General features: G+C 41.9%; 1 protein-coding gene and 1 long non-coding RNA gene across 2 annotated transcripts; one reads left to right on the top strand and one right to left on the bottom strand.

Annotated features, from left to right (window-relative positions):
- Window positions 1-83,763: 83,763 nt before the first annotated feature.
- On the bottom strand, window positions 83,764-197,033 carry CPPED1 (calcineurin like phosphoesterase domain containing 1). Its single transcript, XM_075830135.1, has 4 exons — window positions 196,895-197,033; window positions 190,778-190,996; window positions 143,505-143,927; window positions 83,764-87,979 (listed from the first exon to the last, which is right to left on the bottom strand). Exons 1-4 carry the CDS (start codon window positions 196,956-196,958, stop codon window positions 87,753-87,755), a joined length of 933 nt encoding a protein of 310 aa, XP_075686250.1. The 5' UTR covers window positions 196,959-197,033; the 3' UTR covers window positions 83,764-87,752.
- Window positions 165,957-246,604, top strand: LOC142655674 (uncharacterized). Its single transcript, XR_012849530.1, has 3 exons — window positions 165,957-166,083; window positions 232,461-232,613; window positions 246,384-246,604. It is a non-coding gene; the product is annotated as an uncharacterized LOC142655674 (long non-coding RNA).
- The last annotated feature ends 41,754 nt before the right edge of the window (window positions 246,605-288,358 follow it).

Genomic DNA, 288,358 nt, shown 5'->3' with positions numbered 1-288,358 from the left:
GGCTCCACCTACTTGATCCTTGCCTGAGCGTTGTTCGTTACCCTAGTTTGTCTTGTTAAAGGTCTCCTAGTGTTTCCAGTTTCCTAGTGTTCCCTATTCCTGTTTCCCGTGCTATCTATATCAAGTACCGTGCCAAAGCTGTCATCATATTGTGCTGCATTCCACACCGATTCTGCTACACCACGCCTGTTGTTTGCCTGTGGTCCCTGCCGAGCTTGCCTTGCTGCTGTCCTAGTTGCCACAGGTACCCTCTCTGACAATAGACTTTGTATTACACCTGTTGGTCAGCTGCCGTCCCCCTACGCGGTAGGGTCCAGTGGGTCCACACCCGCATCGTGACAGTACGCTCAGGCCATGGACCCCGCTGGCCAATTCAAGGGCATGTCACCCTCCCAAGCCATGCAGGCGGACCTGCAGGATCTCCGAGCAAGGCAGGACCAACTTCTTGTGGCAGTGGACTTGATGGCACAGCAGCTAGGGGCGCTTGCTGCTTCCCTTCCAGCTTCTATACAAGCTCCTCATATCGACCCTCCTGCAACACCTCCTGGCAATTTTGGTTCGGATCCTCGATTCTCGCTGCCATTACCTACTCGATTCTATGGAGCAAGTACGCGCCGGGCGTTTCTATATCAATGCTTTATCCACTTTACCCTGCACGCCCGAGCATTTCTGTCGGACGGAACCAAGGTCACCTTCATCGTGTCTCTACTTACCCGATCTGGGGATGTCAGGGACCCGAGACCCAAGACTTCCAGGGGTTCGTGCAGTTATTGCGGACTGTTTCCGAGGAGCTAGGACGCGTTTCATCGGCAGCCACTGCTATCTTTAACCTTCGCCAGGAGGACAACTCCGTGGGCGAATACACAATCCAGTTCCGGACCCTGGCAGGAGAACTGTCCTGGAACAATGAGGCCTTGGTGGCATCCTTTTGGCATGATCTGTCGCCCGAGATCAAGTACGAACTGGAGGCTCGAGATCTGCCACCTGCTTTGGACGACCTGATTCTGCTTGCCACTCGGGTGGACATAAGGCGGAGGGAGAGATCTCAAGAGGTTCGTCAGGCTTCCTAGACTGGCACCCAACTTCCAGCAACCCCTCTTGCCTTCTTCTACTGCTTTGCCCGAAGTCCCAATGCAAGTGGATCGGCAAAAATTGTCCGTCCAGGAGAAACAGCGCAGGAGCACCTCTGGCATCTGTTTATATTGCGGCCTCGCTGGCCATGTCGTGTGTCTATGTCCTCAGATGCCAAAAAACCCCAAAGCCTAGGTTTGATTGGAGAGACGACCCTGGGCGCTACTGCATGTAATCAAGAACTCTCCTCCAAACTGTTCATTCCCGTGACCATCATGGCTGATGAGAGGCCCCACCAGGTCTCTGCCTACCTGGACTCTGGCTCTGCAGCCAATTTTATCTGCCAAGATCTTGTGGATCTCCTTCAGTTGCCCATTGTCCTGCTGGAAAGGCCATTGATAGTTGCCTCGGTAGATGGACTGCCTTTGCCTGACCAAGTTTTGTCTGTGACCAAGACGTTGAGACTTCAAGTGGGAGCCCTTCACTCCGAGTTCATCTCCCTGTTTGTTCTGCCCAAGGCCGTCAACCCCATGCTGCTGGGTTTGCCTTGGCTCCGTTTGCGCGTCCCAGTCCTGGTTTGGAACTCTGGAGAGGTTCTCCAGTGCGGTCCCAAGTGTCTCGACCGCTGTCTGGGTCATATCCATCCACCGCAACCTCCCTCACTTCAGTCATTGGCAGGGTTGCCTTCTTGTTACGCCATGTTCTCTGATGTCTTCAATAAGAAGGAGGCTGAGACCTTGCCGCCACATCGAGCATATGATTGTCCGATCGACTTGGTGCCTGAGTCGTCCCCTCCTCGCGGTAGAGTGTACCCTCTCTCCTTGCCAGAGACCCAGTCTTTGTCTGCTTACATTAAAGATAATCTGGAGAGGAGCTCCATCCGTAAATCCTCATCCCCGGCCGGAGCTGGGTTCTTTTTTGTCAAGAAGAAAGATGGATCCCTCTGACCCTGCATTGACTTCCGAGGTCTCAACCAGATCACGGTGAAGAAAAGGTATCCTTTGCCTTTGATCTGGGAACTGTTTGATCGTATACGGGGGGCAATTTTTTTTTCTAAATTGGACCTGCGGTGGGCCTACAATTTGATCCAGATTCGTCAAGGTGACGAGTGGAAGACTGCCTTTAATACTCGTGATGGGCACTATGAATACCTAGTTATGCCCTTTGGCCTGTGTAATGCCCCTGCGGTGTTTCAAGAATTTGACAATGACATTTTTCGTGATCTCCTTTATGTTTGTGTTGTGGTTTATCTAGATAACATTTAGATTTTTTCCCCAGATCCAGTAACTCATCAGAGTCATGTCTACCAGGTGTTGCTTCTTTTAAGAGAGAATCATCTTTATGCCAAGCTGGAGAAGTGCGTATTTTGAAAAGAAGTATCTTCCCTTCCTGGGCTATATCATCTCTGATCAGGGTCTCAAGATGGACCCAGAGAAGGTAAAGGCTGTCCTGGTGTTTCCACGCCCGCAAGGCTTAAGGGCCATACAGCGCTTCCTGGGATTCGCCAACTTCTACAGACTGTTAATTCCCAACTTCTCTTCTTTGACAGCTCCCATCTCTACCTTCGCTAAAAAGGGTATGAATGCGAAGGTATGGACTCTAGAGGCAGAAGTTGCATTTAAAACCTTAAAAAAGGCCTTCATGTCAGCCTCTATTCTTCACCATCCTGATGTGTCCCTACAGTTTTTGTTAGAGGTGGACGCCTCCCCTGTTGGTGCTGGTGCACTTTAGTTCCAGAGAGGTTCGAAAGGCAAGACGGTGGTATGTGGTTACTACTCCAAGCTGTTTTCTCCCGCAGGGCACAACTACTCGATTGGCCTTGCAGGAGTCGAGACACATACTGGAAGGCGCAGCTCATCCTATACTGGATTTCACGGACCACAAGAACATGACCTACCTACAGACGGCCCAGCGGTTGAATCCTCGTCAAGCTAGGTGGTCATTGTTCTTTGCTCGGTTCCGGTTCGAACTCCACTACCGACGTGCCGACAAGAATGTGAGGGCCGATGCCTTGTCTAGGTCATTTGAAACAGAGGACACTCTGGAGTCCACACAGAATATTATCGATCCTTGCTGCATCTATTCGGTTAACCCACTGCAAGTTAGAGACATTCCTCCGGAAAGGACTTTTGTACGCCTGGCAGACAGAGGAAGAATCCTTTGCTGGGGTCACAGTTCCAAGCTGGCAGGTCACGCGGGTGCCCGTAAGACCCGAGACGTAATCGCTCGTCAGTTCTGGTGGCCCACACTGCCCAAAGACGTCATGGACTTTGTCTCCTCCTGTACGGTGTGCGCAGCAAACAAAGTTGCCCACTCCAGACCAGACGGTCTGCTCCAACTACTGCCTGTGCCCGATGCCCCCTGGCGGCATGTTGCTATGGACTTTGTCACAGATCTGCCTCTCCCTGCGGGATGCAGTGGGATCTGGGTGGTGGTGGATAGTTTTTCTAAAATGGCTCATTTTGTTCCCCTGATTGGCCTGCCTTCTGCTGCTCGACTGGCCTGACTTCATCCAACACATCTTCCGTCTGCACGGCTTGCCTCTGAATATTGTCTCGGATCTAGGGGTCCAGTTTACCTCTAAGTTCTGGAGAGCACTCTGCGGCCTCCTCGGTGTAAAGTTGGACATCTCCTCGGCTTATCATCTACAATCCAATGGACAAGTCGAAAGGGTTAACCAAATTATGGAGAACTATCTGCGGCACTTTGTCTCCAGGCGGCATGATGACTGGGTGCAGCTGCTCCCGTGGGCTGAGTTCTCTAATAATAACCATACCAGTGAGTCCACAACCTCCAGTCCATTCTTCATAATCTACGGCCAACATCCTCAAATACCTCTGCCTGTCTCTACTATGCCCCAGGTGCCTGCAGCTGACTCTACCTTCAGGGACTTTCTGCAGATATGGCAGTGGATCGCATGAAGAGAAATACAGACACCTGAAGACGAGAACCTCCCCAGTTTCTTCCCGGTACAAAGGTCTGGCTGTCTTCCAGGAATATCCGGCTGAGGGTGCCGTCTTGCAAGTTTGCTCCCAGGTTCCTCTGACCCTTTGAGATTCTGCTACAGATCAATCCTGTGTCGTACAAGCTTCGACTGCCTCCTACCCTCAAGATCCCTAACTTCTTCTATGTCTCCTTGCTGAAGCCCTTGATACTGAACCGCTACTCCAAGACTCCTAGTTCCGCAGTGGCTCCTGGCGGTTCGTCTGGAACTTTCGAAGTAAGGGAGATCCTGCCCACCAAGAAAGTAAGAGGAAGGACGTTTTATTTGGTGGATTGGGGGGGGGATTTGGTCCAGAAGAGAGGTCTTGGGAGCCAGAGGAGAACATTGATGCCCCTGTCCTCGTGAAGAGATTTCTCTCCCGCTCGGGTCCCAAGAAGAGGGGGGATACTGTAACGTCTATGGCCGAGGGCCATTGTTCAGACTTACCCCCTGACGGACCTGGCCATCTTCCCGGCGTTATCTCCCTTCAGGGAGATGCCGGCACTCACTTACGGGTCCTCGGACTGGTTTCCGCAGGGCGCGCGCACGGCCTTAAAGGGCCAGTGCGCATCCAGCTGTCATCATTCAATATTAGCCCAAATGGCTGCTGGACTATAAGAAGGGATCCACCCACTTGATCCTTGCCTAAGCATTGTTTGTTAGCCTAGTTTGTTTTGCTAAAGGTCTCCTAGTGTTCCCTGTTCCTGTATCCTATATCCTGTTTCCCATGCTATCTGGATCAAGTACCGTGCCAAAGCTGTCGTCATATTGTACTACATTCCACGCTGGTTCTGCTACGCCACCTCAGGGTTGCCTAATAGGCTTGCTGTCAGTGAATAGCTGACAGCTCTTATACACTGCACGATGTAGGTAGTGCAGTGTATTAGAATAGTGATCAGGGTTTCATGCCTTCAAGTCCCCTAGTGGGACAAAAAAAAGTTAAAAGAAAGTTAATAAAAAACAAAACCCGCCTTTTTTCCCATAATAAGTCTTTTATTATAGGAAAAAAATTGAAAACATTTTTAAAAAAAGTATACATATTTGGTATCACCGCGTCCAAAAACGACCCAAACTATAAAGATATCACGTTATTTTCCCTGCATGGTAAACACCATAAAAAAATAAAATCAAAAACTATTTCAAAATCTCTGTTCTTTGTTTACCACCCCAGCCAAAACAGAATAAAAAGTAATCAAAATGTTGCATGTACCCCAAAATTGTATCAATAAAAATCTGTGATTTTGACACAGTAAAATATAAAAAAAAAAAACTATATACATACGGTATCGCCGTAATCGTATTGACCAGCAGAATAAAGTATAATGTCATTTATAGCGCACGGTGCGCGCTGTAAAAAAAAAAAAAAAAGAATAAAAACAATGTCAGAATTGCTATTTTTTGGTCACCTTGCTCTTTCCAAAAAATTGAATAAAAAGTGATGATAAAAAAAAAAAAAAAATCGCTTGTACCCCAAAATGGTGTCATTGAAAGCTAAACATTGTCCCGCAACCAATAAGCCCTCACATTTCTCCAGTGGAGAAAAAATCAAAGAGTTCTGGCTCTCCAAATATGGCGACACAAAATGTGCAGTGTGTTTCAAAAGCGCATAATATTGGGCACCATTTATCAGTGCGACACTGGCCATATATCAGTGAATTATTTATTTACCGCATTACTTTACCCTCTTATTATGCCCTGATGTACTCCGCACAGATCACATATGCCCCCACATTATAAACTGAAATACCAGCAATAACCCAAACAGAACTACCACCAAGCAAAATCTGCACTCCAAAAGCCAAATGGCGCTCCCTCCGTTCTGAACCCTACATCGTGCCAAAACTGAAGTTTACGTCCACATATATGGCATCGCCATACCCGTGAGAACCAGCTTAACAGTTTAAGGGATATTTATCTGCGATGGCACAAACTGGGCACCACACATTGGGCACTAAACTGGCATATGTAAAGGATCTGCCAGACACAGCTTCTGTGTCGACGCCCGTGGGTAATCAGTCTGCACCTGCTCCTAAGTCTGAGAGAGTGACACGATCTTCTACCAGTCAGGCTGGGAGGCTGAGGAGTGGGAGAGCCTATCACTGCCTGGCCAGACGGAGCTAGCTCCCGCCCTCTGTCTATTTATACCTGCATTTCCTGCTCCTCCTTTGCCTGTGATTCTTTTCTGTTTCCTGGCTCTGCTGCTCCTGCTATGATTATTGACCTTGCTTCATTTTTGACCCTGGCTTTACTGACTACGCTCCTGCTCTGCGATTTGTACCTCGTGCACTCCTGGTTTGACTCGGCTCGTTCACTACTCTTGTTGCTCACTGTGTTGCCGTGGGCAACTGCCCCATTTCCCTTAGCTTCTGTGTACCCTTGTCTGTTTGTCTGTCGTGCACTTATTGAGCGTAGGGTCCGTCGCCCAGTTGGACGCCGTCACCTAGGACGGGCCGTTGCAAGTAGGCAGGGACTGAGTGGCGGGTAGATTAGGGCTCACCTGTCTGTCTCCCTACCCCATCATTACAGCATATCAGTGGAAAATTGCAATTTTCACTTTGCACCATCCGCTGAGCGTTCATTTCTAATAAATAAAAAAACAAAACTGTGTGGTCAAAATGCTTACTACACCCCTTAAAAAATGCATTGAGGGGTGCAATTTGCAAAATAGAGGTCACTACTAGGGGATGTTTTACTATTTGACCTCCGTGCCCTGAAATTGTGGGCCGAAATGCTGGAAAAAAATCACCAAAATAGACCTGAAATGCGCATGGTGCTCTTTTACTCCTAAGCCCTGTCATATGTCCATGCAAATTATAAAATGCCTTGAGGAGTGTAGTTTACAAAATGGGGTCACTTTTCAGGGTTTTCCACTCTACTCTGGTACATCGGGGGCTCTGCAAACGCAACATGACGCCCATACACCAATCCAGCAAAATCTGCGCTCTAAAAGCCAAATGGCACTCTTTCTATTTAGCTCCGCCATGTGCCCAAACAGCAGTTTAGGGCCACACTTGGGATACTGCCATACTCGGGAGAAATTGAGTAACAAATTGCGTGGTATTTTTTCTTTTATTAACCCTCGTGAAAATAAAAAATTGGGATCTAAAACTACATATTTTTGGGGAAAATTAAATTTTTTCATTTTCACTGCCTATTCTAATAAAATCTATGAAACACCTGTGGGGTCAAAATGCCTACTATACCCCTAGATGAATGCCCTGAGATGTGTCGTTTCAAAAATGGAGTCACTTCCCAGGGGTTTCTACTGTACTGGTACCTCCGTGGTTCTGCAAATGCGACATGGCACCTAAAAACCAATCAAGCAAAGTCTGCATGCCAAGTAGCGCTCCTGGCTTTCTAAGCCCTGCCGTGTGTTTAGACAGAAGTTTATGACCACATATGGTGTATTACCATACTCGGTAAAAATGCTAGGTTGCTTTTTCTCCATTATTCCTTGTAAAAATTCGAAAATTCTATGTTTTTTCAGAAAAAAAAGTAGATTTTCATCTTCATAGACTAATTCCAATAAATTCAGCAAAAAATCTGTGGGGTCAAAATGCTAACTATACCCCACTGGTTGAAGTCTAGTCTTTACTCCCCATGTGCATCAATGAGCCTTGGGAAGCCATGGCCCAGTCATCGATCCACTGGCTGTCCTTCCTTGGACCACTGCATACCTGGAACACCCCACAAGACCTGCCGTTTTTAACATGCTCTGACCCAGTTGTCTGGTCATCAAACTTTGGCCCTTGTAAAAGTCCCTCAGAACCTTACACTTGCCCATTTTTTTCTGCTTCCAACACATCAACTTTAACAACAGACTGTTCACTTGCTGCCTAATACCCCCCCCCCCCCTTTACAGGTGCCATAGCGAAAAGATAATCAATGTTATTCATGTCACCTGCCAGTAGTTCTCATGTTATGGCTGAATGGTGCATATATTTACACACATATACAATAGTAGCACACAAGCGATATCACTCCACAATTATTTTAAGAGAATTGCGCCATACTACTTCACAATGCGATGCAAAGCTCTGGTTATGACGGCATACACATCCTAAAATGTCTGAGAACGTCAAGTAATAGTTTTACTCAGGACTCTTTATAGAAGTATCTATTATTAGTATAAACACATCATCACATATTTATGTACATGCATTCGGTATAGATGGTTCTGTAAGGCAATGAAGGATTTATTTTGAACTGATGGATGAATATTAACAATAGCCATAAAAATCATCTTTATTATAGTTCAGCAATGGCTTTGTGAGCTACTGTCTAGAGCAAGTACCTTCAATAAAGTAATTAGACCATAAAAATAACACTGTACCAGTTAATGTATCTCTAGGAATATGTTTCCCTCCAGCAAACTTGCAATTTTTAGCTTTGAGTGTTACAGGTCCTGACATTCAGTTTTAACACCTTCAGGACTGTCATGAAATGATGTGCACACACTGACATTACCCTGGCATTTAGAGCACACACATGAAATAACATTTTATATACTAGTATTCAGCTAGAAATTTTGCATCTCTACTATGAGTTTTAAATCAGATTGAAATACAAAGTTCTAAATATGGCTTTGTTCACACCTGCGTCATAGTTTCTATTTATCACGGAGCTAGAGCCCAGACCTGAATACCATTGAAAATCTGTGTCGTGACCTGAAGATGGCTGTACACAGGAGATGCCCTCACAATCTGACAGATTTGGAGTGCTTTTGCAAGGAAGAGTGGGCAACAAAAGTCAAGATGTGCCATGCTGATAGACATCTACCCAAAAATACTAAATGCTGTCATAAAGACAAAGGGTAATTCAACAAAGTATTAGTTTAAGGGTGTGCATATTTATGCAACCACATTTTTGTTCCTTATTTTTATTTTTCCCTTCTAAATGATTTCAGTTTGTTTTTCAATACAATTGTGCAGATTATAGGTGACATTAAAGGTGGAAAAAGTTCTGAAATTATTAATCTTGTACTGATTTTGTAACATGACAAAAACCTGGCATTTTAACAGGGGTGTGTAGACTTTTTATATCCACTGTATGTGTATATGGGAGCTTATAATGAGTAAAATGGACAACCTATAAATTGTAAGAAGCAGGGGTTGCAAGCTAACTGAATATTAGAAGCCACAATAGTAGTTAGCTGTCCTTCAGGAAGATTACGAATATAAGCAGGTACCACTGCAAATATTTCAGAATGACAGCCTCACCCTGTATTATCCTGGCCAAACTCCAAAACACCAAATTCCAGAAATAGTGATGCAAATTACAACTTTATATATAAAAACAGTGCCTGCAGAGGACTTTACCCACTTTCATACTAGGGCCACATAGTAAGCACACATTGGTGCCACCCTGTAGTAATTTCCTATCATTGTGCCAATTAAATAATGTATGCCAAATAAAAGTGCCTTCAAGACCAAAATCTACCAATACTATTGTGCACACCATATAGAATTACCCATAATAACGTGCAGGACACAGTAAAAAAAATTGTTCTAATTACTGCTACAACTGTCCACATACAAACAGGCCAGACAGACTGCTTTAATAATGCAGAACACTTATCTCATCCATGCTCCTGCACTGCTGTCTACTCCTCTAAAATACAAGTAGCCAATCAGCAGCCACCTAAATCTAGCTATTTGTTTTGACCAGAGTTCAGTATGGAGAAGACAGGCTGAAAAGAAAGGGTCATGTGTGTCGTGTTCTGTTCAATTTCCAGGAACCAAGAGTATTCAACTGAATCCTGGCCTGGGTTGGGTAGCCAGAAGTCACATGAAACAGGTCCATGAATCGTATGAGGCTCCCGATCCATATTATTTTTCACCCTCATTATAGAGTTTACAAGAGTGTAAAGCTAGCCCACAGGCTTATTTTGCCTATTTTATCTGCAATTTAGAAAAAAAACCTCCTTATTGTACCTGGAAACTGTCAGTAAGCTGCTGCTGATGGATTATATTTATAATGCTTCGTATAAGTGAATTGAGTGCATAATTAACAGTAGTAGATTTTCATATGCAAATCAGCCTGCATAACGATCAGCAAGGATAGATGTGTTGATGAGACGTAAGATCTGTCAACAGTAACTTATTGGCTGATTTCCAAGTAATGAAAGTTAAAAACAAACTGAAAAAGAAGTGACTACAGTAAAAGAGCGGATATGATACACTACAAAGATGCTGGATTTTAAATTAGCTGACTACTGAGGCAACATTAGTGGAGCTTTGTTTTCAATGTACTGCTTTGTAATCAATTCTGCAGTCAGAGCAATAAATAGTTAATATTATATTAGGGCAATATAGTTTACGTAATTCCCTAGTTATTTTATCTGAAGTACCTGCAAACTGGAGGTACTCAAACTGTAAAATGATGTTCTAAAGCCGTTCTCTGCTTCTAATTAGTGGACGGCTTTGCTGTTATTACTTTACGATATATGAATTGAAACTGAGATTAGTTCCAGTTGTTCCGGGAAAATATATCGTAATTACATCTCAATTTCATAAATTATCTTCTGCTGAAATGTCCTGGAGACACAGGAGAAAAAGTTCATCTGTTTGTATGTTCGCAAGGGTTTAACATGAGCTCACTTGGCTCTTACGTTAACATCATACAGCATATTATGGAAATTCTGTAGCTGAAAATATTGTTCTAACACACAATAATTGCTTAATATGTTGCACATAGCTTGTAAATACTTAAAGTGGATGCCCAGTTAAAATGATATACGAGTCACCACCTACAGCTGGCGCTTACCTGCTCTAATACAGAAAGTAACCCCTTATGTACAGAGGCAAATAAGCCTACAGAATGTATGTTATAAAGAAGAAGGGGACAAATGGAAGGGAGTATGGCTGCAGGATCAGACTACACAAGGTTTGTTTGTAGTCTGTTACCATGGAAACATATAGCTCTCTATAGGAGTTGTAAACGTAAAACTGTAGGATATTATTAAACAAGATTATTTGCAAAGTTGTGGTTTTATTTTAGGCGCATTGAAGCAATAAAAAAACTATTACAAAAGTGTAAATACCCCTTTAAAGGAGTTTTTTTTTGGTTAAAATTATTTATCCCCTATCCACAGCCACAGGATAGGTGATAAATGTTAGATAGCAGGAGGTCCCAACACTGGAATCACTATCAATTCAATCACTAGTATGAGGGACACCTAGTCGTTCATTCCTCCTCCGCATGCTAGAGCACCACTCCATAAAATTCCTCCTCACCACGAATGTGCTGGAGAGCAGGAATAGAGGACTAGGGTCCTCAGTGCTAGTAATTGGTGGGGACCCAGTGATTTAACATTCATCACCAATGATGTGTATATGTTATAAATGTTGTTAGTGAGAATATCCCTTTTAAGATGAACATTCTTGTTGTTTGGCACCTTTGTTCATGAAACAACACACATCATTGGTTGCCATTGGTTCCAGTACTTTGGTAACCTGCATTATATTTATAAATAGTTTTCCATTTTTGAGTAAGGTAAGGAATAACACCCTTTATATTTCTGATCCTCATACTAGAAAACGTATGCTTACATTAATACAATTACAGTCACTTCTGATGGCGATGTTCAGCCTATATGAATGAGAACACACAATTTCAAAGGCCTTTTTGTGCTTATTCCATTTTGAAGGTTAAACCTTCAGCAATTTTACTGTAGGTTGTAATTGTCCTAGATTCAAAGAGTTGCAGATATGAACAGGCTGCAGGGTAAATGACTAGAACATTATTAGGACACATGCTGATTTAGGAAGAAAATGCATAAGACCCCTGCTCCCCAGTCCCAATGAGAAAATATGAGAGATCTGCACCCTTTCATTAGTTCAACCAATACAAAGACAAGGGTCACCTTTATTCTTCTTTAGCCAGCAACAGAAATGCAGAGAAAATGAAGAAAGGGATAAGTAGAATCTTCTAGAAGTCAGGTCTCGGGTTTATGCACTTACAATAATGGAAAATATCAGAATAGGAAATATAAAACATTCATAACTAGACATAATTCGTATGGCTAATAATAAATTTCAAGTTACAGCATGCCTTAAAGTGTCTACCCCACTTTTTTTGTTTCGTTTTAGTCTATATAAGTCTAAGATTCAGTACCCATTAATTTATTACAGAATATAATCGATACAAAAAGTATTTTTTTTCTTATCTAGAGCTCCAAATCTTCTGCATAAATGATAAAATTCAGACTGCCTGCAGCCTCCACTAGGGGGTGCCTGAGAGCTTACTTCATACTGTTTTATTATTGTAGAAACAGTATGCAGTAAGCTCCTAAACTCCCCCTAGTGGTGGCTTCAGGAACCATTTGTGGAGTACAGCTATATATTGCAATAAAAACACAGGGTGATGTCAGCACAACAGTTGCAACTGAAAAATAGAGGCTGCAATAAATGGTTTCCTATATTCTGCTGAGAAATTTTGTAGGGAACTGGACCTTAGGATTATTATCAGAATTCTCCTACTTTTAAACTGAGCAGTTACTATCTTAGTATTATATTGGACTCTATGGCGACAAAGTGGAATACTGCAACCTCAATATTTCGCTATAAAGGAAAACATTTGTTGGAGTAATTAGTCATGGACACAAAGTCGCTCGCCACTTTTTTCCCTATAGTGAAACATTGAGGTTGCACCATGATCTTGATAATACCACAATTTCAGAGTAAATACCAGGTGACACAGTGGAGCCCTAGCCTTAGGGAATTGCTGATGATGCATCCCCTACATATCGTCTTTACTGTGACTAAGGCCTCATTTACACGAGCGTGTGCATTTAGCGCGCGGAAAAAACGCAGCGTTTTGCGTGCGCAAAAGGCACTTGACAGCTCTGTGTGTCATCCGTGTATGATGCGCAGCTGCGTGATTTTCGCGCAGCCGCCATCATAGAGATGAGGCTAGTCGACGTCAGTCACTGTCCATGGTGCTGAAAGAGTTAACTGATCGGCAGTAATTCTTTCAGCACCCTCGACAGTGAATTCCGATCACCATATGGAGTAACCTGTTTAAAAAAAAGAGGTTCGTACTTACCAAGAACTTCCCGGCCGTTGCCTTGGTGACGCGTCCTTGGTGACGCGCCTCTCTTGACATCTGGCCCCACCTCCCTGGATGACGTGGCAGTCCATGTGACCACTGCAGCCTGTGCTTGGCTTGTGATTGGCTGCAGCTGTCACATGGACTGAATTGTCATCCCGGGAGGAAGAAGCCGGGAGTTTTATCGGTAAGTCAGAACTTTTTTTTTTTTTACACGTTCACGTATATTGGGATCGGAAGTCACTGTGCAGGGTGCTGAACCAGTTTAACTATTTCAGCACCCTGGACAGTGACTGTCTCCTGACGTCGCGTACCGCAACATTTTTTGCCGGGTTCGGTCAAAACGAGTTCGGCCGATCCCGGTGAAGTTCGGTTCGCTCATCTCTAAGACACTCATTTTGGATGTTTGTAAACAGAAAAGCTCGTGGTGCTTTTCTGTTTACATTCAGAGTTTGACAGCTCTTGCGCGAATCACGCAGTTCGCACGGAAGTGCTTCCGTGCGACCTTCGTGGTTTTCACGCTCCCATTGACTTCAATGGGTGCGTGATGCGCGAAAAACGCACGATTATAGAACATGTCGTGAGTTTTACGCAACACACTCGCGCTGTGCAAAATTCACGCATCGTCTGCACTGCCCCATAGAGTAATATAGGTGCGTACGACACGCGTGAAAAGCACGCGCGTCGCACGCGCGTATATTACGCTCGTGTAAATGAGGCCTAACAGTTGTTTTTTATATCACTATATTACCAATATATATATATATATATATATATATATATATACACACACACACACACACACACACACACACACACACACACACACACACACACACACACACACGGAGAGCAGCTAAACCGGTTCTACAATGAAATATTTTATTGTTGCTGCACCAGTCTCATAGAGAAGTGGATGACAGCGCTTTACTGCTTCATAGTCCTGCCCCATTACAAATTTTTAATGGAATTATATTTATATGAAGTCGCCTGCAGTGAAGATCCAGCTCCATTACATTATTTTTGTCTATTTGTTGAAACAGATTTGATTGGAATCTTTATTTGATGGATTAAATTTAGCGTGAAGAAAACACAGAAAGTTTTGAATAATTGAATAGACTGCTCTTACAATGTACAAGTAGCTAGCAATGCAGCTGGCCTGACACCAGTAAGTATGGCTACATATGTCAGAACATTGTGTACCTTCATTGTGTTGTCATTCCCTGCTTACAAGTTACTACAACGGCAAATAACTGGATTCATCAATTACACATAGGAAAAAGACATTAAAAAAATCGCACATTTTAAAAAGGTATTCGACGTAATATTTACAAAATAATAACCGCACAGATCACTCATGAAATCTTGGTCAAATCGCAGCAGGAGACGGTCCTGTTAAACATTTACATGCCAGTAACAAACTATATGTTGCCCAGGGTTAAACTGGCCCCTCAGGGAACTATTCGGTGGGCCTAGGTTCTAACGTGATAACCGACCTAAGCCACAATTGTACCCATGTGGTCCAGCAGAAGACAACACCATCTGAAGGGGACAGTTGGGGATATCAGTCCCTATGTTTCCCTAAAAGTGCATCTTATTTGTAGGAGAAAATATATAGGAGAAGATTAACGAATAATGACTTTAATTTAGATAGTTTAGAATTAGACTGGATTCACCAAATTTATCACAGTGTATAATGAAACGGAGATTAAAATGTTGGACTTTCTTCGGTGCTGCATCTCAAGGACAATCTGAGATTGAAGTATTTATTTACAACGATAGGCAGTGTACAAGATTGTATACTGCTTATCGTTAGGAATAAATTCTTTATGCAAAACAAGATTGTCCTTGAGAAGCAACGCCGAAGAAAGTCCAAAATTATAATCTCCATTTCATAATACACACTCGAAACCTACTGCCGATAGGAATACCGAGAAGGACAAATGGACAGTAGACAGACAGCAGCTTCATTGATAGGATAAATCATCACGCATCTATGAATAGTTTTGCCTTCCTGCACAACTCTAAAAGCGGAGCATAACTTAAATAAGTTACTACCTGAATCTCCCACCTGTGCAAAAAGATCCTAGACATAAAACTCTTCATTCTTGGTTTTTCCCTGTAATAACTTTTTACATTTATCATAGTGGCTCATGCTGGTTGATAAAGTTGGTGCATTTTTCGACAGTACTGTCTAGCTTTATACCACCTATTGCTTAACTTACTTTACACCATCTTTATTTGCGCTAAAGTTTGGCACATCTTAAACCAGGCCCCTTTTCCGCTGAGACAGAATTGTGCCACATTTTGATTAGTAATTTTTGTCCATAGTCTTTCATGAATTACTAATTATTTAATGCAGCATATTATCAGTACTCAGCATATAACTGTGAACCCTTCCAAACATATAGCAGTTTTACGAAGATACGCTAGTTATGGCACATCGAAAGCTAGTATAATCACTTCTCATATGCTAATTTTACAATCAAAGCAGCAACCTGAAGTGGCAAAGCCCGTGATTGCAGTGTCAAGATCCGTATGATTCTTCAGAGAGCAAGATGTTAGTCTGTGAGAAGGGGAGAGACACATAATAAAGTTCAAGAACCTGAATCAGTAGGATGTTATTGTCAAATGCTATATACAGTAGAGGCGCTTCAAGTAAGCAAAGAAGGTGCAAATGAGATTTGGGCCTCTATAGGTTGTATTACGGAGTTAAATGTCACCGACTTCACACTGTGGTACCATTTGTGCCTTGGTGGGGGGGAGTGGAAAGATTCCCTCTGACTCGGCTTTGATCATAAGCTAATTACTTTAATGTTCTCAATGAACTATCACTTTGCCGCTCTCCTACTGAAGAAATGAAAATCCTTCTTCCAACAGAGATTGCACATCTGAAAACCGAAGCTCAAAATGTTAAGAGGTTGCAAAGGGAGACAGACGCAGTAAGCTGAGCAGATGTTTTATAGAGCCATATTTTAACAATTGGCTATTGAAGAGGGTTTTTTTGTTTCAGATCTTCCCCATTGACTTGAGGAGAATAATGTTTTCTGCGGTATGTTTTCTATAAAGTATGCATCACCCTATTAAGGTCAATCGTATTAACCCAAATGCCAATTCCTGCACATTTCTTACCTGGTAGTAAAGTTTTCAGGTACAGATAATGTTAGTCATAGATAATACTGTCGGTCTTATTTAGAGGGATGTTACACTTTCAATATATAGGCTAAGCTGACAAAGCCCTTGATATTTTCACACTTTTAAATATAAAGTGTGCTACCATAGGAGTCTAAAATTAGAGATATATCTAATACCTTTGCTCTGCCACTCCTCAAACCCTACTAATTTATCAAATTCTTTATAAAGAGTATTTCCCCAAATAGGGGAATAAGGAGTGTACCCCACTATCCCCACCAGAGCCTTCACTCTATCCCAGACCTTATAGATCATAGCTAATGTAGGAAAAGCCGTCCTCCTTTCTCCCAGTTGCCCAGATTCTAGAACCAATAATAACTGTTTCTCACCAGTCACCACACTAATTATCTTCCCCACTGTAGTACATGGTATTTCAGCTCCCCACCCTCTGATATGTTGCAACTGAGCAGCAATATAGTACAGCCACGGGTTTGGTACTGCTAGCCTCCCATCCTCCTTTGGCCTTTGCAGGGTCTCCATACGAATCCTTGGAACGCCTTTTTTCCATATCAGATCCCGAAATATACCAATAATTTTATGAAAAATCCTTTGAGAAAGCCATACCGGGGCGTTATGCAATAAGTAGATCTGAGGCATAAATATCATTTTGGAAAGGTTGGCTCTACCCACCACACTAAGCGGAAGTTTGCACCATGCGGTCGTCTTACTCTGGAGCTTACTTAACAACGGATCAATATTGAGAGACTCAAAATCCAAAATTCTGTCACTAACATGTATTCCGAGATATTTAAATTTGGATACCCTTTGCAATTGCCCTGTGGCGTCCTCCACCACATGGGATTGGGGTCCCACCAATAAAAGAGAGGATTTCGTCCAATTGATAGTTAAGCCTGATAAAGAACCAAACCTATCAATTATGAGCATAACATGCCATAAAGCAGGGGTCTCAAACTCGGCCGGGTGAGTGGGCCGCATATAGAAAAAATAGGAAGTTGGCGAGCCGCATTACTTTCAAATTTGATACAATACAAAATTATTGTTAATCAATTAGTTATTTGAACTACTATAATAACACTACATTCCTATAATACTATATTACTATAATAATACCGCTAGGTTTAAAATTTTAGATATTTCTCCACGTGCTTATTTCAACAATCCAGCTTTCCAAGTGTTGCTAAATGCAGTTCGGCGCCTCAGTTGGCAGCGTTTGGCAGACACACATCAAGATTGGGCAGCCCCTTTTTAGATAGTGCCGCAGTGCCCTCTGTGGATGCTGCCGCAGTGCCCTCGGTGGATGCTGCCGCAGTGCCCTCGGTGGATGCTGCCGCAGTGCACTCGGTGGATGCTGCCGCAGTGCCCTCGGTGGATGCTGCCGCTGTGCCCTCGGTGGATGCTGCCGCTGTGCCCTCGGTGGATGCTGCCGCTGTGCCCTCCGTGGATGCGGCCACAGTGCCCTCCGTGGATGCGGCCACAGTGCCCTCCGTTGATGCGGCCACAGTGCCCTCCGTTGATGCGGCCACAGTGCCCTCCGTTGATGCGGCCACAGTGCCCTCCATTGATGCGGTTAGGGGCAACCCCAGAGCTGGAGTCCCGGGCAGAGCGCTAGTAGGCTCTTCCTGGGACCCCAGCTGTGCTGCTGACATCACTGGGACTCCCGCTCTGGGGAAGACCTGACACACTGTCCATATATGGGCAGCGATGTCAGGGAATTCCACAGAGTCTCGGAGCAGAGCCTGTACTAGCGCTCTGCCCGGGACTCCGGCTCTGGGGAAGCCCCAGACATCGCTGTTCATATGTGGGCAGCGATGTCAGGGAATTCCACAGAGTCCCGGAGCAGAGCCTGTACTAGCGCTCTGCCCGGGACTCCGCTCTGGGGAAGACCCTGACACACTGTCCATATATGGGCAGCGATGTCAGGGAATTCCACAGAGTCTCGGAGCAGAGCCTGTACTAGCGCTCTGCCCGGGACTCTGGCTCTGGGGAAGCCCCAGACTTCGCTGTTCATATGTGGGCAGCGATGTCAAGGAATTCCACAGAGTACCGGAGCAGAGCCGATACTAGCGCTCTGCCCAGAACTCCGCTCTGGGGAAGACCCTGACACACTGTCCATAGCGATGTCAGGGAATTCCACAGAGTCCCGGAGCAGAGCCTGTACTAGCGCTCTGCCCGGGACTCCGGCTCTGGGGAAGCCCCAGACATCGCTGTTCATATGTGGGCAGCGATGTCAGGGAATTCCACAGAGTCCCGGAGCAGAGCCTGTACTAGCGCTCTGCCCCGGACTCCGGCTTTGGGGAAGCCCCAGACATCGCTGTTCATATGGGGACAGCGATGTCAGGGAATTCCAGAATCTCGGAGCAGAGCCGATACTAGCGGCTCTGTGTCCCGTGGGCCGCAGAAAACAGCCCCGTGGGCCGCGTGCTTGAGACCCCTGCCGTAAGGACAATGGCCAATTACTCAAGAGCATGTCATCCACATAAAGAGAACTTTTTCATGTATTCCTTCATAACAAAATTCCCAAACCTCATCAGCTCTATGAATGGCAGCCGCCAATGGCTCAATGGCCAACACAAATAAAAGGGGAGATAGGGGACACCCAAGCTATAAACCCCCCCAAAACTAAAACACTTCAAAGTATACCATAAGTACTGCCATTCCATGCTATGAAAGGCTTTGGCTGCGTCCAAAGAAGCCACTGCCATGGCCTCCCCTGCCAGCCGAGGCATCTGAAGATTCACATATAATCTATAAATTGACAGCCGTTGACCAATTGAGCATAAACCCTGCCTGATCGTGATGTACCAGCTGTGTGACCACCTTAGAGAGTCTATTAGCCAAAATCTTAGCTAGAATTTTCATATCAACTGTCAAGAGCTAAATAGGCCTGTAGGACTCAGGCATTCTAACAGCTTTATCAGGTTTGGGTATTACAATGATAACGGCATTGTTCATGGAGTCCGGCAACTGACCCCTATCTAGAGCCGATTGATACACCTTAAGCAATTGTGCCATCAGAGGTTGAGTATACAATTCAAACACCTCGGCCGGCAGGCCATCCGTACCAGGGGACTTCGCATTAGCCATTGTGGCCAGTGCCTCCTCGAGAGTCAATGGAGAATCTAGTTGCACCGCAGCCTCAGGAGACAAGGAAGGGAGAGAGAGACCCTCAAAGAACGCCTCTAGCTCCCCTCGAGAGAGATCATTCCTAGACTTCCATAAAGATTAATAAAAATCTTTTAACACTTCCAGAATCTGCTCGGGGTCATCTACTAAATTTCCTGCCCCGAGTAGAGTTCCCTAATATACGCATTATTCTGTTGAGCCCTAGAGATCACTGCCAATAAATGACCCGCTTTTTCCCCCTGCTCAAAATATTTCTGTTTCTGAAAAAAACGTTTATGTCCTGCCTTGGTGAGTAGATATTGATTAAGAAGATAATGTGCCTTACAAAGCCTCTCTTCTCGCTAGCCCCCCATCATCAGCAACCAGATCGTCCTCCGCCTCCATAGGCCTAGAAATAGCCTTTACTTTGTTAACTTCCCTAATGAGAGCCACTCTCAGAAATGCTTTCATGGCATCCCATACTACTAAAGGCGAGGCCGATCCATCATTTGAGTTGAAAAATTCATGGAGCTGATCCGATATCTATATTCTAGGTGATATTAGCTGGAGCCAGTACGGGTTAAAGCGCCATAATCCCAGGGACCTACATGATGCTGGAGCACACTTCAAAGAGACTCTAAGCGGGGAATCAATATCTGAAGCAAAACACTCAAAGGGGATACTTCTATGAAAAATAACACTCACTCCTCTGGAATACGCAGTATATGTCGCATGGAATTTCTGTCCCATCCAAGGTCTATCCAGGAGTGAAAGTCTATCAGGGGTCATATGCGTTTCCTGCAAGCAAAGAACCATTGGATGCTCATCCTTCAGAAAATCATTTATAGTTCTTCGCTTGTTAGCATCTGCTAATCCCCTCACATTTCAGGAAATTACCTTTATCGTATCAGCCATGACCCATATAGAAAATCACCAGGGACTCAAGCTCACTTCTACACACAGAAGAGTAGGCCCAAACTTTAAGTAACTCCACCCTCCCAATGTCTAGCATTTGAGCATCCCAACAAAAAACCCCACCCCATCCCCCCACATCCCTCCCAAACCCTCCAACAGCCCCCAGAACAAGTAGAACAAGCCCCATTACAGATTCCCCATGAACTCAGAATCAGGGAACAGGGCTACAATGCATTTGTCCTGTATATCACAGGGCAGGCTATTCTCCCTCTGAGGGTCCAGCCAGAATATCGAACAGTATAGAATATTGACAGGCAAACTATAAACCCACAGTAAAATCCTTCTCCCAGTGGTATAACAGTACCACCATTTAAGTGCCAGAAGGATAGTGATTCAAATACATTCGGGCATATATTGAAAAGAAACTTAATTACACGTATAGCCATGAAAAAGGTAAAGAATTACAACAGTTTAACCATTAGACCAATATGTCCTCAATTATGTTCTTATCCTTCTAATTGTCACTTTAGTGCACCTTCAAGTTTCCACATTTGGTAAGTCCTGACATCATCTCTAAATTGTCCCTCCACTTTTCTAGTTATGACCTTGGTTACACTTCTTGACTGCAGCTCTGTTACCTGCATCAGTTTTGGTCAGACAACTATTTTGCCTTGTCCTGGGTGCTTCTTGCAAGTATATCCTGTACTAAAGTCCACACCTCCCTGCAGGAGTTCGGACTCTGCACCCAAGTTTAGCTTGCCCTTGTTTGATGAAAGCACATAAAAGTCACTGTCAGGTCATGCAGTTCCTTAAAGAGATATTCCTATCTCAGACATTTATGGCATATCCTGTGGACAAAATGTCTGATAGATGTGGGTCCCAAATCTGGGAGCCACATCTATCTTGAGAACAGGGATCATCCAACCCCATTCCTGCTTAATGTGGTAGCCGATGGCCACCCCATCTAGGCAGAGACTCAACGTGGCTGTGATTATGGAAACAGCTGAGCTCTCTGAGCTATGCTGTTTTCGTAACTCTTATAGAAGTGAAAGAGAGTTACCAAAACTGCGTAGCTCAGTGAGCTCAGCTGCTTCGATAATACCCGCCCCCTTCCCACTAAATCTTCACCTGGATGCAGCGGCCACCTCAACAGGCAGGGACAGGGTTAGAGGACACCTGTTCTCAAGATTGATGCGGTTCCCATATATTATTGAAAATAGTTGAAAACCCGTAAATTCTGACCCAAATGTCACATTTTAGAACAAAACACAAAATAAAGAAGCATTTACAAACATTTCCTCTCTCCTTATACTATAATGTTTTGGAAAAATATTTCAAAAATAGAGAACATTCACTCACATGAAAACTCCTTCAATAAGCCTATGTAAAGAAATAATCCTCAAAAACCTAGGGAGGTGAGATTTTGTAAAATAAATATTTGTTCTTTTTATCCAAGCGTAACAGAATACTTACTTTACAAAGACAAATGTCGAATTCTGAGATACAATGGAAGGAATGCTAGAAGAAATATATCAAGATTGTGTTTTAAAAGGTGCAAATATAAAAGAAAACGATGATAGAAACATTGAAGATGGCAAAATGAATATTACTTATGAAATGGAGAGGAGAATGTCACAACGCAAATAAATATGATCAGGCCATTGGCAACAAGGATAACGCAATAAAAAATGTAATGGGGCTGAACGCTAGCGGTTCATTGTGTAATTAATGTTTGCATATTTTTATAAAGGTTAATAACTGATGCCTGTGTAAGTGTTAAAAACAGCTCCAGGTATAATTTATATGAGCAGAGCTTTATGGGAATCCTCCAGGCATGATTGCATGTTGTTAAAGTGGAAGCTGTAATTTAAATGTTATTAGCCCGAACACATATTAAATGCTTTTACATCCGATTTCTAACGCATAAGTTGCCAATATGGATAAATGTTAAATGCAGGGAGTGGCAAAACTGAAGAGCACTCAAAGATATAAGGTGTGATTGACCTTTTTAAAGAGGTTCACATGATTGTATTTTTTATAAGATCTGCAATTGAAAACTGAATATCATCATTGTCATTTTTTTGGGTGTAACACCAATAATTTTCTAGTGGGTAAATTATACTGTATAGATTTTGTAATATATGCAGACATTATAAAGCTTGCAAAGAACAGAATGTTTGTATGAGCTCTCGACTGAGTCCTGTCCTTTGATTATACGTGAAGTAGCAAAAATAAATTTTTCATACATTATATTTGAAAGATGGCAATATGAATATAACATACAGTTATATTAGTAAACCAAGTCCAAGTTAATATCAAAGATGACACACACAACCACGCGCAATGCAAAGTGCAGGTTCAAAGTTGTTTCGGACTTTATTCTTCACCCCTCAATCCCTCCATAAATATGGGATCAGCTTGCACACAAAAGTAAGTGTAGATGCCGGACAGCACAGGAGTTGCTGATCTCAGAAGAAGAAGTGGAAAGGGAAGCAATAGGATCAACCATGCAAATCAACATGGTTGATATAAATATCCTAAGAATGGATGCCCGAGATGCAGGGCCAGCGTCAGCTCCCGGCGAACGCAGGCAAGTGCCGGGTGCTGATGCTGCCGTCATGGTTCCTCCAGAAGTGGAATATCTGACCAGAGTGTTGACGACGCTCTTGCCGTGTATTCTGCTTCTAGAGGGAGCCCCTGTCTATGGGGCGGCATAGCTACCGCTGTAGCAGCCATAGCGGCTGCTACAGGGCCTGCGGCACGAGCGGGATAGTAGCACTCTGCCTGGTACTTTGGCTCTTGGGTTGCCCCTAACATCACTGTCCATATAATGATGCCAGGAGGAGAGGAGTCCCAGGCTGGGGGCCTAATTACATAGAAGCGGCTCTGCTCCGGGACTCCGGCTCTGGGGAAGCGCTCACATCACTGTCCATATTTGACAGCCATGTTAGAGGCTTTCACAGAGCCGGAGTACCAGAGCAGAGCCTTTACTAACGCTCTGCCTGGGACTTCAGCTCTGCTCCGGAGATCACTATCAATATATAGACCGTGATGACAGGAGCAGTGTGGGAGTCCCAGTCAGAGTGCTAGTAGCGCTCTGCCCGGGACTATGGCTCTGGGGTTGCCCCTGACATCACTGTCCATATATGGAGAGTGACGTCAGGGGCTCCTCCTGAAGCGGAATCCCCGGCCAGAGCGTCGGCAATGCTCTGGCTGGGGATTCCCCTCCTACAGGGAGCCCCAAAGGCGTTATCTATAGGAAGGGGGCAGTGTGGCACTACAAGGAAGAATGGCTGAGAGGCATTACCTGGGAGGGGGGCTGTGTGGCACTACCAGGGAGAGTGGGCTGTGTGGCACAACCTGGGAGGTGGGCTGTGTCGCACTACCTGGGAAGGGGGCTGTGTGCCACTATCTATGTGCCCTCTGCATTAAATTTATGGGGGTACAAAGTGGGGGCCCAACTTTTTTATGGGGGCATAAACAGGGCCTAACTTCTATATGGGAGCACAAAGTAACTATTCTGCCATTTTACTGTCGTGAGTTCCCCCGTAAAGGGGCCCACTAAGTCTGTGTCACCTAAGGGCCCACATAAACCTGGAGCCGGCCCTGCCAAGATGTTTTGTAAATCTCAGTACGCATGTGATTTTTGGAGGTTCCCATCAACACTTTGATGTGCATAAGCAGTTTAACAAGTTGCCCTAATATGATATGTCAGTCAGAATGGTAGGGGCTAGCTGCTGGACCCCAACCAATCTCCATTGCTGACCATTAATGAGGAAATAGCCATGCATCTTAGGCCACTCTTCACTGAAGGCACTGGTACCAGACTGATCTTGATATATTGAGGGTCCCGGTGGCCAGACCCACACAGATCGGACCCATATAAAATAGTTTTATAAGCACATTCTAAAAATATTTTTGGTAAACTTCTACAGGTCTCTAATAATATATAGTATGCAGATTTAATACAAAATGTTACAGCTCCATAAATAAAATACCATTAAGAAAGACAGAAAAACAAAATAAGAAGATGTTTTGTATAGTTTTAAGCCTCTTGCCCATAGGTTGTCCATATTCAGCAGTGTTGTAGAAAGGATTATACTAGGATACGTTAGTTAGCACACTTCATGGTGGTTAATGGGACTGTTTATCTGGGCCCTTGAAGCACAGAAAATACTACAAGTACAGCACATATGCTAAGGACATTGTTTTACAATCCAGTAAAGTCAGCAGGAGGTTTTAATAACATAGATCATGTGAATTAACTTAGTGAAAAGTAGCGTTTAATGCATTTCTTAACAATACTGTGCGGAAAAGTCTGCTTGGGATTATATTATATTGCTTCTAAATCCCATTGCTGCTCATTTATTTCTGCAGGGTAGAAAAATATTTTATTCTGAGCTAAACATTGTTTGTTTTGTCCTTTTCTAATTTGGAAGTAAAAACCCATGTTACATAAAAGGTGCAGCTACACAGAGAAAATACTGCTGCGTCTCTATAGTTATATCACGTGTGCCCCATGTCCGACGAATACGATTTGAAAAACGAAAACCTATACTGCAAAAAGTAATGCAACTGTATACTTGTAATGCAACTACATACTTGTTTTTTTTTTTTTTTTTAAAAAGGATCCTTAAATTAAAAAAAAAAAAAAAAGGAAAAAAGTTATATGGTAGGTATACAGATGCATACAGCCGGTTGATCGATGTTTTATTTTTTGGAGAGAAAGTTGTTTTTTTCTTCAGACAGATCCAAGCATATACCAATGTGTTTAGATTCAAATGCCATTAATCTACTTTACAAAAAAAAAAATGGAGAAAAAAGGCTGGCACTCCCTAGGGTGATGTCATAAAACAAAGGGCCGGATTCCCCAGGTTTACCTGGTCTTCAATAGGTATAGGGTCACCTGGATAAGCTGTGCCTATCCAACTCTAAACCGTAACATAGATAAATCAATCCTGTTCCTCCGCTTCAACCCTCCTTAACCGACATGATCTACGAACGTGTGTTAAAAGGTCTAAGAACACGTCTTAAAGAAACTAGTAGGGTAAGAAAAAAGACGGCTCTGCAAACAGACAATATTATGAGTGATTGTGATTGAAGGCAGCCAAACTTTTTTTTTTTCAGATGGATCCAAGCGTATACATTTACTTCCATATAACTTACATTATAAAAAATGTGAACTTCAAGGTACATGTTTTTTGGTGGTCTAAAAAGTAGAACAGCCTACAGTTATCAATTTGTAGTGGTGCACTCGGTAAGGTGGGTGCACAAGTAGGGGGCCCAATTCAGCAGTAAAGCAAAAAGAAGATTACTCGGCTCACCAGTGTGCAGTGAAATATGTTTTTTCTATTTTATTATGCCAATGGCTGTGTGCGACGTTTCGTCTGGAACACAACTTCATCAGGCGCCTTAGTCGTACTGGGATGTGGTTATGATGGCACTTTAGCAAGAGCGGCTCCTATGCGGCCAGCCGCTCCTGCTTAAGTGCGATCATAACAGCATCCCAGTACGACTAAGGCTACATTCACATGAGCATATCATATTCACGCGTGTGAAAAACGCACGTGAATATGGTCCATGTTTGTTGCGTATGCATCAGTATGCTTTGCAAGTGGCACACCTTATTCACGCACTTGCAAAGCACATCTTTTTAAAAATATATATATTTTTCAATTGAATTGATGTGCAAATCGCACATCGCACACGGATATGCATACGTGTGTGATGCGTGGTTTTCACGCACCCATTGAATTCAAATGGGCATGTAGGTGCGTGAAAACGCACCAATATAGGACATGCAGTGAGTTTCACGCAGCGGACTCTCGCTGCGTGAAAACTCACGCATGTGTGAACAGCCCCATTGAATCAATAGGTCCGTGTGCTGCACGTGATTTCCATGTGCAGCACACGGACGGACGTTATTCACGTTCGTGTGAATGGGCCCTAAGTCGCACACAGCCAGTGGCATAATAAAATAGAAAAATAATATTTCACTGCAGACTGGTGTCCCGAGTAATCTTCTTTTGCTAGCCTACAATTATCAGTACTGTGAAAAGAAAAAATTTATCTAGATGTACACTTTCCAAATGTATACTAAAGCAACAAACTTGTCATAAGTCTTCACAATAGAAGACGTATATGTCTGATGTAGGGGACAAACGTGATATGAATAGAGCCTAAAAAGGTCTTTTTTATACCATGTCGCACATGCTGCATGTTTTTATGTATTTTAATAAATAGATTTATAAATAGATGTATTAAAACTATTGCAAAGAAAAAAGTGGACTAGTTTCCTATAGCAACCAATCAGATTCTATTTAGTATTTTTCAGAGACACAGACACTGATTGGTCATCATAAGCAACTTCTCAATTTTTCCTTTGCAATAGTATTGATACAGTACATCTATCCCATAGTGTGGCAAAATACAATAAAGGATTGTCAGAAATGTGTCCTAAAACAGTGACTACAGTTGACACAAAGGGGTTTAGCCATCTCTGAAAGTGAGGGCACATGGTTAGGATATGTTATTTTCTGATCGAAGGGGGTTCAAAGGCTGGGAGAATAAGAGCTCTGTTGAAAATGGAGCTGTGTTGCAGTTCCCTGCACAGCAGTTGGCCAAGAGCGCCGCTGTGCAGGAAAAAACTGTAAAGGGCCAATCGGTGGGGGTTCCGGCAGTCAGACCCCACCAATGGCTTATTCTAACAATATGGCATTACTTTCTGAATTGGGAAAACCCCTTTAAGAACCTTCAATAATTATTTACAAAATGTTCACATCTGTTTGAAATGGATACAATTTATGCAAATTTATATAAAAAATAAGTAGGTGAATGTGTACTAAAGTGTGGCATACAGTCGCATGAGTCAACCCATTGACTCCCATTTGGACTCTTTTTGGAGCACACAGTGGCAAAGAAAAAACCCTGCACCATTGTGGTATCCCTAACGTATTGCACAAAAACATATGGCAAAATTACCCTGTACGTGATACGTAAGGGTTATCTGCCTACACAGTATGTTTTTGTGGTTTTTTTAAATGTTTTATGCTGTATGGGAATAAAATGTGATATGTAATAGACATATGATTCAAAGGCTATGTAAACCTTTAAAAGTGATTGATTGACCTTTTTATTAAAAAAAACCAATGTGTTTGGTGTAACTTTGTATCCTGTATACAGAGCAGTTGTATCTTTTGCCAAGACCTGAATCAGTCAGTCCCACGGACTTGCCGGGTTCAGTGTTAGCGGATCCTGTGTGTCTCCGACACTCAGGATCCACCAGTAATCTATCAGATCTAAGTTATGGACAGTTATGTCAGAGACACACAGGATCCGCTGACACTGAACCCATCAGTCCCGTGGACCTGACGGGTACAGAATTCAGCGAACAATACAGCTGCTCTTTATACAGGATACAGAGCAGCTGTATCCCAAAGAGTAAAAATAATTTTTAATAAAAACTAATTTGAAAGTTAAACCAAACACACTGATTGGCTTATTAAAAATCAATTTCAAAGCTTTATATAGCCTTTAAGTAAAGACAAACATAGTAAAAGCAAAATGACAACATTTGTTGATCATTTGTGAAATCATAAATTTTTATTAAAAAAAAGTAAATAGTCACAGACCTCCCCTTTTTTTTTTTTAGATACTTAAACCCAATTGAGATTCTATCAGGGCACATTGTTTTTACCATCCAATCCAATTGTTACAATGTTAAAAAAATACAAAATATTTTCAATTAAAACACAAACTAAATTGATGATATTAGTCCCATAGACTAACTTTACTTTCGCTCAGATATGATATTATCTTGCATCCAGCCCTAGTCTCTGGGATAGATCTAATTAATTTATGTTTGTGCTTTCATTATATGAATTAATAAATCCAGTTCAGGTCATGGCATTCAGAATTCAGTGAGAGGTTCAGGAGTGAAACGGGTCAGGCTGACATGTCTGATGTAATATTTGTTGATGTAAGCTTTATGGTAACATTGATGTGACATCTGTGTGCCAGGTCAAAAGGTTGGCAGGGCCTAAATGTATTTACACCACCATGACTACAAAAAAAATAAAAAAACAATTATAGTAACAAAAAACTGATGGGCACTTTAACCCCTTAAGGACACGGCCAATTTTAGCCTTGAGGACAGAGCAATTTTTTTTACATTTCCCTCTTTGCATCCCGACGCTCATAACGCTTTTATTTTTTGTACGACGTAGTTGTATGAGACTTTGTTTTTTGCGGGACGAGTTGTACTTTATGTACGTACCATTTTTTGGTACAAATGCATTATCGTTTAATTTCTATAAATTTTTAATTAGATTAAAATGCAGAACAAAAGCAGTTGTGCAGCAGTTTTAATATTATTTTTTTACACCATACACCGATCATAATAAATAATGTTATACATTTGTTGTACAGGTTGTTACGGTCGTGGCGATACCAAATATGTCTATATTATTTCATGTTTTGGGACTTATATTTTAAAAAGTTGATTTATTATAAAAAATGTGTATTTCTGTGTATTTTATTTACTTTTTATTTACCATAATTTTTTTTTTACATTCATTTAACTTTTTTTTTTATCCCATAAAGGGATTTATCATTTTTATTTTGATTTTGTAACTGCAATGTACTGGCATAGATCTATATACCAGTACATTAGCCTGTTACTGATCGTACACAGGCAGTTGTTAGGGCATACCTCAGTATGCCCTAACAACAGGAAATATGTTCAGACAGCCCTGGGGTCCTTCACTGGACCCTGGGCTGTCTGGCCATACGAGTTGTTGGCTTTGATCGCGTCACAGTTATTTTCTGTGACGCGATCAATGTGCAGTCCCCTCTCCTTGAACGCCGCGATCAGCTGTCATCGCGGCGTTCAAAGGGTTAACAGCGGAGAGAAGATGTTTCTCTCCTCTCCGCTGTCAGAGCGGGGCCGTGGCGGTGTATTACAGCCGTTGCCCCGCTCTCGATCGCGCGCACAGACGCGCGCAGGGGCGGCTGTCACACAGGACGAGTATGCTCGTCCTAATGCGCGAAGTGCTCGCCGCTCAGGACGAGCATACTCGTCCTGTGTCGGCAACCAGTTAATGCAATTTTGCATCAAAGTGAAGTGTATTGTAAAAAGTGCATAAAAATGTTTTAGCAAAGAGTCTGTCCCAAGCAGAGTCTTAGACGATGTTCACATGTAGCGTAATTGCTGCAGACTTTCCGTCCAGGTTTGCAGGCAGTAAATCCGCAGCATATTGCATTAGCAGCAAAGTGGATGAGATATAACAAATATCATCCACGTGCTGCAAACAATTTACGTTCAGAAATTGGCCTGCGGTGTGGATTTTTTTTATCTGAAGCATGTCAATTAATGCTGTGAGATGGTTGCGCATTTATTGCAGGTTTTAACCATTTTACGTTTCAGTTTAATGCGGAAGGGAAAATTCGCAACAAATGTCAAATGTTGGATTTTTTGCTGAGGCATGGCTGCATTTCCACAGTAAGGGTATGTGCACACGATAACGACAATTACGGCTGAAATTACGGAGCTGTTTTCAGGAGAAAACAGCTTCTGCATTTCAGACGTAATTGCTCGTACTCGCGTTTTGCGAGGCGTCAATTACGCCCGTAATTTGGAGCTGTTCTTCATTGAAGTCAATGAAAAACGGCTCAAATTACATCCCAAGAAGTGTCCTGCACTTCTTTGATGACGCTGTTATTTTACGCGCCGTCTTTTGACAGCGACGCGTAAAATTACAGGTCGTCGGCACAGTACGTCGGCAAACCCATTGAAATGAATGGGCAGATGTTTGCCGACGTATTTGAGCCGTGTTTTCAGGCGTAATTCGAGGCGTGAAAAGCCTCGTTTACGCCTGAAAATAGGTTGTGTGAACCCAGCCTAAAAATCACAACCAACAGAGAAAAAAACATTTTTTAACTTTAAAATTAAAATATTATACTTATCTCCCTGGCGCTTTTGAAGTGTCACCTCCCCGCTCCCCGGGCTGATCTATGTTTATCCAGCTTTGCGGGGCGACGTTTTGTCCAATACTTGACCTGACGGATACAGGTTTTAGTGCTAGACACAGCTGCTCTGTATACAGGATACAAAGCAGCTGTATCTCAAAAAGTACAAATATTTTTATAACAAAAAGTAATAATGAAGTAGCACCAATCATACTGATAGGCATTTTTAGTAAAAAAAAAACACAAAACTTTTTCAAAAGGTATACATAGCGATTTTTTTTTTTATACATTATTGGGTGTGAACAGTTACATTTATGTGTCATCTTTCCTTTGTGTCATGATGATATAATATTGACACATATGTAGCACCCCGACTTTTATTAGAGGTGCCCACTATTCTTATAATAGACAAAACATCGGCTGCTCACATCAGACAAATAAGCTACTGCTGCATCTAATAGGAATCTCATAGGGAGGCGTGGGGAAGACAGAAAAAAATGTTAAGAAATATATTATAGCTTATTAGGTACCAGCAGTTGCTCCACTCCAAGCCTTCTCCATAGACACTGAACCTCTAGTGCCTACTGTTAAATATGGACCCGAATCTTTCCATAAAACATCCTCCAAGTGATCTGTGGGCCTTGCGTTCTCACATAATATTAGTTAATTCGATAGACCAAGACACAGCAGCAGACCATGACTAAGTTCAATCTTTGGTAGCGCCTCAAAAACGTAGCTTCCTCCCACTCCACCATATTCAGCAGACTTGTCAGACTTACAGAGCCTTTAGAGACTTTGAGAAACTATACCTCTATCATACAGTGACAAAACAAACACTACCCAAAATGTACTCCAAATTACATATATATATATATATATATATATATATTTAGAGTCCCTAACACACATAACACACATAAAACACACATAAAACACACATAAAACAGTGATGAGGAGTATATACCTACCTATTGTTAAAGAGAACCTTTCACCTGCCCATACATGTGAAGCTGAGTGCACCATGTAATTGGCAGGGCTGCACAAACCCTGGGGCACTTTAAAGTTTTTTCCTATCCTCCTCCGTTATTTAGATATCGGTGCCGTTATATTTAGCACCCGATATTTAAATAACCCCCTGAATTGTCACTGGATCGTGTAATTGGCAAGGGGGCATGTTACTATCGCTGTGACACTGTCCAATCAGCTACGGACATTGTCACAGCAAGAGCTGGAGAGAGGAGAGCATGTGCGTGCACGCGCAGCTCCGCCGCCGCCACTGAACAGAAGAGGAGAAAAGGGCCTTGGTAAGAGAGAACCCAATGGTCACTCTGCCTGAGCTCTAAAGATTCTGTGTGCAGATGGGTGAAACTTCCAGAAGGTCAACCATCTCTGCAGCATGGCTTTATGGCAGAGTGGCCAGAAAGAAGCCTCTCCTACCACCTAAAGGACTATCAGACTGTGAGAAACGAGATTCTGTGGTCTGATGAAACCAAGAATGAACCTTTTTGGCCTCAATTCTAAGAGTCATGTTTGGAGGAAACCAGGCACTGCTCATCACCTGCCAAAAACCATCCCTACAGTGAAGCATGATGGTGGCAGCATCATGCTCTAGGGGTGTTTTTCAGCAGCAAGGACAGGAAGACTGGTCAGGGTTGAGGGAAAGATGAATGGAGCAAAGTACAGAGATATCCTTAATGAAAACCTGATCCAGAGTGCTCTGGACCTCAGACTTGGCCGAAGGTTCACCCTCTAACAAGACAATGACCCTAAGCACACAGCCAAGACAAAACAGCAGTGGTTTAGAGAAAACTCTGTGAATATCTTTAAGTGGCCCAGCCAGAGCCCTGACTTGAACTCAATCGAACATCTCTGGAGAGACCTGAAAATGGCTGTCCACCAGCGGTCCCCATTCAACCTGACAGAGCTTGAGAGGATCTGCAGAGAAGAATGGCAGAAAATCCCCAAATCCAGGTGTGCAAAACTTGTGGCATCATACCCAAGGAGACTGGAGGCTGTTATCACTGCCAAACGTGCTTCAACTAAGTGCAGAGTATAGGGTCTGAATACTTATGTCTATGCAATATTTTAGTTTTTCCTTTTCAATAAATTAGCAAAGATTACGAACATTCTGTTTTCACTTTGTCATTATGGGGTATTGAGTGCAGAATGATGGGGAAAAACTGGAATTTTTTTTTACTTTTAGTACAAGGCCACAACATAACAAAATGTGAAAAAATGTAACGGTTCTGAAGACTTTCTGAATGCATTGTATAACTAACCTATCAAATGGTGCGGGCATATAGTTCCCATTGTTTCATCTTCTCAATGTTTTTCCTTCCCTCATGTGTCAAAATCTCCACTTTCTTTTGTTAATGCTGGAATTACATTTATCTCACAATTTTTACTCCTACGATGGCTTGTTTTTCTCAGCGGAATGTAATGTCATTGTCCTAACACCAGATCAGGGCCCTGCACTCAGTGGCCTGATCAATACCTTCACCATTCCCTACATGCAGCGGTGGGTTTTAGTGGAGTCTAGACATTACATTTTGTCTTCTAGATCCCTTTGTGGTCAATAGTCAGGAGACACTGGTCTATTTTTGCCCTATGGATCAAGGCACATGGGAATATCACGGCACAGCAGGTATATAACAGAGAACACAGAACTTATGTTGAACAGTCAAGGAGCCCAGGTGAGGACAGCAGCAAGGAGACCATCTTTCCAATGATTCTGGCAATCTGCCTGTAAAAGAAGCTCCCATTAAAAGATGAAATTTTCCTGCCTTTCTATATACGCAGAACTGCTGTCCTCCCGCCAGGAAGGTCTCCCTACCTGTGATCATTAAAGGTCTATTCCCATCTTAAACATTTATGGCATATCCACGGAGTATGTCGCGAATGCCTTACAAGTGCAGGTACCACCTCTAGAAAACTCACCTATTGGGAGAACAAGAGTCCAGTGACCCCGGTCTGCTGATTCATGGACGCTGCAAACTACTATTAGATAGGATTCAATATAGAGGAGCTATACAGTGAAGTCTATTGGAGTTATGAAAACAACTGCATACTTCTGCCTTTCTGGATAGGAGAGGTTCCCAGGGGTGGGATCCACACCTATCAGGCATTTATGTTACACACTGTGGATATGACATATGGGAATATCCATTTAAGTGATGTTATCATTTCCACTTTTTGATGATAAATTGGACAGAGTGCAGTGGCAGCGTGATTGCTTAATTTGTTTTCTCATAGGAAACTATTGAACCTGTAGGGAGAGGAATCCTATACAGATGGTAGTATGGATGATCTGTATAAAATATATAAGACCTAGATGTGTAGTTGTAGTGGCCAGGGCCGCGATTACATCTTTCTGGGCCCCATACAGTGAAATGATTATTACCCCTCTTACCCCGATACTACACATATGTCTAGTAGAGCATATTTGGTTCACATTATAATTATCGGTGCTTGAGGGGCAAGAATGCCCCTTTAAACAGTGCCAAAGTGCCCCTATAAACAGTGAAAACTAGATATTGCCTCCATTAGGGGTGTAGAAGTTTAGTTCTGTTAGTAGAGGGATGAGCGATGTCTATGTAGCGAATCTTATCTCAGTATAAACGGTGCATTCCAATATCTACATATAGATCGATTTACAGAAGTAGTAAGTAGTAAAAACCAATGAACATGTATTATACAAATATTATTTACAGTTTCTGCTGAACTTTGGGCACCACGGTCAGCCCTGAAATACCAGACTCTTCTCCTGCCCCATCCCTATCTACTAATAATACAGTACTGGAAGAACCCGCCATGAAATTCTCATTCCTCTGGACAATAGATTGTCACTCATGATGTCCACATCAGATATGGCAGAGCAGCATCATCATCATTGGTGCCAACTGATGATTTTATGACCTCTCACATCATGTGACCTGCACATGACCAACTGCCATTTACTTTCAACTGTCGACGGCAGCGATTGGACGCAGGTCTACAGTTTGGAAGAAATTAGCGAAAATGGCATCCACTGGACACAGCGTGAAGTAAAAGGAGAAGAGGAAGAGGGAAGAGGAGGGCGTCACAAGATTTAAGATGAAGAGGAAGAAGAGGAGAGGAGACAAGAACAGAATTGGAGGATGAGGAGACAAGTTCTGGGAGCAGCCAAGACTCTGGAACATTCAGCCCCTATGCCAGACTTACCATCAGCTGCTTCACCTTCCACCGGGTCCTGGGTAGGGGCAGCTTTGGCAAAGTAAGTATTACAACTTCTTATTTAATTTTAAAGGGACAGTAAACCTATTTTTTGTTAATTGATTTTATCTACATCTATTGTTCTCTGTTATCAGCTATTTAATGCTGGGTAGATGTTGATTGTAGTGTTCTTCTATGGGATGACTGATAGGACATACAGAAAATTTCCTGCCAATATGACCACAACCTTATGTCATATATGTCATCTGTTCCTCTTATCACATTTAGGTCTAGGGCTGCTATAAAGGGGTATTCCGATTCATTGCTGATTTTAAGGATCACAGCTGTGTGTGTTTGGGGCATTATTTATTTCCATGTCCTGGTCCATTTAAGTTGCTGTAGGGAAACTACATACATTGACCTCTGTCTTGATTACACCTTACAATACCCTGTATGGACCTGGATATGTGAACAACACTGATCCCAACATAACAAAGTCAAAGACCTATCTAGTTCTTGTTCTTAAGACGTCTCCATAGAGAATCCAACAACAGACACTGCATTACGCTGAGAGCTCAGTTATATTCAGCTGTAGTGTCCAGGGTATTACCCGACTGACCGACCACTCAGTTCACCCCAGTTCTATCTTCTCATGTGGATTCTCCATTTGTTTTCCCCAGGTGGTTCGGGCATCAGTCCCCAGCCGAAACACCTACATGGCCAACAAGATAATCACCAAACAGGACAATGCAGAAGAAATAATGAGAGGGCGGCGTATACTCCTGGTGGCCTGAGACTGTCAGTTCCTATGCCACGACTATGCCGCACGTCAGTCTCGGGAGAGCGCATATTTTATCACAGAGTATCTGTCCTAGAGTCCTGAATGGCTTTTCTGCCTAGTCTTGCAGTGCCCCATCAGCCATCTCCTGTATCACTGAGCAGATTTGTCATTCTCTTGTCTTATTTCTTTGCTGAGATCTAAAGCCGGAGAACATCATGTTGGATGCAGATGGCCACATCCATATCATTGACCTGGGGCTGGCCCAAGATGGCGTCACCGCCTCCAATAAGATCCGTGGAGTGACGGGAACATTTTATTACATGGCCCCTGAGGTGCTTCTTAGGAAGAGATATGGCACAGCAGTTGACTGGTGAAGCCTGTGAATTGTTTCGTCCAGGATGTTAGCAGGACGCTCCCCATTTTACAACAGCCCAGTCAAGCAAATGGCTTACAAAGCCATCACCACCAAGAAGCCCAAATTTCCAACTTGGCTTAATACTGACGTGAAACATTTAGTCAAGAAACTGCTGAAAAAGAATCCTAAGTAGCGCCTGGGTGTGTGCGGGAACATCAGAGAGCATCCATTCTTTTCCACCATCGGCTGGGATGAACTGGAAGAGAGGAGAGTACGGCCGCCATTCACACCATTTGAGCCAGTTCTGGAGAACCCCCATCCGCAGTGGCCAGGGAATAAAAAGGACCTTCACCGGATTCAGCTATATGTAACCAAGCTGAACCCGGTAAGATCCTCTTCCTCTGGGGAAACCATTCATCAGATGTTCTTTTTACTTTGTGTTCCTCATCATTGTCCTTGTCTCCTCCTTCTGTCTCTTCCAATGACTTTGTCTGTGCTTCATCTTAGGTTAATGAGAAGATCTGGACTGTAAAGGAATCCACGACCATCTGGTGAGTGGCCACTATACATACAGGACACCTATCATTATATTTCTACATTGTATCTAAATGTTACATAGCTGAACGGTTTATTATACAGATCATTCTTCTAAGATATTAACAGTTTCAGCAGATATGTTTTTGAGACGTCCTCCTCTTATGTCTTGCAGGATGAGTCCGTGCCTACTGCCCAGAACTTCATGCCTACTGACCCGCACCTCAAATCTCTGCTGCTGTATGTCACCTCGGCTGCCCTAGAACATCATCTCTCTCCATACCATCTTCATGCTGCACCTTTGCCATCTTGCTGCTGCCCCACTTGCTTGACTTGGCATTCTCCAATCCCAGATCCTCTACACCCACAGGAGCGGCCTGTGGTAAGTTTCCATCTGTAGAGTTCAGGAACAATAGCCGCATAGTCCTGAGGATCCTGAGCAGCAGGAAATGTAGCAGAGCGGCTATTATCCCTGAACTCACCCCAGCACAGGCCAGGTAAGTAATACACACATCACACTAGCCTTTTAAGCCCAAAGAAAGGATTGTCCTTTCTCTGGGCTTCTAAACTCTAATAGAAATTTGTATTAAAAAAACAAAAAAAAAACATTTATTGCACGGTGTAAGTTTTTTGAATAATTGTACACAATGGACAATGTATACAAATACAGTAGCATATGTCGTACCCTTCCTCTGGAAGTACACCTTTTAATAGTGCCATTGGTTATAAAAGTGTTATTCCTATGTAATAAAGGGATGGCATATCACTATGATCAATGGGGGTCTAACCTCAGGGACACGCACCAATTGTGAGAATGAAGGTCCACAGCACTGTTTTCTCGGGCCTCCCTCTGTGCATGTAATTACAGCATAGCCACATTTAAGTAAACGCCGCTGGCTGAAGCTCCCTGTTTTGCCAAGTGCCCAGGAGCAACGCTGTGAAGGGCAAACTTAGAAGGGGATGCAGCACTCAATCAGTGCTGCGGCTCCTTAATTCTTAGGATCGTTCGAGGTCCCAGAGGTCAGACTCTCACAATTATAAAGTGATGTTCTATCACTTTATAAGTTGGGGAAAAACCCTTTAATAGGATTGTTCACTCATTTATTGGAAAACTACAACTCCCAGCATACCTTGAGGGCTGCAGACATTTAGGCCATGCTGGGACTTGTGGTTTTTCTAAAAACGTGTGTTACAGGGGTCTGTTTAGACTAAAACATATTTTTTTTCTTCTGTAGAGGTGAACATAGTTTCTGGATAAAAAATCTTGATATCAGTCCGAATGTTAAATATCTGTGTCAGAATTGAAACCCAAAAACTCCTGTGTCCCAGACAGTGGCTCTTCTCATTGAGTTACTGGACAGCTCCAATGATGAATCTATGGTCTAGGATCTCTTGATTCTTGAGCTTCTTTGATTACCTGATTAGTCCAACTCTTTTGGCTTCCTATATAAAAGTCTGGCCCTTGCACTTTTTCCATTCCAGACTATTGAGTTTCCAGAATCTAGTCTAGTTTATTGCTTCCTTACTCTACAAATTATTTCTGCTTATCGGTGTACCGAACTTGGATCATTTACGGACCATGGCCTGGCCTTATGCTACAAACCGATGCTGCTTATCTGTGTACTGAACTTGAATTGTTTCCTGACCATCTCTCTGCCTTACTCTACAAACTATTACCGCTTATCTGTATTGACCTTGCATTGTTTCTTAACCATGTTTCTGCCATACACTACAAACTGTTGCCGCTTATCTGTGTACCGAACTTGGATTGTTTCCTGACTACGTCTCTGTCTTACTCCACAAACTTTTGTTGCTTATGTCTGTACTTAACCTGCACTGTTACTTTACTACTTTTGCTATTATCACCCACTTTCCACAATGACCGATTGGCTGATTGACTTGAAATTCAGCCTAGTGGTCTCGCTCGGAACTACAATATCTAACACAGCATAACAGTGCTTTATTTCTTTTTGGGGGACCTAGGACCACGACAAACATGGGTCCTGGACCTGGAGCTCCTATAGCTCCAATGTTAGTTCAACTCTGCACTCCGGACAAACTGATATACTGTATTATACCTAGTGCAGACCAGAGGGGGCGCAATATGACACAGAGTTTCCATTTCTATCACTTGAATCCCTTCATCATCCATTTTTGTATATCTATAACAGAAATTTCTGATTACTGCAAAATTCCTCACATCAGTCATAACACACCGGCTGCTCACCTCAAACAAGTAACTCTCCCCCTGTGAAGATGATGGATCTAACGAGAAGTCAGAAAAGACAGAACAAAATGTTAATAAATATAGTTTGTACTTTTCTGTAGTACTGTCAGTCAACCAGTACTCTGTTTTTTCCCAATGCATTGCATAAAGACATATACAGTATATTGGTTCATGGTCACTTTGGACTTTAGGTTTTTTTATGCTTCGGATGCCATATTATTTATCTAATGTGCTGTGCACTTTATTCTCTTCTTTAGGGGTCATATCAGGTGTTATTTGGCCGCTATTTGCCAGTCATGAATTTTGGACATGGGACGAAACGTCATTCCATGAGGCTGACTTAGCACAAACTAACAGGGTAGCGGGGACCATTTGCTATGGCAGCACCAGGGGAGGAGAGTATGGTGTATTATATATTTTTTTAATCTGTTCTTCTCTTCTCTCCTCTTCTTCACCACATCAAACCTGGCCAAAAAGCTGAATCAAATGAAACACAATTTTCCGCAGCAAATCCAACCCATTAGATGGACAACAGCTCATAAAACTAAACTAAATGCCCGGAATGATTGGTGATTAGCAGAATTTTTTTTTTTTTTTCCGATATGTTACAGAGAGCGGGTGATAACATAAAGAAAGGTTCATATATTACTCCCTCAGTGTCTGGAAGACTGTACAGAAAGTGTGTGTATGTGTGTGGGGAGGGGAGGGGGTCGGAGGTCCTGCGCTCAGCTCTCCCTCCCCTTAACAGACAATAAAACTTTTCATCCTGCTCTCTGACTTCTAATGTGGACTGCTCCTCGAATATTACCATTATTGCCCCATTTCCCACTCTGCTTCTACTGTAGTAAAAAATAAAACAACTTCATAAGAATCCAGGATAGACCTTGAAATAATGCTGAGGTATTAAAGGGGGTCACCAGGATTAGAAAATCATGGCTGCTTTCTTTTAGAAATAGCACCACACCTATCCATAGGTTGTATGTGGCATTACAGCCCAATTCACCTCAATCAAGCCGAGCTGCATTACCAGATACAACCTATGGACAGGTGTGGTGCGGTTTCTTTATTAAGAAAGTATCCATGTGTTTCTAATCCTGAGTAACTCTTTGTCCATAGCTATCAATTCAAGTCACTTGTCATTGTGGTGCGGTAAAAGCAACCGGTAGACTGTCACTTTCTTGTGCCTTCTTAGGATTCTTGGCATACTGTACAGCCCCTTCAGAATAAGCGCTTATCACTGTGGAAAACTCTTCAGTTGAAACCGCCACTTAGGTCTTTATGAATAAAACAACAGTACCTGCGTCAAACTTAGGTAAACAGCACTGGGTTACTCACAATTTTTTTTAATTTCTAACACATTTTTACTCTAAGAACAAAGGCAAGCATACTTTTTTCCATTTCTTTTATGTACACATTGAGAGGGAAGAAACCAGCGCCGAGTGACATTGAGGATGTGCACACATTCTCATCTCTGTGGGATAGATCAGATACATTGTCATCACATCAAAGGCAAATTTTCCTAAGTAATGATTGAATTTCACCTAGGGGTGCATTATTTAATAATCTGACCCAGTATGATCTTTCTTGTTTGACACATATAAGCAACATGAGACGCTGTGTCCGTAAGGGGTAATGCCATGACTAATTATAAAATGCTTCTATATTCAGACTGAGGGGTAATGACATGCATTGTAATTGAAATATTGCCATACATTCTACTAGATATCAGAAGATTCAATCTTTAAATGAGTCCAACTGCTGTGGCACAGGCAAAGGACGACAGAGCAAACTGCGTACTCATCAACAGTCATATTATCAATATTCCTCCAACCAATATTCATCTAAAAATTGTGGTATTTTAGCCTGAACCTGTCCAGCCATGCTTCTTTTTGCGTATACACTCAATAAAAAAAACAAAATAACTGTACAACTCTGGATGTTCAACCTAGTTTTTGTTGAAATCAATTTTTAAATATTGTTATTGCTAGTGAAAATCTACTTAGTAATCAATTAAACTATGTATTAAAATGAAACATTGCTGAGGACCACAGTCTCCCATGGAAATACTCACCTGTAATCATTATATTTGATGTTACTGCTGTGTCTTGCAGGTTTCTGACAAATAAAATATCAGGCAAAATATACCTGGGCAATTTCATAAGAACAGTCCGAGAATACGCTGCGTTTTGAAGACTGTCCATACTTTTGACCAGAACTCCTTAAATGGACATGAACTATTCAAACAGCTTACTGTATGATAATCTAATAGTATATCTGATATATATCAACTTTGTAATTGACTTATTGTTAAAATATAGTTGTTTTATCCATGCAAATTCTGTGTGAAGTTACTGCCACTGGGTGTCTCTCTTCCTGTAATTTGCTTCTGTCAAGCAAAATCTGTCTCTAATTACAAAGCAGAGGAGACGGACTGCAGGAAGTGGAGTTGTGTCTTTTCACTACCTGCTTGTACAAGTCTATGGAGAGGGGAGGGGGAGCAGAAGAAGGGAGCGGGGGAAGAGTGAGTCAGACACAGATACGCTACCCATACAAGTCTATGGAGAAGGGAGGGGGAAGCTGGAGCAGAGTGAGGAAGTCACAGACATATGTGCTACAACTTCCTGGTAAGTATTAGTGTCTCACCCCAGTGCTGGATTCTCAGCTACACTGCTCATTAATACTGTATGATATCATCCATGCTGCTGCAGCTTCTACATATATGTGATAGAGAGAGGAGAACAAGATTATCCACCTCTATGTATGTAGTGTATGGAAGACATGCTAGTCATTAGGATAACCCTGGAAGAACCGCTGGATTATTGCTGCCATGCAGCTGGAAGATACGTGTAGGGAAAAGCGTATTTAAAGAGGCTCTGTCACCACATTATAAGTGCCCTATCTCCTACATAAGGAGATGGGCGCTATAATGTAGATGACAGCAGTGCTTTTTATTTAAATAAACTATCTATTTTTACCACTTTATTAGCGATTTTATATTTATGCTAATGAGTTTCTTAATGCCCAACTGGGCGTATTTTTACTTTAGACCAAGTGGGCGTTGTACAGGGGAGTGTATGACGCTGACCAATCAGCATCATGCACTCCTCTCAATTCATTTACACAGCACATAGCGATCCTGTTAGATCCTTATGTGCTGTCTTATACTAACACATTAACAATACTGAAGTGTTTAGACAGTGAATAGACATTCAACAGGATGCTATTCACAATCTCTGCACTTCGTTACTCTGTCTGTGGTAGTTACAGCAGAGGACGCGTAATCTCGCGAGATTACGCGGTAAATGACAGGTTACAACGAGATCACACTTCCTCTGCTGTAACTACCATAGAAACAGTAACGAAGTGCAGAGATTGTGAATAGACATCCCGTGGAATGTCTATTCACTGTCTAAACACTTCAGTATTGTTAATGTGTTAGTATAAGACAGCACATAAGGATCTAACAGGATCGCTATGTGCTGTGTAAATGAATGGAGAGGAGTGCATGATGCTGATTAGACCAAGTGGGCGTTGTACAGGGGAGTGTATGACGCTGACCAAAGTAAAAATACGCCCACTTGGGCATTAAGAAACTCATTAGCAAAATCTGAAATCGCTAATAAAGTGGTAAAAATAGATCGTTTTTTAAAATAAAAAGCATTACTGTCACCTACATTATAGCGCCGATCTCCTTATGTAGGAGATAGGGCACTTATAATGTGGTGACAGAGCCTGTTTAAGGCATCTAATATAATAACATAATATCATGGAACCGCTATTTAACCAAGTCCACAATATATTCTTAACAGCTTCTCTTTAAGGCCACAAGCATAAAAATAAATATTTATTTCCTTTTTTCCTGCACACAGTAGGGTATGAAACTACATTTATCATTATTCTTATTTTAGGAGTTGCTCGATGCCAACATCAAAAGTACTGTTATTATATTTAACACTCCTGTGGGTCAGACCACTCTCTATGTAGACAGACCTTGGTCTAGATTCCCAAAGACGCTGAATGATAAAATATCATCCCAAGGTTTATCAAAGTGAATTCTGCTTGTACTCTGTTAGTCTTTGAAGTTTATTTTTTATGGAAGCAAAAATCACATAAAGGCAATAATGATACAATACGAAGGCGCCTCTGGTGCAACTTAGCTGTGGAAATGACTTCAAATTTTAGCAAATTCAAATATAAGTTAGAATAACAGAGCTATATTGCAGATGTCTTGGCTAGAACTACATGACGGTAGTCAAATTATATTTTATGTTGTCTACCACAAAGCGCACTAATATAGTAATACCTACACCACTAAACGTAGTTCTTAGAGGAAATAAAGCTCAGCACGTGGTTTTTTATAGTCAAGGAACCTTTTGCTGACTTCCGTATATATATATATATATATATATATATATATATATATATACATATTTCAAATAGCGCAGGATAGGAGCTGCACAGCAAGCAAGGTAATGGGTGCTGAACCTCAAGGATCTGGACCATGGACGCCACCTGACACAGTCATGAAAAGTTCCCAGGAACGTATCCAGAAGAAAGAGTGGCAGCACACCAGCATGAGTACAAAATATCCTTGACACATACATACATTATATATATATATATATATATATATATATAAAATGGTGTATCCGCTACTGTAATTTATGTGTATTAGGAACATATGTTCTTATTATTTGTCTAATGTAAATAATGAGACATCAGGAGTAATACTCTTCTAGCCAAGAACTCAGTTCTTAATCTATAATAGTAGTACGTAAATTGAAGTAAGAAGGCCCAAAATAAATATCTATTCAAAAGTATTGCTCTAACGCAGGGGTCTCAAACACACGGGCCGCATGCGGCCCCTGAGGCTGCCATCTGCGGCCCACGGGGCACCTTAGCTCCCTCGGGAGAGGAGAGAGCAGGCCGAAGGAGGAGTGCAGCGGCGCTCCTTCATGGCGTCCCAGAGCAGAGCTTATACTAGTGCTCTGCTCCGAGACTGCTGCTCTGAGGAAGCCCCTGACATCACTGTCCATATATGGACAGTGATGTGAGGAGCAAGGCTGGAGTTTCAGGAGGAGGGCTACTAGCTCTCTGCCTGGGACTCCGGCTCTGGGGTTGCCCTTGACATCACTATCCATATATGGACAGCGATATCAGGGGCTTCCCCAGTGTTCCGAAGCAGAGTCTATACTAGTGCTCCGCTCTGGGACACCGGCTCTGGGTTTGCCCCTAACATCAGATTCCGGTCCAGGGGGATCCCCTGACGTCACTGTGTATGGACAGTGACATCAAGGGCTCCTCCAGCAGAGGAATCCCTGGCCAAAGCGTCAGCAATGCTCTGGCTGGGGATTCCACCCCTAGAGGGAGCTCCAATAGAGCTATCTACAGGGAGGTGTGTGTATGTGTGTGGCACTATCTATAGGGTGAGTGTGTGTGTGTGTGTGTGTGTGTGTGGTATTATCTACAGAGGGTACTGTGGCATTATCTAGGGGGGGTGGCAGTATCTACAGAGGGCACTGTGGCATTATCTAGGGGGGGTGGCAGTATCTACAGAGGGCACTGTGGCAGCATCTACAGAGGGCACGGTGGCAGCATCTACAGAGGGCACTGTGGCAGCATCTACAGAGGGTAATGTGGCAGCATCTACAGAGGGCACTGTGGCAGCATCTACAGAGGGCACTGTGGCAGCATCTACAGAGGGCACTGTGGCAGCATCTACAGAGGGCACTGTGGCATTATCCAGGGGTGTGTGGCAGTATCTACAGAGGGCACTGTGTCATTATCTACAGAGGGGACTGTGTCATTATCTACAGAGGGGACTGTGGCATTATCTACAGAGAGCACTGTGGCACGATCTATAAATGGGCTGCCCAATCTTGATATTCATGTGTCTGCCGAACACTTCCAACTGAGCAGCCAGACTGAATTTAGCGACTCAAAACTGGCATTTAATCAGTGTTTAAATTGAAAGATTCTCTCTTTAATAGGGAACATCTATTTATGTCAAATTTATGTGGTGTGTTTCTATTGCACACTTTTTATAAAATATGAGTAAAAGTTATATTTTAGCAGATCTCTAGTCCTACTCCAGTGATTCTATTGTTATATTAAGTAGAGTATGAATTCATAATTCACCTTGGTGGAAGGTTTCACAATTCTCCTTTGAAATCAATTGGGACATGACAGGCTTTATTGCAAATACGGCAAATATAGAAACGTGGCTGAACCAGGCAAAGGAAGTATTTTCAGAAAAAGATTTTCTTCATAAAAAATACACACCATCACTTAATGCTACAAAGAACAGGCAATATCTTGGTGGGAGTTGGAATCCTTCGAAAATTATATAAACCATGGTATAGTCGCTAGAGGACTAAGGATCACACTCACCCGCAACCAGACTCCAAAATCCAGAATTAATGCGGAGGTGGGAGACGGAGGCTACTAATAGCTCTTTGTAATTTATGCAAATCCTATTGGAGGAAGAAAAATGCATACTGGAAGTTGCGGCAAAAAAACTTAAGGAACAGATTGAAGTTATTCTAAAGTTCAAAACAGATCCAGAATATGCTACAAAAGAAACGAATTTACAAAACATCTTTGAAAAATTTCAATATAACCTTATTGAAAGGAAACATCATCAATTCGTCCTGGATTTACAGGACTTCCGAGAAAATAAGGCATACTGCTTTGATGTAAAAAAAGGGAGAAATAAATCACAGACTGATCAATCATCCTCCGATACGGATTTTACGGAGCCGGAACAAAACGATATTAGTAAAAGTAGAACATCTAGAGGTAGAAATTACCCTAGGCAATATAGGGGACGGGGAACCTCTAGAGGGAGGAACCCCCAACAGACATGGAAAATCTCACAAGTAAACCCAAGTACCGCATCCTACCAAAATATCTATACAAGCAACAAGTTTTTACCTTTTTTAGAGAAAGGACAGAGAGCACCTTACCACCTACAGAACAGGGCAAACAATGCAAGATAAATTAAACTAAGATGAAAGTCATTAATTTATCACACAGACCCCTTTCTGACATGGAAACATATGTACTTAATAAAGGCTTTTCCTTCATACCTACAACTGCATATGAGGCCTTTAACTGGGTAAAAGAGGTCAATTTATTCACCAGGAAACTTAAATGTCATAAATTGTATAAAATAAAAGACAGAAAAGAATGCCAAGAACTGGGGTTAACCCCAATGACCACATGCAAGGGATTTAGCAACCCTACTATCCCTAAATGAAAAGGCAAGGGGAGAGGGGCCCTTTACTCAATGCAAATTAAAGAGCAAAAAATGCCTCCGATTGGAGATGTTTCTATAATAGATGTTTTTCAGGACTTTGTTATTAAGGACCTAATGGACATCGAAACATCCAGAAAATCATCCAATCTTAACAGAAGAGAACATCTAGCATTATTATCACTTGAAAAGGATGAAAGTATCATCATAAACGCATCCGACAAAGGGGGGAACACAGTGGTCCTCAATAGAAAGGACAACATAGATATGTGTCAGACTATCCTAAATGACAAGGAGAGCTTTGAAGTGCTGAAAGAGAACCCCATACAGAAGGACAAAGAAGAATTACTGGAGATTCTAAACTGTGCAAGAATGGACAAATTCATTGATTTAAATGAATTTAACTTCATGGCTATTGTTAAACCACAAATCCCCACTTTTTATGCCCTACCCAAGATTCATAAGGGGATCACTCCCCTAAAATAGCGCCCTATAGTATCAGGGATAGGAGAGCTTACACAAAATGTAGGAATATATTTGGATAAAGTCCTGAGAATTTTTGTAGAGGCATTACCATCTTATACCAAAGATACCATGAATTTATTATTAAAAATGAATGACATCACGGTAGACCATAATACGATCCTGGCCAGCATTGATGTGGAGGCGCTATACTCCTCAATTCCACATATAATGGGTCTGAGGGCGGTTAAATACTTCTTAGACACAAGGGGAATGCATCTACAACGGCATAACGCTTTGATTATTGAGTTATTACAATTTGTATTGACAAAGAATAATTTTCTCTTCAATGGTCGTATCTACCACCAACTCAGGGGCACAGCCATGGGTAAGTCATGGCAAATTTGCTCCTGGGTTGGTGGGAAGAAACTATGGTATTCACGGATGAACGACAATCCCTAAATCTCCCAATATTAATGTGGGCTCGGTACATAGATGACGTGTTTGTCCTTTGGGGGGACGGGAACCAGAAAGAAGCTTCACAAACTATGCCAAGGCTTTGAATGACAATGTTATCGGCCTGAGGTTCACATCCGAATCCAATAATAAAAACTTACCCTTCCTGGATGTATATATCTCCAAGAATGACAAAGGAGGTCTATCATCAACCATATATAGAAAACCTACCTCCACAAATAATCTCCTAAAATGGGAGAGCCATCACCCCATACCACTTAAAAGGGGTATACTAAAGGGGCAGTACCTTAGGCTTAAACGTAATTGTTCTAGTGATCAAGAATTCAAGGAACAAGCAAGGGATCTCAAAATCAGTTTCCTAGAGAGAGGCTATTCATTAAAAACCCTTAAGGAGGCGTACCAATATGCAAAACAAACTCCTTGTCCCAAAGAAAAAAGTACAGGTTAAACAACCCTTAAGACTAATTGGCACCTTTGATTTATCTCACCAACTAATTAATAGGATACTCAGAAAACACTGGGATATCCTATTGATGGATCCGGACCTGAAAGAGGCCATATCTCCATGGGCACAAGTCACCTATAGACGAGGAAGGACTATCGGAGATAGAGTAACACATAGCCATTTAAACCACCCCCCCCCCCAATAAAAAATCTCAGTTGACTAGATCAGGCCAAAACCAAGGGGTGCTACAAATGTGGACATTGCAAAGCCTGTATGGTGGTACAAAACACAAAACTATTTGGAAGTGCACATACAGGCAAAAATTATAAAATCAACGATTTCATCAATTGTAGTTCCAAAAATGTGGTCTACAAAATTACATGTAGTTGTCCATTAGACTATGTAGGCAAAATCACTAGGGAATGGAGAAGGAGTGTCCTGGAACATTTGGGGGACATTGCGAACAATCGAGACAAACCAGTGGCCAGACACATACATCAAAATCATTGGGGAGATGCAAAATGCCTCAAATTTACAGCCATTGAGTTAATTCATCCATCGATAAGGGGAGGAGACATAGACACTATAGTGCTCCAAAGAGAATCCAAATGGATATTTAAACTGGGATCTTCGGTACCCCATGGATTGAATGAACAACTAAATTATTGCTGTTTCATTTAACCCCTCTAAAAAACAAAATAACTATGTCTCAGCGTTCATAGATTATTCTAAAAGATAAGATCACTTTCCTTTGCCAAGCCTAAAATGTAAATATATACACAAAAATTATTTATTTTTCATATGAAGTTTAGGACCATCTAAATGAACACAACAGATGGTCACAGTCGTAAATGTTCCACTAAAAATCAACTAACTAAATAAAACTCAAAAACATAATATCATAAACTAGCTTTTGGTGTAGTCTCCTAACTCTGTTTTAGTAAGCTGCATTTAAAACGTATTGCGGTAACCACTTAAATAATCAGAGGAGATTTAAAACGCACCACCCCCTTTCCCAGACTTACCTGTCAGCGGGTTTGTTTCACGTTGTGGGGACACGTGACGGTTAGACGCCTGAACGACCCCTTGTTTACGGCGGGCGACTCTGCTATGGTTGTGGAGCGGTGGCTGTAACAACGGGCCCATACCCGCTGACTCGTGACTCTGTTGTGTTTTGGAGTGGTGCGTCACCAGAATTACAGGCTCCACCCCTTGTGGGAGGGGTTCTGGACTTGTCTTTGCAACAAGCTTCTTGTAGCGGACACACCCCTAGATAACTCACTTGGGGGGGTGTTCACTAAGGGAAGGGAATCCTAGTTAAATAGCAGTCAATATGCACGTGAGTGCGATGACGTCAGACACCGAGACAGGCGTTCACTCCAGCTGGAACGGAACAGATCCTGCTGAGAATCTCTGCCACTGCGGAAGACTTACTTTGAAATTGCTCCAACTCTTTTCTTTGAGCTCCTATTTGAAGGGGCCATTTGGCCTTATCTCCCCTGAAGAATTCCGGGCATAAGGAAACGCGTCGGGAGAAGGCAAAACTAATTGCCTAGATAAAAAGGATAATGAGGTTTCCCAGTCCCCAGTTGGAGGCTTAGGGTATGTGCACACGATATCGACCATTACGTCTGAAATTACGGAGCTGTTTTCAAGAGAAAACAGCTCCGTAATTTCAGACGTAATTGCATGTACTCGCATTTTGCGAGGCGTCATTGATGGCCGTAATTTGGAGCTGTTCTTCATTGGATTCAATGAAAAACGGCTCAAATTACGTCCAAAGAAGTGTCCTGCACTTCTTTGCCGAGGCTGTTATTTTACGCGCCGTCTTTTGAATGGGCAGATGTTTGCCAATGTATTGGAGCCGTATTTTCAGGCGTAAATCGAGGCATAATACGCCTCGTTTACACCTGAAAATAGGTCGTGTGAACCCAGCCTTAGAATGGACTCCGCTAAACTACAGAGCGGGTAGGAGGGTTCCTTAACCCTATACACACACCGATATTTTCCCCCTGGGAGAAACACTTATGCCCTTGTATGGATATATTTTGGAGCATGTATATTTTGAAATATTTATTATCTGCACAAACTGGCATTTAATCAGTGTTTAAATTGAAAGATTCTCTCTCTAATAGGGAATATCTATTTATGTCAAATTTATGTGGTGTGTTTCTATTGCACACTTTTTATAAAATATGAGTAAAAGTTATATTTTAGCAAATCTCTAGTCCTACTCCAGTGATTGCTTTTAGCGACACTTAGGCCTCATGCACACGAACGTATATTTTTCCTCCCGTAAATACCTGCGTAAATACGGGTACTTTTTCACACGTATTCGACCCGTATTCCACGAGTATTTACGGGCCCGTTGTCACCAGTATTCCACCCGTATTTACGGACCCGTTTTCTATGCAAAATTGCATTGCACTAATCGGCAGCCCCTTCTCTCTATCAGTGGTGGACAGAGAGAAGGGACAGCCATTAAAAGAAGTAAAGTAAAAGAAGTTCATACGTACCCCGACCATTGTCTTGGTGACGCGTCCCTCTTTTGACATCCAGCCCGACCTCCCTGGATGATGCGGCAGTCCATGTGACCGCTGCAGCCTGTGATTGGCCTGTGATTGGCTGCACCGGTCACATGGGATGAAACGTCATCCCAGGAGGCCGGACTGGAGGAAGAAGCAGGTAAGTTAACTTTTAATACTATTAACTCCAGCGGTAGTCACTGTCCCGGGTGCTGAAAGAGTTACTGACAATCAGTTAACTCTTTCAGCACCCTGGACAGTGACTATCCCCTGACATCGCCTAGCAACGCTCCCGTAATTACGGGTGCACACACGTAGCCACCCGTAATTACGGGAGCCCCATAGACTTATATGGGCCTACCCGTGCCTTAATTACGCCCTGAAATAGGACATGTTCCATATTTTTCAACGGCCCGGGCACCTTCCCGTAAGCAAACGGGAAGGTACCCATGGCCAATAGAAGTCTATGGGCCCGTAATTACGGCACGTAATTACGGGCGTTTTTATGTTCGTGTGCAGAAGGCCTTAAACTGGAAAACCAGATTGTTAAAATAAGCACGTGGAGTAAACTCGCAAATTTCCATTAAAGAGGCTCTGTCAGCACATTATAAGTGCCCTATCTCCTACATAAGGAGATGGACGCTGTAATGTAGGTGACAGTAATGCTTTTTATTTAAAAAACGATCTGTTTTCACCACTTTATTAGCGATTTTATATTTATGCTAATGAGTTTCTTAATGCCCAAGTGGGCGTGTTTTTACTTTAGACCAAGTGGCCGTTGTACAGAGGAGGGTATGACGCTGACCAATCAGCATCATGCACTCCTCTCCATTCATTTAGTCAGCGCATAGGGATCCTTTTAGATCACTATGTTCTGTCTTATACTAACACATTAACAATACTGAAGTGTTTAGACAGTGAATAAACATTCCACGGGATGTCTATTCACAATCTCTGCACTTCGTTACTGTTTCTGTGGTATTTACAGCAGAGCAAGCGTAATCACGCGAGATTACGCTGTAGATGATAGGTTACAACAAGATCACGCTTGCTCTGCTGTAACTCGTTGTAGCCACTATCCACTTGGATTAATAGATGAAGTTCCTGAATGGGTTTCTATATGAACTCAGAATTCCCTAATAGATAGGTAAATGTTTTCCTATTTTTAGTTTATGGGATAGCCTCCTATTTTTGACAAGATTTCTAAGAGTATAAGGGTCAGTTCACACGTTGAGTAAATACTGTGGTTTTTCTGCAATTAATTAGTTGTGGAAAATCCACAGCAAATACAGTAGCAGTAAAGTGGATGAGATAAAATAAATCCCATCCACACGCTGCATAAATATGGAGCGGAAAAAAAACGCTCATAAATTGACCTGCAGTGCAGAATTTTATTTTGCAGCATGTCAATTGTATATGCATAAATGCTGCTTATTCATTGCGGGTTTTCCCCATTAAGTTCAATGGGAAGGTAAATCCTGCAACAAATAGCAGTTGTTGCGTTTTTTGCAAAGGGTTCGCAGCATTTCCGCCGCAAAAAACCCTCCATATTTACCCAGAAGTCTGTGTTCCTCCCTCCAGTGGGCCTCCTGAGATGACGTTTCATCCCATTTTACCGCTGCAGCCAATCACAGGCTGTATCGGCAGTCACATGGGATGAAACATCATCCCAGGAAGCTGGCCTGGATGACATCAGACGCTTCATCCCATGTGACCGCCGCTGCAGCCAATCACAATTTCGACCGGAATTCTCTGCGGCACACAGGGCGGATATGCTGCGTGCCTTTACGCAGCGTAACAGCAAATGAAAATGCAGATGTTATAGGGTTTATGTGTAGCGTCCATGGCCGCGGACTGTCGAGGTTTACTCACCCCCCGACGGCCGCAGCCATGAATCTGTGAGCGCTGGCTCGCATCTCCTTCCCAGGAGACACCAGCACTCACTTCCGCTCCGGTACGCTGTGTCCCGTAGGGTGCGCGCACGCTCATGCCCGGCCTTAAAGGGCCAGCGTGCGCACATGTGGAAATCATCATCATCAACTGCCCATGATTTCCTGGACTATAAGAAGGGCCCTGCCCTTCTGATCCTTGCCTGAGCGTTGTTAGTGTGTTCCCGTTCCTTGCTACCTGTATCCTGTATCCCGTGCTGTATTCTTGTTCCTGAGCCTATTAGTGTTGGAGTACTGTCCTACTGCACCTGCTGTCGTTTGCCACGTCCAGTGTCGCCTGCCACGTCCAGTGTCGTCTGCCACGCCCAGTGTCGTCTGCCACGCCCAGTGTTATCCTCCACGTCTGGTGTAACCTGCTGCACCAACCTCCATCCGTGCTGAAGCCTAGGCCACTGTCTGGACTATTTCAGGTACCCTTGTGTTCTGAACTGCTATAGACTCTTGTATAGACTGTGACTAGGCCAGCTGCTTCTCCGCTACGGCCATGACTGTACGCTCAGGCCATGGAATCCACTGGCCAGCCAAAGACTGCAGTCCATAAGATAGAGATGGAGATGCATGACCTACGCACACGTCAGGATCAACTCCTTGAGGCTGTAAATTCTATCATGGCCCGTCTGGATCAACTCACTGTTCCACCTCCGGTTCTTCCTCCAGAGGCTGTTGCTGTGCCACTACCCGTTGCTCTCCCTGTTTGTTCCGGATCCACAGTTCCACTGCCTCTTCCTCCTCGCTATGATGGTGATCCCAGAGCCTGTAGAGGGTTCATCAACCAATGCACGGTTCATTTTACAGGAGGCTACGGGCTCATCTCTTCCCCTCCGAGGAGGCCAAAGTAGCATTTATTATCTCCCTCCTCACTGCCAAGGCCCTCGCATGGGTGAACCCAATCTTGGAAGAACAAGGACCTGTATCCTCGGACCTAGCGTTGTTCCTGCAGTCTTTCCGGGCCGTGCCGATTCCTGTGGCCATCATCTCCGGAGAGACGTCACATCCCTCCTCTGCTTATCTAGACTCCAGAGCAGCTGCTAATTTCATCCAGCAGGATCTAGTGGATTGCTTACATCTACCCACAGTTCTTCTGGAGAGAATGTTGCGTCTGTGAATGGTCTACCATTGCCCGATCCAATTGTGTTCATTACGGAACCATTGACACTACAAGTCAGAGCTCTTCACTCAGAACAGATCGCCTTCCTTGTATTTCCCAAAGCTATCAATCCTATCCTGCTGGGCCTGCCATGGCTTCGCCTACACTCACCGGTTCTTGACTGGAGTTCCGGAGAGGTTCTTCAATGTGGTCCCAGATGCCAAAACCATTGCTCAGTGTCACAAGTTCGTCCTGTTTTTCCCCCACTGCCTCAGTCTCTCTCTGATCTACCTTCTCAGTATGCTAGTTTTGCGGATGTCTTCAGCAAGCGAGATGCTGAGACGCTGCCTCCACATCGGAATTATGACTGCCCCATTGAACTCATTCCAAATGCTTCTCTTCCCCGTGGACGGGTATATGCTCTCTCCTTGCCAGAGACTATCCATGCCAGCCTATATCAAGGAGTATTTGGAGAGGAGTTTCATACGAACGTCTCCCTCCCCGGCCGGGACCGGGGTTTTCTTCATTAAGAAGAGAGACGGATCTCTTCGACCCTGCATTGACTACCGTGGTCTCAACCAGATCACGGTCAAGAACAAATACCCGTTGCCACTCATATCTGAACTGTTTGACTGTATATGAGGAGTCAGGATTTTTTTAAAATGAGACTTGCGTGGGGCTTATAATTTGATCCAAATCCATCAAGGGGACGAGTGGAAGACGGCGTTCAGAACCCGAGACGGGAACTACAAATTTTTTTTCTCCCCAGATCCGATGTCTCATTTATATGCCAATTTGGAGAAGTGCGCCTTTGAAAATAATTCTCTGCCCTTTCTGGGCTACATCATCTCGGATCAAGATCTCAAGATGGATCCTGAGAAAGTAAAGTCGGTCCTGTAATGGCCATGTTCTCAAGGCCTAAGGGCCATACAGAGTCTCCTGGGATTCGGCTATTTCTACCGGCAGTTTATCCCAAACGTCTCATCACTGACTGCTCCCATCTCTACCCTTACCAAGAAGGGTGTGAACGCCAGGGTGTGGACTCCAGAGGCAGAATCTGCATTTATTAGCCTCAAGAAAGCCTTCACTTCAGCCTCGATCCTCCATCATCCGGACGTGTCTCGGCAGTTCTTATTGGAGGTGGACGCTTCTTCTATTGGTGCAGGTAAACTTCTGTTCCAGAGGAGCTCCAAAGGAAAGGCAGTAGTATGTGGCTATTACTCGAGACGTTTTTCTTCTGCAGAGCGCAACTACTCTATTGGGGATCGGGAGCTACTGGCCATCAAATTGGCTCTGGAGGAGTGGAGACATCTGTAAAGGGCGCAGCTCACCCCATCCTGATCTAAACCGACCACAAGAACCTTACCTATCTCCAGTCGGCCCAACGGCTTAACCCCCGTCAAGCCAGGTGGTCGCTGTTCTTCACCCATTTCCAATTTGTGCTCCACTACCGTCCCGATTACAAGAATTTGAGGGCCAATGCCCTGTCCAGGTCATTTGCGACGGATGACACGGTGGAGTCCCTTCAAAGCATCATAGACCCATCCTGCATTGTTTCTGCCAATCCTTTGCAGGTTAGAGACATCCCTCCAGGGAGGACTTTTGTTCGGTTGGCAGACAGGAGAAGAATTCTCCGCTGGGGACACAGCTCTAAACTGGCTGGGCACACTGGTGTTCGTAAGACCCGAGACCTTATTACTCTTCACTTCTGGTGGCCCACGCTACCCAAAGATGTTGTGGGCTTTTCCTCTTCCTGTACGGTGTGTGCTTCTAACAAGGTTGCTCATCTCAAGCCTGCCGGCCTGCTCCAACCTCTGCCTGTACCCAGTGTCCCCTGGCAGCACATTTCAATGGACTTTGTCACAGACCTTCCTCCCTCAGCAGGATGCAACACTGTCTGGGTGGTAGTGGACCAGTTTTCGAAGATGACACATTTTATCCCGCTCTCCGACTGGCGAGTCTCTTCATTCAGCACTTCTTCCACTTGCATGGCTTGCCCCTTCACATTGTGTCCGATCGGGGGGTTCAATATACCTCAAAATTCTGGAGAGCCCTCTGTAAACTCCTGGATGTGAGATTGGACTTTTCCTGAGCCTATCACCCACAGTCGAATGGACAAGTCGAGAGGATCAACCAGATCTTGGAGAATTATCTCCGCCGCTTTATCTCCTTGTAGCATGATAACTGGGTACAGCTTCTTCCATGGGCCGAGTTCTTGTATAACAACTACACAAGTGAGTCCACCACTTCCACACCATTCTACATTGTGTACAGTCAACATCCTAGAGAGTCCCTCTTCCTGTGTCGACTACATCTCAGGTACCCGCTGCTGACTCCGCATTTGGGGACTGCAAATCTGGCAACAGATCCGGTCCTCTATTTTGCTGGCAGTCGATCGCATGATGCGAAAAGCGGATATAAAAAGAAGAGAGCCACCTCAGTATCTTCCAGGTACCAAATTCTGGCTATCCTCATGGAACATTTGTTTATATGTGCCTTCATACAAGTTTGCTCCAAGGTTCCTCTGACCATTTGAGATATTGCAACAGATAAACCCTGTCTCCTATAAGCTTCGGCTGCCTCCTACCTTCAGAATCCCCAACTCCTTTCATGTGTCCCTCCTGAAACCAGTGGTCCTGAACCGCTACAGTGAGACTTCCAGTTCCGCAGTTGCTCCCAGCAGTTCATCTGATGTGCTTGAGGTGAGGGAAATCCTGGACTGCAAAAGGGTAGGAGGAAGGACTTTCTATTTGGTGGACTGGAGAGGGTTTGGTCCTGAGGAGAGGTCCTGTGAGCTGGAAGAGAACCTCAGTGCCCCTGCTCTCATTAAGAAATTCCTATCTCGCTCTGGCCCCAAGAAGAGGGGCGTAAGAGGGGGGATACTGTAGCGTCCATGGCCGCGGACGGTCGGGTTTACTCACCCCCGACGGCCGCAGCCATGGATCTGTGACTGCTGGCTCGCATCTCCTTCCCAGGAGACACCAGCACTCACTTCTGCTCCGGTCCGCTGTGTCCCATAGGTTGCACGCACGCTCATGCTTGGCCTTAAAGAGCCAGTGCGCGCACATGTGGAAATCATCATCATTAACTGCCCATGATTTCCTGGACTATAAGAAGGGCCCTGCCCTTCTGATCCTTGCCTGAGCATTGTTAGTGTATCCCATGTCAGTCTTGCAAACGGTCCCTTAGTGTTTTCCTGTTCCTGTTTTCCCATGTCCTGCTACTTGTATCCTGTATCCAGTGCTGTGTTCTTGTTCCTGAGCCTATTAGTGTTAGAGTCGTGTCCTACTGCACCTGCTGTCGTTTGCCACGTCCAGTGTCGTCTGCCACAACCAGTGTCCTATGCCATGTCTAGTCTTATCCTCCACGTCTGGCACAACCTGCTGCACCCACCTCCATCCATGCTGAAGCCTCGGCCACTGTCTGGACTATTTCAGGTACCCTTGTGTTATGAACTGCTATAGACTCCTGTATAGACTTTGACTAGGCCAGCTGCCTCTCCGCTATGGCAGAGTGGCCTAGTGGGTCCACATACCCCGTGACCGTGACAGTATGTTCTCATGTAAAATCATACTTGCCTGCTTTTGAGAGGGGACATTAGGGAGAGGCCAAGAAGCGGTGTATTATGCAGCACACACATTTTTAACATATGCCACACCCATTTATATAGGTCGCACCCCAACTTGAGAATTTAAAATCGCAAGTAGTGAATATGACCCCCTGTATCACACCACAGAATTAATACAGACAAAACCACCCCAAACCACAAAACAAATACAGATCTCAGACCAAAACCCCTAAATAAAAACAGACACCAGGACATTGTCTGAGGACTGCAGGATTGAGCAGAAGTAAGCATTTAGTTAGGATGAAGTTCACAGTTGACTTGCCTGCTCTTCCAGGAGTCCAAAAGTTCTACCATTTTTTCAGGAGTCTTATATGCATGAATACATTAGACGTTATCTTATGCTCGCAGGTCAGTTACCACCGGTACGTACTACTCATCACCGGCAGCCGCGACCGCAGGACACTGTCTTCTTGCTGGCGTCTCCCCCCGGAGACGCCAGCACACACGGCTGCAACTTCCTACTGCTTCCTGTAGGGTGCACGCGTGCGCTCATTCCCAGCACTTAGAGGGCCAGCGCACGCACCTGGGTATTTGTCCCTAACCAATCCCTATGCACCCTGTACTTTAAAAAGGACTCTGCCCTCCTCCGCCTTGCCTAAGCATTGTTGTGTCTGCCCATGTTCGTTATTGCAAATGGTCCCTTAGTTGTATCCGGTATCCAGTATTTGTGTTTGTTCCAGTGCGAAGTATAGTGTTGGAGTAGAGTTTATCATCTGTGACAAATGTCATCTGTGGCAAGTGTCTGCCACGCCAAGTGTCTGCCACGCCAAGTGTCTGCCTAATCTTCTATCCAGGAACTCTTGTCCTAAAGACTATCATTTGGCCAGCTGCTACTCCGCTACGGAGGAGCGGCCTAGTGGCTCCACATAACCCATAGTCGTGACACGTTAATTGGCTTAAATGTGTCCAACTGATATTATCCTTGCCTCATTTGCTTCTGACCTAGTCTAAGGGTGTATTCAGATGTTGCGGTTGAGATGCAGTTAAAACTGCATTAAAAAACGCATCCAACAACTACATTTTATATCACATTGAAAAAAACATCAAATCACGGTAAAAACGCAGTCAGTTTTTACCACAACTCTAAATACTCCATTAACCTTTTTTGTTCCTTTCCTCACTTCTATCACCCCAAGTACATAGCTTGATCCAATATTTTTTGTCCATTTGAGGAAGACCTTTACTGAAAAACTATTTCAACCCATTAATTTTTAAACATTTATTATAATAGGATATTTCACCTGAGCTGTATTGTGGAGCTATTTCAATAATAAAATGATACAAGTAAAGTTATAGATAATAATCCTCAAATATAGTACAACACCCTAACAACATAACACGACAGGAAATAATACTGAGCAAAGACATGTTTATTTTTTTGCAGAAATGAAATAAGGCAATGATCAAACCCACAAAAGGGCAGCAGCGGATATACAAGGTCTGTTCTCCTGCCTCATTTCCATATAATGAGAATTCAGACATTTTCTGCTAACACTCAGAACAAGTCTTGTTGACACATCAGCGTTGCCGGTTTTCTAACTGTGAAATTTGTTCTTTACAGTAAACAACCTATAAGCGCACGAGCGCCAGGGACATAACATCCCAGTAGAAACTGAAAGTAAATACCATGAAAAATAGGAAAATATATACTTTTATTAATGTATCACAATACATGGTATAACAATATCAGATATATAAAAAACTGTATAAGGCGGATCATATATCAAGAGGAGTAACAAAGCGGTAAGTATGACAGAATACCATGGGAAGCACAGAAAACAAAACCAAAAAATGACGAGTAGATCTTTCAAGACACGTGTTCTTGAACATGTCAGTAAGATTCGCACGGCATGTAGCACTAAAGACATTGACCAACTTCAACCGATTCCCAGACATTTCTATCGATACCACTCCTGTGACCCTAGCAGTATAAGATTTCGAGGGATCGATAGGGTTAAATTGGGATGTCGAGGCGGAGATGTACGTAAGGCTCTCTTAAAGAAAGAAATGAAATGGATTACCCTGCTTAACACTACCACACCATTTGGTCTCAATGAGGCCACTAGCTTCAAACCCTTTTTATAAACCATCATAGTTAGCGCGAATTTTAATTTTAGCTCTTGGGGGACCACTATTCTGTTTTCTTGTTTCTGCGATATGTTATTAATTTCAGCTGTGTTATATTATATTTTAGTGTTGCTGTTTCTACTGGTGACATCTACCATCATGTGGGCAATACATCCTTCATCGTATGGACCTTGAATGACCATCTGCTGGGCTTGCTGTCCATACTTCTGGCCTTTTTGCTTTGCACATTTAGTTTTTATATTTTATTTTGTACTGCTTTTATTATTTATATTTTATATAAAAAAACTTTTTTTTTTTTATTTTTTTTTATTTTATTCTTTATTTCATAAGTATTGTTCACAATTGTGTATTTTCACTTTATTATTATGCATTTATTGTATATTATGTATGTAGGGTTGTTTTTTCACATATTAACGCCTTTGTATGTTGCGTTATCATCCTGCTTATTCACTTTTCAATCTTTTGTGTTTGTGTGTATTATAAATTCTTTTATAATAATTTTTCTTTAAAAATATATATTTCTTTATATATTATTGTTTTCAATTTTGATCACTTGATTATTTTGATTTATTTCTGTACTCAGATTTTTTGCTGTAATATATATGATATATACTTCTGTACATATCTATACACACTTTTTCACTATAATTAATTATTATATCTATATTTTTCCTTATATAGCACTGTCTTATATTTCACTCAAAATTATATATATTTTTGTTTCTATGTTCCACTTTATTCTTTGTTATTTTATTTATTTGTAGGCACATACTTGTTCTCAGTCTATTTATTTTCTATTATTATTTTTTATTTATTATTTTTTATTATTTTTTATTTTTTTATTTTTTATTTTTTATTTTCCATTTATTATTTTTTAATTTTTAATTTTAATTTATATATTTATTCATATTTATTTTATACATAACAATTAGTTGTTTTAGTTTATATTTATTTATTTTTATATTTCATGTGTCTATATATTCATTTAATTGGTTTATGTCTGTGATGAACTTTGTATCAAGATACCATTTAGTGATATATATACTATATAGAGGTTTATGATATTATTATTTTATTATTATATACTTGTACCGACTTAGGTCACTTATAATATTTGTTAAAATTCTCCTCTTGGGCTTGCTCATCACATAGTCATTTATCTATTTATTCTTTATTATTTCTCTTCTGCCAATGTTTGTATGGACGCTATTAAATAGTCTCTTTCCTGTATTCCCTGATGGTCTCTGCTGGTATATGTGTACCAGACGCTCTCCGGCGCATGCGCTGTGGGCACTGTATCTCAGGGTGCCTCACTCTGTTTGTCTGCGTTACTATGGTGACGTGCGTCTCATGCCGTGAGACGCATCGTCACATCGCAGACAGCATGGCGCTTTCCGATGATGCATTGCTCGCATCATGGCCTGTGAGCGCCGTCCATACGTGCACCCCACAGATGCCACCAATGAATTAATCAATGATCGGTTTACATATGGCGGTATATAAACCCCCGGTCCTGTATATACGGTAGCCTCCTGACGAAGCCGGTCGTGGGCGAAACGCGCGTCGAGGCGTTCCTGTGCCATTTCCCCTCATCTTCTGCTTCCATCATGTCGACAGGTATTTGCATGAGTTATGTTCTCAATATTATGTTCACCTAATATGTCGATATGTTAAGCACGCTATTTATTTCTTGCAGATTTATGACATGCACTCTTTCCATGTGGGTTTTTCATTCACATTGATATAGAGTCTCTCTGTCTCTGTTATTCTTGTCATCTGTGCTTTTTGTATGGTCGCATTAAGATGTGGGGATTTTTTGGTTTTGTTTTCTGTGCTTCCCATGGTATTCTGTCATACTTACCGCTTTGTTACTCCTCTTGATATATGATCCGCCTTATACAGTTTTTTATATATCTGATATTGTTATACCATGTATTGTGATACATTAATAAAAGTATATATTTTCCTATTTTTCATGGTATTTACTTTCAGTTTCTACTGGGATGTTATGTCCCTGGCGCTCGTGCGCTTATAGGTTGTTTTCCTAGTTGGCTTGGGGTTTTTCCTCTGTCCTGTTGTACTTTATTTTGAGGTCCTTTTGTAGGTTTACTACTTTACAGTAAACAACCTGCTTTAGAGAAATGGGATCATGCAACATCATGCCACAAGGCTACATTCACACGTCACAGGTCTGGTGTTGATTCTCTAGAAAATCCGCAAGAGAAAACCGCAGCTGACACTCAGATTTCCGCCACGGATTAGTCAGCGAAATCACTTGCGAGTTAGCCCCATTGTAATTCAATAGAACTAATCCGCAGTGTTCTTTAGCACTGAATCTGTTGCATTAATGATAAAAACCTGCATGGGTAGTTGGAATTTCAGATTTCCAGAATGTGCATTCATAAACAATAAGGCTGGCCGTACCGCAGTGGTGTGGCACACGGCCGAGAACTGCGCGGCAAAGTCCCACATGGTTTTGCTGCGAATTACAGAGATTTTAAGATGCAGTTTTTGTCTTGTGCAGGTGTAACACGTTGAAACCATGTGCTACAATTGTACAAGCCGTGTGACCAAAATCGCATCACAAAACCGTTGCAAATCTGCAGTAGAACTGTACAGGACACTACAGTAGCAATGTCACTGCGAGTACGCGCACTCTAAGAGCTCACTACAAATGCAATGACAAACTTCTGATTAGGCCTTATCTAGCGGAACGACGAAGCCTGTATCTTTGGTAAAGCGCCGAATGGTGAGGCAGGGAACTGATTGTTCCTCTGCCTCACCAGCGCTAGACTAATCAATTGCATCCACTTCGTAAGGATGGAGCTACAATTGAGTGCACAGTCCTGTTCTCGGACCTGCATCCCACCCTGCATGGGCAACCTGGGAGCTTCGGGCATCCGTCCGAACTGCCCATGTGGGGATTTGCCATGGACTCTGCCCCTGCACTAGCATAAGGTTTGCTTGCTGTTCCTTATACAAAGTGGGAGTTTATAATCTGTTTCCAAGGGGAATATCACTATAATAAAAAATAAAAAAAAGGTGTTTTTATTTCAATCTTTGTGTAACGCATTTCGGGGAGCAACCCTTTCATGATAAAGGAGCTGCATCCCAAAATGCGTTACACAAAGAGCTTTTAATGAAAAACACTTTTATTCATTTACAATAAGTGTCTAAAGTACTATGTCTTCACATCTGCCTGACGGGGAGCATAGTCCAAAATGACGTACTGTATTTTTTCACAAAAGGTGAGCGGCCAAGCTAGTGCTTTCTGGTATCAGCCAGAAATAATTCTGCACACATATATGTAAAGCTTTTTTTTTTTTACTTGTTCTTCCTTATATACTAAGGATAGGCCATAAATGTGTTTTCGCTGGAGAACTGAAATTCTCCATTATCGCACAATAAGTCAGGCTTGAAATCCTTACAGCTGCCTTGTTCTACTGTCAGATCGCTATATAGAAATACATTAGGGCATACAGGTAAACGTAGGTTAATGAAATATTTACATATGACTTTTCTCTGCAAGAACTGTTCATTGCTAACATTACATTCACACCCAGAATAATGCACTAAAAATCTCCAGTTCACAAGTTCTTATGTGTTCGCATTATCTGTATGAGACGCTACCGCAAGCAAGTTAAAGTGAGAACTACAAATCCTGTTAATAAATTCTGTATAAAGAGAAGCCAAACTGAATATACATTACATAAATCACAGCTTCTACAGTCTGCGTGACAAGCATGAGCGTTACAATAATTTACTGCTAAAAAATCCACGTCAACTCCATGTCTCCCACTCACAGACAGGGCAGATTTATCAGTACTGCCAATGGTCCTATATAAAAACCGCCATTCATTTTACCAATGTTTTAAATATTGTTCTAAACCGGACATAAGATCAGCGTCAGTTTGACCTGCTGTACATGTTCTCTACTTTTCTAAGTAAAAAAGGGCTGTAGTTGCGAAATAGATGGAAGAGATAAGTGGACTTTTGTTGTGGTTGTTACTGTCCCTTTAAACAAATATGTTGTTTCTTTTCCTACAGGAGCGGTGTTAGAATTTCATGCCGAGGCCAAAGTCCTGTTTTGTAATATGTTGCTATTTAATTTAATGTATTTTTTCACATTTACTTTTTTCAGAGTAAAATACAAAATAACATATGTAATATGTATGTTTCTTTTAGTTTGGACATGGTGACGGTGGCCATTGGGTCCTGGGGTACATGTGGATGCTGTGCGCAGCCCCACATCTAAGGGAAGTGTCTAAGAGATATATAAGGGGTGTTGGTGCCAAAAGCGATATGTGATGCCGGTTGACCAAATTAGAGGGTCAGCGAGTGTGCCGTCAACCAGGTTGCCAAAAACCAGAGCTGCAGTCTTGATTTGGCACCGAGAGAGCTTGCCGGATAGGTCAAAAGTTTGTGTAAGCCAGGCAGGACGAGGGCTGCTAATAAGAGGCTGGATTGTTGGAACTTTCACAGGGGAAGTGCGAGTTGGCTCTTACCAGACGTTTTAAAAGGCATGGAGAGAAGTTACGCCCAGACAAGTTGGAAGAAAAAAGTACTGTGCTGCAATCGCTATAACAGAGATATCTTTATGGATGCGGATGAGCCATTCCCCATGCCACAAGCTAGACAAGGCCTCATCACGGAGTCTGCCACCTTAATTGTAACCATCAAGTGTTGTGCCTCTGTATAGAGTACGAATACGCTTACTGAACTATTCTCTGTAACTGTAACGAACCGTACCCATTGGTGAACCATCACGAGTATGCCTCAAGAGTCAAAGTTGAGTAATTGACAGTTCACAACGGATTGTCGTTTTCCTTCCTAAATGTGCCTTTACTCTGCGGGTGGTCCAGGTTATAGACCCCTCATCTGACATCAGGTGTACGCCAATATCCCTCCCCAATTCCGGTCCATTGCAGTTGAAGGGGTTGCAGTGGTAGTGGCGGGAAACTGAGTCTGGAGGACCGGTAGGTCACAATGGTCCATGAAAACAATGTCATGACTAGACGGACAGAGTTGTGATGAGATAGGGATTGTTGTGCAGACCACATCCTCTCTATGAAGCTGACTCACAAGTTAATACTTCTGAGAGTTTATGCAGATCGTTCACAGTGTGATGAATATTACATATACAGTGTGTGAAAGTCATAGGTGGTAAGGTCAAGAGCCCAGGAGATTCAAGTCCTGCATTTAAATCCAGTAACAGCACCATGCTGCTCTTTTCTCAGATAATAGCTACTGAATACTATGAAGGTTACGGACACTACTAGGCTGGGTTTACACATGGCATTTTTTGGCAAATATCAAAGAAATTGAATAGCTCACTTGCAGCGGATCTGTCATCAAAGGACTTAACACACGTAACCGAATTGCTGCAGAAACTAGTAGACTTTCCACTGCGGAAAAATCGCACTATTTCCTGTGTTTTTTACCGCAGAAAATGGTGCGGATTTCAGTTCACGTTCCGCAGCAGGAATTGACATGCTGCTGTATGAAAAATAATAAATCTCACCCACTTTGTTGCTACTGTATTCTGCTGTGTATTTTCCGACTGCAGTTCCAGACGGAAAATATGCAGCAAATCCGTTACGTGTGGACAAGCTGAAACTGTGCTGCCCTATTTAAGTGCAGCATAGTATGGGGACTGGTCGGCTCTCTTATCAGCCAAAAAGGCAAAAATAATTTTTTTACGCCACTTTTGTAGCATTAAAAGGTCGCAAATTATAGTGCATGCCATATTTGCACAATAATTTGTGCTTTTTTCATTTTACGCTTCTTTTCATAAGTGGTGAGAAAAGTGGGTAAGATTTAGCGGGAGGAGGTGTGCCTTCCACAGACTTGATACATTGTAGCAAACCACCATATACATTTTTGCAGCAGCTCATGTTTTTTATCGCTGATTTTGACTCGGAAACCGCATCAGAATCGGCGTAAAAAAATGTCCGAAATCCCCACCCATTGAGGCAGAGGCGCTTTTTCCCAGGCAGCTTCAGCTTTTATCCGCTCGTGGGGAAAACAGTGGGATGTCATTTCTCATTTCCAAGCGGTTTTTTTTTGCTGCGTTTTTTGCCCACGGTCCTTGCATTAGCTTTCATAGCTGTGGGTGAAAACGCAGCAAAAAAAGCACAGGCAGCTAAAAATTTGCCTCAAAATTCCTGAAGGAATCATGAGGCAGATTGTTTCTGTCTGCAAAAAACTCTTGTATCCACTTCTCAGCTGAGAGCAGGACAGGGTATGTACAGAGAGAGTGTTCTAATTCACTTACAGCAGATAAATATCTACCACAAAAAAAATAATCTTATACTTACCAAGAATTCTGTGCTTCTTCATCCAGGCCACATGGGATGAAACATCATCCCAGGACGCTGGCCTGCACAGGGACACGTCTCCACAGCTACGTAAGTATCAAACGTTTTTTTTCTACATGCAGTTTTGTCTGGAATTGCCTGCAGCGCCCAGGGCGGATACGTGTTTGCTTTTACGCAGCGTATACGCCCTGTGTGAACATACCCTTAAAATTGCTGGAGCTGAAAACATTGTAATCAATGTAGTATATAATTAATGTGGTCTATATGTCAGTCCCAATCACCATAAAAGATGTTAGATACTAGCCTCATGCACACGACCGTAATTTTGATTGGCAATTACAGATCCATAATTGCCAATAAAAATACTGATCCATTTATTTATATGACACAAGGACACCTTCCCGTATATTTACGGGAAGGTGTCCGGGCCATAGAAATTACCCGCAAAAAATAGGACGTCCTATTTTATGAATTTGCAGGGAGTGCCCCTATACTTTATAATGGGAGCATAGCCCGCAAATTCTGGTAACAGTCCGCGGCCATTCGTGCTCGTAATCACGGGCCATGCACGGCTACGGCCGTTTGCATGAGGCCTTATCCGTCCATATATGCAAGGGTTAGTCCAATGCTGTGTGTAAAAGTATTTGTTAGACAAAATTGAACTGCGCGTGTCCGAGAAAGCACATTGTGAGAGGTTGCATGACATTACATGTGTGCATGCATTGCCATGTGTTCACGATATCGCGATTGCAAAATATGGAAGTTTTTGAACAAAAAATGCAGTGTTTATCGTGATTATCACATAAAACGAGTACCCTCTCCTTACTTACAAATATCGCAGCTAGCATATCGAATGCGAGTTTGCAGTGTTATATGTCGCTGTGGAGCCCCATCTTAATAGTGATAGTCAGGTTTAATATACTATCATTTAACGCATTTCTTAAGTCATCATCTTAAATATTTATAAGCTGTAAAAGTATATTTAGACAGTGCGGTCAAAATGCAGTTTAAAACTGCAAAATTGAGCGGTATTGCAAAAACAAAATACTAGGTTTTGCTGCAGTTTTGTGGTAATTAACAGCGATTTGACCGCACCGTCAGAATGTACCCTAAGAACTGGATCACACGCACATTTTTTATGTCGTTTTTGAGCCAAACACTGGAGTTGACACAAAAGGAAAAAAAGATCCATCAGTCTTTTCTTTATACCTTTCCCGCCTTTTGGATCCACTTCTAGCCTTGGCTAAAAAAAACTCAGCCAAAAACTGCGTGTGTGACCCTAGCCCAAGGCCAGGATCATACATGTAGTTTACATGCAGTTTTTGGCTCAGTGTTTTTAGCTAAAGCCAGAAGTGTGTGATCTTAGCCTTACTGTGCTTCTTGAGTAGCTCCTGAAATGTTTGTGACTCACCAAAGAAGGATCATCTTGGGCAATATAGGCGTAGAAATGAAACGTTGGGTTAACTCTGTGTAACTTCCCATGCGATCTGGATAGAAGAAAATTATTAGGTACTGTTCATTTTAGCAGTGAGGATGAGATAATAGGCCTTTTGGCATGCATCACCCACTGTGTCCTCTAAATTCAACTTGTGTTTGCAGATGGGGAGGTTAATTAGGAGAACTTGTAACAGAGTAGGAACTAGTTCATTGAATAGTGCAACAAGTCCCAGAATACATAGTACAGAAAGTCCCAGAATGGATAATATCCGCAGTGAAAATTCTCAACAGAAATTAAAATGTTGCAGATTTTAAAATCTGCATCGTGCGGAAAAATTCTGCAGCATGTACATGAGAATTAGGGTATGTGCACACACACTAATAACGTCCGTAATTGACGGACGTATTTCGGCCGCAAGTCCCGGACCGAACACAGTGCAGGGAGCCGGGCTCCTAGCATCATAGTTATGTACGATGCTAGGAGTCTCTGCCTCGCTGCAGGACAACTGTCCCGTACTGTAATCATGTTTTCAGTACGTGACAGTGGTCCTGCAGCGAGGCAAGGACTCCTAGCATCGTACATAAGTATGATGCTAGGAGCCCGGCTCCCTGCACTGTGTTCGGTCCGGGACTTGCGGCCGAAATACGTCCGTCAATTACGGACGTAATTAGTGTGTGTGCACATACCCTTAGGGTGCAGTCACATGTGGCATATTTGCCTTGTATCGTAGTATACTATATATATGTCGTTTTTATGTAGCAGGAAACGTTACAATATAAGTCTATGAAAAAAAATATTTTGTAACGCAAGAAATTGAGAAATCTGTCTGAGTTGCAGAATATTTTGTAATCAGACATTGTACAGTTTTCTGCAGCACAAGGCAAATACGCTACGTGTGACTGTGCCCTTATTCAAATCTGATCTTCATGGCTGGTACTGTATTCTGCTGCGGATTTTTCATCCCCACATACGTATGGAAAATCTGCAGCATTTCCAGCCTAAGGCTGGGTTCCCACGGGACGGAAAAGCTGCATAAAAATCATGCAGCATGTCCGCTGCAGAGGAAAGCCGTTCATACTTACCCCCTCCCTCCTCTGACGTCCGCTCCGGCGTCCCTGGATGACGTTTCAGGCCATGTGACGCTGCAGCCTGTGATTGGCTGCAGCGGTCACATGGGACGCAAATGCATCCCAGGAGGCCAGACTGCATGAAGAAGGAGGGTGTTCTGGAAAGTATGTTAATTTTTTTCTTCCGGCGTTGCGCTTTTTGCAGGGTAAACGCTGTGATTATGCCGCAAAAACCGCAACGCTTGGCTTTCTGTTGAGACTTTTGCATCCGCATTTAATTTAATTTAAATGGGAAAAACCGCAACTGAAAATGAACAGAAACGCAGCATAAATTGACATGATGCGGAATTAAATTCTGCACCGCAGGTCAAGTTATTAACGTTTACGCTGCGTTTTTTTCCCGCAGCATGGGCATGAGATTTTCTAAATCTCATCCACCTTGCTGTTACTGTAAAAATGGCGCAATTTACAGCAGTATTTACGCTACGTGGGAACATGGCCTAAGAGTCCATTGACATGTTCCAGTTGAGATGCGGTTAAAAACGCATCTGAAAACCGAATGAGTTTTTACAGCGATTTGATGTGTTTTTCGATTTCAAATTGCTCTAAAAAGCATGCGGTTTTTGGATGTGTTTTTTTTATGCGGTTCTAACCACACCTCAATTGCAGCATGTAAATTGACTCTAATGGCTGTGGTTAAGGTTAGAAGAATTTTGAGGCTCTATGCAAGTATTTTAATGGTGGTTCATCATATGGGTGGTTTGGGCGGCCGCCCGTGGCCTGAGGCTGCCAGGGGGCCCATGCAGGGGTGGTATCTGGCCTGTTCGCTCAGGTTCTCCCAAACTGGCTGTTAAAATTACAGCCAGCTCAGAGAACCGGGACTCAGAACCGATCCCCTGCACAGTCTATCACTGACAGGCACAGGAACTATCAGTTCCCTGCCATTCGATGCTTTAACAATGGTGCGGACGCGCACAATGACGTCATCAGACTGCCTGCATCATTCAGCTGGATGAGACCTGGTAAGAAGAGACCAAGCCTGCATCACAGGAAGACGGCGCAGAAACGAGGACAGGTGAGCACGTCATTTTTGTTTTCCAGTGAGCATTGTTGGGGGCACGATTTACAGGGGACTCTATGGGGGCACTTTATACAGGGGAGTCTATGGGGGCCCTATCTATAGGGGCTCCATGGGGGGATTATCTATATGAGGATTTATATGGGGCTCCATCTACAGGTAGCTCTGAGGGGCATTATCTACAGGGGGCTTTATAAGGGGCACTATCTATAGGGGCCTATATGAGGGGCACTATCTACTCGGGATTCTATATGGGGCACTATCTACATGGTGCATTGTGAGTGGCACTATCTACAGGGGGAAATGTGAGTGGCACTATCTACAGAAAGCTCTATATAGGGCACTATCTACAACCAGGCATTGGTATTATTATATTCAGGGGCACAGTGTATGGTACTATTATATTCAGTGGCACAGTGTATGGTACTATTATATTCAAGGTCACAGTGTATGGTGCTATTATATTCAGGGGCATAGCGTGTGGCCCCATGAGAACGTTATCTTCATTTATAGGTGAGAAAATGTTGGAAAAGTGAGGAGCCGAAGACATCTGAGTGGCAAATTCTGCAGAAATGAGTTGTGGCCAGGAGAAGTCGTCATGAGGTCTGGACCGGATGGGGCAGAAAAGAGAAAAATAACAACTGGAATCTGAGAAGACGTTTCCTGTGGGTCACTGGATTTATAGAGACTCTGTCACCTCTCCTGACATGTCTGTTATAGGAAATACTTGTAGTCCACGAAAAGTCTTTGAGTAGCCCAGGACTAATAGACAAATGGATGTTACCATTCCCCTTGTCAAGAGGATGGGTTCCTACGCAGTGTGATACTGTCAGCTATGGTTGGAAACGGTCAGTATGTACGGAATCAGCCCTTTGACAAGGGGAATCATAACACCTATTTTCAATGTTCGCACAGAAAGGTGGTGTTAACTAAAGACACGACACTGCAGATCGCTGGTGAAGGGGGGCCCAAGTTTGTGGGACCGCCACGAGCCTATGGTCGAATTAATCTGCCACTGATGTATTTACATGCTGTTTCTGCATTGTAGCTATCTCTGATATGTGTGAATATACCATCATGACTTCTGGACTGAAAACATAGGCATATGTATGTATCCGAATGCCTACATAGTTGCATACGTCTACCATTCACAGTCATAAAAATAAAATGTATTACTGGAGTGGCAATATATATTTTTTTAGTGTACAGTTCCAGGCAGGATTTATAAATGAAGTCCACCACACTCTCTCTTTTTCCTGTTGAATCCTATCAAAGATTTAGCTGCAAAAAAAACGAAAATATGGGGCAATGCTATACAACCACTGGTGATCATGGCCATAGGCTGGTAACAGACCGCATTTTAGGATCTGTATTAAAGCCACAATACCCAAGTCTCCTGCAGTTCTACTGAACTAAACTTATATCCCTACAATGATCTGGATTCATTGCAGTAGAACCATCATTCTACTGCAACCGCAGAGAAAAACGCATCAAATTGCGGTTTTCAGATGTAGTTTTTCTATGCGGTTTTAACTGCACCTCAACTGCAACGTTTGAATGGACCCTTAGTCAGTTTTCTCTTTACTGAGCATATCATCAATTTATGGAATAACAGCAGCTGGAAGAAATCGAATTGTTTGTGTCCTGTACCCGCGCATTGCTGGATCATCAAGTGCTTCTACTTAAAGTACACATAAATGACAATAGCTGGGAGACTTTACAGAATAGGATTAAAGCAGGAATCACTGTGAAGTAAGTAAAAATCCATACTGCAAGGGAGATGCCATCGAAAGCAAAAATTAGATTACTGAGCAGCGGTGTCGTCCTAACAACAAAACACTCCAATCACGACTCAGTAAAAAACTGATTAGTCGAGGAAGGAATTGAGATTTACAAGTTTAATTGTGTTAAGTTAACCCAATGGAGATTTGAGTGAAGCTTACTCTAAAACTTTAAATAGCTTTTAGCCTTTGAATAATTTTATTTTAATTAATATGCAAAGATGCTAACTGCTTAGTCACTGTCATTTGTTTCATTATTCTCAAAGATTAATTTTTGTGTGAGAAGTCAGGTGTGAGTCTATTGTAGAAACAAAAGCAGAAAGCCATAGTAATAAAGTATATCCCGGCTGCAGAGCAATTAGAACATGCCCTTAAAATAATTTTACAAATCACATACATATTATTCAAGTCAATGGGTGACTGATGTACTAAGCAAGACCAGTGACCATCAGTTTCCCAATCCATTTTCCAACAGCTTTCATTGAGTGGGTCGGTCAGACATTTATGCTGCCCTGTCTGGGTGCTGCATACAAAACCAGTGAGTGACATGCTGATTTAATTTATTTCAGTAGTTAATTTTAAAGTGTAACTAAACTTTTATAAAACGTTTGACATGTCATAGTGACGTCAGAAGTTTTGATCAGTGGGGGTCCAAGCGCTGAGACCCCCACTGATCGCTAAAATGAAGCGGCAGAAGCACACAGGTGAGATCTGTGACATTTAATTTCTGATCGTCTTTCCTCGGAAAGCCGAGCACGCCATGTAGGTACTCATAGCCTTTCCATTGAGACCGTACACAGCTCGCTTGGCTCTTTGAGGAAAGCCGACCAGAGTGGATCAGAAAACTAAGCACAGCGCTCACCTGAGTGCTTTTGCCGCTTCGTTTTAGCAATCAGTAGGAATCTCTGTGCTCGCACCCCCAATGATCAAAACTTCTTACATTGTCACTATAACAAGTGAAAAGTTTTATAAACGTTTAGTTACACTTTAAGTAATTTAGGAGTATTTAGAATTTATACTTGTGGCGTGCGGCCGGCGCTGCAACTAAGCGTCCATGTATATTCATATACAGTTAGGTACAGAATTATTTGGACAGTGGACACAAGTTTTGGCAATTTAGCTGTTTACCAAAACATATTGAATATACAGTTATATAATCAATATGGGCTTAAAGAGCAGACTCTCGGCTTTAATTTGAGGGTATTCACTTCCTAATTTGAGGAAGGCTTTAGGGATTACAGCTCTTTAATATGTAGCTGCCTCTTTTTCAAGGGACCATAGGTAATTGGACAATTATCTCAAAAGCTATTTAATGGGCTGCATGGGCTATTCCCTCGTTAATTCATAATCAATTAAGCAGGTAAAAGGTCTGGAGTTGATTCCAGGTGTGGCATTTGGATTTGGAAGCTGTTGCTGTGAACCCACAACATGAGGTCAAAGGAGCTCTCAATGCAAGTGAAACAGACCATTGTTAGGCTGAAAAAAATGAAGAAATCAATCGGAGAGAGAGCACAAATGTTAGGAGTGGTCAAATCAACAGTTTGGTATATTCTTGAAAAAAAAAAAAGAGTGCTCTGGTGATCTCGTGAACTCCAAAAGGCCTGGACCATGGAAGACAACAGTGGTGGATGATCGCAGAATCCTTTCCATGGTGAAGAAAAACTCCTTCACAACATCTACCCAAGTGAAGAACACTCTCCTGGAAGTAGGTGGATCAGTATCTAAGTCTACCATAAAGAGAAGACTTCATGAGAGCAAATACAGAGGGTTCACCACAAGGTGCAAACCATTAATCAGCCTCAAAAATAGAAAGGCCAGATTAGACTTTACCAATCAACATGTAAAGAAGCCTCCCAGTTCTGGAACAGCATGAAACTAAGATCAACCGGTACCAGAATGATGGCAGGAAGAAAGTATGGAGAAGGCTAGGAACGGCTCATGATCCAAAGCACACCACATCCTCTGTAAAACATGGTGGAGGCAGTGTGATGGCATGGGCATGCATGGCTGGCAAAGGCACTTGGTCACTAGTGTTTGATGATGTGACTAAAGACAGAAGCAGCCGGATGAATTCTGAAGTGTTCAGGAATTTACTTTCTGCTCAGATTCAACCAAATGCAGCAAGGTTGATTGGACGTCGCTTCACAGTACAACCTGAAGAATGCAACCACAAGGATACTTCATAAAGATTATTCCTAACTAAGCAAGAAGCACAATACAATTACTACCTATGTCCTACACTGCCTTCTTAACTGGCAGCCATTGTCTAACCCAGGAGTCTCAAACACGTGGCTCAAGAGGCTGTCATGTGCGGCCCGCAGGGAGAACGCAGCTCCCTCAGGAAAGGAGAGAGCAAGTCGAAGGAGGTGTGCGCCGGCGAATGACGAGGCCCCTGACGTCACTGTCCATATATGGACAGTGATGTCAGGGGCTTCCCCAGAGCTGGAGTCCCAGGGCAGAGCTTATGCTAGAGCTGGAGTCCTAGTAAGAGTGCTACTAGCGTTCTGCCTGGGACTCCGGCTCTGGGGTTGCCTCTGACATCACTGTCCATATATGGACAATGTTGTCAGAAGCAGAGATGGAGTCCCAGGCAGAGAGCTAGTAGGACAGTGACGTCAGGGGCTCCACCAGCAGAGGAATCCCCGGCCCAAGCGTCGGCAACGCTCTGGCTGGTGACTCCACTCCTAGAGTATGCCCCAATGGAGCTATCTACAAGGCTGTGTGTACGTATGTGTGTGTGGCACTATCTACAGAGGACACTGTGGCATTATTTGGGGGGGTGGCATTATCTACAGAGGGCACTGTGGCATTATATACAGAGGGCACTGTGGCACTATCTAAAAAGCGGCTACCCAATCTTTATATTCTTGTGTCTGCCAAACGCTGCCAACTGAGCAGCCAGACTGCATTTAGTGACACTTAAACTAGAAATCTGGATTGTTAAAATAAGCACGTGGAGTAAACTCGCAAATTTCAGTTAAGTTTAAACCTAGCTCTATTATTATAGTAATGTAGTATTGTTATAGTAATGTAGCATTATTATAGTAATGTAGTATTGTTATAATAATGTAGTATTGTTATAGTAATGTAGTATTATAGTAATGTAGTATTGTTATAGTAATGTAGTATTATAGTAATGTAGTATTATTATTGTAATGTAGTACTGTTATAGTAATGTACCATTGTTATAGTAATGTAGTATTATTACAGTAATGTAGTATTGTTATAGTAATGTAGTATTGTCATAGTAATATATTATTATAGTAATGTAGTATTATTATAGTAATGTAGTATTGTTATAATAATGTAGCATTGTTATAGTAATGTGGTATTATTATACTAATGTAGTATTGTTATAGTAATGGTGTATTATTATAGTAATGTAGTATTATAGTAATGTAGTATTATTATAGTAATGTAGTATTCTAGTAATGTAGCATTGTTATAGTAATGTAGTATTATATTAATGTAATGTAGTATTGTAGCATTGTTATAGTAATGTAATGTAGTATTGTTATAGCATTGTGGTATTATAGTAATGTAGTATTATTATTGTAATGTAGTACTGTTATAGTAATGTAGTATTGTTATAGTAATGTAGTATTATTACAGTAATGTAGTATTGTTATAGTAATGTAGTATTGCAATAGTAATGTAGTATTGTTATAGTAATATATTATTATAGTAATGTAGTATTATTATAGTAATGTAGTATTGTTATAATAATGTAGCATTGTTATAGTAATGTGGTATTATTATAGTAATGTAGTATTGTTATAGTAATGGTGTATTATTATAGTAATGTATTATTAAAGTAATGTAGTATTATTATAGTAATGTAGTATTATTATAGTAATGTAGTATTATATTAATGTAATGTAGTATTGTAGCATTGTTATAGTAATGTAGTATTATTATAGTAATGTAGTATTATTATAGTAATGTATTATTGTTATAGTAATGTAGTATTATAGTAATGTAGTATTGTTATAGTAATGTAGTATTATTATAGTAATGTAGTATTGTTATAGCATTGTGGTATTATAGTAATGTAGTGTTATAGTAATGTAGTATTATTATAGTAATGTAGTATTATTATAGTAATGTAGTATTATAGTAATGTAGTATTGTTATAGTAATGTAGTATTATTATAGTAATGTAGTATTGTTATAGTAATGTAGTATTGTTATAGCATTGTAGTATTATAGTAATGTAGTGTTATAGTAATGTAGTATTATTATAGTAATGTACTGTTATAGTAATGTAGTATTGTTATAGTAATGTAGTATTATTATAGTAATGGTGTATTATTATAGTAATGTATTATTTTTATAGTAACGTAGTATTATAGTGATGTAGTACTGTTAGGGTACGTTCATACGTGGCAGAATTTTTCCGCTGCAAATGTTGGTGAAGATTTGGGGCACTTACGCAAAAATTTGGGGCACTTACGCAAAAATTTGCATATTTGACAGGTAATTCAGAAGTTGCAGAAAACACAGCGGACTTGCCACAGATTTCAGTTTTTGCATCGCAAAGGCTGAAATACGAAGTGAAATTCCGCTTCCTCTCTGCAACAGACAGTGCATGCTGCGGATGGAAAATTCCGCACCGCAGCCTATGGTTCGCAGCGTAGTTTTCCGCAACGTCTGAACTAACTTTCCTAAAAATGTATAGAAACAAATGTCAAAAACAGCCGCTGGAGAATTCCACAGCAATTCCGCCACTTCTGAACATGCCCTCATAGTAATGTAGTATTATTATAGTAATGTAGTATTGTTATAGTAGTTCAAATAACTAATTGATTAACAATAATTTTGGATTGTATCAAGTTTTAAAGTAATGCGGCCCGTCAACTTCAATGTTTTTCTATGTGCGGCCTATTTACCTGCCGAGTTTGAGACCCCTGGTCTAACCTATAGGCCTCCTTCAACAAAACGGCGGTTCCTAAACTAATGTGTTATCTAGAAGAACATGTCCCACCAGTTTGTACTTTAGACAAGTACTATACTTCCAGGCAAGTGACCACAGTTCCATTATAACAGCAATGTGAGTGTCATCCTACAAGTAGACAAGGTACAAGATTGTCAAAAGTACTTATTCTGTAAAACAATTTTACGAAACCTTCTGGTGGTTCCTGGTCTCCTCAGCTTGGTAGCTCCTGGGAGCCCATTTCTGCACATTACTATAAACTTTTCTTGGTACACATCTTTAATTCCATGGTCATACTTTTTAAGACTATTAATACTGCAGAAACATGACATTGAAAGGTGTGGTTCATCGTGCTTTTGACACATTGTTCTTAAGGACAAATATGGTAACAGTTCAGTTTTAAGCTAAGATCTAACAAGACTTTTCCTTAAAACATTTTCTAGAAACGGTGGATGAAATACCTGAGGTATTTTAGAACTCTAAAAATCATAAAACGGTAAAGGGAATTTATAGCTGAAAATGAATAAAGATCAAATAACAGCATATGTAGCATCCTCAGTTGCCAATATGAACCATGTTAAAGTTTTGCCCTCAAGGGCTGATCTCAATACCTACAGCAGCAAGGGAACCCTTTCAGATACATGGCCTTTGTCTGAACTGGAGGTTTAATGGACAGATTATTTCCTTAGCTCTCTAGGGAAGTATTTCACGTATATGGAAGAACAGCAATATGGGTTATGACAAAAATGATCTTTGTGCATTGGAAATTAGATTGACCATTACAAATAGTATTCTGAATTGTGATGTTCCTCTGTTATTCCTCCTGGAAAGTTATGAATAAATCGATAACTGAGGAACGGTACAATACAGAGTTCTAAGAAGTTCTCCAGAATTGTTATTTTATGGGAAGTGTGTTTACTGAAATGTCAGAAGAGCGAGGCGGTTCTGTGTAAATAGGCAAATAATCATAACCTCAGTATGGGGAATATATAAAAACCGCAGGCATGTACAACTTGCAAGAAATGAAGATGTATATAAGAAAACGTCGTACTGCAACAGTTGAATTAGCGTTCTATAAAGAATGCTTTTTATTCGAGATTCATAGTATACTGTACTTATTTAACTTTCACTTTGTGTTCAGTAGCAATTTACTGGGAAACAGATGGGACTGTTTTGCAACAGATGGTAGGGATACCATTTGATTTTGCCAAGCATCGCTAAGGTGCATCCAACTAAATCCTGTAAGTAGAACCTGCTAGTCAATGAAGTACAGACGTGTTAATCAGAGCTGCGTACAGGAATTCCAATGAACAGACAATGTATTGGATTCTGCTAATCATTAGGCTGCAAGCTAAACATTTCACAATTACGTCCTTCGAGGATATCAAGTTGTTGGAAAGCAACACGAGGCAAAAAGATTCAAATGGTCCAAACAGACGGGAACAAAACTACTAAATATATAGAAATCAATTTTTATTTTTCATACAATTGTACTTGTAAATATTACCACATTTCTTTATATGTAAGGGCATGTTCACACAGCTTATTTTCAGCCGTTTTTCAGGCCATAAACGCCCCGAAAAACGGCTGAAAATGCGGAAGCTGAACGCCTCCAAACATCTGCCCATTGATTTCAATGGGAAAGAAGGCGTTTCGTTCCGACGGGGCGTTTTTTTATGCGGCCGTTTGAAAAAACGGTGCGTAAAAAAAAAAGCTTTGTGAAAAGAAGTGCATGTCACTTTTTAAGCCGTTTTTGGAGCTGTTTTTCATTGGGTCAATATAACAGCTCCATATTTTACAGCCGTTTTTAGTTTGCCTTGTGAACATACCCTAATAGTGGTCAAATTTATTCTTCAACATCTCTGTGCCTTGAACCTTAATGGGGTCACCAAGGAAAAATGTTGCCTTATGGCATACTATAATAAAAGAAATTGTGTATATGAAATATATTTATACACCATTTAGCCATAACATAAAAAAAACACCTGCCCTATATTATGTAGGTCAATCTCGTGCTGCCAAAACAGCTCAGACAAGGCATGGACTACACAAGACCTGTGAAGATTTCCTGTGGTATCTGGCACCAAACATTAGCAGCAGGTCTGTAGTTAAGGTGGGGACTCCATGAATTGGACTTGTTTTTGCAGCACATCCCACAGATGCTCGATCGGATTGTGATTTTTGGAGGCTAAGGGTATGTTCACACGGCAACGCCAATTACGTTTTGTAAACAGACGTTTTGACAAGTGCACTCGTTTTTCGCGGCGTCTTTTACGGACGTAATTGGAGCTGGTTTTCATTGGAGTCAATGAAAAACGGCTCCAATTATGTCCCAAGAAGTGACATGCACTTCTTTGAGGCGGGCGTCTTATGACAGCGGCGCATAAAAATACACTTCGTCTGCACAGAACACATTAAGACCCATTGAATTCAATGGGCAGATGTTTGCAGACGGTTTTGAGCCGTATTTTCAGGTGTAATTCGAGGCGTAAAACGCCTGTATTACGTCCGTAAATAGAGCGTGTGAACATACCCTAAGTCAACAACTTAAACTCTTTGTTATTCCTGAACAATTTCTGCAGTGTGGCAGGACACAATATCCTGCAGAAAGAGGCCACCGCCATTAGGGAACACTGTTGCCATGAACGGATGTACTTGGTCTGCAACAGTGTTTAGGTAGGTGGAACGTGTCAATGTAACATCCACATGAATGCCAGGACCCAAGGTTTCCCAGCAGAACATTGCCCAGAGCATCACACTGCCTCTGTGATTTTCCTGCTTCTCACAGTGCATCATGATGCCATCTCTTACCCAGGTAAGCGGAACACACGCATCCGGCCCTCCACATGATGAAAAAGAAAGCCAGCATTAACCTTTTCAGAAATTTGTGCTACAGTAGCTCTTCTGTGGCCTACGCTCCCCAAGTGCCTTGGGCGCTCGTGACCCTGTTGCCCGTTCACTGGTGGTCCTTCTGTTATGGCTGAAGCTTTATATATATATATATATATATATATATATATATATATATATATATATATATACACACACAAACATTTTGTACTGGTGACTAGTATGCTTCTCCCTCTGCTTGAAATGTTCTACAATGCTGATGGTTGTTTGCAGCACTCTCCCAACAAAGCAGCACAGGATACATAATTAGACCTCATGCACATGTACGTGTTTTTTTCCTTCCGTAAATACTGGCGTAAATACGGGTCCTCGGTCACACGTATTTGACCCGTATTGAACCAGTATTTACGGACCCGTGCCCGTAAGTACGGGTCCGGTGTCACCAGTATTCCACCCGTATTTACGGGCACGTTTTCGCTGCAAACTTTCACTGCACTAATCGGCAGCCCCTTCTCTCTATCAGTGCAGGATAAAGAGAAGGGGCAGCCCTTTCCGTAGTAAAAGAAAAAGAAATTCATACTTACCCGGCCGTTGTCTTGGTGACGCGTCCCTCTTACGACATCCAGCCCAAGCTCCCTGGATGACGCGGCAGTCCATGAGACCGCTGCAGCTTGTGATTGGCTGCAGCGGTCACATGGGCTGAAACGTCATCCCAGGAGGCCGGACTGGAGGAAGAAGCAGGGAGTTCTGGGTAAGTATGAATGTCTTTTTTTTTTTACAGGTTGATCTATATTGTGATCGGTAGTTTCTGTCCAGGGTGCTGAAAGAGTTAATGCCGATAGTTTAACTCTTATAGGACCCTGGACAGTGACTAACCTCTGACGTCGCCTAGCAACGCGCCCGTAATTACGGGTGCACACACGTAGTCACCCGTAATTACGGGAGCCCCATAGACCTCTATGGGCCTGCCCGTGCCGTAATTACGGCCTGAAATAGGACATGTTCTATATCTTTCAACGGCACGGGCACCTTCCCGTTAGCATACAGGGAGGTACCCGTGGCCAATAGAAGTCTATGGGCCCGTAATTACGGGCCGTAAATATGGCCCGTGATTACGGGCGTTCATACATTCGTGTGCATGGGGCCTTAGGCCGTATTTTTTCCCTCCCGTAAATACTGGCCGTAAATACGGGTCCTTTGTCACACGTTTTTAACCCATATTTAACCCGTATTTACGGACATTTGTCATCCGTATTCCACCCGTATTTACAGACCCGTAAAAAAGGGGGGCTGGAAATGATGTCACAATCATGTCCAAACCCCTTAAAAGGGTCGCATGATCGCTCAGACGCCATTTTCTCTGCTTCTCTTTATTCAAATATTGAAACCCCCTGACGTCGCCTAGCAACGCTCCCGTAATTACGGGTGCACACACGTAGCCACCCGTAATTACGGGAGCCCCATAGACTTCTATGGGCCTGCCCGTGCCGTAATTACGGCCTGAAATAGGACATGTTCTATATTTTTCAACAGCTCGGGCACCTTCCCATACGCAAACGGGAAGGTATCTGTGGCCAATAGAAGTCTATGGGCCTGTAATTATGGGCCGAAATTACAGGCCGTAATTACGGGCGTTTTTATGGTCGTGTGAATGGGGCCTTACACAGCAGGATTTTCTAGCTAATTTGGAATCGACGGGATGAGAAAACAGCACATTGCAGGAACTTGGAACTGCCCTGCTGGATCTGGGACACTCAGGGCATATGAATATAAAGTGGTTGGGTGGGTGCCTGATCATACATATTACCAAACCTGATGCACTACAGCATGAACTATTGCCTATGGGTGAAAGTTGATGGGGCTGGTTCCAGGGAACCTTCAGATTTGCAGTTCGAGGCAAACTTTTAGCATTTTTTTTTATAACCATTATGGTTATCCTCCCCTTTAAACACGGAAACAATGTATTTCACTACGGTACCCTGAAGATCCACTATATGTTGACTTATGGAGGTTTTCCAAAATCTTTCAGATATGGCAAATAACAGAACCATAAATATTTGAGAGGTGGGGTCTCACCACTGGGACACCCACCTATCTGGAGAATAGAAGTCACAGAGGTAGCCACATTTAGGAGGAGATCAAATGGAGATGATAGCAATTCTTTCTATTGAAGTCTATGGAAGTTACATAAGTAGACTACAACCGATAAGGGAAGGTCCCAAAGATGAGACTCCCACCAATCGAATATTTATGTCATATCATGTGGATATGCAATAAATGTCTGAAGTGGGAAAATGAAGAACGCCTCGATATAATACATGACCACTATGGTTTGTGTCTATATAGCAAGCATTCTGATTATATACATAGCTGCTGGATTTTATTGGATTGCACGTCATTCTTTGTGGATACAATGATATTACTTTTACACCACTTCAGCAAATGCCAACTTCTAACATTGTTTCTCAGTCATTTTTGCTGACAGCCTGGATTGTTTGTGCTTACATGCTGGGTTCTGTTTTCTGAAGAACGTTATCTAATATTGAAAGCAGCACGGAACCTAAACTCAGCAGTGTTATTAGATGAGCTGCTAATATCATTCACACATACACCATTATACACAGCCATAACATTAAAACCCACTGACAAGTAAAGTGAATAACCTTGATTATCCCGTTACAATGTTGCCTGTCAAAGGGCGCGATATATTGACATGTTGGAAGGAGAAAATATGAGTAAGTGTAAGGATCTGAGCGATTTTGACAAGAACCAAATTGTGATGTCTAGACAACTGGGTAAGAGCATCTCCAAAATGGCAGGATCCCGGTATGCAGTGGTTGGTACCTTCCAAAAGTGGTCCAAATAAGGACAACCAGTGAACCGATGACAAGGTGATGGATGCCCAAGGCACGTTGGGAAACGAAGGCTAACCTGTCTGGTCTCATCCCACGGAAGTGCTACTGTAGCACAATATGCTGAAAAGGTTAATGCTTGCTATGATAGAAAGATGTCAGTGCACTGCTTTTAGGGCTGTGTAGCCGCAGATCGGTCACAGTTCCCATGCTGGCCCTTGTCCACTGCCGACAGAGCCTACAATGGGCACGTGAGCATCAGAACTGGACCATGCAGCAATGGAAGAAGGTAACCTGGTCTGAGGAATTACGTTTTCTTTTACATCATGTGAACCGCTAGATGTGTGTGCATCGCCTACCTGGGAAAGAGATGGCACTAGGATGTACTATGGGAAGAAGGCAATCCGGTTGAGGCACTTGGCAATGTTCTGCTGGGAAACCTTGGGTCCTGGCATTCTTGTGGATGTTACATGGACACGTACCACCTACCTAAAAATTGCTGCAGACCAAGTACACCCCTTCATGGTGTCGTGGAAATCAATGGCTCAAAATATATTAGACTGAAATTTATACGAGTCCAAATAGACTCAGGCCAGGCGCCATTATTCAGTATCCTAATTAGGATATTTCACCGATATATATCGAGAGAGGAGAAGAAAACACACAGACGCTGCTGATATGCTCAAAATACTCCTCTGAAGGATTTATTACCAAGCTCAAACTGTAATACTGAAATTCAGAAGGGGTGTAGGTTTGAGGTTAACCAATCAGAGACAATGTGACAATATTTGTTATTCAGTAAAAAGCATACAATAAAATACATCCCAGATACATCATTATAATTCTTCACACATTAGGTTTGCCGGTGGCCTTATCTCTCTTGGGCAGAATATTCTTGTGGAGATGGGAGGGGAGACCTTCCTTCACGCATACTTGCCACCCTCCCTTCTCACTCCCTGTTCTTTCTCTACAAACTTCGCATGGGAACCAAGGTCAAAGATAAAACATACAAAATCAAGATTTCTTGTATTAAAGGAACAATGTCTTTCCTATTCACTACAAAAGAACCAAGATGGGAACTCCAGACAAGATGGCTGCTGCACGAAACTAAATCATTTAAACATTATTATAATCACTTTCACATAATACATATCTTAGTAATTCGGCATCCTGCTTGATAATTCACAATGTAATTTCATACAGAGAATATAAGCAAATAAACCATCCTTCACAATGGCAATGGTACTCCCTAATGGCAGTGGCTTAATTCAGCAGGGTAATGAGCCCTGCCGCACTACAAAAATTGTTCAGGAATGGTTTGAGGATTATGACAAAAAGTTCAAGATGTTGACTTGGCCTCCATATTCCCAAGATTTCAATCCAATAGAGCATCTTATGGATGTGCTAAAAAAACATGTTTGATCCAAGGAGACCCCACCTCGCAATTTACAGGACTTAAAGGAACAGTGTCATCACCCCAAAAAATTTTCATATGTTCAAGATGTTAGTGCTTTATTAAAAACGTTTATATTTATTTGTGTGTTTGTGTTTTACTTTTTCTTATTTTTACACTTTTTCTTCCCTATGGGGGCTGCCATTTTTTGTTCCATTTCTGTCTGTGTCGATTAACGACACATACAGACATGGAATTCGGCAGCCACAGTCCCATAGGGACTGCGAACGGCTCCCGTCCCATTGACTTCAGTGTACGGCGTCTGTGTGGGAACTGCGCATGCGCCGCTCCCACACAGTCCAATTCGAAATTGGCGCCGTCCGGCGCCATTTTCCTGTGGACCGGAAGTCGCGGCCGGACAGTAATATTACTACATCCGGTCGCGGCTTCCGGATTTGTGCACTTGGACCAGCGGCAGCAAACGGAGCGGACGGGCCGGAGGGAGCCGCGGCGGCAGGAGCAGGTAAGAGATTTCAATGTATGTTCGTGTTTGTGTGTGTTTACTACTGTATGTAAACCTACTACACTGTGTGTTAGCTCAAAAAATGGCGACACACAGTGTAGGAGGTTACACCGTTCAAACCCCTCGTTTATCCCGGCACTAGACAGGATAAAGGAGGGGGGGATGCTGAGAGATCACTAGAGCGAGGGCTTTTAACCCAATGTTGCAATGCTGCAATTTTGGGAATAGCTCCATCTAGTGACCAAAAATGGGTAGTATTATAAATTAGAATTAATTTATAATATTTCCTGACTATTTCCTGACTCGTGAAAAAAAAAAAAAAATTTGAACAATGTTTAATCACCCACACACTAAATGTTTAATTTTTAAAAAAAAAACATGTTTTTCTGGCAACACATTCCCTTTAAAGGATCTGCTGTGAGATATAGATCATGGGGTGGAAATTTTCCAGGATTTTCTATTGATAAACCAATTGGAGAACATTACAGTCAGTCTGAAATACTGCATTACAGGGAATCATACTGTAGAGTACTTTCAATTGCACAGCAAAGACAAACTTAAAGTGTACCACCAGTTCCACTATATGGCTAAATGTATGTGGACACCCCTCCTAAGTATTGAGTTCAGGTTTTTCAGCCACACCCACTGCAAACAGTTACATAAAATTAAGCACACAGCCATGCAATCTCTATAGACAAACATTGGTAGCAGCTCAGTGACTTTACATGTGGCACAGTGATAGAGTCCCACCTTTGCCACAAGTCACTCCATAAAATTTCTGATCTGTTAGATCTGCCCTGGTCAACTATAAGTTCTATTATTGTGAAGTGGAAATATAACAACAGCTCAGCCATGAAGCCGTAGACCATGCAAACTCAGAGAGCAGGGAAGAAGTGCTGAAGCCTATATAAATCCTATACTCTATCGCAACCTTCACTACAAAACTGCCTCTGAAAGTGACATTTTACGATACAGCTTCTATGTATCCAATTTACAAAGAAGCTGTATCATTCTCCCTCAGACAATTCCGTCAGTTCAGCCGAACTGACGGCTCGGCTGGAATCGGGTCCAAAGTGTCAAAAACACAGGATCCAGCTAATATCGATCACATCTTATCTAATATCTCATCTAAGTCACCTTAAAAAGGAGGTCACACATAAAGACACCTTGAACTTTAGCCAGGGAAGGTTCGGCATCTTTTTGACACTGGTAGTTTGTAGAAATCCTCAACTGCATTAGTAGCTGAATAATAGGCAATTATATTTCAATGTTAAATAACACAATGAAAGGAAACAAAAAAAATGTAATCCTTTATTTTGCATAGGTTGTAATTTATTCCATTGTTTTGTGTAACAGGATGGAGTAACAGTACAGTATACACAAGTGTGATTATATATCAAGTAATATCAGCGATAGATTTTTACAAGAAAACTAAAATGTCGTTCAAGGAGTTATAAACCTAAAAAAAAATTTCTAAAAAAATCACAGATAAATCAAAGATAACATTGGAAAGGTCTGTGAGCTGGGTCCTCCATTGATGCATGAAACAAGGGGGCCTTGGCTTTTATTAATAGGCCTAAACCCATCTGAAACGTCCAGGCTGAGCCCAGGTAATATATGACTGATACTGTATATCAGCCTGTTTATGTAAGCGAGGATGAGTAACGAGCGTCCAATGTTCTCTACTCTACTCAATCACAGCAACTACCACTTATATATCACAGCCTGTATAGCACATAATAAAGAGTATGAAATAAAGTCCATGACAATAAGTGGTAAAATTAAATTGAATTAATCGTTATAATAAGCATGACCTAAAAGGGTTAAATCATTCTAGAAAAAATATCTGATCCTAGAATCATTAATGGTCATAAAGCTTACTTTTAATCTATTAGTCTGATCCCCTTTAAAAAGATCACCACTGAGGTACCCCTTGTCAGGTACCACAGAGCTTCAGATGGGTAGCTGGGTGACAACCAATATAGCTGTCATAGAGATTGTCAACCAGCTGTCCCGCGCTTCCGAATGGCAAGTCTGCCTTGTTATACAGCAATACAGGAGTGGGTAATGTATGACTGCATAAATACGTAGATTTACAGTTAAGGAGCCTCGGACAGCTAAATATGGATGCTGTATTGGGTACCACCTAGTAATCCCAATAAAAACATTAAAACTGATGTTATAGCAGCTTGACACAAGGGGACAACTTATTGAGGAGAATTTTTTATGTGCTCTACGCCAGTTATATAGCGTAGAAAAGTCATAATTTGCGAAAAAAAATAAATCCACTTTTAGCATTTTTACGCCGCCTCTGACCCTTTTCAATAAGCGGGCAGGGTGTGGCCATTTGCGGCCTGACAAATTAATTTCTAATTTGTGCCAGAAACTGGCGTAAATTATAGCAGAAATCTACTCCAGCTCATAACGGCCATAGATTTCCCTTTCTGGTGCACAGACAGCCAGAGATGCGCCTAATTTATAAGGAAGCTGCACATCTTAATAAAATTAGGCGCATTTTACTCCAGAGCTCTTAATAATAACACTGGCGTATGAAACACCGGTCTTAATAAATCTGCTCCAAATGACTTTAGAGCAGGTCCTTAAAAGGGTCATACTGTATCATGAAGACAACCACTTCTTTTAAGACAGCCACCCTGGCGATCAGCTGATCGCTGTGAGTCCGTCTATTCACGATACCTGCTGGAGATATGTAGTATTACATATCAGATGCATGGCCGACCATGTAATACATGACATAGCAAGAGTCGTCCTTTTTTTTTGTCGTTCTCCATTCTTGCTCATACAGTGGGTGCAGGCATGTGTGGGGACCCCCCCTTTATGATGTCCATATGACTGAATAGGTCATATGACTAGTGGTTGTCTTTATGAGATATCATCTTTACATTTTTATCACAGCTATGGTCTGTCTAACCATTTATTTGTAATAATTTAGCACACAGGTGAACATTTGTAATGCAACGTTAGATGTATTAGTGGCAAACGCTATATAAGATGTGCCATTACTTCATACAGGGTGAACTAACACGTCACAGTTTAATGAGACAGTGAAGTCATTAATACCCTGTACAACTCAAATCTATAATTTTAGAGTTCAACAAAATATGAGATCACAATTTGCATATTTAAACTCAATTATGGCCATAATCTAGTGCATTAGAGAATGAAAACTTTGACCTGAGAGTATACCGAGCAATAAACTCAATGTGCAAACAAGATTTACTTAGCAAGTTAGAAGAATCTGCTACGTTGTCAGAGAAAGAAAGTGGATCTGTCATTTAGGAGACTAAGAAAGATGGATAATAACTGGGATTAAGCAATATTAGGTAAAGTGATTGCAATAACAAAAAATACGGCAATAATTAAGCAGATTTTAGAGGGAATACAGATACAAATGCAAGAGGATAGGGGAAAAACACCCTTTGTTTATACAGTATAATCCCATGCCAGATTAATGATAATTGACCTCATAGTCTGACCCTCTGTTTACCCATGACAGGTCTTTGGTGGCTCCCTTGCCGGTGATCAGGTAACAACCTATAGGTGTTTGCAAGTAAGTAGAGGCGACCGCTTGTTTGGAATATCTGATAATCCGGTCTCTTGGCAGGTACAACTTGAAGAACGAAGAGTAAGATAATTCAGCACAGAATTAATATGTAATGTGGAATTTTCTAAATCAACAGATTGTGGCATTCCGGTTGATCAGGACATTGATCGCAAAGTATACTGCTCAACCCTAGTAAACACCCTGCGAGTGCTATATTGGTGGCTACATTACACCGTGTTCCAAATTATTATGCACATTGGATTTAAGTGTCATAAACATTTAATTATCAGTTTTTCAATGAAACTCATGGATGGTATTGTGTCTTAGGGCTCTTTGGATCATTGTAATCAATCTCAGACACCTGTGATAATTAGTTTGCCAGGTGTGCCCAATCAAAGGAAAACTACTTAAGAAGGACGTTCCACATTATTAAGCAGGCCACATGTTTCAAGCAATATGGGAAAGAAAAAGGATCTCTCTGCTGCCGAAAAGGTTGCAGTGGGCTCAGAAATACATGAAGACTCATTTTTAAACTGTGTTGTTTACTGATGAGTGCCGTGCAACCCTGGATGGTTCAGATGGATGGAGTAGTGGATGGTTGGTGAATGGCCACCATGTCCCAACAACGCTGCGACTCAGCAAGGAGGTGGCGGAGTCATGTTTTGGGCTGGAATCATGGGGAGAGAGCTGGTAGGCCCCTTTAGGGTCCCTGACGGTGTGAAAATGACCTCTGCAAAGTACGTAGAGTTTATGACTGACCACTTTCTTCCGAGGTACAAAAAGAAGAACCGTGCCTTCCGTAGCAAAATTATCTTCATGCATGACAATGCACCATCTCATGCTGCAAAGAATACCTCTGTGTCATTGGCTGCTATGGGCATAAAAGGAGAGAAACTCATGGTGTGGCCCCCATGTTCCCCTGACCTCAACCCTATTGAGAACCTTTGGAGCATCATCAAGCAAAATATCTATGAGGGTGGGAGGCAGTTCACATCAAAACAGAAGCTCTGGGAGGCTATTCTGACATCCTGCAAAGATATTCAAGCAGAAACTGTCCAAATACTCACAAATTCAATGGATGCAAGAATTGTGAAGGTGATATCAAAGAAGGGGTCCTATGTTAACATGTAACTTGGCCTGTTGAGTTTTTTTTGATTGAAAGAGCTTTTGATTTCTGTAAATATGACCTCCTGTATTACCATTTTAGTTCTCTTTACAACCTTTAAAATGTTTTGATCTCTGTTGTGCATAATAATGTGAAACAGTGCATTTTCAGTTTTTTACTTCTAAAAAAAAATCTGTTATCATTAGGATATTTGTTCAATAAAATTTGCATTATACTCCAACGGTTGATGGCTTGAAGATTATACTGACTGTCATTTTTATCGACTATTTAGGAAAATCAGCGAAAAATAACATTTGCATAATAATTTGGAATGCGGTGTAGTTGTCAATCAGCTTTTCTCAAAAAAGTAAGAAATGTAAATATAATTTTTTTCAGTGTGACAGAATATGACGTCTCTAGGGTTTACATGTTTCATTTTGGTAGGGTATGCTCATCAAACTATATTCAGTTCTATACCAATTATAGTTGTCAATAACCATTCAATTACCATAAGATAACACGTTCAAATAGTGTAAGCATCCCTAAAATAGAATTTATAATAAATTGTGTTCAAAAAGGAAAAACTGCTCCGCGTTACAGACACTACTTTACTTCTTAATCAAGTCCAGGAGATCCTCATCGAGACCTTGGGTTTTGAGTTTGTCTAGGCTATAATATCTATGCACAATCTCATCTTCCGTGACCACTACCACACGAAGGCCGTGTTGGTCTTCCCCAAGCTGGCACCCGATAGCCGATGTCACTACCATGTCTAGATCTTTGTACGTTCCTCCTGCATTCCTATGGTAGTGTCCTGAAAAGATGGCTTTTACTCCTGCAAGACATAAACAGGACAAGTGAATGTGGTATGTTGTGTCATAGTCAGAACTTGTATTCCATGCTTAGCTAGGAAATAATGTGATTTTATTGATCTTAGGAAATTAATGTGTTAACGCTTTCCAACAAGATTATCAACTTCATTATATTCCACAATTTATTCAGTAGGAGGCCCTATTATTGTTCTATAAATTACATTGTATTGCTGTGACACTATGGAGGTACACGAGATGCTAAAATTTCGATAGGATAGTTGCAACACCGGTGGTGTGAAATTTGCTTAACTTCTGACAAATACATAAAAAGTAGGGATGGTCAGAACACTGAAGTCAATTTAATTCCATGCACACGCTTATAGATTTCGTCCATAATTGCGGACCATAATTACGGTTCGCCATTACGGACCCATTCACTTCTATTGACCACAGACACCTTTCTGTATATTTTCAGGAAGGTGTGCGGGCCGGAGAAAGCCTTTGTAAAAGATAGGACTTGTCCTATCTTATGCTTTTTACGGACCGTGCTCCCATACTTTATATGGAGCACGGGCCGCAAATTCGGGTGTCTGTCCACGGGCACCAGCGGCCGATCGCGATTAGGGGCACAGCCGTGTGCATGAGGCGTTAGTTGCCTGGCATAAAGAATTTCCGTAGAAACCAAAAGAAAACAACTCAGACTGGCTTCTAGGATCTGTCCAACATTGACGTGAAGAAATGGAGGAATGTGGATCAAAACTGGTGCAAAAGGAAAAGTGGCATGGCAACCAATCAGATTACACCTATCATTTTTCCAAAGCCCTTTGGAAAATGAAAGCAGTGAATTGATTGGTTGCTATGGGCAACTACTCTACATTTCCTTTGCACCAGTTTTGATACATCTCTCCCATTGTTCCCAAATTGTGTCCACCATAGTAAAAATAATAACGATTAAAATATTTGCATAGAGAGCATGGAAAATTATTGGTCAAATCTCTGATAACAACTAGTAACGGAGAATACATTTTAAAGGGGTTGTCCGGACACAGGCCGGTTTTTCATACTGATGACCTATCCACAGGACAGGTCATCAGTATATGATCGGCGGGGGTTTGACACCCAGACCCTGCAACGATCAGCTGTTCCGGCGGCCAGAATATCTGATCGGTGCGGGGTCCGGTTGACGGACCCCCGCCGTTCATATACTGATGACCTATCCAGTGGATAGGTCATCAGTATGAAAAACCGCCCCGTGCGCGGACAATCACTTTAAGCATTGTTTTATGTCCAATAAAAGTACAGACTGATTGATTAGCACTCCATGGCTTTAAAACAATCAGTTGGTTATAGTAGAAGTGAAGATTTTTGCTCTGGCAATACTGCAGAACCACATTCATGTCTGGTTCTGACAACACTTTAATGAACCCTATTATGTCATGGTTAACTTCTGATTTGGCTTTTCCAGACCCATGAATCACGGCTGGCATGGGTCATTGATCTAGAGGAACACAAGTGTTCATGAACGCATTACAATGCTTGATTTGCCTGCAGCGATGTGTCAGGGAAAAGAAGCATTTACACTATGGCTGCCCCCTACACAACAGCTCCTAGACATAGAGTCTGCAATGTGAGGAAGGGTGTCCAAATATGACAAACCCTTTAAGTTGTGATGCTATGCTAGAAAGGTGTTTAATTAGCAAACTATGGTGTAAAATCATTATTTTTATATATTATATATATATACACACACACACACACACACACACACACACACACACACACACACACACACACACACACACACACACACACACACTACCGTTCAAAAGTTTAGAGTCACTTAGAAATTTCCTTATTTTTGAAAGAAAAGCACAGTTTTTTTCAATGAAGATAACATTAAATTAATGAGAAATACACTCTATACATTGTTAATGTGCTAAATGACTATTCTACCTGCAAACGTCTGGTTTTTAATGCAATATCTACATAGGTGTATAGAGGCCCATTTCCAGCAACCATCACTCCAGTGTTCTAATGGTACATTGTGTTTGCTAACTGTGTTAGAAGGCTAATGGATGATTAGAAAACACTTGAAAACCTTTGTGCAATTATGTTAGCATCGCTGTAAACAGTTTTGCTGTTTAGAGGAGCTATAAAACTGACCTTCCTTTGAGCTAGTTGAGAATCTGGAGCATTACATTTGTGGGTTCGATTAAACTCTCAAAATGGCTAGAAAAAGAGAGCTTTCATGTGAAACTCGACTGTCTATTCTTGTTCTTAGAAATGAAGGCTATTCCATGAGAGAAATTGCCAAGAAACTGAAGATTTCCTACAACGGTGTGTACTACTCCCTTCAGAGGACAGCACACACAGGCTCTAACCAGAGTAGAAAGAGAAGTGGGAGGCCCCGCTGCACAACTGAGCAACAAGATAAGTACATTAGAGTCTCTAGTTTGAGAAATAGACGCCTCACAGGTCCTCAACTGGCAGCTTCATTAAATAGTACCCGCAAAACGCCAGTGTCAACGTCTACAGTGAAGAGGCGACTCCGGGATGCTGGCCTTCAGGGCAGAGTGGCAAAGAAAAAGCCATATCTCAGACTGGCTAATAAAAGGAAAAGATTAATATGGGCAAAAGCACACAGACATTGGACAGAGGAAGATTGGAAAAAAGTGTTATGGACAGACGAATCGAAGTTTGAGGTGTTTGGATCACACAGAAGAACATTTGTGAGACGCAGAACAACTGAAAAGATGCTGGAAGAGTGCCTGACGCCATCTGTCAAGCATGGTGGAGGTAATGTGATGGTCTGGGGTTGCTTTGGTGCTGGTAAAGTGGGAGATTTGTACAAGGTAAAAGGGATTTTGAATAAGGAAGGCTATCACTCCATTTTGCAACGCCATGCCCTACACTGTGGACAGCGCTTGATTGGAGCCAATTTCATCCTACAACAGGACAATGACCCAAAGCACACCTAAAAATTATGCAAGAACTATTTAGGGAAGAAGCAGGCAGCTGGTATTCTATCTGTAATGGAGTGGCCAGCGCAGTCACCAGATCTCAACCCCATAGAGCTGTTGTGGGAGCAGCTTGACCGTATGGTACGCAAGAAGTGCCCATCAAGCCAATCCAACTTGTGGGAGGGCCTTCTGGAAGCATGGTGTAAAATTTCTCCCGATTACCTCAGAAAATGAACAGCTAGAATGCAAAAAGGTCTGCAATGCTGTAATTGCTGCAAATGGAGCATTCTTTGACGAAAGCAAAGTTTGAAGGAGAAAATTATTATTATTAACCTTGTCAATGTCTTCACTATATTTTCTAGTCATTTTGCAACTCATTTGATAAATATAAGTGTGAGTTTTCATGGAAAACACAAAATTGTCTGGGTGACCCCACACTTTTGAACGGTAGTGTATATACACACACACACACACACACACACACACACACACACACACACACACACACACACACACACACATACACACACACAAATAGATATGATGATAATCAGAAAGATGTAGACAGAAGGAGCAGACTCAAAGTTTGCTCAATAAAGGAGACAGTGCAGACCTCACGTGAAGCTAATGTTAAATGTATAGTGAGCAGATATCAAATCTAGTGGATGGCTAATGTGCCTCACTGCACTATAGCGGTAGTCATGATTGCAAGTCTTTCCCAGTCAGTAACCCGGGAGCCACATGTGACTTCTCAGCTGGTGGCAGCTCTAAATATTATGGTGCACTAGTGGCACACGGGATGTCAAAGAATTACATAAACTTGGTAGTAGGGTCAAAATCATATCACTGCCAGTTAATACTAAAGTAAAAGCCATGTAAATTAATCATATAGATTTAACTCCTAATAATTAGCAATACGCCTTTTTAAGGTAGTCATTAAGAATACTTATGCCACAGTGCCATCTTTTCATTATAATGTGTCATAAGCCCAGCATGTGTTTTCCGTGGTTACCTCTGATCCCGGTTGTTTACCCCCTTTAGATGCCGAAGCAAATAGTGACTGTGTCACGGACACAGGGTATGTGGACCCACTAGGCCGCTCCGCCGTAGCGGGAATGTAGCTGACCAGGTCACAGTCTATACGAAAGTCAATGACAGACAGTAACGCTTGGGTACCTGAAATAGTTCGGACGGTGGCTGTGGCTTCAGCACGGATGGAGGCTGGTGTGGCAGGTCACGCCAGACGTGGCGGGCAGTATCCGATGAAGCAGAAGACACTGGACGTGGCAGAAGACACAGGACGTGGCAGAAGACACAGGACGTGGCAGAAGACACTGGACGTGGCAGAAGACACTGGACGTGGCAGAAGACACTGGACGTGGCAAACAACACTGGACGTGGCAAACGACACTGGACGTGGCAAACGACACTGGACGTGGCAGACGACACTGGACGTGGCAGACGACACTGGACGTGGCAGAAGACACTACTCCAACGCAGGTAGGTACAGGAACTAGAACAATACGGAATACGGGAACGGGTAACAGGGAACGGGTAACAGCTGGAACGGGAAACACTAAGGGACCATTTGCGAGACAGACTGGGATAGACTAACAACGCTCAGGCAAGGATCAGAAGGCCAGGGGCCTTCTTATAGACCAGGAAATCAGGGCAGTTGATGATGATGACGAATAATTTGTGAGCGCGCTGGCCCTTTAAGGCCGTGCGCGAGCGCGCACACTCTACGGGACACAGCAGGACGGAGCGGAAGTGAGCGCTGGCGTCTCCTAGGAAGGAGACAGGGACCAGCGCTCACGGATCCATGGCTGCGGGCGTCGGGGGGTGAGTAAACCCGACGGCCCGCGGCCATGGACGTTACACTGTGGCATCTAAGTAGTTTCAGAGGGAGGGGGCTCAGTAAAGGCCCCCAGGTCTGTCAACAATGTATGCCGAGTAGGACTAGTGATAGATCTTGGAATGCGATCATGAAAAAAATTCTCTTGGTCATTGAGGCCCAAAAAAGAAGCTGGACACTAAAGGGTTAATACCCAGTGTGGTTTAACACCGTCTGTAAAAGCCTGTTTTAGAATAACAGTTCCTTGCATGTGGCATAAGGAACAACCATAGTCTCATTGGCTCTACAAACTCTATATGGGGGATATAATAAGTCCTATAATAAGTAATATCAAAGAATGTGCTAATGCAGATGGAAACTTTTTAGCATGTTGGATAATCTCTGTGCAATGTCACCAAACTTTCCTTTTCTTTACCAATCCCTATCACTGGTTTTGTGATATTGTTGGCAGCATACAGAAGGTCTAACAAGCAGATATCTTACCAGATCTTGGTGAACGATATCTGAACAATTGTTATCCACATTTATCTGTGCCATTTTGGTTCTGGTTTGTGAGAACCATTAGTTTAAAGGGATTTTACCAATCACAATAAGTAATGGCATATGAAGTGGCAAAAGTAAAATTCCATGGCCACCTTGACCTTTTTCCCAGTGAAGCACCACTCTCAAACCAATATAATATAATCCAATGTGTATGAAGGGTGGCCACCTCGGTATCTGTATTTAAGGAAAAGAAAAAATATGGAGGGTTTGAATTCCCGGGTAGATTCTACTGCTTTACTCCAGCCAGACCTCCCGAGGACTAAGCAGTGCCACAGTGCCTGGAAGCCACTCTCACCTACATAATAATTAACACGAATGTTTAGCGGAGCTATACATGAATTTTACTGTGAAAATTGGAGGAGTTAAACTGCCTGCCAAAAGATCTATTGCTCAATAAGGGACCCTCCAATGGATACGCAGATCTTCCATAATAGCTTTGGGATTTTTCCTCACTATTAGAACGCATAAAAGTGTCATTTATCTTGACATTAATATAAGCCTAGAAGAGGTCTATGGTGAAAGACATTAATTTTACTGACGTCTACGAGTATTTTAACAACTAAACAGAGACCTACTGCTCTCCATCATGTTGAACACTAGGGATTTAATACACAGGGATTAAATGAGCCATGAAAGTCTGAGATTTGTTTATTTTCTTGAAATGTCTGCTTGATACAAGCAGTCTTTGGTGTAAAACAATAAGTAAAATATGGACTCGATTGGTTCAAAAGCAATTCCTCTGTCAGTTGAATGTGATACAATACTTTCATTTGCTGATCAAGTTTTCTTTATTCTGTACATGCCATGAATATCCACCTAGGGTACCAGTTACATCTATAATTCAGTGCATTAAACTTCAAAAGTCTTTTTTCCTGGCAGAGCTGTAGCCTTCCAACAAAGTAATTGAATAAAAAAAAAAATCAAAAGTCTTAGTAAAACTTTTCATGTTTCCAGAATTAAAGAAGAAATTGAGCAGAGAGAGGTGATGGCCACAATATATCGAGAGCGTGAAGCTGTTATTAGTATTCTCCTAACAGCACATGACAGGCTTTGGAAAAACAGAATTCGTATTCATAGGTTATGATATGTAATTAGAATTATGACACCCTTCACAAATATGAAATATTTATGACAAATACCTGTATAGAAAGTGGAAGAGGCCATGGTTACTGACATACTTTCACATGGTACTTCAAATAATATTTCAAATGCTCTGTAGAAAATAAATGTTACTTTACTATACTAGCACCTCGCCAGAAATTTTTCCAGGAATATCTACACATATGCAGTGTTTTTGGAAAGAATTCAGACCCTTTCACTTTTTTCACATTTTGTTATGTTGAGGCCTTGTGCTAAAATAAAAAAAATATTCCAGTTTTCCCCCTTATCATTCTTCACTCAATACAACATAATGACAAAGTGAAAATAGAATTTTAGACATTTTTTAAAAATTAAAATCTCAAATTTCACATGGACATAAGTATTCAGACTCTTTGCTATGACTTGAAATTTAGCTCTGGGGGCCTCGCATTTCTCTAGATCACATGTTAAATATTTCTACACCTTGATTGGAGGCTAACTGTGGTAAATTCCTTTGATTGGACATGATTTGGAAAGACACACCCCTGTCTATATAAGGCCTCACAGCTGACAATCTACATCAGAGCAAAAACCGAGCCATGAGGAGGAAAGAACTGCCTGTAGAGCTCAGACAGGATTGTGAGGAGGCACAGATCAGGAGAAGGGTGCAAAAAAAAATTCTGCTGCACTGAAAGTTCCCAAAAGGACAGGGGCCTTCATAATTCTTAAATAGAAGAAGTTTGGAACAACCAGGACTCTTCCTAGAGCTTGCCGCCCCACCAAACTAAGTAATTGCGGGAGAAGGGCCTTGGTAAGAGAGGTGACCAAGAACCCAATGGTCACTATGGCTGAGCTCCAAAGATCCCGTGTGCAGATGGGAGAAACTTCCAGAAGGTCAACCATCACTGTAGAACTCCACCAATCTGGACTTTATGGCAGAGTGGCCAGAAAGAAGCCTCTCCTTAGTAAAAAATACATGAAAGCCCGCCTAGAGTTTGCAAAAAAACACCTAAAGGACTGTGAGAAACAAGATTCTGTGGTCTGATGAAACCAAGATTCAACTTTTTTGGCCTCAATTCTAAGCATCATGTCTGGAGGACACCAGGCACTGCTCTTCACTTACCCAATACCATCTCTACAGTGAAGCATAGTGGAGGCAGGATCATGCTGTGGGGGTGTTTTTCCAGCGGCTAGGTTCAGGAAGACTGGTCAGGGTTGAGGGAAAGATCAATGGAGCAGACTGGGCCGAAGGTTCACCTTCCAACAAGACAATGACCCTAAGCACACAGCCAAGACAACACAGCAGTGGCTTAGGGAAAACTCTGTGAATATCTTTGAGTGGCCCAGCCAGAGCCCTGGCTTGAACTCAATCGAACATATCTGGAGAGACCTGAAAATGGCTGACCACCGACGGTCCCCATCCAACCTGACAGAGCTTGAGAGGATCTGCAGAGAAGAATGGAAAATCCCCAAATCCAGGTGTGCAAACCTTGTGGCATCATACCCAAGAAGACTGGAGGCTGTTATCACTGCCAAAGGTTCTTCAACCTGAGTAAAGGGTCTGAATACTTATGACTTACTTATGAACACTTATGTCAATGTCATATTTTTGTTTTTCCTTTTCAATAAATTAGCTGAGCACTAACATTCTGTTTTACTTTGTCATCATGGTGTATTAGGTGCAGAATGATGGGGAATTTTTTATTTTATTTTAGCACAAGGCCTCAACATAACAAAATGGTAAAAAAATTGTAAGGGTCTGAAGACTTTCCAAAAGAATTGTAGAAATAAGCAGCTCTCAAGCCTTTATTATTTGTTGTATTATACCCAGTATGAAGCCCACTCGAGAATACAATCTGAAATACATTGTCTATTTTCTATTCTACAGGGCGGTTTTCTATTTACATTGAAAGGTCTCCGGTGAGAAGAAATACAGAAAATACGCAACACCGTCACCACCAGTAGAAAATCAATTTGTGGATAAATCTTTCAGTAATGATTTCCTTAAACACTGTTGCAGGCATAACATATTATTATACTGGAATACATCAATACTATTTCCACAATATTTAATATTACATCTTCATATGAGCAGTATATAAATTCTTTATTTTTAAATATAAATGTTATTCTAATATATACACATGATATATATGTATGTATGCACGCACGCACACACGCACGCACGCACGTGCAGCACGGTAGCTCGGCGGTTAGCACTGTTGCCTTGCAGCGCTGGGGTCCTGGGTTCAAATCCAACTAAGGACACATCTGCATGGAGTTTGTATGTTCTCCCTCTGTACAGCGCTACATAATATGTTGGCGCTATATAAGTAACTGAAATAAATAATATATATATATATATGTGTGTCCCCCCGGTCTCAAATCAGGGCTGGATCACAGTCTGTGAGCGCCCTGGGAAGACATTTCCAGCTTCCCCCGAAACTTTCTAGGAGAGTAATATTGCCATTAAACTGCTCCAATGATATCACCATATAGTATCTAAATTTCAACACCATTAACGCCAAATAACAGTATCCATACAATGCTTTATTGCCATAAAAAATAACTGTACTATGTAGTAATGAAATACATTTCCAAAGTAAATCCACAGCTGCTGTCATGATGAAAGTCCAGACTAACGTAGGGGAAGGGTGGTGTTCGCTTGATTTAATCCATGCCATATTATGCATGCCATATTATGGAATATGGCATTAGTGAGGATGGGCTCAAATCTTGGTCTATGTCCTGGCTTTGTCCATTACAAAGATATTCAATGGAGTTGATGTCAGGAAGGACCAGCTCAAGCTCTTTCAAACCAAACTCATTAAACTTTTTAATTGCTTTGTGCCCTGCTGAAAAAATAAAGGGCCAGGGGCATAACTACTGCAGTAGCCACTGGGCCTGTGGACTCAAGGGGGCACTGCACTGCCCATTATCTATTGGATTTGATCCACTCGACAACAGCCAGAATGAACTACCCCACCTTACTCCAGAGTCCTCTCCGCCTCCGGGAGATACCGCATTCAGAATCCCAAAGCCGGAAAGCATAAGAACCTTGTTTATGGCAGCACACCCCATTTACTGACGCTGGCTCGTTTTAAGACCCTGTGTGTGGCAGCACCCAGAAGTGAAGAATACCTAGGAGTTTGGAGCTTTAAGTAAATAAAAGGTTCCGGTCTGGGGTCTGAATTGATTATTTTAGGTCTGGCATCAGGTCTGAATAAATTTTGCGCTTTGAATTTATTTAGGTATCTGCTTTGGTGACTAAATAATTTTTTTTTCTCTGTAATTTTTATAAAGATTTTAATATTTTTTTTAAGTTTAAGTACATGAATTAAGAACAATGTAGACAATCAATAAAGAATGAGGATATACACTTTGTTGGTGGATTATCCATGGAAGCGGAATATAAGTAATACAAAACATTAAATATTACAGCAAGAGAAAAAGGAAAATAAACATTCCCGTAGGTAAGCAATGGACATGTCAAAAAGGTAAGCTTTAAGCATTGAAAGTGGAAAATGAGGAAAGTTAACAAAAGAAGAGACAAAGAGAGCACAGGGTGGAAGGTGAGGGGTAGGTACAGAGAAATACAGTATGTATCTCTCGCAGGAGCATAGATAATCACTATCAATGTGCAGTAAGAATACACCAGGTAAAGAGAGGAACTGCGAACCTTATTGATGGCCCGAGCCAAGGCTACGCTTTCTAAATGTAAACGTCACTACTACGAATATGGCAACAAAAGTAGTAGGTCTCTGGCTAGAGCCTTGCGGACTCAACAAACCCAGAATTATATACCCTCTATAGTATCCCCCTTACAAACACGGCTTCGTTTGCCGTTGGACATAGCTTCCGCATTCCGGGATTTCTACGCTGCCCTGTATAATACAGACTCTACCAATCCGTCCGTGGCTTCCCGTGAATTCAGGTCTAACATCTCTAAATATATCGCAGATTCTGGTCTACCCGCCCTATCGGAAGACAACATTACTAGCCTGGAAGAACCACTTACCACACAAGAACTCTCATACGCTTTAAAGCACTCCCGAACAGGCAAGGCACCTGGTCCAGACGGATTCACAATTCAATATTATAAAAAGTTTCTGACGACCCTAGGCCCACATTTCCTAGCCTCCTTTAATTCCTACTCGGCCTCCTCCCCCATCCCTCCTGATGCCCTTAGGGCGCATATCGCGGTGATCCCCAAACCTGGGAAAGACCCTACACAATGCGCCAGCTACAGGCCTATATCCCTCCTCAATACGGATATCAAATTATTTGCCAAAATTCTGGCGGATCGTCTAGCACCATTGATTGGAGGAGTCGTACATACGGACCAAGCAGGGTTCATGGCAGGTAGAGAGGCACGTGACAATACAACTAGAGCCATCAATCTGATCCACAAGGCCAAAATCTCCAATATACCTCTTATGCTTTTATCTACGGACGCGGAAAAAGCGTTTGATAGAGTCAACTGGACCTTTATGGAAGAAACCCTCTCACGTCTGGGCCTTGGATCACATATGATGGGCTGGATAATGTCACTATATTCATGCTCATCCGCTCGAGTTCGAGTAAATGGACTTCTCTCAGATGAATTTGCTATACACAACGGCACCAGACAGGGCTGCCCCCTCTCACCCTTGATCTTTATATTGACACTAGAACCCTTACGCCATATACGTGCGAACCCGGATGTGAAGGGACTAGAAACGAATACCTCAGCTAACAAGGTGGCTGCTTATGCAGACGATCTGCTTTTTTTTCTGACCAATCCAACTGTCTCCCTTCCTAATCTCATGCGGGAATTCCAACGTTTCTCAAGTTTATCCAATTTTAAAATTAATTTCTCTAAGTCCGAGGCCCTGAACATCTCTCTCTCACCCCATCTTTCTGCAACCTTGAAACAATCTTTCAGTTTTAAATGGACTCCGACAGCTCTGAAATATCTTGGGGTTCGCTTATCAGCAGACCTGAGAGATCTCTTCCAATTAAATTTTCCCCCACTCCTTGCTGAACTTAAGGCAGATTGCGCCAGATGGTCCAAAGGCACCTTTACCTGGATGGGCCGTTGTACCATCTTCAAAATGAATGCACTTCCTAGGCTACTATATTTATTTCAAACCCTTCCCATAGCCATCCCAACGCAGTTCTTTAAAACGGTCAATTCTCTTCAGATTACGTTTGTGTGGAATGGTAAGACTCCACGTCTTTCCCGCACGCTATTGTGCCGATCTAGGGCATCGGGAGGGCTAGCATTACCTGACGTCCGCACCTACTACATTGCATCTCATCTTGCTCGGGTAGTTGATTGGTGCAGACATGCGACCGTTAAGTCTTGGGTGTCTCTGGAGCAGAGTTTTTACTCTATTCCATTATCGGCTCTTCCGTGGCTACACCGTAGCCAACTCAGGCATCTCCATCATCACCCTACTATAGGCCCAACATTAGTTTGCTGCTCTCTCCCCTCGGTAAGGACATCTTGCTTGCCAATCCCTTCCTCTATGTTTCCGATACTGGGCAATCCTTCCTTTCCCACTGGCTTGACGGACCCAATTTTCCGTATATGGCAATCCTTGGGATGGTATCGTGCAGATCGGTTCTTGATGGACGGTGAATGGCTTTCTGCTGCAGACCTGGCCCAGATTCCTGATCTCCCTCCGTTGGGACACTGGCGTTCGCTGCAAATGCTCTATTTCGGCTCCTATGTCCTACCAAGTGGTAAAGACTCCACTAGAGACCCTCTGTACAGGATCTGACCTGATTAGACAAACATTGTCCGCAATTTACAAAATTCTCATGGACCCCCCAGATATGCCCACTTCTACATACATCTCAAAATGGGAAGAGGACCTGGGGATATCCTTCTCTCCCGCACAAGGGCAGCGTATACTCCTTATGGCTCAAAAAACTTCCATCTGTTCAAGATACCAAGAGGCAAGCTTCAAACTACTCTCGCGTTGGTATAGGACCCCAGCCCGCCTACATAACATCTTCCCCACAGTGTCCCCTATGTGTTGGAGATGTGGGCGAGATATTGGTACCCTCCTTCATACCTTCTGGTCATGTCCACTCCTTACTCCATTTTGGGAAGGCATAAAACGGGTGATACTGGAAGTCACAAATACAAGAGTAACTTTGGATGCGGCCTTCTTCCTTCTTCATCACTGCGACATTCAAGCGAACAAGTATAAGCGTTCTCTGCTTCACTTTCTAGTGATGGCAGCACGCCATTGCATCCCACTAAGGTGGAAGGATCCATCTCCCCCCACACTATCCCTCTGGGTTTCACAGGTTAACGACATCATGCATATGGAGGACTTGACATCCGTTATTCACGACTCAAGCTCCAGGTTCTGCCAAACTTGGACCCAATGGATAGTTTTTCAGGATTCGGACTCCTATAAAGACATAATTTGAGAGCTATATCCCTTTAATCAGCCGGAATAACACCTTTGTCTATGGGATGCTGTGGAGGGTCCCCCCCCCTCCCCTTCTTCTTTCTGCTTTCACCTTCTTTCCTCATTCCCTAGAAAGGGAACCCAGCTCCAGCCTCACTTTGGAGATTCGTGTTCCCCTGTCATTATCCTCTCTTTTTCATTCAGTATGCTGTTGTATAACAATGTATTTATTCTTTTTTGTACATCTGCTTTGGGATTATGTATTCTAAATGTACATTGCCTTGTTGTATGTTCCCTTTATGTTACAAAATGGACCTCTTGGGTCAACAAAATAAAGAATAAAAAAAAAAAAAAAAAAAGAATACACCAGGTGTCCAGAGGTTACCAGATCAACTGCAAAGGGTCCAATCAAATCCGTTAAAGGGAGACCGTTAAGTATTCCAGGGAGCGAACTTCTTTTAACCTGGCATAGAAGTCAAGTCTGGAGAGGGGTCTTTTTGCTTCCAAGATCTGGTAATAGGTGATTTAGCTGCAGTGCTTTGGAGGATTGTTGAGCAAAAAGTGGAGGAGATACAGTGGGATATTAAGTTTGACTAAGTCTTCAACTAATCTCCTCACTTTCACTTCCTCCTACTAGGGAACTATTAGGGGGCGGTCCTAGAAGATGGCATGGGTACCAACATCTGCCTGATATTGCCAACAAATAGACGTAATGGAAGGACTTAAAGATGTTGTCCAGTTCCTAAAAATTGAAGGCTTATCCTCAGGATAGGCCATCGATATTTGATCGCTCGGAGTCCGACTGCCGGGACCCCCGCCAATCAGCTGTTTTGAAGGGATAGCAGCGCTTGTACCAGCGCTGCTTCCCCTTTATTTCCCTTACTGCACATACTGTGAATCGCCGACACACTTGTAGCGGTGGTTCACAGTATTACAGCTTTCTCACATTCACTTCATCAGTGTAGTGTCGGCGATTCAGTGTGAGCAGTGACCGAAATGAAAGGGAAAACGCGCTCGTACAATTGCTGCGGCCCCTTCAAAACAGCTGATCGGCGGGGGTCCCGGCAGTCGGAACCTGATCATTCAGATATTGATGGCCTAGCCTGAAGGAGAGCTGGTTATGACACCAATGCATTAAAAGTTTATATTGTATTTCTTTGTAGGTAATGCAAGTTGACTTTTTCTCACATGATTTGCCATAAATTCAGAGAGGTAATTTTACCTAGGGCAATTTCTCACTTAGTCATACATCAGTATTAGATAGGTGTATCACCCACTGCGGAGGAAACAAATCAGTAGATCATGAAGATAAGGCCCTTAGTAGAGGTGCCAAAGGGGCATAGCCTTTCAAAGGGGATGAGAGTCGAGACTTTACCAGAGCCAAAAGTCGTTGTTGCAAAGTGACGCAATTAGGTGATAATGAAAATGTTAATTTTCTTGGAGATGCAGAAGTCAGAAACTCAAAAGAATAAAAGTTCAATTGTGGAGGCATTAACCATGTCAGCTAAGGAAAAGAGACCCACCGATTACCAAGCCCTCACCATGGTGGAAAATAAACTTTCAGGTATGAGTTAGAAATCTTAAGGACATTTTTTTACCCCAAGGAGAAGCGTCATGGGGAAGAGATCCAAATATCCCTCGTAAATGTCATAGCGGCCTGTTAGGCTGACAGGAAAAAGGGGGGGGGGTCTTGAGACCACAGGAAGGAGGTAGGATGCATGGGGCAAGCCACAACGTCTCTATTTGTGTCCAAATTGTAAAAGCATGTTGGAAAACCCTAGACAAAATATGCCTTAGGTGAACCTCTCAGTAATATTTTAGAATATCAGCCCGTCCCAGTAAGCATTACTGATTTCGGTATTCTATGACGCTTAGTGTCTCATATAAAATAAAAGTGGTCGCTTGCAGGGACTTTAGTGACGACAATAGGATTCTTACTGGAAGCATTTTAACATAATAAAATAACTTGGTCAGGAGGATCATCCTAACTGCAGAAACCAACTCCAGTAATGAGAAATTATGAGATTTCTATTTATTGTGGAGGGCTCGCAGTTCAGGTAAAAGGGGGGATTACACTAATAAAGAGTGAAATATTTAGCAGAGAGATGCACCCCTAGATATTTAATCGAGGTGTCTTTCCACTGGTAAATGAAATTGTCAAATTAAATTCAGCTCAGTATGGATGAGGTTGGGAGGGAGAGCCTCTGTTTTTGATGTATTCCATTTGTACCCTGAAAGGCCACCATAGTCCTGTAGTGTGGTATGCAGGACAGGAAGGGCAGCACATCATTCGCAAACAAAGAAACCTCAAATTCCCTATCTCTCAGCATAATGCCCTTTATGTCCGAATGTTGTCGGACCCTGGCAGCTAGGGGTTCCATACACAAGGCAAAAAGGAAGGACGACAGCCCTGCCTGGTGCTATTAGAAATGCGAAAAGCATCAGAAGAGGAGGGTAATTTAAATACTGCTGATGAATTAGAGTAAGGCCTCATGCACACGACCGTGGTGTTTTTCTGGTCCGCAAATTCCAGGACCGTGTTCCGTGGAATGTCATCCGCAGTTCATCCGTATGTAATCCGCAGTTCATCCGTATGTAATCCGCAAAAATGCGGATGAAAAAAAAAAAAAGGACTTTTAAACAACACGCCTAGCAACACTTCCGCAAATCCGCAAACTGCGGATGACACACGGCGGTGTATCCGCAATTTCCACGGGCCCATTGACTTCTATTGGCATGTCCGCACCGCATTTGCGGCCCATAATAAGACATGTCCGGAGTTTCTGCGGCACGGATGTGCGGACATGCGGAGAGCCGTGAAAACACGGATAGTGGGTATGGCCACATAGAAATTAATGGGTCCGCAATTAACCCGTGGATTTGCGGTTGAATTGCGGACGCAAAAACACGGTCGTGTGCATGAGGCCTAAGGACTATCATAGCTGTGAAGAAAGGACCCGAGACACCAAAAAACATAACCCATAAAGGGCCATGCCAAGTAGTCAAATGCCTTTAAGACTGAGAAAGAGGGCTGCATCGGATTGTTTGTTAACTTCATCAATTAAGTCAATAATACATCTACTATTGTCACTACCCTACTTGATCCTTATGAAAAAGGGAGGGTAGCCAGACATTCAGTCGATTCCACAAACTATGGGTGAAGATCTTTAAGTCAGAGTTCAAGAGGGCTAAAGGCCTATAACTTGCACATGGAAGTCATGGGAATAAGAATAATATGGGACAGGAGCATGGGGGGGGGGGATGGGTAAACCCTCCAAGCAGGAGATAAAGAAAGGAAGAAGTCGAGGAAGAATCTCAGCGGGACTGAATTCATTTTGGGGTCTGGTTTGAGGTCTGAATTAATTTTAGGGTCTGGATTAATTTGGGGGTCTGCTCTGGGGTCTTGTCTGCACAATATATCTGGCACATATGGCAACGTGGTTAATCTCTGTAGGACACAGTAATCTGACGATGATCAATTGTCAGTCCATACTGGGAGTTTTTTATTGCGACTCGGACGGCAAGAGTGCTCTCACCCTAACTTTCCTGTGGGACTAGTAATGTCTAGTTACACCCTTGGGCCTTTCTTCAAATTGTGATTGGAAGTAGGAAATTTTCGAGACAGTCCTTGTATGCAGCAGCATTAAGATTACTTTTCAATGGATCTTGGGGCCACCAACCGAACCATGTAAACAGGCTGAAACCATAATTGCGCCTCTACCAAATTTCATAGTTGGCACTGCACATTCGACAGAAAGCATTCTCCTGTAGACCACCAAACCATGATTTAATCCATCAGACTTGTGAATGTGCTTCATGACATCAGAGAATGAGTCTCCGCTTCTCCATAGACTATATTGGCTTGACACTACTCTGGCCAATGTTTTATCTCCAGCTTGTTACAGAATGACTTGGCCATAGAAACAAAATCAATTAAACTCCCAATTAACAATTCTAAAAGTGTTTCCAAGAGCAGTTTCCAACTCTGTAGTAGTTGTCGCTACCAAGAACAGATGATTTTTAAGTACTAACAGCTTTTTATGTACTACAAGATTTAATTTCACTTGAATAGGGTGGAGCTTTAGTACTAGGCACAGTTACATCTACAACACTGAAGCACTCCAGCAAGTGCTGCACCTCACCGATCACGCAGGATAGGTAATCAATGCATAGTCCTGGAAATTCACTTTAAGGCTGGAATCGCACATGTAGCTTTTGGTGCAGTTTGAAGTACAGTTTTTGGATACGTTTTTGAGCCAAAATCAGGAAAGGATTAAAAAAATGGAAAGTATAAAGGAAGGACTTTTACTTCAAGTTGGATACAATACAAATCTGTATAAAAAACTGCATGTGTGATTACATCCTAAGGTTGTATTCACAGGTGCAGGTTTTGTTCAGGTGATTTGACATGTTTTGTTCAGCAAAGTGAATGAATAAAATCACTTTCTTGTTATAGGTCAGAGGTCGGCAAACCCATTGATCGCTGACAGGTGCCGAGTAGATCATTGGGCAACAATCAGTACTGGAGAATAAAAATCAATGTGCAGTACTGACTGAGTCCCAAGTTTACTAGTTGCCATGGAGCCGCAGCCATCCTCTATATCGACAGTGTAAATGTACTGACGCTCTTGCAGAGTAGCTTAGGTAGTGGGCGGGCTTAACTTCTCCAGTGTTAGTGCTCATCACCCCCAGCTCTATCAATAGAATAGCCATGTGATGCGCACTGATAGCTCTAAGGTGGTTGGCTGCATGATGGGAAAGGAGTGGGCGACACTAGGAGGCAGTGACCACTATTGGGGGCACTAATGTTGGCACTTTGTGGGAACATTATTACAATTAAGGGCACTATGAGAGGCACTGTTACTAATGGGGGCATTGTGGGGAGCACTATTCATGATCGGGGAACTCTGGGAAAGACTTATTAAAATTGAAGCCACTGCTACTAATGGGGGAGAACTATTTCTAATGAGGGTATTGTGAGGGAGCATTATTACATTTGATGGCACTATGAGGGACATTCTTACTAATGGGGCACTATGGGGAGTACTATTACTAATAGGGGCACTATGGGTGAGCATTATTACAATTGAGGGCACTATGGGGAGCACTGTTACTAATGGGGACACTCTGGGGTAGCATTACTTCTATTGGGGGCACTATTTTTACTTGCCAAAATTATTTTTCGGTGCACTTAGTGGCCATTTTTACTGACAGGGGCATTCTCAGCTTGGAAAAATTATTTGGAGGACACTATGTCTGTGGCACTATTACTGTCAGAGGCACTATTAGCTGGACACAATTATTTTTGAGGAAACTACACTACCGTTCAAAAGTTTGGTGTCACCCAGACAATTTTGTGTTTTCAATGAAAACTCACACTTATATTTATCAAATGAGTTGCAAAATGACTATAAAATATAGTCAAGACATTGACAAGGTTAGAAATAATGATTTTTATTTCAAATAATAATTTTCTCCTTCAAACTTTGCTTTCGTCAAAGAATGCTCCATTTGCAGCAATTACAGCATTGCAGACCTTTGCCATTCTAGCTGTTAATTTGCTGAGGTAATCGGGAGAAATTTCACCCCATGCTTCCAGAAGCCCCTCCCACAAGTTGGATTGGCTTGATGGGCACTTCTTGCGTACCATACGGTCAAGCTGCTCCCACAACAGCTCTATGGGGTTGAGATCTGGTGACTGCGCTGGCCACTCAATTACAGATAGAATACCAGCTGCCTGCTTCTTCCCTAAATAGTTCTTGCATAATTTGGAGGTGTGCTATGGGTCTTTTCAGTTGTTCTGCGTCTCACAAATGTTCTTCTGTGTGATCCAAACACCTCAAACTTCGATTCGTCTGCCCATAACACTTTTTTCCAATCTTCCTCTGTCCAATGTCTGTATGCTTTTGCCCATATTAATCTTTTACTTTTATTAGCCAGTCTCAGATATGGCTTTTTCTTTGCCACTCTGCCCTGAAGGCCAGCATCCTGGAGTCGCCTCTTCACTGTAGACGTTGACACTGGCATTTTGAAGGTACTATTTAATGAAGCTGCCAGTTGAGGACCTGTGAGGCGTCTATTTCTCAAACTAGAGACTCTAATGTACTTGTCTTGTTGCTCAGTTGTGCAACGGGGCCTCCCACTTCTCTTTCTACTCTGGTTAGAGCCTGTGTGTGCTGTCCTCTGAAGGGAGTAGTACACACCGTTGTAGGAAATCTTCAGTTTCTTGGCAATTTATTGCATGGAATAGCCTTCATTTCTAAGAACAAGAATAGAGTGTCGAGTTTCACATGAAAGCTCTCTTTTTCTAGCCATTGTGAGAGTTTAATCGAACCCACAAATGTAATGCTCCAGATTCTCAACTAGCTCAAAGGAAGGTCAGTTTTATAGCTCCTCTAAACAGCAAAACTGTTTACAGCGATGCTAACATAATTGCACAAAGGTTTTCAAGTGTTTTCTAATCATCCATTAGCCTTCTAACACAGTTAGCAAACACAATGTACCATTAGAACACTGGAGTGATGGTTGCTGGAAATGGGCCTCTATACACCTATGTAGATATTGCATTAAAAACCAGACATTTGCAGCTAGAATAGTCATTTAGCACATTAACAATGTATAGAGTGTATTTCTGATTAATTTAATGTTATCTTAATTGAAAAACACAGTACTTTTCTTGCAAAAATAAGGAAATTTCTAAGCAACCCTAAACTTTTGAACTGTACTGTATGTGTGGCACTAAGTATTTGACGGGGCACCATCTGTGTGGTGCTAGTATTTTCAGGGGGTTTATCTGTATGGCACTAATATTTCTGTAGTACAGTATTTGGAAGCACTGAACAACACAGCAGGCACAGTATTAGGGGTAGCAGCAGGGTGACACTGTTAGGACACCAGGATGAGGAGTTTGAGTTTAGAAGGTGGGGAGGATGATGGAAAAGTGAGGAACCTAACGCTGCAGAGACAAGTCGTGACTGAAAAAAGCGTTCATGGTGACCTGGGCCGGGTGGAGAAGATGAGGAAAGAGTACGTCTACCATCAGAAAAGACGTCACCTGTGAGTCACTGAATGTAATTGATCTGTATTGTGCCTGTGACTGAGTTTGATCAGTTCTGTCCTGTATGTTCTGTAGCACTTAAGTCAATTTAAAAAGTAATATCCTTCCAGGGATCGTGTCTTTTAAGACCCTAGCAAAGCCCCTGATAACTTACACATAATTTCCCCCATGGTCCTGTCACAACTCGGTACCAAGTAGATCTCAAGACCCTCCCAAGTTACAACAGTAGATCTCTACCTCAGTGCAGCATTTGTCTTTTTTCTGGAATACTCAGTAGCAAAATATATATTTTTGTTTTACACCTGAATGAATGTTATAGCATTGTGTAATCAGAGGAATCAATCACATCATGAATTTCATATACACAATACATCATTGCTTAACACTTTTCTAAATTCAATTACCTGTTTACCAGATATCAAGAAGCGAAGGAAACATTGCAGTTCTAATAAAAACTGTACAAAGCTGAAATGCTTCATCAATCTGCTAGTAAATATTTATAAAAACTGTATCTTGATCAACTCCCTTGATGTTCATAATGACGAGGAAATATCTTCATGGATTATTGCATTTTTCATTAAATAGCTTACATTTTTATATTCAGATCTAGTGAAGCCTGAAAGAAGCAAACCGTTCAGCCAAGTAAAAATTTACCGTATTGTACATGTGCACTTGAAAAAAAATAAAATAAAAAAATAGGCAGAGAGATCAGGACAATCAGGGTTCTAGGCAGGGTAACTGCTTGTTCAACTTCCCCCACTACCTATCCATAGTCAAATGTAAGATTTGTTTGGATTTATCCTTATAAAACCCCAGAACAACATAAAAGTATTTAAAAGTCGGAACTGAACTTACAGTATCTATAAAAGTATTCACCATCTTGGACATTTCCAAGTTTTATCCTGAATCAGCATTGTAACACATTGGATATATATATTTTTCTTTTTGCACTGATGAACGGAAAAAAAAGCTCTGCCAAATCGTAAAACAAATATCAACAAGAAATATACATTCATTACAAATATTAAGACTAATTTTCCACGGTCCCTTCACACGCTCTGATTAAACAACGGCCGTGTGAACAGCCCCGTTAAAATACATGTGTCTGTGTGACGGCCGTTGTTTTAACAGCAGTCACACAGACGAGTTACACGCACATCTGAATGAGCCCTTATGCAGTACAATGGAGCTGTCATATTGCCCACACTTAAATAATGATAATAACCAGATCTGCTGACCCTGTCCCAATCTACACAGCAAAGCTGAAAAGTGAGCAGCAGAATGGTTGACGGAATCAATACCGTAGTCGACTACGCTATTGATTCCGTCAAAACAACGGAACCCTTGCACATCGGAGACAAACAGAAACCATTGGCACCGGATCCGTCACCACTGAAAACAATGATGATGGAAACGGAAACCTAGCGCAGATGTGAACGAAGCCTAAATCCATGCTTTAAAAGAGTTTTTCTCACCATGATAAACACTATTTAGATTTAAACTGCTCCAGTGATAAGCTGATCAGCTTTATAGACCCCTGTTAATCAGCTGTTATCACCTGGAAAAGATACAGATTGCCATTGATTGGATGCTGCAGGGCAAATGTAGTATTACATGCCATGCCATGTAAAACACAGGCGTGCAGGGTCTTCCAGAGAAAGAACCGCTGTCTGTTAATAGCTCTCCAATCTGGCTAATAGAGGGGGTCTCAAGTGGATCCTCTATGATTTCCTAATGCCCTAATAGGGGATATGGAAAGGGTTTGTATTCATGAGACAACCCCTTTTATATTGTACTCAAGGATTCAACTTCCACTAAACCAAAGGGTTGGTTAAATTAGGAAACAAATGCTTACAATAAGAAGAGACAATTGGCTTTTCTATTTAATAATATAAATTTTATGTTCAATTAACTTGAATGTTAAATGTTCCTCAAATATGAGAAATGTGTTTCATTACTGCACACCAGATGTAGTTTCGGCAGTCGGTCTTTCATCTAAGCTAATGATGAATACCATCACATTAGTAAAGCAGTAGGCTAAGGAAAAATGGATTTTATTGTGAGGTAGCACCAACAGATTTTAAATGTATTTTTTTTAGCTAGCAAAAATAGATATTTTATCTTTGCACCATTAGGCTGATTAAGGAGAGTAGGGTAAACTCTGAGCACAAGTGGTACTAATCATATCAAACTCGATTTAAATAGTGCCATTTCAGCAAGACAATATGAAAAAAGGTTTAAATTGCACCCATAAATCTGATTGAATAAAAATTGGAAATTCAAAGTAGACTAGAAGTGATTTCCTCACAGCATATTTTTAAAGGACGGTGAATTCCATTACTTAATTCTGGCCAACACATGTAAATAGAGCAATGTAGTTCTCTATGGATAAGAAACACTCTTCATCTTCCTGTAAGCCAAAACAGCTCCTTGCATAACTACCTATAGATACATAACAGGAAAAGCTAAATGAAAGGTCGATATATACCTTCCATCGGAATCGTTTTTGTTTTCTTGTGAGATTGTCCCCGAAAAGGTCAAATTTGCATAAAGGTAGGCTCTCTATGTATGTTTTGTGAGCATTCCTGAGGCATTCCTGAGGGTAGGGCTTAAAAGTGTCTCTAGTTGGGGATACAAATGTTGGGAGGTATAGATATGTACACAGTTTGCTTTAATGTATATAAAACCAAATTTGAAGCAAATATCGTTTTATGTATAGTGCTCCCATGTAGAACTAGGTGCAGCAGATTGATCATACAATACAGATGTAGCAAAGTTGAACTTGACTCTGATAACTTGCTGCAGCGTGATATCACACAACAAAAGCAATTGGAAAGCCATTGAAAAAGTCAAGTTAATGTTTCTTGCCACTGCGTACTTAAAGTCAAGATAAAAATTGCTACATCTGTATTTTCTGGAGGAGATATACCGACTGCATTTTCTTACACAAATCAAAACTTTTGATTGTCATATCAGCGTAAGAGGGTGAGACACAAGCACGCAAACTAAAGTATTAAAAGAAGTGGGAGAGAGAGAGAGCGTGAGAGAGGGCATAGTCCACAGGGAAAACCAACTGGACTCTAAACCTGCAGCTGCACAAGTAGGTATGTCAGAGAATGCAGAACTTGTAAAAAGATGCAGAAATTTGCCAACCCCATAGTGCAACCTGAACCTCTCAATGTGCATTCTGTACATACATACAGTGGATCTAAAAAGTCTACACACCCCTGTTAAAATGCCAGTTTTTGTCATGTAACAAAGTCAGTACAAGATGAATCACTTCAGAACTTTTTCCACTTTTAATGTGACCCATAATCTGTACAATTCCATTAAAAAACAAACTGAAATAATCTAAAGGGGAAAAATTTAAATGAAAAACAAAAATAATGTGGTTGCATAAGTGTGAACACCCCCTTATAATTGGGGATGTGGTTGTGTTCAGAATTAGCCAATCACATTCAAATTCATGTTAAATAGTAGTCACTACACAGCTGCCATTATTTAAAGTGATTCTGAGTAACCCCATATAAAGTTCAGTTGTTCTATTAGGATTTTACTGACATTTTCTTTGTTGCATGTGACAGCAAAAGCCATGGTCGTAAAGAGCTCACAACACATCATAGGGATCTGATTGTTGAAAGGCATCAGTCAGGAGAAGGGTACCAAATAATTTCCAAGGCATTAGATATACCATGGAACACAGTGAAGACGGTCATCAAGAAGCGGATTACATTTGGCACAACCGTGACATTACCAAGAACTGGACGTCCATCAAAACTTGATGAAAAGACAAGATGAAATTTGGTACGGGAGGCTACCAAGAGGCCTACAGCAACATTAAAGGAGCTGCAGGACATTCTGGCAGGTACTGGTTGTGTAGTGCATGTGACAACAATCTCCCATATTCTTCATATATCTGGGCTGTGGGGTTGGGTGGCAAGACAGAAGACTTTTCTAACAAAGAAAAACATCCAAGCCCGGCTATGTTTTGCACAGATCTACATCAAGTTTGCCAAAAGCATGTGGGAAAATGTGTTATGGTCTCATGAGACCAAGGTTGAACTTTTTGGCCATAATTCCAAAAGGTATGTTTGGCGCAAAACCAACACTGCACATCACCAAAAGAACACCGAACCCACAGTGAAGCATGGTGGGGGCAGCAGTATGCTTTGGGGCTGTTTTTCTGCAGCTGGAACTGGGGCTTTAGTCAAGGTGAAGGGAATTATGAACAGTTCAAAATATCAGTCAATATTGGCACAAAACCTGCAGGCCTCTGCTAAAAAGCTGAAGATGAAGAGGAATTTTACCTTTCAGCACGACAACGAGCCAAAGCATACCTCCAAATCAACAGAACAATATCAACATTTTGATCTGCCAGATCCCAGACCTTAATCCCATTGAAAATCTGTGTTAGGACCTGAAGAGGGCTGTACACAGAAGATTTTGAGTGCTTTTTCAAGGAAGAGTGGGCAACAATTGGCAAGTTAAAATGTGCCATGCTGATAGACTTCTACCCAAAAAGACTGAATGCTACATATATTTTGAGCACAGGTAATGAACGTGTTAATTTTCCTATTCTGAATAACACACCATTGAGGCCAGGTTTACAGAGCCCTTCTGCGGATGCTAAACACCTTTTTATCCCTATTAAGGATAGAATTAGGCCACGTTCATACATTCAGATTGCGCATTGAAAATTTGCAATAAAGCTCACTACATGTGAATGGGGTTTTAGAAATCCCTTAAAACAAAGGGTGTGAACTTGTGCTAGCTGCAAGAAGGAGTTTTCATTTAATAATAATAATAATATATAATACAGTGTTACTCTCCATGATTTAGGACATTCTGCATTTTAAGGCCTGGGGTCCGGAGTTTTCAACCACTGGACTTTACTTCAACCTCTTAAGTCAATTTTGTTGTTAGATATTTGCTATATGTAAATGATTAACAGCTTCTTTTAGTCTAAATCTCCAGAACCAGGGCTTTAATAGCAGCCTTTACCGGAAGTCCTAGGTTCAAAGGAAGGAAGATTTCATTAATAAATGAAGTGCTTCTTTGTAGTCAATCCTCTTCCAGTAGCCATCAATATCCATTTATTTGCCCCTGGAAGCAGCAAGAGGTCATATTTCGAAAATAATCTGTCACTCTTCATCCGGGGGATGGTTATACACATAGCGAAGAATTGCTCTTATTATTCAAAATGTTGAGATGAGCTGCATATCACCATACATATAATGTTTCCAGTGGAGCGGGAAACAACTTTCTAGGATACCATGGTCTACATACAGACATGTCTTCATTGTCAGGAAGGCAGCAGCAATGACTCTGTGGAATGTCACTTTTGCTTTAAGCAAATGGGATAAACAAAAATCTTGCACAACCACACAGAATTCTGGAGGATATTATCATTTAAAGAGCAGGACCTAACTAAGGAATGTCCCAGGTGTATGTTTGATGGGGCGGACATAAAGCATATGTTTTGGAGCTGCCCGCTGCTAGAAGGCTATTGGAAGGAAGTTAAAAGTGTGGTGTCTAAAGTATATGGGAGAGATTTCCCAATAGAACCTAAAATATTCTTACTGGGTTGCATTGGGGAGGAAGGAGGGGATGGAATGGAGCTAATGTCTATTAAAAAGATTTTGTATCATGCTAGGAAACTAATCGCAAAATATTGGCTGCAGGCGGATCCCCCGGAGGTAGCTGAACTGGTTGGGTATGTTAACCACACGGTATCACTGGAACAGCGGATATATCTGAAAAGAGGGACAATTCAGAAATACGAGAAACAATGGGGTAAATGGGTACAAGCCTATGGCAATGCGGATCACTAGATAAGATTTGGAGGAGGGATGGCACATATACATGTTTAAGGTCTGGTGAAATATCGGTTTACTATGAAAGAGACACGGAGGAGGAGTGGTGGAAAAATCAGGGAAGAGAGGGAGTACTGCAAGGGAGGGGGGTAGTTCAGTTGGAGGGAGAAATAGGTGATGGTATAACCAAAGATGTTGTATACATGCCATAAAGTACTTGAAGAAATTTTGCACTACTTAAGTGATGTTATGTTAATTTTATATGTTTTCTGTAAAGTACTGTAAGAAATGTAAAGGCTGTATAACTGATGTTGTATTATCAATAAAAACTTGTTTGATTAAAAAAAAAAAAGAGCAGGACCTCTTATCAGGAAATAGCACAGGCACTCCTGTGTTGACAATTTTCAGTGAATCCTGTACATTCTCTTAGCTCACGGGACTAATTATGCTCTAAAGACGCCACAAACCTCTTCAGCGGGCAGCCAAGAACATGATTACTCAACTACCAATTGGCACTGTTAAAACAGGTCACAGCTAGGGAAGTATTGGTGCCTTTAGGCATTTCTTAGGCACCATGGCAACCAGCTTTTTTAAACTCATGTTTTTTTCTTGGACTTTATTTATTTTTTATTTTTCATTGATTGCTTTTTTATTTATTGGAAAAATACATTACAAACCATCCAAATCCAACATTGCCATTTACAGTAGCACATATGTTTGATAGGGGCAATGATTCAGTCCATTTCATATATGCACTTTCTTAGTTTGACATCTATTAAAGGGATTTTCCAGGTTTATATAACAAAGCTTAAAAGGGTTGTCCGAGTGTTCAAGAAATTAAACTAGCAGTAGAAAGTTGTAAGAGGAGAATATTGTTCCCATCCAGACGCTCTGACCTATGACCACATAAAATATACCTGGTGAATGGAGATAGTATATACTGATATTATTCAGTGATGTTCACCCATTGAGGTGTCAGTATGCCCAGAAGTTATTTGGTCATAGATTCTTATCTACTGCCTGATTAGCATTTCAATGGACCTCAGTACAGAAAGGAGCCGTTGTAAACTGGATGTAGAGACAGCTGAGCATACTGGGAATAGATTAATTTATTTATTGTACAGATGCACATTGGAAGGTATATGGGTGGTCTTAGGGAGGAGTCAATGGAGTAAGCGGAGTCAACTCAGATCTAGGAACATTTAGGCAATGTGAAGTTCTGGGTCTCTCTCTCTTTTCTTGCCACCCCTGGACAAACAGCACTTACATCTGGAACAGGGTAAGTTATATTATATGTGTGCTTTCTGTGTATGTATATAAATATAAGTATAATACAATTACAGCAGACTTTATATGTTCACATAGAGATATACTAGGAATCTCTTATATGGATTAAAGATGAATATATATATATATATATATATATATATATATATATATATATATATGCTATTTATTCATGAGTCTCTATACTGTATGTACATGTACTAATGGCTTTGGTTATTCATGTAGCTCCTGGAAACTGTGCAGTGTTGGGACCTGCATATATATATATATATATATATATATATATATATATATATATATATATATATATATATATATATGATATGACATTACTGGTCACATTTGCTTAGTAAGCAGGGAAGGTAGGAAAAGGAGATGGCTGTGTGTGGTTGTGTTCTCCATGTAATGTGTTGTATCTTTATGTAATGTATACTGCTTTGTCACTTCTATGTTATAAGTAAAGTATTATTATATATTTAAGTGTCTGTGAGGGTTGTATACAAGTAAATATTACAAAGTAAGCGGGCTGTATAAGAAACAGAGATAACAAACTAGGAACGAAGTAAATGGAGAAAATACGGATAAACAAAAGTTTCCTTTTTTAAAAGTGTTACAGAAAATAAACATAAAAAACATTACTCACCTGTTAATTCCCCTGCAGCTCCATCGCTGATGCTCCAGTGTTCCTGGCCAGTCTTTGTTCCTTTTCCTGAAGCATACATCCATGTGACCACTACAGGTATGAATTTCTTGAGCTCTCGGCAACCCCTTTAATTGTATTATGAAACCCCTCTAGGCAAACCCTTTCTACTATATTTTGTATTCCAATCCATCCCAATTTTCAAGATTTCTGATTGTTCACAGGAAATGGTAATATTTTTTTTCACACCCAGATGCTAAAAACTGTACAGACCTAATACTTTTCACAGCTGTGAGTATGCTACAATTCTATCAAGTTTAGGCAATCTTCTGGGAGCTAAATCTGATACATTTACCTATACAGATATAGGTGGGAATTTATTAATACTGGAATTTCTTACAGAAATCATGCACATGGCCGTGCCCGTAATAACTGCCCGTGATTGCGTGCACGGCCGGCCGCGAACAGCCACCCACATTTTCAGCCCGTCACAAAGTATGAGAGCACGGTCCGTTAAAAGCAAAAGATAGGACATGTCCTATCTTTTGCGGTGGATTTCTATGGCCCAGACATCTTCCCGTATATATACGGGAAGGTGTCCAAGGTCAATACAAATAAGTGGGTCCGTAATTGCGAACCACAATTAAGGCCCACAATTACGGACGAATTCTACGGTTGTGTGCATGGGGACTAAATAGAAAGAAAAATTTTAGTAAACGGCAAACATTTATGAATAGGCGAAAACTTCTTCATAAATGTGTTGCAACCTTCAGCCGGGTCGTGCGACACATTAGTGGCGCAACGACAGTGGCCATGCGCCATATTCTCCCCCTCCTTAGCCCATAAAATAAATAAAAATAACTTACTCACCTCACCGCCTCTCTTCTTTTCTCCCCTTCGACTCCCTCATCCTTCTTGCACTGCTCGTACAAGGTCCTGACGCCGAGCAGCATCAGGGCCATATATGTGGGGCAGCACTTCAACGTCATCAGTGCTGCATCACATACAATGTCCTGACGCTGCCTGGCCTCATTACGTTGTTTGAGCTGTGCTACAGTGATGAGAGAGCTGGAGAGGAGAAGAGGAGTGGAGAAGAATATTTTTTTTTAAATTATTTCTTTTTTATTTTAACTGTCCAGTGAGGTCGTGGAGGGGTAATTAAGATCAGGGAGGGGGCACGGTAGCGGCAAAGCATGGGCCTCTACCTTGCTATGCCCCATAGAGTGAAATATATGCCAGTTAGGAGCTGGCATAGATTTCCACTATAATTTACGCTAGTTTTCTGGAGTTAATTATAATAAATTTGTCGGCCTGTAGTGTCAACGCCGTCTTTTTGCGAAGCCACACCCCTTCCCACAAAAGTGGCGAGAGTGGCGTACAAAGGCTAAAATTTTATACTTTTTGTCCCTTTTGCAACTTTTTTTATGCCAGAAAACTGGCATAGAAAGGATGATAAATTACCCCCATAGTGTACCAAACTATCAAGACAGGAGGGAGATTTGTGCTGCTGATATATTGAGCTTAAATAGGATTACGTGGACTGGATCATTGTAGTATAATTCTAGAAAATGTATTAGGTACGTACAGGGTTTTCAGCAAGAATGTTCTTATATATTGACAGCAGGCAAAAATTTTAAAAAGGAGACGATAACTAGAAAGTTGCAGAACATTTCATTATACATTAATTAAGCCATTTTTATAAAACCAGAAATACCTTTTTTCGATCAAGAAACCCTCGAGACAAATTCACTTTAACCAACAAAAGAAACCTTTTGATGCATACTTAAAAACCTAGAAAGAAAATCTGGTAATAGCTATTCTTTAAATCGCATGCTTTCTACATGCACTCAGTAAAGGGGGTCATCAAGATGAACAATTTCTAAATTGAAGCCCGGATGGTTTCAAATACCCCTGGCGAACAGCTGTTATTGCAGGGAAATCTGCAGCTGGCCGTACATTTAACTGCAAGGCTAAAGTAGCATTACATGCCAGTCACTCAAATGAATAGCCATCCAAGCAATACATGGACGGGCCAGATTCTTCAGAGCAAGAGTGGCTCTTTATTAGGGGGTCTCCAAAAGGAATAAGATGGAATATCTCCTTAGTCACTAAAGAACTATTTTTGAGGCATACTTAAGAACTACAGCAAAATATAGAAGCAGTTGTGTAAACTACGACTATTTAAATGTTTTGGCCGAGGGTTCAGAAAGGCGGTGGCCCTTCCTCCCACTTCCAAGATACATTCTAGATGCAATTAGTTAAAGGACTTGTCTAGGTCTTAGGATTGGCCATCAATAAATGAGCAGTGGCAGTCCAAACCCTGGGACCCCCCCCCCTCGATCAGTAAGAGCCTTGTGCCCTTTCGTTGTGCTGAGTGGTGGGGGACTTGCGGTCAGTTTCCACCAATCATAAGTTGATGCTTATTCAGAGGATATGCCATTAATTCACAGTCCCCGAAAACCCCTTTAAAGGGGTTGTATCATGAAGAAAACCCCTGTCATATGCTCTATTTAGACATGTAGATGTCATAGAGGGGGTTCCCCTGCTTGACACCTCACTCAATGAGCCAGAATGAACAGCTCTATAACAGTGGTTCATCTTCGGGTGGACTTCCTTCATCCATATATTACAAGGACGGACATTTATTTGAATGGCTGCCATGTAATACTACATTTCCCCAGCAGCAGTCGCTGCAGGGGAAATCCTTGATTGACTGCGGCTTCCCACGGTAAAATCATCTGTTTGCCGGGGTAGCCTGGAGCAGGACCCAATCGCCGCCGTGGCTTCTTTATGAAAGGGGTTGTTGGCATTTACCAATTTGCAACCCTTCAGAAAAGAAGATCTCACCCACCTACAGAAAAGCTTGAGGCGTACTTTAGAATCTACAGAAATATCTTAGTAAGAGCTTCACTTCAAATGGCTTCTGTTTTCAAGATATAGCCCAAGTGGAAATAAGATTCTATTAATATAATCCTAACTAAGCGCTGATAGGAATATAGGAATTACTTACTGATAAACCTTTGGCTATACTACTGTTTGCATTTCAAACTTCTGCAAACTTCTCTAAGCTATTTGACAAAATCTTCTGAAATATAATGTAATCCCCATATCCTTAGTGAAAACTTGATGGAAAAGAAGAGAAATTAAAAACATTAATGCCTCCTTGAGTTCCTTGTGCCGTGTAAACAGATGCTTGAATCAGCGAGGCATCTTTCAAAACTGTCCTCCTTCCATTTCTAGAACACTGTCTACAAATGTAATCTTTTCTACTTTTCAGGTTCCATAATTACCAGTTGACCTAGTTACTAATCTTACACACTTCCAATAAGTATATGGATAGTCAAGAGAGCAACAGATCGGAGAAAGGCAGGAATAACTTTCATCAAAGCGACAGAATAATTTTGCTCTATATTCATTAGGTTCAGAAAATTGGAATAAATATTAAATGTTCAGAAGGTTAAGCTCCTTAAATGTATAAAAAAACGGGGAAAAAAACTGCAAAGTGGAAAAAAAATAGCGATGGATTTCATTATCTACTGTCTGTCTCTTCGTCCTCCAAGTATGCTTGGGTTGATTTAAGGAAAAAGGCAATTTTATAAGCAAGGATGTGCTGAAAATTGATTATCACTCACTGGGCAAGACACTAAAAGAGAAAATTACCGGTGTCAGTGCACATCTGCGTATCTGTCCTGCCGTGATAACTGCTTATTTGTACATTTTCACAATATTTTGTAGCATGCAAAACATACGTTCATAAAGGGGTTAGAAAAAAAACATCCAAAAGTAAACCAGGCTGTATCTGTTTCTATGGCAACCTGCAGTAATATGGAGAATACAAAGAAACCTTGATTTAGCTTTTAGACTTACTATCTAAGAACCAGTTTCAAATAAGTTCTCTTTTTTTATTCTGGCCTCAGATGGGCACATATCATTAATTCCGAAAGCTGGCATCATACGTCTGTTTTTACACAATCCATGACAGATATGAGGGATACGTTCCAGCAGCTGATCGTGAATGAAGAACACAATTCTTCTCTTCTCTAATAGAATAGATTTGTGTGGATCAGTATAGATACGATTAGACTATAGCATCCAGCAGAATTAGGGCCTGTTCACATCAGCGTTGTGTTTCCGTTGAGTGGTTCCGTCTGAGCTTTGACCTCAATGGTCTACGGTGACAAATACTTTGCTAATGGTTTCCGTTTGACACCATTTTGAAAGGGTTCCGTTTTTTTGATGGAATCAATAGTGCAATCGACTGCTTTCGACATTTATTTTCACTTTCAGGACTTTCCTGAGGCTTTTTAAATTCTGTTCATACTGGAAGCTTCAGCTGCGTTTCTCAACCTTTGGGAGGGTCAGCTTGCTTGTCTGCCTGTTTCTATCTCCAGAGAACACGGTGCAAACTGTAATGTAAGCATGAACATGATCTCTTCACTCACAGACTGTGCTCCCTCTTGGACAGCAAGGCTTGAGAGGGAAGAACATATGGCTAATAAAGAAGTCAAGATGATGAGTAAAGAATGTAATGTACAGTTCTTTGGAAACAAGGGGTCTAAGCATGAAGAGCTGTGGGAATAATCTAGTTATGAACATGGCAGACAGAGCTCTATAAACCACTTTTACTGGCATGGCTTACCAACGAGAATGGTGCAACTGAAAGCAATAAGGTGAGGGGTTAAGTAGGTTTAGTATCTTAATTGAGCTTTTCTTTATTTGGCATGTAATGTGCCTTTGAGAATAGTTATCTACAATTTTATTTGCATTGCAATAAGCAAAATTACACATGACAAGTAAAAGTCAATTACTTCCCCTCACCACTCAAAGTATCCTCCATATGGATAGCAAGCTCACCTTGCTAAGGTCTGTAAAATTCTTCTAGTAAAATATTCTTCTAGTAAAATATTAAGAATTCTATATTTTCTCAAGGCAATTCCACATAATTAAATTGACTAAAGGCACTATTAGACAGATTGATTATCGTACTAATTTTTGTATAAGGGTATGTGCACACGGCCACTTTTCAGACGTAATGGAGGCGTTTTATGCCTCGATTTACGCCTGAAAAGACGGCTCCAATACGTCGGCAAACATCTGCCCATTGCCTGCGATGGGTCTTACGATGTTCTGTGCAGACGAGCTGTCATTTTACGCGTCACTGTCAAAATACGGCGCGTGACATGACGGCTCGTCAAAAGAAGTGCAGGACACTTCTTGGGACGTTTTTGGAGCCATTTTCTCATAGACTCTATTGAAAACAGCTCCAAAAACGGACGTAGAAAACGCAGCGAAAAACGCAGCGAAATGCGCGAGTTGCTCAGAAAACGTCTGAAAATTAGGGGCTGTTTTCCCTTGAAAACAGCTCCGTATTTTGAGACGTTTTTGACTCTGCATGTGAACATACCCTAATTGTTCGACTGTAAGGGTATGTTCACACTGTGTTTTTTGCAGACGACTTTCGTGGCGTTTTTTGCTCGCACCCATTGAGCACCACGGGCAAAAACACCACAAAATACGCTTTCTCTGCCTCCCATTAATGTCAATGGGAGGTCAGAGATGTAAACGCCCGAAGATAGGGCATATCGCTTCTTTAACCGCTCGTGGGAAAAAAAACGCCTCCGCCTCTTATTGAAATCAATGGGAGGCAGTTTCGGAAGTTTTTTGGCGCCAGTGTGAATTGGGCCTAAGAGATAATTACCTTGTATAATAGCGTTAAGTTTCTGGGCATTGACCACATCGACCTATAAGAAGGATTATCGTTCGTCGCCGCCAGATCCCCTAGTCTGATAAAAAATCTTCTAGTCATTAGCAGTTGAAAGATGAGGAGTGCAAACAAGAAACGTTCGCAGTAACGTCTGAACAGCAAAAATGTTTAGCAATAATTGTCACGTGTAATAGACAGTCTTTCGAACGCAAACGCATCATCGCTCGATCATGACAGAATATCTGCCCGTCTAATAGGAACCTAAGTGTGATTGGTGCAACTTTCAAAATACTTTTTTGTTAACATTTTTTTTAATTTTGAGATACAGCTGCTTTGTATTCTGTATATAGAGCACCTGCATTGTGTACTAAGACCTGAGTCCGTCAGGTCCGCAGGACTGACGAGTTCATTGTCAGCGGGTCCTGCGTGTCTCTGACATGCAGGATCGAGCTGTTGCCGTTCACATCTATGTTTATAACTTTTAGATATAATCGATTACAGGTGGATCACACGCAGGACCCGCTGACACTGAGCCTGTCAGTCCCGCTGATCTGACAGATCTAGGTTTCAGCGCTAGATACAGCTGCTCTGTATACAGGATACAAAGCAGCTCTATCTCAAAAAGTAAAAATAATTTTGAATAAAAAGTACTTTGAAAGGTGCACCAAACACACTGATAGACATTTTTATTTAAAAAACAAACAAACCGAAAAAAAATAACTATTTCAAAGGTGTGCATAGCCTTTGAAGTCAATCTAGCCCTTTCCAGCTCAGAAACATTAACCCCTTAATGACCAGCCTATTTTAGACCTTAATTTACGTTTTTCCATCGTCTCATTCACAGAGCTATAACCTTTTTATTTTTGCGTCGACATAGCTGTATAAGGTCTTGTTTTTTGCGGGACAAGTTGTAATTTTTAATAGCACTATTTTGGGGTAGATAGAATTTATTAATTAACTTTTCTTAACTTTTTTGGGGGGGGAATAGAAAAAAAACAGCAATTTCGCAACACTGTTTTGCATCCTAAATTTATGCCGTTTACCGTGTGGTATAAATAACACAATAACTTTATTCAGTGGGTTGTTGCGATTGCAACGGTTGTATTTGTATAGTTTTTGTATGTTTTACTACTTTTACACAGTGAAAACACTTTTTTTCAAACTTATTTGTTTTTAGGTCTCCATATTTGAAGAGCCGTAAAGTTTTTATTGTTTCGCCGATGCAATTGTAGGAGGGATTTTTTTTGCGGGACGACTTGTAGTTTTTATCGGTACCATTTTGGAGTAGATGCGACTTTTTGATAACTTTTTATCACATTTTATTTAATTCTGGATTCAAAGAAAACAGCAATTTTTGCATGGTTTTTTATTTTATTTTTTACAACGTTCACCGTGCGGGTTAAATGATGTAATAAGTTTATAGTTGGGGTCGTTACGGATGTGGCGATACCAAATATGTGTAACTGTTTTACTTTATTTTGTTTGTTAATAATAAAGCAGTTTGTAAGGGGGAAAAGTGGGTTTTTAATTTTTTCTTCACTTTTTATTAAACTTTTTTTTTAACTTTTTTACTAGTCCCACTAGGGGACTTCACTATGCGATCCTCCAATCGCATTTATAATACACAGCAATACTTTTGTATTGAAGTGTATTATGCCTGTCCGTGTAAAATGGACAGGCATCTGCTAGGTCATGCCAGCAGGCATTCACTACAGGCATACCTGGGGGCCTTTATTAGGCCCCCGGCTGCCATCAGAGACACAGACACTCAGCGATTTTATCGCCTGGTGCCGGTGGGATGAGATGGAGCTCCCTCCCTCTCTCCAAAACCACTCAGATGCGGCGCACACTATTGAGCACCGCATCTGAGGGGTTAAACGGGTGAGATCGATACTAATATCGATCTCACACGTTCGAGCAGGGATGCCCCCAGCCCCCTCTTGTAGCTGAGAGCAGGGAGATTTGACACCTTATTTATTTCGATGCAGTGACGTAAAAAGTCTATTGCATCGGAATAAAGCCCATTAGTGACCGACGTAAAAACACTATGGGGCGGTCACTAACGGGTTAAGCAGCAGAAAAAAAACATAAATCAAGGCTAATTCTAGTCAGAAAAGTGATTAGAAAGTGGTATTAAAGTTAAAGGCTATATGCACCTTTGCAAGAATTTTTTCATTGCTCCAGTGCATCTCCAAAAAAAAAAAATCTCCTACCATTATGTGTCTACAGCTCCTATGCAGATTGTGTTTCCATGGTTACAGATTACAAACAGACTGGAGAGCATGCAGCCACTGCTCTGCTGCAACCAGGGTTTGTAGGAACGGATAATGTTTTAGGCTATGTTCACATGCTAAAGTAAAACCGGCTGTAAAATACGGAGCTGTTTTCAAAAATAGCCTCTGATTTTGAGCCGTTTTTATAGCATCAAATGCCTTTTCATGCGTATTTTAGAGCAGTTTTTGGAGCTGTTTTTCTATTGACACAATGAGAAACGGCTCCAAAAACGGCTCAAGAAGTGACATGCACTTCTTTTTACAGGGGGGTGTTTTTTTACGCACCTTTTTTCAAATGGCAGCGTAAAAAAAACGCCACGTCTGAACAAAACACAGTTTTTTTCCTTGAAATACAAGGGGAAGATGTTTAGAGGCGTTCAGCTTCTGTTTTTTAATAGTTTTTCGAGACATTTACACCCCAAAAAACGGCTGAAAACACAGCATGTGAACATACCCTCAGTTTGACCCTCACTGATTTGGACCAATGTCAGCAGAGCCAAACAATATGTGTATTAGGGCATGAAGGAGGCCATACCTAACAAAACCACGCTTAAAAGTAAAAAAATACTTTGCAGAGAGTCCTGCTAAAAAGGAATTGTGGACTCATTTATTACTCTCACAAAGTCTCCCTCCATGGAGTACACCTGCTCAAGCTTATTTGATGGAGGATTCAGGTATCAGAGCCATAAGCATCGCCATACTTTATTCATTACAAAATTATTAGACATTATTCAAAAACATTGCAGGTAGGTTTTGATGCACATCAACAATTGCCCATAAATACTGTACTAGAAAAAAAAAATCACATTCGCAAGAAACCACAGTGATCACTTCCACCCTGGTCACAGATAAGATAAGCCTATTTTCATATTTCCCACTAGTACAGAACTTTTAGGGAGATTTACATAGCAAAATGCCCCAGAATTCCAAAAAATGCCATGTATATGCCGTGCACCAAATTTATTATGTGTTTTAGGCGGTTTTCAAAAGTGTCTAGAAAAACGGGCATGGCTAAGAGGAGTTGTAAAGTGAACCAGAATTTTTAAATGGCGGGCACCATATTTGGGCCGTAAAATATTGCTGTAAAATACACCAGCCATGAGAAAGATAAAAGCATGAGAAAAGAAAATGTCTACTATGGCGGCAAATGTATTATACAACATGCGCCAGTGTGAATAATTTGGCACAATTTGTGCCCATCTGGTCTAGTTTTATAACTTTATATTAATACATTTCCTCCAGTGTGTTTTAGTGTTTGCAAATGAAATTGGCCATAAGTTACAAGCCTGAATATTCGTTCTGTATTTCTGCTGCTCGAATACACTTACATCGGAGCTTTTAAAACTTGTCCATTTTGGTCTATAATAAAAGCAGTATGAAGATCTAAGTAGGTGTCATTTGTTCTCTTCAAAAATGTTCTGGCAGGTGTGATGGCTTAAAAAGCTGCCAACTGAAGAGATCAAAATAGTCAGCGTATCAAAGGTGGTTAACAAAAAGTAGACTTTTCCTGTCAGGAAGCTGCTTGCTTTAACTATCGAGTGAAAAGTAAAAAAGGACAGAGAAGCCATTGCAATCAAACCAGACACATAAAATCAATGTAGGTTCCCGTTATATGAAAACCTGAGATCGGATTTAAATGATGCCATTTTGTTTCTCCCCAAGGAACCTGGGTATACTTAAAGGTGGCATCGATCAGACTACTGGCAGATAAATATAGTCAGATTGTCACAAAAAGTGTTTTTTAAAATTTTGGATTAATTTTTGTATCACTAATGATTACGCACCAAAAATTATTTCAAAGTGCACCTACTGTTTAATTTTTTTTTTTTTTTGAACTACTACATAGTCCAATAAGAAAATTAAAACTGGTAATAGTATTAGAGGAGGTGATCCACCTCACCTTCCGGCAGCCTGTATTTTCCCTTTTCCTGACTGATGGCCCTCTGTAAATGTTCAGAAACCAAATCAGTCACCACAAAATCTGTCTATAGTAAGGCAGTAAATACAAAACAGGCTGGTAGGGAGGAGAGGGGGATGCAGCTGCAGTTTCTCTCTTTGTCTGTAAGACTGCATGCTGTGAGAGGAAACTGCGGGCAGACGTGAAGAGACCTTTGACTAGCTCTGACTATTGCTGCGAACAATACAGGAGTAAAAACCTATCCACTCAGTAGGCACTCTATCAGTGACAGTGCAGAAGAGGTTATTAGTGAGAGCCTGTAAGTTCCCCCTTTAATTCCTTAAGTTAAACTCCTATGATACTCTACAATTCTTGGGCTACTGTACAATTGACGCAGCGCTCCAATAAAATTCTCATAACACTATATACGGAGGGTACCATTGATGGAACAGTATACAGCTTGAATTAGGGAATCTGAGCTCATGTTACTGTCATATTGTTGTTGACGATGTTCTGTCCCGATGAAGAAAGAATAAGTAAAGATAATATTTGACATTGATATATATCCCATGCTGTGTACGGCAATGGTGTATAATAAACATTAAGTGGTTAGATTGTTTTACTGTCTATTATGATCCACTTATCTTTGCAGCAACATGATGGACTAGGGAAAGGGGCCTTTTTAATTACACAAAAAGACAGGTAAGAAGACATGCTGAGTGCAACCGGAGTAAGGATTTAGTTATTTTATTCACAGGTAAAGTGGTTAATTATTCAAGTGAAAGGTTTCTCTGCTCACTGACCAGAAGCACAAACCACAAGAATCTCATTCTACAAATGTGGGAGAGGTTTTAGCTGTTTGGAGTAGAGCAAAGAAATAATGCTTTATGGAAGACCTACCGCAAGAGGATTTATATGTAATATATAGCCTACATATAGGCCAGATTCACACATAGCGTAAATACTGCAGATTTTCCGCAATGGATTTTTTTGCGGACAATCATCAGCATAATACTGTAGAATCAGAGTGGATGAGATTTGAACAAATCTCATCCACACGCTGCGTAATTGATAAACGGAAAAAAACGCTAAGAAATTGACCTGCTGTGCGTTTTTTTTAATCCGCAGCATATCAGTTGTATTTGCGTAATCACTGCTTTTTTTGTTGCAGGCTTTCCCCATTGAATTACATAGGGAGGTAAAACCCGCAATAACAGATGTTGCAATTTTTGCGACGGAAAAGCTGCGATTCCAACGCAAAAATCACAACTATCCCAGAATTCTGTCCTTCTTCGTCTGGACCAGCCTCCTGGGATGACATTACAAACCATATGACCACTTCAGCTGATCACAGACTGCAGCGGTTACATGGCTTGAAACGTTATCCCAGGAGGCTGGGCTGCAGGATGGCAGAGGGACACGTCATCATGTGCAGTTTTCCGCAGCAGACATTCCGGCGGAAAAACTGCACCACAATTTGGTCAATTTTTCCTGCAGCAACCAGGGCGGATACGCTGTGTGCTTTTACGCAGCGTATTTGCCCTGTGTGAACATACCCTTAAAGTTGAGTAGCTTTTTAACCCCTTAGCGCACCAGGACGTACCAGTACGTCCTGCATTGAAGTGCTTTAAGGCACAGGGACGTACCGGTGCGTCCTGGCTAAAAACTGTCACCCTGTCAATGGACAAGGTGACAGAACTGTGCCGTCAACTGTTTATGACAGTTGACCGGCACAGTAAGACGGCAGGGGACCATTCACAGCGGTCTCCTGCCGTCGATCGCTGTGATTGGTCAGTCAAAGCAGACTGACCAATCACAGCTCTATGACGTGTGTATGTGATGACGCTGGCTCAGAAGCTGAGCCAGCATTATCACCGCCGGGAAATCACTGTCCGACGCCCCTCTGCAACGGCCAGGACCGGAGCTAGGCTCCGATCCGGCCAATTAACCCCTTCGATGCATCGATCAACGTGATCGATGCATCGAAGTGGCTTGTAGCCTGTCGGCAACCACGATGGTTGCCACGGGCGCGGGTGTCAGCTGCTTGTCACAGCTGACATCGTGCCCTAATGGCCAGGACCGGAGCAAGGCTCCGATCCGGCCGATTAACCCCTTAGATGCAGCTATCGCTGCATCTAAATGATTAGATCGTACCCTATGGTTGCTAATAACAACCATCGGCACCTGCGAGTGTTCCGATGGTTGCTATGGCAACCATAGCCTAACAATCGCTTCCTAGTACGGAAGCCTATTAGGCCCCGCCGGGAGGCGAAGCCTAATAGGCTTGCTGTCAGTGAATAGCTGACAGCTCTAATACACTGCACTATGTAGGTAGTGCAGTGTATTAGAATAGCGATCAGGGCTTCATGCCTTCAAGTTCCCTAGTGGGACAAAAAAAAAAGTTAAAACAAGTTAATAAAAATGTTGTAAAAAAAAATAAGTTTCATGTTAAAAAACACTATAACAGCCTTTTTTCCTATAATAAGTCTTTTATTATAGGAAAAACCAAAAAACATAAAAAAAAGTACACATATGTCGTATCCCCGTGTCCGTAACGACCCAAACTATAAAAATATCACGCTATTTTACCCGTACGGTGAACACCGTAAAAATTTTTTATAAAAAACTATTCCAGAATCGCTGTTTGTTAGTCACTACCCCTCGCAAAACAGAATAAAAAAAGGGATCTAAAACTTGCATGTACCCCAAAATTATACCATTAAAAAACGCAGCCCGTCCCGCAAAAAACAAGCTCTCCCACCGCTTTTTTGACGGAAAAATAAAAAAGTTATGGCTCTCAGAATCTGGTGACACCAAAAATAAATTATTTGAAACAAAAGTGATTTTATCGTGCAGACGCTTCAAAGCATAAGAGAAACTATATACATCTGGTATCACCGTAATCGTACCGACCCGCAGAATAAAGTAAAATTGTCATTCATAGAGCATGGCGAACGCCGTAAAAACATAAATAATAAAAAACATCAGAATTGCAGGTTTTTGGTCACATTGCTTGCCAAAAAAATTAAATACAAAGTGATCAAAAAATTGCATGTACCCCAAAATGGTACCAATGAAATCTACAGATTGTCCCGCAACAAATAAGCCCTCACACGGCTCCGGTGGAGAAAAAATAAAGACGTTTTGGCTCTTAGAATATGGCGACGCAAAATGTGCGAAGTGTCCAAAAGCGGATAAGATCGGGCGCCATTTATCAGTGTGACACTGGCCACACATCTGTGGATAATTATTTATTTACCCCATTATTATACTCTCTTATTATACCCCTGATGTTCTCCGCACAGATCACATATGCCCCCACATTATAACTGAAATACCAGCAAAACCCCAAACAAAACAACTAGCGAGCAAAATCCACGCTCCAAAAGCCAAATGGTGCGCCCTGCAGCGTGCCCAAGCAGCAGTGTACGTCCACATATATGGCATCGCCATACCCGGGAGAACCCGCTTAACAGTTTGAGGTATTTGTCTTCAGTGGCACGAACTGGGCACAAAATATTGTGCACTAAAATGGCACATACATGTGGAAATTTGCAATTTTCACTTTGCACCATCCACTGAGCATTCATTTCTAATAGAAAAAAAAACCTGTGTGGTCAAAATGCCTTGAGGGGTGCAGTTTCCAAAATGGGGGTCACTACTTGGGGGTTTGTTTTACTATTTGACCTCCGAGCCCTGCCGTTATGGGCTAATGCTGCGAAAATCACCAAAATAGGTCTCACATGCGCCTGTCACTCCTAAGCTCTGTCATATGTCCAGGCAAATTATAAATGCCTTGAGGGGTGTAGTTTACAAAATGGGGTCACTTCTCATTGTTTTACACTCTACTCTGGTACCTAAGAATGCTCTGCAAAAGAGACATGGCGCCCCTACACCAGTCCAGCAAAATCTGTGCTCTAAAAGCCACATGTCACTCCTTCCATTTTGAGCTCTGCCATGTGCCCAAACAGTAGTTTAGGGCCACACATGGGGTATTGCCGTACTCGGGAGAAATTGGGTAACAAATTATGTGTTGTTTTTTCTCCTATTACCCCTTGTGGGAAAAAAAATTGGGTGCAAAACTACATATTTTTGGGGAAAAAAATAATTTTTCATTTTTACTGCCTCATTCTAATACAATCTATGAAACACCTGTGGGATCAAAATGCTCAGTACACCCCTAGATGATTATCCTGAGGGGTAAAGTTTCCAAAATGGAGTCACTTCTCAGGGGTTTCTACTGTACGGGTACCTCAGGGGCTCTGCAAATGCGACATGGTGCCCAAAAAACAATCAACCAAAATCTACATGCCAAGTAGAACTCCTACCATTCTGAGCCCTGCGGTGTATCCAAGCAGCAGTTTATAACCACATATGGGGTATTGCCGTACTCGGGAGAAATTGCTTTACAATTGTTGGGGCGCTTTTTCTCCTTTATTCCTTGTGAAAATGAAAACAATTCAACATTTTAGTGAAAAGAATGTAGATTTTTCATTTTCACTGCATAATCCCAATAATTCAGCAAAAAAACTGTGGGGTCAAAATGCTCACTATACCGCTAGATAAATTCCACGAGGGGTATAGTTTCCCAAATGGGGTCACTTTTGCCGGGTTTGCACTATTTTGGCCCCTCAGTGGCTTTGCAAATGTGACATGGTGCTGCAAACCATTCCAGCAAAACTTGAGCTCCAAAAGTCAAATGGCGCTCCGTCCTTTCTAACTTCCGCCATGTGTCCAAACAGCAGTTTATTACCACATATGGGGTATTGCTGTGCTCAGAAGAGTTTGCTTTACAAATATTGGGGTGTTTTTTCTCCTTTATCTGTTGTAAAAATTAAAAAATCTGAGCTAAAACTACATTTTATTAGAAAAAAATTAGATTTTCAATTTTACGGCATAATTCCCATAAATTCAGCAAAAACCGTGTAGGGTCAAAATGCACACTATACCCCTAGAAAAATTCCTTGAGGGTATTGCCGTAATCGGGAGACATTGCTTTACAAATGTTGGGGTGCTTTTTCTCCTTTATTCCTTGTAAAATCTAAAACATCGTATGTTTTTTCAGAAAAAAAGTAGATTTTCATTTTCACAGACCAGTTCCAATAAATTTAGCAAAAAACCTGTGGGCTAATAATGCTAACTATACCTCTTGAAAAATTCCTTGAGGGGTGTAGTTTCCAAAATGGGGTCACTTTTGGGGAGTTTCCACTGTTATGGTCCCTCCAGGGCTTTGCAAACACGACATGGCACCGAAAACCATTCCAGCAAAATCTGCGCTCCAAAATCCAAATGGCCCTCGTTCCCTTCTGAGCCCTGCCGTGGGTCCAAACAGCAGTTTATTACCACATATGGGGTATTGCCTTAATCGGGAGACATTGCTTTACAAATGTTGGGGTGCTTTTTCTCCTTTATTCCTTGTAAAAACTAAAACATCGTCTGTTTTTTCAGAAAAAAAGTAGATTTTCATTTTCACAGACCAGTTCCAATAAATTTAGCAAAAAACCTGTGGGCTAAAAATGCTAACTATTCCTCTTGAAAAATTCCTTGAGGGGTGTAGTTTCCAAAATGGGGTCACTTTTGGGGGATTTCCACTGTTTTGGCACCACAAGACCTCTTCAAACCTGACATGGTGCCTAAAATATATTCTAATAAAATAGAGGCCCCAAAATCCACCAGGTGCTCCTTTGCTTCTGAGGCCGGTGTTTCAGTCCATTTTTACACTAGTTCCACATGTGGGATATTTCTAAAAATTGCAGAATCTGGGCAATAAATATTGAGTTGCATTTCTCTGGTAAAAACTTCTGTGTTACAAAAAAAATGTATTACAAATGAATTTAGTAAAAAAAAAATTGAAATTTGTAAATTTCACTTCTACTTTGCTTTATTTCCTGTGAAACCCCTAAAGGGTTAAAATAATTTCTGAATGTGGTTTTGAATACTTTGAGGGGTGCAGTTTTTAAAATGGGGTGTTTTATAGGGGGTTTCTAATATATAAGGCCCTCAAAGCCACTTCACAACTGAACTGGTCCCTGAAAAAATAGCCTTTTGAAATTTTCTTGAAAATGCGAGAAATTGCTGCTAAAGTTCTAAGCCTTGTAACGTCCTAGAAAAATAAAAGCACGTTCAAAAAACGATGCAAACATAAAGTAGACATATGGGAAATGTTAACTAGTAAATATTTTGTGTGGTATTACTATCTGTTTTACAAGCAGATACATTACAATTTAGAAAAATGCAGATTTTTGCAAATCTTCTCAAAATTTTGGTGTTTTTTACAAATAAATATTGAATTTAACAACGAAATTTTTTCAGTATCATAAAGTACAACATGTCACGAGAAAACAATCTCAGAATCGCTTGGATAGGCAAAAGCATTCTGGAGTTATTACCACATAAAGTGACACATGTCAGATTTGCAAAAATAGGCTGTGTCCTTAAGGCCAAAACAGGAAAACTTCCGGTTCCGGCGCTGGGGATGCAGGACGCGAGTGACTGAGCTCCCGCTCCCGTCCAGCCTGTAAGCTCGCAATAGTCGCTACGGCGACGATAATCAGCGGGGAAGTCACCAGCCTTGCACACGGCAACATCATCGGTGGTGCCTGTATGGACAGGTACCTCCTCAGAAGCGCGCAGAAGCCAGCCATGGAGGAATCAGCCGCGGCCGTGGTAAAGGGAGGTAAGATGGCGGCGCTTCCCGCCACTGCGACCCTGCTATACACACAGGAAGATGAGCTGCAGCACCATCAGTCCCAGCTTTCAAGCCCGGCAGAGCATGTACTGTCCGCTCTTCCAGTAGCCATTGACTATGTAACCCTGGCCCGTGAAGTAGCCAAACAGATAGCGCCAGACCTGCAAAAGGCGCTGGAAAAAACGGTGCAAGATTCTCTAAACCGCGTGCATGTGGAGCTGGCACAAGTCACTATCAGAGCTGATGAGTTAGAACAGCGTATGACGCTGCTGGAGGATGAAAATGAACGCCTGCAATCCAAACTCAAAGGGGTGCTGTCTGTTACTGCGCAGTTGGGGGACAAGGTGGAGGATCTGGAAAACCGCTCCAGGAGGAGCAACCTGCGACTGGTGGGGCTGAAAGAAGCGGTGATATCTGCTGATTTGCAACGAGTGTGTGAGAGGACATTGCCGGAAGCCTTAGGTCTCCCCCGTCCATGCCGGGTGGAGAGGGCGCATAGAGTGGGGCCGGACCCCAGAAACCTTCCAGCAACAGCTGACCACAATTCACATCGTCCCAGACAAGTGATCTTCAAACTGTTGGATTACAATGACAAGGTGGCACTCATGAAAGCTTTCCGCAGCAGATCGCGTCCTTTGGAAATAATGGGCATGAAAGTGCTACTATTTGAGGATTTCTCGGCGGAGGTTGCAAAATGAAGGCGGGCTTTCAGCAAGATCTGCACAGCGCTGTTCCAAGCAAGAATACGCTTTAGCCTGCAGTACCCAGCCATCCTGCGGGTGTTTCAAGAGAACGGGCTGAACAAGGTTTTCACCACTCCACAGGAAGCGGAGGACGCACTTGCGGAGCTTTGTGGGAACAGATCACAGCAAGAGGAGCGTCACAGTCCAGTACATAGTCCGCAGCGCAAGTCAAGAGAAGACAAAAGGAACCGGCTAAATATGGAGCGTACCTGGGCAGAAGCCTTAATGCCCACACCTGGAAGATCCCGGGGGGGTCGAGCCGGAAATAGAGGGGACTCTCCGAAGCCGCAGAGGCGAACACGGGACCGCACCCGATCCACGTCTCCTGATTGACGGACGAAGTCCTTTTTTGGCGCATTTTATTTAAGCTGTTGTGATGATGATTTTGTGGACGCTGTAGACCAATTGCAGATTCCGACCAGATACAGATAAGTTTACAGATAATCTGAAAGTTATTGAGGGGGATATTTTGCGGTCTTATACAGCACTATGTATCGGTCAATAGTTGACCTATTGTTACAATGCTACAATGTTATCAAGGTTGAAGTATATGCATTCTGATATTTCCCTGCTTTTTCACTGCAAGATATTTGTGAGGGAGTTAGATCAGGATCGGAGATTGTCCCTGGTGGGCGGGATTGAACGGGAGTGATACAATGCCTCCCCCACGCAAGGGATTAGTGTTATCTGTTACAATGGCAGACTGAGGGAAATTGTGGTAGGAGATAGGGGACACGGAGGTAGGGAAACCTTGAAGCGAAGCAAGGTTCATAGGGAAATGTGAGGATGCAATCCTAGCGGACTCTAGGCTGTTAAAGTAATGATAAGGGAATGTACATAAGGGTGCGCAGGTGACAAAGAGGTACTGAGGGGGCAAAGGCAGGTGTTACTTCCTCATGGAAGGAGCCATATAGGCAGGCTGGGGGGGGGAGGGGGAGGGAGGGGCGCGTTCTGGCATAACAGAAAAAAGTGAAGTCACATACACCAGTGGGTATTAAGGGACTGCTAACCCTTGCCGCAGGTGATTTTATGATTTTGTTAGGTAAGGGATGGTTGGCCTTGTTGGTTCTGGCTTACAAGCCAGGGTTTGGTTATGATGTTAATGTTAATGTTTGTACATGGCACTTGGGAAAAGACGGATCTGACTCCCTGGACTCCACACGACTTTTAGGCATTTTAGCTCATCTTAAACACGGTCCAATAACATGAAAATAGTTTCTTGGAACGTTAAAGGGCTGAGATCCCCACAGAAACGGACCAAACTTTTAAGGCACATGAAACGATTGCATCCTGATGTGGCCCTATTGCAGGAAACTCACATTACCGAGCCAGAGTTTAAGTATTTGCAAAAGTTCTGGGTGGGTCAGGTTTTTGGCTCGTCGGCAAGGGAGGGTAAGGCGGGAGTTATAATTCTGGTACATAAAAACTTTGCGTTTACGCTGGTGTCCCAGGAGCGGGATGACGAGGGCCGTTGGATCCATCTAGTGATGGAGCATGCAGGGGAAACCATCAGTATTCATAATGTGTATGGCCCAAATACGGTTAACACTGGTTTTTTTGGTCACTTGGAAACCCAACTCCAGCAGGATCGCACTAGGTTTTTGATTTTAGGGGGAGACCTTAACACTGTAAGGTCTTCAAAGGAGGATAGGAGCGCAGGGACTAGTTCGCAGAGAAATAGAGATAAGGTCTTGCCCGAATTTTTAAGACACACGGCCCCAATAGATGCGTGGAGGAGTTTACACCCAGATGCGCGGGAATATACACATTTCTCTCATGTTCATCAGTCATGGTCGCGTATTGATTATTTGTTAGTTAGTGACGCAATGGCGCGACGTTTACGTGAAGCGGCAATTGAAGATTTAGTTATTTCGGACCATGCTCCGGTTACCATTACATTGGCTGACACAGTAGCTAGAGGAACGGATTTTATCTGGAGGTTTCCCGCTTTTCTGGCAAAGGATGAGGGCTTTACACAGAAGCTTAAGGGGTGGTGGATGGAATTTGATGGGGATAATGTAGCGCATCGCTCGGAACCGTCATTGTATTGGCGTACAGCCAAGGCGGTAATAAGAGGGAAAATCATGCAGTATATGTCTAATCTTAAACGTAAGACGACCGAAGGATACAAGGCAGCGAGCGACAGATTACGCCGTGCGTACACAACATTCCTACATTCACCATCAATGCTATTGGGGGAGGAATGGAAGGAAGCCAAGCGACAGTTTGATCAATGGTTAGACAAAAGAGAGAGTATTTACCGGTCCCAATTTGATGCTGATTTAATGCGTTTCGGCAATAAGGCGGGCAAATTATTAGCGCGGTTAGCAAAGGGGAGGTATGCACCGGCACATATTTCAACACTTAAAGAATCAAACGGAACTCCTACCTCGGACCCAAAAAAAATCAATACCATATTAAGTAAATATTACCAAGCCCTTTACTCAGAAACACCCATAGATCTCCAAAAAGGGAGGGAATTTTTGGAGAAGGTGAAGTTGCCAGGGCTCACCCAGGAGCAGAATGGTCATTTGAGCGCGGAGATTACACTAGAGGAAGTTTGGAGCGCCATTAAAACATTATCTAACGGAAAGGCCCCGGGTCCGGATGGATTCACAGGGGAGTTTTTCAAATCTCTGAGAGAAGAAATCAGCCCTACCTTGGTGGCATATTATAATACTTTACTAGGAACGGGAGCTTTACCAGCAGAGGCCAAGGTAGCGCATATAAAGGTGTTACCCAAGAAGGGGAAGAATCCTCTTGACCCGGGGTCGTACCGCCCCATCTCGCTGATAGATCAAGATCAGAAATTGCTCACAAAAATTTTGGCCAATCGACTGGCTATGTATCTACCCATACTGCAAACCGAATAATACCCCGAATGATACTAGTGGTCCTAGTGACTAATTAAAACTAAACCAGAACAAGAAACAAGTCACGACCAGGTGTTTGAAAAAATACAAATAATCTTTATTAAAGTCAATTAGACACATGGAGACAACGTATAACACTTAGACATAATAAAATGCCATGGACCCTCGAACACAAACGGAATCCGAACGTAAAAGCAGAGTAGCCCCCCAGATGTAAAAATGGTCTGACACAACCTATATATGGCTAAAGTGCATAAGTACATATTAATGAGCAGGTACTAGGCATGGTACGCTTTGCACAGATGAACACATAAATAAGTATAGAGAATATATATAAGGTACAATCTAAGTAAAAACGACATGTAAAGTAGTATACCTACACCTGCGTATAAGAAGATAAATAGGAGATCAAGACCAGGAGGGGGACCTCTGCTTAACCCACTTATTTATGTGTTCATCTGTGCAAAGCGTACCATGCCTAGTACCTGCTCATTAATATGTACTTATGCACTTTAGCCATATATAGGTTGTGTCAGACCATTTTTACATCTGGGGGGCTACTCTGCTTTTACGTTCGGATTCCGTTTGTGTTCGAGGGTCCATGGCATTTTATTATGTCTAAGTGTTATACGTTGTCTCCATGTGTCTAATTGACTTTAATAAAGATTATTTGTATTTTTTCAAACACCTGGTCGTGACTTGTTTCTTGTTCTGGTTTATCTACCCATACTGGTGGGAAAATCTCAGGTAGGCTTTGTAAAGTGCAGGGCTGCAGTGACAAATTTACGCAAGGTATTGACGGTGCTAGAAACAGTCAGGCACGATCCCCAGCCAGGTACCAGGCCGGCACTTTTAGCGCTAGACGCAGAGAAAGCCTTTGATAACATACAATGGGAATGGCTGGGGATGGTGCTAGACAAAATGAACATTCAGGGAGATTTCCGGGTCTTCCTGAAGGGAGTCTACAATAGCCCGCAAGCACGTGTTCACTCCTCGGGGTTCCTATCAGATCCCTTCCAATTACATAAAGGAACACAACAGGGTTGCCCCTTGTCGCCCCTGCTATTCAATCTAGCACTGGAACCTATGGCCAGATTCCTGGAGGAATCGGATATGTTCAGAGGCATTCAAGTGGGATCTTGTGCAGTGAAATTAGCCCTGTTCGCTGATGATGTCATACTTTTTATGTCAAACCCTCAGGAGCATTTAGGGAAGGTTTTTCAATTTTTGCAGGAATTTGGGCAATGCTCGGGATACAAAGTCAATATAGCTAAGAGCGAACTGCTGGAGTTGGGCAGGCCATTGCCAAAGACCTTTTGGCAATCCTTGGGTTGCGGGATATCACCGGTGGAACACTGCATTACCTATCTGGGTATCAAAATAGGGAGGGTACCAGACACTCTGTATGGCCTAAATTATCCCCCGTTAATTAAAAAAATACAAGCGGAACTCACTAGATGGGGCCAATTGCCGTTGTCCCTCTTGGGAAGATGTCATCTGATCAAGATGGTTAGTTTTCCTAGATTGCTATACCCCTTTCAGACGCTACCTTTCTTATTGAAGCATGTGGATGTCTCGAAATTGACGGCTTCATTCACTAAATTTATATGGGCAGGAAAAAGGCCGCGCATAGCACTCACCAAGTTCATGATGGGTAAACAAGAAGGGGGTGTGAACTTTCCGAATATCAGGGGTTATAACGTGGTCTGTCTTATGCGTCATGTAGTAGATTGGCTTCATGAAACAAGTAATTATTCCAATTTAGATCTGGAAGGGGAGTATGCTTCACCTTGGAACCTGAAAGCTTTGTTACATTGTAGAATCGCTTCTCTTCCGTGCCGTCTCAAAACCTCCATTGTATTGAGAGATACAGTTCTAGCTTGGAAAGTGGTACGTAAGCAGTTTGGGTTACCCCACCTGGTATCGAAGTATATGCCGTTGAGCGGTCATCCGGAGTTTTTACCGGGAATGGACAAGGGGGACGGAATTGCCTCATGGGGGAGGGTAGGCATTGGTAGCGCAGGGGATCTTATGCATACAGAGGAAAAGAGGTGGTTAACTGGGGAGGAAATCACCGCTAAACTCAGACCCATAGTAGATAGAGTCAATTTTTTGCAAGTACTTCAGGTACGAACATTTTGTACCTCCAGGCTCAGGGATTTGAGTAAGGAAGCTACTACGCACACTCTGGATGAGGTCATAGGTCCAACAACTGGGCGGGCGACCATTTCAGGAATGTATAGAGCATTGAGAGAGGGTTTTGTTCGTCCGAAATTAAGGATTAGTTTTAAAAGCTGGGAACGGTGGACTCAGGATCCAGATATAGGAGAGACCATACTGGGGGGTTGGGAGACGGTACGGAAGAGTGTGATAAATGAGAACTGGAGGGAAACCTATTTCAAGTTGATGCATACAGCTATATATGGCTTTAATATCTTGCCCTCACAATCTTTCCCTGATCGCATTACAAGTTGTCCCAAGTGCAATACACCACTGACGAATTTGTGGCATGGAGTGTGGGGGTGTGTACATACGAAACGATTTTGGGGGATGGTACAGAAATATATTAAGGACCATTGGAAAACGAATCTCCCAATGACGCCGCAAGCGCTACTATTCCATCAGGCGCGGCCGCCGGAGGAAGAGGGTGCTCGAGGAGTAAGATCACCTCCCGTGTTGGTGCACACGATTTTACTGGTAGCTTTGAGATGCCTCCTGAGTCACTGGTTAGAGGCAGACACGCCGGGGTTAGAATTGATTGTGTCACGGCTGAAACAGTTATTGGTTCTTGAGAGGGTGGAGGTGGAAAGGCGGAAGGAAACGGGAACCAAGAAGCTATTTGATAAGTGGCAAGTATTTATAGAAACGCAATGTACAACAGCAGAAATAGCGGAAATTGTTAGGCCTTTCCAGTACACAAAGTGGTACTGCACGCAGCTCTTGGCAGGCGTTTTAGGGAGGATGCAACTGTGAACCAGCTGGGGGAGAAAGGATGAGTGGAAACTCATTGATGATCTAGGTGGTGTTGGAGTTGGGGGAGTCATGTTTGGTTGGTCCATCTGAAGATCGACAATTATGCCATGTTTCTATGTTGGTGTGTTTATATGTTATGTTGAATTTAATTTAAAAGTTAATCCCATGACAGTTGAGTGCTGCGCACTCATGATGTAACTCTTACGTGAAGTGTTTGTAAGAAAATGTGAAAACTGACAATAAAAAGGATATTTTAAAAAAAAAGGCCAAAACAGGCTGTGTCCTTAAGGGGTTAAATACATAGTAACATAGTAAATAAGGCTTAGTAAAGACAACATCAAGGTCAACCCATAACTTTAGAGGGTTTATCCAGAGATTGGCATAAAAAAAACCTACGTGGCAGTTGCCAATTGCCTCATTAGGGGGGAAAAGTCTGTCCTGAAAAATGACAGTCATAATAAATCCCTGGACTAATAACACATTTCAGCAATTTAGTATATATAAGTGGTAATATTATATCTTTTAAAAAACGGCACCTGAACTACTCTCGAACTCTTTCAAAATTGCTTTCCTTGTCCTGGTCCTGAATTTGTTATGTTGAGGCCTTGTGCTAAAATAAAAATCACGTTTTCTCCCATTATTCTGCACCTAATACCCCATAATGACAAAGTGTAAACAACATTTTAGAAATTTTGCAAATTTTAAAAATTAAAAACTCAAATTTTGCATGGACATAAGTATTCAGACCATTTGCTATGACACTTGAAATTTAGATTTGAGGACCTCCCATTTCTCTAGAACTTCTTTGAAATGTTTCTACACCTTGATTGGAGTTCACTAGTGGTAAGTTCATTTGATTGGAAACGATTTGGAAAGATATACCCCTGTCTATATAAGGTCTCACAGCTGACAATGCATATCAGAGCAAAAACCGAGCCATGAGGAGGAAAGAACTGCCTGTAGAGCTCAGAGACAGGATTGTGAGGAGGCACAGATCTGGAGAAGGGTACAAAATTTCTGCTGCACTGAAAGTTCTCAAGGGCACAGTGGCCTTCATAATTCTTAAATGGAAGAAGTTTGGAACAACCAGGACTCTTCTTAGAGATGGCCACCCCACCAAACTAAGTAATCACTGAGAAGGGCCTTGGTAAGACAGGTGACCAAGAACCCAATGGTCACTATGGCTGAGCTCCAAAGATCCTGTGTGCAGATGGGAGAAACTTCCAGAAGGTAAACCATCACTGCAGCACTCCACCAATCTGGGCTTTATAGCAGAATGCCCAGAAAGAAGCCTCTCCTTAGTAAAAGACACATGAAAGCCTGCCTAGAGTTTGCAAAAAAGCACCTTATGGACCTTCAGACTTTGAGAAACAAGATTCTGTGGTTTGGTGAAACCAATATTGAATATTTTTACCTCAATTCTAAGAGCCATGTCTGGAGGAAACCAGGCACTGCTCATCACCCAATATCATCCCTACAGTAAAGCATGGTGGAGGCAGTATCTTGAAGTGGGGTGTTTTTCAGCAGATGGAACAGGGGACTGGTCAGGGTTGAGGGAAAGATGAATGGAATAAAGCACGGATATATTCTTAATGAAAACCCGATCCTGAATGCTCTGGACCTCAGACTGGGCAGAAGGTTCACCTTCCAACAACACAATGACCCTAAGCACACAGCCAAGATAACACAGGAGTGGCTTAGGGACAACTCTGTGAATGTCCTTGAGTGGCCCAGCCAGAGCCCTGACTTCAACCCAATCAAACATCTCTGGAGAGACCTGAAAATTACTGTCCACCGACGGTCCCCATCCAACCTGACAGAGCTTGAGAGGATCTGCAGAGAAGAATGGGAGAAAATCCCCAAATCTAAGTGTGCCAACCTTGTGGCATCATGCCCAAGAAGACAGGAGGCTCAATTCAGCATGGATCCACATTAGAATGGGAATATCAAGCTACCAGAGTGACTTCGAATGAGGCATAGTCATCGGTGCTAGACTGGCCAGGGCCAGTATTTCAAAACCAACCAACCTTGTGGGGTTTTCTCGTGCAACGTTGTCAAGAGTAAACCGAGAATAGTGTGATTGAGGAAAAACCTCCAGCGAAATTGGATCCTGTGAATTTCGAAAACTGATAGACAAAAGCGGTCAGAGGAGGATGTCAAGAATCATTCTGATGAACAGGCGGTGCACATTAAAGCAAATTGCATCGAAATACAAGGATGGTGCTCCAACTAACAAACGCACAACTCGTCGTTCCTTATCACACATGGGTTATAACAGGAGATGACAAGTTTGAGTGCCATTGTTGTTTAAGGCCCCATGCACACGAACGTGCTTTTGCGGCCGCAATTCCCCCAAAAATCCATGGGAGAATTACGTCCCCATTCATTTCTATGGGCCTATGCACACGACCGTGGTTTTCACGGTCCGTGCACGGTCCAGGCTCGTAGAAAATAATGGACGCGGCCATGTGCACGACCCGCGATTTGCGGGCGGCTCGTGGGTGACCCGACCCGACCCGAAAATCACGGCCGTGCACATGGCTACGGTCGTGTGCATGAGGCCTTAGGAAAACAGAAAGACAAGACCCCAGTGGGCAGAAGTGCACAGAAATTGGAACACTGAGCAGTAGGAAAACATTGCCTGGTCAGATGAATCCATATTTCTGTTGCACCATGCTGCAGAGAGGGGCATAATTTGGCGCAAACAGCATGAATCGATTAACCCTTCCTGTCAGGTGTCAACAGTTCAGGCTGGTGAAAGTGGAGTAATGGTGTGGGGAATCATTTCTTGGCACACCCTGGGTCCTCTGATACCTTTGGATGGATGTTTGAACAGTAGGGCTCACCCAAGCATTGTGACCAACCAAATTTATCTATGTATGGCAGCTGTTATTTGAATTCCACCAATTTATTTAAAATGAAACACTTTTGCAGGAACAGCTCCAATGCACACTTAAGTGTTTCCATATAGTCCCTGTGTATAGTCTGATCTGCATTCATATGTTACTCCACCCCCCACCTTCGAGTACCCTTCAATTTCTTCCCAGACACTCCCAGCAACAAGACGTAAAAAGTTTTTTAGTGTACCGCCAAGAATACACGTTTTAATAGGTGTCAGAAGAAAGGATTATGCAGCTTTTACTATTATATAGGTTACTAACTGTTGGAAACTGTTTTGTTCGGAGCTCCGATGCCCTATACTGCTAACAAGAAGAAATCCCGTGGCCGAATTTTCATGTTTATTGCCATAGAGAGCGGTAAATAAGCAGCTGCCAGGCACCTCTTGCTCTGTTTACCTTAACATATCACATGTCCGACTATTGTTTTGCCCCAACAGCATAAATCAGCGATCAGTTGGGCTGCCGTCATACACATTAGACTGTTGGCAACAAAATCAACACAAGCATTATCTGCCAACAATTATCTAACGTGTTTGGCCAGCTTACAAAGTAACTGTCGTTTCATAAAACTTTTGACTTGTCATAGTGACATGTCAGAAGTTTTGATCGCTGGGGGTCCAGGTGCTGAGACCTCCACCAATCGCTAAAACAAAAGGGCACAAGTGCTCAGCTGAGCGCAGTGCCCCATGCAGCTGTAATGATCTGACTTTGGCTCTTCTTGGAAAGCCGGGTGAGATGAAGATGGGCTAATAGACGTCTATGAGCCCGTCTTCAGCTTACCCTGCCTGTTCTAAGAGAGGCAAGATGAGCTGACGTATCATTACAGCAGAGGGGGCACTGAGCTCGGCTAAGCGCTTCTACCCCTTTTTTTCAGCGATTTTTGGGAGTCTCATCACCCGGCAAACACACTGTTCAAAACTTCTGACATGTCACTATTTCATGTCAAAACTTTTATGAAATGACATTTACTCTTTAGGGACTGTTCACACGGCATATGTTTAAAGCAGAAAAATACGAGGCTGATTTCAAGAGACAACAGTCTCTGAATCCAGGCGTGTTTGGAGCGGATTTTCAAAGCGTTTTTTTTTCTAGCGTCTTTGAAGCATATTTTAAGGCGTATTTTCAGTGTTTTTTGTCGTGTCTATGGAAAATCAGCTGGTTAAACGTTTCAAGAAGTGACATGACTTCATTTTTACGAAGCATATTTTTACGAGACTTTTTTAGATTCAGTAGCGCAAAAATACGCTTTATATGAACTACAGGCATATTTCAAGTGCATTTCACAGCGTAATACAGGCGTTTTACGCTTCAAAATAACCTGTGTGAACATGCCCTAAAGCTATCCATTAATTATAAAACATTGTTATTGGGAAGGTACTGTTTGTCATAGGGCTTAGTAGGTTAGCAAGAAAAGGGGGCAGATGGACCAATGGCTAACAGAACTTCTGCATTAAATATGATCAATAAACGCATAAGGTATATACTCTACAATTTCCATCTAACTTTCCTAACCAGTTTAGGCATTTATATCTTCGGAGCATGAAGCAAACTGCATTACAGAGCCTATTTTTACTAGAAGTCAGTGCAACTGACAATATCAAGCCATGTGCTCTCTATCTCGGAAGTAGGTATATATTATGCCTTTTGGCAGATTCAATAAATAGGGATTAAGGCCACATCAAAACTCTTCAGGCAAAACGTGTTTCTCCGCATTGGAGGGCACATCAGATAAGAGTAATATGTTTCTGTAAATCTCACTCAAAACATACTGGGGATATAAGTGTAGTATTTCTTCTATACAAAGCAGACAAGGACACATCAACATGAATTATTTATCAATATTAAAGCACAGTACCTGCTTTATGAAACATCTCTAATAGCTCTTGTCGAAGTGATTTTTCCAGGTTGAAATAGTTATTATCTTCATCTGGATTCTGGAGGAAAAGAGGGATGTGCTGAAAAACGATAACTCGCTGGCACGGACGCTGTTTGGCCATGGCCAGCTGCTCGGAAAGCCACTTGTCTTGATTTTCCTTCTGCTCAGGGCATTTTGATGAATCGAAGAACAACTGTGTATTTAGGACAAGAAATAACACTCCACCAACCCAGAAGGAGAAGTAGTCATCACCCCAGTTGTTGCAAAAGGTCTGTATAGTCTCCGGGGTTGGGGCGTTGCCTATGTCATGGTTTCCACTGACAAACACCATTGGGATGTCAGGGTTGGTTTTTTGGAGAACAGTTTTCAGATCACGTTCTTGATCTTCTTTCCATTCAATACCTGAAAATATAAACTAGAGTTAGACTCTCCATATAATATATTTTAAGAGATCCAAGAAAAAAATCCAGGTTGTGTGTAATATTGCATCTTAGCCACATTCACTTGAATAGAGATGAGCGACAACATCAGATCCAAAGTATGGACAAATGTTACGCTGTATTTCTAATTCTGTATAATGAAATGCCACGGTATACAGCCTGTGCAAACGGAGGATCCTCCATCATAGGCAAAACACGCTCTAATTAGGTATTTGTTGAAGGGCCATCTAAATTTAAAGAGTCACCTTTAAAGAGGACCTGTCACTAAGTTTAACTGTTTAACTGACCTGAATAGCGCTGTCTCCGATTCCAGAACTGTTTTTATTTTTTTCCTGAATCCCTCTTTCCAGAGATATTGCCCACTGTTGTGTTTACTCCCTATATGCCAATTTGCTGTAGTTAGCCAATGGGGTGCAGCTGGCTTCCCTTTCTCTGATGCTGACCAATCAGCATGAGGTAGCTTGAGGGTAGCTAACTATAACAAATTCGCCAACACAAAAATGGGCCATAACTCTGGAAAGGGAGGGTCCAGGAAAAAAAAAAAGAAAAACAGCGCTGGTTTCAGGGAGACAGCGCTATTCGGGACAGTTAACCATTTAAACTTATATGAACTAGTGACAGGTCCTCCTTAATATTGTATACTATATAGTCATAGAAACACATATATAATTTCCAGAAGTCACTGTGTTCAACGCCAACCCCAAAACATTACATGTTCCAGTTTATTGAGTACTGGAATTGGGAAATACTTTTGCCTGTTTGATTATGATCGAACTTGTGAGCCAGATGTCTGGTCCACCACTATATTAAATAGGAGGGGATAATTATGTCTGCTCCATCACTATACTATTTATTTGGAAGGGGGGGTCAAGTCTGGTCCACTACAATATTAATTGAAAGAGCACACTAAGCTTATTGAATAGGGACCCCCACCAATTGTGAAAACGGTGGGGAGGAGCTTGATTCATACGGCGACTGAGCATTCATCCGCTTCTCCAGTCACTGTCTATGAGAATGATGGAAACAGCTCTCAACTCGGCTGTTTCAGTCATTCCCATAGACATTTGAATGGAACAACAGCGCGCATACATAACTGCCGCTCCATTCAATGTACTTCTCACTGCGGTCGGGCAGTGACGAGAATCTGGGGGTTTGGGACCCCCGTTCTCACAATTGGTGGGGGTCCCAGCTGTGAGGTCCCCAGCAATCAGAAAATTATAACCTATCATGTGGATAGGTGATAATTTATGATTTTGGGAATATCCTTACATGGCTAATTTATTATTTTTAATATCCCACACATGATTTTCTTTCATTGAAGAAAAAAAACAAATCTCAAAAATGAAATTTCTGACTAATTATCACTACAAATCGATTGGACCTCATACATGAAAATTATTTTAAGAAAAAATGCCCATGTTGGCCATAACTTCAGATCACCTCTAATATTTTAAACTAAGTTCTGGGACAATAAAAGAAGGAATCTATTTTTTAACAATTTTTATGCATGAGCTCCAACTTTTTTTTAAGGTGAAAACAAAGTCAGTGACAAGCTGCTCTCCAATGTAAGGCCCTGTTCAAACAGAGTTTTTTGGCAGATTTTTTGACGCGAAAACCGTGCCAAAAAATGAACGAAAACGCCTCCCATTGATTTCAATGGGAGGCGGAGGCGGTTTTTTTCCCACAAGCGGAAAAAAGATGCCTGTGGGAAAAAGAGTCATGCCCTTTCTTCTGGCGTTTCCATCTCTGACTTCCCATTGACATCAATGGGAGGCAGCGTTTTTGCAAAGAAAAAAGCCCGCAGCGCTCAATGGCTGCGGACGAAAAATACGGCAAAGAGTGCAGGCAGGTCAAAATCTGAAGGAATTTTGAGGAAGGTTTTTCCACCTGCAAAAAAACGCAGTGTGAACAGGGCCTAAGGGTCTTATCAAACGTCTCCACATATCTCAGCTTCATTGAACCAATGGATTGCGTAACATGAAAGAACAGGATATCTGGTTAACTGTAGTTACAACAAAATGTTCTTTTATGGTCATTTTTGCATTTAAATTGTACTTTTCCCCTGATTTTACTAAAGTCATACAAAAAGTTCTTCCAAAATGTGTCGAGGTATGATTAAGTATGGAGTTCTTCTTTAACAGAAAGCAAATTTTATTTTATCCCGAACTATAAACTGTTTTGGTGCCGAAAGAAATATATTGCAAGAAATAGAGAAAAATTAAACAAAAGCAAATGAAGAAAAAGGAAATTTCCAAGCATAATTCACTTAAGATAAGAAAAGAAAACTGAGAGAGTTAACAAGGCAGGAAAGAAATGCCATTGTAACCAAGAAAATTGCTCTGATCCTGGGTCTTATTTTGCCTGCCGTGTCTGTCTCAAGTTTATGTGTTATTAAACTAGCTTTTCTGAAGCATTTTTCTAAGTTTTGAAATACACTAGTGTCCATTTAGCTGCCTATATGTGCACATTATTAGTTCACCTCGCGCTGTGAAAATAACCTCCATGCTTCATTTCAGCAGATCTTCGCCACAGAATCCACACATGCTCCTCAAAAAAAGTATTGCTTCATTTATCACTCCCACTATCACTTAACACTTTTATATTAAGTACGGGGGGGACATAACAAAAAGTTCTGAGAAACTTTAGACGCTTGAGCTGGAACCATGATACAAAAAAGGTCACTTTCCTTAGAAAACAAGGGAGAAAACGATACTTCATTGGTAAAACATCACTGCTACTTCAACAGCTATATTTCCAAATTATTGATGGCTTCTCGACTTGTTCTCCCTTAAAAAGTAAAAAATATACTCAACTTTTAAAAAAACTTTATACTTTATGGATTCATTTTCCAAAAGAAAACTGGCAAAAATTGCATACAAGAGGCTAAAAGAAGATTATGTGATACCTGAAGTCAATAAATATGTATTGCGGTACAAGAGTGTCAATTTCTCTTGCATTCTATAGTGACTGTTGCCCTAATGCATTACTCTCAGATAGGAGCCTCCTGGGGGGTACTGATTTTCTTGCAGAGAGTCAGCTGGTAGGGAGTTTGTAGGACAAGACTCCCTTGGAAAAAGTAAGCGAAATAGCTCTCCCCCAGAAGAAAGAAACCTTTCTCTCTAGCATCACCAATAGGTGGCTATGCTGTACGTCAACGTCCAACCCTTTAAAAACCCCATTGAAACCTTATCGGCCACACTCATCTGTACACTCATTGATATGTGAGTTATTTTCACGCAAACGACTGTAGTTTTCTGTCCGCGGGCTATCTGTAATTTTGCGGATAGCACACGGCCCCATTCAATTTTACGGCCCCATGCACATGACCTTGATGTTCACGGATCCGTGTGGGGGCGGATCATGTGACCTACTCAGGGAGTTGGGGCCTTTTCCAGCCTTCCTTTTTTTGCGGATCTGTGAATACTGATGACTACAGAAGTTTTTTGGACCACAACGGATCCGTGGTTTTGAAGACCTCAAAATCACTACAGTCGTGTGCATTAGGACTTATACTAAAAATCTACAGTATAAGACTCACCCAAATTATTTTATATGGTGCATCCACTCAGAGAAAAAACAATCTTTAGTTAAAATACTACTTTTAGTAGCAGTTTGAAGATGAATGTATTACTGTCTATGTTGTTAGGAAGCAATGTAAATATATAGCTATCCTTGGCTACATATAGAATCTGGACCACAAATAGTGGATAACAAGGAGTATGTCCATGATAACAGATATTGCTAAAGATTCTGGCCTATTTAAAGGGGTTGTTCATGATTAGAAAAACATGGCTACTTTCTTCCAGAAACAGAACCACACCTGTCCAGGGGTTGTGTCTGGTATTGCAGCACAGTTCCATAGGAGTGAATGGGGCTGAGCTGCACCAGACACAATCTGTTGACAGGTCGGGCACTGTTTTTGAAAGAAAGCCGCCATGTTTTTCCAATACTATTGAGTTGTTTATTATTGACTTGCTGCACAAGACAATGTTTAATCAAGTGAGTGGTTCATGGATATACTCACGTGTGCGTACACACCTACAAACACACAGACCCGGACTGTCCTCATATCAGGACTAGCCAGAGAGTCTTATTACTAGACACAGAATCCCCTGTCAACCACAGAGCCACTGCCACTCACAGAGCCCTGATTACAAGCCACAAAGCCAACTTTGTCGCCACTACCTGCCACAATGTCTTACCCTAGGAGGAAGCTACACATGAGTAGGCACAGTATTGTTGTAGAAAATTCATGCATTTATGTCAAAATGACAGGGGTTGAGAAAGCTATGCTAAATGCAAGAATAATTCAGGCTCATAGGCTTCGTAGTGTTCTTTGTCTTATATTACACTTTGAATAAAAATCTGAAAGAATTCAGTATAACAAGCATGAAGAAATAAAAGACATCTGCAATGGGCAAATATTTCTGCAAGGCACTATATATATATATATATATATATATATATATAAAACGAAATAATTTATTGAACTTTCAATACAAACAGTAAAAACAGTAGAATATTAAAATGACCCATGTTCGGTTGTATAAAGTACTGGCAAGTATTTGGTCACTTAGACGGAAGTTGTGTTGAAAGTTTATTGGATCCCTCACTTTCTGAAATACTCAGCTTTTCAAACACAGTCATGACCAAACATGAGTAAAATGGAAGGAGAAATGGACTATCAGGTACGCCATGATGTCGCATGCCTACAATCTAGAATTGTCCTGGGCAAATGCCCAATAATCAATGCCTGGGCACGAGCATACAATCTACAACTGCTCGCTGAACATTTTCTAAAACAGCTGCCTAAAATATAAGTAATGATCAGTGAATTAGTAATAATTGAGTATTATCTTAAACAAAAAATATCGACATATTATATTGAGAAATGACATGTAATGATATATAATAGAAGCCCTGGAGTTACAACACAACGGTTCAAAGTTTACTATTTATGCATTATGCCTACCCAAGGAATTCTTTACCACTGACCCATCATGCAACTTATTCATGCAATAAATTGAAAGACGGCATAAGCCAAGAATGGGATGTGAGCATTTGGTTTAGAAGATAATTTTAAAGCCCCTCTGAGAACAGGCATGTTTTCAACATGCTGCAGGAAGTCAAGCAGAAAGAAGACTTGTGGACAATATGATAAAGAACCATTTGAAATACCGTAGGGATTGTCGAGTTATCAGTAATCTCTAAATACTAGGCAAACAACATTGTGTGGGCACTGTCCAGTGTGAATTAACCGACAATAATGTATCAGGAAGCACATAAAGGGCAATTCTATCATTTATTTTTTACAAAACAGAATCTTTCCTTTCATAAGCAAAAATGATTAGAGGTTTGTGACCACAGGCAATAAAAATTCCCCGCTAAGCCTAGGGACATGCAGAAAAAATTAGAATTCCCGGTAGAGTACAGATTATACAGTGGGTGACAATACAGTATAATGAAATAGGTATTTAGTCTTCCCTGATAGGGATGTAGCAGAACTAAACTTGTAATTTTTTTCTTTTCTTCAAGCCTATGTTGAAAGCTATGAGAACAAAATAACTGATGAATAATGACTGATTTCTTCTCAAAAAGCCCAGAGTAAAATAAAACATTGTTTTACCATTTATAATTTATAAGGAAATTGCTAAAACAGCAATACCCTAATGAAGAGTTCACATTAAAATTGCAGCAGGAGCCTGTAAAGGGGCAAGGGGGGTAAGCGTGACTTTTGGTAATGTGACTGTATTCACTATTTTCCCCCTTGTTACTGTTTGTATGATGTCTAATGCTTAGAGTTTATATGGTATTATTATCTATTACTCGTGTATGACGCTGCCATACAGAAAAGGGCCAGGAGGATGTGATAAAGGGTAGCTGGTAGCAGGAAGTGCAGTGTGTGTGGCTGACTCCTCGTGTAGTGCCTGGGGAGCCTCTGTAGCTCTGTCAAGTAGCTGCAGGCCCAGGGAAGAGGCTCAAGTAATGAAATTCAGACAGAAGAGCAGCTGAGAAAGTTTCATGTCCCAGCAGCTTCCCAGTTAGCTTGTTGGTCGATATGTGAAATCTGTTGCAAATTATCCCTTCGCTAAACTATAAATTCATTAAAGGGGTTGTGCAGGTTGGGGGTTGTTTTTTATACTGATGACCTATCTACAGGATAGGTCATCAGTATATGATCGGTGGCGGTCCAACACCCGGAATCCGCACCGATCAGTTGTTCCGGGTACCGGAAGCTATACAGTGGTCGGTGCCGGAAGCCGATGGCTCCAGTCACAGTATAGGGGCCGCGCTGGGTTACTGTAGCTCTGCTCCTATTCACTTGAATAGAAGCAGAGCTGCAATACTGCAGCATGGCTGCTATACAGTGACCAAAGCCATCTGCTTCCGGCACCGACCACTGCAAGAGGAGTGATCCTTACAGATTGTTTAACCACTTTCTGAGCAGAAGTTGTCGTCCCCCCCCTGTCCTTCCTGACCAGGCACATTTTCACGTTTTAGCCATGTGCCAATTTAAAAGAAGATTGTTGTTCTATTACTCTTCGTGTATTTAACCTTGTTTTTCTCAGAACATATTGGACATTGAAATTGTGTAAAAACAATTATTATATATTTACCTTTTTATTTTTTTAAATACAGAAGGAAAAAAAAGAAAAGAAAAAACAGTGAATAGGTGAATTTAGGTAACTTTTTTTTTTTTTACATCTGGTGCACACCACTGGTTAAACACACCCACCTGAACACATATTTGGCAACTTCTGATGACTTCAGCGATACCAAATCTGTGTGAATTACTTACATGCTGGGCTTTTGGAGAGCAAATTTTCCAAAGCTGGTTTGTTGACAACATACTATAATTACAAATGTTGTAAAGTGCCATAAAGCCGTCAAAACCAACAAAATTAGCTTTTTTTTTATTTTTAGGAAATTAGACCCCTCCCCTCAAGGTATTAATTTAACAACATATAAAAGCTTTCAAAATCTGGAGCACTGTGGCATTGATGTTCTCAGAATGCTGCCAAAAATCTTTCCTCAGGACCAAATTACTTCCAATCTAGAAGGTAAAACTTCTTACCAATTCTTTTACAGTCAAAAATGTCCTTAATTTCAACTTCAGATCTAGTATCGACAGGAACAGAAGACGTTCTGGAATATTTGTTCAGCAGCACCACAGGTTTGAGTAGCGATACATGGAAAGAATTAGGGATTCAAAGGGAACGATGTAACCAGAGCTTGTAGTTCACCGGATTTGTTTTCTTCAGGACTACAAATGGACCCAAGAAACAAGGAGCAAATTTATATGATGGTACCTTCATGCAGATGTTTTTGGAAGATAGCCACACTTGATCTCCAGGAGCATACTGTGGAGGGAATTTCCTCTTCTGATCTGCGTACTCTTTCATACGAGAAAGATTAGGTTTGTTGCCAAACACGTAAAAAAAATCCTAAATGTGGAGTTGGCAGCAGAAACTTCAGAGGAAGCAGACACAGGAAGAGGTATATGAGGATGCTTACTGTATACGATGAAAATGGTGAGGAGCGAGTGGATTTTCCGGAGTGTTTGTTATATGAGAATTCGCCCAGGGAAAGAGATTCACCCAGTTGTCGCATTTGACAGACACAAAATAGCGAAGGAAATTCTCCAGTTTCTGGTTGACTCTCTCCACTTTGCCATTGGACTGTGGGTTGTATGCAGAAGAAAAGTCTAGCATGAACTCCAGCAGGCCACACAAAGCTCTCCAAAACCTTGAAAGGCCGCCGGGTAAGGTACGAGACCTGGCGGCGGGGCGTTACAGATATATTGTACTTTGGAGGTAGTTTTTGCTGCACTCCTTATGTTTATTTTGAGTGTCTGACCTTTTGTTGTTTTTTTGCTCTATATTTGTCACGTACTCCCTTCCTGCGGCTCCCTCAGTCTCCAGGACGTCGAGAGTCACTCGCTCAGGCGTCGCCCCGGCCTGGCAGACTGAGGCAGTCTGCAGCCAATAAGAGCTCAGGAGCGTCAGGCCAATCAAAGACTGGCTGATGTTCCTGAGCTCCCGCCCTCTCCTTATTTAGTTCAGCCTGGGGCAATAGGCCTTTGACTGTAATTAGAGTTACCTAGCCTGGTGCTTTCCCTTGTTTCAGACTTCCCTGAGGGACTTGCATTTTGACTCCTTTGTGACCCCTGACTTTTCTTTGCCTTCTGACTTGTTTTTCTGCTCTCTCCCGGTTTGACCCTGCCTGCCTGACTCCGTCTTTTGCGCCCGGACTTGTCCGTGGCACAATTGTCCTGCCTCTCCCTCCGTGTACTTCCCAGGTGACCCGTTGTTATTTCGTACTGTCTCTGTCTTATCCATTTGTCTGTTTCACTTGTACTAGTATGGGGAACGCCGCCCAGTTGTGCGCCGTCGTTTAGGTCGGGTCGTACAAGTAGGTAGGGACAGAGGTTTGGGAAGAACAGGGACCTCACTGTTTACCGTGTATTTTTTCGTGACAATATTGATAGGACATGCCATAAATGGCTGATGCAGAGAATGGGGGTGCTCAAGTGAGCTGTTTATGTGTTTCCTACTGCCTGTAATGGAGAGTAACCGGGCATTAACAGCCACCTCTCTCTCATGAATGAGGTACCAAGCACCGCTGTTCTCGAGATTGATGGGGGGCACCAAAGACACTGTAGTGGTTAGACTCCTACAGATCAGAAATTTATAACATATTCTATTGATACACATCCTATGTTAATTTTATCAGGGAAAATGTGGTAATAAGCAATATCAGTTAAAAACACAGTTTTCACCACTCTAACGCTGAGCTACAGTCCAAAAAGGGCTTAAAGAGGCTCTGTCACCAGATTTTGCAGCCCCTATCTGCTATTGCAGCAGATCGGCGCTGCAATGTAGATTACAGTAACGTTTTTATTTTTAAAAAACGAGCATTTTTGGCCAAGTTATGACCATTTTCGTATTTATGCAAATGAGGCTTGCAAAAGTACAACTGGGCGTGTTGAAAAGTAAAAGTACAACTGGGCATGTATTATGTGCGTACATCGGGGCGTGTTTACTACTATTACTAGCTGGGCGTTGTGTATAGAAGTGTCATCCACGCATCAATATAAAAGTCTGCTGCCTGACCCTGGGTATTGCCGTTCCGGCTTGTTTTGGGGCATACTAGGCGTGAACCATAGGTCAAATTTAAATAGCCGGTTGCTCTGTTGTGAATCAATCAAGAATGTTTCCAATAAACAAAATGTACAGATGTTTCAAAAGAAAATCCATAGTACATCAATACATAAAAGCCATGGTAAATCCAAAAATAATCCCATATGTAGCAATTAAAATAGTAACAGTCTCGATTGAAATTAAAAACATCAAGGTCCATACATATTACATATAATTTTTCATGCAGTGTCATCGACTTATCGTAAAATATCTCTACCCCTAAAATAAATTGGATTATGTTCTTATTATCCTATTCTTATATAAAAATCTAATTCTTGTTACCGGGAATACCTATAACCGTAATCGTAAGCGTGGTGGGGGAAGGACTATGCACTAAAGCCCTTTTTGGACTGTAGATGGTAACTGTTGGAGCGGTGAAAATTGTATTTTTCTTTATACAGTATTTTGGGTGTCTGGACATCACCTGATTACCTGCTCCGGTTCAGCTAAAAAGAGAGATGTGCCGAGGTGCCATTTGTTTTGTTCTAAGGAATATCATTTCCTACCAGAAAATCCTTCTTGTTTCTGTAACCAAGCATTTTAATAACATGTAATCTACTTCTGAAACAAAAACTTCCTGCGTCTGGAGCCTGGATGAATGTATTTGTTGATCCGCTCTACAGAGGTACATCTCTTCGAATCCAAGTTGTGACACAATATCCGATTAACGTGTAACAGTTCAGCCACTCAAGGCTATGCAGAGATTTTAATGAGATGTCAGGCTTGATAACAATCTCTCATATTTCTTATTACTATGCTGTGCAAGGAAGATAGGTTTAGCTTTAAACGTGACAACTTCACCTTAATTCCTCCCTCCTGGATTTTAAATAATGTACAAGAACAAAAATATTTTCTGATTCATTTTAAAAAAACCTGCCAATTGTCAGGAGTTAAATTATATGCATAAGTATATATGATAAAGGGTCAGAAATAATTGCAAAAAGTGTGATAACGCTGACAGCCCTATCCTGCATTAAAATGACTTATTGAATGGGGAGCAGGACGTTATTACAAAATTCATAAAATTTACATGTTATAAAAGTGATTTTTGGGATAACTCCTTTCACACGGAACGTTCTTGTGACATTAGGTGGTCAAGGTCATTATTCCGGTACAATGTCAAAAGGAATATGGCTACACAAACAATTGAGCAACTACAGTCCAGGACAAACAGACATCCAGTGGAGACGGGAGGAATGTTTTCTAACCATCTCGCACTTTATATCGCTCAATCATTAAATACTTAGTATGCCCTAACAACAGGAAATATATTCAGACAGCCCTGGGGTCCTTCAATGGACCCTGGGCTGTCTGGCCATACGAGTTATAGGCTTTTGAGTTTATTGGCCTTTTGATTGTTTATACATATGTTTATACATATATATATGTTAAAACATTTACTCACACTGCACTTTATTTATTATTATCACTATATTATATTATTTTTATTCACTTTGTGCGTTGCGCAATTTTATTTGTTTTTACTTATTTTTTATTATTTATTTCTTATTATTATTTTTATTTTTTATCAACTGACCCAGTTGATCTTACTTCACATTTGTTTACATTTGATTCGCAAGTATGCATATATTCTTATGTACATGCTTGCACATCCTTATCTCACTTCTCAGTTTCACGCAATATCCATACCTTGCACATAGTAATTCTGTACTTTTATTGGTTAATCACCATTATTTTTTACATATATACACATTTTTCTATCACTATGCGACATACTTCCTTATTACTCACACTATTCTTCATCTGCAGGCTTCTTTCAGATTGCAGGCAGTTTAGATAACCATACATACGAGTCTGGTTTCATTGCATTCTCACTTCTAGCTATACATGCAGGCATTTGCCTGTCACCATTGTTCACACATTATCGCACTCAGCGGTTTTCTTCACACTTCACTTTCTCTTACCTCACATACAAATGTCTAATAATACAAACTGACATTATATACATGTATCTATGATCATGGATGTGTCATGTCTACCATCCATCAACTGCAGCATTAACGTATTTTCAGGACTCATGTTACCTCTACGTATTATACTTTACTAAATTCGCTATCTCCTCCATCGTATATGATCTCTTCTCCCTGTGTCGCTCTCTCATTGGTGGCCGGGGTCCGGTCCCCGTCCTCGTCACTGGTGACGTGCCTGCTGTCTGGTCCACGTGACCGGTTCTTACTGACGCGGTCACGTGTTTCAGACTCTGGCTCGTCGCTGCTAACGCCGACGTGGGCGCGGCTTCTCTAGCTTCCAGGAAACAGCGACCTGTAACTATACAGGGTATATAGCCTTATCACCTAGCACGCACATCAGGTGCAGTAAACCTAGCCCATTGGTACGCTCCCATATAAAAGGTCTATGACTCCAACCTAACACCACCCCCAGACGAAGGCATTAGCGCCGAAACGCGCGTTGGGGTGGATCCCAGCTGTGATTGTCCGGTCTCTACACTATGGGTATGTCAGACTTTCATACTATGGCTTATTTACTGATGTAACATACCCTTCTCTTGCTCTACTTTTGTATATGCATGTTTATTCCTACTGCATGCACAACATATGTGTGGTGTCTAGCATATATTGCACCCTGACTTAAACATCAGTCATTGATTGCAACTTAACTTGAACTAGGATTAATGTATTTTTTGATCTTCACTGCATGCAAGTATGCATGTATTTACATCTGATCTGTTTACCTAAATTGAATACATTAGATATCCTTATCGCTTGCACTAGCTCTATCAGGGACTTTACACACATTATACGCATTATTGGTGATTATTTGGTCAATCTCCAGCTGAGTATCCTTGTTTTTACTGTTGGCCTATGGATTCTTTTATCATTGTATGACTCATGTATGTTAATAAAGAATTTTTGTATTTTTGCATTACCCTTTGGTTTCCCAGCATCCTTTTCTTCTTTTGGTCTTATATATTTCGTCGTGATGCTGTTTGGGTATAACACCCTTGAATCAACCCATTAAATTTTATATGTATTTCACTTATTTCAATATTGGGGCATATTGATTCATGTTGCTTTCTCGGTTGAGTTATAGGCTTTGATCGCGTCACAGGGATTTTCTGTGACACGCTCAAAGGGCAGTCCCCCCTCCTTGAACGGCGCGATCAGCTTTTATCGCGGCATTCAAGGGGTTAACGGCGGAGAGTAGATGTTTCTCTTCTCTCCGTCGTTAGAGCGGGGCCATGTATTACAGCCATTTCCCCGCTCCCGGTCGCGCGCGGAGACGGCTGTCACACAGGACGAGAATGCTCGTCCTAATGCACGAAGTACCCGCCACTTAGGACGAGCATTCTCGTCCTGTGTCGGCAACCAGTTAATAAATCAAGTACATCTTACTCCAGCGTGTTTCAGATTAAGGTTGGCGTATGAAACGCCAGTCTTATTAACCCCTTAATGACCAGGCCATTTTGAGCATTAATGACCAAGGATTATTTTTTGTTTTTTCACGGTCGCATTCCATGAGTCGTAACTTTTTTTTATTCCGTTGACATAGCCGTATAAGGGCTTGTTTTTTGCGGGACGAGTTGTATTTTGTATTTGCACCATTTTTAGATGCTTATAATATATCGATTGACTTTTATTAACTTTATTTTAGGAGTGAATTGAAAATAAGCAGCTATTCCAGCATTGATTTTCACGTTCTAAATTTACACCGTTTACTATGCAGCGTAAATAACATGTTAACTTTATTCTATGGGTCGGCACGATTAAGGGGATACCAAATATGTAAAGGTTTTATATGTTTTCCTACATTTGCACAATAAAAAGCCTTTTAGAAAAAAATTACTTGTTTTTGCATCGCCGCGTTCCAAGAAACGTCATTTTTTTATTTTTCTGTCAATGTGGCCATATGTGGGCTTGATTTTTGTGGGCCAAGGTGTAGCTTTCATTAGTACTATTTTGGGGTACATATGACTTATAGATTAACTTTTATTACATTTTTTTATGGGGTGGGGAGGGAGAAAAGAGAGAATTTTGCCGTTGTTTTTTGCATTTTTTTTGGACTCCGTTCATCCGGCGGTTTAATTAATGTGTTCATTTTAATGTTCAAGTCGTTATGATCGTGGGCATACCATATATGTGTATGTGTGATTTGTTTTAACACTTTTACTAAATAAAACCAGTTTTATTTTATTTTGACTGTAAATTTAAATATTTTTTTTTTTCCACAAACTTTATTTAACTGCTTTGCATTTTTTTTTTTAGTCCCACCAGGGGACTTCACTATGCGATCGGCTGATCACATATATAATGCTTTGGTATACTTAGTATATCAAAGCATTGTTGCCTGTCAGTGTAAAACTGACAGGCAATCTATTAGGCCATGCCTCCGGCATGGCCTAACAGGGATTTGCTGAAGACAGACCTGGGGGTCCATGTTAGGCCCCCGGCTGCCATGGAAACCCGACGGTGACCCGTGATTTCTTTGCGGGGGCGCCAATGGGGTGACAGAGGGAGCTCCCTCCCTCTGTCAAACACGTTAGATGTCGCTGTCACCATTGACAGCAACATTTAATGGGTTAAACTGCCGGAATCGGAGCGCGCTTTGATTCCGGCAGTTGCGACAGGAGCCAGGCTGTGTATAACAGCCGTGCTCCTCCCGCTGATCGCGTGTGTACACTGTCAGTACCCACGCGATCACAGGACGGATATATCCGTCCTCCTGCGCGAACTAGCAGCTGCAGATGACGGATATATCCGTCCTTCGGCGTTAAGAGGTTAAATTCCCCACAATATTTTTCAGTAGACTGAATTGATATACAATATTATCTAAGGGTGTATTCACACATGGAGAAGTTAACTATTATTTATGGTTCCCTTTCACTACTTTTTCAAAGTGTCCGTCCCTCTTTTCAGGATGGACCCATAAGCATTTTGTCAGCCAGTGCAAAACAAGAGACACGGAAGGAGCCTTTATGACACATAATAGGATTTCCTTGGTATATTTAAGCTTATTAAGGCCAAGGCTATAAGATGGCTCTAAGGACGTAATATACTTCTGCTTATTTAAATAGCTGGAGACGTGACATTCTGTGCACTTTGCTGACCGGCTCTATGAATGTTTAATCCTTTGACGGGAAGATAACGCTGCTGAATCGGGACAACTGCCTATTAATGTGTGTAATCAAAAGCAAGTAAAACCTGATTAATTTTGATGCACAAGCCAAAGTGGATAAGTGAACAAGCTAAACTTGTCCTTATATGTGTCACTTCAAATCATGTGGATTAGTCATGGGTCCAAATGCAAAGATACCAAATGCCACAGTTAAAAATGTACACATCTGTCATTTAGTCTACCATTTTCCATATGCCATGATTACGGCATGTGGACGTCCATAGAAGAGAAACCTCATTTGGCTCGTAGAGCTCCTCCTGGTATGGGCCCATGGCAAGCCATCAAATTCCTAAAAAGATCCTAGTACTGAAGGTGGTATGGGCCGCAGTCCACATTGTCACTTGCCCTAAGCGGCCACAGAACCCCACACATCACCTTCTTCCTGTTAACCATCCCTAAGTTTATGCTGCAGTCACAGGCTGAAAAAAAAGATATCTGACGTGTGCCAGGGTCAGGTCAAACGGAAGTCCCCTGGCCATGCATAATGACCAATAAAGTCTTCTAAATAGGTGAGGATTGGGGCTCTGATTTGACAGCAGTCTCCACCTTTCCATTTCACAGACCACAGAGCATTGGGGTACTTACCACGGAGACATGACTTTCCACTGTTAGGGGGCCTATGATACAAATCATACAATAGGACAACCACATTAATACATGTAAATTGTTTAGCATTCCAGTTATGGAAAAGCGTTAAAATTTAAGTAACTATGACATTTCCATATAAGATAATTTTCAAAGCTTTTTGTCCTCTATATGACAATAAATAGATAATGAAGAAATAATGTATTCTACATAAATGTAGGTTACTACTGCAGCTATTGTCATGGGATTACTATAGTGTGCCCAACTAATGTGCTCGTTTTCTAAACTGGCCCTTGCAATATGCCTTATGATCCAGCTTAAATAATGCAGAAGACTTTCCATTCCAAGGAGAGATCCTTACTCAAGACTTTGCCATACAGAGGTCATGCATTATTGAAATACAGATGTTTAGATTCACTGCTGTTCGGTTACTCCATAAGGACTGTTACTAAATTAAAATATTAAATATCTCCCAACCTAGAAAAATGTGCATAAAGTTATAAAGCTGTAGAGAAAATAAGATTTGATGTATAATACACGCGAATGGGTCAGCGTCTTATTAACAAACATTTAAAAGTGACTTGACAATTACATAGTTGTTCTGGGCCCCTCCTAGGAAAACATAAAATCATCGGTCAGGGTTTAAAGTATAAAATAAAATTAAGCCTCTATATCGGGTGCTCCTCTTCCTGCCTGCCATTGCATAGTGAGTGGGGAGACACAGGTGAGTGATGTAGGAAAGACTGTGCTGGTCAATTATTAGGTACCAACACAGTCAAGGAGAGTGACTCTCACGCCATAGCGATATTATGAAGTCATGGCGATGGACTACTGATACGATTGCTTTTAGCCGATAGTGCAATCTTATTGAAAACAGAGTGGCAAGGCTGAATATAACTAGTCAGCTGTCACATTATATGCAAAGTCACTTTAATTATACATTAACCCCTTCGAGACAAAGCCATTTATGATTTTCGTTTTTCACTCCCCGCCATCTAAGAGCCATAACTCTTTTATTTTTTCCGTCCATAGAGTGGCGTGAGGGCTTATCTTTTGCAGTAGGAGTTGTCGTTTCTATTGGTAGCATTTAAAGTACAATTTAATGTGCTGGGAAATGGAAAAAGGGCTTAAATTGGATAAAACTGCGATTCCTGCTTTGTTTTTGGATTTCATTTTTACGGCTTTCACCATGCAGTAAAAACGTCAACTTAACTTTATTCTGTGGCTCAATATGATTATGGTGATATAGTTTTTTTTAATATATTACCACTTTAAAAAAAATACTTTTTGTTATAAAAAAATTGCACAAAAATGCCAGAATAACAGGTCACGTAGCAACTGGTAAGGGCAGACGGCAGAGGTTTGTCATGGGTCAATTAGCAAGAGGCCAGGGAAGGCGGCAGGCAAGGATGGTGAAGACAGAGGTCAAAACACAGAAAATCCAATAGACAAAACAGCTGAGGGACACTAGGAGCACTAGCATGAACTAAATTGCTCTGGCAAGAAAGGAAGGAGTGGGGAGGAACCTTTATAGCCAGGGAAAGCTGAAGATGTATTTTGGCACACACCGGCACTTTATGAAAGTGAGGGTCAGCGCACGCATGCACTATGACCCAGTAGAGAACGTCAGCGGCGTGGTAGACCGCCTGAAGAGGAGTAGCAGCGGCCATGACGTCAGGAGCAGGTAAGTAGCGGAGCGGCTGGCATTACATCCCCTAATTATAATTAGGCATTAAAAGCCGTCTTACTGACTGTTGGAGACTCTGCTCGGAGCCGCTGTTGCTAACTCCATCCCATTGGATGGGAAGAATATAGCCACATATAGCACTACTCTTCCTGTCAAAACGATAGAGACCACAACCGAACCCAACGAACCACACTGTGAGTCAATAGTTGCCAGTGGTATGCATCGTACGACAGATCTGGCCGATTGTCGTGATTTCGTGAATAGAATCTATGACCCTAATTTGAACATAGCCTGAGCCCATGTTCACAATTGGATTCTGTCAGAATCTAGGTTCAGAAACAACGCCTAAATCCAGAGAGAATCTGCAAGAAATATGCCAACAATGCACGAGTGGGGTATTTTATATGATGCAGAATAAAGATTGTGCCGCATACCGTATTTTAACCCCTTCCCTCATGTGAACTTAACCGTATGTCCATTTTAGTGGTGCCGTCCCACAAATGGACGTACAGTGGGTGCCAACAGTAACAAAAGCCCCTTTGCCTGTCATGCTGAAAGAACAGACTGAGGGGGGATTTACACGAATGTGTAATACGTCCGTGCAACGCGCGTGATTTTCACGCGCGTCGCACATACCTATGTTAGTTTATGGTGCCGTGCAGACAGACCGTGATTTTCACGCAGCGTGTGCCCGCTGCGTGAAACGCACGTTATGTCCTATATTTGTGTGCTGTTCGCGCATCACGCACCCATTGAAGTCAATGGGTGCGTGAAAATCACACGCACAATACGGAAGCACTTCCGTGGGACGTGCGTGATTCGCGCAACATAGTGTCATAATGATGGTGGCTGCGCAAAACAGTGTCATAATGATGGTGGCTTCGCGAAACTCACGCAGCCGCGCATCATATAGTGATGACACACGGAGCTGTTAAGTGCCTTTTGCCCACGCAAAATGCCGCGTTTTTTGCGCACGCAAAATGCACACGCTCGTGTAAATCCGCCCTGATGATCACATTGTGAAGTCCGTTAGTGGGACTAAAAAATAAATAAATGTTTATAAAGTTAAGTAAAGGAAAAAAAAAAACTGTTCACATTTTTCCATAAAAAGTGGTTTTGTTTTGCAAAAGCTTAAAAAAAAAAGAAAAACCTACACATGTATGATATTTCCGGAATCACAACAACTTCTATTATAAAGTTATCACAAGGTGAACGGCATAAAAAAAAAACCCACAAGAATAATGGTGGAATTATTTTTTTTTCCAACCCCCCCCCCCCAAAAAAAATAAATAAACTTTAATCAATAAAAAAAACAACCCCACATACAGCTACATCAATAAAATAGAAAAAAGTTAGAACTAATGCGGCAACCTAAAACAAAATTATATTTTTTTGTTCATAAGTGGTAAAACAAAAAACTATGGTATCGCCGTAATCGTACCGACCCATGAAATAAAAGTATCTTTATTTATGCTGCATGGAGAACATCGCAAAATATATAATGCAAAAATCATTCACGGAATTACTGTTTTTTTCATTCCCCCCAGAAAGAATTATTAAAACAATAATCAATACGTTTTATGTACCCCAAAATGGTGCCATTGAAAAATACAACTCCTATTGCAAAAAACAAATACAGTGCATGTCAAACATACATATTTACTAAAATTTTTACTACATTAGGCCTCATTCACACGACAGGGTTTCCCGCCCGGGTGCCGGACGTTCATAAATCGGCTGGCACCCGGCTGCATTAGCAATAATAGACCCCTAATTGGGCTATTCACACGACCAATTTTTTTGACGGCCGGGAAAACCGGCCGTCAAAAAATAGGACATGCTCTATTTTCGGCCGGGTACCCGGCCGCCCGGCTCCCATAGAAGTCTATGGGGCCGGGTAATACACGGCCATCACCGGAATGTGTCCCGAGTGATGGCCGGGTTTTCCGTGGCTTGCGCTCTATCTCCTCCTCCTCACAGCGCAGAGTGCATGTGAGGAGGAGTTGATGCAATTCGGACGAATGGCTACGCTGTACACTGTGTTGCAGGGCCGGGGTGTACAGCAGGTGGAGGGAGCGCTGCGCTGGCTCCCTTCCCCTGCTTGTTAAAAGCGCCCTGGCCCGGCGACACCTTCCATGGCGCCGCTAGCAGCTGCTGCTGCTACCACTGTAGCGACGCCACTATAGCAGAGCAGGGAGGTATCTCCCCGCTCTGCTATGTGTTAGCCCCACTTTAGCTCCTTGAAGTAGCGGAATCCCCGTATTTTCGGGGATTCCGTTCCTGGACAGAGCGCTTGATGTCTCTGTCCATATCTGGGCAGTGACATCAGGGGAAACTCCTGTAGCGGAATCCCCGAACACATGGGGATTCCCATTCAGGAGTTGCCGCTGATGTCACTGTCCAGATCTGCCCAGCCCGGAACGGATGCAAAACATTATGCAAACCGGCCGGGCAAAATGGCCGATTTTACCGGCCGACACTCGGGCTCGGGCGGGACCCGGTCGTGTGAATCCCGCCTTAGGCTTTATTCACATCTGCGTCAAGCCTCTGTTCCGACGTTTCGCCGTAACGGAGCCCTGCCTGACACAAACTGAAACCATAGGTTACCGTTTCCATCACCATTGATTTCAATGGTGACGGATCCGATGCCAATGGTTTCAGTTTGTCTCCGTCGGACCCTTGCACAACAAAGACAAATTTAAATCATTGGCACCGGATCCTCACCAGTGAAATCAATGGTAATGGAAACGGAAACCTATGGTTTCAGTTTGTGCCAGTCAGGGCTCCGCTCCGACGGAACGTAGCCCTGACGCATATGTCAACATAGCCTTAGGGGTACAGTTCCGAATGCCACCACAAATGTCCCAGCTAAACTATGTGTGAACTAGGCTTGTCACGAAACCAGAATTTGGACTTCGATACCGATACTTTGTGTAGTATTGCAATTTTAGATTCCAAAACGATACTTTGCCAACGGTAATAGAAAAATTCTTCCATTTTCTCATGTGAGGCACATTGTGTGATAAATTTTAAATGTACCTCACATTAATAATAAATAACCCCATCATGTTTCTCAGTCATAATGGACAACATTTGGTTAATGTGTAAGGTACATGATGGGGTTAATTACTACTAATGTGAGGCACACGGATGTTAAATTCATCACACTTCGTGGCTTACATCAATAAGTGAAAGAAAGACGGTTTTATTTTATTTTTTGATGGCATACACATCATAAATTACGCCAATAAATTGTTGTGCGGGTTATTACAGCCGCGCCAATACTGAATATGTGTATATTTTATGTATTGAGACTTATTTTAATGTTTATTGTAAAAAATGTGTACGTGTATTTATTTTATTTAACATTACCTTATGTTTTTAATTTTTTATATTTAAACTTTAATGTACTGGCATATATCTATAAACGGATAGTACACAGGCAGTTGTTGGACATACCTAAGTATGCCCTAACAACAGGAAATATAGTAAAACAGCCCTGGGGTCCTTCAATGGACCCTGGGCTGTCTGCCCATATATGGTATGTCCCTCAATCGCATCACAGGGAAGCGTCACAGGAATTCCCTGTGACGCGAACCAAGGGGCACCCCCTCTTCTCATTTTCCCCTTGAATGCTGCGGTCAGCTTTGATTGCAGCATTCAGGGGAATAGCAGCGGAGATTAGATGTTTCCCTCATCTCCAACGTTAGAGCAGGGCTGCGGCTGTGTAATACAGCCATTGCCCCGCTCCTGACAAGTGTGCACGCGGTCAGCATGAGGTGATGCGGCTGCACTATTACACAGTCGCAGCCCCGCTCCCATACATTCATGTGTTACAATACTAAGATGTGCGGTCGAAATACATGAAATAACGGTATTGAATTGTTTCAGGGTGCACGGCGTCGAAATAGTATCGAAGTTTCGATGCATCGTGCATCCTTAGTGTGAACAAGGCTATAAACTGGAGTTCTTGTCTGCATTAGCAGCTAACGAAAGGGGGTTGCCGTGATCTGCTGGTCTCCAGGAACCCCACAATTTAAAAATGGAGAAACCCTGGAATGAAATGCGTAATCAAAATTTTTATTTTTTTAGGGCAAAGACAACAAGTCTCTATCGGTGTCATAATAATGTTAACATTTATGGAAGTAATGACAGCTGACTATCCAAGAGTGCTTGGCACTGCGGTAGAACAAGATGTACATGACGACAACACTACTTGTCTGTCGCTGTAAGGGCGATAGAACAGCATAAGATGCAATTACCATCTTAAGAAAAATACATAACTTGAGATACAGAACAGATGAATACAAGATCTGTGTTGTATCTAATGAGTACAGATTTCAGAGTACGTGCCTATATACACATCTTAGTGGGGTTTATAAATTGGTTACCTAACTGATCGCTAGAATTCATTCGGATTAACACAAATATTTCCATCACATATCAAAACAGTGCAAATGTGTAACGTGGATTTATTGATGATACACTGTAGGCAGACTAACAACCAATCAAATTCTTTATTAAACAGTAGTGTATAAGTTTTGGCAAAGCGGTCAATAACCGAGGTCGGGGCCGTGCCTGTTTGTTTCAAAGGAATCTGTGGACACACAGGTCCCGCCTTCTATGGTGCTGCCACGGGTCACAGACACGCCACTCTCTACCACACGGCTTATCCCGATGTCTTTATTTACCTATGTCACCGGGTTCCACCAGATTCCTTTGTGGAGGACGCCCTCCTAACCCTGCTACAATTACGCGGGTCGTTTTAGAGGCACCGCTACCTTTCGCACACGGACACACTCGGTGGTACTCTGGCAACAGTCCGAGTACCTTAGGCACAATTATTTGAGGGGGTATTGTACAGTAAGTAGGTAGTCCAAAGTCCATGCAAATCAGTCCATTGAATAAGATGATTACCGCCCCTTTAAGACCGCTTTGCTCTGGCTATAACATAAATTGCTTGTAACTTGTATATTTATAACCAGGATATATTACTTCAAAGATGACTGTTCACTCAAATTACCACAAGGAGTGGAGGAATGACCAGACTTCCCTTGATAATTATATTCTGGATATAATTTATTCAGTCAATATTCAGACCTTATTCTCAGGTCCCTCTGACTTGATGACTCTTTGTGGTGTTAGATTCTCAGACACTCGGCCAGACACTCTAATGTTCTGTTTCTTTCTACCTATTGTCACTCTAACTCCCTCCACTGTCATTACCTCACACTTTCCCGCCTTTTTCTAACTCCACCCCTTCTCTCTCTCTAACCTGCTTCTATCCACATCCCGCACCAATCACCTTGACCAGTGCGGTCATCTGATCTCTGCACTAATACACGGCTCAATGGGTACCCCCCTTAGTGCGGGGCTACTGTGTTTCCTTGGATGCTAGGGAAACCCAGCCTCACCCCCGCCCACTGGGAAGACGTAGCGAAACAGGAGGATACAAAAAACCAAGACAGACACCGGGGGACACGGACGAAAGGGTGAGGGAGCAAAACACGTAACCATTTACAATACCTGGTGGGTGACCAGGAAACACCCCACACATATCCTTCAACTCTGCCAATAGTGCTTAGTTAAAGGGGCTGTCTCACTCACACATTTCTGAATATCAATATGGAATGTCGGTATCGGGCGATATGTTGTCTTTGTATCTCAGACTATAAGGCAGAATGGCCGCGCATGAATGGCCATCTCTCCACTATCAATACCCCGGTCTCAGCATGACTTAGACTGCCTCATTGGACAAATATGACACATAAAATTAATAACCCCCTAAAGTAAGCCATCGTGTTAGTCTTTATCAAACTACGTCTACGAGATGAGTGGCTATAGTCTTTCAGTATGGCATCTACTTTTTATGGAGCCTGAGTTACTGTAGATGATTTACCTGGGGACCGGCACGTGGCGGACACTGCTGACATTTTTTTACATGCCATATTTACAAATGCAGTGATACCCTTATAAAACATACTGTGGGTATGCCATAAATCCTTAAGATAGGAATACCCATTAAATCATCACCTTCCTGCTCATGCATCCCTATATGATTCACCATTGAGCATTTCACTAGAAGGCTGCATTCACACTGAGTTGCAGTTTTAAAATGTGTTTTTTTTTTAATGTTGGTTAACGGGGTTATCCAGACACCATAAACATACTCTGAAACTGTTTTTTTACTACATATAAATACTCTTCTCAATATACTTGCTTTTGCATATTTGCATGATAACGCCAGTCAATACAGCGGTCACGTGATCCGTTTACTCTGTAGTTGTCTTGTTCTTCATGACGAGCCAACACCGCTATATGTGACCTGAAGTTCTACCTACTCCACTCGGTGTCGGCGCATAATTTAACATGTGACAGATATAGACAGTGCCACAGCAGGAGAGAGAGTGTGCGATTTCAGTCTTTTCACCCGAACAGGCAAGGGGGCGTGTCAGTGTTACGGACAGGGCTGTGGAGAGGTTAGTCTTGTTTTGTCTGCCGAACTCGCAAGTGGGCGTGTCTCTGCTACGGACAGTGTAAGCGCTCTTACACTGTCCGTAGCAGAGACACGCCCCCTTGCCAGTTCGGCAGACAAAGTACAAGACTGATCTCTCACAAGAGCTGAAGAGATCCTCTCCACAGCTCTGTCCGTAGCACTGACACGACCCCTTGCCTGTTCGGGTGAAAAGTGTCACAGCCATAGTAACACGTCCCCTTGCAAGTACATGCCCCGTTGACTGTTCAGGGGGTTATTTAAATATCGGGTGCCAAATATAACGGCACGGATATCTAAATAACGGAGGGAGGTAGAAAAAAATGTAATGTGCCCCAGGGTTTGTTCAGCCCACCCAATTACATGCTGCACTCAACTGTACATGTATGGGGAGGTGAAAGGTTCTCTTTAATGCCCAAAATAACCTTAAAGACTTAATTCACTACAAATCAGTCAGTTTCATAGGAAGCCATTGGACTGCCAATCTCATTTTTCTATTGCAGGCCCACACTGAAGAGTTAGGCCTTATTCACAAGGCCGTGAGATACGGACAGTATGTCGGCCGCTTTTTCAGGACCAAACTCAGGAAGCCGTACTTCAAGAATCATAGTAATGTATGATGCTAGCTCTACCTGCCTCCCAGTGGGACTACCGTCCTGTATTGAAAACATGATTACAGTATGGGACAGTATTCCGGCAGGGAGGCAGGAACACCTAGCATCATACAGAACACTATCACCCTAGCAGTACGGTCCCCTGAACTGTATTTGATCCGGGAAACGCGCCCGACATATGGTCCAAACATGGCCGTGTGAATAAAACCTTAATTTCATAGGGAACCATATGATCTAAGCCTTTATTTTTGGAACATGAGAGAAACCGTATTAACCCCTTCCCGCTCCTTGACGTACTATTACGTCATGGCAGCTGTATCGTTCGCGCTCCATGCCGTAATAGTACGTCTCGGGAGTAACGGCCGTTTCGGCCGTCCTCCCGACACATACAGGAGCTGTGACGCTGCTGTCTTGTTCAGCAGCTGTCACAGCTCCTACAGCGGGGACCGATCGCTGTGTCCCCGCTGATTAACCCCTTAAAAGCCGCGTTCTATAGAGATCGCGGCTTTTTAGGGGTTAAGCTGCCATCGCCGGCCTGCTACGCGATAGCGGCCGGCGATGGTGACTATGGCAACCGGACACCAAACAATGGCGTCCGGCTATGCCATAGACGGAAGCCTAGTGGGTCCTGACAACGTCAGGACCCACTATGCTTGCTGTCAGTGAGTAGCTGACAGTTCTAATACACTGCACTACGCATGTAGTGCAGTGTATTAGAATAGCGATCAGGGCCTCCTGCCCTCAAGTCCCCTAGTGGGACAAAGTAATAAAGTAAAAAAAAAGTTAAAAAAAGATGTGTAAAAATAAGAAAATAAAAGTTTTAAAAGTAATAAAAGTAAAAGTCCCACTTTTTCCCTTATCAGTCCTTTATTATTAATAAAAATATATAAACAAACAAATAAACTATACATAATTGGTATCGCCGCGTCCGTAACGGCCTGAACTACAAAATTATTTTGTTATTTATCCCGCACGGTGAACGCCGTAAAAAAAAATATTAATAAACCGTACCACAATCACAATTGTTTGGTCACTTCACCTCCCAAAAAATGGAATAAAAAGAGATCAAAAAGTCGCATGTACCTAAAAATGGTACTGATGGAAAATACAGTTCGTTACGCAAAAAATAAGTCCTCGCACGGCTTTATTGATTGAAAAATAAAAACGTTCTGGCGCTTAGTATAAGGTAACACAAAAAGTGAATGATTGTTTACAAAACGTATTTTATTGTGCAAACGCCATAAGACATAAAAAAAACCTATAAACATCTGGTATCGCCGTAATCGTATCGCCCCGCAGAATAAAGTTAATATATCATTTATAGCGCACGGTGAACGCTGTAAAAAAAAAAAGTATACAAAAACAATAGTAGAATTGCTGTTTATTAGTCACCACGCCACCTAAAAATGGAATAAAAACTGATCAAAAAGCCGCATGCACCCCAAGAAAACTACAATGGATTCCTCAAGGGGTCTAGTTTCCAAATTGGGGTCACTTTTGGGGGGTTCCCAATGTTTTGGCACCACAAGACCTCTTCAAACCGGACATGGTGCCTAATAAAAAAGAGGGCTCAAAATCCGCTAGGTGCTCCTTTGCTTCGGAGGCCGGTGCTTCAGTCCATTACCGCCCGAGGGCCACATGTGGGATATTTCTCTAAACTGCAGAATCTGGGCAATAAGTATTAATTTGTGTTTCTCTGATAAATCCTTTTGTGTTATAAAAAAAATGGTATAAAAAGAGTAAATTTCACCTCTACTTTGCTCTAAATTTCTGTGAAACACCTAAAGGGTTCATAAACTTTCTAAATGCTGTTGTGAATACTTTGAGGGGTCTAGTTTCTAAAATGGGGTGTTTGATAGGGGTTTCTAATATATGGGCCCCTCAAAGCAACTTCAGAAATGAACTGGAACCTAAAAAAATAAATAAATGAGGCAATACTTCGCTTCTTACATTATACTGATAATGAGCCGTGCCCACTCCGAGATGACCCCAGTTTTGACCGTTTGTATAAACGGAGACCCCTATTAGACCGTTCCAGTGCCCGGTTTTCCCAAGCATACACCCCCGAGAAGTGTTTTTCTATTGATGAGTCCCTGGTACATTTTAAAGGGAGGGTTCAATTCCGCCAGTACCTGCCAGGTAAGAGGGCAAGGTATGGCGTGAAGATGTATAAGCTGTGCGAGAGTGCATCAGGGTATACCTACAGGTTTAGGATATATGAAGGAAAGGCCACCCCCAAACCAGACTGCATCCTGGACTACAATAGGTACATGGGAGGGATGGACTTGTCAGATCAAATCCTGAAGCCCTACAGCGCCATGCGGTGTGGTATAAGAAGCTGGCCGGGCACATCATACAGATGGCTTTGTACAATGCGTATGTGCTACGTCGATGTGCAGGCCAGAGGGGAACTTTCCTGGAATTTCAAGATCTAATCTTTAGGGACCAGGAAGGGGGGGCACCCAGTACTTCTGGAAGCGAGGCCACACGCATCGTACCAGGGCAACACTTTCCAGGAGAAGGTCCCCAAACCGGTGGAAAGGGAAAGAGTCAAAAGAGGTGCAGAGTCTGCTATAAGAGGGGGATAAGGAAGAACACAATATACCAATGCGACACGTGTCCCGAAAAACCAGGGCTCTGTATAAAAGATTGTTTTAAAATGTATCATACATCCCTTGATTTTTAATTTACCCTGATGCACTCCGCACAGCTTACCCCCCTCATCTTTCCCTTCTGAGCCCTGCCGTATGCCCAGGCAGCTGATAACAGCCACATGTAGGGTATTGTCGTACCCAGGAGAACCCACATTACAATTTAAGGGGTGTATATCTCCGGTGGCGCATGCTGGGCACACTATATTGGACACTGAAATGGCATATACATATATAAAATTGCAAATCTCACACTGCACCATCTGCTGCGCATTATCTTTTACACAGTACCTGTGGGGTCAAAATGCTCACTACACCTCTAGATGAATGTCTTAAGGGGTGTAGTTTTTAAAATGGGGTCACTTCTCGGGGGTTTCAACTGTACTGGTACCTCAGGGGCTTCTGCACACATGACTTAGCACCAGAAAAGCTCCAGTAGGCCAAATGGTGGTCCTTTCCTTCTGAGCCCTCCCATGGGCCCAAAGGGCAGTTTATCACCACAAGTGGGGTATTGCCGCACTAAGGACAAATTGGGCAACAAAATGGGGTATGTTGTTCCTTGTGAAAATAAGAAATTTTGATCAAAAATGACATCTTATTGGAAAAAATATAATTTTTTTCATTTCACAGCCCAATTCAAATAGGTGCTGTGAAAAACCTGTGCGGTCAAAATGATAACAAAAACCATAAATGAATTCCTTGAGGGGTGTAGTTTCCAAAATGGGGTCACTTCTGGTGGGTTTCCATTGCTTTGATACCTCTGGGGCTCTGCAAATGCAACATGGCACCCGAAAACCAATCCAGCAAAATCTGGACTCCAACAAACACATAGCGCTCCTTTCCGTCTGAGCCCTCCCATGGGCCCAAACGGCAGTTTATCACCACAAATGGGGTATTGCCGCACTAAGGACAAATTGGGCAACAAAATGGGGTATGTTGTTCCTTGTGAAAATAAGAAATTTTGATCAAAAATGACATCTTATTGGAAAAAATATAATTTTTTTCATTTCACAGCCCAATTCAAATAGGTGCTGTGAAAAACCTGTGCGGTCAAAATGATAACAAAAACCATAAATGAATTCCTTGAGGGGTGTAGTTTCCAAAATGGGGTCACTTCTGGTGGGTTTCCATTGCTTTGATACCTCTGGGGCTCTGCAAATGTGACATGGCACCCGAAAACCAATCCAGCAAAATCTGGACTCCAACAAACACATAGCGCTCCTTTCCTTCTGAGCCCTCCCATGGGCCCAAACGGCAGTTTATCACCACAAATGGGGTATTGCCGCACTAAGGACAAATTGGGCAACAAAATGGGGTATGTTGTTCCCTGTGAAAATAAGAAAATTTGATCAAAAATGACATTTTATTGGAAAAAATATCATTTTTTTCATTTCACAGCCCAATTCAAATAGGTGCTGTGAAAAAACTGTGCGGTCAAAATGATAACAAAAACCATAAATGAATTCCTTGAGGGGTGTAATTTCCAAAATGGGGTCACTTCTGGTGGGTTTCCATTGTTTTGATACCTCAACACCTCTTCAAACCTGGCATGCTGCCTAAAATATATTCTAATAAAAAAGAGGCCTCAAAATGCACGAGGTGCTTCTTTGCTTCTAGGGCTTGTGTTTTAGTCCACGAGCGCACTAGAGACACATGTGGGACATTTCTAAAAACTGCAGAATCTGGACAATACATATTTAGTAGTGTTTCTCTGGTAAAACCTTCTCTGTTACTAAAAAAAAATTGAATAAAATTGAAATTCAGCAGAAAAAATGAAATTTGCAAATTTCATTTCCACTTTGCTTTAATTCCTGTGAAATGCCTGAAGGGTTAAAAAACTTTCTATATGCTGTTTTGAATACTTTGAGGGGTCTAGTTTTTAAAATGGGGTGTTTTATGGGGGTTTCTAATACATAGGCCCCTCAAATCCACTTCAGAACTGAACTGGCACCTTCAAAAAAAGGCTTTTGAAATTTTCTTAAGAATATGAGAAATTGCTGTTTATGTTCTAAACCTTGTAACGTCCAAGAAAAATAAAATAATGTTCAAAAAACGATGCCAATCTAAAGTAGACATATGGGAAATGTGAACTAGTAACTATTTTGGGTGGTATAACCGTCTGTTTTTCAAGCAGATGCATTTAAATTCTGAAAAATGCTATTTTTTGTAAATTTTCTCTAAATTTTGCAATTTTTCACAAATAAAGACTGAATATATCGACCAAATTTTACCACGAACATGAAGCCCAAAGTGTCACGAGAAAACAATCTCAGAATCGCTTGGATAGGTTTAAGCATTCCGACGTTATTACCACATAAAGTGAAATATGTCAGATTTGAAAAATGGGCTCTGAGCCTTAAGGCCCAAACTAGGCTGCGTCCTTAAGGGGTTAATGAGAAGAAACCCATGTGAACAATAAGACAACAGGCAAACTCCATGCCATTGCTTGACTAGATGGTAGTTCTATAAGTCAGCGTGTAAGGCTTTTTGTTTCTCTTCTGTTTATGTATAAATTAATCTCGGTTCCTGGTGTTTTTATCTGTAGAGAAGTGTTTAGAGATGAATACGCTTCAGAATGTCTGTTACACAATCACGCAGTTACTATTATCATATTGACCTCAATAAGTTCAGATCTAGTTCATTGGTGTTAGCAAACATGAGCTTAATTTTTAAACATGTTCTTCAAGAAAGTCTGAGATCTGCATGCTAATGAGCTGTGAAATCTTCAGAAATTAAAGACACTGATAAATGTGGCATCAACATTTTACTTGTGAAGCATGAATTCAAGCATATCAGAACCATAATTCCAAGTAAGCCTTTATAAGATTGTTGTCTGGTTTAGAAAACTCATTTTTAAATACTCGAAGAGGGAAGTTTGCATTAAAAGGGGAAGTTCCCCTGTTCAGAATGCTTATATATTAACCAGAACGGCTAGAAAAAGCATCTCAATGGACACAATGTAATTCTTCAATTCCCCTGTGGTGGTGCTGTAGGGAAATTTTAACTGATCGCTGGCACCCCAGCTGCAGGACACCAGCTTATCCTCAGGGCAAACATCTAATGCCAGGGCTGCACTGAGACTTTTTGTAGTACTACTGATTGATTTTAAATTTTGAGTGACTGAAATACAAGACTGCATGCAATTCAATGAACTTATTTAGACTGCAGCTGTAGCTTAAACGGTTCCCGACCGCTCACTGTAAATTCACATTGGCGCTTTCTGGGCTCTGTGCAGCGCTGACGTGAATTCACGGTTAGTGTTAACAGAGCGATCGAGTGTCTCACAGTAGTGCTGACACCCGGATCACGGTGTTAAAGAGACTCTGTCACCAGATTTTGCAACCCCTATCTGCTATTGCAGCAGATCGGCGCTGCAATGTAGATTACAGTAACGTTTTTATTTTAAAAAAACGAGCATTTTTGGCCAAGTTATGACCATTTTTGTAATTATGCAAATGAGGCTTGCAAAAGTCCAAGTGGGTGTGTTTAAAAGTAAAAGTCCAAGTGGGCGTGTATTATGTGCGTACATCGGGGCGTTTTTAATACTTTCACTAGCTGGGCGCTCTGAAGAGAAGTAACATCCTCTTCTCTTCAGAACGCCCAGCTTCTGACAGTGCAGATCTGTGACGTCACTCACAGGTCCTGCATCGTGACGGCCACATCGGCACCAGAGGCTACAGTTGATTCTGCAGCAGCATCAGCGTTTGCAGGTAAGTCGATCTTACCTGCAAACGCTGATGCTGCTGCAGAATCAACTGTAGCCTCTGGTGCCGATGTGGCCGTCACGATGCAGGACCTGTGAGTGACGTCACAGATCTGCACTGTCAGAAGCTGGGCGTTCTGAAGAGAAGAGAATGTTACTTCTCTTCAGAGCGCCCAGCTAGTGAAAGTATTAAAAACGCCCCGATGTACGCACATAATACACGCCCACTTGGACTTTTACTTTTAAACACACCCACTTGGACTTTTGCAAGCCTCATTTGCATAATTACAAAAATGGTCATAACTTGGCCAAAAATGCTCGTTTTTTTTAAATAAAAACGTTACTGTAATCTACATTGCAGCGCCTATCTGCTGCAATAGCAGATAGGGCTTGCAAAATCTGGTGACAGAGCCTCTTTAACACCTGCCTCTGGTCCCAGAGACATGATCGGGACCTGATTGGTTCAGGTCCCGATCATGTGACATCGCATGGAAAGTTTGTTGTAGCAACAAACTTTCCCAGGGACCGATTGTGGATGTTAATGTTGGTTGTCATGGCAACCGGAGGCCATTCAATGGCCTTCGGTTCTGCCATGCACAGAAGCCTATGAGGACCAGCTGGAGGCTGGTCCTTATAGGCTTCCTGTCAGTGTGACGCTCAGCGTCACACTGACCGTTTAGAATACATTACACTATGTAGGTAGTGTAATGTATTATAGCAACGATCAGTGCTGCAAGTCTTCAAGTCCCCAAGTGGGACAGAAAAAAAAAGTCAAAAAATAAATAATAAAAATGTTTTATAAAAGTGTAAAAATAAAAGTTATAAGTTACAAAAACAAAAAATACTTTTTTTTTCCTATAGGAAGACTTTTATTATAGGAAAAAAAATGAAACCGTTAAAAAAAGTACACATATTTGGTATTACCGCGTTCGTAACAACCCAAACTATAAAAATATAATGTTATTTTTCCTGCACGCGAACCCTGCAAAAAAAAAAAAAAAGCAAAGAACAATGCCAGAATCACTTTTCTCAGTAAGCCGGATCGAAACGTTGCCTACCTGTGGGGTGAATAAAAACACCACTTCTTTCATCCACTACTTTGCATATACCCCAAAACAGTACCAATAAAAACTACAACCTGTCCCGCAAAAAACAGGCCCTTACACAGCTCTTTTTTTACGGAAAAATACAAAACATATGGCTCTCAGAATATGGTGACACAAAAAATTAATTATTCTATAAAAAACGCTACAAAACATAAAAAAACTATATACATTTGGTATTGCCGTAATCATATAGACCCGCAGAATAAAGTAAAATGTCATTTATAGCACAAGGTGAACACTGTAAAAAAAAAAAAAAAGAATCAAAAAACATTATCAGAATTGCTGGTTTTTGGACACCTTGCTTGCCAAAAAAAGGAATAACAGATTGTCCCACAACAAATAAGCCCTCACACAGCTCTGTTGGGGATAAAATACAAAAGTTCTGGCTCCCAGAATATAGTGACGCAAAATGTGCAGTGTCCAAAAGTGGTTAAGATTGGGCACCATTTATCAGTGCGACACTGGCCACACATCTGTGAATTATTTATTTAGCGCATTATTATATCCTCTTATTATACCCTGATGTACTCTGCACAGATTACATATGCCCCCACATTATAAACTGAAATACCAGTAAAACCCCAAACAGAACAACTACCAAGCAAAATCTGCGCTCCAGAAGCCAAATGGCGCTCCCTCCCTTCTGAACCCTACAGTGTGCCCAAACAGCAGTTTACTTCCACAGATATGGCATCGCCATACCCGGGATAACCCTCTGAACATTGTATGAGGTATTTGTCTTCAGTGGCACAAACTGGGCACAACATATTGTGCACTAAAATGGCATATCAGTGGAAAATGAAAATTTTCACTTTGCACCATCTGCTGCGCATTAACACCTTCACGCGCCATGACAAAATAGCCTTTTGAAATTTTCTTGAAAATGTAAGAAATTGCTGCTAAAGTTATAAGCCTAGTGTCGCCCGAGAAAAATAAAAGGATGTTCAAAAAACGATGTCAATCTAAAGTAGACATATGGGGGATGTTAGCAAAAATTTTGTGTGGTATAACTGCCTGTCTGAGGGTATGTTCACACAGAGTGTTTTCGTCCATTTTCGGGCCGTAAATGCCCGAAAAACGGCCGTAAAATCGGAAGCAGAACGCCTCCAAACATCTGCCCATTGATTTCAATGGGAAAAACGGCGTTCTGTTCCGATAAGCTTTTACGCCTCGAATTACGCCTGAAAAGACGGCTCCATTACGTCGGCAAACATCTGCCCATTGCTTGCAATGGGTCTTACGATGTTCTGTGCAGACGAGTTGTCATTTTATGCGTCGCTGTCAAAAGACGGTGTGTAAAATTACGGCCGCGTCAAAGAAGTGCAGGACACTTCTTGGGACGTAATTGGAGCAGTTTCTCATTGACTCCAATGAAAACCAGCTCCAATTACATCCGTAAAAGACGCCACGAAAAACGCGTGCACTTGTAAAAATGTCTGAAATTCAGGAGCTGTTTTCTCCTTATAAACAGCTCTGTAATTTCAGACGTATTTGGCGTTGTCATGTGAACATAACCTAATAGTGTGTTTATGTGACTGCACATAACGCTATAGCTATATCACTATCTGCAGAGTAAATGACTGGGGAGAAGTGTATGACGCTGATTGGTCACTGATTGGTCAGCGTCATACACTCCTCTGTACAACGCCCACGTGGTCAAAAAGTAAAAACACGCCCAGTTGTCCATTGAGAAACTATTATTATTATTATAGTAATGTAGTATTGTTATAGTAATGTAGTATTATTATAGTAATGTAGTATTATTATGGTAATGTAGTATTATAGTAATGTAGTATTATTATAGTAATGGTGTATTATTATAGTAATGTAGTATTGTTATAGTAATGTAGTATTAGAATAATGTAGTATTATAGTAATGTGGTATTGTTATAGTAATGTAGTATTATTATAGTAATGTAGTGTTAAAGTAATGTAGTATTATTATAGTAATGTAGTATTATAGTAATGTAGCAGTATTATAGTAATGTAGTATTATAGTAATGTAGTATTATAGTAATGTAGTGTTATTATAGTAATGTAGTATTATAGTAATGTAGTGTTATTATAGTAATGTAGTATTATAGTAATGTAGTATTATAGTAATGTAGTATTATAGTAATGTAGTATTATAGTAATGTAGTATTATAGTAATGTAGTGTTATTATAGTAATGTAGTATTATAGTAATGTAGTGTTGTAGTAATGTAGTATTGTTATAGTAATGTATTGTTATAGTAATGTAGTATTATTATAGTAATGTAGTATTATTATAGTAATGGTGTATTATTATAGTAATGTAGTATTGTTATAGTAATGTAGTATTAGAATAATGTAGTATTATAGTAATGTGGTATTGTTATAGTAATGTAGTATTATTATAGTAATGTAGTGTTAAAGTAATGTAGTATTATTATAGTAATGTAGTATTATAGTAATGTAGCAGTATTATAGTAATGTAGTATTATAGTAATGTAGTATTATAGTAATGTAGTGTTATTATAGTAATGTAGTATTATAGTAATGTAGTGTTATTATAGTAATGTAGTATTATAGTAATGTAGTATTATAGTAATGTAGTATTATAGTAATGTAGTATTATAGTAATGTAGTGTTATTATAGTAATGTAGTATTATAGTAATGTAGTGTTGTAGTAATGTAGTATTGTTATAGTAATGTATTGTTATAGTAATGTAGTATTATTATAGTAATGTAGTATTATTATAGTAATGGTGTATTATTATAGTAATGTAGTATTGTTATAGTAATGTAGTATTAGAATAATGTAGTATTATAGTAATGTGGTATTGTTATAGTAATGTAGTATTATTATAGTAATGTAGTGTTAAAGTAATGTAGTATTATTATAGTAATGTAGTATTATAGTAATGTAGCAGTATTATAGTAATGTAGTATTATAGTAATGTAGTGTTATTATAGTAATGTAGTATTATAGTAATGTAGTGTTATTATAGTAATGTAGTATTATAGTAATGTAGTATTATAGTAATGTAGTATTATAGTAATGTAGTATTATAGTAATGTAGTGTTATTATAGTAATGTAGTATTATAGTAATGTAGTGTTGTAGTAATGTAGTATTGTTATAGTAATGTATTGTTATAGTAATGTAGTATTATTATAGTAATGTAGTATTATAGTAATGTAGTAATGTTATAGTAATGTAGTATTATAGTAATGTAGTATTATAGCAATGTAGTTTTATTATAGTAATGTAGTGTTGTAGTAATGTAGTATTATTATAGTAATGTAGTATTATAGTAATGTAGTATTATAGTAATGTAGTTTTATTATAGTAATGTAGTATTATTATAGTAATGTAGTATTATAGTAATGTAGTTTTATTATAGTAATGTAGTATTATTATAGTAATGTATTGTTATAGTAATGTAGTATTATTATAGTAATGTAGTATTATAGTAATGTAGTATTATTATAGTAATGTAGTGTTATAATAATGTAGTATGTTATAGTAATGTAGTATTATAGTAATGTAGTATTATAGTAATGTAGTATTATTATAGTAATGTAGTATTATAGTAATGTAGTATTGTTATAGTAATGTAGTGTTATAATAATGTAGTATGTTATAGTAATGTAGTATTATAGTAATGTAGTATTATAGTAATGTAGTATTGTTATAGTAATGTAGTATTGTTATAGTAGTGTTATTATAGTAATGTAGTATTGTTATAGTAATGTAGTATTATAGTAATGTAGTATTGTTATAGTAATGTAGTATTATAGTAATGTAGTATTGTTATAGTAATGTAGTACTGTTATAGTAATGTGGTAGTATTATAGTAATGTAGTATTATAGTAATGTATTATTGTTATAGTAATGTAGTATTGTTATAGTAATGTGGTAGTATTATAGTAATGTAGTATTATAGTAATGTAGTATTGTTATAGTAATGTAGTATTATAGTAATGTAGTATTATTATAGTAATGTAGTATTGTTATAGTAATGTAGTACTGTTATAGTAATGTAGTATTATTATAGTAATGTGGTAGTATTATAGTAATGTAGTATTATTATAGTAATGTAGTATTATTATAGTAATGTAGTATTTATAGTATAGTAATCTAGTATTGTTACAGTAATTAGTATTATTATAGTAGTTCAAATAACTAAATGATTAACAATAATTTTGTATGGTATCAAATTTGAAAGTAATGCGGCCCGTCAACTTCACATTTTTTCTATGTGCAGCCCATTCACCCGCCCGAGTTTGAGACTTCTGCCCTAGACTCTATAAAATAATTACCTGGCTTGATATTGAGAACATTAGTTTAAAGAGGTTTTCTCACCACTACAATCCCTGTCAATATGCCCTATTAGGAGATATCATAGATGGGGGTCCCCGCTCGGACACCCGCTCTATATGTCACAGAACGGAAAGTAACCCTGTAAGAATGGCTCTGCCCGATGCGTGCATGCCCCTGCCCGATGCGTGCATGCCCCTGCCCGATGCGTGCATGCCCCTGCAGAGGCTGCTGGAGGAAAAAAAAAAGTGATCCCCGAATTATTTTTAAAAAAGGTTTGTCTTTATGAAACTATCCCTTTAATAGCTGAGCTGCCTGCTGGGGCTACTATGATGAGCCTATAGAAAAATGATAGGGTATTATAACGTATATCGCTTTATTATTTTCTCACACACATCTTGTCTTTTTCACATGAAATCTGAATTTTCAACAAAATGTAAAAAGTTTTCTTCTCATTTTTATTTCTTCCTTATTTTCTATAGCTACACATCACTAAGCTTCATACTAGATAGGAAGTGAAACCAGGTTGCGTCCGGTCACATGGGACATATCAGACAACATGGGAATTAAATGCTGACTCTGAGGCTGGAATCACACGAACGTGGCGTTTTGCGTGCGCAAAAACCACTTGACAGCTCCGTGTGTCATCAGTGTATGATGCGCGGCTGCGTGATTTTCGCGCAGCCGCCATCATAGAGATGAGGCTAGTCGACGTCAGTCACTGTCCAGGGTGCTGAAAGAGTTAACTGATACTTACCGAGAACTTCCCTCCCGGCCGTTACCTTGGTGACGCGTCCTTGGTGACGCGCCTCTCTTGACATCTGGCCCCACCTCCCTGGATGACGCGGCAGTCCATGTGACCGCTGCAGCCTGTGCTTGGCCTGTGATTGGCTGGAGCTGTCACTTGGACTGAATTTTCATCCCGGGAGGTCAGACTGGAGGAAGAAGCCGGGAGTTATCGGTAAGTCAGAACTTTTTTTCTTTTTACACGTTCATGTATATTGGGATCGGAAGTCACTGTCCAGGGTGCTGAACCAGTTTAACTCTTTCAGCATCATGGACAGTGACTATCTCCTGACGTTGCGTATTTTTTGCCGGGTTCGGTCAAAACGAGTTCGGCTGAACCCGGTGAAGTTCAGTTCGCTTGTCCGGGTTCGCTCATCTCAAAGACACTCCGTTTGGATGTTTGTAAACAGAAAAGCACGTGGTTTTCATTCATCCTTTTGACAGCTCTTGCGCGAATCACGCAGTTCGCACGGACTTCAATGGGTGCGTGATGCGCGAAAAACGCCGAAAGAACGGACATGTCGTGACTTTTTTTCAGCACGCTGAGTAAAAATCAGGCACATGTCCGCACGGCCCGATAGACTAATATAGGTCCGTGCAACGCGCGTGCAAATCACGCGCGTTGCAGACGTTTTTCCCGTTCGTCTGAATAAAGCCTAAAAGCAATAACCCAACTGCTAAGCTTACTAGTACAAATCAGCTGCAGGTAGAGTTAACTCCTTAACCCCTTAAGGACGCAGCCTAGTTTTGGCCTTAAGGCTCAGAGCCCATTTTTCAAATCTGACATATTTCACTTTATGTGGTAATAACGTCGGAATACTTAAACCTATCCAAGCGATTCTGAGACTGTTTTCTCGTGACACATTGGGCTTCATGTTCGTGGTAAAATTTGGTCTATATATTCAGTGTTTATTGGTGAAAAATTGCAAAATTTTTAGAAAATTTTGAAAAAATAGCATTTTTGTAATCACAGGAATAGGGAAACCGACAAGTGAGCCCTAATCTACCCGCCACTCAGTCCCTGCCTACTTGCAACGACCCGCCCTAGGCGACGGGGTACAACTGGGCGACGGTCCCTACACTCAATAAGTGCACGACAGACAACAGACAAGGAAACACAGAACAAAGGGAAACGGGGCAGTTGCCCACGGCGACACTGTGAACAACAAGAGTAGTAAACGAGCCGAGTCAAACCAGGAGAGTACGAGGTGCCAAACGTAGAGCAGGAGAGGAGTGAACAAGCCGAGTCAAACCAGGTGTGTACGAGGTACCAAACGCAGAGCAGAAGAGTAGTCAGTAAGCCAGGATCAATACGAAGCAGGGACAAGTAGTTCAAGAAGCTGCAGCAGGGCCAGGAAACCAACAGAGAAGAATCACAAGCAAGGAGGAACAGGAAAGGCAGGTATAAATAGACAGAGGGCGGGAGCTAGCTCCGTCTGGCCAGGCTGTGATAGGCTCTCCCACTCCTAAGCCTGCCAGCCTGAGTGGTGGAAGATGGAGTCAGTCTCACAGACATAGAAGCAAGTGCACACTGATTACCTATGGGCGTGGATACAGAAGCTGTGCCTGGCAGATCCTTAACAATTTTTCAGAATTTAAATACATCTGCTTGTAAAACAGACGGTTATACCACCCAAAATAGCTACTAGTTCACATTTCCCATATGTCTACTTTAGATTGGCATCGTTTTTTGAACATTCTTTTATTTTTCTTGGACGTTACAAGGCTTAGAACATAAACAGCAATTTCTCATATTTTTAAGAAAATGTCAAAAGCCTTTTTTTTAAGGTACCTCTTCAATTCTGAAGTGGCTTTGAGGGGCCTATGTATTAGAAACCCTGATAAAACACCCCATTTTAAAAACTAGACCCCTCAAAGTATTCAAAACAGCATTTAGAAAGTTTTTTAACCCTTCGGGCATTTCACAGGAATTATAGCAAAGTGGAGGTGAAATTTGCAAATTTCATTTTCCTTACTGAATTTCAATTTTATTCAATTTTTTTTCTGTAACACAAAAGGTTTTACCAGAGAAACACTACTAAATATGTATTGTCCAGATTCTGCAGTTTTTAGAAATGTCCCACATGTGGCTCTACTGCGCTTGTGGAATAAAACACAAGCCCTAGAAGCAAGGAAGCACCGAGTGCATTTTGAGGCCTCTTTTTTATTAGAATATATTTTAGGCAGCATGCCAGGTTTGAAAAGGTGTTGAGGTGCCAAAACAGTAGGAATCCCCCAATCGTGACCCCATTTTGGAAACTACACCCCTTAAGGAATTCATTTATGGTTGTTGTTACCATTTTGACCGCACAGTTTTTTCACAGCACCTATTTGAATTGGGCTGTGAAATTAAAAAAATTTCATTTTTTCCAATAAAATGTCATTTGTGATCAACATTTCTTATTTTCACAGGGAATAAAATGCCCCATTTTGTTGCCCAATTTGTCCTTAGTGCGGCAATACCCCATTTGTGGTGATAAACTGCCGTTTGGGCCCATTGGAGGGCTAAGAAGGAAAGGAGTGCTATATGTTTGTTGGAGTCCAGATTAGCTGGATTGGTTTTCGGGTGCCATGTCGCATTTGCAGAGCCCCAGAGGTATCAAAGCAATGGAAACCCACCATAAGTGACCCCATTTTGGAAACTACACCCCTCAAGGAATTCAAATATGGTTGTTGTTACCATTTTGACCGCACAGTTTTTTCACAGCACCTATTTGAATTGGGCTGTGAAATGAAAAAAATGTCATTTTTTCCAATAAGATGTCATTTTTTATCAAAATTTCTTATTTTCACAGGGAACAACATACCCCATTTTGTTGCCCAATTTCTCCTGAGTGCAGCAATACCCCATTTGTGGTGATAAACTGCCGTTTGGGCCCATGGGAGGACTCAGAAGGAAAGGAGCGCTATTTGTTCTTTGGAGTCCAGATTTTTCTGGATTGGTTTTCGGGTGCCATGTGGCATTTGCAGAGCCCCAGAGGTATCAAAGCAATGGAAACCCAACAGAAATGACCCCATTTTGGAAACTACACCCCACAAGGAATTCATTTATGGGTGTTGTGACCATTTTGACCCCATAGTTTTTTCACAGAACTTATTTGAATTGGGCTGGGAATTAAAACAAAATTAATTTTTTCCGATAATATGTAGTTTTGGCTGAAAATTTCTTATTTTCACAATCAACAAAATAACCCATTCTGTTGTGCAATTTGTTCTGAGTGAAGCAATTCCCCATTTGTGGTGATAAACTGCGGTTTGGGCCCATGGGAGGGCTCAGAAGGAAAGGACCACCATTTGGCCTACTGGGGATTTTCTGGTGCGAAGTCATGCATGCAGAAGCCCCTGAGGTACCAGTACAGTTGAAACCCACAAGAAGTGACCCAGTTTTAAAAACTACACCCTTAAGGCATTCATCTAGAGGTTTAGTGAGCATTTTGACCGGAGACATACACCCCATAAACTGTAATGTGGGTTCTCCTGGATACGGCAATACCCTACATGTGGCTGTTATCAGCTGCCTGGGCACACAGCAGGGCCCAGAGGGGAAAGACGAGGGGGGATAAGCTGTGCGGAGTGCATCAGGGTAAATTATAAACCAAGGGATGTATGATAAGTTTTAAAATACTCTTTCATACAGAGCTCTGGTTTTTCGGGACACGTGTCACATTGATATATTGTGTCCTTCCTTATCCCCCTCTTATAACATACTTTGCACCTCTTTTGACTTTTTCTCTTCTTGCCAGTTTGGGGAACTTCTCCTGGAAAGTGTTGCCCTGGTACGATGCGTGTGGCCTCTCTTCCAGAAGTACTGGGTGCCCGCCCCCCTTCTTGGTCCCTAAAGATTAGGTTCTTGATAATCACCTCTTGAAATTCAAGGAAAGTTCCCCTCTGGCCTGCATATCGACGTAGTACGTACATATTGTACAAAGCCATCGGTATGATGTGCACGGCCAGAATCTTATACCACACCGCATGGCGCTGTAGGGCTTCAGGACTTGATCTGACAAGTCAACCCCACCCATGTACCTATTGTAGTCCAGGATGCAGTCTGGTTTGGGGGTCTCTGTACTGGTACCTCATACTGGTACATGGGTATTGGTGTTGCCATGTATTGTTGTCAATACAACGACATCTCTCTTGTCCTTGTACTTGACACAATATGTTGCTACTAGATTGTGCCCTGCTCTCACCCCTTCTTGTTTGCCCAAGCAGAGTCTTAGAGAGGCCTCTCAGATTTCTTCTAGCAGTGACGCATGCCGCAGTACTTCTGGAAGCGAGGCAGTTGAAAAGTGGGACGCTGGTATAAAAATTATCCAGTTAGAGGTGGTGACCCTGGTCCAGCAGTGGGTGCACCAAATCCCACACAATTTTTGCATTAACTCCCAGTAAGGGGGGGGCATTCTGGGGGCTGAATACTGCTGTCCTTCCCTTCATATATCCTAAATCTGTAGGTATACCCTGATGCACTCTCACACAGCTTATACATCTTCACGCCATACCTTGCCCTCTTACCCGGCCGGTACTGGCGGAATTGAAGCCTCCCTTTAAAATGTACCAAGGACTCCTCAATAGAAATACACTTCTCAGGGGTGAATGCTTGTGAAAACCGGGCACTGAAACGGTCTAATAGGGTCTCCGTTTATACAAACGGTCAAAACTGGGGTCATCTCGGGGTGGGCACGGCTCATTATCAGTATAATGTAAGAAGCGAAGTATTGCCTAATTTATTTATTTTTTTAGGTTCCAGTTCAGTTCTGAAGCTGCTTTGAGGGGCCCATATATTAGAAACCCCTATCATACACCCCATTTTAGAAACTAGACCCCTCAAAGTATTCACAACAGCATTTAGAAAGTTTATGAACCCTTTAGGGGTTTCACAGAAATTAAGATCAAAGTAGAGGTGAAATGTAAATTATTTTTTTTGTCAGAAAATCCTTTTTATACCATTTTTTTTTATAACACAAAAAGTTTTATCAGAGAAACGCAACTTAATACGTATTGCCCAGATTATGCAGTCTTGAGAATTATCCCACATGTGGCCCTAGTGCGGTAATGGACTGAGGCACCGGCCTCCGAAGCAAAGGCGCACCTAGTGGATTTTGAGGCCTCTTTTTATTCGGCACCATGTCCGGTTTGAAGAGGTCTCGTGGTGCCAAAACAGTGGAAACCCCCCAAAAGTGACCCCATTTTGGAAACTAGACACCTTGAGGAATCCATTGTAGTTTTCTTGGGGTGCATGCAGCTTTTTGATCAGTTTTTATTCTACTTTTAGGTGGCGTGGTGACTAAAAAACAGCAATTCTACTATTGTTTTTTTATTCTATTTTTTTACAGCGTTCACCGTGCGCTATAAATGACATATTCACTTTATTCTGCGGGGCGATACGATTACAGCGATACCAGATGTTTATAGTTCTTTTATGTCTTATGGCGTTTGCACAATAAAATACGTTTTGTAAAAAATCATTCACTTTTTGTGTTACCTTATTCTAAGAGCTATAACTTTTTTATTTTTCCATCAATAAAGCCGTGCGAGGACTTATTTTTTGCGTAACGAACTGTAGTTTCCATCAATACCATTTTTAGATACATGCGACTTTTTGATCTCTTTTTATTCCATTTTTTGGGAGGTGAAGTGACCAAACAATTGTGATTGTGGTACGGTTTATTATTATTTTCTTTTACGGCGTTTTTACCGTGCGGGATAAATAACGAAATAATTTTGTAGTTCAGGCCGTTACGGACGCGGCGATACCAATTATGTATAGTTTATTTGTTTGTTTATATATTTTTATTAATAATAAAGGACTGATAAGGGAAAAAGGGGGATTTTTACTTTTAAAACTTTTATTTTCTTATTTTTACACATCTTTTTTTTACTTTTTTTTTACTTTATTGCTTTGTCCCACTATGGGACTTGAGGGCAGGAGGCCCTGATCGCTAATCTAATACACTGCACTACATGCGTACAAAGCTACGTCTTATTGTACCTTTTTTGTACTCAAAATTTATTTCTGCAAAAAAATATGAAATTTGTACATTTCACCTCTACTTTGCTTTAATTCCTGTGACATGTGTAAAGGGTTAAGACATTTTCTAAATGCTGTTTTGAATACTTTGAGGGGTGAAGTTTTTAAAATGGGGTGACTTTTTTGGGGTTTCTAATATATAAGGCCCTCAAAGCCACTTCACAACTGAACTGGCCCCTGTAAAAATGGCCTTTTGACATTTTCTTGAAAATGTGAGAAATTGCTGCTAAAGTTCTAAGCCTTGTAACCTCATAGAAAAATAAAAGGATGTTCAAAAAACGATGCCAATCTAAAGTAGACATATGGGGGATGTTAATTAGCAACAATTTTGTGTGGTATAACTGCTTGTCTTACAAGCAGATACATTTAAATTGAGAAAAATGCAAATTTTTGCAATTTTTCGCTAAATTTTGGTGTTTTTCACAATTAAATACTGAACATATCGAGCAAATTTTGCCAGTAACTTAAAGTCCAATGTGTCACGAGAAAACAATCTCAGAATCGCTTTGATAGGTGAAAGCATTCCGGAGTTATTACCACATAAAGTGACACATGTCAGATTTGAAAAATGAGGCTCGGTCAGGAAGGTCAAAAGTGGCTAAAGAGGGAAGGGGTTAACATCTGCCCAAAGCATTTTTACATTAGGCAGACAAATACTGTAAATCTATGCGTCACCGGGACAGCCCAATAATAGTTTATAGCAACCTCTGATCCCAATCCGGTTCTGCATGTAACTCAATGTGTAATAAACAAGATGGTGTATTTCTAAATCATTTCTCTCCCTATGTGATCACTGAGTATTGGGCAGGACCACTTGTAAATCCGCTGCCCTGAGATTCCATACAATGTCCCTATGACAATGCTGGAGCACAGTGCAGAAAGCAGCGAAAGACATATAGCCATCAGGCTTATAACCTCAACTAAAATCTAGTCTAAAGCCCAAACCAACAGTTATTTTTTCCAACTCTCCATAAACATGCAGATTTGGCTCTGCCGTGCGTGAATGTTTATTTAAACAAAGAGAGGAGAATTATCTGCTGCCAGACATGCCTGGCAGTGGCTTATCACCTGTGGCAACGAAGGATCGTGCGTTTTAAAATTCAACCTGCTTGATGCGTCTTTCCAGAAACCTCTACCTTCCGGAGGGCGTCAGCTGCCCCTATACACATTAGATCATCAACCGATCCTGCTGGAGTCAGCGGATTCAGCTTAGTTTCATCTAATGTGTATGGAGCAAGATAGTAAAATCGTTTTTTTCGTACACATTATTAATGCATGCCAAAGGGCATTTTGTATAGTTAGGCTGGGTTCACACGACCTATTTTCAGACGTAAACGAGGCGTATTATGCCTCGTTTTACGTCTGAAAATAGGGCTACAATACGTCAGCAAACATCTGCCCATTCATTTGAATGGGTTTGCCGACGTATTGTGCAGACGAACTGTAATTTACGCGTCGTCGTTTGACTGCCTCGGCAAAGAAGTGCAGGGCACTTCTTTGCAACGTAATTTGAGCTGTTCTTCATTGAACTCAATGAAGAGCAGCTCAAGATATACGAGCGTCACAGACGCCTCGTATATTACGAGGAGGAGCATTTACGGCTGAAACGACGCAGCTGTTTTCTTCTGAAAACAGGCTGTCATTTCAGCCGTAAATGCCTGCTATCGTGTGAACATACCCTTATTATGGGAGTACTTTTTTAAAAGACAGTCTCATAACCCTGTGATACTGCCTGAGGAAGGAGCCGATACGGCCCCGAAACACGTCGCCTGTATCTGTACATCATCATTAATAAAGGATTTTGCAATTTGAACCATTTAGTGTTTGTTTTGGCTATGCAAACACAATAATTGAGCCAAAGACTACGCCAAAAGGGGAACAGCTGAACAAAGGACTGCTTTTCTGATAGGTGCACCTGTCTATACGGACTCCATCACTACAACGCTGCCACATAGACTCAAAAACAACCCATTTTTAAACAGAAGCCAGCCCAGCGATCAGCTGAATGCCACAGGTCCGTCTTCACTAACCTCCGATGATCAACTTTTATTGCCCAGGGAAGATGCATGTGGCCAGACACTTAAACTAACAGGGTAAATTTAATATTACACGGCAGCCATTCATATGACTGGCCAACCATGTTCATGCCATGTTGACTAGAACCCCTGTTTGTGAGTGGGGGACCCCCATCTATGTCAGAATAGGTTATGGAAAAGGGTTGTCTTTATGTGACAGCATCTTTAAGAAACACTGCTACTACATTCAAGCAGACAAAGAATGGACAGAGGCAGCACTTCCAAAAAGAGCAAGAGCTATTTATTCACCCATGCAACGTTTCAGTCCAACTGGACTTTTTTCAAGTTGGACTGAAACGTCGCATGGGTGAATAAATAGCTCTTGCTCTTTTTGGAAGTGCTGCCTCTGTCCATTCTTTGTCTGCTTGATATCCAGGACCGCGGACCAGGTCTTATTGAGGCGTGCACCCACTTGCAGTCCAGTGCTGTGGAATCTTCGTTTTGTGCTACCACATTCAGGCACTACAGAATAATTATCTATTAAAAACCCAGTATCACGCTGAATTCTCTGACTATATTATTGTAATTATAAATACTAATTGTGCCATATGACATGAAATAACCTTATAATTAACATTCAAATGAGGGTCCCTAAAATAGGACTTTTCAGTCTTCATGTCTATCTACCTATCAATATTCTAATAGCAAGCCTTATTATATTGCTAGCCCTTTATTTATGATAATTACTAGCGCCTAAGTTATTCTCCAGCGAGACAGAGCCCCTGTGTGTGTTGTGTCAGTTTTTATAGGTACAGTAAGGCTATATATTTTAAATATGTGTCTGACAGATGCTCGTTCGGCCGACTATTTCTTCGACCCCCCCCCCCCCCCTGCATGTGTTCTCTGGGAGAAATAATGAACAAAAGGATCATTATCTAATAATTAAAAAAAGGATCAGCATGTTGAAATTCAACCTGCCCAACCCTTTTCTCCCCGACAAGATGCTCGGCCGCGGCTGACATACATCTAATATGTATGGTCAGCGTAAAGGCTATGTAAACCTCTAAAAAAATACATATATATTTTTTTTTTAAAGAGTTGCATCAGTGTGTTTTGTGTAACTTTGTAAATATTTTTTGTTAAATTTTTTTTTACTTTTTTAGCTACGGCTGCTCTGTATTCTCCATACAGAGCAGCTGTATCTAGCGCTATTCACTGAATCCGTCAGTCCCACAGACCTGACAGGTTCAGTGTCGGCGGGTCCTTCCACCTGTAAACTATCACATCTAAGTTAAGAACATAGATGAGATAGTTTACAGGCGTACACGCAGGACCCGCCGACACTGAACCAGTCACTGAGCGCTAAATTCAGCTGCTCTGTATAAAGAATACAGAGCAGCTGTATCAAAAAATGTAAAACTAATTTTTAATAAAAACTATTTACAAAGTAACGCAAAAAACACTGATACATTGCCTTTAAGTGTTGTAGCAACTGGCTAAAGTAACAAAAATTTTGTAACAAGTCATGAGCCACCTGGTGATAGACTTTCCGGAAACAATCAACTGTGCAAATTCAAGTGCATTGTTGTTGTGGTTGTAGTTTGGTTTATAGGTTTATCAGATCAAAATAATATAAAGAAAAGTTTAATCAAAAATCATTACCTGAACGACCTTTATTGTTTTCGTTTCCAACTCGTAATCAAAAAGGGTTTCCCAGTCCAAAGAAATGGATGGCTTATCCTCAGAATAAACTACCAATATCTCATCGGTCGGGGTCCGAATCTCAAAGAGAGCTGTAATACTGTGAACTGCCGCTACAAGTCTTTCGGCGATTCACAGCATGAGCAGTAAAGGAAATTAAGGGGAAACAGCTGATCGCGGAGGTGCCAAGAGTTGGACCATTGGCCAATGAGATATTGATTTTTTTATCCTGAGGATAAGCCATTAATTTCATCGGATTGGGGACCCACTTTAACCTTAATCACTGCATAAATAAAATGTTATAACACGGACATACCCTTTAAGAACGGCTAGAGGCAGAAGACCGTTACATAGCCAGTCCTGCTCTCAGGTCAGAAGTGGATACAGTTGTATCCAGTCTAGACAATGCTCTGTGAGCTGAACAGCCGGGACAACCTGTAATGTCAATGTGTCCTCTCCACTCTAGTGATTGTTGAGCGTTCCAGCTCACAGATCCTGACAATGCTTGAAGGCGGAAATGCTCTTTAAAAATGGCCACATTTTTCATAAACTGCTAACATTTTTAAAAAAATGTCTTTAAAGGTGTTTTCTTATTAAGCCAGACCCCTTTCTTTATAACCCTATTAGTATATGGGTGTCATAGGGGGGTCGACGCCCCACTTGGGACCCCCCTCTATGAGCTTGTGCAGGTAGCCACTCTGGTGGACTCAGTCGGTTCTAGTTCTAATAGCTGGCTACTGGGGCGACTGTTTTCAGAGAAGGGGTTGTCTTCAGGTAATGGTGACTTATAGTGTATTATGCCTACCTGGCATAGAATGTACAAGGTCTCCGCACAGAACAAGGAACTTTGGTTTGGGACACATCTTATTGATGGCTTTCACTGCCTCTTCTGTTAATTTGATCTCCTCATACCACTCATCTCCTCCATAGTCACTTTCGCCAATTGCCCAAGATTTCATCAGGCCAAACTGTGGATCTGCTCCTTGTATGAAATAGAATGGACCTTTCCACTCCTTCTGATCATCTTCAAAAAGAAGAAAATACACAGCAATGTTACAATATTCTGCAGTAAGAGACCACATCCCCATAGAGCAGCGTGAACAGCAATTACATTACATACTAATAAAAGGCTTCTTAATATTCATCTCCAGGACCTTTAACAAAAAGCCAATTATGAAAAGGCTAGACTTTCTCAAAGAGGAACTTTACTCAGAACGGTACAAATCTGGAAGCCGCTGACCTTTCTATTAAACAAAGTGAAATAATTCCCGGGGCAGTCAATTGTTTGTGTCTTTTCTGCCTTGGAAATAACCCATTCCCTGAAAGAGGTGCAGTGACATGCTGGGAAACCAATCTAACTGTGTATTATTGGTGCCTCCGGCACGGTGAATTTAGTGCATTCTGGGGAAAAAAAGAAGACACATTCTTGATAAATCCCATTGCAATGTCTTTTTTCCTATCTCATCCCCCTATTCCCATTGTGTTACCAGGAGCAGATGAAAATATTCAGTAATAATTTATAACCATTTGTTTCATATATTTCACATCTCTCCTTCACAGAAATAATGCACAAATAACAGAAAACAAAAAAAAAAAAAGAAAGAATTGCGCACACAATGAAGGATAGTAATTAAAAATAAAAAATATAAATTTTATACAGATTGACCTTTTTCTAAGACTAACTTCAAAATTAAAAAATGTATAACATACATTGGGAAAGGGGGGAATAAAAAAAGATAATACAGAGCTGTAGCCTTCAGCCATGTTCCCGGGAAGAATACAAGCTTGTTGTCTTCTTTTTGCACCCTATATGAAAATGATGACGTCATTACAAAGGTACCGTGGTTCCTGCTACTGCGCTTGCCAGTACCTCCACTTGCGATCCCCCGCCAGACCTGACAAAGGTCGTTGAGAGACGCTCCTGCAAATTGGGCGGTATAGCTGCTGTGGCAATTGAACGACGGACAGAGAGTATCATGCATGGGTCCAGTCCTAACCAATAGAACCTTGCATGACACTCTCCGGCCGTGGTAGAGTTGCCATGGAAACCGTACAGCCCAGCGAGCAGAGGCGTCTCTCCACCCCTGATGTCAGGAGAACAGAAGTGGAGATACACTTTAAGGGTATGTTCACACGGCCTATTTACGGACGTAATTCGGGCGTTTTAACCCCCGAATTACGTCCGAAATTACGGCTTGAAAGCGTTGACAAACATCTGCCCATTGAAAGCAATGGGCTGACGTTTGTCTGTTCACACGAGGCGTATATTTACGCGTCGCTGTCAAAAGACAGATAGACGCCCGCGCCAAAGAAGTGTCATGTCACTTCTTCAGACGTAAATGGAGCCGTTTTCCATGGACTCCATGGAAAACCAGCTCCAGTTACGTCCGTAATGGACGTGGCGTTCAAGCGCCTGCACATGCCGTTACGGCTGAAATGACGGGGCTATTTTCTTCTGAAAACAGCCCCGTCATTTCAGCCGGTACGGATGCTGCCGTGTGAACATACCCTAAGGCTCCATGCACACGACCGTATTTTTCATCTATCCGTAAATACGGATCCGTAGTCATCCGTAAATGATCCGCATATACGAAAGTGTGTCCGTAAATACGGTCCGTAGTGCATCCGTATCTACGGATTCACAAAAAACAGGAAGGAATCTAGGGTAATCCCCTGGCGTTGTACAGCAATGCTTCTTACAGATGCACATCCGTTGCCGCCCATAATTACGGAAGCGCCCATGGACTTCTATGGGGAGTCCGTGTCGTAATTACGGACAAAAAAAGGGCATGTTCTATCATTTCTACGGCCCATCCGTAAAAATACAGTAAGGTGTCTGTAGCCCTTAGAAATTAATGGGTCCGTAATTACGGATGAAAAATACGGTCGTGTGTATGGGGCCAAGTGCAGTGATGATAGCACAATGATGTACCTTGCATATAGGGTGGGAAAATGTCAGGAGCTTGGCGTATCTGGTCAATCCCTGTGAATATGTCCTATTAGGGCAAAAAGGAAGTTAGGCCCCATGCACACCACCGTATTTTTCATCCATCCGTAAATACTGTCCGTAGTCATTTATAGTCATCCGTAAATCATCCGCATATACAGAAGGGTGTCCGTAAATACGGTCCGTATTGCATCTGTATTTACGGATCCACAAAAAAACGGAAGGAATCTATGCATCGCAGATGCACATCTGTAGCCATCCGTAATTATGGAAGCGCTCATAGACTTCTATGGGGAGTCCATGCCGTAATTACGGACATAAAAAAGACATGTTCTATCATTTCCACGGCACGGACACCCATCCGTAAAAATACGGAAAGGTGTCCACAGCCCATAGAAATGAATGGTCCGTAATTACGAATGAAAAAAACGTTCGTGTGCATGGGGCCTAACACCTGATTTCTGGTGTAGAAGGTTTTTTTTAGGAGGTAACCTCTCCTTTAATGCTCTGGACACAAGCTTGTATGTTCAGCGGGAGCTCCCGAGTCATGGAGGTACAAGCTGTATGATTACTATTGATAGTTCCTCCATGACAGATTCTTTTTAACCCCTTTCATGTATACTAACAGGTTAAAGTAGCAGTCCCTGCGCCTTTAGCCTGTTAATTTAAAGGCTATGTGCATCATTTTGAAGGAATATTTTATATTAAATCAATGTTATGTGTTTTAAGCAATTTTCAAACTGAGTTTTATTTAAAAATGTTTTTGCCGATACAGCTTCTATGTATCCTGTATGCATAGAAGCTGTATCGTTCTCTCTCAGCTGATTCAGTCAGTTCAGCTGAACTGACGGCTCTGCTGAGAGCGGGTCCTGCGTGTCTCTGAGACATGATCCAGCTAATATTGATCACCTCAAAGTTCAAAACTTATACAGGATACATAGAAGCTGTATCGTGAAAAGTAAAAATATTAAGTCACTTTGAAACACATAACACATTGATTTAAAGGGGTTATTCGAGATGTGAATTTTTTTATTAGGGGCTGGAAATTAAATAAATAAACCAAAAAAGCAATACTTTCCTATCCTTGATCCCAGCGATCCAGTGCTGACTCTCCAGCGGCACTCACGCTGGTTGTTTAAATGAACGTAGCATGTGACCGCTGCTGCCAATCAGAGGGCTCAGCGGGGCTCACTGGTGAAGAATCAGATTTCTGGCATAATGCCAGAAATACAACATACAATTGGCTGCAGTGATTACATGTAAGCAACCACCGGGAGTGCTGCTCGAGTGTAAGGGTATGTTCACACGGCCTATTTACGGACGTAAATCGGGCGTTTTTGCCCCGAATTACGCCCGAAAATAGCGCCTCAATAGCGCTGACAAACATCTGCCCATTGAAAGCAATGGGCAGACGTTTGTCTGTTCACACGAGGCGTATATTTACGCGCCGCTGTCAAATGACGGCGCGTAAATAGACGCCCGCGTCAAAGAAGTGACCTGTCACTTCTTTGGCCGTAATTAGAGCCGTTATTCATTGACTCCAATGAATAGCAGCGCTAATTACGGCCGTAATCGACGCGGCGTTCAAGCGCCTGCACATGCCGGTACGGCTGAAATTACGGGGATGTTTTCAGGCTGAAACATCCCCGTAATTTCAGCCGTTACGGACCCCCGCCGTGTGAACATACCCTTAGCGCTGTATCGCCGGGCGGCAAGAATATTCATTTAATTTACAGCCACTAATAAAAAAAAGGTCACATCCCCCTTTAATTAAAAATAAAAAACATTTCTTTCAAAAGGGGCACAAAGGGTATTATTACTGCAAGGGGCACAAAGGAGGCATTATTATTTTGTGGTGGGCACAATGGGGGAATTGTTACTGTGTGGGACACAAAATGAAGCACTAGTACTGTGTGGGACACAAATGGAGGCACTATTACTATGCAAGGATCACCGAGAGAGGCATTGGAGGTTGGTGTGAGCAGGGCCGGCCTAGGATAGATGGCACCCTGTGTGAAACTTTCTTTCAGCGCCCCAAGCCATCCTGAAAAAAATGAGCCATAAAAAGTGTATAATGCCCCCCCCCCACGGTATAATGCCCTTTTTAGTGTCCCCGCACATCATAATGCCCGTTATAGTGCCCCACACAGTATAATGCCCCTTTTAGTGCCCCCCACACAGTATAATGTCCCCTAAGTGCCCCCACACAGTATTTTGCCCCTAAACAGTATAATACACCTTTAGTGCCCCCCACACAACATAATGCCCCCATAGCTGCCCCATGCAGTATAATATTTAATATATTATAACCCCTTTAAGGACACCATATTTTGTCCCCTAAGTGTGCCCACACAGTATAATGCCCCCTAAGTGCCACACACATTATATTGCCCCCTGTAGTGCCCCGACACAGTATAATGTCTCCTTAGTGGCCCCCACACAGTATAATGTCCCCCTCCCCTCCCTTGGGTTCCATATACAGCCCGCCCTTGTATATAGTGACCCACTGTAGATTGTGCCATACAGCCCCTTGTAGATCCTTCCATACAGCCCCTCACCTCTCCCTTGTAGACAGTGTCATACAGCCCCCCTGTAGACAGCACCCCTCAAATAAATAAAACAAAAAAAATATACTCACCTAGGCCGCGTGCCCTGCTCCTCAACACCAACGGGCTCCTTGCGTAGGCTGGCGTGATCCAGTTAAGTCATCATGCCAGCCTGCGCAGGGATCCTGTCCGAATGGCAGGTAGCCTAGTAAATGAAAGAGCAGGGAGATACCTTCCCGCTCTGCCATAGTGTTCAATAGTATCTGCGTCCTTACTGTTGAATGTGGTTTCGCTACCGCTGTAGCAGCCATAGCGACTGCTAGCAACATGGGAGGCGATCCCGGCAAGCGGCACGGACCCAGTAGCAGCCGCTATGGCTGCTACAGCGGTAGTTACGCCACTGAGCAGAGGAGCGCCCGGGCAGAAAGGCAGCTTTAGAGTCACCGGGCCCAGGCGCTTCAGAAACAAGCAGGGGAAGGGAGCCAGAGAGGTGTCCTCTTCCCCCTGCTGGAATGATGCGCCCTGTACGATGGCACAGGTTGCACACCCCAAAGGCGGGCCCTGGGTGTGAGACAAGTCGTGGCTGGAAGACGTCACCTGTGAGTCACTGGATGTAACTGTAGTCACTTTTCCTCTGTGTAGAACTGGTACCTGACCATTATTTGGCGTGTCTTATTTAGAGCTATACTATCATATATAGAGATAAACTGCTGTATCTAAGCCTGCCGATTCATAAAACTTGTCTTATAGATATGCTTTTTCGAATATATAAAGATTTTTGGGGGAGGCAAAACATGTCTTTGTAATGTCAGAGGATCCACGGAGACACGTCGCATGGTACAACTTTCTTCAGTTTCACGTTACAATATATCAATCACTTCTATTATAAGAAGCAAGGTACAGTAGCTTTTACGCTTCTTTCTGTGGACAGAGCCTTACTGAATCACACTATAATGCATATATCATATGAAATGCACCATGTCTGTAAAAAACCTGCGCCATTTATAATTTGCTGAGAATCATAAAAAATGACAACACAATAGTTCTGTCAGATTTATTACCAACTAGAACGATTTTTTGCATCAAGAGGTATATATTGTCATGTGCCCCAAATATATTATGAAGCGTGCACCATCTTGATGAACTTGTCGTTACTTGCTCCAAAAAAAAAACACCAGGCGTTCTCCATTCTCAGGACACCTGATAAATGTGCGCACTGTCTTATGTATGCCATCTGCACCCTGTAGATCTCCAGCTGTTGTGAAACTACAACCCCACCATGCTCTGAATACTGCTCTGAATACTGGGAGTTGTAGTTTCACATCAGCTGGTGATCTATAGGCTGCAGACCAGTACACTAGAAGAGTCAGCGGCGGCTCTGTATTTAGCAGCACGCTTCTCCTACTCTACCGCCAGGCAATGCCACTACCTTGTCCGAATGAAGTGAAAGTCCTGCCCCGAGCTCTCAAGAACACTTCCCGATCCTCCGACATCTTCAAGAAAACCTATAGACCCTGCACAGTGATCCCGGCAAGATGCCAACCACTAGACTTCCTGCTCGCATCGGCAATCGGCTCTTACTGCCTGGCAGGAGCAGCGCTGGAAAAGATGGTACAGTTTCATATCGGTGTATTGATTGATAATCCTGGGCAATGTTTAGCTACTTTGACAGCTGAAACTGAAACGTGTATGTGGGGAGTGGAAACCATCAGTCCCAACATTGCCGGTCCTGTCTATCCGCTGCCTCCCTGATGCTGCCCGCCAGCTGTGAGGTTCTGGTATCTGCCTTGTGCTGTGTTCTTTTTCATGCTGCCTGAATAAAGAACAAAAAAATGAGAGACTGTAGACTCTGAATGAGAGATTATTTTTCCAGAATGGCACACTATGGCAGAGCGATCGGACTGACACCATGGCGGAGCGATCGGACTGACACCATGGCGGAGTGATCGGACTGACACCATGGCGACTTATCGCACCACACTGCAGAATCACATGTGTTTTTAGATTTTATGCGATATCGCATCAATGGAAATCTCATGCATAAAATCACATTTTGTTTGATTAAGAGGCAGAGCCATTTTTGTAAGTCTAGGGCTACATGGCGACTTTGTACGCGCGACAGATCACGCTTCCAAAGATCGCTGTGTCACGCTGCGTACATATTCACCAATCCAGTAACGTTGGTGGATATGGCCGCGTTGCAACCCACAAGTTGCCCTGACCGTCGCAACAAATAGAAACCTGATGGATTTCTTGCGACTGTCGAGACACAGCAATCTTTGGACACGCGACATATGTCGCGACCAAAGTCGCCGTGTAGCTCTAGCCCACAGGTGAAAAAAAATGTAAATCTGTAAAATTGCAATTGTATAATATCACAATTCTACAGAATTTTTATTGGAAACCTATGGGGGGAAAAAAAATGCATGAAACTATGGAGATTTATTATGATTGCGATATAGTGGCCACGTGACCACCATTGAGATACGCTAGACCAGAGCTCCCCAACCTTTTGTTGGTCGTGAGACACTTTGAAATAGAGAGGGTAGTATTGAACCACACTATACAATAAAAGTCAAAAAGTATAGTAAAGATATGATCTAGTGATATACTTCTAATTATGATTTGACTTCCCTTGTGCCACTTGTGCACAGTAGTATCTGAAGCTGCCAACAGCTGGAAAGCCACATGCAGGGGGCCGGGGAGCCACATATAGGGGGCCAGAGAGCCACATGTGGCTGCCGAGCCACTGGTTGTGGAACACTGCATTAGAGTCACTGCAATGTCACTTGTCCCACACTGTCAATGGCTGCAGAAAAATTCCTCCATCTGTACCATATCTGCATGCTTTTAAATCTGGATGTATTTTTGCTTGACGGATTTCCACATCAATTAAAATTAATGATAAAGGGCTTTGTGGATTTCAGTGTGTGAATTGTTTCTGCAATGTGTGAATGGCATTCAGAAAATTCCCATTCACTTATATGAGAGGCATAAGGCTCAGTTCACATCGTGTTTGAGCCATCTGTCAGATTTCCCAACCTATACCTCCACTGAAAGGCTTCCTAGGTATACAGTTAGGTCCAGAATTATTTGGACAGTGACACAATCTTCATGATTTGGGCTCTGCTGCCACCACATTGAATTTGGAATGAAACAACTGAGATACAATTGAAGTGTAGACTTTCAGGTTTAATTCAAGGGGTTGAACAAAAATGTCCTGTGAATTGTTTAGGAATTGCAACCGTTTTTCTACACAGACTCCTCATTTCAGGGGCTCAAAAGTAATTGGACAAGTTTTTAAATTTTTGTTAAATACTTTGTAGAGAATCCTTTGCAGGCAATGACGGCCTGAAGTCTGGAACCCATGGACATCACCAAACGCTGGGTTTCCTCCTTTGTGATGCTTTGCCCGGCCTTTACTGCAGCTGTCTTCAGTTGTTGCTTGTTTGTGGGTCTTTCTGCCTTAAGTTTTGTCTTAAGCAAGTGAAATGCTCAATCGGGTTGAGATCTGGTGATTGACTTGGCCATTGCAGAATATTCGACTTCTTTGCCTTCATTGTCAATCTGTACTGGGAAGCGACGTCCAATCATCCTTGCTGCATTTGGTTGAATCTGAGCAGAAAGTAAATCCCTGAACACTTCAGAATTCATCCGGCTGCTTCTGTCTTCAGTCACATCATCAATAAACACTAATGACCCAGTGCCTTTGGCAGCCATGCATGCCCATGCCATCACACTGCCCCCACCATGCCATCACACTGCCTCCACCATGTTTTACAGCGGATGTGGTGTGCTTTGGATCATGAACCGTTCCAAGCCTTCTCCATACTTTCTTCCTCCCATCATTCTGGTACAGGTTGATCTTAGTTTCACGCTGTTCCAGAACTGGGCTGGCTTCTTTACATGTTGTTTGGCAAAGTCTGATCTGGCCTTTCTATTTTTGAGGCTGATTAATGGTTTGCACCTTGTGGTGAACCCTCTGTATTTGCTCTCATGAAGTCTTCCCTTTATAGTAGACTTAGATAGTGATACACCTACTTCCAGGGGAGGGTTCTTCACTTGGGTAGATGTTGTGAAGGGGTTTTCTTCACCATGGAAAAGATTCTGCGATCATCCACCCCTGTTGTCATCCCTGGACGTCCAGGCCTTTTGGAGTTCATGAGATCACCAGTGCGCTCTTTTTTTTCAAGAATGTACCAAACTGTTGATTTGGCACATTTGTGCTTTCTCTCTGATGGATTTCTTCATTTGTCAGCCTAACGATGGTCAGTTTCACTTGCATTGAGAGCTCATTTGACCTCATGTTGTGGGTTCACAGCAACAGCTTCCAAATGCAAATGCCACACCTGGAATCAACTCCAGACCTTTTACCTGCTTAATTGATGATGGATTAATGCGGGAATAGCCCATGCAGCCCATTAAATAGCTTTTGAGATAATTGTCCAATTACCTTTCGTCCCTTGAAAAAGAAGCAGCTACATATTAAAGAGCTGTAATCCCTAAACCCTTCCTCAAATTAGAATGTGAATACCCTCAAATTAATGCTGAGAGTCTGCACTTTAAGCCCATATTGATTATATAACTGTATATTCAATATGTTTATCTAAACAACTAAAATGCCAAAACTTGTGTCACTGTCCAAATAATTCTGGACCTAACTGTACATTGGCATACATCATCCTTTGTAAAAAAAAAACAAACATATTCCGCACAGTATACATATTTTCAGGATGCTGTTGTATGGAATAACATAGTCTGTTATCCGATTCCAAACCGTAAAAAAAAGGTGTATTATGTATGCCAAAAGACATCCTTTGGCATATGTCAGATCAATGGGGCCCTATAGACATGTTCGTTGTGTACGCCAAACGTACACTGCAAGCACAGTGTGAACATAGTCTCAACAATACCACAGTGCTCTCCCATAAAAAGAACCCTATTAACAGGGCCTTACCATTGTATTCTTGCATCAACAGTGCCCAAAACAATGTTTTTCAATATTTTTGTTCCTTTCATAATCTCTGGCTGCTTTATTGTACTGCCAGTATATCACAGAACAGAGCAGCGTAGATTTCTAAAACGAAGAGTGAGAATAAATGCAAGCGGTGAATGTGTTAATGCTATTGGATTCATTAGCTGGTACAGAGGCATTCAGTGGTAGAAAAAGCAACTTTCAAAGGTTCTTATGAAAAGTAACTCAAAGGTCATTCATTCAAATAGCTCTCCGAAATGGTATTTTACTTCAGGTTCAGCATATTTAAAAATGGATTAAATAAAAAAATCTATCTATCATAGTTGTCCTTAACCCCTTGACGCATTATCACGTACATGTTCGTGATAAGTGTCATAGGGAAGTATGGAGGGCGCTTATGTACCCTGCGTGTGTCAGCTGTTGAGGCATATATTAGCCTGTGAAAGTGACGATATACTGCAATACATTAGACTATTATACTGTGTCAAAATAAAGTTTAATACAGTTATTAGTAGTGGAAATAAATAGATATTAAAAGTTCAAAAAAAAAACCTTTTCCCATTTTTCCTCTAAAGTCATGTAGAAAATAAACAAAATTGTTATTGCTGCATCCGTAAAAGTCTGAAGTATTACAATATACCATCATTTAACTCGCAAGGATGAACACAGTAAAAAACAGCAAATTTAAATCGCCAAAATCGCTGTTTTTTTGTCACCTTAGCTCGCAAATAAAATGTAATACAAAGTGATCAATAAGTTGTACGTACAAAAATTGGTACCAATAAAAACTACAGCTCGTCCCGCAAAAAATAAGTCCTCACACCGCTCAATCCACGGAAATTTGTATCTGATAAAGGAACATCCTCATAATACTGAAAGCCACTGTATCTTTGATTAAGATATGGAAATTGTTGTCTAATTTGATGAACTACACAAGATGCTATTGGTTGACAATTGTATTTTCCAAGGAATCCATATACCGACGTTGTGAAAGCCCGTTATGCAGCTAGGCTTAGACATCTGTAATGATGATGAAATAAAATTAGTATTTTTTTAATCAAAAATTATTTAAAAAGATTACAACTATTATTTTCTTAGATTGTAGATGTGAAAAAAAACATAAAAATACATTATTATAGGTTCATAAATCAACCTTGGGTTAGTATGATCAAAGGAACGTACAGAGTAAGTTGATGGTTAAGGTTAGTATTCTTTTCAAATCATCTTCGTCCATGCAGATAGATTGAAAAGAAGAATTTTGGGTAATGCATGCAAGACTATTGTCCATCAAATTCTCCAAAGAATCCAGTTCAACAAATACTTTCTGTTACAGTGGACATAATTGTACAGTTGTTGCAACTACACCAACTTTTATCTGTTAGCCGATTTTCTGAGTCTGGTTCAGGACCTGGTCTTTCTTCTCCTGGTGCCCAAGTTGGATCATTTTGAAAACAATAATCCTCACCGGGATGTGCTTTTCTAACTTTTCCTCTTAGGCCACGTTCACACGTGGCAGAATTTTTCCGCTGCAAATGTTGGTGCAGATTCGGGGGAATTACGCAATGAATCTGCAGCAACATTTGCATATTTGACAGGTAATTCAGACGTTGCAGATATCACAGCGGACTTGCCACAGATTTCAGTTTTTGCATTGCAAAGGCTGAAATCCGCAGTGAAATTCAGCTGCTTCTCCGCAACATAATGTGCATGCTGCGGAGGGGAAATTCTGCACCACAGCCTGATTTCCGCACAGTTAATTTCCGCAACGTTTGAACTAAGTTTCCTAAAAATGTATAGAAACAAATGTAAAAAACGGCTGCTGCAGAATTCCACTGCGGACTGTCCACAGCGGAATTCAACAATAATTCTGCCACATCTGAACGTGGCCTTAGAGTTGTTCCTAACAATTTTTACAATATATAATAAAATGTATTAACTTTTTTGGATAATGGAACTGAAAAGCTTATTTAGATAACTGGCTATATAGATTTTTTAAAAGAATATATTAAACATTTTTTTAAAATAAATATAAACCTCATCGTCCTGCGAGGGTTGATTAATTTCAAAAGTGTCATCTAATGCACTTTGATCATTTTCTGAAAGCTGAATTTTTTTTACAAAAATAAAAAAATGATTGTAGATAGTGCCATACAGCCAAACCTGTAGATAGCTTCCCCACCTCACCCTTATGGATAGTACCATACAGCCCACCATGTATATATTCCCATTCATCTCCCCCTATAGCTAGTGCTATACAACTCACCCTGTAGATAGTGCCCTCCCCCATATAGATAGTCCCATTCAGCTGCCCCTGTAACTAGTGCCATACAGCCCACCCTGTAGATAGTGCCCCCACCTCCCAATATAGATAGTGCCTTACAGCCCACCCTGTAGATAGTGCCCCCACCTCCTTCTTATAGAGAGTACCATACAGCCACCCCATGTAGATTTTTACACCCAACTCACACTGGAAGCTAGTGCCATAAAACAGCCCCTGTATATAGTGCCCCCACCTACCCTAATAGGCTGCTCTCCGAACACAGACAGTAGCCTAGTAAATGACAGAGCAGGGAGATACCTCACTACTCTGCCATAGTGTTAAAAAGTATCCGTGTCCTATGGACGCAGAGAATATTGAATGTGGTGTTAGTACCACTGTACCAGCCATAGCGACTGATAGCGGGGCCACTGTGGATTGGGGGGCCTGCGCTGGTCGGCAGCATGGACCCCCTCATGCTGAGGGCACTGTAGCAGCTGCCATGGCTGATTCAGTGGTAATTACGCCGCTAGGTAAGGGGTAATGATCGCAATATAACTTACTATAATTGAAGCGCTAGGTGGGGCGTTCTGCAAGAGAGCAATGCTGCTATAAATGCTGTATAATAGCAGACTCGGGACCGCGCAGATACAATACACCAAGCATTGTGAAATTATATCTGAATACTAAATGTGATAATGATGATGTAGCTAACTTGACAAACTTCTGACATGTCATAGTGACATGTCAGAAGTTTGGATTTGGGGGGGGGGGGTCCGAGCACTGAGACCCCCACCAATTGCTAAAATAACGCGGCAGAAGTGCTCATGTGAGCGCTCAGCTGCTTTGTGTCTGTTCGGCTTTTTCTGGAAATAAATGTATCTGTGTACGGACTCAATAGAAAGTCTATGAGCCCATACTCCGATACATCGGCTTTCCGGAGAAAGGCGAACAGACATGAAGCGGCTGAGCGCCCACAGAGCACTTCTGCCGCTTCATTTAAGCGATTGGTGGGGGTCTCAGTGCTCGGACCCCCCCCAATCCAAACTTCTGACATGTCACTATGACATGTCAGAAGTTTGTCCAACGTTTAGCTACACTTTAAATTACTATGTTACAATTTCTGAAGCACAAAATATCAAATTTCTTTTCATATTAACAAAACTATACAAGTAACTGCATAGCTAATGGCATCAAGGTATAGCTTGTGTGGTAGCTGTGTTCGTGTTGTACTGTGCATCAAGCATGAACTCTGGATTAAAAAAGTTGTCCACTTTGCACAATCCCTTTTTGTTATAAAGACCGATCACAGGGCGATCAACTGTAATCTGCTTGAGAACTTCGCATCAAGTGTTAAATTTCTGTACAGTGCCACCACAGGAGAAATTAAACATTGCATGGTGCCAGTTGAAAGCAATGAGTTGTCCATGTAATGCACAGACGTGGCAGATCCTTCAGAACAAGAGATGCTCTTAAGCTGCTTTAAAAAACCTGTTTGCTATAATTGGTTAATCATATGCCTGAGTATAATCCTACAAAATCCATGACTTTGTGCAAGTGTACCTGGAAGAATTAATTCTGTTTTGAAGGCAAAGGGTGGTCACACAAAATATTGATTTAATTTAGATTTCTCTTCTGTTAATTCACTTTGCTTTTTGTTAATTGATAAAAAAAAAAAACTACTAACCCTTCTATTTTTGAAAGCATTCTTAATTTGCAGCATTTTTCCACAACTGCCTAAAACTTGCACAGTACTGTAGGTTTTCTAATTTTTTAATAGACTATGAAGTAACATCTCGCTGCATTGTGTTTGTTTTGGGGTGAAAAAAAATCACAAAACCAAAACTGTGAGAAATGCCACCGAAAACGGGAGTGTACGCAGTGTGTGAATCCAACCTAAGGCCCTATTCACATCATGTTAGGGTATTCCGTCTGAGGTATACGTCGGGAAGACCCCGACGCTTACCTCCGACAAAAGGCCCAATTGTATCCCACTGTATGGCATACAGTGGGACACATTGCCCAAGGACTGGCCCTGGCAAAACTACTGAAGTCACTGTGCATTATGGACAGTGACTTCAGGAGTTCACTATTGCTGGATTCGGAGAGAAGAGCATCTACTGATGCTCTGCTTCGGGACCCCAGCACTCCTCCTGATGTCACTGTTCATATAAGGACAGCAGCTTCAGGACTTCCCTATGACTGGATTTGTTGAACAGAGCATCTGCTGATGCTCTGCTCGGGGACTCCAGCACTCCTCCTGACATCACTGTCCATATATGGACAGTGACTTTAGGAGTTTTCAGGGGGCCGGAGTCCGGGGACAGAGCCATCTAATAGCGCTCTGCCCAGGGACTTCAACACTGTGGAAGCTCCTGACTTCACTATCCCTATAAGATGACGGGAGATCCCCGAGGTATACGTTTAACGTATGAAATTGGTAGAGTAGACCTCCAATTTATATTAGCTGACTCAGTTCAGTGAAACGTACGTCGGGACATACCGACCCTGACAGTAGGGAAAGATTACAGATTACACAGGGCAAGATTGGAGCCATGAATAATAATTAACTAATCCTGCCGAATTCAAGTCCGCTCCAGACAGCTGGAGGGAACGGACGTAGTGACGACACTTGAGACCAGTGTGTTGCTGAGTGCCCATGACGTTGCGGCACTCACAGCCAATACTCTGAAACAGACAGCAATCCTTACAACTGCACGAACCAGTCGTTTTCACTGCTAACAGGCAGGCTGTCTGTTTGCCTAAACACAGCGTACGCTGCTGTCTCTGTATTGCCGCCGAATTGTGTATCGCAGCGGCAACGCTGAGAACACTAAATAAAACACAACAGGCAGTTTGTCTCTCTGCATTGCCGCATAATTAAGAACCGCAGTGGCAACGCTAAGAACACAAAACGCACTCGGTGACCAGCTAGCTGCTCACTGAGATAGATTGCCTTCTGTCCACGTTGCTGGCCGAGCTGCTGCTTGAGCCAGGAATGGAACAGCAACGCTGGTAACAGAACAAATACAACACAATCTGAAGACTAATTAACTGTTCATTGACACAAAAAATGTAATCCTTATGCGCTGCTACTCACCAAAAGTTTGGAGCGGCAACGCTTAAAAGGTAGTCAATGATCAGGCAGTTGCTCATAGAGTTTTAACACAACCTCCTGTAGTGTGCATATGCAAGGTATCTTTCAGATACAAAAATAACCCTTGCAACACCACCTCGTTTATTTCCACCTGAGTAGTAGGGCCAACAAGCTCCCTACCCAGTGGAATTTGTTTAAAGCTGTAATCACACTGTGCAATAATTTAATCAAAATACCACACAATGTGGCAATAAAGGGGACATTGCACAGTATAATCCTTCTCCTACTACACTAGTCGGTATCAATAAAAAATTGAAGACGACATTGTCCACCATGCTCTACCTTTCCTCCTCTCTCCCTATACCTACATTTTTCATACGTTTAACGTATACCTGTGGTGGATGCCATACACTGGCATCCGTCACCCATAGTGTCCCATATTAAAAAACTTATAATGTGTGGTATACGTTTTTTCTGCGAGATCCCTCAGGATGGAATATTGTAGTCTACTACGCTACTCCATCCTTCAAAAAAAGTTATACTAACGTATACCAGCCCGACGGAGGCCAAAAGGACACTCTTTTGATCTCTGTCGGGATAATGGAGCCCTATATACACGTTTATCTTGTACGTCAGGAGCTTTCCCGACATACAAGATAAACGTAGTGCCTTAGGCCTCATGCACACTTCAGTTTTTTCCTTCAGGGTGCTATCCGTTTTTGTCACTGATAGCACCCTGAACCCATTCATTTCAATGGGACCATGCACACTTCCGTTTTTTTGACGGTCCGTTGCTCCTTTACGATCCAACGTAGAGCATGTCCTACTTTGGTCCGGGATTCCGTGACCGTGAGGCCCATGCAAGTCAATGGGGCCATCAAAAAAACTGAAGGCACACGGAAGGCATCCGCCGGGCGGGTAGAAAAACATTAGAAAAATATTACACTAATCGGCAGCCACTTGTCTCTATCAATAACTGATAGAGAAAAGAAACTGCTAATTAAAAATAAAATAAAAAGCTTTTCATACGTACCCGGTCGTTGTCTTGGTGACGAGTCCCTCTTCTTCCTCCAGTCCGACCTTCTTTTGTGACGCGGCAGCCTGTGATTGGCTGCAGAGGCCGTTGCAGCCTGTGATTGGCTGCAGCGGCCGCGGCAGCCTGTGATTGGCTGCAGCGGCAGCCTGTGATTGGCTGCAGCGGCGACATGGATTTAACGTCATCGCTGGAGGCCGGACAGGAGGAATGTAAGTATGAACTTATTTTTATTTTTTAATTTTTTTATTACATTAAAATTGTATTTTCCGCGTGCCAAGCATGGTACTGTCCAGGGTGCTGAAAGAGTTACCGCCGATCAGTGCAGCCCATTAACTCTTTCAGCACCCTGGACACTACCATGCTCGGCGCACGGAAACGGAAACACGGAGTGCACACGGAAACCACACGGCCATTAAAACGGGTTCACGGACCCGTCAAAAGCGGCCGTGAAAACGGTGACGTAAGTGTGCACGAGGCCTTAACGTGATGTGAATGGGGTCTAACAAGGCATATGAATCACCAAAATTAATTAGCTGTAAGATCTGCTAATGGGTGAAGATAAACATGTTCTACTGTAAAAGATAACACAATAATGTAGGGGATTAACTATAGGCTGTTAAATCCAATTTTATATATAGTTTAGAGACTTGAGGTGCACAGATTGTGCGTTCACATTCACATCGATTTCCATATGATTCATTGGGAGTAGGTTGGAGCCACTTGTTGGAAACTTAATGTATTCTTTACATAAGTGAAATTGCTATTTTGTTGCCCATTGTATTCTGATTATTACATCGACACTAAAAATATGTAAAGCTTTTGAAATATGTTATTAAATACATTTCCTGGTAAATTGTTTTGGTATATAAGCGCTGCGTTATTTAAGTACGGGTAATTTGCAGCATGACAAGATAATTTGTTTTGAGCAAAAGACATTTATAGCAGATTCTGCATTTTTACTTGGTAACAGGAAATGTTAATCCAGTTGACCAGATCCATACGGGTGACGGGAACTTTTTGCCGCTTTTTACATTTATAGCACTTTATTTTAAGCAATTATAGCACAAATATGAATGAACACCTGTCCATGGGTTGTGTTTCTGGTACTGCAGCTCCGCTCCACTGAGAGTAAGGCCGGATTCACACGAGCGTGTGCGTTTTGTGCACGCAAAAGGTCCATAACAGCTCCGTGTGTCAGCAGCATATGATGCGTGGCTGCGTGATTTTCGTTCAGCCGCCATCATTATGACACTCTGTTTTTATGTTTGTAAGCAGAAAAGCACGTGGTGCTTTTCTGTTTTCATTCATAGTTTTGACTACTGTAGCGCGCATCACGCAGGCAAACGGAAGTGCGTCCGTGTGCCGTGTGCGGTTTTCACGCACCCATTGACTTTAATGGGTGCTGATGCACGAAAAACGGGCAAATATAGGACACGTCGTGAGTTTTACGCAGCGGACATACGCTGCGTAAAAATCACGGACAGTCTGAATGGCCCCATTGACTAACATAGGACCGTGCGACGCGCGTAGCGCGGACGTATTATACGTTCATCTGAATAAGCCCTAATGGAGTTGAGCTGCAACACCTCTCACAAACTTTGGGCAGGTGGGGTGTTGTTTTTGGAAGAAGCCGCCATGTTTTTTAATTCTAGACAACCCTTTTAGGCCAGGAAAACACACACACACACACACGCACGCACGCACGCACGCACGCACGCACGCACGCACGCACACACACACACACACACACACACACACACTTGATGCAGTTCTGGCAGCTTTTGGCTTAGTTTTTTGAGCCAAAGCCAGAAGTGGATCCGGAAGGTGGTAAAGGTATAAGGAAAAAACGGATGCATCTCCTTTTGTTTAATGTCCACTTCTTTGTTTGGCGCAAAAACCTGAGTCAAAACTGCCACAAAAACTGCATCAAAACTATGTTATGCTTTTGGATGGGTAGGGGGAAATAAAATTAAAAAAAGCCACTTTAGGCCCTGTTCACACACAATTTTTTGCATGCAGAAAATTGTGCCTTAAAATTCCGTCTGCACGCCGTTTGCCGCGGTTTTCGTGGCCTTTTTTCGCTCGCGGCCATTGAGCGCCGTGGGCAAAAACGCCGCAAAAAACTCTGCCTCGCATTGATGTCAATGGGAGGTCAGAGACGTAAATACCCGAAGATAGGGCATGTCTCTTCTTTTTCCCACAAGTCGTTTTTTCCGCTCGTGGAAAAAAACCGCCTCTGCTTTCCATTGAAATCAATGGGAGTCATTTTCGGCTGTTTTTGGCGCGTTTTCCGTAAACAGGGCCTTACCGTTGTTTTTTGTTTATGATATTTTACGCCCTTTTCCGTCCAGTATAAATAACATGTTCACTTTATACAAAAGTTTATTATGGTGATATCCAGTGGCGGATTAAGTAGACCATAGGCCCTGGGCTGTTACCCAAAGATGGGCCCCCCTTCTCCACCGCCGCCCTGTAACTATTGTTAACACTTCCTTTTTGTCCAGACATTAACAAAGGGGTGTTACTACTCCCCTTGTCAAAAGGCAATGTCCCCACATACTGACATTCTCCAACCATCGCTGACAGTATCGCACCGTGCAGGGACACATTCTCCTGACAAGGGGAATAGTAACACTTATTTGTCTATCAGTCCTGGACTGCACAAAGACTTTTTGTGAAATACAAGGATTTCCTATAATAAACATTTCAGGAGAGATGACAGATTGTCTATAAATCTAGTGACTCACAGGTGACGACGTAGTTTTTTTCCTCTTTTCTGCTCCATCCGGTCCAGACTTCATGACGACTTTTCCCGGCCATGACCCATTTCTGCAGAATTTGACACTCAGATGTCTTTGGCTCCTCACTTTTCCAACATTTCTACAACTATAAACAAAGATAAAATTATCATGGTGCCACACACTGTACCCGTAACTATAATAGCACCAAACACTGCGCCCCTGAATAAAATAGTACCAAACGCTGGGCCCCTAAATATTATAGCACCATAGACTGCACCCCTGAATATAAGTGTGTCAAACACTGTAGAGTATATCACCACATACACTCAGCCCCTGTAGATAGCACCACACACAACCCCCTGTAGATAGCGTCACACACAGACCCCTGTAGATGGAGCCACACACAGCCCCCTGTAGATAGATCCGCACACTGACCCCTGTACATAGCGCTACACAGCCCTCCCCCTCTGTAAATAGCGTCACATAGCCCTCCCCCTCTTGTATATAGTGCTACACAGCAATCCCCCTTAGATCTAGTGATACACAGCACTCCCCCTTCTATATAGTGCTATACAGCAATCCCCCCTTATATATAGTGCCACATAGCACCATCCCCTTGTATATAGTGCTACACAGCTCCTCCCCCTTGGACCTGCAGCTCTTGTAATTGCTCAGTATAATGTCCCCCATAGCTACCCCCACAGTATATTGCCACCCATAGCTTCCCCATACAGTATATTGTCCCCCATAGCTGCCCCCACATTATATTGCCACCCATAGCTGCCCCATACAGTGTAATGCCCCCATAGCTGCTACCCAGTATAATGCCCTCCATAGCTGCCTCTACACAGTATAATGACCCCATAGCTGGCTTATACAGTATAATGTCCTCCATAGCTGCCCTATACAGTATAATGCCCTCCATAGCTGTCCTATACAGTATAATGCCCTCCATAGCTGTCCTATACAGTATAATGCCCTCCATAGCTGCTATACAGTATAATGCCCTCCATAGCTGCTATACAGTATAATGCCCCATAGCTGTCCTATATAGTATAATGCCCTCCATAGCTGTCCTATACAGTATAATGCCCCCATAGCTGTCCTATACAGTATAATGCCCCCATAGCTGCTATACAGTATAATGTCCCATAGCTGTCCTATATAGTATAATGCCCTCCATAGCTGTCCTATACAGTATAATGCCCCCATAGCTGTCCTATACAGTATAATGCCCCCATAGCTGCTATACAGTATAATGCCCCATAGCTGTCCTATATAGTATAATGCCCTCCATAGCTGTCCTATACAGTATAATGCCCCCATAGCTGTCCTATACAGTATAATGCCCCCATAGCTGCTATACAGTATAATGCCCTCCATAGCTGTCTCTACACAGTATAATGTTCCCCTTAGCTGTCCTATACAGTATAATGCCATCAATAGCTGCCTCTACACAGTATAATGTTCCCCTTAGCTGTCCTATACAGTATAATGCCCTCCATAGCTGTTCTATACAGTATAATTCCCCCATAGCTGCTACACAGTATAATGCCCTCCATAGCTGCTACACAGTATAATGCCCTTCATAGCTGCCTCTACACAGTATAATGCCCTCCATAGCTGTCCTATAAAGTATAATGCCCCCATAGCTGCTAGACAGTATAATGCCCTCCATAGCTGCCTCTACACAGTATAATGCCCCCATAGCTGCCTCTACACAGTATAATGTTCCCCTTAGCTGTCCTATACAGTATAATGCCCTCCATATCTGTCCTATACAGTATAATGCCCGCATAGCTGCTACACAGTATAATGCCCTCCATAGCTGCTACACAGTATAATGCCCTCCATAGCTGCCTCTACACAGAGTATAATGCCCTCCATAGCTGCCTCTACACAGTATAATGTTCCCCTAAGCTGCTACACAGTATAATGCCCCCATAGCTGCCTCTACACAGTATAATGCCCCCATAGCTGTCCTACACAGTATAATGCCCTCCATAGCTGTCCTATACAGTATAATGCCCCCATAGCTGCTACACAGTATAATTCCCTCCATAGCTGCCTCTACACAGTATAATGTTCCCCTTAGCTGCTACACAGTATAATGCCCCCATAGCTGCCTCTACACAGTATAATGCCCCATAGCTGTCCTACACAGTATAATGCCCTCCATAGCTGTCCTATACAGTATAATTCCCCCATAGCTGCTACACAGTATAATGCCCTCCATAGCTGCCTCTACACAGTATAATGCCCCCATAGCTGCTACACAGTATAATGCCCCCATAGCTGCCTCTACACAGTATAATGCCCCCATAGCTGCTACACAGTATAATGTCCTCCATAGCTGCCTCTACACAGTATAATGTTCCCCATAGCTGCTACACAGTATAATGCCTCCATAGCCACAACACAGTATAATGCCTCCATAGCTGCTACACAGTATAATGCCCCCATAGCTGCCTCTACACAGTATAATGCCCCCATAGCTGCTACACAGTATAATGCCCTCCATAGCTGCCTCTACACAGTATAATGTTCCCCATAGCTGTCCCATACAGTATAATGCCACCATATGTACGTACCCAATAAAAAAAATAACATAATTACTTACCTATCCCCGTTCCCACGACGGGTGGGGGATGCTTCTCCTGCTCTGCACTGTCCCGTGAATGACTCGGTGCAGAAAGGCGCGATGACATCACTACATCGCGCCTGTCTGCGCCGAGCCGCTCACGGCAGAATGAATGCTGGAGCGATGCTCCAGCATTCAACCCAATTGAATCTGCGTCCTGAGGACGCAGGATCAGTTGGAAGCGGGACCAGCGCGGTCCACAGCGGCAGTTAGTATCGCTAGAGCGCTGCATAGTTTTTTACGATTATGTGCGGTTCGGGCCCATATGATAATCCGCCATTGGTGATATCAAAAATGTATATTTTTTTCCTTTACAACTTATTTTCAATAAAACCAGTTTAAATGGAAAAATGTGTTTATTTTTTTTAAACTTATGTAACATTTTATTTTATACTTTTTAAACTATTATAGTGGTTATTCAGGATTTAAAAATGGATGGCCTATCCTTAGGATCCTATCCTGTTATGCGCTGAGAGCCCTTTATCTGATGCACAAGAGCCCATGCAGTTGGGCTCCACTATGTCTTCTCAGGAACGGAGACTTTTTAGAAAAATGCAAGGGACTGTGTTTCTATTGCGGGGACGATGGTCATACACTCAAGAACTGTTCCAAGCGTCCAGAACTTCCAGCTCTGGAAAAACTTCAGAGCCTATATGGTCCCCGGGAATGCCATCTGAGCAGAAAGGTTTTTCCTACGTTTAAAAAATAAATAAAAAAATCCTGTTGCCTGTTAATGTATGGTTCAATAATGTTTGTGTTTCTGGACAAGCTTTCATAGATTGTGGTTCTGTGGCTAATTTCTTAGATTTTCATGTTGCAAAAAAACAGAATATCCCCCTTGTTCAGTTGAGTACCCAAGTCAAAGTCTCTGCTATTGATAATACTCCACTCACTCAGGGGTCGGTCAAGCTCCCTACTCCGCCTGTTACTTTCTTCTAGAAAATTTGCCCTCTGAAGTAATATTGGGTACTCCATGGTACACATAATCCTGTTATTGATTAGGTAAAAGCAGATTTGATTAAGTGGAATTCTAAATGCATATCTTTGTCTACTGCTAACGTATCTTGCAACGCACCATCATTGCCTGAGTGTATTCAAGGTTTTGAGGATGTCTTTTCCGAAATCAGTTGTGAATCTCTCCCTCCTCATAGGCCGTACGACTGTCCCATTATACTTCCCTAATGCTAAGCTGCACAAGGGGCGGATTTATAATCTTTCTGCTCTGAAATGACAGGCCATGAAAGATTATATTAAATACAGTCTCCATAAGGGTCATATTCGTCCATCTACGGTGCAGGGTGCAGGATTTTTCTTTGTTGAAAAAAAAGATGGCGGTTTTGACCCTGTATAGACTATTGTGAATTAAATAAGATTACTGTTAAGAATCAGTATCCTCTTCCACTCATCCCGGACCTGTTGAATCAGATCTCAGGAGCCAGGCGGTTCTCTAAACTAGTTTTACGTGGGGCCTGCAATTTGGTTCGTATACGCAGAGGAGATGAGTGGAAGACAGCGTTTAATACTCCAGATGGTCATTATGAGTATTTCGTCATGCCTTTTGGTTTAAGTAATGCACCAGCGGTTTTTTAAAACCTGGTTAATGATATTTTCAGAAATTTTATTGAACACTTTGTGGTGGTGTATCTGGACGATATTCTTGTGTTTTCTTCCGTTTGGTCCTCATGTTCAACATTTAATTTCCTGGCGCAAATTTTCTTCCACTGAAAAGCATTATGATATAGGTACAGATGTAGCAGTCTTTACCTTGACTTTTAACGCATTAAATAAACAATGACTAGATCTCTTATCTTGACTTTTTCAATGACTTTTCAATGGCTTTTGTTGTGTGATATCACGCTGCAGCAAGTTATCAGAATCAAGGTAAAGATGGCTACATCCGTAATCGTGAGCTTCTTTCTATTAAGTGGGCGTTTGAAGAGTGGAGGGAGTTAGACATCAAATTACTGTACTGACTGACCATAAAAACCTGACTTTTTTTTTAGAATCAGCCAAAAGACTCAATCCCAGACAGGCTAGGTGGGCCTTGTTCTTTACCAAGTTTGACTTTATTGTAACCTACAGACCCGGGTCTAAAAATGTCAGGGCCGACACATAATCTCAAAGTTTCTGTTCCTCACGGGTCCCTGACATTCATCCTGAACCTATTTTAACTAAGGGGATAGTGGTTTCTGCAAGTTCACCTGATCTTGCAACTGAGATTAAAGAATTAAAGAATGTCAGCAATTCGCTCCGGAAACCATTCCTGCTGGGAAGTTGTTTGTATCTCCTCCGTTCAGATTTAGTTTGCTCAATGAGTTACATGATTCTGTTTCGTGTGGCCATCCAGGGATAACACGGTACTAAAAAATTAGTCTCGCGGCTCTATTGGTGGCAGTCTTTCTCGTGATGTGAGTCCTATGTCTTTGTGATGTCTGCACTCGCGCTAAGACTCCTCAAACTCGTCCTATGGTTAACCTACTACCATTGACTGTTCCGCAGAAACCTTGGTCACATCTGTCTATGTATTTTATCACTGATTTGCCTCCCTCTGTGGTGGACTAGTTCAGTAAAATTTGTAATTTCATTCCATTGCCGCAACTCCCTGATTCCAGAACTCTGTCTAAATTATTTACTGATCAAGTTAGTCTGCAAAGTATTCTGGAAAATATTGTCTCAGATAGAGGTGTACAATTTGTGGCTAACTTCTGGAGGGCTTTCTGTAAGAAACTTGGTGTACAGTTATCTTTCTATTCAGCATTTCACCCTGAGACCAATGGTCAAACTGAACGTTTTAATCAAACCTTGGAACATTGCTGATAACCAGGTTGAGTGGGTCTCATATCTTCCTTTAACAGAGTTTTCTACAAATATTTGTTACCATGTGTTTCTTGATACCTCGCCGTTTTTCTGTAATTATGGTTTTCATCCTCGTTTTGGTTAATTTTCCACCTCCTCCAGTGATAACACTGAGGTAGAAGTTGAATCAAATAAACTGTGCACAGTTTGGGCTCAGGTTCAATTGAACCTGAAGAACTCCCAAGTTATTCAAAAGAAAAATACTGACAAAAAACGTATGGTGGGTCCTGTATTTGGTGTGGGTCAAAAGGTGTGGCCTTCTACTAAAATTGCCTCTAGGTTTATTGATCCATATGAAATTGTTGAAATTATTAATCCTGTGTCTTTTCATTTGGCTCTTTCTCAGTCTTTTAGCATTCATGATGTTTTTCACAAATCTCTCCTAAAAAATTTTTTTACACCATCTAATCCACGCAGGAAACCTTCTCCTCCAATTCAGGTAGAAGGAGATATGGAGTTTGAGGTTCAGAGGATTGTGGATTCTAGAAGGGTCAGGGGTACTCTCTAGTACCTAGTGCAATGGAAGGGGTATGGGCCAGAAGAGCGAACTTTCCTTAGAAACCTATGCCGAGATTTAAGTGACGGTGGCCCATCGTGGTTTGTGGCTCCGGTAGTTCCATACTAGTCAGCCTGGTCGACTTTCTAGGACTACGCTTGTACACGGCTCGGATCCTATTCACTGTCTATTCCGAAGTCTTTGGGTGGCCTGGACTTTTCCCATGCTCTAAACACCCAGTAGTTTCGAATTGCTTCACCCAACCCAAAATACTGTTTTTATTCGGAGCACATTTACCAAATTTATTCTGAATGTTTCACTGTATTGTCACAACAAACCCCGTTCTTGCAAATTCCAACACACAAAAAAAATGTTCTTGCTTCGATGTCCCCATCTTATGTCACACTGTGTAAGAACATTCCAAATTTGGCTCTTATAAATGAAAGCTGTGCTGTGATTGGTTGCTATGAGCAACTAAGCCAGTTTTCCTTTGATTTTCAGTAATTGACCATTTACCACTGATGTTACTTTAACTACAGGCCTTTACTTTTGCAGCATCCTTTTTGAATCACCCTGTATATGTACAATGAAATTATATTTTATGAAAAAATATCTAAATAAAAGAAACAGTTCTAATCGAAATAGTTTAATATCTGTTTACATAGCCATGGCAACCAGCATAAAAACCTACATTGTTTACATTGCTGATTTTACTCATAAAACGAAAAAATAATGCACTATTGAAATAAGGTTTCTATTATATAGTGACTTGTTTTTGTATTTTTTGCTTTTTTACTGAAGGCTATTTTACACAAGCCAATAATAGGGGGAAACGGAACACTCGTTCTTGATCATCGGCCCGTGTAAAACGCTAGTTTGTCAGCTGGCCACATTTTTCAATTGGTTCTAAACAGGGTGATGTGCTGCCAAAAATGATCCAAACTGTATGGAGATGAACGATCTCCACAGTTCAATAATTGCTCCATATAAATGGAGCTAAACGAGCTCCGATTGACAGGCGCTTGTTTACCGGCATTGATCTACCTTCGTAAAAGGGCCCTAGACCGCTATATTTATAAGTTTATAATCTCTTTAACCACTTCCCGACATTTGTCGTACGTATACGTCATGGAAAGCCAGTGCTTACCGCGAGTCGGTGCCATCATCCCCAGATGTCAGCTGTATGTTACAGCTGACACCCTGCTGTATGGCGGGGATCGAAGTTAGCTTCGATCACCACCATTAACCCCTTAAATGCAGCGGTCAAAAGTGATCGCTGCATTTAAGGTGTTTGCAGCTCATCGGCACCCCAGCAATGAAATTGCCGGGGTGTCGGTGGCTGCAATGGTAACCGGAAGCCTAATAGTTGCCTCCCAGTCTGCCTAGTATGGAAAACTTCCAGCCCCCGCCCGTCGGCGGCGCCTAAAAGACTTCCGTAGCCTTTGGCAAGATGGCTCAGGAGATGAGCCGGCGTCATCAGCGGTGGATGTCAACTGTATGTTACAGCTGACATCCACCTGTAATGGCAGGAACAGGAGTTAGCTCCGATCCCTGCCATTAACCCCTTAGATGCAGCGATTGAAAGTGATCGCTGCATCTTTGTGGTTGTCAGCAGATTGGCAGCTCTGCCCTGCAATCGTAGGGCTGCCGACTGCTACTATGGCAACAGGAGACTTAATAATGGCCTCCTGCTCTGCCATTACGGAAGCCGATTAGGCCCCGCTCGGAGGCGAAGCCTAATCGGCTTGCTGTCAGTGAATGACTGATAGATCTAACACATTGGACTACATAGGAAGTGGAATGTATTACAAAAAAAAATATGACAGTTGGACCTATGAATCTATGGAATAGTCACCGCAGGAGCTGGTCACAGATGGGACAGTAGATAGCTTTAAAAAAGGCTTAGATAATTTCCTAGAACAAAAAAATATTAGCTCCTATGTGTAGAAATCTTTACCTTCCCTTTTCCCATCCCTTGGTTGAACTTGATGGACATTTGTCTTTTTTCAGCCGTACTAACTATGTAACTATGTAACCTTCAAGTCCCCTAGTGGGACTAAAGAAAATTGTAAAAAAGTGAAAAAAAAGTTGTAAAAAATATAATAAAAGTTTCAAGTAATAAAATGAATAAATAAAAAACTATAGCTCATCTCGCAAAAATCAAGCTCTCATACAGCTCCGTCGACAGAAAAATTTAAAAGTTATGGTTCTCACACCATGGCGACAGAAAAAATACATTATTTTTACAAAAGTAATTTTATTGTGCAAAAAGTTGTAAAACATAAAAAAGTGCTGTAAATTAGGTATCGCCAGAATCGTACTGACCCACAGAATACAGTTAACATGTAATTTATAAAGCATGGTGAACGCTGTATAAAAAAAACTAAACAAACTATGCCAGAATTACAGTTTTTTGGTCACCAGCCTCCCAAAAAATAGGATAAAAATGTATCAAATAGTCGCATGTACCCCAAAATGGTACCAATAATAACTACAGCTCCTCCAGCAAAAAAACAGCCCTCATACCACTATGTCTATGAAAAAAATAAAATTAGTTAAGGCTCCAATAAGTCAGGAAATAAAAATATGTGGTTGTGCAGATCAGAGGGGAACATTTCGTCTGTTTCAAGAGACGATTTATTGAGGCCCTAAAATTAGGGAACCAGGAAGGGGAGGTCCCAAACATATCTGCTGGAGGCGAGGGTACCCGTATTAAGGGTAAAAGTATGGATAAGGTGCCTACGCGTTTCAGTCGTACACCACGTCCTTCCTCATGGCTCAAAAAGCCATGAGGAAGGACGTGGTGTACGTCGGAAATGCGTAGGCACCTTTTCCATACTTTCACTCTTTCATTCCTCAAACAGCGCAGTTTGTGACCTGTTCGCATGCTGCTGTGGTGAAATCGTATTGTAAGTGGACAAATGGCACCATTGGGAATAACCGTTGTGGAAACTTCAGAGGACCACGTGCCATTGATATAAGAGGTGAACGTCGGCTACAAAGGTGCGCGAGGGCCGAACAACACGCTACCGTGGAGAAGCTCACCGTGAAAATCAACCAGGGGGCTACCAGATGTGTGTCTAAAACAACAGTTCAGTGAACCCTACTGCGTATATGGCTCCAAAGCAGACTGATGGTCACTGCTCATATGCTAACAAAGGCGCAATGGAAAAAAAAGCTTCAATTTGCACAGCAGTATCGGAATTGGACCACCGATGTTTGGCAAAGGGTTACCTTCTCCGATGAGTCCCGTTTTCTGCTTCATCAAACGAATGAACTTTGGCGTCTCAGGCGAGAAACAACAGAGAACAAACACCCTGCAACCATTGCTGGAAGAACACAAAATTGTGGCGGCAGCGTTATGGTTTGGGGAATTTTTTCATGGCATTCTCTGGGCCCAATCATCCATGTAGAAGGCGTTCTGAACCGATTTAGGTATGAATCCTTCGTTGCAGATCACGTCCACCCATACATGTTGTTTGTCTTCCCTGGGGCAGATGGAATCTTCCAGCAAGACTATGCAACATTTCACATGGCTAGAAATGTCGGACAGTGGTTAGAAGAGCACGACCAAGACTTCAAAGTACTTCCCTGGCCCCCTAATTCACCATACTTGAACCCAATTGAGCAACTGTGGGACCACCTCGATCGTCTTGTTCGCTCTAAGGATCCTCCCCCACGCACCTTCCAGCAAATGTGGGATGCACTGCAGTCATCGCTGCAGGTTTTTTCTGCCTCCCATTGATTTCTATGGGAGGTTAGAGGCGGAACTGTGGCAAGAAATGTCTCTCCCGATAGCAGCTAAGAGCTGCTGAAAAAAAGCCAGGAAAAAAAATGCCTCTGCCTCCCATTGAAATCAATTTCAGATTTCAGCTGGTTTTTTTGGTGCTGATTCCGATGTGGTTTCCGCGTCAAAATCAGCGCCAAAGAACTCAGTGTGAACAGGACCTTAAACCTATTATTTTGATGATTTTGTTAATACAGTGATTTAATCCAGGCACCTTACCAAATTCTATGGCCTCTTCTTCCACAAAAATTGCAACTCATTGACTCTCTTCCACGTTGTGTTTTGACGTCTCAAAATGTTCTTTTTTTCAGTAATCTACCAAGTATACAAGCAGCTTGGCAAGCTTCACTTGAACCTGATAAAATGTGACTCTCTGTAGAAATAATGTGAAATATAATTCCTATTGTATGTTTGCCTTTTTTATTCTTTAATTTAGCCGTTTTCTCTAACTTCAACATATTCCACAGCACTATACACATATGAGTGTTCACTCATTATCAATCCCTGTCCCTACTACAGCTGACAATCTAGTTTTCCAATCTCAAGCATACATACTAGGGGTCAATTTTCATAGACAGTCAATCAACCTAACATGTTACTTTGTTTTTGGATTGTAGGAGCAAACCTGAGTAGCAAGTAGAACATACAAATTATACGCAGATGTTGGTCTTTATTGGGCTTGAACTCCAGACACTAGTGCTGCAAAGCAATAGCTCCTGGATTAAATAATATTCGATATGCCTTCAATGTCTGATTGTTGAGAATCTGACTGCTGGGATCCCCACTGATGGCAAGAATCAGTTTAAATGGAGATATGTTGTAATTTTGAAGCAGCGCTAGGTTGAGAGTGGTGATATTTTAGATAACAGCCAAAGCAGCTATGGCCCTTTTGTTCTAGGCATTTGTTGCTGTGAGATCCTAACTTACGGTATTATAGGGGGTTGCTGCCAGGGGGGAACGCATGGTAAATGCAATATGCACGCCAATGTGCATGGAAACCTGTCTTCTGGAAAATGTTAATTCCACTTTCCCCATTAGAACTAGAGAGAGAGGATCCAAAATGATGGTTAAGTGATGAACCCGATTGTACATGCCAATGATTGTTTCCGGAGATGTGATCGGTCAGTAGTATATTTTTATTATGAATTGAGCAACACTTCATAGCACAAAAAATATAATGGTTTGCAGGAATACACCAGGGTTTCTAAAGTTAATTTAATCTTCCCCTAAGTTTGATTACTTTTAGCACCGTTTGGAGGGTATTCTCAGCTGAATAAGGATTTCAAAATGCTCACTCCTTGTTATATAATTCTTACATTAATTCACTCAGTCAGCCCTAGGGACAAGCTTCTTAAATTCCAAAAATCATTATGTTTCTAGAGATTGTATGTTAAATTTCAATTGTTTCACTAAACACCCGTGTTACACATTTCTGTAGAACAGGCAGGTTGCTAAATTGTTTATAACTAGGGGATCGTGGTAATGAACAAGTGCATAGTCCGAGATAGCTAAAGACTTCAGTTTTCACTAAGCTCTCAGCTATTCAGCTATTGGGCGCTCATGTGGAACTGTGTTTTGGGCTCGAAAGAAGAGTATTTCTGCCTAGGAAGATGCTGGCAAGGTCTTAATCTTAAATTATTTAAAATGTTGGCGACCATTGACACCAGCTAAAACGTCTATTCATACACTGATGTAAGGGGTTTTGAAAAACAAGAAAAAGACGTCTTACGCCTCCTGCACACTACCGTTGTGCCACTCGAGTTGTTTTTGACGGCATCCGAGTGACACCAGATCGTCTTCACGGACCCATTCACTTTGACGGGTGAATCGGGTCCGTGAAAAATGGACGTAAACACTCGGTCGTGTGCATGAGGCGTTAGGCTAAGGTAAGAAATAATGTAGTGGTGTAGCAGCGAGCAGCAACGCTACCATAGAACCCTATGGTCATCTAAGTTTAATTCAGTAGAACCGCTGGGGGTCCGGGTGTGGGGGCCATTGTATGGTCGATAAAATGTGGTCATATTACGGCAGTATGAGATTTGCTTTTATATGTATGACATACAGCTGTAAGAAACAAAGTCAGTGGCAGGTTAAGACTTATTATTAATGAGCATTTCCTCAATAAAATAAGAACATTTCACCAGTAAATATAAATCCTGGTGTTGCCTTCTGTCAGTTAAGTCCAACTGTTAAAATTTAATCTGTTTCTCAGATGTATCTGTTTGTGGGAATCCAAAGTGACCACCAATATGATCCCTGCTGCCGAAATGTCGCCATTTTTTATGCATTTCTTTTTTTTCAATTTCCGTAATAAATTTGGCCCGAGTTATTATAAAAAAAAAGTTACGGCAAATAGTTCAGCAAAATTATAGAAAAAAACACATAAAGAATGGAACATGAATACAGTGTACTGCTTTCTGGAATCAGTTGTAACTTAGAAACAGCTGCATCGGATGTATAACAATTTAACATAAGGAGTCAATTGAAGGATTTATGTTTACTGGTGATATTTGGATTTTAGGGAAAAATGCACTTTTACCCACAAGAGTAAAAAACGTCAGACTCCATTTTGTAACAATGTAACAATACTACACACAGTTATGGTTTAAGGGCCTGTTCACATCAGCGTGGGGTTCCGTTCGGGGTTTCCGTTCATCTATTCCATCATAGGATCAGATGAAAGGAAAGCCGAACGGAAACTATAGCTTCTGTTTGCATTACCATTGATTTCAATGGTAATGCTTCCGTTTCAGTTGGTTGCCATTCGTTTTTGTTCCATAAAGTTTCCATTTTTTTAACGGAAACTTTAGCTCAGTCGACTACGCTATTGTTTCCGTAAAAAAAAACGGAAATTTTACGCGACACTGCAACCCTTGTAACCAGTGCAGCCTGTGATTGGCTGCAGCAGGCAAATCGGATGAAACGTCATCCCAGGAGACTGGCCTGGAGGGAGAACAGAAGAACGTGTCACTATGACAACTTTGGGGTAAGTACTGAGCTTTCTATTCATTTCAAAAAGTTAGTCTTTTTTCTGACTTACGATTCCTGCAGCGGAAAACTTGCTATTTGTTGCAGGTTTTACCTCCCCATTGAATTTAATGGGGGAAAACCCGCAACAGAAGAGCAGTGATTCTAAGGCCGGGTTCCCACGGGTCGGATACCCGTGGGATTTTTACGCAGCATGCCTGCCCTGGAATCCGCAGCACATTCTGTCTGAAAAATCGCACCACATTGTGGTGCGGTTTTCCGAACTGAATTTCCTCTGCGGAAAAAGCGCTCATACTTACTTCCTCCATCTTCTCTGCGCGTAGTCCGGCTTCCTACGATGACATTGCAGGCCATTTGACACTGCAGCCTGTGATTGACTACAGCGGTCACATTGGATGAAACGTCATCCCAGGAGGTCGGACTGCAGGAAGAAGGAGAGCGTTCTGGGTAAGTATGATTTTTTTCTTGAGTTGCAATTTTCGTGGCGTAATCGCTGAGATTACTCCACAAAATTCATAACACTTGGCTTTCTATTGCGCTTCCTGCATCCCCATTGAATTCAATGAGGAAAACCCGCAACAGAAAATCAACAAAAACGCAGCATAAATTGACATGCTGCGGAATTAAATTCAATTTATAAACGTTTATGCTGCATTTTTTTTTCCGCACCATGGGCATGAGATTTTCTAAATCTCATCCACTTTGCTGTTACTGTAAATTCTGCAGCGTTTAAGCTACATGGGTACCTGGCCCACAGCATAAATTGACATTCTACGGATTAAAAATCAGCACCGCAGGTCAATTCATAAACGGTTTTTCAGCTGATTTTTTACGCAGCGTGTGGAAGAGATTTGTTCAAATCTCACCCACTCTGCTGCTACTGTAATACGCTGCAGATTTTCCGTAATGAAATCCGCAATGTTTAGGTTATGTGTGACCATAACCTTAAGCTGATCGAAGCCCCAGCAGCAAGAAGCCTTGTGATCTGCTTATCTTCGATGGGAGATGTCTAACAAATAGGAACTGTACAAAATAAACAATTGTTTAGAGTAATGTTTCCTTTAAATTCAGGGCTTTCGTAGTCCAGCGTTGATAGAGTAGTAACTGTCTTTATTTTTTCAAAGGGAGTGATTATGTCATTAAAAAATCTGTAGCAGTTTAACACATTTACCACTAATGTAAATGCCATTAGCGTTCCTTGTAAATGTAATTCTTCCGATAGCAAAGCACAAGGTATTGATGCACTTGTTCTGTTCCATGCCAGACACACTTATTTAGGCCTAATAAACATTAATCTAGGATACAAGGATTTCTACGTTAGTTTAGTTCTTTCTTTCTATGCTGTTCTCTGCTACAAGAATATCAAATAAACCAAAAATCATCATTGTAAAGGATCTGCGCTGAGTATTATGTTAACCCCTTAGTTACGTTAAGATGGCGAGTGCTCAGGAGCTGAGCCTACGCCATACACGGCAGGTGCCAGCTGTTTCAAACAGCCGACACCCATGGCAATGGCTGGGATTGGATGCCGGCCACTTAACCCCTCAGATACCGCGGTCAACCCTTCAGATCCTGTGGCGTGCTCATCAGTTGCCATGGCAGCTAGAGTCCTATCGAATGCTTCCAGATCTGCCATCAGTACCCTACTATTGAACCTTGTCAGAGGCAAGGCTTAATAGTAGAGGACAAATAAAGGCAATAGTGTGTTGCATGAGCGATCTAAAAGTCCACTTTTAAAAAATATAAAAAAAAGTTACAATTAGCTAAAAGTAAAAAAAAACTATTTTCCTATTCGCAAAAAAATGATATAAGCAATACAAAAAGTAAAACATAATTGATATCGCCCCATCCGTAAAAGTCTGAACTAGTAAAATTGCCATGATATTTAACACGCCTGGTGAGCGCCATAGGAAAAAAAGAATTACACTGCAAGCATTGCTGTTTTTTTACATCCCTTCTCAAAAAAAATGGAATAAAAAGTGATCAAAAGGTGGAATGTACCGAAAATGAAGATAAAAAAAATTAGCCCTCTATCGACGGTAAAATCCAAAAAAGCTATGGCCCTCAGAATATGGCGACACAAACTGAAGTACATTATGTAAAAGACTATATAAACTTAGTATCTCCGTAATCGTATTAATTGGCTTGAATAGCAAGTGGTTTGTATATTAAGTGGAGTTCCAAAAACCGGATTGATTTACTGTGTTGTGTGTGACAAAGTGGGGGGCCATTGTATGTGATATATGTATTGATTGCTTGCTTGCTACAAAGTTTGCAAAAGTGACATAATTTGTAACCATTTTTCCTTTGCAGTTTCCTGAGTAGCTGAGTAAGGGGGAGGGGTTAGCTGCTACCAGGTGGTATAAATCAGGCCTCACTACTCTGTAGAGCCTGCTCTGTGGCTTGAATAGCAAGTGGTTTGTATATTAAGTGGAGTTCCAAAAACCGGAGTTCAAAAGAGGAGTTAAAGCCCAAGTAAGTGCTCTTCTACTTCTTTATCTTTTTGATTAACACCTGTTCGCTGTTTTTTTTGTAACTGGGATAATGGACAGCAAGATTGGAGGTTTTCTTCAGTGCACAGTTTGCCATATGTATGCACGACTGGAGCCGGAGTTCCAGGGTGAATATCTCTGTGGCAGATGTGAGCATATTGTTCACCTGGAAGCTCGTATTAGAGATCTGGAGGAGCAGAATGCAACACTGAGGAGGATAGACAATTTTGAACGGAGCTTGCTGCTCACAGAGCATGCAGTTAGTGGGTTACAACTGGAGGGTGAAGACATGGGTGAGCAGGATCAGGTAAGTAGCTGGGTTAATGTAGTTAGGGGCAGTAGAAAGGGGTCAAAGACAAGGAAGGCCGATCCGGTTTCTGACATTCCAGGCAAAATTGCCAAGTTGGGTGATGATGCAAGGGTGTCAGTCTCAGAAATGGCAGCCCTAGTGGATACTGATCTCCCTAACAGCCGGGAGAACAGCCCAGCTAGTAGTCGGCGGGATGGTAATGCAGGTAAGCCAAGACAATTGATAGTCGTAGGGGATTCTATAATCAGGAAGACGGATAGAATTATTTGTCGCCAAGACCACCTCAACCGAATGGTTTGCTGTCTCCCTGGTGCCAGGGTTCGGCATGTGGTGGAACGGGTGGACAAATTGCTGGGAGGGGCTGGTGATGATCCAGCTGTCGTGGTCCATGTCGGTACCAACGACAGAATAAATGGTAGGTGGAGGAGCCTTAAGAATAATTTTAAAGAACTAGGCTACAAGCTGAAGGGAAGGACCTCCAAGGTTGTATTCTCAGGAATACTGCCTGTGCCATGCGCATCACAGGAAAGACAGCGGGAGCTTAGGGAGTTAAATGCATGGCTGAAGTCTTGGTGTAGAGGAGAAGGATTTGGGTTCCTAGAGCACTGGGCTGACTTTTCATTGGGGTACAAACTGTATTCTGCAGATGATTTGCACCTAAATGGAAGGGGGTCCGCTGTGCTGGGGGAGAGAATTCTAGCTGGGGTGGCGGAGTATTTAAACTAGGGCTGAGGAGGGAGGTCAATGTAGAAAAAAAAGGGGTAGCCAGGTTAGAGAGGGGTCAGACTATATTGGTGGGGGGAGAAACAGAATGTGGGGAGAGGACTAGACAACAAGATAAGGAGATCCTTTCGTTACAAAACATCAGTGTAAATAAAAAGGACCGATTAATGTCAAATCACATTTCTGATAATAAAAGTGAAAAACTGACAGGCAAGTTAAAGTGTATGTTCACAAATGCCAGAAGTCTAGCAAGCAAAATGGGGGAGCTGGAGGCCTTGATACTGGAAGAAAATATAGATATAGTTGGTGTTGCTGAAACATGGCTGGACTCTTCACATGACTGGGCAGTAAATCTACAGGGTTTTACACTTTTTCGTAAAGACAGGACAAATAGGAAAGGTGGTGGTGTATGTCTGTATGTGAGAAGTGATATGAAGGCGAGTGTGAAAGAGACAATAGTGGGTGAAGACTGTGAGGAGGTTGAAACCTTGTGGGTGGAACTAGAAAGGGAGGTAAACACTGAAAAAATTACTTTTGGTGTAATCTATAGACCCCCCAATATAACTGAGGAGATGGAAGGTCAGATATATAAACAGATGGAGCGGGCTGCACAGGCGGGTACTGTAGTGATAATGGGAGATTTTAATTTCCGGGATATTAATTGGTGTCATGGTTCGGCTTCAACTGCAAAGGGGAGACATTTCCTCAACCTGTTGCAGGAAAATTTTATGGGCCAGTTTGTGGAAGACCCGACTAGAGGTGAAGCTCTGTTGGATCTGGTCATTTCTAATAATGCAGATCTTGTTGGGAATGTCAATGTTCGTGAAAACCTCGGTAACAGTGATCACAATATAGTTACATTTTACCTATACTGTAAAAAACAAACGCAGGCTGGGAGGGCAAAAACATTTAATTTTAAGAAAGCCAATTTCCCCAGGATGAGGGCTGCAATTCAGGATATAGACTGGGAAGAACTAATGTCAAATAATGGAACAAATGATAAATGGGAGATTTTCAAATCTACTTTGAGTTATTATAGTGCAAAATTTATTCCTACAGGTAATAAGTATAAACGACTCAAATTAAACCCCACATGGCTTACACCTTCTGTGAAAGGGGCAATACATGACAAAAAAAGGGCATTTAAAAAATACAAATCTGAGGGTACAGCTGTAGCCTTTGTAAAATATAAAGAGCTTAATAAAATCTGTAAAAATGTAATAAAATTAGCAAAAATACAAAATGAAAGGCAGGTGGCCAAGGATAGTAAAACAAATCCTAAAAAATTCTTCAAGCATATAAATGCAAAAAAGCCAAGGTCTGAACATGTAGGACCCCTAGATAATGGTAATGGGGAGTTGATCACAGGGGATCAAGAGAAGGCAGAGTTACTAAATGGGTTCTTTAGCTCTGTATATACAACAGAAGAAAGAGCAGCTGATGTAGCCGGTGCCAGTGCTGTTAATATATCAGTCGATATACTGAATTGGATGAATGTAGAGATGGTCCAAGCTAAATTAAATAAAATAAATGTGCACAAGGCCCCGGGACCAGATGGGTTACACCCTAGAATTCTTAAAGAGCTTAGTTCAGTTATTTCTGTCCCCCTTTTCATAATATTCAGAGAATCTCTAGTGACTGGTATAGTGCCAAGGGACTGGCGCAGGGCAAATGTGGTGCCTATTTTCAAAAAGGGCTCTAGGTCTTCCCCGGGTAATTATAGACCAGTAAGCTTAACATCCATCGTGGGGAAAATGTTTGAGGGGCTATTGAGGGACTATATACAGGATTATGTGACAATAAATAGCATTATAAGTGACAGCCAGCACGGTTTTACTAAGGACAGAAGTTGTCAAACTAACCTAATCTGTTTTTATGAAGAGGTGAGCAGAAGTCTAGACAGAGGGGCCGCTGTGGATTTAGTGTTTTTGGACTTTGCAAAGGCATTTGACACTGTCCCCCATAGACGCCTAATGGGTAAATTAAGGACTATAGGTTTAGAAAATATAGTTTGTAATTGGATTGAGAATTGGCTCAAGGACCGTATCCAGAGAGTTGTGGTCAATGATTCCTTCTCTGAATGGTCACCGGTTATAAGTGGTGTACCCCAGGGTTCAGTGCTGGGACCACTATTATTCAACTTATTTATTAATGATATAGAGGAAGGGATTAATAGCACTATTTCTATTTTTGCAGATGACACCAAGCTATGTAATATAGTTCAGACTATGGAAGATGTTCATGAATTACAGGCAGATTTAAACAAACTGAGTGTTTGGGCGTCCACTTGGCAAATGAAGTTTAATGTAGATAAATGTAAAGTTATGCATCTGGGTACCAACAACCTGCAGGCATCATATGTCCTAGGGGGCGCTACACTGGCAGATTCACTTGTTGAGAAGGATCTGGGTGTACTTGTAAATCATAAACTCAATAACAGCATGCAGTGTCAATCAGCTGCTTCAAAGGCCAGCAGGATATTGTCGTGTATTAAAAGAGGCATGGACTCGCGGGACAGGGATGTAATAATGCCACTTTACAAAGCATTAGTGAGGCCTCATCTAGAATATGCAGTTCAGTTCTGGGCTCCAGTTCATAGAAAGGATGCCCTGGAGTTGGAAAAAATACAAAGAAGAGCAACGAAGCTAATAAGGGGCATGGAGAATTTAAGTTATGAGGAAAGATTGAAAGAATTAAACCTATTTAGCCTTGAAAAAAGACGACTAAGGGGGGACATGATTAACTTATATAAATATATTAATGGCACATACAAAAAATATGGTGATATCCTGTTCCTTGTAAAACCCGCTCAAAAAACAAGGGGGCACTCCCTCCGTCTGGAGAAAAAAAGGTTCAAGCTGCAGAGGCGACAAGGCTTCTTTACAGTAAGAACGGTGAATTTATGGAATAGCCTACCGCAGGAGCTGGTCACAGCAGGGACAGTAGATGGCTTTAAAAAAGGGTTAGATAATTTCCTAGAACAAAAAAATATTAGCTCCTATGTGTAGAAATTTTTCCTTCCCTTTTCCCTTCCCTTGGTTGAACTTGATGGACATGTGTCTTTTTTCAGCCGTACTAACTATGTAACTATGTAACTATGTAACTATGACGTTTTACGGCATGGTGAATAATGTAAAAACAAAACCCAAAAAACAATGGAGAAATTTCTGCTTTTTCCCCCATTCTACCCAACCACATTTTTTTTTTCACTTTCCCAGTACGTTATATGTTACCTTAAATTGTACCTCATAAGGCTATGTCGACGGAAAAATTAAAAAGCTATGGCTTTTGGAAGGTGGGGAGGAAAAAGCGGAAATGAATAATGAATATTGGTTCTAAGGGATCAGGGAGTTACATATATTGCTGTGTGGAACATGTTTAAATTCATTATATTCTTCATGTTATTCTTCTACATAGGAGTTACTAGGTTGGTAAAAAATTTTCCCCTAAATTCAATGTGCTGAAAAATGAATCCATGAGGGCATACCTATAGAACCGAATGCCCGAATAGTAAGTCTGCCCGTGACACCAGGAGATAAGATGTGTGTCTTTACCATGCTCCTGCAATTTTTTGCCAATTCTTATCAGCAGTTTAGTCATTTAGTCTGGAACATACGTAGACTGATTCTGTGACTGCCCCACAAATTTGCAAGGCCTGGCATTGGAGCAAAACACTGAGCAGTGCACCCCTAGTGGCGATCTTTTTTTACGATTCAGTGGCTATAGGGGTTTTGTATATGTCTGTATAAATGAATGTATGCATATATATTCTATATAGAATTTCATGATTAGATACAGTGGCATATGAATTCATATTCTACTCACATTTACTAAAGTTTGAGTGCACTTCTGTATTCTTCTGTGAGGATTGAGAAAATATGATTACAGCAGATTACCAGGTGACGAAGTACAGTAATTCAAATAGTCGGCTGCATTTTACAAATGGCCACGTATTTCCTTCGATTTTAGAAAAGTTTTCCTGAATCAAGCAACTTTTCTATAGAGTATATAAGTTGCCTTATTTTACCCAGCCAGAAGAGCCTTAAATAATATATATGTTTGCCATAATAAGCAATTTGCCATCATCATCATCATTTAACTGTAAGATATAACAGAGGGTTCCTCCAGAGGGCTTGTACTGTCAGAGAGTGACGTGACTTTTTATTCATACATCACTAAAGGGCAGAAGGGATGTGAAGGCCATGCAGTGTTTATGGCCCAGTAATGTCATATGTCACTGTCAAGTAGTCAATGTAAGATAAAAGTACATTATATACCCCTAGACAATAGGTCTAATGAATAAGCCTTTGGGGACATTATCCGTCATATAAAACTCATCAAACAAAAGAATCACATAAAATCAACCCTTTGGAGCACCCGGCAGAAAGTCTTTTGATTTTGTTTTCTTTAGAAATGCTGAAATTCCCCAAATTTGACATATGTAGCAATGCAAAAATCTAATCTGAATTAAAATGGTGACTCCTAGTTTCCCGGGAGGGTCCTTGATCTACTACTTACCAATATCTATCATTTTCTAAAGGGGTTTTATTGCACTTAATGGGAAAAGTATAACATTTGCATGCTATATTGTACATGATTGCTTCTATTTTCTTCTGTTTTCTAGAACATGTAATAAAATATTATTGGAGTTTTTAAAATGTGCAAATTATCAGCGAGTTTCAGTATTCAGTAGCTATCCACAGCTGTCCCCAAAGGCATTGTTGAAACAAGATGTTTAGCAGGATATATACAATGTGCTGATTAAGGAAAATGGTCTATAAAACACATCATCAAGAGGATGTGCCCTCAGCATATTAGTTTCCAAATTTGATTTGTGTCTCACATTAACTTACTGCATTCCTATTTTCTTAGGACACATCCCAAGAGTAAATTATTAAAATGGCAATAGAATTTTATAGATTTACTTAGTAAGGTATTTTTTTTTTACCTACCGGTAAAATAATCTTTTTATGGGGTCTATGGAAACTGTGTCCCTTATTCAGCTGTAGTAAGAGCAGATATACTCACATATTATAAGACACGTCGTTGTTCCAAACTTTTCAGGTGCCGAATTGGATGATTTCTGTGGGTCCTGCTTCTCTAACCCTCGTAGGTCAACAGGTATTGCTGGGGAAGCCATATAGTATTAAATGCTAACCATTCAAATGAATGGCCGTCCTTGTAATATATGGACAGGCTGGGTCCTCCCACACAGCTGTCCCTCTCTATGATGTACAAATGCCCTATTAGGGAATATGGATGAGGGTGGTCTTCATGGAGACAAACCTTTTAACACCGGTTTATGATATTCAGGGACAGAGGGATATGAATTTAGGACTGCACGACACCGATTACCGGTACTCTTTGTAAAAAAATTACCATTTACATTGTAGTTCCCACCAAATTGAACAAACCTGCCAACCCCAACCTAAAGCAAATCACTAACTCTTTAGTAAAAAAAAGAATCCAAGTAATAACTTTGTAATATAAACCTTGTTTCTGTTTTACACCATTTTAATGCATTAAGGATTGTGACCAATGGGTTTTTAATTCCGGTTGTCGTGTCTACATCCAGTGCAATGTATAGCTGTAGATACACTTTTTTCTCTAGGCTATTCTAATATGGAAATACACTATTTAACATGTGAAGTTCTGGAAGCATGCAGCTATAAATAAGAGAAACACCATTACTATAGAAATCGACACTTATTCCTGGATATAGCCATGTAAACCAGATTACAAACTCCCATTGTTTACACTGCCAGCTGCAGCTTCAGAATTATTTGTCAGAACCCTCTTGAACACCTGTGATCTGGAAGCACAAATTCTTGACCCCACCCTCAGTAGTGTAAAAGTAAGGTGATCTGATATTTTGAGCTCTCTTCAGTTACTAAAAGTTAAATGTGGTTGATCTACTAGAACGCCACCCCGCAGGAGTCTATATGTGTGCACTTTATGTTTCGACATTTTCCTTTACATGAACACGCTCACACATGCATACATACAGTGTATATACAGATTTATATACACTGTATGTATGTACACATGCGCCTCGGCTTCTGAATCGGCGCATGTGTACATAGCACTGAAGATTCACCGGTCGAATCAGCTCTACTCTAGATTACGTCACGCTACACCCGGGTGCTGTACTGCGCCTGCGCCTGTAGTGGATGCATATACATGTATATATATATACATATATATATATATATATATATATATATATATATAGGTATATGTATGTCATATTGAGACTTCATTGTTATTAATGTTTAAGTTTACTTTAGTTGACATGTGTATACAAGTGTAAGTGTAAATTTAAGAAGTACAGAGCCACATAATTATAGAGGGCAAACAATCTTTATTGACTTAGCTGACGTATGGGAAGATTGATCACTGGTATAAGGTAAAGGAAAGTAGAAGTTTAGATGCACTGTCAGAGAACTATGTTCTCATGTCGCTCCGTGGCATTTATTCCCAAATAGCTGGTATAGAGCAAGAATTAGGGGTTGTAGGATGAGACTAGTAATTGGGATGGGTCCTGCGGGTGTGTAGCGGTGAAGGAGGAGAGTTGACTAATCTCTTCCTCTTTACAGATGCTCTGATGCAGCGCTTGTTTTGTGGATGCAGTCAGGAATTGAAGGGGCGGGGCTTAATGACATCACTGAGGAGGCGGAGAGAGTAAGAGGCGGGAAGAGAGTATGGTCTGAGGCAGTTAAAGAAGGAGAGAGAAGCCGTACGATTCTGAGGTAAAAATCAGAAAACATAACAAGAGAAGAAGCCTAAAACGAGAGGGAGAAGGGAGATGTATATACTAGAGAGGAATAAGAGAAAATAAGTGTGTTCAGAAGAGAGCTATCAATACTAAAGAGAGACAAGACATATCTGCTGACAAAAATAGGATTTCTATGATTACCCAGAAAAGTACAGATACCTGTGAGGTAAAACACCAGATGCTATAGACACATTGGATTAGACTGAGGTTATACCATATTCCTCAGGAAAGAATAAATTTAAGAGTGAATTTTATGAAAGGTACTGTAAAGTCCGTGGTCGCTGACCACAAACACCTTCCATCCAGTTGACGCCCTTCTCTCCAGAGATGTCTGCACATGCTGCCATCCTGTTCCACAGTGACCACCAGGGTGCGCTCACGAGCTCAGTCCAGACTTAAGGAGCCAAAGCGTACACAGGTGGGAGTTTGGGCTGATTGCTCCCAGAGCACCCTGGGCTATAAGAAGGGCTGTGCCCCTCCCTGCAATGCCTGAGCCTTTTTGTCTACCCTAGTCTGTCTAAGCAAATAGTCTCCTAGTGTTTTCCAGTTCCCAGTGTTTCCCGTTCCTGCCACCTGTAACCTGTATCCCGTGCTATCAAGGTCAAGTACTGTGTTAAGCTGAAGTTGTGCTGTGCTGTGTACCACGCTTGTCCTGCTACACCACGCCTGGAGCCTACCTGCTGCCTAGTCCCAGCCGAGCCTGTCTTGCTACTGTCTGAGCTACCACAGGTACACTATACGAACAGGCAGAGGCAAAGGGGCTGAGTCCAGCGCTGAAGAGGGTAAAAAGGAAACTGGTTCCAAGTTTACTAGGTATTCAATTAAAAAGGTCCAATAGGTTGGAGTCCTGGTGTGCAGACGGGAGTAAGTAACGATCCAGTCCTGAAGCCTACGCGTTTCAGACGTTGAACACGTCCTTAATCATGGCTGTTTAAGGACGTGTTCAACGTCTGAAACGCGTAGGCTTCAGGACTGGATCGTTACTTACTCCCGTCTGCACACCAGGACTCCAACCTATTGGACCTTTTTAATTGAATACCTAGTAAACTTGGAACCAGTTTCCTTTTTACCCTCTTCAGCGCTGGACTCAGCCCCTTTGCCTCTGCCTGTCTTACCCATCGTGTGCCGACACGAGAGCCCGTGCGATGACCGCGACACATACAGCAAGTGTCAGGTGAGCTGGAGGACTTCTTCTATATACCTTCTGTCTACACTATACGAACTATAGACTTTGACCCGTGTACTGTTGGCCAGCTGCCATATCGTCAAGGCGGTACGGTCCAGTGGGTCCACATACCCAACATGACAGGTACATTGAGAGATAACACACATCAGCCATTGCTCTCCTCACTGTAATGACTGTGACTGCAGTTAAGAAAACTATTGTAATTGACCTATATCAGCCATTTCTGTGTTACTACAAAGAATATATATATTTACAATACCAGTAAAATAATGTCAAAGAAAATATCTATCAACTATAAGTAAAACAGTATATTTATTGGTCAGTTGATCCATGTTATCTCTGTTGCAATCAAATGTAGTGACGGAGCCAGTTCAGTAAAATAAATAATTTATGTACTGTACCTTGGAACTTGTTATTTTAACCCGTTTACATTTGGCGTCACGAACAGGATGAGCCTAGATATTCCTGAAGCAACTTGTAGCACTCCTGCCCAAACTCCAATATTGATCCCAATGGGTGCAGCATTGATGAGTGTACAAAAATTTGATGGAAAGACAATGACTGTAAGAGACCGTGCGGAAAGACTCCAAACAGCTGCCAGATTATATCAGATACCTTCGAGCCATCAGGCTGAATTGGCCCTTAATCTATTAGAAGGAGATGCTAGAAAAGCTGTGTTTGTTCTCCCTCCTGAACAACGAAAAGATTTTGATGATATAATATCCAGATTAGAGACATTATATGGTGCTGCTACTGAGCTAAGAAATAAATTCTATAGTCGATGGTAAAAATTTACAGAAATTTTCTGTAGGTTTACAGGATCTTTGGAGTAGACTCATTAAGAAAGATAAGGAAGGTTGTGAAACTGTTCCAGATGCAGATAAATTGATAAGGGATCAGTTTATTGCTGGATTGCAAAGCCATACTATAAAGAGAGCATTAAAAAATATGCTTAGGGTGGACGAACATATTACCTTTGTCAATGTAATAAAAGAAGCCATTGAACTTCAAAGAGATGAAGATGAGAGTATTAATGTCTCCGTACAAATCTTAGATAAAGAAACGAATACCAGAGCAAACACTGATAAAACACCTGTCAATTGTAATGACTTTGCCAGAGATCTTAAAGAGTCAATTATAGAGTCACTAAGATAGATTAATAATGAGATTAAAGATGAGATTGGACTATGCCATACAGAGAAAACAATCCGTGTATACCGAGGAAGAGGGGGTCGATTTTCTAGGGAAAGACGATATTGGCAATGTAATCAGCCCGGACACTATACTAGAGAATGTCGATCAAGCCCACAAGATAGAAATGGCCCGGCACCATTAAACTAGTTTCTCTCGCGACTGTGGGCCAAGCCACGGGAAATCATAATGAAGGCCCTGATTATGATACAAATAAAATTGCTGGACCGTGTCTTTTAGTAAATGCTTGAATAAAATGACATTTAATAAGATGCCTTGTAGATACAGGTTCAGAAGTTACCACAATAACGTGGCAATTGTATAAAGATTATTTTCAGGATATAGTACAATTTGTCACGAGGGGTCTGTGGACCCACTGGGCCGTACCGCCTTGGCGGTAAGGCAGCTGGCCAACAGGGCGCAGGTCAGAGTCTATAGTATATAGGGTACCTGTGGCAGCACGGACAGTCGCTTGGCAGGAGCTAGGCAGCAGGTAGACGTCAGGCGTGGTATCCAGCACAGCATGACTACAGCAAGCACGACACTAGATTAGGATACAGGTTACAGGAACAGGAAACACTGGGAGCAGGAAACACCAGGGGACCATTTGCATAGACAAACTATAGGGAACACAACAACGCTCAGGCATAGAACCAGGGGGCTGGATCCCTCTTATAGTCCAGGGTACTCACGGGTTAAAGTTCGTCCATGAGGGATCTGGCAGAGGTGAGTGGACGCGAGCGCTGGCGTCTGCTGAGGAGGAGGCTGGGGCCAGCGCTTGCCGACTCGTGGCTGCGGCTGTCAGGGGGAGGTTGGAGCTGACAGCCCGCAGCCACGGACATTACAGTATCCCCCCTCTTACGCCCCCTCTTCTTGGGACCAGAGCGAGAGAGAAACTTCTTCATAAGAGTAGGGGCATTGAGGTTCTCCTCTGGCTCCCAGGACCTCTCTTCAGGGCCGAACCTCCTCCAATGAACCAAATGAAAAGTCTTTCCTCTCACTCTCTTGGTCTCCAAGATCTCCTTGACCTCAAAGATGTCCGAGAGGCCGCTGGAGGCAACTGCAGGGCTGGGAGTCTTGGAATAGCGGTACAGGAACACTGGTTTCAGGAGGGAGACATGGAAGGAGTTGGGAATCCTGAGGGTAGGAGGCAGCCGAAGCTTGTAGGCGACAGGGTTGATCTGCTGCAGGACCTCGAATAGTCCGAGGAACCTGGGGGCAAATTTACATGATGTTACCCTCAGTCGGACATTCCTAGACAACAGCCAGTCCTTAGAGCCAGGAAGAAACCGAGGGGGCTCTCTTCTCCTTGTGTCAGCCTTCCGTTTCATGCGGTCCACTGCCATTAGGATGGAGGATCGAGTCTGCTGCCAGATCTGCAAAAAGTCTCTAAACGTGGAGTCAGATGCAGGTACCTCGGAAGTATCAGGCACCGGAAGAGGAATTTGTGGGTGCTGGCCGTAGACAATACAGAACTGTGTATTCCTAGTAGACTCGCTGGTGTGATTATTGTAGGAGAACTCCGCCCATAGGAGCAGCTGCACCCAGTCATCATGCTGTTTGGAGATGAAGTGGCGTAGGTAGTTCTTCAAAATCTGGTTGATCCTCTGGACCTGACCATTAGACTGAAGATGCTAGGCAGAAGAAAAGTCCAACTTCACGCCAAGAAGTCCGCAGAGGGCTCTCCAGAACTTCGAGGTAAACTGACACAATATGCTGCGGCAAGCCGTGCAGGCGAAAGATGTGTTGAATAAATAACTTGGCCAACTGAGGAGCAGAAGGAAGACCGGACAGAGGAATGAAGTGGGCCATCTTCGAAAATCGATCCACCACCACCCAGACAGCACTGCAACCAGCAGAAAGAGGCAGGTCCGTGATAAAGTCCATCGCTATATGCTGCCAGGGAGCATTGGGCACAGGCAATGGCTGGAGCAGACCAACAGGTTTGGAGTGGGTGGCCTTGTTGACTGCACATACAGCACAGGAAGAAATGAAGTCCACAATATCCTTGGGCACAGTGGGCCACCAGAAATGACGAGCAATCAAATCCCGGGTCTTACGTAACCCCGTGTGACCTGCCAGTCTAGAGGAGGGTCCCCAGCGGAGGATTCTTCCACGATCAGCCAGGTGCACAAAAGTCCTCCCTGGAGGAATGTCCCCAATTAGCAGGGGATTGACCGAGACAATGCAAGATGGACTGATAATGTTCTGTGGACTCTCAATGGTGTCTTCTGTCTCGAAAGACCTGGACAAGGCATCGGCCCTCACATTCTTGTCGTCCGGGCGATAATGAAACTCAAACTGAAACCTTGCAAAGAACAGTGACCGCCTGGCCTGATGAGGTTTCAGCTGTTGGGCCGTCTGGAGGTAGGTAAGATTCTTGTGGTTTGTAAAAATCAAGATCGGATGGGCTGCGCCCTCTAGTAGATTTCTCCTCTCTTCCAGAGCCAATTTGATCGCCAGTAACTGTGGAAGAGAAGAGCTTGGAAAAGTATCCACATACCCTTGTCTTGCCCTTGGGACCTCTCTGAAACAGGAGTGCACCAGCACCGACAGAGGATGCGTCCACCTCCAACGAGAACTGCAGAGAGACATCCGGATGATGGAGGATAGAGGCAGACATGAAGGCACACTTCAACCTATTGAATGCGGACTCTGCCTCGGGAGTGCACACCTTGGCGTTCATACCATTCTTAGTAAGGTTAGAGATGGGAGAAGTCAGTGAGGAGAACTTCGGAATAAACTGCCTGTAAAAGTTAGCAAATCCCAAAAAGCGCTGTATGGCCCTCAAGCCTTGAGGACGTGGCCACTCCAGAACAGACTTTACCTTCTCAGGGTCCATCTCGAGACCTCGATTTGAGACGATGTAGCCCAGGAAGGGTAGAGCATCCTTGTTAAATAAGCACTTCTCCAACTTGGCGTACAGACGATTCTCCATTAACCGTAGCAGAACCTGTCGGACATGTCTCTGGTGCGTCATAGGGTGTGGGGAGAAAATCAAGATGTGATCAAGGTAGACTACAACACAAACATAGAGGAGGTCACGGAAAATGTCATTCACAAACTCCTGGAAGACCGCGGGAGCATTACACAGGCCGAAGGGCATTACTAGATACTCAAAGTGTCCATCACGGGTGTTAAATGCAGTCTTCCATTCATCACCCTGGTGAATCTGGACTAAGTTGTAAGCCCCACGCAGGTCTAGTTTAGAAAAAAAATTTGCACCACGTATGCGATCAAACATTTCGGAGATCAGTGGCAACGGATATTTATTCTTCACAGTGATCTGGTTGAGACCTCGGAAGTCGATGCAAGGACGACGAGAGCCATCTTTCTTTTTGATGAAGAAGAACCCGGCTCCTGCCGGGGAGGAAGACTTTCGTATGAAGCCCCCTTTCTAAGTTCTCTTTCACATAGGAGGACATGGACAGAGTCTCTGGCAAGAAGAGAGGATATACCCTACCATGGGGAAGGGAATCACCAGGAATCAGTTCAATAGGGCAGACATACGACCGTTGTGGGGGCAATGTCTCCGCCTCCCTATTGCTAAAGACGTCCAAAAAGGCAGCGTAATGACCCAGAAATCCTGCCAATGACCGAGGCAGCGAAGACTGAGCCGAACGAATCCGCACCAGGCAACGACCTTGACACTCAGGGCCCCACTGGAGAACCTCTCCAGAATTCCAGTCCAGAACTGGTGCATGCAGACGGAGTCAAGGCAGGCCCAGCAACACAGGGTTAACAGCTTTGGGCAGGCCATAGAAAGGCAGAAGTTCGGAGTGAAGAGCTCCCACTTGGAGCCTCAGCAGCTTGGTCACAGCTATAACAGGGTCTGGCAGAGGTAGTCCATTTACTGAAGCTTCTGTCAACGGGATTTCCAGAGGGGTGGTGGGCATTTCCAGAAGGTCTCTGCGGATGAAACTAGCAGCGGAACCAGAGTCCAGATACGCAGACCTGATGCTTTCTCTCGCCGGACACTATGGTCACAGGTATGGAAAATTTAGACGGAAGTCCATCTTTACCCAAGGTCGTCACTCCAAGCAACCCTAGGTTTTGGAATTTTTGGGGACACAGGCGCACAAGATGACCATCGAGACCGCAGTAAATACAGAGTTCAGATATGCACCTGCGTTGTCTCTCTTGGGTAGATAACTTATACCGTTATTACCGACTTCTTGGGAGGATCGACATCTGAGGACAGCAGGGGTTGCTGCAGAGTAGGGACCAGACTAGGAAGGGCTCCCTCCCGTTGAACCTCTTGGAGGCGTTCACGGATCCATATATCAATCCGGGCAGACAGAAGGATGAGGTTATCCAGGGTAGATCCCGGGCGGCAAGTTCGTCTTTAATTCTGGAAGATAGTCCGTGCCAGAATGCAGCCACCAGAGCCTCATTGTTCCATAAGAGCTCTCCCGCCAGGGTGCGGAAGTGGATGGCGTACTCATTCACGGAGGTGTCTCCTTGGCGCAGATTAATCAAAGAGGCCGCTGCAGATGAGATCTGTCCAGGCTCCTCAAACACCATGCGAAAAGTCCGGAGAAAGGCACGGAAGTCACGTGTCTCTGGTCCTTGTCTCTCCCAGATAGGACTATGCCTATATGGAGAACACCAAAAGAGCAAAGCCAACCAACCCACAATCCCCAAAGGTTGAACATTGATTAGATAAATATCTTTGTATCAATATAAAATGTGTCTAAAAGTGAAAAAAGAAAGGAGGGGAGGCAGGACTTACAAGCCCTAAATGAGCATGATGGTAACGGTGAAGATACCCTCTAAATGAATTATAAACCTAAAGGACGGAGTCTGACACACCGAAGCTTGATAAAAAGTTGAACGTTTTTATTAAGACAAATAACAGAAAACACATTAAAAGTTTAAAGATGATTACCACAGTATGAGAAGGATACCAGACAATGATACATGCAATATTTGAATCATAGAAAAATGAAAAAACTGAATGACACTGTATAAGTAAATATTAAAATATTATTATTAGTGTAAGATGGAGCTGTGATGCATAATGTCCTGCATCCAGATTATTAGGTAAAGACCACAAGTAGGTGGCACATTTTAATCAAGACTAGATGCAGGAGTCCAAGCACAGCAACCAATTACACCCAAATGAATATACACCAGTGAGTGTGTATACAGAGATGACAGCAAAGGAGGCAAGATGGAGCCTACATATAAATAGCTCTAAAATAGAGCACCTTACCCATGTCAAAGTCAGCACTGTCTGGCATCAACCCAGACGCGCGTTTCGGCCCTGGAGCCTTCGTCTGGGGGTAACTTTCAACTTTTTATCCACCTTCGGTGTGTCAGACTCCGTCCTTTAGGTTTATAACTCTCCCAGATAGGGTTCGCCCATGCAAGAGCCTTTCCGGTGAGGAGAGAAATGATGAAAGCGACCCTGGCACCATCAGATGAAATTGTCCTAGCATACAAGCTGAAGCGGATCTGGCATTGATTAAGAAAACCATGACAGGTACTTGCTTCTTCATCATAGTGGTCAGGAAGTGGCAAAGAAACACATGGGTCAATACTGCCAAGAGGTGTAGACCGAGGATCCACATTGCCAGGAGGTGTAGTAGGAGGAACAGCAGCTTGTGCCTCCTGCCAACGCGCAAGAATGTTCAACGCCTGAAGGAGTTGGTCCTGTCGAGACCGGAGGTCCAGCATATCCGCTCGCATCTCCTGTGTGGTCGTCATAGTCTTGAACCGACCAGCGGGGTCCATGGCCTGAGCGTACTGTCACGAAGGGTCTGTGGACCCACTGGGCCGTACCGCCTTGGCGGTAAGGCAGCTGGCCAACAGGGCGCAGGTCAGAGTCTATCGTATATAGGGTACCTGTGGCAGCACGGACAGTAGCTTGGCAGGAGCTAGGCAGCAGGTAGACGTCAGGCATGGAGAAGCAGACAGGCGTGTTATCCAGCACAACACGACTACAGCAAGCACGGCACTAGATCAGGATGCAGGTTACAGGAACAGGAACAGGAAACACTGGGAGCAGGAAACACTAGGGGACAATTTGCATAGACAAACTATAGGGAACACAACAACGCTCAGGCATAGAACCAGGGGGCTGGACCCCTCTTATAGTCCAGGGTACTCACGGGTCAAAGTTCGTCCATGAGGTCTGGTGCGCGCTACTCCTTTAAGAGCGGGCACGAGCGTGCGCCCGCACCCTACGGGATCCGGCAGAGGTGAGTGCTGGCGTCTCCTGAGGAGGAGTCTGGGGCCAGCGCTTGCCGACTCGTGGCTGCGGCTGTCAGGGGGAGGTTGGAGCTGACAGCCCGCAGCCACATACATTATACAACTTGAGCCCCCTATGGTTTCCCTGACAGCTGATAACAACTTGCTCATTAATGTGGTTGGGATTACATGTGTCACGTACTCCATTCTTGCTGCTCCCTCGGTCTCCAGGACGTTGAGAGTTACTCGCTCGGGCGTCGCCTGGCCTGGCAGACTGAGGCTGTCTGCAGCCAATAGGAGCTAAGGAGTGTCAGGCCAATCAAAGCCTGGCTGATGTTCCCTAAGCTCCCACCCTCTCCTTATTTAGCTCAGCCTGGGGTAGTAGACCTTTGCCTGTAATTAGAGTTTCCTAGCCTGGTGCTTTCCCTTGTTTCAGACTCCCCTGAGCGACTTGCATTTTGACTCCTTTGTGACCCCAGACCACGGCTGGACTCCTGACCTTTCTTTGCCTTCTGACTTTTGTTTTTTCCGCACTCTCCCGGTTTTGACCCTGCCTGCCTGACTCTGCCTTTTGCGCCCAGACTTGTTCCGTGGCGCAATAGCCCTGCCTCTCCCTCCGTGTACTTCCCAGGTGACCCTTTGTTATTTCTTACCGTCTCTGTCTTATCGGTTTGTCTGTTTCACTTGTACTAGTATAGGGAACGCCGCCCAGTTGTGTGCCGTTGTTTAGGTCGGGTCATACAAGTAGGTAGGGACAGAGATTTGGGAAGAACAGGGACCTCACTGTTTACCGTGTATTTGTTCATGACAATATGGTTGGACATTGAAGTGTTAGGTCGAAGATTCTTAAATATAGCTGTAGTAGTAGTAAAGGAAAATACGCGACCAGGAATTCCTATGTTGTTAGGGATGAATTTATTACAATAATTAGATGGACTACTATTAAGTGAGATGGGAATTAACTATTGGCAACAGTTGAATGAGAACTCCATGGTCAAGTAGACTTTACAACAGTTACAAATAATCTGTAGACAGTAACAAACCTTGTCTCAACTAACTAGAAGAGCTGGAATTATCCGCGCCTTAAATAAAGGTACTCTACGAATACCACCACGACAAGAGACCACCTTGCCGCTCATGGTGGGCACCCATCATTTCTTACAAAATGCTTTAGTGATGGTTGAACCAGCACCAATTTTTCATGAAACTACCACATGGATTGTAGGTAGCACTTTGTGTCAAGTATCTAAGGGACGGGTCACGCTAAGGTTCATTAACTGTGGAGATCAACCCGTCACCATTCCGCCAGGTCAATTGTTGGCTGAGGTCTACGCCATACAAGTTCATGAAGTAGAGAATATACCTAAACTTGATGAAGAAAGCTCTACAACAGGACTATTTTCTGAGGATATCACTTGGTTCTGGGAATTTTTACAATTTGATGGAGTAGCCCCTACTCCCATGTTAGAAATATAATTGAAGAGACTAATACAAAATCCTGAGTCTGCCTTCACACGTCATGATGAAGATTATGGGTATACAGAAACAATTGAACATCAGATATATACCGGAGATGCCATACCGGTATGAGAAATATATAGGTATATACCACCTGCATTATATCAAGAAGTCAAAGAACTTATTCAGAAAATGTTAGATGGAAAAGTCATACAGGAAAGTACTAGTCCATGGGCAGTCCCAATTGTATTGGTTAAAAAGAAAGATGGGACAATACGATTTTGTGTTGGTTATAGACGTCTAAATGCCTGTACACATCGAGATGCATTTCCACTACCTAGAGTGGAAGAATCACTCACCGTTATGCGGAAAGCTAAATTTTTTACAACATTAGATTTGGCTAGCGGCTATTGGCAGATACCGGTTAGACCCGAAGATAAGGAGAAAACTGCTTTCATTAGCCCAATGGGACTATTTGAATTAGATCGTATGCCATTTGGACTAAAGAATGCCCCTAGCACTTTTCAGCGATTGATGGAACGTTGTTTGGGTGATTTAAATTTTGAAGTGACTATGATCTATCTGGATGACATAATTGTGTTTTCCAACATCTTTGAAGAACACCTTGCTCATCTAGTTGTAGAGTTGAGCCGTTTATGAAAATTCAGACTGAAGCTAAAACCAGGCAAATGTCATATTGCTCGAACTGAAATCCGTTATCTGGGACATATCATAAATAGTCAAGATGTGTCCCCTGATCCATAAAAAATTCAGGCCGTAATGGATTGGCCTGCACCTCAAACAGTCAAGGAATTGAGAGCTTTCCTCGGATTAGTGGGATATTATAGGCGGCATATTCGAGATTATGCTAAAATTGCGGCCCCTCTTAATCAGTTGTTATGTGGACATTCCAGTTCTTACCGAAAAAAAACAAATTTCCATTAATACTTATTGGAGTGATGAACAAGAACATGCTTTCCAAGAATTAAAGAACCGTCTCACTACTGCACCCATTCTAACATTTGCTGATTATACACTTCCATTTCATCTATATACGGATGCTAGCCTAAAAGGACTTGGCACTATTCTTACTCAAAAACAAGAAGGAAAAGAGAGGGTTATCGCCTATGGAAGTGGTAGCCTTAGAAAACAGAAAATAATCCAGCAAATTATAGTTAATTTAAATTAGAATTATTGGCCATAGTATGGGCAGTAACGGAGCGTTTTGCGGAGTACCTCGCTGGAAGCAAAGTTGAAATTCATACAGACAATAATCCACTGGCCTATTTAGAGACCGCCAAGTTAGGTGCTCTTGAACAAAGATGGGTGGCACGATTGGCTCGGTTTGATTATATAATTAAATATAAGCCTGGACACACCAACACCAATGCGGATGCTTTATCTAGATATCCCTGTAGGACTTCTATTGGAGATCTGGATACTGAGCAGGAAGAAGTAGAAATTCCACCATTACGAGTTGTGACGACGGACAGTATAAAAACGTGCAATTTTCAAACAAAAGTAGAAATGTATACACGCTCTGAATGGGTTTATAAACAACAAGAGGATTATGATCTTCAACAGTTGTTTTAGTCGGTAAGGAGAGGGACAAGACATTCAGCAGAAGAAAGATCTCATCTTTCAATGAGGGGACAGGCCATTCTATGACAGTGGGAACGACTGATGATTCAGAATGATGTCCTTTATCGTAAAGTACAATCCCCACGTGACCATAGGGAAATCTGGCAATTGATTTTAACTGAAAAGGAGGTGCCTTTAGTCTGTAAATTATTTCACGAGAAAAGAGGTCACTTCTGTGCTGAGAACAGCAATACAAATAAGAAACCATTTGTATGTTCTTTGGCTCGAAAATGAAGTAATATATATATGCCGATCCTGTCCAAATTGTGTAATACACAAGGCCAAACAACAACTTCAACCTTCACAAATGATTGACATAGGGGAACCCTTTGAGCTAATGACTGTTGACTTTTTGAATATAAGCGAGGTCTCTTCTGATCATAAATACGCATTGATTTGCGTGGATCATTTTTCCAAATTTGCTATTGTCATCCCTACTATGGATCAAACTGCAAAAACTACAGCACAACATCTATGGGCACATGTTATCAGACCTTATTGTTGTCCACAAAGAATCCTGTCTGACCAGGGTCCGAACTTTGAATCACAATTGGTACAAGATCTATGCATATTTCATGGAATTCGAAAGTCTCAAATAACCGCCTTTCATCCTCAAGGGAATGGAGTGTGTGAGAGGTTTAATCAAACTCTGTTGAACCTCCTTTGAACAATAGGTGAAGAATACCACGAAAGATGGCCTGAACATGTACAAAATATAGTATGGGCTTATAATAATACCCTTCACCTTCACAGTACTACAGGATATACTCCTTACCAATTGCTATTTGGACGTCCATCTCGGATACCTTTAGCACTACTAATTGAACAACCTGAGCAGATTCAGAAACACACCCCATCGGAATGGATTAGAAAGCATCAGTCTAGACTCCAACGAGCCTATGATATATTGAAACAAAGACGAAACTACCCTGAGGAAAATTTCCAGTTGGCAAAGGATACAATTTTACTTCCAGGTTAACGGGTTTTGATCCATAATCGGAGAGTTCAAAGAGCATGTAAGTTAGAAGCAAAGTGGGAAAAAGTTCCTTATGTTGTCATCCGACAACTGAGACCAAATTTACCTGTGTATGAAATACGACCCGAAGGTAATAAGGGGCCAACACTAAAACTGCATAGAAACTTATTGAAACCCTGTACCTATCCACCGGAACCACTTGAAGATACTGAGGAAGTGACAATTCCATCTACTATTTATGGACAACCCTTAGATGACAAATAGTGGGTTGTATCACCCAACAGAACAGATGATAATGGTATTTAGACAGAAGGAAGCGAAATACCAGTGATAACTCCTACTACTTCTTCTCCTCTAGTCCCTTTAGAACCTCGTTACCCTACTAGAGGTACACAGGGTAATTTACCACATTACTTAAAAGACTATGGATTATAGTGCAGAGGACTGCACTCATTTAAAGAACGGGGAAAGTGTAGTGGGTGCATATATATATATATATATATATATATATATATATATATATATATATATATATATATATATATATATATACACCTGTATATACTAGAGAGGAATAAGAGAAAATAAGTGTGTTCAGAGGAAAGCTATCAATAATAAAGAGAGACAAGACATATCTGCTGACAAAAATAGGATTTCTCGGATTTCTCTGATTACCCAGAAAGGTACAGATACCTGTGAGGTAAAACATCAGATGCTATAGACACATTGGATTAGACTGAGGTTATACCATATTCCTCAGGAAAGAATAAATCTAAGAGTGAATTTTATGAAAGGTACATTGGGAGATAACACACGTCAGCCATTGCTCTCCTCACTGTGATGACTGTGACTGCAGTTAAGAAAACTATTGTAATTGATCTAAATGAGCCATTTCTGTGTTAGTACATATTTACAATACCAGTAAAATATTGTCAAAGAAAATATCTATCAACTATAAGTAAAACAGTATATTTATTGGTCAGTTGATCCATGTTATCTCTGTTGCAATCAAATGTAGTGACGGAGCCAGTTGGGTAAAATAAATAATTTATGTACCTTGGAACTTATTATTTTAACCTGTTTACATGCCGATTCCGAAGCCGAGGCGCAGGCGCATTCAGAAGAATACGGAACCAAGCGTTATCATGCCTTCTACACTGCCTGGCCCTGTTAATCAAAGAAGGAAGGGAGGCAGGGACGGACTGGGGATAGAAGCACCAGTGATGCCCTCGTTGCTACAAAAAGCACATATGAAGAATAAAGTTATTATCGCTGCAACGGTTATTTACGCTGCAATCGCATCACATCGGAAAAATTAAAACAGCGTTATATTCAGGTGAGGCTACACTATATTACTGTGCTGCTATTTTCATAGGCCAAATTCTGGTGACAGACTCCCTTTAAAGGCCATGACTGACGTGGTGGTCGGGAGTTCAGAAACAGCATAGCTCAGTGAGCTGGTCAGTCATTGGTCGGAGAGCAATAGAAGGTAGGATGGCGGTCTCAGAGCTGTACTAAAAATAGGTGTGGGTCTCAGAGATGGGACCGACATCTATCGGATATTTATGGCATATGTGTGGACGCGCTAAGAATCAAGGTAAACTTTGCACAATTTATTTACATATATACATATATATTTACACTGACAGAGATATGTCATTTTCATGGCACGGGTGCTCGTTGTGATGTAAGCACCCATAATTCCCCTTTTATGGTCTTAAACAAATTATTAAAGTTTTTTTTTATAAACATTTTCAATAATATGCTTGCATGAAGTCTAATAATTCCTATGGTGTGCTTGTTATTAGCTCAGAAACAGGGGCATAAGTAGGAAAGACTGGGCCCCATAGCAAACTTTTGACTGGACCCCCCTCCCCTGGGTGCCACACACAGACCCCCCTTGTAGATAGTGCCCCTTTGCAGATTGTGCTATACAGCCCCCCATGTAGACAGTGCTATATAGCCCCCCATGTAAATAATGTAGTTTCACACCCCATTGTAGATAGCGCCCTCACCTCCCCTTGTTGATAGTGCCATGCAGCCCCCTCCTGTAGAAAGCGCCATACAGCCCCCCCTGTAGATAGCGCCCCCCAAACAAATAAATTAAAAAAAATTATACTCACCTAGGCTTCGTTCCGGCGACAAGCAAAGCTGCTCCACAGCATTTTCAACTCTAATGGAATCCTTGTGTAGGCTGGCGTGATCCAGTGACGTCATCACGCCGGCCTGCGCAGGGATCCTGTCCCTGCACCTGAAAGGCTGCGGGCTGAACGCCCCGTAGCCTAGTAAATGGCAGAGCAGAGAGATACCTCCCTGCACTGCTATAGTGTTCAACAGTATCTACGTCCTAAGGGTGCAGATACTATTGAATGTGGCTTCGCTACCGCTGTAGCAGCCATAGCGGGCCCCGTAGCAGCCACTATGGCTGCCACAGCGTTAGTTACGCCACTGCTCAGAAACATGAAGCTTTATGGGGGTCTCTGGAGCACAGAGTGGAGATTCAAATTTCCATTACCAATCTTATGTATAGATGAAGAACTAAGCAAAAAGGAAGCCCGTTGTTTCTTGTATTATATTTTCATAGAAATAGCTGATCCAAAGATTATGTAAAATCCTTGGTGACAGGATTTGAGATTATTCATAATAACATATATAAAGTGAGTTTGCTCTTGAAATCACTCTTTAATGTGAGGTTAGTGATTCATTCAGTTTTATTTATGGCATCTGTCATTTATAACATGTACAATATATATAGACTTTATTTGAAATCACCCTTTAAAAATAACCATTCTTTGAATTCTAGTTTCCTCTGTTTATGAGTCATAGGAAAAATGTTGGCAAAAGAAACAAATTCCAAGAAACCTAGAAGTTCTGTAAATCATGTCTCCAACTGTGGAGACTTGTGTGGAGATGACATTGCTTGGAGGAAGCCAATTTACTATATCAACGCATGTTACGCATCCATTTTTTATGCAAAGCGTCCTGGTTTAAAATGTCCCCAAAAATATAGTATATATTAGATAGAAAGTTAATTCACAGGTGCACAACAAAAATACAATTCCCTCCAGCACATGGTACATACAAAATGTGTTAACCATTTATTGGCAGCAGATGATCGATCAAAAAAAATGGGAACAAATTTTTAAGCATTCCAGCCTCTCGGCGTGGATTCACACCTGGCGATTTTTGCACTAGATTCACCTTGGACAAATCTGTGGCGTAAAATTTTGCCACGTGTGAATCCACTCAAACTTTAATACTGCAGTGTTGTAAAAACCCCATTCAAATGCACAGCATGCGGATTGTCATCGGATCTTATGACATATGTAAACAGCCTCTTAGGGTATGTTCACACGAGGTCATTACGTCCGTAATTGACGGACGTATTTCGACCGCAAGTACCGGACTGAACACAGTGCAGGGAGCCGGGCTCCTAGCATCATAGTTATGTACGACGCTAGGAGTCCCTGCCTCGCTGCCGGACAACTGTCTCGTACTGAAAACATGATTACAGTACGGGACAGTTGTCCGGCAGCGAGGCAGGGACTCCTAGCGTCGTACATAACTATGATGCTAGGAGCCCGGCTCCCTGCACTGTGTTCGGTCCGGTACTTGCGGCCGAAATACGTCCGTCAATTACGGACGTAATGACCTCGTGTGAACATACCCTTATATATCTGTTTAAGTAAATACGTTCATTCCTAATAAAATAACAATATTGGAGAACACTGCACTGTGCTGTCCCTTTGTTGTTCCTCCTGGAAACATGAATAAATGTAAAATTGGGTGCTACCATTCGATTTGTTAATAGGACGTGTCCCTACAGTTTGACACTTTTAGCACTGATTGGACAGTGAATGCATTTGTAGGGACATTTTCTATTGGCAAGAGAAATAATAACGTCCAGCTGTCAATTTATTTATACGTTTCCAGGAGGCACCGGGCCTTATTCTAGATTTTCTCCCCAACTTGTCATATGGAAAGAAACGTAAAAACGTAGAAAAATTACTTTCTGGTTGCTTTAGTAGCCACCGTGCTACATATTTCTAATGTTCTAAAGTGCCGTTTAGAAGCTTTTTTTTTTTTTGCTTTCTTATTTAAAACCAGGTAACGGGCTACCTAGAAGAGTGGGCACCAGGTCAGGAAAAAAAAAAAAGAAAAAGCGATGCATTGTATGACTGATCTGGATCTCTGTGCATGAATCCCGCACATAATGTAAACTGTCTGGGTGAGCATGTAGAACAATTACCCCCCTGCAGCCGCAGTCCCTGAGATCTGTGCTCAGGGACCATATCCAATGCTGTTATGTAGTCCATATTTTTATAAGCTAAATGTGTTACAAATGTGTTACAATGATGTAGATGAAGTTTTAAAAATATTTTTTTGTTATTAAGTTGCAACCCAGTTATCTTCAGTATAAACATTTATGTAAGCTGATAGAATATGATGTGCTGTTGCTCTCACCTTCAGGACCAGAGATATGTAGTGAACAGAGGATGCAAGCCATGGAGTCTAACAGATTGCAGGCCAGCGGGAGAGATCCATGAGTGTGAAGAGAGCTGTTGTCATAGAACATTATGGCATGTTCCGATTTCACTTGCTTGGATATGTTTTCACTTTAAAACTAGCAAAACCAACCTCAGAAGGTGTCTTATTTAAAGGCACAGAAAACCGACTGTAATAAAACAACTTATTATTTATTGCATTATGTTTTTTTATACAATGATAAAGTATTAGGTTTGTAGACGGGGAAAATTGGTTTTAATTAGGTTGCAATTGTTTAAATAATAATACTATTGTAACGTATTTGTAACTTATTTTCTTAGAAACATCGAAGGGCTTGTCCACACACAACGGAATTTTCTGCAGCAGTTCCGTTGAAAATAGCAGTCATTCCGCTGCGGCAAAAACACACCATTTCCTGCGCTTTTACGGCAGAAAATGGTGCATATTTTGCTGCGTTTTCACAATACAACGAGATGGTGACATCTCCTCTGAAAAACGCAGAAATTGTGTCCACTTTCCGTAACAGGAATTGACATGCTGCTGTCCGAAAATTACTTAGGTCAATTTCTGCTCGAAAGTTTTACGCAGCGCGTGGATGAGATTTGTTAAATCTCATTCACTGTGCTGCTATTGTATTCTGCTGCGTTTTTTCTGTCCACAAAAAAACGCACTGAAAAAATACAGCAATTCCGTAGCATGTGTACGAGCCCTAAGACTTCTTTCCTACCATAATTTGAGAGAGAAATTTTTTTTTATGCCCAAAAATATCTACTTTGCAAAAACTATGCAAACTTACAGCGTACGTCTGCAATAAAACATAAACTTTTTTTGTTTTAAAACAGGCCTTATCCCTTTCAGGACCAAACAAAAGTTTTTGATTTTTCATCATGGCACTCCAGAACAAATACATTTTTTTAATCAATGCAGTCACATGAGGTCATAATTTCTGCAGGACAAATTGTAGTTACTATGTGTACCATTTGGGGTACGCATGTGATCCCATTACATTTTTATAAATGTCATTTTGAGAGGACAAGTAAAAAGTAATAACCCATTCTGTCATGCCAGTTGTATATATTTATAGTACAGGTTGTTAAGGGGAAGCCAAATATGTGGGGACTATTTTACTTTATATGGCTATTTTATAAATTTCCATGTGTGTCATAAATATATGTCTAAGTATGTCTATTCAATAAAATATGTATATTATTTAAAAAAAAAATTGTTATGTGTCTTTTTTTTTTACAATAGATTATTTTTTGGGTTAATTTTTTGTCCCATAAAAGGACTTTCATTTATTAGATTTTTTTAATGTGTGTATATATGTATGCCAGTATATTTTTCCTGGGCATAGAAACAACACATATATACCCTAACAGGCATTTACATGAGACGGCCCTTGGAACTTTTGCCAGTTTCCAGACTGTCTTCATAGTGACGCCATCAAAGGCCCTGCAATAGTTAAGAGCTGGGATTAGCGTTTTCTCAGATACCGGCAGTTGCAGCAGGAGCGCTGATGTATATTACAGCTGTCCTCCCACTGGATACAGTGGCAGTACATAAACAACCTTAGGCCCTTAATGCACTATTACAAGGACTATTACCAAGGGGCTTAACATCAAACATATCCCTACTTTCTGATACACCATACTTATTTTTAATTATAGGGGTTGTCTCATCAAGACCCCCCTTTTATATTTAAGCCAGCCAGGCAGTCACGGGTCCAGCTTCAGAAACTCTTGGTGCTCACAAACATGACAATTTCAGAGCGAAGCAGAGGAAAGTTGGAGAGGTGAGGTGTATGCTAAACTAGCAGGTGTTATGTTAGTCTGTTTACCATCTTATCACGCTTTTTACAGTTTATGTATAGGATTGTTCTATATGGAAAGTAGTACTACTAAAATTAGTATAAAAAGTGAGTAACTATAAATTCAATGCATTACTTATCTTGTACTGATCCTGAGTTACAGCCTGTGTTGAATTATTGAAGCTTCAGAGCTGAAATCTCCTTGCATCACTTGCTGGTTCAATTGCTCTGCAGTCAGGAAAGTAAAATCTTTAAGGGCCTGTTCACATCAGCGCTGCTTTTCCGTTCATAGGTTCCGTTGCAGTTTTCCGTCGGAGAAACCCATGAACGGAATGGAAGACGGAAACCATAGCTTCCAATTGCATTACCATTAGATGGTAATGTTTCAGTTTGTTTCCGTTCTGTTAGTTTTCCGTTTTTTTTAGCAGAAACAACAGCACAGTCGACTACGCTACTGTTTCCGCTAAAAAACGGAAACCTTACAGAACGGAAATAAACCGAAACCATTTGCAACGGAAGCATTACCATTGAAATCAATGGTAATGCAAACAGAAGCTTTAGTTTCCGTTTGGCTTTCCATTCATGGGTTCCTCTGACGGAAAGCTGCTACGGAACCCATGAACGAAAAACCAACGCTGATGTGATCACAGCCTAAACCAGGCACTGTACAAGACTCTGATATAGGAAAAACTAACTGTACCCCTGCATTATAGGTGCTCAGCTAAACTAGCCTTATTCACATGACCGGGTAGTGAAGACATTAATGCCAACATCCCTGGTAGTTTAGGGTAGTTAAAGGGAATATGTCGCTAGAAATTATTTTGATTTTTTTTAGTTAAACAGTTAGTATATACATGATTAGACATTTAGAAAAAGTATTCGGCACACAATCGTTGGTTTTGAAATCTTTGATTTTTATTGTATTGGATGCCAGGGGTTTGGTGCGTGCAACGTTTCGGTCAAAGGAACTTCGTCAGGCACTTGTTCCCACTGGTCGCTGGTGTATCCAGATGTACGGCGCTGTCATCATTATGGCGGATTTCCGCTTATTTTTATGATTAGACATTGTTCTAATTTTTTTAATTTTTTCACAAGTCAGGAAATATTATAAATTAGATTCTAATTTATAACATTTCCATGTGCTGGTCACTAGAGGGAGCAATTCCCAAAATTGTAGCATTGGCATGTGGTAAAGCAACCTCATTGCTTTATGCTGCAAAATTGGAGAAAACACACTCACTCTAGTGTGCTCAATTAATCCCCCTCCTTTATCCTGGCTAGTGGCAGGAGAAAGGAGGGGGTTGAATGTTCAAACCTCCTACACTGTGTGCCGCCATTTTTTGAGCGAATGCACGGTGTAGTAGGCTTACATACAGTGGTAATCACAATGTAAAACACGAACATACACAAACATAACTTACCTGCTCCTGCCGCCGCCGCTCCCTCCGCTCTGTCCGCTCACTCCGCTCCTAGTCCTTGCTTCTGAACACATGTCCAGAAGCCGTGACCGGAAGTAGTCATCTTACTGTTCGGCCGCGGCTTCCGGTCCACAAGAAAATGGCGCCGGATGTCGCTCGGCCGAAGACCTTTCTTTTGGACTGTGTGGGAGCGGCGCATGCGACGTTCCCACACAGACGGCGCACACCATAGTGAATGGAGCGGCTCCCGTTCGCATTCTCTATGGGGATGTATGTGCCGTATTCCATCTCTGTATGTGTCGTTAATCGACACATACAGAGATGAAAAAAAAAATGGCAGCCCCCATAGTGAAGTAAAAGTTAGAAAAAAGAAAAAAGTAAAACACAAACACACAAATAAATAAAATTTATTTTAATAACACACTAAAAGCAAATTGATATAAAAGGACACCTGTCCTTTAAGCGGTCAGCACGAATATCCCTGGTGGACTTGAGTAATGAAGAGTTAATACCAACATCCCTAGTGGTGTATGACAGTGAAGGGCAGCAAAGTACTTATAGAGGTTGTCCCACAAAACAAGGAGCAAATTTAATTATTCCTTATATGAAAATAATAATTTTCCCAATTGGAACCATTTTCGAAAAATTTATAGATCCGGAGATATTGAAATGATAACCTTAGATTGGCGCTCCATGCTGTTTCTAGTGTCAGACTCTTTTCACATTCCTCCAGCAATGCTTTCACAGATAGACTGATTGTGCAGCCGGATCTATTTTTCTAAAAACTGTGCATTGATCTACAGAATGTTCTCTGCCTCTTACCTGTACTCTGCAGCGATTCAGCAGCGGAGGGTGGGCCAATAGAGAAGAAGCACACGCAAGGCACTATGGGGCTTGTAGTAAACAGTCTCTCATGTGACATGACGTGTGCCTTCTTTGAATCCCTCCCACTATCGCTCCTGTTCAGCGCGGTGAGGAGGGGGAAATAGGGAAATTGGAAGCCAAGATTAGGCCCAGTTCACCCTGAGTTTTTTACGCTGATTTTGGTGTAGAAACCCCATTGGAATCAGCGGCAAAAAATTGCTGAAACTGCCTCCCATTGATTTCAATGGGAGGCGGAGGCGTTTTTTTCCTGTGGCATTTTTTAGCCGCTCATGGTAAAAAAAAGTGGGATGCTCTTTTTTGCCGCGGTTCCACCTCTGTCCTCCCATTGAAATCAATGGGAGGCAGAGAAAGCGAAAATCGTGGCAAAAATGTGCAGGCAGGTCAAAATCTGCCTCAAAATTCCTGAAGGAATCTTCCTGCAAAAAAAACTCTGTGTGAACAGGGCCTAAAAGGTAGATATAATGCAAGTTGCTATAAATATTTTTCACACTTTGAGAGCTTCTTGGATCAAAAGGGTGTTGTGGGACAACCCCTTTAAAGTTTGCATCCCTGGTGGTCTAAAGCAAGGAAGGGGTAAATGTTAGAATCCATGATGGCCTAAGGTGGTGAAGGAGTTAATGTCAGCTTAACCTGTTGGTCTAAGGTAATATATCATACCTGGTTTTCTGTGGTTTACTTTGTTCTCCAGGCTCCATCATTCGCCTTCTTCTTCTGCTCGATCACTAAGGGTGGAGCCAGGGCGTCTACCCGGGTGCAGATTTTCCCTTGGCAAAAGAGAAGTGTTGAAACTGCTACCACACAGCTTAGTGGGGACAGTGTTACAGATCACTCTTTCCCCAGATGTCCTAGGTGCCAGACCACACATTCCCCAGGTTTTTGTGTTGGTTATTTGTGACTCATTCCCTGCTTTTCTGTGTAGCCTGGGCCTGTTATCTCTTTGAGACTTCGTTGCATTATTTACCGTGGTGGCTACTGACTAATATTAAGAATTTCCATTGGTTCTATATGCTATTAAACTTAAATTCTGCTATTGCAGCTCTGTATATCTCTGTAAATGAAGAGACAAAATGAACTGAACATGAAAGAGCTCTCAACAAAGGCAAGAAGGGCACTGTAGTCACTATGTTTTAGCTGCCCCGGTACCCATAAGAAAGCGTCTCCTTTACCCATTGGGAAATAAAGCTCTTGTTGACAAAACATTGCTTAGAACAACATGGCTGATAAGTTGTCATGTGTTATTCATATTTTTCCCTGGTATTATTAATATTTTATTCATTGAATGCATTTAAATGCTATTGAAATTCAGTCTGGAAATTCTGTCTCTAAGCAATACGCAACACATTCAGTACAACTGACTATGAAATTCACTCTCCCGAGGCTCATGGTTACCTGCAGTTTAGGCTAATGAGATGGGATATAATACGTCTTGCATGGAAACACTCTGCACAAACACAAATGCTGCTTAGTACATAGGAATAGAAAGCAATTATATGACATATATCTAATGGGCTGGCTTTTAACACATCGGTTCCATGGCTCTAAAACCCTAAAATTATTTGCAAGTTGATAAAACAGAAATTTCTTAAAGGATATGACTGGTGGAGGACCAGAGGGGAGAGGGCTTTGCATGAAGGTGAGTAGGGCACGTTAATGTATAAATCAATCATATCTACGTGAGATGGCAAAGTATATTATTATAGGGGTAAGTAAAGGGTCACTTATATCCAGGGAGATCTGTTGATAATGGCACAAAACATATACTGTACAATGCGTGCCATAGGGATTTTCTTAAGGTGACATAATTCTTCCAATCTCTTAACCAGGATCCAAGAAGTTGAAAAAAATTGAAGAACAAAAACCTTTATAATTTACTGACCATCTTTTTCTGCATCCTACTGCTGGTCTCAGTCAATTTTGTGTGTCAGGCCATAGAAGCATAACATCACATGACCATGTTGTCGAATGGCTGCCTTGGGTTACCGTTGAAAAAAGGAAATGGAGGCCCACAGCGAATAGGTGGCATGTCCACCTAACATTATGTCACGGGACTGACATAGACAAGTTCAAGAAGTTATTGAAAATATGTCCCCCACAACCCATCAGTAGGAGTTGTTGTTGAACCCAATAAAGGCTCATGTGTCATGTATTTGGCTGCGGGAAGCAGATAAGATCAGAAGTGGTTTTTTAAAAATTTCCATTGAAACAGAAAGGCCCCATCACCACTGAGAGCTCCGCCAAATGTAGTTTTTTTTAATTAAAATTAATGCCAACCAAATTCCCTGCTTTCTACTAGTTCCCTACCACTAAGGGGAGCTTACTGCATATGGATATATACAGTTAGTATTGAACTCAATTATATGTATACCGCTAGTGGTGGCTGTAGGCAAAATTATGACTGTGTGACAGGAAGCAGGGGACCCCTCTCACCATGAGCCCGATAGCAGTCTATTGGTTTGCCGCTATGATAGGTATGCCACTAGAAGCGCCAGATTCTATTTTTGGGATTTTGACACACCTAATGCTATTTTTTTTGTTCCTAAGTATTAAATGATAATTTATACATTTCTATTGAAACTGAGAAGTTAGCTATTTCTTCAATCACTGATATTACTTTTAAGCTACATTTCCCTAGATTCCTTGTTTTTCAGCCTGTTTAAAAAAACAAAAACAAAAAACCAGTTAACAACACGCATGGTGGTCAAATAAACGTTAGATCACCTACAGTTTATCAGATTATATTTGCAGCACAGTGATAACAATGAAAGGGGGAGGGTCCTTTCACTGTGATGGACTGCCAGGAAAAGCTAAGGGACAATGTGGGAGGACTATCTGGGTGACTGAATAAAAGCTGTTCCGTGTGAGCAAATATGGCTGACAATAGTGGCTGTCAGATAGTCATTTAATGGCCTGGAAACTGAAGGCAGGAAAAGTCAAGTTTTAATATTAACCTGGTAATACACTTTAGAGTCAATACAGTTTCTGATTAAAAAATGTGTATAGAATGTATCCTAGCTGGAGATGAGCAAATTTCCTGGAATTAGTTTTAGGTCTGATCCAGTCGAATCGGCCATCCTATTCAAGCCAAATAAATTTGCCTTGAATCAAAGTGCCCCAATTGCCCTGAAAACCCGTGTCTGACTCTGATGTCTTCTAGGACAGTATACAACCCCTTTCAAGCTCTAACACCAAGCTAGTATGAAATGTCAAAGTGACAACAACATATATGGTAAGAGGGAGGGATAACCACTGTGCATTTTTGGAAGGCTGCCTGCAAGGCATTACGGGGAAGCCCGCCATAGGTCATGCAATTCTTTTTCTAACTTGTAAAATAACGACCGCCCATCGCCAATAGCTGACATTTTGCTGCGATCCGTGCACCACGAACCCCAAAAGTTTCGGAATTTGCCTAACCTGAAACTTTTGGGAAATTTGGATCGAATTTAATTTGTGTATAATAAATGTGCTCATCTCTAACCTCAGGTTCAAATTAGAGATAAGCAAATCGATTGTACATGAATCTAATTTAATCTGATTTTCCCAAAATCGAACTCAAAACGAATATCGGGAAATAGTTTTTTTTCTAGTCATAATTGAAAATCATATTGCATGCTGTTGACCACGTAAATAAAGGGGTCTTCCCATGAGAGACATTTATGACACATCCACAGGATATGTCATAAATGTCAGATAGATGCGGGTCCCACCTCTGGCATCCGCAGCTATATCTAGAACGGGACCCCTAAACCCCGTTCTGTGGCTGAATTCCGACCATGAAAAAGGTTACATGGTCAGGAGTTACGAAAATAGCGTATCTCGCTGAACTACGTTGTTTTCGTAACTCCCGACCATATAATCAGAAAGTGGCCGGGAGGGAGTGAGAACAGACAAAGCTGGAACAGGGTTTAGGGGTCCCCGTTCTAAAGATAGGTGCGGGTCCCAGATGTGGGACCCGCATCTATCTAATATTTATGACATATCCTGTGGATATGTCATAAATGTCTCTCATGGGAAAACCCATTAATATCTTCCACCAAAATGTTTTCTGCATTGATGAAATCCACAGGAACTTGTGACATTGCTGCAAGGAAGCTGATAGGATGAATAAGAACATAGAGGCGACCTTGATATTATAACTTTGTGATCTACAAGACATGATCATGAAATCCATGAATGTATTTTCACTGTTATTAAGGCCTGATATATTATTGTTTGACTTTGATCATTACTGTTTCTTTTATAATATATAGTTCATGTTGAAACACTGGAATTACTCCTTCTCTTTCGATTGATCTTTGACAAGTGTCGCCATATTAATGTCAATGCATTTAAGTTCAGGCACCTGGGTGCTGCCTGTGACATAAAGGCAATTTTTAGATAAAAGGAGTAGCTTGGAAATCATAATGGCATCAAAGATCTTCATAGGATATTGCTTTATAGTATCACGTGAGACTTTCACCAGTCAATGCTCTCTAGCTGGATGCTCAGATCCTGTCTGTGCAAAAATTAAAGGGACTGTGCTCAGCTTATTGACTATTGGCTTAAGTTTAAAGCAAAAAACAAGGAGGGACATTAAGTAAATGTGGCCGGAAGAATACGCAAAGTATGAGAAAAATGACAGAAATGGTGAGTGAAAATATTTTTTCCAGTGCTGTACCTAATAGAGTAGGGACCCATTTAAAACCGATCGCTGCAAAGTGGCAAGTGGGCTTATAAAATTTGATCAAAATATTTACTCAAAAGTTTACTAAAAACTACTTGTTCATGTTTATTCATTTTGCTTAGCAGCAATAGATCAATGTATAAATTATATTGTTTTTTTCTCCCTTGTTAGAAGGATTTTTTTAGTAATTTTTATTACAGTTTTGTGCCTAACTTGACAGTTTACTGTTAGAAGAAAGGAGCCAGTAGCGTTGCTAGCAGGGGGCAGGGGATGCGATGGCCCGGGCCCACTGAGATGGTGGGGCCAACCGCGACCGCTCCCATCATAACCATGGCCACGCCACACAGGGCGGTTTGCTGCCTGTCTGTGGGGACGGCGGTGAAACTAAAACCAGCCACCGCCACCCCCTCCTGCACTAATTGTACCTGCGTCTATAGGATGCATATACAATTACATGCATAAGCGCTGAATGGCCGGGCACGTTCCATTCCCAACCATTCAACGCCTAACAATGACGCCGATTGACAGGGCAGAATGACTTGCCCTACCAATTTTTGCCTTTCAACAACGCTAGCGCTTCCGTTGTTGAATGTCGCTGATTGGCGGGGCAAGCATTTTGCCCTGCCAATCAGCACCTTTCAACGATGCCAGCGACGCGATGACGTCATTGTGCCACTTCCATTGTTGAAAGGCGCTGATTAACGGGGCAAGTCATTCTACCTTGCCAATCAGAGCCCTTCAACGACGGAAAGGTGCTGATTGGCGGGGCAAGTCATTCTGCCCTGCCAATCAGCGCCCTTCAACGACGCAAGCGTCGTTCAGTCCCAGCAGACCTGCTCATAAAAGAGCAGGCCTGCATTGACACAGGAAGGCGCGGGAACGGGATCAAGGTGAGTATGTAAAGTTGTTTTTTTTCACTTAAAAGTGTGAGTGGCAATATCTACAGGGTGGGAGCTATATGTAGGGCACAATCTACAGGGGAGCTATATGTGGGGCACTGTGTACAGTCGGTGCTATATGTGGGGCACTATCTACAGGGGTGCTATATGTAGAGTGCTATCTACAGGGGTCTATATGTGGGACACTATCTTAAGGGGGGCTATATGTAGAGCACTATCTACAGGGGGATATATATGGGGAACTATCTACAGGGGATTATATTGTAGGGCACTATCTACAGGGGGCTGTATGTGGGTACTATCTACAGGGGGATCTATGGAAGTACTATCTACAGGGAGCAGTGTGTGTGTGTGTGTGTGTGTGTGTGTGTGTGTGACACAGTTTATGGTGCTATTATAATCAGGGACACAGTGTATGGCGCTATTATAATCAGGGACACAGTGTATGGCGCTATTATAATCAGGGACACAGTGTATGGTGCTATTATATTTAGAAGTGCAGTGTATGGTGCTATTACATTTATGGGCATAGTGTGTGACACCATGAGAATTTTATCTTCGTCTACAGGTGCAGAAATGTTTGACAAGTGAAATGCTGAAGACATCTGAGCGGCAAACTGCAGAAATGGATTGTGGCCGGGAGAAGTCATCATAGAGGTCTAGACCGCATGTAGAAGAAAAGAGAAAACGAACAACTAGAATCTGAAAAGACGTCAACGATGAGTCACTTAATGTAAATGTTTATTCTGCCTCTAATCAGTATTGTAGACACTTTATGATCTGCAGCAAGATGATGGGTGGTATGATTTTTTTTGTGAAACAGCAACTCCTAGCATATTCTTACCATTGTTCGGGTCATGCTGGGAGCAGTAGTTTTACACCGTACAAACATATACGGCAGGGGTAGCCTGGCTGGTATATACAGGCATGATGGGGTTTATATACAGAAATTATGGTTGTTAACATGCGTTAGGGGGGGCCCACTCAGATATGTTTTGCCCACCCCCCTGGGCTTAACCGCTAGTTACGTCTCTGAAAGGAGCAAAGAGATTTGAATGTTGTGTCATATATATAAATTGGAAAAAATGTTCAAGAACACAGCATATACACTACATGGACAAAAGTATTGGGACACACTTCTCAGCCCCTTAAGGACACAGTCTGTTTTGGCCTTGTGGACACAGCCGATATTTTCCAAATCTGACGTGTGTTACTTTATGTGGTAATGACTTTGGAATGCTTTTATTTTTCCAAGCGATTCTTAGATTATTTTCCCGTGACACATTGTACTTTATGTTAATGGTAAAATTTGGTCAATAAATTCAGTGTTTATTTGTGAAAAACACCAATATGTTGAGAAAATGTGCAAAAATTTAAATTTGTCAAAATGTAAATGTATCTGCTTGTAAGACTGAAAGTAATACCACAAAAATAGTTACTAGTTAACATTTCCCATATGTCTACTTTGTGTTTGCATCATTTTTTTAACACCCTTGTATTTTCTAGGACGTTACAAGGCTTCTAAATTTAGCAGCAATTTTTCACGTTTTCAAGAAAATTTCCAAAATCTATTTTTTTATGGACCAGTTCAGTTCTTAAGTGGCTTTGAAGGGCCTATATATTAGAAACTCCTCATAAGTCACCCCATTTAAAAAACTGAACCCCTCAAAGTATTTAAAACTGCAAAAACAAAGTTTCTTAACACTTTAGGCATTTCACAGTAATTAAGGCAAAGTAGAGGTGAAATTTACAAATTAAATTTTTTCCCGAAATTAATTTGCAATACATTTTTTCTATACCACAGAAAGTTATACCAGATAAGCGCAACTCAATATTTATTGCCCAAATTCTGCAGTTTTTAGATAACTGTGGCCCTCGTGTGCTACTTTAATAAAGCACAGGCCTCAGAAACAAAGGAGCACCTAGTGGATTTTGGGGAGGTCTTGTGGTGGAAATTGCACCCTCAAGGAATTTATCTAGGGGTATAGTGAGCATTTTGACCCCACAAGTTTTTTTGCTTAATTTATTGGATATAGGCCATGAAAAACATGGACATTTTTAATTTTTACAAGGACTAAAGGAGAAAAAGCACCCAAACATTTGTAAAGCAATTTCTCCCGATTACGTCAATACCCATATGTGGTAAGAAACTGCAGTTTGGACCCACAGCAGGGCACAAAAAGGGAAAGAGCGCCAGTTGGCTTTTGTAGCGCAGGTTTTGCTGGATTGGTTTTTGTCACATTTGAAGAGCCCCTGAGGTTCTCTGGATGAGCATTGGGCAGCGAGAAAAAAAACAAAAAAACATTTTTCCAATAAGATGTAGATTTGGCTCAAAATGTTTAATTTCCATGAGGATTAAAGGAGAAAAGCACCCCAATATTGCAATTTCTTGGGAGGCTAGGGACCAAAAACAGCGATTCTGGCATTGTTTTTTTTATTTATTTTTCTTTACAGTGTTCACATTGCAGTATAAATGACATGTTACTGTCACATTGGGTACGTGGACCCACTGGACTGTACCACCTTGACGGTATGGTAGCTGGCCAACATGACACGGGTCACAGTCTATAGTTCGTATAGTGTACCTGTGGTAGCGCAGACAGTAGCAAGACAGGCTCGGCTGGGACTAGGCAGCAGGCAGGCTCCAGGCGTAGTGTAGCAGGACAGGCGTGGTACACAGCACAGCACGACTTCAGCTCAACATGGTACTTGATCAGGACAGCACGGGATACAGGTTACAGGTGGCAGGAATGGGAAACACTGGGAAACACTGGGAGACCATTTGCTTAGACAGACTAGGGTAGGCAAAAAGGCTCAGGCATTGCAGGGAGGGGCACAGCCCTTCTTATTGCCCAGGGTGCTATGGGAGAAATCAACTCAATCTCCCACCTGTGTGCTCTTTGGCTCCTTAAGTCTGGACTGAGCTCGCAAGAGCACACCCTGGTGGTCACTGTGGAACAGGACGGCCGCATGTGCAGACATCTCTGGGGAGAAGGGCGTCGACAGGATGGAAGAAGTTCGTGGTCAGCGACCACGGATGTTACAGTATCCCCCTCTTATGCCCCCTCCTCTTGGGACCAGAACGAGAGAGAAACCTCTTAATGAGGGTAGGAGCATTGAGATTCTCTTCTGGCTCCCAGGACCTCTCTTCTGGACCAAACCCCTTCCAATCTACTAAATAAAAGGTATTTCCTCTTATTTTTTAGTGCCCAGGATCTCCTTAAACTCAAAAGTCTCTGATGAACCGCTGTGAGCCACTGCAGGAGTAGAAGTCTTGGAGTAGCGGTTCAAGATCACCGGCTTTAGCAGTTTGACATGGAAAGAATTGCGGACCTTGAGGGTAGGAGGCAGCCGAAGCTTGTAGGAAACAGGGTTGATTTGTTGCAAAATCTCGAAGGGTCCAAGGAACCTGGGAGCAAACTTGTACGATGGCACCCTCAGCCGGATATTCCTAGAGGACGCCAGACCTTAGTACCTGGAAGGACTGGGGAGGCTCTCGTCTTCTTGTGTCTGCCTTTCTCTTCATGCGGTCCACCGCCAGCAGAATAGAAAATCGAGTCTGCTGCCAGATCTGTTGAAAGTCCCTGAATACAGAGTCAGCTGCAGGCACCTGGGACATAGTGGAAACAGGAAGAGGTATATGGGACTGTTGGCCATAGACAATGAAGAATAGACTCTTATCGGTGGACTACTAGTGTGGTTGTTGTAGGAGAACTCAGCCCAAGGAAGCAGCTGCACCCAGTCATCATGCTGCCTGGAGATAAATTGTCATAGATAGTTCTCCATAATCTAGTTTATTCTCTCGACTTGACCATTGGACTGGGGATGGTAGGCAGAGGAAAAGTCCAACTTCACACCGAGGAGTACGCAGAGTGCTCTCCAGAACATAGAGATGAACTGAACCCCCCGATCCGACACAATATGTAGAGGAAGGCCATGCAGATGGAAAATATGTTGGACAAAGAGATTGGCCAGTCGGGAAGCGGACGGTAGTCCGTTCAGTAGAACGAAATGAGCCATTTTGGAGAATCGGTCCACCACCACCCAGACCGTACGGCAACCAGCAGAGAGAGGCAGGTCCATGACAAAGTCCATAGCAATATGTTGCCAGGGGGCATCGGGCACAGGCAACGGCTGGAGCAGGCCGGCCGGTTTGGAGTGGGCAACCTTATTTGCTGCGCACACCGTGCAGGAGGAGGCAACGTTTATGATGTATTTGGGCAGCATGGGCCACCATAACTGACGAGCAATCATGTCTCAGGTCTTAAGCGCGCCCGCGTGACCTGCCAATTTGGAACTGTGTCCCCAGCGGAGGATTCTTCTTCTGTCTGCCAGATGTTCAAAAATCCTCCCCGGGGGAGAGGGTTGACAGGGATGATGCAGGATGTTTTAATGATACTCTGTGGAGACTCTATAGTCTCCTCTGTCTCGAATGACCTGGACAAGGCATCGGCCCTCACATTCTTATCGGCCGGACGGTAGTGGAGCTCAAACTGGAACTGGGCAAAGAACAGCGACCACCTGGCCTGACGAAGATTCACTCATTGGACCGTCTGGAGGTAAGGGAGGTTCTTGTGGTGCGTAAATATCAAGATAGGATGAACTGCGCCCTCTAATAAATGTCTCCACTCCTCCAGAGCCAATTTGATGGCCAGTAACTCCCGATCCCCAATCGAGTAGTTGCGTTCTGCGGAAGAGAAGAGCTTAGAGTAATAGCCACATACCATTGACTTGCCCTTGGAACCTCTCTGGAACAAAAGTGCACCAGCACTGACAGAGGAGGCGTCCACCTCCAAAGAGAACTGTCGAGAAACATCTGGATGATGGAGGATACAGGCTGACGTGAAGGCACTCTTCAGGCTTTTATATGCAGACTCTGCTTCTGGAGTACACACCTTGGCGTTCATGCCTTTCTTGGTGAGGTTAGAGATAGGAAATGTCAGTGAGGAGAAGATTGGATTGAACTGTCTGTAGAAATTGGCAAATCCCAGGAAGCGCTGTATGGCCACTCCAGGATGTACTTGAACTTTTCAGGATCCATCTTGAGACCTTGATTCAATATAATATAGCCCAGGAAGGGTAGAGCATCTCTCTCAAAGCACTTCTCCAACTTGGCGTACAGGCGATTCCCCCTCAACCGCAGCAAAACTTGACGGACATGTCTCCGATGAGTCATTGGATCTGGAGAAAAAATCAAGATGTCATCAACATAGACCACAACACAAACATAGACGAGGTCGCGGAAGATGTCATTAACGAACTCCTGGAAGACCGCGGGAGCATTACACAGGCCGAAGGGCATTACTAGATATTCATAGTGTCCGTCACGGGTGTTAAATGCAGTCTTCCATTCGTCACCCCGGCGAATCCGGATTAGGTTGTAAGCCCCACGCAGGTTTAGAAAAAATTTTGGCACTACGTATACGATCAAACAGTTCAGAGATCAATGGCAATGGATACCTATTTTTTCACCATGATCTGGTTGAGACCCCGATACTCGATGCAAGGATGCAGATAACCATCCTTTTTCTTGACTTAGAAGAACCCTGCTCCTGCCGGGGAGGAAGACTTCCATATGAAGCCCCTCTCCAAGTTCTCTTTAACATAGGTGGACATGGACAGAGTCTCCGGCAAGGAGAGGGGAAGGGAAGCAGCAGGAACTAGGTTGACAGGACAGTCATACGCACGGTGTGGGGGCAGCGTCTCCGCCTCTTTCTTGCTGAAGAGGCTGAGCTGAACGAATCTGTACCAGGCAACGGTTGAGACACTCGGGTCCCCACTGGAGAACCTCTCCAGATCTCCAGTCCAGGACTGGGGCATGTAGTCAGAGCCAAGGCAGACCCAGCAGCACGGGGTTGACGGCCTTGGGCAGGACAAAGAACGAGAGGAGCTCGGAGTGGAGGGCACCTACTTGGAGCCTCAGCTTCTTGGTCACAGCTATAATTGGGTCTGGCAGAGGTTGTCCATTTACAGATGCAACCATCAATGGCCTCTCCAGAGGGGTAGTGGGCAATTGGGGAAGATCCACCAGGATCTCTACGAATGAAAATAGCAGCGGATCCAGAGTACAAGTACGCAGAGACCCGATGCGTTTTCCTTGCTGGACACTATGGTCACGTGAATGGACAATTTAGATGAAAGTTCTTCTTTACCCAAGGTTGTCTCTCCCACCAACCCTAGGCTCTGGGGCTTTTGGGGACACAGACGCACAAGATGGCCTCCGAGGCCGCAATATAGACCCAAGATGCGTCTGCATTGTCTCTCTTGGGTAGATAGCTTAAACTGGTCCATCCTCTCAGACTGCTTAGGAGGATCGGCATCTGAGGATAGCAGGGGTTGCTGCAAAGTAGGGACCGGACAAGGGAATCCTTTCTCCCAATGAGCTTCTTGGAGCCGTTCTCCGATCCTTATATCAATCCGGGCGGCCAAAAGTCATCCAGGGTAGACAGTAGATCTCGGGCGGCAAGCTCGTCATTAAGTCCCTGCCAGAATATAGCCACCAGGGCCTCATTGTTCCACAACATTTCTCTCGCCGGGGTGCGGAAGTGGATAGCATACTCGCCCACGGAGGTGTCTCCCTGGCGTAGGTTCAGCAAGGAGGCGGCTGCAGATGAGACTCGTCCAGGCTCCTCAAACACCATGCAAAATGTCTGGAGGAACCCCTGGAAGTCACGGGTCTCTGGTCCTTGTCTCTCCCAGATAGGATTCGCCCATGCAAGGGCCCTGCCGGTGAGGAGCGATGATGAAAGCAACCCTTGCGCCATCAGACGAAAATGCCCTTGCATACAGGCTAAAGTGGATCTGACACTGGTTCAAAAATCCACGGCAGGTCCTTGCGTCTCCATCATAGCGGTCAGGAAGTGGCAAAGAAAATCGGGGATCAGCACAGCCAGGAGATATAGTAGGAGGATCAGCATCTTGAACCTCCAGCCAACGTGCAATAATGTTCAAGGTCTGGAGGAGTTGGTCCCGTTGAGACCGGAGGTCTAGCATATCCGCCTGCATCTCTTGTGATGTCATCATGGTCTTGGATTGACCAGCGGGGCCCATGACCTGAGTCTACTGTCACGTTGGGTACATGGACCCACTGGACCGTACCGACTTGACGGTATGGCAGCTGTCCAACATGACACGGGTCACAGTCTATAGTCCGTAAAGTATACCTGTGGTAGCTCAAACAGTAGCAAAACAGGCTCAGCTGGGACTAGGCAGCAGGCAGGCTCCAGTCGTGGTGTAGCAGGACAGGCGTGGTACAAAGCACAGCACGACTTCAGCTCAACATGGTACTTGACCAGGATAGCACAGGATACAGGTTACAGGTGACAGGAACGGGAAACACTGGGAACTGGGAAACACTAGGAGACCATTTGCTTAGACAGACTAGGGTAGACGAAAAGGCTCAGGCATCACAGGGAGGGGCACAGCCCTACTTATAGCCCAGGGTGCTCTGGGAGCAATTAGCTCAATCTCTCACCTGTGTGCGCTTTGGCTCCTTAAGTCTGGACTGAGCTCGCGAGCGCACCCTGGTGGTCACTGTGGAACAGGACGGCCACATGTGCAGACATCTCTGGAGAGAAGGGCATCGACTGCATGAAAGGAGTTCGTGGTCAGCGACCACGGACATTACAGTTACCTTTATTCGGCGTGTCAGTACATTTATGGCGATACCAAATTTATATAGTTTTTGAATGTTTTACTACAGGAAGGAATGTTTCCCTCTGGACTGCACATCAGGCTGTTTTTTTCCTCCCCGCCTTACTAAAGCCATAACATTATTATTTTTTGGTCGATGAAGATGTGTGAGGGCTTGTTTTTTGCAGGACAAGCTTTAGATTTTATTGGTACCATTTTGGGACACGTGAATTTTTTATCACTTTTTATTTCATTTATTTGAAAAAGTAAATGACAAAAACAACAGCAATTCTGGAATAGTTCTCTATTATTGTTTTTTTCGTCATTCACCGTGCACGATTAATTACATGTTAAATTTATTATCCGGAGCGATATGATTACAGCGATACCATATGTATATAGTTTTAAAAAATCATTCCTTTTCTGTGTCGTCATCTTGTAAGACCCATAACTTTTTATTTTTGAGTGGATAAAGCTGTATCCAGGCTTGTTTTTTGCAGGACGGTCTGTCAAATGTGACTTTTTTGATCAATTTTTATTCCATATTTTGGGAGATGTGAACAGCGATTCTGGTGTACTTTTTCATATTTTTTTCTTACGGCGTTCACTGTGTGGGATAAATTACATGACAGTTTTATAGTTCGGAACCTTATGGACCTTATCACCGTGATACCAATTATGTATATATATATATTTTTTTTTTCCAATAATAAAAGTTATGGGAAAAGGCATTTTTGTGTTTCTTTTAAACTTTTTTTTTGTCCCACTAGGGGACTTGAAGGCCTGCAACACTGATCAGCCAACAGCACCCACGCAATGACGTAGTGGCTGTGCATATCTGCTACAAACCCCTTTAATTGCGGGTGACAGGGGAATGTCAGATGTCGGGAACAGTTGATCTCCCGGTTCCAAGACCATTAGGACAGTGAGCTCCAGGAACGGTTCAGTAACTGTACATCCTGGTGCGGGAAGTAACCTCTCGCCAGGACGTACAGTTACTGATTTGTGCGGGTAGGGGTTAATCATTGAATACATGTAGTCATTCATTTAGTCCCATTGTCGCAGGTGTATAAAATTAGCCACCTAGCTATCCAGTCAATCAGTAAATCTGCCAGAGTGTCTTCTTGGATGGGTAAGTAGAGGTAATCCATTTGCTGCAGAACTAGACATGTCGCTTTGGTAATCCACAAGGTCTAATGTTGACTAGTAGCAGCACTTACTGGTGGATGTAGTTCACTGATACTGTATCGTCTGCAGGAAATAACCAGCTCTAATCTTGTGTTCATGAATATTCTTCTCCTGGCCGGACATGTCACATGCAGTAACAGCAGCCGCCCAAGAGAAATGGCCAAAGTCAATTGAATTTTAGCCTTTATCCACATCTGATCAACAAACATCTCTGTTACAAGCCAAGGCTACATTTCAGGATGGTTGCAATCATCTCTAATAGCAGTCAGAAGTTTCACAGCAAGCAAAATAAAAATAAAACAAAATCAATCATAGACAATCGGACACACAATATATCAGTCCCAGCTGTCTCCCAGGCTGCTTAGAAGCTTTCCAAAATAAAATATCTCTCTTCTGCAACCTTGTGGCAACGGGAGATGAAAAGTATGGTTGAGCTACATTTCAAAATGAGAAAAAAAGCCACGGTCCGCACATACAATATTTACAGTGATCTATTTCTGCATAGCAATATCTTTCCAAAATTAAATGAGTTTCTTAGTGCATCAAACTGTATAAGCCCTGTGGCTTCTTTATGGTGACCTAACTCAAGTAGATCCCTACTCTAACATTAGGCATTTGCCTACACTTGATCATTTGATCACTTGATCATTTGATCACACGTCACCTATAAGGCTGGATTCACACGAGCATGTTCGGTCCGTAAAGGACGGAACGTATTTCGGCCGCAAGTCCCGGACCGAACACGCTGCAGGGAGCCGGGCTCCTAGAATCATAGTTATCTATGACGCTAGGAGTCCCTGCCTCGCCGTGGAACTATTGTCCCATATTGAAAACATGATTACAGTACGGGACAGTTGTCCCGCAGCGAGGCAGGGACTCCTAGCGTCGTACATAATGATAGGATCCCGGCTCCCTGCAGTGTGTTCGGTCCGGGACTTGTGGCCGAAATACTTTACGTCCTTTACGTACCGAACATGCTCGTGTGAATCCAGCCTCGTGGAACCTTATCCGCAAATGGAAAACTTGCAAAAAAGTGCAGTTTTCCTATGGAAAACCGCTATCTCAAAAAAGCCAAGTGGACTCCAACGGCTTCTACTAACACTGTTCTGTCTGTAGAGTGAGGTCACATGAAAAGGTGATTTTTTTTATTTATTCACATGGATGTGGGGCTGTGCGTCTGCAGGTTGTGAGTATAGACATGGTGGCTTAGTCTGGCTGCAGGGGTGTAGCCGCACTTCTGGTTTATTTTTCTCTTTTTTGAATTGTGACGAAATTTATAGTCCAATAGTCCTAATTCTCTCCTGGGTCTGAATTTATATATTTTTTTGCCATACACCTTACACTATTTCATCATTACTAAGATGATTGCATATCAGACCAAAGAATGTCAATGTATAGTAGGACTGTCCTGCAATAAGCACATTTCAACTCTCCAAGTGGACCTTTATATATTTCATATAACGCCTGAGCTCAATGTATAAATGCATACAGTAAGCTCCTGAGCTCCCTCTAGTGGTGTCTGCAAGCAGCACACATTTTAGCATTCAACTCTATGTTGGAGCGCTGTATCAGAAAACAGTTCTGACTGCTAAAAATATATATCTTGAGATTAATTTATATAATGTTGGCTCTAGAGTAAAATAGAAAATGATGTTCAAGAGTAGGAATTCACTTGAAGGAAAGATGGGCAATAGGGCCAAAAAGCTACATTAAATTTGCACTGTGTTACATAGTTACATAGTTCGTACTGTTGAAAAAAGACACATGTCCATCAAGTTCAACCAAGGGACGGGAAAAGGGAAGTAAAAAATTTCTACACATAGGAGCTGATATTTTTTTGTTCTAGGAAATTATCTAAGCCTTTATTAAAGCCATGTCCTGTCCCTGCTGTGACCAGCTCCTGCGGTGACTATTCCATAGATTCTCAGTTCTCACAGCAAAGAAGCCTTGTCGCCTCTGCAGATTGAACCTTTTTTTCTCCAGACGGAGGGAGTGCCCCCTTGTTTTTTTAGGGGGTTTTACATGGAACAGGACTTCACCATATTTTTTGTATGTGCCATTAATATATTTATATAAGGTAATCATGTCCTCCCTTAGTTGTCTTTTTTCAAGGCTAAATAGGTTTAATTCTTTTAATCTTTCCTCATAACTTAGATTCTCCATGCCCCTTATTAGCTTCGTTGCTCCTCTTTGTATTTTTTCCAACTCCAAGGCATCCTTTCTATGAACTGGAGCCCAGAACTGAACTGTCCTTAGGGAAGTCTACACTTCTTTTAACCTGTGTTGTCTGGCAAAGGCACGGCAGTATCTAGTTTTAGTTACCATGAATATAAAAATATGGTGAGGATCTGACAGAAAATAGGCACATTAAGGCCTCTTTGCACATTATAACCAACATCAGTAATTCTCATTTCATAGCCTGAGTTGCCCTACTTTTTACTTCTTTACATATTTTTGCATTTTTTGAAGACAGCTCAATTGAAAGGCATGCAGTATCAGCAGATATCCATGTCCCTGTATTTCATATGCCACAGATGAACTTAGATGTCTGTTTTAATGACCGCATAATGTCAGAGTCCAAATACACACATATAGAGTCATTTTATGCAATGCTTAGCCACCCTCTTCAAAGGACAGTGACCTAGGGGAAAAGTATTACCAAAATATCTATTCAGAATAATAGGATAATCTGCTTAATGTTGGAATTTATATGAAAAACAGCCTACTGCAGGCGTAGAAGCAACCAGTCAGCTCATATCTTTACAAATCCACGTACATAAGGAAACATGTTTGATGTTAAAAAATGCAGATGGGATAAATAGAGTTGTGCTCTTGTCTTTTAGACTATAAAATATGAATATTAGATTTAAAAAATACATAGTAAAGTATTGCAGAAAGAAGAAGGCAACAACTGTGTTATGGGGCAGACCTACATCAATTTTATAAAGTGTGTTAATCTTCACTATAGTTCTGGCATTATGCTCAAGTACCAGGAAGCTCAGGATTAACAATTCTATAGGTCTTGGTAAAATAATGTCTGACATTGTGTTGTAGAACTTTGAAGTTTGGGGTGAAAAGATTAACTTTTCAATGGGGAGGTAGCTTCACTTGAGCGTGACCCTCCCAATTGAAGTCAAGGGAGTTAACCGCTTGCTGACGGCACACAGTATTTATATGGCGGGTGGTCCAAGTCCTTAAAACCTGTGCAATAGTATATCTACAGAGTGGGCTCTAGCCGGCTGTCCGAGCGATAGGGCAGCTAAATGTCAGAGACTGCCGGGCACACTGGAGAGAAGATAGAAGCGGGTTTCTTCTCAGATCTCTTGTACACAGTGCTCAATGAGTGCTGTGCATAAAATAGGGGCAGCGGCAGCTGCCTCATTGGTCCCGGTGATCATGTGACTGGTTACATGATCGCTGAGATGCCGGTAGTAGGAGACTGCTGCTGGGTCTAGCTAGACCCAGCACAGCCCAAACCGTGACAATAGTGACTATAAGAGGGCTGATTTCCCTTGTTGTGCAGCTCCAGTTACAGTGGTAAAACAAGGTGTCATATATATATACATATATATATATATATATATATATATATATATATATATATATATATATATATATATATATAAAGTCTCCCAATGGTCTTTTATGACCTTCAACGGGCAAGGCCTTTATTATAATAATAATAATAATATTAATAATTTTAAAAAAAAGAAGTTAAATAAAGTAAAAATAAATTAAATAAAAAGTACACAGGAAATACCTACCCCAAAAAAATACCTCCCCGCTAGTGATTGTCATAGTGCCAGCCCTAACCCAATTACCTCAAAATAGAGATGTAATATATCAAAATTTACAGTAGACAATGACGATCAAAAATAAAGGTCTATTTTAGGGTAAAACTATATTATTACCAGAAAAAAATTAGCTGAAAAGTAAAAAAGCATATACCATTATTTTAAAACACCAAAGGCCTCATGCACATGACCATAGTATAGAGTTTTTTCTATACTATCCGTAAACGCGGCTCTGCAATTGCGTATAGTATGGGGCCTCAAATGCAATTCTAAAATAGATAAAAAGATGTGTATAAAAATGATGAAAAAACAAACCTGCGTTGTCTAGGAAAAAAACTCCGCAAAAATCTGTCGCTAGCCCCACAATTAAAAAAGTTTAACTAACGCATGATAAAAAATGTTTAAACGGTGTCTGGTCAAAATAGTCTGGTACTGAACCGGTTAAGGAAAGAACCAAATGGTTGTGGCCAGGAATTAGTGAAATCCGTTTTCATGACATCTGAGAGTCCGAGAGGTGGGACCCAAACTACTGGTGGGAATAGCCCTTTAAGGGTATGATAATGGTCAGGAATGCTTTTATAAATGTATATAATGGTTGCTTTTAATTTCTATACAGTATATTAAACTGCAAAGAAACATAATAATAAGCAAGATGAGTAATAATATTTTTATACTATGGTTGAAATAAGCAAAATACAAACCACAGTTGAAAAATAGAAGAAAATCACCAGTACAGCAAGTAGACTAAGGAAAAAACAAGTTTCTCATCTAAAATGTCATTAAAAGGAGCCTGGTGGACCTAATTTAAACTTGGAATGCTAATGAAGCTCAATGGTAGTTTTCCCTTTGGCATGCTAAGTGATGACAGCATTTTACCTAGGCAAAATAGATGCTGAAAAAGAACGTTCAAAACTACAAAAATAATTGGTGTTGTGACTCTGTTTTCCAGTGAGGTATGATGCAATAAATGAAAATCAACATTTCTTATCATATAGATGGGTATGTTGTGTTATAAAGCTGTCGGGTAATGGTTTATTTAAATTCAAGCCTATTTGGACTTTACTTTTCAATGACAGATGAACTGGCCTCACGTGTCTGATGCTTTATATGAGGAGTTGGAAATTACTGTAAACTTTAGGAGCCAGTTAGACCAATCCAGGTAAAAAGTATTCCCATACACATCAATAGAAACAATACATAAATACATTGGCTACCATTCTCTTTGACTTCAGTTTTTTTCTTCAGGGTGCTATCCATTTTTTTAACGGATAGCACCCTGACACATTCATTTCAATGGTGCCATGCAGACATCCGTTGTTTTAACGGAACCGTGCGGCTGTTCCATAAAAAATAGGACAGGTCCTACTCTTGTCCATTTTAGTCGGAACAGTCTCTGCTTTTTCATTCATTTAGTCCGTGAAACCACGAACTGCACACGGAAGCCATCCATGTGCGGTCCATGTTTAACGGATCCGTCATTAGCAGCCGTACAACGACCGATGGATGTGTGCATGAGGCCTTTAGGATTTATCCATCTGTGTTTTATTATTCTTTTAAATGAAAACCTTGTGTATAGGCAAACTGAAAGTTTGTAGTAAGTATTAAGAAATAACTAAAAGTAAATATCCACCCTTGAATTCTATTTTGTTTATTTTAACCTAAATAGGTACACATTTCTGTGCTGATAAATTTCTTATATCTTTATTGCTGCTGGAGCCGTATTTTCTGATACCAAATACCCTGTATAGTCATAGTTAAATAATAAACTTTTGGCTACTTGCAGCCACCACTAGATGGCGCCTAGGATCTTAGTGCATACTGCTTTATTATTGTGTTAAATGTAAAAACAATATGCAGCAAGCTCCTGAGCTCCCTCTAGTGGGGGGCTGCGGGCAACCAGGTCATCCATGCAGGGGATTTGATGCTCTGTATCAGAAAAATGATGCAAAGTAATATACAATTTACAGTATAGAAATATGTGTTAAAGAAGTCTTATTATGTCTGAGGTAAAATGCATGTATCTCCTATTTAACTCCAGTCTCCCCTTTTTAATTTTTGACACATATAAGATTGGCACTGCCCAGCTTCATTGTAACGCTGTCATTAGCTGTGGGTCTGACTCAAAAGCATAACAAAAATTATACCAAAAAATGGCTTTTTTATCTAAATTTATTGTATTAAAAAAAATCATTCTTTACAGAGGCAGCATGGCCAAGTTAGGAGTGTAAAGCTCAGTGACAAGCTATTAATTTTGGAAATCATTGCTTGTCATATACTACTAGATGTGACGCTGCATTATTATAATAAGGGGACTGCTTGATATACTTAAAACTCACAAAAATAGTGTGAAATCCCCAAGAGAGAATGCTGCTCTGCAAATACATGTGAATAATGACAAGGAAATAAATGAGAATGTACTGGGTAATAGCGTACTGTATATTATAAGGCTCTAAAACGATGGCAAAATAGACAAACCTTTGTTTTATGGTTTCATACAAATCACTTACCTCCTAGCAATTCATATAGCCATACAGGGACATTTAAAATTCATTGTGTTAAAGACCTAGATCATGCACAGTATAAAAACCAAACCATACAGCTAAACATACAAATAAGCAGTAATAAATAAAATCCTATGCTGAGTGGGAGCTGATATGCAGTTAGGAAACAGATAGACATTATATGAAGAAATATATTACACTTATTAAAGGGCTATTCCCATAACAGACATTTATCACTTATTCTCTGATCGATGGGTACCCCATCACTGAGACCCCAACCGATTACTAGTGATGTGTTTGGCTATTTTCGTCAGTCCCATAGATTTTGAATAGAGTGACATCGCTCACAAAGTCCTCTTTACTGCTATCATTATATGTAGAGAGATCTTTTATCACTGTGTGTTTTCCGTGGTGTTAGTTACATAAGACTGCTTGTAACATCTACTACATTATCTGTACTCAGAGCGTTATCACTGTGTTATCTGTGGTGTTACATAGGACTGCTGGTAACATCTACTACATTATCTGTACTCAGAGAGTTATCACTGTGTTATCTGTGATGTTACATACAACTGCAGGTAACACTACTACATTATCTGTACTCAGAGAGCTATCACTGTGTGTTATCTGTGGTATTACATAGGACTGCAGTTAACACTACTTCATTATCTGCACTCCGAGATTTATCACTGTGTGTTATCTGTGGTGTTACATAGAACTGCAGATAACACTACTACTTTATCTGTACTCAGAGAGTTATCACCATGTGTTTTCTGTGGTGTTACATAGGACTGCAAGTATCATCTACTACATTATCTGTACTCAGAGAGTTATCACTGTGTTATCTGTGGAGTTACATAGGAAAGCATTTAACATCTACTACATTATCTGTACTCAGGGAGTTATCACTGCGTGTTATCTGTGGAGTTACATAGGACATGCAGGTAAGACCTACTACATTATCTGTACTGTGCATATATGTGCCTGTGTGGGTATATATGTGTCTGTTTGTGTATTTTTTTTAACATTATTACTACTGCCTTAGTAATAGATGCTGTCTAATAGACAGCATCCATTACTAAGGCAGGGCTTAGTGGTGGCCGGTGAAAAGGCAAGCAGTAACCCCCATTATTACCCTGGTACTCACCGCCACAAGGGGTGCCGGGAAGAGCCGGGTACGATCCAGTACCCGACCATCTGAAGTGATGGCCGGGAACTGGGGCGGCTGCAGGCTGGTATTAGTAGGCTGGGAAAGACCAAAAACAGTTGCCTCCCCCCCCCTGGTAATGCTAGCCTGCTGCTATGTTGTATCTGGCTGGTAATGAAACATGGGGGGGGGGGGGCAAACATAGTTTTTAAGAAAAATAAAAAATAATAATAATTGAAAAATCCATGCGGGTTCCCTCCCCATTTTTCACATCCAGCCATATACAACATAGCTGCATTACCAGGGTGGAAAGGGCCATGGTTTTGGGGCTTTCCCAGTCTAATAATACCAGCCTGCTGCCGCACCAGTGGCCCACCATCACTTTAGATGGTTGGGTACTGGATCGTACCCGGCTCTTCCCGATATTCCTGGTGGCGATGGGTACGGGGTAATAATGGGGGGTTAGTGTTAGCCTTTTAACCGGCTAACACTAAGCCCCACCTTAGTAAAGGACGCTGTCTATCAGAGGCAGTAGGCAGTAGTAATAATGTTAAAAAGAAACAGTCACACAGAAAAAATATTGTATTGAAATAAAAAACCCACACAACTCTCATTGACCATTTTATTGAAAATAAAAGAACATCGTCATCAAAGTTGTTTTCGAATCCGAAGTAGTCCAACAACCAAACCTGTAGAAAAACACAAACCAACACAAAAAAAACAATTAGTAACAAATAAAAAAAGCAAAACAATTATTATAGTTACCTTTTCTAGGTCCAGCGCTAGAGCCGCAATGTCAGTGAACTGGGCTGTTTCTGTAACTTCCGGAGTTATGGGGGGTGTCAGCACTAGAAGTGCCCTGCTCACAGGTACTGTAAGAGTACAGTTTTTCTTCCCTTAAGCACAGGAACATTAACCCCTTCCTGCAAAATGACGTGTCTGGTACGTCGGTGTTGCAGGTAACTTACCGCAATCCGATGTACCAGACACGTCCTGTAGATGAAGAAGGCACAAGTACTTTATAATTAGAAAAAAATGGAAAAATGAAAAAAACTATACCTAATACATATCACTGCGTTCGGAACGGCCTGAGCTATAAAAATTATCATGTTATTTTTACTGCGTGGTGAACACTGTAATTTTTTGAAATAAAAAACAATGACAGAATAAATTTTTTGGGTCAACCTGTTTTAGAAAATTTTATTTATAATAAGTGATCAAAAAGTCGCAAGTACCCCAAAAGGTACCCACAAAAACGACAGTTTATCATGCAAAAAGCAAGCCACAGCGATATCAACTATAAAATTAAAAAGTTATGGCTGTCAGAATATGGCGACAATTAAATCATGATTTTTGTTAGAAAAGAGTATTTTTATTGTGGGAAAGTTGTTTGACGTAAAAAAACAATATAAATTTGGTATCGCTTTAATCGTATCGACCCACAGAATAAAGTTAACATGTTGTTTATACTGCACGGTGAACACTGAAAAAAGAAAAAACTGGTGCTAGAATTGCTGTTTTATTTATGTTTCCTCGTCTCCCCAAAAATTTGAATAGTGATAAAAAAATAAATAATCGCATGTACCCCAAAATGGAACCAATAAAAATTACAGGTCGTTCCACAAAAACCAAGCCCTTAGGCCCCATGCACATGAACGTAATTACGGGCCGTAATTACGGCACGTTTTTACGGGCCCATGGACTTCTATTGGCCACGGGTACCGCCCCGTATGCTTACGGGAAGGTGCCCGTGCCGTTGAATAATATAAAACATGTCCTATTTCAGGCGGTAATTATGGCACGGGCAGGCCCATAGAAGTCTATGGGGCTCCCGTAATTACGGGTGACTATGTGTGTGTACCCGTAATTATGGGAACGTTGCTAGGCGACGTCAGGGGATAGTCACTGTCCAGGATGCTGAAAGAGTTAAAGATCAGCAGTAACTCTTTCAGCACCCTGGATGGAAACTACCGATCACAATATAGATCAACCTGTAAAAAAAAAAGACGTTCATACTTACCCAGAACTCCCTGCTTCTTCCTCCAGTCCGGCCTCCTGGGATGACGCTTCAGCCCATGTGACCGCTGCAGCCAATCACAGGCCAATCACTGGCTGCAGCGGTCACATGGACTGCCGCGTCATCCAGGGAGGTCAGACTGGATGTCAAGAGAGGGACGCGTCACCAAGATAACGGCCGGGTAAGTATGAATTTCTTTAACTTTTTCTGCGGAAAGGGCTGCCCCTTCTCTTAATCCTGCACTGATAGAGAGAAGGGGCTGCCGATTACTGCAGTGCAATTTTGCAGCGAAAACGTGCCCGTAAATACGGGTGGAATACTGGTGACACCAGACCCGTATTTATGGGCACGGGTCCGTAAATACTGGTGCAATACGCGTCGAATACGTGGGACCAAGGACTCGTATTTACGCCAGTATTTACGGGAGGACAAAAATACGTTCGTGTGCATGAGGCCTCACACAGTTCCCTCAATTGAAAAATAACACGTTATGACTCTCAGAACGCAATGAAGCAAAATGATGCTAAATGAAGGCCCAGACAAATTTTTTAGGTCCAGTAGTTTTTCACTAAAAACCCAACATCATCATTTGCTAGACCCCACAAGTGGACCCGGTAGATGCAGCAGAGATGAGGACACTTTAGGGCCTTGTGCGGCTTATAGGGCTAGTGAAGAAGTCAAAGATTAGGCAATGCCGGAGCGCAGATATTTTGTACAATACCCAAAAAACCCTCACTGTGCATAAAGGATTGGTTCAAAGCGTACCACACCAATCCATGGATTATTAATTTTATTTTTCATTCACCCCATTATTACATCATCCTATTATGCCCTGATGCACTCCGCCCAGCTAACATATATCCTGATGTACTCCGCCCAGCTAACATATATCCTGATGTACTCCGCCCAGCTTACATATACTCTGATGTACTCCGCACAGCTTACATATACCCTGATGTACTCTGCACAGTTTACATATACCATGGTGTACTCCGCACAGATTACATATACCCTGATGTACTCTGCACAGTTTACATATACCCTGATGTACTCTGCACAGCTTACATATACCCTGATGTACTCCTTACAGCTTACATATACCTTGATGTACTCCTCACAGCTTAAATATACTATGATGTACTCTGCCCAGCTTACATATACTCTGATGTACTCCGCACAGCTTACATATACCCTGATGTACTCCGCACAGCTTACATATACCTTGATGTACTCCTCACAGCTTACATACACCCTGATGTACTCCACACATATTACATATACCCTGATGTACTCCTCACATATTACATATACCTTGATGTACTCCTCACAGCTTACATATACCCTGATGTACTCCGCACTGCTTACATATACCCTGATGTACTCCACACAGCTTACATATACCCTGATGTACTCCGCACAGCTTGCATATACGCTGATGTACTCCGCACAGCTTACATATACTCTGATGTACTCCTCACAGTTTACATATATCAATATATAGACTCCACATACATTTGTAATAGGGGCTGGACACTGTTTATAATACAAACATCCCCCCATGTCACCTAGGCAGCTCCATGACATAATCCAAACACGAGAAAATAGAGCAGTTGAAGCCAATTCATATATAAAAATTGTTTAACCTTTATTCAACATATATCACAAACAATGTAAAAGTACAAAAAGATAAGACTCTAGTAAGAAATGGCGGAAGTAGTAATAAATATTGTTGCTGGTACGTTTACATGGGATAGCGAAGTAGCATGCAGTTGTTTGTATAGAGTGGTGTATACCTCCCCTCACAAGGAGAACATTTCCAACCTAGTGAGTGTGTAATAAGTCTATTACGCATGTAAACACAAAGGAGGATGAAGTAAAGTGACAGTGTATTTACAAAACAATAAGCATGACACCAGCCTTACCCATGGTCAGCAAGTGAGTTGATAATGTCCGCTCCTCCACATAGACCCCGACGCGCGTTTCGCCACAGGTGCTTCCTCAGGGGGTTGTGTGTCTATGTGCTCCCTTAAACGACCCTTAAATAGTCCCCATGACATGTGATTAGTGAGATGCATGACGGCGCATCACCACTGGAGCGACCGGAAGCGAGGCAGACCCCACATCCGCCTCCCGGCACGGCAGCACACATCCGGAATCCCGACGCGTGACGGGAGTTCCGGACATGCGCAATGCGCCCATGGAGACGGAGAGGGAGTGCATCGCAACCAGCCGCCGCAGCGGACATGCGCACCGCACCCCAGCAAGAACTGTCAGTGAGTAGATCCAAGTGTTTTAAAATGTTTTAGTCTACGTGCCCGAGCTTCTTTCCAATGCATAAATCGCCTTGTATAAGTTTAGTGAAGGGGCTGTACTATATTGAATACTTTAGGAATCGTGTGTATAAATATGTAGGTGGCATGGAAAGTGCTACTGAAATCAGAAGCAACTATATGTGAAATTAGCATAATTAAAAAAATGTGAATTAATAACTGAGTGACAAAAGACATACATTAAGAACCCGGAAAAAACCCCGAGTATGATTAAATATATAATAAATAGTGAAAACGAATGCACAGTACAGATGTACTGCAGTGTACAAAATTAAAGTAAGTGACAATAAAATTTGAGAAGGGCAGAATATCCAAATAAGATACACATTTAGCTGTACAGAATCATACACCAAGCTAGAGTTAAGGGCATATTATTAACTAGACATATATTTGTATCTTCATGTTATTCATTCGTACTTATATTTATAACGTTGACCCCCCCCCCCACACCCCCCCAAAATAGATTGTAATCCATGCCAATTAATATACAGTTTATAAACACAATACATACCCTCCATTGCAAAAGCAATGAAGAAAGGTATTTAAACCGACTACACATTAGAAGCACAAGGACCAGAACAAAAACAATCCCCAATACATCTCTCTACAACATCCAACATCTATTTCAGATCAGACGTGTACAAGATGTTATTGACTTATATTAATTTACCATGTACTTTTGGTTGGATACGTCCACTTCAACATGATTAATCAATTGTATAAAGACGATATGTTATGTTGCAGAGCACGAAATAATGCTCATGCATGACATTAATCCACCAAAAGAGCACATTGTTACAACGGACCACGAAAACATCAAGTATGATCTTCATCCAAAGATTCTGGGGACTCTTCTCTTCTTCCAAGGATCGAAATAGGGGGCGCTAGGTGTCTAGAGCGCAATACCTAGTAAAAACACATATAAGACAGCACAAAATTAATATAAAATATTAAAAACGAATGGACGGTAGAGATTATAGGAATGGAACAAAGCTCAAATATTCATTGAGTCCCTGGGGTGTCATGGATCCCAGCATGACTATCCACTTACATTCCCTTTGTGCTAACACCTTTTTCACATTGCCCCCCCTGATGCCACAATGTATTCTGTCGATTCCTCTTACTGATAGTGATCTGGGGTTACAGCTATGATGTAACTTGAAGTGTCTAGCTATGGTTTTTAACTGAGTTAAATCTTCCACATCGCTAGCTCCCATGATATCACGTACATGTTCTCTTGTACGAATTCTCAGCTCTCTGGAGGTGAGTCCTACATATATTTTCGGGCATCCACATGTGGCATAATATACCACATGTGTCGTGCTGCATGAAATGTATTCTTTGATGTCAAATGTTCGTCCTCCATCTGCTGAGGAAAAGTTGGTTGCCCGGCAGATGTTAGCACAGGCTTTACAGTTACCACAGGGATAACATCCTTTTCTAGGTCCCCGAGAGCCAAAGGGGGATATCTGGCATGGGACATAGTGGCTTCTAACAAGGAAGTCCTTCAAATTCATAGCTCTTCGAGCTGTCATCATAGGTCTTTCAGACAAATTCTGAGCCAATTGTGGTTCGGATTTGAGTATAGGCCAGTGTTTCTCCAAGATGGCTCTCATCTTGTTCCACTGGCCATTATACGTGGATATAAAACGTACCCCTGATTCACAGCTTTGTTGTTTTTTAGGTCTCAGAAGGTCGTGACGCAAAGTTGTTCTCGCTCTGTTATAGCCGGATTTGATGACTCTATTACTATATCCTCTCTCTCTGAATCTATTTCTCAAATCCAAGGATTGTTGTTCAAATAAGGCATCAGATGAACAGATCCGCTTCATCCTGAGGAACTGCCCAACAGGAATGGCTTTAATGGTGGACGGAGTATGGGCTGATGACGCATGCAGCAAGGAGTTAACCGATGTGGATTTACGAAATACGTCTGTATGTAGGAAGCCCTGAACATCAGAAAAAATCCGTATGTCCAGGAATTCCACATGATGACGATGGTATTTGTATGTCAATTTAATGTTAAAAGGATTTTGGTTAAGATGCTGCATGAAACTCATCAGACCAGACTCCGATCCTTGCCAAATAAAGAAAATATCGTCAATATAGCGTAGCCATATTTGCACCTGGTCAGCGGCATGGGCGCCGTCCCCCAGGAAAACCTGTCTCTCCCAGAGACCGAGAAACAGGTTCGCATAGGACGGCGCACATGCCGCACCCATCGCCGTGCCCTGCTTCTGCAAATAGAAACAGTCCTTGAAAATAAAAAGGTTATGGCTCAAAATAAATTCCAATAGTTCAAGAATGAAATCACATAGTTGGCCATCCCTGTTGCTGGTCCCCAGGAAGAAGCGGGCCGCCTCAAGTCCATCTTGATGCCTAATGCTCGTATAAAGTGACTCGATGTCGGCGGTCACCAAATACATGTCAGATTCAATTTGGATCCCATTGATCCTACCTAGGACGTCCGTCGTGTCCTTGACATAGGACGGCAGGTCATTAACCAAGGTTTTCAAATAGTAATCAATAAATTTGCATGCTGGATCACATAATCCATCAATCCCAGACACGATCGGGCGTCCCGGGGGATCAATGGGGTCCTTGTGGACCTTAGGCAAAAGATATAGAGTGGGGATTTTCGGATCGTTCATAATTAACCCATCGTGTATTTTTTTGGGGATAATGCCTTCTTCGAAAGCCCCATCTACGATTCTCCTAAATTTCTGGGAGAAAAGATTAATTGGATTGGTTGGCAGTTTGTCGTATGTCGATCTATCACGTAACTGCCTAAAAACTTCCTTCTCGTATTTGGCTGTTGGCCAAACCACGACATTCCCCCCCTTGTCCGCAGCCTTGAAGACTACATCATCCATAGCCTGAAGTTCACTCAGTGCCTTCCTTTGGGTGTACGTAAGATTGTCATTGGTTTTATAGGTTGACAATCTCCTAAAGTCATCAGTAACCATTTTAGTAAAAATCTCCACCTGTGGGCATAAGGACAAGGGGGGGAATCTGGCAGATTTGGACACAACATTTGAAGGGAACCCACCTGGCACTTCAGCTGTTTGTTCATGTAAAAGTTCTTCTAGTGCCAACAAGGCCTCCCTTTCAGCATAACTATTAAATTCCACCGATCCCCTGCTATGTAGCTTTTTTAGCACCACCTTTCTTGAGAAGAGGTGTAAGTCCTTTAGAGCTGTGAAAAAATTAAAAGAATTGGTCGGTGAAAAGGTCAGACCCTTCTCTAGAACCTCACATTGGGCATCAGAGAGGACATGTGAAGAAAGGTTTATTACCTCCAAATTGCTTCTGGCTTTTTTATCTCGTTGATGGTTGGATACGTTCTTCCGTTTTGCTTGACGATCAAGTTGCCAGCGTGAGCCTTGTAGGCTTTGGGTATTATCGGATTCAAAAGTATTTCTGGCTACTCTGGATCTAACTGGTTCCTCTACAGAGCTGCGGGAAGAGACAGAGGATGACCTGGAATGGGAGATAAAACTACCATTCCTAGATCTCCCCCTCACCTTTTGCCATTTGTAGACTCTATGTTGCTGATAGTCATGGACATCTCTTTGAAATTTGCTAGCCTTAACTGCACAAATATCTTTCTCCCATTTTGTAAATTCCTTGTCCAGATCTACAGACAATTTGTCCAGTGCATCACCGGACAATTCAGACTTCAAAATCGCCTGGATACCCTCTATATCTTTCTCAATTTCCACCAAATTGGCTTGGTTAGAGAGAACCAGTAGTTCCATATAGCCCCTAGAGCATTTGTCCGAGAGCTCCTCCCACTTTTTTTTAAAATTAACATCCATTTCAAAGGAGGGAAACACTTGGACTCGTAAGCCACGAGGGATAAGATTTTTAGATAAGTATTTCTCCAGGAACGCTTTGTTCCACCAAATTTTCGTTCTTTGGTTTAATAGTGCTTTCAGCCTTTGGCTGATCTCTCTATAATCTCTACCTTTACCATCTAAAATCAGACTAGAGTCCTCTTTAAAAATCTCATCTAACTGCACGAGCCATGATTGATCACGGACTCGGTAATCCATTTGATGCTGAGAGCCAGTAGCTGTGAACAACACAGAATAAATCAGAATCAATATATAGACTCCACATACATTTGTAATAGGGGCTGGACACTGTTTATAATACAAACATCCCCCCATGTCACCTAGGCAGCTCCATGACATAATCCAAACACGAGAAAATAGAGCAGTTGAAGCCAATTCATATATAAAAATTGTTTAACCTTTATTCAACATATATCACAAACAATGTAAAAGTACAAAAAGATAAGACTCTAGTAAGAAATGGCGGAAGTAGTAATAAATATTGTTGCTGGTACGTTTACATGGGATAGCGAAGTAGCATGCAGTTGTTTGTATAGAGTGGTGTATACCTCCCCTCACAAGGAGAACATTTCCAACCTAGTGAGTGTGTAATAAGTCTATTACGCATGTAAACACAAAGGAGGATGAAGTAAAGTGACAGTGTATTTACAAAACAATAAGCATGACACCAGCCTTACCCATGGTCAGCAAGTGAGTTGATAATGTCCGCTCCTCCACATAGACCCCGACGCGCGTTTCGCCACAGGTGCTTCCTCAGGGGGTTGTGTGTCTATGTGCTCCCTTAAACGACCCTTAAATAGTCCCCATGACATGTGATTAGTGAGATGCATGACGGCGCATCACCACTGGAGCGACCGGAAGCGAGGCAGACCCCACATCCGCCTCCCGGCACGGCAGCACACATCCGGAATCCCGACGCGTGACGGGAGTTCCGGACATGCGCAATGCGCCCATGGAGACGGAGAGGGAGTGCATCGCAACCAGCCGCCGCAGCGGACATGCGCACCGCACCCCAGCAAGAACTGTCAGTGAGTAGATCCAAGTGTTTTAAAATGTTTTAGTCTACGTGCCCGAGCTTCTTTCCAATGCATAAATCGCCTTGTATAAGTTTAGTGAAGGGGCTGTACTATATTGAATACTTTAGGAATCGTGTGTATAAATATGTAGGTGGCATGGAAAGTGCTACTGAAATCAGAAGCAACTATATGTGAAATTAGCATAATTAAAAAAATGTGAATTAATAACTGAGTGACAAAAGACATACATTAAGAACCCGGAAAAAACCCCGAGTATGATTAAATATATAATAAATAGTGAAAACGAATGCACAGTACAGATGTACTGCAGTGTACAAAATTAAAGTAAGTGACAATAAAATTTGAGAAGGGCAGAATATCCAAATAAGATACACATTTAGCTGTACAGAATCATACACCAAGCTAGAGTTAAGGGCATATTATTAACTAGACATATATTTGTATCTTCATGTTATTCATTCGTACTTATATTTATAACGTTGACCCCCCCCCCCCACAGCCCCCCAAAATAGATTGTAATCCATGCCAATTAATATACAGTTTATAAACACAATACATACCCTCCATTGCAAAAGCAATGAAGAAAGGTATTTAAACCGACTACACATTAGAAGCACAAGGACCAGAACAAAAACAATCCCCAATACATCTCTCTACAACATCCAACATCTATTTCAGATCAGACGTGTACAAGATGTTATTGACTTATATTAATTTACCATGTACTTTTGGTTGGATACGTCCACTTCAACATGATTAATCAATTCTATAAAGACGATATGTTATGTTGCAGAGCACGAAATAATGCTCATGCATGACATTAATCCACCAAAAGAGCACATTGTTACAACGGACCACGAAAACATCAAGTATGATCTTCATCCAAAGATTCTGGGGACTCTTCTCTTCTTCCAAGGATCGAAATAGGGGGCGCTAGGTGTCTAGAGCGCAATACCTAGTAAAAACACATATAAGACAGCACAAAATTAATATAAAATATTAAAAACGAATGGACGGTAGAGATTATAGGAATGGAACAAAGCTCAAATATTCATTGAGTCCCTGGGGTGTCATGGATCCCAGCATGACTATCCACTTACATTCCCTTTGTGCTAACACCTTTTTCACATTGCCCCCCCTGATGCCACAATGTATTCTGTCGATTCCTCTTACTGATAGTGATCTGGGGTTACAGCTATGATGTAACTTGAAGTGTCTAGCTATGGTTTTTAACTGAGTTAAATCTTCCACATCGCTAGCTCCCATGATATCACGTACATGTTCTCTTGTACGAATTCTCAGCTCTCTGGAGGTGAGTCCTACATATATTTTCGGGCATCCACATGTGGCATAATATACCACATGTGTCGTGCTGCATGAAATGTATTCTTTGATGTCAAATGTTCGTCCTCCATCTGCTGAGGAAAAGTTGGTTGCCCGGCAGATGTTAGCACAGGCTTTACAGTTACCACAGGGATAACATCCTTTTCTAGGTCCCCGAGAGCCAAAGGGGGATATCTGGCATGGGACATAGTGGCTTCTAACAAGGAAGTCCTTCAAATTCATAGCTCTTTGAGCTGTCATCATAGGTCTTTCAGACAAATTCTGAGCCAATTGTGGTTCGGATTTGAGTATAGGCCAGTGTTTCTCCAAGATGGCTCTCATCTTGTTCCACTGGCCATTATACGTGGATATAAAACGTACCCCTGATTCACAGCTTTGTTGTTTTTTAGGTCTCAGAAGGTCGTGACGCAAAGTTGTTCTCGCTCTGTTATAGCCGGATTTGATGACTCTATTACTATATCCTCTCTCTCTGAATCTATTTCTCAAATCCAAGGATTGTTGTTCAAATAAGGCATCAGATGAACAGATCCGCTTCATCCTGAGGAACTGCCCAACAGGAATGGCTTTAATGGTGGACGGAGTATGGGCTGATGACGCATGCAGCAAGGAGTTAACCGATGTGGATTTACGAAATACGTCTGTATGTAGGAAGCCCTGAACATCAGAAAAAATCCGTATGTCCAGGAATTCCACATGATGACGATGGTATTTGTATGTCAATTTAATGTTAAAAGGATTTTGGTTAAGATGCTGCATGAAACTCATCAGACCAGACTCCGATCCTTGCCAAATAAAGAAAATATCGTCAATATAGCGTAGCCATATTTGCACCTGGTCAGCGGCATGGGCGCCGTCCCCCAGGAAAACCTGTCTCTCCCAGAGACCGAGAAACAGGTTCGCATAGGACGGCGCACATGCCGCACCCATCGCCGTGCCCTGCTTCTGCAAATAGAAACAGTCCTTGAAAATAAAAAGGTTATGGCTCAAAATAAATTCCAATAGTTCAAGAATGAAATCACATAGTTGGCCATCCCTGTTGCTGGTCCCCAGGAAGAAGCGGGCCGCCTCAAGTCCATCTTGATGCCTAATGCTCGTATAAAGTGACTCGATGTCGGCGGTCACCAAATACATGTCAGATTCAATTTGGATCCCATTGATCCTACCTAGGACGTCCGTCGTGTCCTTGACATAGGACGGCAGGTCATTAACCAAGGTTTTCAAATAGTAATCAATAAATTTGCATGCTGGATCACATAATCCATCAATCCCAGACACGATCGGGCGTCCCGGGGGATCAATGGGGTCCTTGTGGACCTTAGGCAAAAGATATAGAGTGGGGATTTTCGGATCGTTCATAATTAACCCATCGTGTATTTTTTTGGGGATAATGCCTTCTTCGAAAGCCCCATCTACGATTCTCCTAAATTTCTGGGAGAAAAGATTAATTGGATTGGTTGGCAGTTTGTCGTATGTCGATCTATCACGTAACTGCCTAAAAACTTCCTTCTCGTATTTGGCTGTTGGCCAAACCACGACATTCCCCCCCTTGTCCGCAGCCTTGAAGACTACATCATCCATAGCCTGAAGTTCACTCAGTGCCTTCCTTTGGGTGTACGTAAGATTGTCATTGGTTTTATAGGTTGACAATCTCCTAAAGTCATCAGTAACCATTTTAGTAAAAATCTCCACCTGTGGGCATAAGGACAAGGGGGGGAATCTGGCAGATTTGGACACAACATTTGAAGGGAACCCACCTGGCACTTCAGCTGTTTGTTCATGTAAAAGTTCTTCTAGTGCCAACAAGGCCTCCCTTTCAGCATAACTATTAAATTCCACCGATCCCCTGCTATGTAGCTTTTTTAGCACCACCTTTCTTGAGAAGAGGTGTAAGTCCTTTAGAGCTGTGAAAAAATTAAAAGAATTGGTCGGTGAAAAGGTCAGACCCTTCTCTAGAACCTCACATTGGGCATCAGAGAGGACATGTGAAGAAAGGTTTATTACCTCCAAATTGCTTCTGGCTTTTTTATCTCGTTGATGGTTGGATACGTTCTTC

Source organism: Rhinoderma darwinii, chromosome 6 (assembly GCF_050947455.1).
Source record: "Rhinoderma darwinii isolate aRhiDar2 chromosome 6, aRhiDar2.hap1, whole genome shotgun sequence".
Taxonomy (NCBI): domain Eukaryota; kingdom Metazoa; phylum Chordata; class Amphibia; order Anura; family Rhinodermatidae; genus Rhinoderma; species Rhinoderma darwinii.
The sequence above is the reverse complement of the archived record's forward strand: the minus strand, read 5'-3'. Positions and strand labels throughout refer to the sequence as shown.

Bases quoted from the DNA above. Each gene is read 5' to 3' on its own strand.
- CPPED1 (XM_075830135.1), bottom strand. From the start codon at position 196,958: ATGTCGGAGGATCGGGAAGTGTTCTTGAGAGCTCGGGGCAGGACTTTC. The intron at 190,997-196,894 runs GTAGTGGCATTG...TTCTTTTTGAAG, and splicing joins TTTCACTTCATTCGGACAAG to ATGATCAGAAGGAGTGGAAA. The intron at 87,980-143,504 runs GTACTGTGCTTT...TATGTCTTGCAG, and splicing joins AGAGATGTTTCATAAAGCAG to GAGTAAAAGCCATCTTTTCA.